Source organism: Paramormyrops kingsleyae, chromosome 18, assembly GCF_048594095.1.
Source record: "Paramormyrops kingsleyae isolate MSU_618 chromosome 18, PKINGS_0.4, whole genome shotgun sequence".
NCBI lineage: Eukaryota > Metazoa > Chordata > Actinopteri > Osteoglossiformes > Mormyridae > Paramormyrops > Paramormyrops kingsleyae.
In genome coordinates, this window is record NC_132814.1 from 15,592,146 (window position 1) to 15,839,863 (window position 247,718).

Consider the following 247,718-nt stretch of genomic DNA (forward strand, 5'->3'; position numbering starts at 1 on the left):
TGGGCTGGTTTCATTTGGTTGATATGTCGTGCAATTTCGTTTGTTGGCATTGTGTGGAACCTCGTTTTAAGCACCATAACAAAGCAAAACAAAAACAAACAAAAGCAAAAAACAAAAGCAGCCTGTTCAGCTACTACACAACTAGTCTACATAGCAATTAGCAAAACCAGCATGTATACGACACGTAGGAGGGAAACAGATTAGTTTGCTTGCTCATCTTCAGGTCTCTGGGGATGGAAATGTAAAGGCTACTACGTGGTTGCATGTCCACCAGCGTTTTTACCATATCTCAGTTTTCACCTTTGTTTTCTTTGTAAATAAAAATGAGACACTTTATCACAACCCTCAGATCCTTCACATGCAAAGCCCCCTGCACTCGTTCACCCATCCATCCCCCTTTCTGCTGCAGTGACACCTGGTAACCATATCACACAGTACTGGAAGACGATGAGCTACTGTGGAAAAGTATTTTTCCTAATATCAGTGCAACCGGGCCTGACCAAGTATTTCTGAGCTGGAACACAAGCCAGTCCTGGAGGATTGCAGAGTTGGTGGATTGGCTGAAAGTAGTTGTACCTATAGCGACCGTACTAACGTGATTCACAGTAGCGGTGATATGCTGGATGTTGTACGGAGCTCCGATGATGTACATCGTTGTGCTTTGTTATTCTGGTTGTACTTCAAGCTGCACAACCATCCGTGGTGAACATTACAATTCATGGGCAAATGCAACTTTCAGTGGAAGTACAGGAAATACGACAAGACAAGATAACATAAGATGATGAATCTTTGCTGGTGCCAGGGGGGAATTCTTGTGCATACCGCAGCAAGGTACATAAAGTGCACACAAACAAACAAATAACGCAAAACAAAACAAAGTGCAAAGAGTTCACACAGCGCAGACATTTACATTTTATATATTTAGCGCTGTGCAAATAGCACATTGCAAACATATGTGCTGTCAAGGAGTCATCTGAGCATAAGGGCAGCTAGGCTGAGCTTCCAGTAAATTCCCAGGTACAAGTGTAAGCAGTATTGGAGCAGATGATACACAGCAACTTCCAACAAAGCAATAATCTAGTAAATCTATTCAAGGATCAGAAGTGCAAATTTAGAACATCTGGGGAACATAGAGAGGCATCAGGCTAGTAGACAAACAAACAGAGCGTGATGTAGGTTTGAAAGGGATTTGGGAGATCGATGTGTGGGCAGTACCATACTGGGTAGGTGAGTTCGGCATAGTGCTGCCCTCCCTCCTACCACCTAATCTCTGCTTGTTTCACCGTGAGGAGAGTAGGAGCGCAGTGGTGGGGGGGGGTCCAGGTGACAGGGATCATCTGAGGTTAGTTACTGCACCTCCCCATCTTCTGCACAATGTCCATAACTTGTGCTTCATTTTATCTTCACTAATCTGCAGCCGCTGTCTCACCAGCCGTCACAAGACCCATGACTTTGGGTTCCCTTCTTTTTTTGCTCAAAAAACACGCTTCATAATTTTTTATCCTGTATTTTTAGTATTTTCTGACACGCCAGTCCCATCCCCACATGTCCTCCCTGACTGAAATAAAAATTTCATGTGGCTCTGCTTCCCCTCTCCCCGCAGACGCACTGTCACACTGACCTACTGTGTAGCCGTCCTTACTGGACTACATGAAGGCTGAAAATAGCACTGCTTACATTAAAGCTGCTCTGGATGGGAGATTTTTTTTTTTTGAGTTCTCTCATTCTTTCTAACCCTTCCTGGCTCTTTGCAATGATGGTTCTGAAGACCTACAGCAGACCATTCTGAGAGGGCACACATTTTGATTCTATGGATTGTTAGCCTATCAGTTGGTTGGTTCAGCTGTGACGTCAGATTGGTGATTCAGCCCCAGAGGCACAGGTGGAGGTAAAGGTTGCCATTCTGCTCAAAGTCTGCAAGTCGTGTGCAAGGTCATCATACTGTAGCAGAGGTGACCCTGGTTTGAGACAATCTGGCGTCAGCTTCTCACTGGATCTGTAAGGATGACATTATTCTACTCTGCATCTTCATCATAATGTCTCTGAGACCATGAGGCATGCATTACCTCAAGTACATTACCACAAGCTTCTCTGGCGCCCCACTGAATCTCCAGTAGTAAACAATGACGTCAGGAACAGAATTTGAAACAAGCAAGAACTTGCTGCGGAAAGCAGCGATCTATTGTGTTTCAGATTTTTGTCCCACCAAGAGATGTTCAAATGAATCCCACCCACCTCTCCTTAGTTTCACTGACAAGCATGAAAATCCCTGCAATTCTGCATCAAGATCATGAGACACAACAGCAACAAATGTGGCAAATGGTTTCAGATCGGCAGCCTCACCTGTGTTGAATTGTACTCCCCGGCATTCAGCTGTGAGGTAGAGGGGTTATGCAACACACTGCAATGTCCTACTGTCTCGTCAAACTGCAAAGAAATCAAAGCAAACTCTGCTGTTAACTCTCGCCTCTTTGTCATCCAAAGCTTGTTCCCAGTTATGCAAGAAATATATTAAAATGAAATATCGCATTCTACACCAAAATAATACCACGACTCATAATAAATTTCATGGAGCTGTCAGGGCATAATTTTAGGGGTGAAGGCAACGGATTAAAAAAAAATAATAATCTCAGGACTTCAGCCATGTGCAAAGTTCGAATGAGCTGCATTCTCCCAAAATAAACAGTCTCAGAAACATCAGAAAATGATGGCATCATTTTAAAACATGTCATTCCCATGTTTCCATTCTAAAATGAATGCTCATTGTTCACCATTCTAAAATGAATGTGTTACCGGTCATAACAGAGAGACTTCCAACACAAACAAAGACCAAGTGCAATATGGAACTTGTTACAAATGTATTTGTTTCTGAAATGCGTTATTATGAGAAGTGGAGTGGGAGGTGGTGAACGTGATGAATCAGTTCCTGGGCCTGCTTCAAGAATGTTTAGCTCCTCCAACAAGACTGGGACTGGTTTTCTGGCCACGTCCTTGACTGTACGCGTCTTACTCACTCTGTCATCCACTGTTGACTGCCGTCGCCGTGGAAACTCTCCACGTAGCTCTTGTAGGAATCAAACAGAGGGAAAGCCAAAAGTGTCACATCACTGGACAAAATCTTCAGAGGTGGAGGGATTTATCTTGCACAGGTGATGAAGAGTCCCTTTTGGAGTTTCACACTCCGAGACACAAAATTATGAGAGGTCCTTTTAATGATTGGCTTGTTAATCTAGGGGTATGAATTTTGCTTACAATGCAAGTGGTTGTAGGTTCACAGCTCGGTGGGTTAGGATGTTGTGCCTCTGATTGGAAGGTTGCCGTTTCAAATCCCAGGATCAGCAGAGAGGTAGCCCTTAACCCCCAGTTTCTCCAGGGATTGTTTAACTCTGCTCTCAGTTTCATGTAACTTTGGAGAAAAGTATCAGGTACACAGAGATAAGGAGCATGTGCTGATTATAGCACACTGCTGCACCCACCACACAATAACCCACCTCAGGGATGAGAACCCGAGTGCAGTGGGTGATACCTCAGCACCACACTAATCTGGACAGAACAGTGTGAGGTTTGTTTTTCCCCAGTGGCCAATCCTGCCACCAACCCCCAAATTTTCCCTGTAAGTTAGAGGACCAGCTTGCAGGGCTGGATGCAGATTAACATCATACCCAGGATGAAACAACTGCAGGTTAAGGGCCTTGCTCAAGGGCCCAATGCATTAGGATCACACCTGACATTCATAGGATTCGAATCAACAACCTTCCGATTGCTGGCACAGACCCCTAATCTCAGAGCCGCCACTCTACCCACAGCTGCATAAATAAAATGTAAATTCTCTATGACAAATTTTCTATTTTTAAGTGACTATCAACTCCCACTAGCCAAACCTATGAGAGCGATCAAGATTACATTTTACAATATCACCATAGTAAATTTTTCCACAGATGAGATTTATTTCCAAGTTACTTGTTCCATAATTTAATCTCAAAAATGAAGGAGATTCTACCTCCTCTCCCTCATAGACCCACCACCTCAATTGGAGGTAGATCTTGTATATATGTCAAATGCCTGCAGGTTTTGACAATGGCTGAAATATTTTAGGTGGTTTGTTTTTAGGCGACGGTGAACTGGAGCCATCACGCTCGACCCCTGTAGCTGACATCCCCAAATGCCTCAAATTTCCACCATTATTGTTCATCGGCCAGCAGGGGGTCGGTCTGAGTTTTCCAGCATTACCAGGTTGCCACGTGTTCTGTTGTTATATTTGTTTCTCATTTTTTGTTCCATTCTCTCATCGGGGTCAGTGAGAGAGATTCCTATTGGCCAGATAATTGACAGCCTGGTGAGATTTTATAGATTTTGTTTTGTTGAAACTTTTTTTGGGCTGGTTATGTTTACAGGTCTACAGTTTCAGTGTCCACATTTTCAAATAATGGACCTGGGGATTTGGGTAAAATGGATTCCAGTGAAAAACCGAGTACATGCCGGAATGTTCTGTGCAGGCTGCATTTTGGTTTTGCCTAACTCCTCTCAGAAGACCTTAATGCAATTACTACACTACTGCCCTCCCTATCAAACTTGAAAAACAATCCCCACAGTGACATGTCCATGGGGAAAAAGTGACAGCTTCAGAATCTAACAGTAGGCACAAATTTTCGAAGCAGATCTTTTTCCATTGTATGTGTGTGAACAGCAACGCAGAGAAGAAAAACAGGTCACCTGCAGTACTTTCCAGTTGCTAAGATGTCGTTTCTGGAACAGAAGAATTTTAATTTTTTAAAATTAATTCTGAGAGAGAACATTTGAAATGGACTATATTGTAACCTTAATTATAAATTCTCTAAATCTGCCAAGGTTATCACATGCAAATGACGGAAGTTACAGGCCAATGGATGATCAATTAACATCTCGTCCACCTCATCGGCATTTTGTGTGCAACCATTGTTGGATAATTTTTTAGGCAAAATGGATTGGAATACTGATTAAAAAAAAAAAAAACTCAATGAACATGGCAGGTAGTTGCAGCATGTTATGCTGTGCTGCCTTGTTTTCGTGAAAAAGTACAACCTTCTTTAAGTGATTCTGGTGTGTGAATGTTAATTGGGGTCTCGCTGAAGAGGCACAATTCTAATTAAAAGGAATGTTTGTTATGTCCTGCAGTGGGCTTTTGCTGGAAAAACCGTGACCTTTATTTTACACCTTGATACTCTCACAGATGACGGCACAATTTACAGCAACATAGTAACTACCTGTCCATGCTTAAGTCACTAATCTGTATTAGGCCACTGCAGAAACCTCTAAGCAATGCAAATAACAGGAACACTGCCATCTGTACCTTTAAAAAGTCAAGTTTGAATCAGAGTTACCAGTAAGCCATTCTATGGCCTTAAAAGGAAACATTAATCACAGAGGATCAAAATCTAAAGATGCAAATCAGGATAAATCAATACAACCAATTAAAAACTTTAAACCATTTTAACTGGCCAGACTGATGTTGCCGAGAAAGGCTGAATATCCATGACAGTTTGCTTTGAAATGTTAATGTAACAACCATTCAAAAATGACACCACTTGCATCAGAAAAGAATTTGCCTGGTTTTATCTCAGCCCTTATTTTTTACACACCTATTATATTGTTCAAAGGGTATAATTAGGAAGCTTCTATCTCGTGATGAGTTGGATGAGGATCAGAAGACGTATAATCAGGTTTAATCCCTGATTATTTCTGGATGGTGTGTGTGTGTGAAATCAACCCCTCCCAGTGCTGATTTTACATGGAAGAGGAACATTAAAAAGTACTTTCCAGCAAAATGAGAAAGAAACAGGGAAATATCCCAAAGGTACAGACAGCATTGATGTGCCATCAATGGTATAGAAATGTTTCTCAGAGTCCATTTCTGTACCTTAAAAAGTACAATTGCCTACAGCTAAGACTACAATTGCAGACCCTTGAGGGTACAGCCCCAGTGAGAAATGTACAAATATTTACCCTTTTTTCTGAGTCTATCTATCTATCTATCTATCTATCTATCCACAGACACTCACATACACACCTGAGTGCTGCGTTTTCAGCTAAATTCATCCCAAATATCCACTTGACATTAATTATTCTAGACCAGGGTTCTTTCTAATTACTGATTCTGATTGGCCACAGAGGCTTCACACCCGGCTCATGGGTAAAGGAAGGCAGGAAAATCAGCCCTTGAGGACCACGATTTGAATAACCCTGATCTAGACACTTAAACTGGAGTTGAATAGGCAGAGTTCTCTGAGTTGGTTGTGCCTTTAGGGATGCAAGAAATGAATGAGAAAGCAGGTTCAGTCCATTCTTGGAGCAACTTTTGGTTAAGGGCCTTGCTCTGAAGCCCAACAGTGCAATCACACCACCAACCCTGGGAATTGAAACAGCAACCTTCCAATCACATACACAGCGTCCGTAACCACTGAGCCACACGGAAACGCTTTGATGAATCTTCCAATGAGATTTCACACTGTCTGGAACACTAAGGGGTACATGTCTCCCGGCTCCCAGACTGTACACCCACGGCATCACGGGATCCACAATGACCGAGCGGGAAAAAGACGTTGGATTTCCATTTCAAAAGGCTAGTAGTGAGTCAGTCAGTATCCAAGGATTTACCCGTATGATATCGTGCTTCAAAAACAAATGAAATAACGGAAAAACTGAAGTATTCTCAACTATTTCTCTTCATCACCCAGACAGCCAGAGAGTGTCTAGCACAGCCAGACCTAGAACATATAATCTTTTTTGGTCCTTTTTAAGAATAGAATTCATATGGTTTATTTTAATCCTTAACTTATTTGAGGAAAAAAAAGTTGTTTGTTATTTCCTGACCAAGAGATTTGCTGCTTAATAGTTATTAATATTTATCCCCATTGTTAAGTGTTACATTAAATACACAAGAATACAGCAAAATCACTGTGCATTACTTACATACAGTAAACAACAGCTAGACACCAGCTGAGCCATTTACAAAAAACAGCACATACACTAAATTGACGCAGAAAATACCTGGCAATGGAAATGTATTTGCATAGAATAGTTCAAAATATGCAATTGTATTAGTTTTACTGAAAAAAACATGGCTTTGAGATATGAAACAATTTCTTCTGCCTTTGCTTAATCTCTGGCTTCCCATAAAGAGATAAAAATGAATTTAAACTATCTATAAATTGCATATTATATGGTATCGTATATACATTCAGTGGTGATTTAACAGGTACACCGGCTGGGATTCACTTTTGCCTTCAATGCCGCATCAAGGGTGGAGTCGTGTGTTCAGAGATGTCATTCTCCACCTGGCTGCTGTACTGAGCTGTGGTTTTTTCGTTTGTGGCCTTCCTGTTAGCTTTAACGAGTCTGGCTGCTTGCCTCTGACCTTTCTCATTGATGAGGTGTTTTCTTCAATAGAATTGCTGCTGAATGGACATCTTTTCACTCATCACACCACCCTCTGTAAACTCCAGAGAGTGTAGCGTGTGCAGATCCCAGAAAGGCAGCTGCTGCTGTGAAGCTGGACCCCTCACTTATGGCACTAAAAGTCACACCGTGCTCAAAACCGCTTAGATCAGGTGTCTTAGTCGTTCTAGTGCTGCATTCCATTTACCTCGGAGATTGGAAGTTGGAACTGAGAATGCCGTCACACCCAAGTTAGCCGCGTTCCAGTACAGCAAGTCGGAAAGCCATTTAGCAGTACAGTACCAGGGACCTATTTCAAAAAGCAAGATTTCATGCTTAGCCAGATAACTTGTTGGATTTAAGGTACCCCAATTTAAATGGCCTTTATCTTCATTCAATTAAATTTAGTCCAGACTACCTTAAATCCAACAAGTTACGCAGCTAAGCGAGAAATCCTGATTTCTGAAACAGGCTGCAGTTCTAACCTGGTTAACTGTTAGCCTTTGTTAGCAATATCAGTTGATAACAACACGTTACACAGTATTTTGAGTATAAAAATACCGTAGCAACACGTCCACAGACAGCGGTTGGACAGTACTGTGTGTACGACTGATTTAATGAGCCACAAATATGACGTAGGTACCAATAAACAGTATAAAACTATAGCTTTAACTTCTGTCGATAAAGGGTGCAGCCATCTTGAATTCTGAGGTCGGGGTTGTGTAGATTCCTCTGACTTTCCGAGTAGGAATTCTGACTCAGAGGGTGTTCCAGTTGAAATTCCCACCTTGGAACGTGGAGTTTCCGAGGTATGAGTTCAAATGGAACGCTGCATAATGCTTAGTCAAACAGTAAGTGTACCTCTTGACCCTGTGCTGTGTGTCTGCTGCATGTAATCAGCTGCAGCCACATGATTCACCGTACGAAGGACCAGAATGTGTGCATTAGCAAGCAGGTGGAACCACATGAACTGGCCCTGGAGTGTATTACATGCATCTCATATTCTAATAGTAATTCTGTTTTAAAACTTTTCATACGAAATGAGGCTGCAGGAAAGTAAATTTCTTGATCATCAGTATTATTCGGTTAATTCAATCTGATTCAATTCAGTTTTATTTATACTGTGCTTTTATATTGCCATAAAGTAGTTTACAGAATCCCCAGCTCAAAGTCCCCAGAGGAAGTCTGAGGTACAAAACTCCCTCACAGAGAGGAAGAAATCATTGGAGGACTCAGGCACATTCTCCCCTGGCTGGTACAGGGCAGCACAAGTACACATAACTAGAGTGAGGAAAATTCAGGCAGGCAGGGCAAGCAAGTACACACTCAGAAAAACGGTAAATATTTGTACATTTGCTTGTCACTGGGGCTCTACCCTTGTATTAGTACCTTTTAAGGTATAGAAATGGACTCCGAGGAACATCCCAAAGGTACAAGCAGCATTAATGTACCACCAATGGTACAGAAATGTTCTTCAGAGTCTATTTCTGTACCTTAAAAGGTAGAATTACCTACAGCTAAGGGTACAATTGCAGACCCTTGACATGAATGTTACTGATCTGCACTGGGCAGAGGTGGGTAATTCAGGTCCATAGAATAAAAATCCAGACCAAGATTTTGTTTCAACCAACCAGTTGAGTAATCTGTGACTGTGACTCTTTATACTCAATTGGATGGTTGAAACAAAATCTTGGTCTGGACTTTTACTCTCTGGACCTGAATTACACATTTCTGGCACTGGGGTGGAGTAGGTCTGGTCCTGTGATGTGGATCTGAGCATATAAAACACCCTAAATTGAGTCTGAGGCTCCATTACAGTCGATCCGGAGCTCGCCAGGATCCGGTCCGGCTGTGGTTCAGCGGCACTGGAGCAGCTGTTGCAATCTACATCTGTCTGATGTCCCGCTCTCCTCCGCGGGATCCCAGATGGGCTGGCATGGCACTGCCAAAAGCCCGTAAGCATAAGCAGACGGTGAATGTTGTCTGGCTAGGGGCCAATGGACAGATGGACGCATTCTTGTCAGTTGCGGTCCAGGGTTTTGAGGATGAAGGTCCTACGCACATACTGAGAAGAAATCCCAGCTATCCCGAGCATCCGGAATATAAGAATATGTGTCACTATCTGAACAGAACTGTAACTCTACTGCAGTGTGTATTGTGTATTTGTCAGAGGCATGGCTATGGATGGGTGGGGGGTGGGCAGTGCCCTTCCAAAAAGATAATTTGCCCACCCTAGTGAATCGTCTGCACACCCATAGTCACACAGAGACACACCACATTTGACCAATCATTAGTGATTTAACAGATTCCCCATGACAACTCAGCGAGCCCAGATTAGACAGAAAGTATGATTCACTGCCGCCCCCCTTCAAAAACATTTATCACCCCTGATCACATCCCAAGACCAAGGAAGACAAGACAGACCCTGTGTTCTGTCCCATCAGTTCTACCAGACAATTACCTAACACTATGTGCTGTGATAAAATCTAGCTTAGCGCTAATCAGCAGAGCATGCATGCCATGTGAGGAGCTCAGAAATGTAATCAACACCTCGCCTCATTCAAAACAGGGTGTGACACACCAGGTGTGACATTCTGGGTCATCCAGGGTTAAGGGGTCTACAAAGAAAATGAAATGATGATGCAATCATGATTATATAAAATAAAAGGCTAGAAAAGTCCCCAGAATTAATGTAAACTCTTTGAAATGTGGCTGTGACCATTGTGTTTTGACAAGCAAAGCCACTAAATCTAATTCAATAAAGGTTTTTCAATTTTTCTGTTTTTTTTCCCCATGCAAACCAGCTATTCAAAGAAAATCTGTGACAGCTGAGTGACAGCCAACCCCCCCCCCCCCCCCCTTTAATGGCCAAAGTGCTTTAAGTCCAAGGTGACACCCTTGGGAAATAGGAGACAGCCACTGTCTGATGAACTGGGTCATACCATTTCATAACATCCCAGGGAGGTTGTGGGGGGAACAACAACACAGCCAGTTTGTTGCTTTTCCAGTAGCAGAAAACAGGGAAACAGGGACCTCTCGTGGAATTCGAAAAATTCTTAGTGCACTTTCCAAATGGGAAACTTCAAAAGCATCGGCTGAGACAGCCAAAACTCCTCGTGAAATAATTAAAATGTGGGACATACAATCCCTCTTAACATAACTCATCTTTGTTCACTTGTTTAGCATTTTAGACAAAGTCATTTTGTGCTTTCATCTTTTTTTAAAAGCTATTTGAATTTGGTCAGCTTTGTTTGTCACAACATCGTGCTCTCTGGACATATTGTGAAAGGAAAACTGTTGGACTGTGATGATGGTGGTCAAACATGCTAACCGGTTTTATTCAGAAAACAACATTCTTGCCAATTCTGTGTTGTTTATAAACTAAACCCCCTCTGACTCAAAGGTTTACTGAATCATTCCACTGGTTCACATCCAGTTACCTGCTGCTGTAGTTAATGTTTATTACTGTAATAAGTGCTTATTCTCTGTCTACTATGGAGTATTATATGATTATTATTTTTTTAAATAAAACTCATACAGTTTCTATTTCAATATTTTATATCATAGGTGGAGGTCTGATAAGAATTGCAAAAATACATATTTATATCTTGTTTCAGCTACAATCCAAATATTCCAATCTTCCATAATTGCTAAGCAGACTCCCTGCTTGCAACACAAGGGACATGAATTAACAACTGATGCAAGTGTCTTCTCGCTCAAAGGATCTGCTCACTCAAAGTGAAAATACTCCCAGAAGTAAACATGTGAATCACACTTTCCAATGCAAATGATACATACTGTTTTTGTATTGTTTACAGACGGTTCGGTCTGCTGTTGCTCTACAGGAATTGCAAAGCAGATAAACAAAGCTCACAGCTTTAGCCCAGTCAGCACTTACAAACAAAGACAGTGTGGTGTGGGTCTCAGTGGGTTAGGACCCTCTGTCTGTCATCAGAAGGTCACCAGCTCAAATCCTATAAATGACAGAGTGATTTTGCCTTTGAGTCCTAAAGCGAGGTGCCTAATCTTCAGTTGCACCTGAGACTGGGTGATGCTACCTTTCCAAAAATGTATGTCGCTTTGAACAAAAGCTTTCGCTAAATGAATGCATTTAGTGGTCCTGTGATGAAGTGTACCTTCCCTCCACAGAAAGCTTATTTACAAGTGGCTGGACCTACGTAGCCCTTTTGGGCTATACCCAGCTGGGCCTCTTGGCCACCAGGCGCTCACCTACAGGCTGCCTTCCCAGGCCTGGCTCCAGGGTGGGGCTCCAGTCTCCCCATTAGCAGCAGGGTCACATATCCCTCTAATGTACTTGTCATGGGGGTCTATGTGAATCTCATTTAGTCTGGCTACTCTTCTAGGACTAATTTGCCTTGGGAGACCCTACCAGGGGCAACTAGCAACATAGCTCCTGGGATCACATATAAAAGGTGGCGATTCATGAGGGACCTGAGCTGGTGTGGGAGGTAGAGAGATACTGACTAGATATAGTCAGGCTCACGTCGACGCACGGCTCGGGCTCTGGAACCAAACACCTGGAGAGGAGCTGAACTCTATTCCACTCTGGAGTTGCCCATGGGGAGAGACACCGGGCAGGGGTGGATCTGTTTATAGCCCCCTGGTTCAGTGCCACTACATTGGAGTTCACCCTGGTAAAGGAGATGGTGGTTGTCCTTCAACTTTTTGTTGGGGGTCTGTGCTTATGTGTCGAACAACAGCTCAGAGTATCCAGCCTTCTTGGAGACCTTGCAGGGGGTGGTAGAAGGCACTACCTCTGGGGACTCCATTGTACTGCTGGGGGACTTTATTGCTCACGTGGGTAACGATGGTGAACCCGGAAAGGGTGTGATTGGGAGGAATAGCCTACCTGATGGAATTCCAAGTGGTGATCAATTATTGGACTTCTGTGCTAACCACAGTTTGTCCATAATGAACACCATGTTCAAACATAAGGGTTAGGCCACAGTGAAGGACTTTTGGTCGGCTTTGAAAAGATTCTGGCAAACCGTCAGGCGACTCAGGAGGGGGAAGCAGGGCTTTACCCATGCTGTTTACAGCAAGGATGGTGAACTGTTGACCTCAAATGGGGATATAGTCAGGCGGTGAAAGGAATATTTCGAGGACTTTCTAAATCCCTCTGATATGCCTTCCTTGGAGGAAGTAGAGCTGGAAGACTCGGAGGAGGAGGGTGAGGAGCTCAAAATAGAGCCACTGCTCCTCCGCATTTAAAGGAGCTAGTAGAGGTGGCTCAGGCATCCACCGACATGGACAAATTTGCTGGTACCCTGCCACAAGAAACAAAAACAAAACACAACTATCTCTGAAATAACTTGAAACTGTCAATAGTTTAATGGCACCCCTATGTTTATTCCATATTTAACACAAATCGGACTTTGCTTTTGATTATTGATTCAGCTGAATACTTAATATAATTAAACAAATGAAAATGGCACGGACAAAAAAGATGGTATCATTAATTTAATATTTTGTAGCACCACCTTTTGCAGCAATCAGTGCCAACAAGTGATCTCTGTGTTTCACAGTGAAACGTCTGCATTTGCCAACAGGTACTTTGGCCCTCTCTTCCTGAGCAAACTGCTCAAGCTGTCTCAGGTTTGAAGGATGGTATCTCCACACTACAATTTTCATATCTTTCCATAGATGTTCCATATGATTAAGATCTGGGCTCATAGAGGGTCATTTGAGAATAGTCCAATTCTTTTTCTCAGCCATTCCTGAGTGCTTTTAGCTGTATATTTTGAGTCATTATCCTGTTGGAGGAACCATGACCTGCGACTGAGGCTGACCTTTCTGATACTGGGCAGTATGTTTCGCTCCAGGATGCCTTGGTAATCTTGAGACTTCATTGTGTCCTGCACACAAAAGCAAAAGCAGCCCTAAGACAAAACCGAGCCCCCTCCATGTTTCACAGTAGGTATGATGTTCTTTTCTTTTAAAGCTTCACGTCTCCTACTAAAGGTATGCAGGTATACATTAGACAATTGCTTTTAATTGAATCACTTTTCAGGAGAACCGAAGTATTGTTTCAATGAGCTGTAAGGGTACCAACAAATTTGTCCAGGTCTATATGACGGATGCCTCCTGGACGCCTCCCTGGGGAGGTGTTTTGGGTATTTCCAAATGGGAGGAGGCCCCAGTGCAGACCCAGGACACACTGGAGAGATTATATCTCTCAGCTGGCTTCGGAATACCTTGGGATTCCCCCGGAGGAGCTGGAGAAGGTGGCTGGTGAGAGGGAGGTCTGGGCATCCCTGCTTAGACTGTTGCCCCTGTGACCCTGCCCCGGATGAGCAGCAGATAATGGATGGATGGATGGAAGTTTGTAGACTACCCTCACACACACACACAAAAAAATGCAGAACCCACAAGATCTGAACTATTGATGTCCTCATCCTTCACTGTTATGAGGAGTTGAACCAGGTGTCATCTGAACCGGGGTTTCCTTTGACCAAGATCTGAGGTCAAAGTCATTGGATAAGCAACACCGACCAATTATAACTGTTTACAACTCTCATTCAGTGGAATGACTGGTGTCCTTGAGTACTTCTCACTGAAACTTTGTATGCTCACTTTGCAGATAGCAGAACAAAACCGCAGCCGGCTTCTGAAAACGTGCCAAGTTGTTCTTGTTCCAGGCTAACCTACCCGGCTTTTCGGGTAGGCTGTGGAGTTTCCATGGAAACCCAAATACTGCACAAATCCAAGGCCGGGGGGGGGGGGTTGGGGGTTGGGGTTCAATGGTGCCCTTCGTAGGCTTTATCTAGAGATCCAAGAGTCACGCAGTGAAAGAGGACATCTTCCATTTTCTGATGAAAACCTGCTGTATTTTTTGGAAACAGCAGAAGAGCGCTATGACAAAAATAGCAGAATGTTTTCTTTTCTTTTAAACATGTTCTGCAATATGGGTATCTGTAGCATGTGTGATGATAATGAACTTCACCTGTACAATTAAATTCCATTAAAAAACAAAACACACCTTAAGAATAAACTTACAAACACAAGGCTAACATGTAGGAAGAATATAAAATCAAAATACCAAAAACAGTAACATAAAAAGTAAAAATAGCAAACCATAAAATGACTTTAAACAAAAGTCTAACTAAATGCCCATTTAAAAAAATAGATTTATTTCAGTAATTTAAAAGTGAAAACTGGTTTAGCCTCACGGATTCTGAACCATGGCAGTCAGGCCACAACCTTCTCTTACAGACTGAACCTTCCTGTTAAGGGACATTAGAGGAACATACCTGTATAGAGATGACAGCGCTGAAATATAATTTGGGGCTGATCCCTGCTTGGCTTTTAAACTAAGTAATACAACCTTAGATCCTAAAAGATCCTGCAAGTCAATACGAGGAAGCCAAGACTGAGGTAAAGTGATCTTGGTTTCTGCTTTGTTTAAGGAGCCGATGAGCTGAACTTTGTGCCAATTGGGGAGAGGACAAAGCAACTTGGTTTTTTAGAGTATTTAAAGAATTATAATCTAGCTTGTAGGTTAATAAATAGATTTTCATGACACCAAGTGCCTCCATACGTCAGTCCAGACACCTGAGCAAAGGACACCTGTTCAACCTTCTACTTATTTACGATCTTAAAGCACACCATGTAAATCAGGATGTCATGAACCTGATCCATACTTGACAAGAAGTGGGGGGGGGGGGGGAGGAAAAAGCAGGTGTAGGAAAAAAATATTTGATGACTGATAGAGTCGCACAATAGATTATATATTGATGATATTAACAGAGACAGGATGGCAGGGCAGAGTTAAAAGGTAGTGGGGGGGGGGGGGGGGTGACGGAAAACACAGGCGCTGCACTGCGGAGCCTCACGGCCAGGGCCGAGCAGCACTGGAAGTAACCTCAAAGCTGCCCCATCATGGCCGCCGCGTCTCCTCCTTCCTGCGAGCAGATAGAGATCAGAGGAGTCGCAGCCGCCAGTGCCGATTCATTCCGCGTAATTACCGGCGCTGACAGCTCGCGTCCGCTGGAGACACGGTCCACAAGCCAGACATCAAGGCCTGCTTTGTTCGGGGCTCGGCTCTTACAGACGACGCACCGCTGCCTACCAGCCCCCCCCTGTGTGCGTGCCGGCCGGGGGCCCCTGCCCGGGACCAGCACAGTCCTTCTCGGCGTTGCTCCTGGAGGACGGCGATGTGCGTGAATTGTCCAGCTCTCTTTAAACACGTAATAACAGTGATAATACAGAATCAGTTCAATTAGTATTATAATAATTTCAATCGATTGCTGAAGTACTTGAGAGGTCAGGAAAGCATTATATACCCTCTTATAACCACAGGCTCCTAAACTGACACCAAAAATGCTGTTTGTTGGACACATATAACCGGCCTCTATGCTAGATGACACCTAGACGGTTGTTAAATGACACATTCAAGATACTATAGGTGCACTTGTTAATTACTAATTTATGAAAAAAAAATCTGATACTGTTTGCCTGTATAATTGCCTATCATAGCACTTTTAATCACTTTAAACTGTATATAAATACTGTAAATGTTAAGAACATGAAATATAGTACATAGGGATTACTCATCCATCCATCCATCCATCCATCCATATTTTGTACTTGCTTATGTGGGAGCACACAGCATATTCCAGAAACAATGGGCAAAAGGCAGGATTATATAATAGGCTATATAAACAAAAACAATGTTGATGTATTGCGGAGATGTTAGGGGTCAAAGCATTTTTTAGTTTGTCTATTGTGATTTTCAAATACAGCAATGAAATATCCTATATTTAATGACACTTTATTGATCCCCGTGGGGAAATTCTCTTTTCGCCTAACCCATCCTGCTCTCCATGACACACAGACACACATGCGGTGGAGAGCAAGCTTGGCAGTGAAGGGCAGCCACCCGCAACAGCGCCTGTGGAGCCGGGGGTTAAGGGCCCAAACCGGCCACCTTCCGATAACAGGCACAGAGGCTCAGCCTGCTGACTATAAAACAGTGTATGACAGCAAATCAATCAGCAAAAGAGTAAACTATGACAAATCAAATAAATTCACAATATAACAGCAACAGAGCGGAATAGTCAGACAGTACACTCCCAGAAAAAAGGGTAAAAAATTGTACCTTTGCTTGTAACATGGGGGTTTACCCTCAAGGTTTACCTATAGCTATAGGTAATTGTACCTTTTAAGGTACAGAAATGGACTCACTAAATGGAACATTTCTATACCATTGATGGTACATTAATGCTGTTTGTACCTTTGGGATGTTCCTCAGAGTCCATTTCTGTACCTTAAAAGGTATAATTACAAAGGTACAGCACCAGTGACAAACAAAGGTACAAATTATTACCCCTTTTCTCAGAGTGTAGAATTATGTGGATTCCATTAAACTAACAGTCTTCCAGAAGAGGCCTATATCATTCAGTTTAGGTTAACCCTAAATAAAATTAGCTGTCAAGCTAGCAACGTAGCAAAGGTTATATAATCTTTCTAAACTGAAGAAAGAGAAGGTGAAAAAATCCCAAAAATAGGGAAACGACCCAGTAATGTTTGATATTGTTTTGATCATATATGTTCAATAGTTGGATGTGTGTGGATGTTGGATGTGTGTGTGTGTGTGTGTGTAAATTCCTTGTAAGAATATTGTTACTTTTCCTGTTTTGCTGACATCCAGAGTGTTTTACCTTCAAAATAACGTGACGCTGTAAAGAGTAACATGTACTAGTTGCTCACTGTGGTATTTTGTAATGCTTTCACTGTAAAGCAGAGAAGATGTTTTGTCCGTCGCCGAAAAGAATATTAATTGATTTCGCCTGTCTTTTACCGCTGCACTTCCGTGTTGAAAAACAAGCGCTAATTGGCGCGATCCACCCACTAGGGGTCAGTCTTGCGTAATATTAATGAGACACCGTGGCTTATTCTGCTAATCGGGCTATGCGTCCTTTGGAGACGTGCGGCAAGAAAGCCTCTTTTATCGAAGCATAATAGGTCCACATGGTCTAAGTTTTACAACAGGTACATTACACCTAGCGAGAGAACCATTTTATAAACTCTGGAGCATTATAGGAAACCTGTTCTTGAACACAGCACCTCATACACACACGTCACATTATCAAGTGACGGAATAACTAAACGCAAGAATGAGTAATATTATTAGCAATGTATGTTGCCATAGGGCACTGCTTGAGTGAAAAAATATAGTTAAGAAAGTGCCATTCCTACCTTTGTCGTACATCCTGTGTTCTCCATCCTACTAAAAGATAACAGTGGGAAATTAGACGAAACTTGTGATAAACAAGTGATAACAGGATCAGACTATGCACACAACATAAGAGCACAATACGAAGGGACGTAAATAAACAGTACCAGTCAAAAGTTTGGATTCGCCTACCCTAAGGAAGGCTTCTTTGTACTATTCTCTACATTTTGGAGTAATTATGAACACATTAAAACTATATCATATATGGAATTATACATTGACCAAAAAAGTATTTTAAAAAATAATAATTTGTTGGGGGGGCAGCTCTGTGGATTGGGACTCAGAAGGGAAGGTTGCTGGTTCAAATCCCTGGGTCGGAAGAGTGATGCTACCATTGGGTCAATGGTATAATACCAATAATACCAATTGTATTATAGTGCAGGGAGGCTGGGGCTCCCTTTACCATCCTGGTGCATGTGTGAGTGTCCGTGAGCTCACTGCTAATTGCTGTTGTAGAATCTAAATGCTGCAGGGACAGAAGATCTTCAGAAGCGCTCCGCAGAGCAGAGCGGGTGGAGCAGCCTGTTGCTGAAGGAGTTGACTGGGGCACAGAGGGACTCCTGCAGGGGGTGGGATCTGGGGGGCATCCCAGCACTGATCCAGCCCTGCCGATCACTTTGTTCAGCTTCAACTGCAGCAACACTACTGCCCCGACATACAACTGCAAAGAAGATGACTGATGCCACCACTGAGTCAAAGAACGACTTCAGAAGGGATCAGCATATATGCTGAAGGACCTTAGTCTCCACAATAGATAGAGTTGTCTCTGGCCCTTCTCGTACAAGGCAATGATGTTGTCCTTCCAGTCCAGCTTGTTGTGGAGGTGAGCACCCAGTTATCCACACTGTCAGAAAAAACAACCAATTTGTGCTTTTAAGGGTACAGTTACTTGTCACTGGGGCTGTACCCTAAAGGGTCTACCAATTGTACCATAGTGGTAGGTAAATGTACCATTTAAGGTATAGAAATGGACTCTGGGGAACAATTTTGTACCATCGAGGGGTATATTAATGTTGTTGGTACCTTGGGGAACAAAACCAGAGCTGTACCATCTTTTCTGACAGTGTATAGGATTGGACAGCCTCAATCTCCACCCCCTAGATGATTACTGGACTGACTGTTGGCAGCTTTGCCTTGTGAAAGTCCTCCACCACATGATTTTTACAATGATTCTCAGTTTTTCCAGGTTGGAAATGGATCTGTGCAGCATGCAGACTGTCATCCACCCCAACATGCAGTTGATAGGTGAACTGTAGAGGGTCCATAGATGAGATGGGTCCTCCACAACAGCAAAGCATCAATAGCAGCAGTACCAACGGCAGGTTGCAAAATTTCATATAACCACCAAAACAAGAGGCTAAAAGCGGATGGGTGAGTGCCTGTCTACAGAAGGGCCAAGGGCAAAGACTCATCATTTGCAAGGCAAATTCCAGTACGTATGTGTCCCCGAGGAACCTCCAGACAATGGTCTGGGACACAGTCTTAGATCAGGATCATCACAAAGCTATTGTGAGTTACCCATTTCCTGTTTTTCCCTGCTACCGTAATTATGTTACTATGCAAAGAGGTGCCTTTGGGGTCAATTTGACCCCAGGTAGGCATGAGAATTAAAAACTTCAAAAGCTGCACAATCAGCAAATCTTAATATCATGATCATCACCATCATATTGATACTGTTATATTTATTACAGGAATATTTGTTTGTTAAGCCAGTAGTCTTACATTGATCAATGACAAACAAAAAAATGAATGAAATTGGCATTCCTTATATCAGTATTTTTGGGGAAGTGGGGGGGAGAATTCCTTCATTTTTGAGCCACAATGAGCTCTGACAGGTCATGGGGTTTCAGAAGTTTCAGGGGAGAAGAGGCACAATGATATGTAAGGCAATTACATTTGCATTAAAGAAGGACAGCGCAGCAACTCTGCGCCAGGCGATGTTTCCGTGCTCTGAGGGTTGATGATAGCACAGTCAACTGCTGAAAGATAAGTAAAGATGGGTTGTTGTATCCCAAGTCAAAATTTGCATATTCTCCCTTACAGCAGGAAAAAGGAGACTCATACTGTACACAATGTATCAAAAGAAGAAAAGCACTGGCAGTCTTGGAATGTGCAGTGAAGACACAACATATATCGCTGCTCTAATGTGACAGTTTTCTTCCCAGTATAATCACATTGTGTAAACCCACCACATTATCTGAAAGGAGGCATTTTTTTAATTACTCAGATTCATATTTGCCATCCTGATATTGCATTTAAAAGAAGCAGAGGCATTTTGTAGGATATGTTGGAAAATTGCAGAGGTTTCAAAGTTTTTAAGAAGAGTTATTTCCAACCTTTGCCCATGACAAATGGAGTGTGTGGCTCAGCAAGTTGGGCCTCTGTCCCCTTGACTGGAAGGTCGTTGGTTTAAATCCCAATTGGCACTTTGAACCCCAAGCTGTGTCTCATGAACAGCGAGATGGGATCTGCAAACTGACAATTTCCTTACTAGGGTGAATGTTGTATTATGATAACAACAAACATCTTTTTTTATTCCCTGTCTTGCGCCCATAACTTCTGGGATTGGCACCGGACCCCCAGGACCCTGAATAGGACAACAAACATATTAGAATGATTTGTGCATAGACATAACTGGGGGGCTGATATCCTTCTCATTCAGTAAGTACTGAATCAGAGTGGCACCTTGGAACACGAACTTAATTCGTTCCAGAACGCTGGTCGAGCTGCAATTTGGTCGAGGTCAAAGTCGAATTTCCCCATGAGAAATAACGTAAATGACTTTAATCCATTCCACATCCCCAAATGATTGCCTATTTAAACATGTCTACCTAACTAATGATAAAAATCATTAACAATCAAGATAAAACTAATACACACAAGAAAAAGCACACATATAAAAGCAAGAAATTTGAAATGACAATCCCATACTGCGAAGCAAGAGCAGGCACACAAGAACCTGTCTCCAGTCTCGCTATAATTTCCTTTAGGCCTATAAGTTCTACAGCCAATCTCGGTTTGCTGTTATCACTGCTCATTTTCTTAGGGGGCATGATTACTGTATCACTAAATGTACTGCAGGTAAGGCACAAAAAAATCACAGGAACACAGTTTCTTCACGTCGAACTTGGTCGAGAGGTACCGCGACACTGAAAGCGATTCATAGGCATCAGCATCCCAGTCGGTCCGTTTGCGTTTGTTACAGCCCATCAGAGACGCGTATCTCTCCAGAAACAATGTCTGTTTTGTTTTGTCGTGTTCCAAGTTTTCGGTCGATTTTTCTCGACAGAACCGTACGAGGTCCGAATTGGTAGAGTTGAACGCGTCGCTACACCTACAAGTTTTAACATGAACGGTAGAGTTCCAAGATTTCGGTCGCGGTACAAGTCGAACAAAATTCGACAGACCCGCTCCAATTCCGAGCTGGTGGAGTTAAGAGGCGTTCGATTTCCAAATTTCTACTGTATTTTTTCTGTGTTTGTGTGTGTGTGTGTGGGGGGGGGGTGTTGTTCACACAACAAACGGGCATGCAGAAGAAAAAAAATTCTGAAAGGTTACAAATCCTCATATCATTACGCAAAGATCATATTGTGTATATTCTTAAACATATATTCAAATACTTATATTTGGTTGCAAATGTTGCCCACTGTTTCCATTACATATATATTGGCATAGTCTATAACATACACAACCACAAATATTTATCTAGTGAGATAAATAAATAAATTGTAGCTAGAAATGTCTTGCTCTGGACTGAGCTGACACATAACCAGATTCCCCCGTGAAACTATGTCTTTATTCAAAGCAGAACTCCTCGTGGCCTCTAGCGAAAATCTGGGGAACCATGACTGCGGAACAAACGTTTTCATTCTACTCAAATCACCATTTTGTGGGTTTTCAAATACTAAAAGAAATTAATAAAAAATGCAGATTTATTTAAACTAGTCTTTGGACTGGAATTGAATGTCACCAATAACCTATACATCAAAGCCTTTGCAGGTGGTTTATTACAGTTACTAAAGCTCAATTACTGCTACTAATAATAATAGATATTTCATTTTATTTTTTATTTTAAAAGTGAATTTAAGTAGCTTTCGCTGTGCATATTGCCTCTGTTTTCTAATCTAGAATGTCGATGCAAATGAAAGAAAAACGTCCTAGCGGTTATTTGAATTTAAGCAAATGGGGTAAGCTAACTTCAGAAGCAATAGTTTGACCGGTATATAATGGCCAAAGGTCCACCGGGCAGTTTTAGAGTTAAGAGTGTATACTGAATTTTGTATGATGAACACCACTTACCTTGTTTATCGCCTGAAATAACCAACTAATTTCAAAGAACTGACAAGAGAAAGGGACCTGGCAACAGGCAGCTCAACAATATGGAAACTGGTAAGAAGAATTTTCCTTTATATAAATTCTGTTGGTGCAGTGAGGCGCCAAGGCCCTTACATGGAGCACTTCAATAAAATGTAAACATTTTGGTATATGTGTTGTCGTGCTGGAAATGTACTGTATGGATTATCTAATACTGCTCAATCGCAGAGAGCTGAGGCTGACGAACAGCCGAATGTAATCTCCGAGAAACATTTCAAAGCAAAGTAACCATGACATGTAAATACGCTATGTATTAAAATGCATAATTATGTATAAGGCTAAAAGATTGTAATCCACCTGGGAAAGGAATGAGTGGAGTTAAATGTTAGAATGCGTTACCACCCAGGGTCCTAGTGAGAAACACATCGACTGTAAAGTTCACACGAAAGCGTTTATCTACTGTTCTTTTAAGTGAATGTGATTTTCAAAACTTCTGATAATTTGAGCATCTCTCTCAATATTCACTGAAGTGTAGCGTTCAGTGGCCTCTTATCTTAATCCACTTTCATAAAGCTGTCTTATTTTACATAGCACTGTGTTTTTTGCATGCAATTTCCTATCATATGCTAAATTGCAAATAGTGTCTAGTAACTCTAAAAGGATTTATGCTACCTAGGAAATTTTAAAAGAAAAACTCTTAATCCTCTGAATATCCCTTAGTGACATTCCAGCATCGCGTTTAACGCTGGTACCCTGTGTTAACTGGTGTAGCCGCCCCCGCCCCCGAAGACCCTCACCAGGATAAGCTGTTGAAAACGGGTGAACTTTGAATATAAATTTTAATGAATTACATCAGGTGTGCAAATATGTAGTTTCATTTAAAATGTTTTGTATAAAATAGATAACTTCTTAAATTTCAATAATAATTGCTCGATCATGATGATGACGCTGCTGCTGCTGCTGATGATGATGATGATGATGATGATGAGAGCGTTAACTCGTTTGTACTGTGCTTTGTCAGACGGGTAGCCCTTTTGTGAAGAGTAATGTTTTCTGGTATATGCTAATGGTAAAGATATATGTGAGTTTTAGCTCATATTAGGATTAGGAATCTTTTTTCCTGTGATGACAATAATCTTGAAATAACTGTTTCTGGAGATTTTGACTTGTAGATGCCAAGTATAATATAAGTCTAAATCACGAAACTCTGTAAACGTATTTCAAAAGTGTAATGAACTTTGATGAAATATTCTTACTTATCCGACATCAAAGAGATTCTCTGTCCTGATTCTAATAATTACTAGCTTAATTTGACTTTGGATATGGTGGATTTGCTCCGTTTTACTTTTTTTTGTTGTCCTAATAATTAACTAAACGTCATATGGGTATCATCGGTGATATTTTCAGCGTCCGAATGTGACGTTGGCTTTGCTTTGGTTTCTTATTTGGAAAAAAGGATAATGATGAAGGATTACCGTATTCTCCAAGGACCGAAGTTTAGCATTGACACTCAATGGCTCATGTACTCCTTTGTATATAGGAGCATTTCCCTCATTTCCTGCAGAAAACTGAGCAAGATATTTCAATCTATATTGAAATTATAATTGAAATAGACTTAAAATATATTCCTACTTTACGATGGCTTCGGTCCTGGTTTCTGTTCTAATTATTTTCAACCGATTAACAAACCTCAAATAACGTTTTTTACAGAGTGTATGTAGAAATTGATAAATTAAGGTTTAACTGTACTTTTCTATCACTTAAGACTTTTACATCAGGTTAATGAGTGTAATATAGTCTATAGGAACTACGATTTGTGTTATAGGTCTCCACGTTCATGTCTCATTCGGGTTTTCTGTGAAAATTTAAGCAGTAACAATGATGAAGCCCATGTAAATACTTATCTGAATATTCATTAAGATAAACGCCGAATTAGGGTAAATATAGGCCTAAAGTCATTCACCGGAAATGCAGCATACTGTACAACAGGTTGCTGCGCTTTTGTCAATCGTAGAAGCATGTAGGACTACATGGCATTTCCCGAGTTAAGAACGTCCGACTTAGGAACAACTCATACTTACGAAGGGAATGTCATACAGCCTTATATATTAAATATTCTGGTTAAATACTGTGGTTCCTAAGAGCGAAGGCGCACTACATTGTTACGCTCGTGAAAACATGGCACAGCTTCAGCCGTTCGAGGTACAGTACAGTACTAGTAGTTACTGTTATTAGTACCACATAATAATTATTATGCACTGTATTATTATTTTTCCGACTTACCTACAAATTCGACTAAGACACAGACATAGATAACGGATCTCGTTCGTAACTTGGAGACTCTCAGTGCTTAAACACTGCACTTATGAGTATCAGTTGAATGAGTATTATGTCAGTATTATCTCACAAAAAGCAGCGTATTAATAGTGATTCCCGTTTTAGCTATACTTAAAAAAAAACTAATTCTAGTTATTCACTAGTTCTTCGGAAAACTCGAAAAAGCAAATCTATTCAATTCATTTGAAAAGATCCGGTAAGCGATGTAACCTGCCAGGTTGTACGAATATGACTTTATTTCCTTTTATTTGCATTTTTGCACTGCGAGGAAAAGTTTTATATCAAATAAAATGTTGTGCTGTTAACCAGAATACATCCAGAAATCAAAAGAGGAAGTACGAGCGGTGTCCAAGCACGGGAGGGGGGCGGTGCCCCCGTGAAGACATGCGTGCAACTTGGGTGTGACATAAATGTATGATTATTATCACTATATATGTATAGTACACTCTGTGTGTGTGTGTGTGTGTGTGTGTGCTAAAATGCTGTGCGCTAGGAACAGGCGAAACACAAACGTAAACTTATTTTCTTGCCGGACACTTCATGGGTGGTTCAGTTGGTGAAAAGCTAAGTTAATGAAAGAAAACAAAATCAGGCTTGTGGAAGCAATAAATCAGAGTGAGTTACATATTTGTAAACACTGTCGAATGTAACTGCAAAGCATTGCATAAATAACATTGGTTTTCAAAATTGTCTTTTGCTTCTTAATGCTGGCAATCTATGTAATGCTTGAAGGACGTTAAGGTCAAATGCACCTGTCTCCCCTAACAGAGCAAATGTACCCAGTCTGCCCCCCCCCCCTCCTCCCTAGTTGAAATGGTCTAGAACCACCACTGTTCCCAATGCAATATCTGTTCAATGTAAAATCTGCATAACATGATCTACTGGTGAATTGTGCATAAGAATAGCTTCTGTAATAATAATGCTGATTAAGGAGCATAAACTTCAGAAATGGACATATAAATTGGGTATTTTCCTTACACACTGAGCTAAGTCAAATGCTAATAGCCCACAGTAAATCATATTAGGGCTAATGGAAGAAGAAGCAGGAAACAGAGAACCTTGCAGATGAGCTGTATCTGATACTGTGGTGCCCGTCTGTGGCACACTCCACATTCCAATCGCTAATCAAAAGAGTCGCGGAAAAAGAATCATTAACACTGCATTTAATGTAACCTTAAATGCACTGTGCAGAAAGCATGCTAATTGATTTTACCTGCGCTGTGTGCATTGTGAAACAATGAATTCCAAGTGAATTTAGTTGCTGTTCGAACAAAACATGGGAAAGCTACAGTGCATTTCAGTGTCTATAGCGGCGTGTTTCCTTGTTTCTTAATGCTTCCTTAATTGTTAACAGTTTCCTAAAACCCATAAAACCAACAAACAGCCAAAGGGCCTAAAATGCACTGATCTTGCAAAGTTATACAGATGAGCAGTTTATTTCAGTCACATGGGTTTTGACTAACATACAACGATAACCAAATGCAGGGGCCGATTTGTATATGAGGAGTCATTTGCAATATTTTTTGTTTAAATTGTCAGTATAAATTGGTTTGAGAAAGTAGTCTACTGAACATTCAACACAGTGCAGTACGCAAGTTAGAAACACATTTACTGGAACTTTTCTTCCAGAAGAACTTACTGACATTTGTTTTCTCCAACAAAGGTAAGAACGACTTTTACACATTTGTAGAAATCCAGAGAATGTACGATAATCACCAAATCCTAAACTGCATGCTAGCTGTATGTTGTGTGTGCTAATTTGCTTTGGCACTGACTTGTAAATCTGTTACTTTCAGCATCTATACCTGCTTTAATATAATCGACTTCACAGCCAATATGAAGCCATGCTACACGTGGATGTTGTTATTAATATTTAGGTACAGTCCAGACCATAAAAAATTTCAAGCCAGTTAAAGTAGAGAGTGCAATACGTTGGAAATACATCGTGAAAACTCCTTTGCGGTTTACGATACAGATCGATGTGTTTCCTCCTTTCAGAGTTCTCCAAGAGAGTGTATCAGGGAGTCAGAGTGAAGCACACAGTGAAAGACCTGCTGGCAGAGAAAAGGTCACGGCAAACCAACGTGCCCAGATACAATGTGAGTGTATAAGTTGGGTAATTTGCCCGAATCTATCTCCTTACCCACCATTTCATTCTTCACAGTATTCTTTCTCTCTTTCTCTCTCTCTCTCTCTCTCCCTCTCTGTTTATCATGACAAATAGTTGGCTAAATACTGAGTGAGCAACAACTATTTATGAGTCAAGTTCTGCCCAATGAAATCTGTTGGTCACCTCCATCGCGGTGGGAGAGAAGCACAGGAGAATGTCTGTTTGCGGCTGCGAGTGCAGTTTGCTGCTGCCTCCCGGTTGTGGCGGGCTGACTATGCAAAGCTAGCATCAAACACACCTGCCGAGAAGCATCATCTACCCGCCCCCCCCCCCCCCCCACCCCCGACCTCAGACAAGACAAGCCATTGTCGGCAACAGAGATACTGATTTTGGGCTTTAAACAAACAGGAAAAGCTTCTTCTCTTGTGGCCAGCCCCCTCTCACCCATCGATTCTGCCTGCCTGGTGCAATTTGTTTGGGGTTTTTCTGTTAGCTGTGGCACGGCTCAGCCTGCCGGTACTGTGTGCTCCATAGCTAGGCGGCCATTAGCGTCAGATGACTCAGAGCTATCCCATTTTGGATCTTCCTATTTGCTTGAAAAATTTGCCTCTGCCCACACATGTACAGTATGAGGTGGCTGATTTTTTAAGATTCCCCCCCAAGTACCTGCTACCTAACAATAGGAAGTGTAGACATGGAGTGAAGTTTGTATGTTGTGTCATCGTTATAAGAAAAACCTGACTGTTACAAAGATGTCTTCCTTTCCTGCTTCCATTCCAGACCCCAGTAACCCCCCCATTCCTGTTCTCTCCATTGTGGTTACATGTTGCTATGGTTACAGCTAAAGTAACCCAATAGTTAACGTGACTCAGGAATGAGTTACATTGTGATGCCTCAATACCACTTTATTACCAGGACACTTGGTATACAGTAGTAAACTTTTATGGGAGTATGTCCATGTTTGTCAAATATACCCTTGAAAGCTTAATTCAACAGAAAATGCTCTCCTTAAATAAAAGGAATGCATTAAGAAATCAGACCCCATAAAGTATTTGTTTAATAAGTTAAGTCAGATCCTGGTTAAACAAATAAATTAATTCAGTAGATGGTTTGTCCAAAGCTATGTATAAGTCACAAAAACTTGGGGTCAGAGAGAAGGGTCAACCAAAGGGTCAACCAGCATCCAGCTTCCCTGAGGTAGTTGGGGTTAAGAACCTTGCTTGGGTGCCTGTCGTTGATGTTTACTTTGCTGGCCATGGGATTTGAACTCACAACCTCACGGATACAGCCATAGATTCCTGGTGATCTCATAACAGCCAAAAAAACATGCGATCTGAACACTTCTGTCCCACCTGAAGACCAGAGAAGCTGTCTGAGGACAGTTCTTCAGTTTCTTGCGAACTTCTGCCGTGCCCTTGATACGAAAGACTACCAGGTGGCACCTATGAAGTGACCTAACATCCAGACATGGGTTTTGCTTGACAAATAACTAGTCCTCATGCCCTTCTTGGTCCATGTAGAAGAATGGCAAATTCAGAAGATGGAAGTCAAAACAAAGATGTTGGCTTATTGGGCTACGTCTCTATGTGATGGGAAGGTTGCTGGTTTGAGCCCTGGCCTTGACAGTCCTGTGTCTTTGAGCCCTTGAGCAAGGGCCTTAACCCCTAGCTCCAAGAGCAAGATGAGGTTGGTGAAGAGATGAATTCCAATGTACCTGTACTTCTGCAAATGGCCAATAAGGGATTATTTATTATTATTATTATTATTTGTAAGACACATGGATCACAGGACACAATTTACCTCTTTCTGGAACTTACTGGGATAGACCCCAGACTCACCAGTGCCCTATAATGGATGATTCTGTATTTGTAAGTCACTACATGTCAAATACTGTTTAAGCAGGCAAATTATATTCATTATGGAACAATAGAAACCACAGTGACTGTAGAAGGCTCACTGCTTTCTGTGGAATGGAGATATGCCAGATGCATGTTTGTGGAGGAGAACACAGGAACACCATTGTGGCAATACAGAATCACGAAAGGAAGGCTGGCCTCAGGTGACCAGAGATAGTCAGATAGATTATTTATGTCTGCCCTTAGTTCTTTCTAAATGGCATGGCTTTAAATTTATTTAGCAGAGGCTTGTACACAAAGCAATATACTCTTATGGTCAGACAGTCACTGGAAAAATTGAGGGTTAAGGGTCTTGCTGAGGGAGCTAAGGATGACATCACTCTGCTGATCCTGGGATTCAAACTGACAACCTTCCGATGTCAGGCGCAGTATCCCAACCCACTGAGCCACATACTGCCCCCAGTTAGTGGGCCTGGCCCCAATAACCAAAGCTACCCATTGACACTGGTTCCTGAAATTGTCTCATGTGGGCAGCCCTGATACATCCCTCATTTGTTTGTTTTTTTTCTGGAGCTCTTGTGTCATGTCAGGCCACGCCCCCACCCCCCCTAGCCTAATGTGAAAAAGGAGAATTTATAAATTAACTTGTTTGAGATGTCTTCCTTGTCACCTGGCCGGGAACATTCTTGCAGCTATTCGTGCAAAAATAAATGACTCAATGAATGCGGGCAATAAAACAGGAGCATTACAGGTTCATATTTCTTGCGACGCAAAAAGGTTCCGTGTCGAAAATCACATGAATCTGAAGCTTAATGTTGAGACAATGTTGTGGAACGGTGGAATGAGGCAGTCTGGCTGTCGGGGCACTGGTGTGGACTCCATGTCCTTGAATAAAGCTATGCAGAGAGTCACTCCCCCTTCCTTTTTCCTTCTGTGTCTGCGCCCCCCCCAGCCTGACTGCCATCGGGCCTGTAGATGAGGTCTGAGACGTACGGGTCCTCAGGAGGGAAGTCTTGGTGCTGGCATTCAAATGACATTCAAATGGAACCTTCAGAATTTGCATGCCTCCCAGCCAGACCTGCCCCAGAATCAGCTCTTTCATGTTTGCAGTATGCAAAGCGCCGGGGACCTTGTCATTCTCTCCGTCTGTCTCCACCTCCTCCCCCCCCCACAACAAGCCATGGCCGGTCCTTGGAGGCAGGTCACCGATGCACCCGGCGCCCTTTAGAAAGGCCATTTCACCGGGCCTGAAGCTCGCAAAGCACCTCTTACAGCACCCCCTCCCTTGGGGAGATGTAGGGGTGGGGGGGAGCCACTAATCCAGCGTGGCCGGCTGCCAGATCCCACACAGGGACAGGTGCCTCCGATCTGCTGGGTTATAAGGCAGGTTTTGCATATCTCCCTAGTAGAAATGCCTTCTTGTGCACTGATGCTTGGCTTCAGGAACAGAGCGGAATGAGGTCATTGTTTGGCTGGCGGCGCAGTGGGGGCTGGTGTTGGGGCACATCTAATGATGGCATCCGCTTTCTGCTTATTCACATTTTTTTTAAATGTACTTTGTAGACTTTCATGCCTTTGTCGCATCTGTCTGAATAGATGGATCCTTCAGGCCGAAAGTAGAAAATAGTAACAGAACACAAAGCCGGTCAGAGGGGCTTTTCAGGGTCGCGCCCTGGGCCTGTTAAGCACGGTAAAAAAGGAGTGGGGCTTTTGGCTGGCTGGGCTTTTGTTTCCTGTACGCCCAGCAGGGCCGCACTGTGTTTCATGCAACAGTCCGCATTTTAACAAAAGAACAGCCTGCATCTGTGGCTGACAGCATATAACTTATATACAGTAATATCAACTCTGACTGGACCAAGATTGACTGACATGCTGTTGCTTCATCATACAGTATATATATGTATATATATATATCTCAAGGGTGCAGATTTGGTTTCAACATTGGTAGGGACTAGGAAGCGAATCAGCCCCCATCCCCCACCCCCTAAAAAACACACAGTGGTCCTACCACATGTTCCTACCGTCCAATTCTATGCCCTTAATACAGATAATTCCATTCAGTTATACGCAAATTTTACATTATAATACTGTAGGACTTGCTGTCATAACAAATGTTTTACATGAAACATGGAAGGGAGATACCAAGTCTAAGGGTTGACTTTTGCTATGAAGTTGATATGACAGTAAATATGATATGATTTCCTGTTGTCCCAGGTGGGGGAGGCTTTGACCTGATACACACATCCACCCCCTCCACGTGTAATCAAACCAGGTCGTGACACTTAATGAAAACAAACGATAACGATGTCTCTCCTGTGGAGCCAGTGTCCAATCGCACGTCGGCTCGATCTGTGCATCCGTCTACAGGAAGCGCCAGTGTGGCGATGACATCGCTTCGGGACAGACTAGCAGAGCCACAGCTAGGTGGCAGTATGGAGCAGCAATCTAATGACACATTCTTCCCTCTGCAGGGTGGATCGAGTCCCTCCCAACCGGCCTTCGTCCCAGTTTCAGGTGAGGTCCTGACATACACACCAGTGAAATGACAACACGAACCTTACCAATTATCCCCAAACTACGCACGGTCATCATAAGCAAAAGGAGAAACTGTGAGAAATGCCAAACATTTAGCTTATCAAAAAATGCTAATATTTATCTTTAAGCAGTCCATCTCGTTTCAGTGGAATAAGACCAGATTTCTCTTGGCTGTCTGTTGGCGGAGTGCTTGATTTAGGCCTTCTCAGCGGGGCCACCCGACTGCCCGACTACCCGTTTGCTGCCGAGCCAGCAGTGCCCACTACGCCACAGGGAGATTAAGGAAAAGAAAATAACTGTCAGCCAACCTGAAAGCCTGGCTTTGTGTTTTTCATTTCCCGGTGCAGGCTCCCACGTGCTTCCTGGTTACTACGGCATGAGAAGACCCTTTATGGCCGACGCGGAGATCTGCCATCCAAGCAAACAGTTTCCAGCAGAGGCTTACTCCTCGCCCTTGGGGGGCAAGGCCCTGTCCTGCGACGCCTCCTCCATGACGGGCTACTCTTCCCTCATAGATGGCTACTACACTGAGCCCTTCGTGGAGTACCGGAACACGGCCTTCACCCCCGGGGGGGGCTCCCTCTTCCCCGGCTCAGCTTTGCCTTCCATACTTCCACCTTTTCCCGGCGACTCCTCCCACTTCCTCCTGGTAAGAGTTACGACATAGCGGCTAACATATCGGTATCAGCCAACGTTCGTTAAAAATCACGACAATGTCGTCGGTTCGAAGTGACTATCTTGGTCGATATTGCCGGTCGATATTTCGACTTTAGCCAATATTCAAAGTTAGCAGCACCAAAGCTAAAGACACAACTTCTGAAATAATGGAGACGATCAAGTTGAACAATCAGTCGTTTTCCATAACAGAGCAGAAGGGACTTCATTGGCTTGTTTACCACTTAGAGCCTTGCTATAGGCTCCCAAGTCCCCCCTGCTTCACTGAGGTCTCACCGCCTCCATTATATGATGATGTTGCTACCGACATTCACAAGAGCTTAGGATGCGACTATCATTATTTTCCCTACAGATTTCTGATGCTCAGAGCCAGTTATGGGTACTATTAGACAAAATTCCCACATCAGTGCACCATTAGCATGAGTCCCATCCACAAACTACCACTCTGTCTTCCACCCATTCAAAAATCTTCAGAAGGAATTCTGTTTTCTCCTGCACCCAATCACGCTGCAGCCCCAGGAAATGATAGTTTTTGAAAAACACAACGCGAGACTCTGTCCAATCAGGATAAACGAATTTGCGTTTTCATCCGCTTCTGAAGCAGCGATATGCTCCGGCCGCTGTCTGTATCCTTTACTACCGCCACGTTTTGCCTGCAGAGAGACGCTTGGGAGCAGACGGCAGCAGACACCGTGAGTCAGGCCGAGGGGCTGTGCTCCGACAGTCTGGCCCCTGTGGTGGCCCCGGCCTCGCTGTCCAGCCCGGATTCTGGGAGCCCGGTAAACTACCGCGCCTCTAGCCGGGGTCCTGCCACACCCGGGTCCCAGCCCTACCTGCACTCGCTAGAGGAGGTGCACTACCCAACTCTGTACCCACCTACTTCTGGCTACACGTGCTCCCCCTACATGAGCACCCCTGGTGACCTGGCGTCTAAAATAGCCCCTTTGTCCTCCGAGGAGTCAGACCATGGAGCAGTGCTCAGCGACGCCCCCTCCTGGTCGAAGGATGATGCTGGCTCATGGTCACCTTATGATATTCGGAGAGCCTACTGAAGGTCTGAAGATGGCTAATTGTTAAATGAGCCCCTTCACCAAGGACACTCATTCACAAGAGACATTTCTGACTTTCATTTGATCCCCCTCCTGAAGCCATGACTTTGTCCCCTTTTTCCAACTGAAGGAATTATGCTGTACATTATTTCTACAGCAAAACCATTACTTCTTGTATTGAAGTGATTGTGGATGTGTTGTCTATATGTTGTTTTTTTTTCCAAGATTAACTTGGTTAATTTTTGTAGCATATTTGTAGCCTACCTAATTTCCAGTACATTTGCAAAGACTAGTTATTGATGATTGTCGACCAAAGTGCTAATTGTCATGCTCTGCATACTTATGTATTGTATGTATTTTTAAAATATTTTCACATTAATTGATTGTGTAAAGTACTTGTAACTTTCTTACTTAAGTGCAGCTCAAATTTAGTCTATTGAGACGAATGTAATTCAAACAGATTTGCATCCCTTGATAGTGATTAGTTCCTTTGAACAGTAAAATATTACTACAGCTCCAGGTTCCATTGTTTCGTAATTGTGTTATTAATGTTTCTGTTCTTTCATTATCATGCACGTCTTTAAAGTTTAGGTAAAATGCACTGTAACAATTATCCATATTATATCTATTGTATGTTTTATAATTAATTTAGGGAAAGCAAATAAATGCTGTAGTTTTAATGGTATTTAATAAGCATGCTGTTTGTCTGATAGTTACTTTGTGTGCAATTACTCTAAGGGGAAATCTGAATAAACTCTTAATTAACAATATCAACCTAATTTCCATGTAACAAAATTAAGTCTATACATAGGGAATTTTTTTAAAATGTCAAAGAATTAAAGATATCACATTATTTTGAGACAAAACGTAAACAAAAGGACAGATTTAGACCTATTTCTATACAGCATGCAATATATGGTGTTAAATAGAGACGCAGCGATCCGATATCGATCCAGACCTACTTGTCGGATCAGGTATCGGCTACACGTTGCCAAAAAAAAAATTGTGGGGCATTTTAAGCATTCACCACTTACAGTACATGTATACTCTCCTGGAAGATATTCAGATTGAACTGCAAATGACTCTTAAAACGCTTAAAAAAAGATGCACAAGCCAGGTGGAACAGTACGTTATGTATGTTTATAGTAGCCTAATTCAAGATTTTCATCTGTATTAATTTCAAAAATATAAAATTATATATATGTATATATGTGTGTGTGTGTATATATATATATATATATATATATGTATATATATATATATATGTATTAAAATATTAAAGAAAAAAAAATTATTGTATCGGTATCGTCAGATATATATCGGAATCGGATCGGAACTGAAAAAATTTGGATCGGCCCATCCTTAGTTTTAAACTGCTGTTTTTTCTATGCAGCTTATCCAGGCCAGTGTGTGTGTTTGGCTTTGACAGGTACCAGCACCCTGTCCAGGGTATATATCTCTGCAATGTGCATAGTGCTTTCTGGGATAGGGTTCAAGCTCATGCCGTGACCCAGTAAAACAAAACACGTGGTATCTTTTAATAATTCAACAGCAAAATTTAGAAGGTATACATTGTATGGACAAAAGTATTGGGACACACCTCTTAATCACTGAATTCAGGTGTTTCATTCAGACCCATTGTCACAGGTATATAATATCAAGCACCTCGCCATACAGTCAGGTTTACAAATATTTGTGAAAGAATGGCTCATTCTGAAGAGCTCAGTTAATTCAAGCGTGGTACTGTCATAGGATGCCACCTTTGCAATAAGTCAGTTCATGAAACTTATTTCCTGCTAGATATTCCACAGTCAACTGTAAGTGGTATTATTGCAAAGTGGAGGCATTTGGGAACAACAGAAACTATGAAGTGGTAGGCTATGTAAAGTAACAGATCAGGGTCGCCGAGCGCACAGTGCATAAAAGTCACCAACGCTCTGTTGACTCAATCACTGCAGAGTTCTAAACGTCCTCTGGCATTAATCCCAGCACAAACACTGTGCACTGGGAGCTTCATGGAATGGGCTTCCATGGCCAAGCAGCTGCATGCAAGCCTCACATCACCAAGCGCAGTGCCAAGGGTCAGATGCAGTGGAGTAAAGTATGGCACCACTGGACTCTGGGGGAGTGGAAATGTGTTCTGTGTGTGGAGTGACGAATCATGCTTCTCTGTCTGGCAGTCTGATGGACGAGTCTGGGTTTGGCAGATGCCAGGAGAACGCTACCTGCCTGACTGCCAACTGTACAGTTTGGTGGAGGAGGGATAATGGTATGGGGTTGTTTTCCATGGGTTGGGCTAGGTTACTTAGCTCCAGTGGAGATCTCTTACGGACCAGGCCTTCACATCCAGCATCAGTACCTGACCTCACAAATGCTCTTCTGGATGAATGGACACACTTCAAAATCTTGCAGAAAACCTTCCCAGAAGAGTGGCAGTTGCTATTGCTGCAAATGAGGGACCAACTGCAGGTCGATGCCTATGGAGGTAGGATGGGATGTCATAATAGTTTCTGTGGGTGTAATGTCCAGGTGTCCCAGTTACAGAAAAAATGGTGACTACCTGAGCAGCAGTAAAGCCATACACACAGGACCCGGGGAAGATGGACATTGCCGTTTTGTGATGAATTGAACATTGGTTCCCTCTAGTGGCATACTGAAAATGAATACAAAAATTGCCTAAGTACTTGTGACGTTGGCCACTCCTGTGTCTCTGCACAGCTTGTACTTTCACTACTAATGTTATCAGGAAAAAGAGGTTTCTATGATATTGCTTATGCGACACTTTAAGTGAAATATATTTAAGTGCATACTTAATGTTTTATTTTAAAAATATAGGGTCGAAACCATTAAAAATACCATTTAAGAGGTACAGCGATCAATCATAACATTAAAACCACCTGCCTAATATTGTCTAGGTGCCCCTCATGCTGCCAAAACAGCTCTGACTCAACAAGGCATGGACTCCACAAGACCTCTGAAGGTGTCCTGTGGTATCTGGCACCAAGGTGTTAAGCAGCCAGTTCTTTACGTTCTATAAGTTGCAAGGTGAAGCCTCCTTGGATCCGAACCATTCTTGAACAATTTTTGCAGTGTGCCAGGAGAAACGTGCAAAAGATAAAGGTACGCAGTTATTTAATCTCTTTATGAATATAATATGCATATAATGAAACATGCTAGTATCACACTAGTAAGTTTGTTAGCAAATAGGGTGATAGTGTAATAATTAAATTCTCTTTATATTCTCCATTTATATGCTACATTTTTTTTCTGTCTGATCACCTTGAGAGGGACCATTGTAATCAGATAATCAATGTTATTTACTTAACTAGTCAGTGGTTTTAGCTGTTGTGGCTGATCTGTGTACATTGACATATAATACTATTCGTATAGGTGGTGTAAGCACTGAAATGACACCTTTGTAAGTGTGGGCTAATTAATTTCTCTGGGGGGGCAATACTAAGATGACTTGAGCTATTTTGGGGCTGAAAGATAATTTAAAACAATGCAACATCAATAATCCACTAATCGGCACACAGGGTGCCAGCAATGGAAATTAAGAGGGGGGGGGGCTGTTGATAAAGATTTGCAGATGGGTTGGGGAATTATCACACCGGCGGATCAATCAGCCAGGTGTAATACACTTCCCAAGACAAAGCGGGCCGCTGATGTCGCTCGGACCTCAGGCTACAGCCTAGGTCAGCCTGTGCCTTAATCCGCCCATCTATAAACGAACTAACTTGTCAATGCAGCACACGCCGTGATTTTGTGGGACTGGCTGAATGTTTGCGAGGATGGGAAGTGTGTTTGTGATTACAGATCACAGTTAGATAGTAGTGAATGATGTCCCACTGAGCTGACATTTCCATTCAAACACTTGTCAGCTAATTAATTATTGCCACCGAATGGAATAATTGGGATATCTTCCAAGGACTGTTGTTCTGTCATCCACTTTTATGTGTTATAAATTGTATAGTAATTATGCGGTATTGCAAAACATACCGAGGCAAGTTAAAAACTTGTACAAAAGGGGCGTGGTGTTTATTTTCTTTCCCTTCCAAGGATATTTGTCCACACCCTCCTAAAATAATAAGCCTCTTCTATTGCTGAGACTTGGCACCTCCAGGTTCTGACTGACAGTGGATAAATGTGTAAAAAGCTGACACCTCAGAAGCAGCACCGCCCTCGAGCTTCTAGCCACACATCTACGCACTGCTGCAGTGACACAGAGGGACGCTCCACCAGTACGAGGGAAACCAAGTTACTGGATTCCACTGGGAACAAGCCAGTGATCATGAAAGACACCCCGACCCAGCTGAGGCCAAAAACGGACAGAGGTATGAATCATAATGAATATTGTCATCACGTAAACTGAAGCCGAACAGAAAAAAATACTGGTTAAACCGTTTAGAATAAATACCAGCAGGGAAAATTTAAACTTTTCCTACTGGTGGCATGTTGGTTTTGTCTGTGGTAATCCTGCCGTAGAAAAAAAGAATACAATTTGTGTAAACTGAGGGCTCAGAACTGCCCTTTGCACATGTAGGTGAGGACATTGCAAGAGACTGGGGAAGTGAATCAGGCACTAATGTGCACTAGCATGATAAGTGGCTAATGGCAATTGATGGATACTTACCAGGGCAGACCTTCTAGTAGGTCATGCTGGCACCTGATTGCAGTTCCTGAAGGCTAAATAAAAAAGTTTGTCATGGAGAATTTGTTTGAAATACGTATAAGTACTAATAATGCTTTGTAGCACTGTATAACTATTATTTCAGTTTGGTGAAAGCCTCTAAAATAAGATGGATAATCCATGTCCTTGAACTCAGAAGAACAAGCTTCTTTTCATCCTGTTCTAGCTTTTGGATTGAAGTCATTATTTGGGCAGCAAATATGCATGTTGTGGTGGGTGTTAATGAATTGTTGTTCAAAGCCTCTAAGGCAGGCTGCACTCCGGTTGCCTGAAATGACTCTCTTTTTCTCCTTTTGGGAACAAAGGATCTAAGCGACTAGATGGGACTTCTGCTACTGGTTACCTTGGGGTGCAAGTCCGAATGCCAGTAAGGGACCTGCTTAGAAAACTGCGTCTGTCCAAAGGTTTTGACCCCAGTGAAATACAGGTACAAACCTCTTTATCAAGGTTCTTTTTCAGGTCCTATGTGCCACCCACCCCACCATTGTTCAGTTAAGATCGTAAGTTTGAGCTTTGTTTCCCTGCAGAGATATCCAGGTACGGAATAAAACACCTCAGGTAAAATGCACAACCTCACAGGAAGTCATATGGTACTTAATACTCCTTATTACTAATACTGCTTTTGTGACAGGAGAGAGGAAACGAGTGACTACCTCAGGTACCCGAAAAAAGAGGCAGGTAAGAACCACACACACATTTTCCAATTGTAAGGCTACACGGATTTGTGCAAAACCAATCCATGCATGTAACAGATTGTTTATTCTATGTTATCTGTATTAGCATAGTCTATTAACATAGTAATAAATTTGCCAGTGAAACATTTGACGATTACTTTGCAGAATCAACTTCCTTCAGAGGCTTTGGAGGACTTGGCCATCATTGTTGAGGTTCTAGAGGAGGACCTTAAAGCCAATAAACTATGCAGGTGTATCGGGGAGTTCTTTCCATCTCCATACTTTCCTCACAGCATTGGACAACAGCTGGGAGAGACACTTCCTTCTTGTTTGCTAAAGAGCATTGTTCCAGGATCAGGGCCTGTGCTTCAGAGAAAGGTTTTTTTGACTCTGTGTCTTTTTTCTGACAGAGAAATGCAAACCACATTCACCTCCAGCAGTCAGACCCCTCTTCCCTCCCCTGGTGGACATCCAGGAAGCTCCGGGGATGAGGCAGAAGACTTGTCTCCCCATCACATGGTCATTTTCACCCACAATGACACTGAATACAAAGGGCACTCATCTCAAGAGTTTGTAATCCAGAGCAACTCCAGCCCGTGCTATTGGGACAGCCTCCAAGACCAAGCAAGGGACCCCCATGGATATGCTGCCACCCAGTGGTCATGGGAAACTCAACCTTTTTTCCAGTTGCAGCCCCCAAGGGAAGAGAACCTACTGAGGAGTGTTTCTGATCTGGAGCTTCCAGAGTTTCAGAAGGGAGGTGGGATGTAAGTGACAGATACACATGACCCTCAAAAGACAAGTCAAGCCTGTTAAAGACCAGCTGTGTTGTAACTAGTAAATAATCCACCGTCTAGGAATAATAGCCATCAGTCAACTAACAGGTACAGCGTGTTAACCAGGCAGGTCAACAATGATGTGGTTCTTTCTTGTTTAGTTGGCCAGGCATTCGTACTACGTATCATGGGAAATCGGGCTGGTTGTTCTTGTTCCATGAAAGTTCAGTGTTTCAGTATCTATTATCCATTTGGATCCAAAATACACAGTAAGCCCAACAAGGAGTGAGCTTCAGTCACAGATCACTGACAGCAAGAGAATGTTTGCAGACAAAATAAATACGTAGCCTTTCACAAGAAAATATTTATAAATGGGAACTACCAGTTTTGAAATTATACAATTTACCCAGGTGTTCCTATATAACCACAAAAATTGCCATCTTAATTCATAATTGTGTAAAATAAAAAATAATTCCTAACAGGTGAACTGCACAGAGACGTCAAACACAATTCCAGGCAATGCAGCACTGCTGTGATGTCCCAAAAGGCAGCTCCAAACTGGTATCTGGTGGACATTAATGTAAGGCAGTGGGAGGGAGCAAAATCATGGACCGTCTGTGGGTTCCCAAGGACTGGGTTAGGAAACACTGATGTAAGGGGTGATAAACCCCCTTTGTAAGTGGCTCAGACCAAGCTGAATCGAGGCTGTAGAACCCCAAAATCTCAAAGCAAGGAGAACAACTTGAGACCTTTGGCAGCTATCTGAACCATATGACTTGACATGAGGTTACATCACCGACCAAATAAGCAGCCCAGGCTGTTCTACTGACAGAAGCCAAAATAAACACCAATGATTCTTGACTGTAAGACTTTGGCAAGATGAACATAAAAAATACACTCATGAGAGTTTTAATAGAGGAGGCGCGACCAAGACATCTGATTGGTTGGTACCGCCTTCTCTAGTTGCTTGGCTCCACTCCCGCTACAATATAATTGCTAAAAGTTTCTTTAAATCGAGTCATTTTATCAGATCAAATTAGTGTTTTTTGTTTTCTTCTCAGACTTCTTCACAATGTAGTAAGTCAAAGACGAAGATGTTTGGCTTCTTCAATTGGCCAACAAATAGCATCAGTGAACTGGCTGGATGTCAAAGATGCTAGAGGACAGGTACAAACCACACACTCCTTCCACATCGGCATAGTGCGCATACAGCATGTTCCGTTTGACACAACATCAAGCTGAATATCTACCAAAGCGTCACAGGGTACATTATAAATACAGACACAATACAAACTTAACCTATCCATCATCTAGCTTTTTATTTTTTAATTTACTGAAAATGTATACAGTCTGAAATATTTTTTTTATTGAAAACCACAAATAAAATTAGAGGCACTATGCACTTTTTGTTTTCTTAAACATTAAAATAATGACATAGCCAATAGCTTACGTAAACATATAAAAAACCATATCAAATTACATTAACATAAAACATCTCCGAAGCGCTGTAACTGCCTTCCATGTTTCACTGACACAAAACAAATCTCCACTGCATACTGTACCTCCACACCTGTGTCTGGGAGACTGTTGCTAACTTTGGTTGATGCTGGACAGTATTTAACCTTAGTTAAATACCTTAGTTTCAAAGCGAGGTAATCAGCTACAGTTTTAATGATAACTAAAATTTGAAACAGTAATAATAACCATCTGGAATTTTACCGTGAAACTGATAACCATTTCATCCCTAATTCACACTAATATAACACTATAAGATTATGTATGCATATAAGTTAGGTATGTTAGGATGCTATGGTATACTTACATGCTGAATGAATGTTCTATGAATGCATTATGAAGGTGCACTGAATGTTGTACAAAAGCGTTAGAAAGGCATTTTGAAGATGCAGTTAATGTAAACCGTTACCTTATTTTTAAAATTAATATAAGTAAATAGTAATGTCTTGTGTGTGGTTTGAATGAATGATTTATGGATTATGCCAGACACAGGAGGACCCTCATTCACCACCATGGAACCTGAATAACAGTACACCCTGCCCGCCACCGCAGACGGCCTTGCATTTGGCCGCGCAGAGGAACCAGCACTTGTTGCTCAGCGATCTGATTCTCCTTGGTGCTGACGTTAATGTGAGAGACGGACTCGGGAGGACATGTCTTCACCTAAGCGCCGAGAAGGGGAACTTCAGAACCTTGGAGGTAGCACCATACGATCTCCACTCAAAGAAGCAGACGGGTGGGAAGATTGCAGAATACGTTCTCATCTGCATATCCTGTGTGAATGAGCGATAGCCTTGGCACAATTTCATCTGATATATTATCACCATGGAGGACAAAGGGCTGCCTAATACCACAATTTTTCTAATTGTTTTCTTCTGGACATAGAGTAATTTTGGAAATGCCTCCAAGTATATAATCTTCATAATTACGAAAAAGGCAAAAGAAAAGAAGTCGTGTGCCGAAAATCACATTATGCATGAAAGATTAACGGGGCCTGCATGTGCGAATTTGGCTTTTAATACAGGATAATTCGCCTGTTATGTAAAAGTGTAAAATACAAAAGGTGATATTCATTTCAGGTTCTGAGAAATTTCATGAATAGTGGTGTTCACATCAACGTGAAAGCAAAGGACATGAACGGTATGGAAGGGTTTTAATCCCTCTCTTTCAGATGTTCTCATATAAAGTCTTTAATTCTTTAAATTGGCTTGGTGCTCAGTGGGAGAAAATTAATACACCTAAAGATTTTCATTTGTCTACCCGTGCTTCCTCCTGGTTCAGGGAACAGTGCCCTCCATTGTGCAGTGGAGGCCTTGCATGTGGTGGACTGGGAGCTGGAGTTCTGCACGGACATCAGGCGGGTAGAGGTTCTCACACTGCAGAAGGAGCACCTCAAGGAGACCATGAAGTGCCTGCTGCAGATGGAGGAGCTGCATCACACGCAGGTGAGCATAGCTAGCTCTCTCCTTAGCTTCCGTTTATCTCTGCCCCTACTCCCATATCATCCTGCGATGCAAATATGCAAATTCAGCACCAGCGGGTGGTTTTTCACCCAGACTCTCATGAACACTGCATGCAAATAGTCCTCAAATAACTTGGAGGTTTTTTTTTTCCTGCTTTAATTTATCAATATGTTGCCAGAATTACTGTCTGTGGTAATGTCATTATGAAATTTAGTTTTATAGAAATGTTTCTGGCAATGCCTCGGGCACCACTAAGCCTTTAAGCTCTCATTGAAAGACCTTCATGCACATTGGGGCCTAACAGGCTCAGAACCACCTACCAGGAGAGGCACCCAGATACAGAACTTGTGCATCTTTAGACGACACATTTCCATGCAGCATGTTACACTGAACCCAAATGGATTGTTGGCCTCATACAGCTCAAAGGCCTCTGCATTTCACACATCCAGTGTTTAGTGAAGGCAAAAGTCAAAGGTTCAAAGCAGGTCCTGATCCTGCATTCTGCTTTGCAGACCTGCAGAAACAAAGTCATCGACGGCGAGGGGAATCTGAACATCTATAATGATGTGGCCAGGAGTGCAGTTCAAAATGTAGGTCAAGGTCACAAGGTGCAAGTAGGGTGGGCCAGCCCTGTCTATGGAAACACCTTGTCTATGTGGTAAACTCAGAAACCAACAAGATTATGAAATATTACGGAAATGTTGCAGGGGTGAGCAATATGTCAAAAATATCAAATCATGATTTTTTTAATGCCAGGATCACGATCTCACCAGCAGTTCTTTTTCATGTTGGTCTGGTTATTTGATGTGGCACAACTAATATAGTATTATGCTATTAATTAACCACAAGCTAAGACTTGGTTACATACAGATCTCATTCATCATGAATTAATCATTAATTAATTCATCAGTTAATCATGACGCATGTTTTATCAAGCAGTTGCTATATTTGTTACTATATCTGTTAATTCTGTAAAACTGAACTACTGAAGGAACTACTAAGGAACTGTTGAGGGAACAAGTCATGAATAACACAAGTTAAATACTGATCTAGCTCATTTTTGTTCATCATTAAGGAATCGTGACGCATCTTTTATCTCAAGTAAACTGTACTTTTTCACGCTTTTGTTCATAACTTGCACTTCACCAGTAACTGAGTTATTACTAAGGATTTGTGCCCCATCTCACGCTCCCCAGATAGCACACATATGCTGAAATAACAATGATTCCAGATCAGACAAAAAGGTTGAAACAACGTTGATCTTCAATCTTTCATTTTATATCAACATTGAATCAAGCTTTTGCCACCATCAATTTTTCAATATTGAAAATCTGACCAAAATTAATTCAGTTTCAACGTTGATAATTTAACACTGACCATAATTCAACTCATTTAACTATAATTCAATGTTGAAACAATGGCATGGGGCTATCTGGGTCATTCAAGAAATCTTACGGCAAATTCATATTACTCCATTATAAACATAAAATAGGTAATACATCAAAAGGGTTGGGGTAAGGTAATTAAACTATCACATACATATAAATGCGTGTACAGAATAGTCTCGAACTGAAAATCTCACTCCAGCCAGCTGAGCAAAATTAGTAGCCCTGCTTCCGGGTGTTTTCTTTTGAGGTGGCTAAAAATGGTTCGTCGTATTGCTATTCGACGTGCAAATTTCATCTTTGCAAATTTTGCAAATACCCATTGGTTTTCGGAAATATACACGACTTACATATGACCGATATCAAAATCTTTTTCAGGAACCAGACCTTCTCGGCACCCACGCAGTTATGTTGCCAAACAGGGACTGTGTTGCGCATTGCATGTCGGGATTAGGGCGCGAATTTCTGTTATCGGTTTATTGGTGTGTTGAAAAGAATTTGGCTGACAGATCAGCTAAAGAGTTGCATGAACCATGCAGCTGCAACTGCTGGAATATGCATTGTAACATGATACTAACGATCCATCCATAAAGGCAGACCGTGAAGAGATTTTATAATCGTTCACAATGTAACATCGTCAAATCGCACACCCCTTCGATGTTGTGTCTTTTCTCTGTAAATAGACTACTAATTAGTCAATACTTGAAGAGCATCCACCAGCTTGAGACAAGCTGAGGTCAAGATGTAAAATGACAGTCATTTATCAGTATGGATACAGTTTCTGTTTGTTTTGTAATATATCCCACTTATGAGTGACTAAGCATTAATCTCGATAGCTGTCATTTAGATGCAGGTGCTGGGCCGATATAACTAACATGCAAATCTCCAGGAATGACAGCTCGATGATACCCCGTGATTTTCGTTTATCTGTTAGATCTCCCTGAAGGTTTGGTTCAGGTCTAGAGCACAGCCAGGGTTGCGTGTCGTAACACAACCTTGTGTTTCACCAGCTAAGTGGCTGCACATGTACTGGTTTCCGTGAAACTTAAGCTGATTGTTATTCTAAGGTAGCAAATTTAAATACTTCTTTGGTAAAGTCTGTAAACTGTACAATAAAAATGAATGTGAAAACTAATAAAATCTTAAAACTAGGGCAATGTGGCCATCGTAAGTACAACAAATATAGTTGGTTTCACTGAGTGCAGGAGGCTATTAACTGTTATTGTAGCTGAATGTGAAATAGATGCATGACCCTTAGAATATAAATAGTATCAGGCCAACAAATATACATATATAGAATCTCTACATATAAAGTATTAAAAGAATTGTTAGTCATTTCCTGTTATTTTATTCTTTGCCTAACAATGCTGTGTCCTTTTAAAAATGTTTAATTAGATTGTATATTTTGCTATTTGAAATAAATTCTGGTGTTTGAAGTCCTTAGAATAGCTATGTGTAGTAACTATGACAAATTAAATAATGATGGATTTATCAATTCCATTTGAGTGTCATTAATTTGTTTTTCATATTTTAATCATACTCCACATTTAGTCCCATTGACCTGGCAGTTGTCCAGCAGGGTTTGGCTATAATGGCAATTATCCATCCATCCATCCATCCATCCGTTTTCTGCCGCTTATCCAGGATCAGGTCGCAGGGGCAGCAGTCTAAGCAGGGATGCCCAGACCTCCCTCTCCCTAGCCACCTCCTCCAGCTCCACCAGGAAATACCAAGGCGTTCCCAGACCAGCTGAGATATATAATCTCTCCAGCGTGACCTGGGTCAGCCCTGGGGTCTCCTCCTAGCTGGACATGCCTGAAACACCTCCCCAGGGAGGTGTCCTGGAGGCAGCCTAGATAGATGCCCAAACCACCTCAGCTGGCTCCTTTCGATTTGGAGGAGCAGCGGCTCTACTTTGAGTCCCTCCTTAATGTCCGAGCTCCTCACCTTACCTCTAAGGCAGAGCCCAGACACCCTGCAGAGGAAATTCATTTCTGCCGCTTGTATCCACAATCTCATTCTTTTGGTCACTACCCAAAGCTCATGACCATAGGTCAGAGTAGGAACATAAATCAACCGGTAAATCGAGAGATTTACCTGTGAGCCAGATGTGAAGTCTCTGTGGCCAATCAGAATGAGTAATTATTAAAGTAACTACCCGGGAGAACTGAAAACAAGGCCTGGATTTGGAATCAAGGGCCAGATTTGAAGAGCCCTGCTGTAAAATATACAGTACTGTGTACAAATCGTAGTTAAAGAAAATCATATTAAATGAACTTCATTTAGTTGAAAAACTATGATATAATGTCAGCTGAAGTAACAGACACCTTAGCCATTCCAGTACCCCTCCTAAAATCTCCCCAGTATTTGAAGCAACCATCCAATACACCATTGTATTTTTGACTCTTCTACTTGATTACCATGGGGGACATTTCCCAGAAGTTCTCATTTACAACTTACATAGCTGGAACAGTTGAATTGGATGATTCCAACTATGTAATTGCTAACATTGTTAGCAACTGTGCTTTTGGGAAATGTACCCCTGTTTGGCTAATCAAAATCCCACTGAGTTATTTAACTAACCTAATTAATTAATAAATTTGGCTGGTGGTGAAAGATTTGCTGAGGGCCCTAGAAGAGAGAAGCTTGGGAACTGAAGCATTGTTCTTCTAGACATCCAACAAGATTTTGGAGAATAGAAGAAATTCCAGTTGGTTTTTATTATGCTACTGTTAATTTGTATGTTTTACTGTTAAATTGATATTTATCTTACTGCCCAGATAAATAGCTTTAAACATTTTCTTAACCCACCTAAGACTTATGCACAATAATGTGTAATAATATCTGGCAAACTGAGATAACCGAAGGGCGTTGGAAAGAAACGAAAAAGAAACTCAATACGATTAACATGATTTTTATTATAAACTTACACGGAATGACACAGGTACACCGCACCTACTGTACCAAGTACATGCAACGAGGGAACACAAAGAGGTGAGTAATTTATACAACGGCTAAAGAAACGCCTAACCGGACACGGTTCACATATGACACAGGCAACGGCACGCACGACAATAGGGAATACATCAGGCATTTACAATTACACAGACAGTGGGCTATTTACAATATTCCCAGTATGCATGCTCGGCGCATTTACTGGGCTCCGCTATACAGATCCATACCGCTGGCGATACAGTGTAAGTATATCTTAGGGGTTTGAAGTTGAGTTCTTCTCCTGCTTCCATTCGTAACTGAAGAGCAGATTTCCAAAGCATACTCAGTCCAGTTCAAAAGTAAGTAGCATTTCTGTGAGTTCTGGCAAACTGGATTACATGAGGACTGAGTAAGTTTTGTAACATACGACGAGGAAGCCTGGACTTTATGTCACTGGCTTTAGGTCAGTTCTAGGTACAGAAGGCACCTGTATGTATCTTTATTACTCCCATTGAGGCCCTGCTACTTCTTCATTACTATTTTTGTTTTAAGCATTAAACCGTTGTCTTTAATGCAACGTACTCTGCAACTATTTGGTCCTAACAACATATCATAACAATTATGTTTTAAGTTTTTGACATGAATAGACAGTTGATGAATAACTGGAATAGCACGCTTAGGAGGGAATCTGGAAGAGTGAGTGCTTTCAGAGAAACACCGATGACAAACTTCACAGCGTAATATTGAATTGATGTACGTAATACATGAAATAGTGCTTTTTTGCTGTAGTTATCCTGCATCTCACGGAGGTTGCTGTTGAACAGAAGAAATACTTGGAAGAACAGCTTCACTGCCTGCAAGATATGTGGATTTCTCACTATCCTACACCTTTCCCATTGATCGTTTTAGGGGACTGTAAATGCAGTTCAAAATAAACTGAAAAAAATCTCGTATTTCACAAATTAAATACTTTGATGACGTCCAAAAACAAATAAACGACGAATTACAGGAACACTCGTTGGACTATCAGAAATAACTATTCCTGGTATTTAATGCATTACAGCAATAAAAGGTATAAGGAATACTAGTGTTGCTAGGACGCCTAGTTAGTTGCTATGTTAGGGTCCTTCAAGGAAATGCGTTGACTGTAGCTGTCGTATATATTGCCTGAATAATTTTATTTAACAATAACTCATAATCTAATCATATTAAGTAAATGCATGCCATTTAGAACATTAAAAACTTGTATATGTTAAGTTTTATTTATACTTATTTAAGAAATTAGTAGCTTATGCTCTACTGTGTTTAAATTCTGAAAAGGCTTCTTCTCAGTAGTTCAGTTGCTAGGTTCCATTTGTTTACGGTTATTCAAAAACAGTTGCGAACTATTTAGCTATACTTACACGGACTGTATTAGTTAGAGCTAATTGTGCAACTAATTTAAAAAGTGGTATGATGGTTAATTAACGACTTTCGAACGCTTTGTTGTTTTAAATTTAAATCTAATTTTTCCTCTCAGTGTTGTATCTTTTCAGCAACACAATGTCCTGGAGCACTTGACAGATATCGCGTTTACAGTAAGCCTAACTAGGCAGTTACTTGCCATTTAGCATGTAAAAACAAGGAGTCATTGATAACGCTCCAGGAAAAATGTTTAATCTCATGTAGCTTTTTAGTATTTAACTTGTTGATGATGTTAGATGTCCGAGTGAATAAAGCGGAGCAGTAATAATAGTGGGTGATGATTTGAATTCGGTTTATAGAGAATTACCGTCAGTCTTGAGTTGAAGAACAGAAAAAAGAGGAAATCTAAAGATTCTTTATTAAAACTATGGAGTCGTACCATGTACTGGAAATGATAGGGGAGGGCTCTTTTGGGCGTGTCTACAAAGGACGAAAAAAGTTCAGCGGGCAAGTAAGTATTTTTATGCATTATTTGTTGTTATTTTATGTATTATCAGTGGATAGATATGCAGTAATTGGTATATCTTAATTTCCCGAATTTATTAATTGCGTATCTGTCTGGCGATGGACACCCCGTCCCGGATAAGTGGTTATAGATGGCTGTATTATTACTTGCTTAAATTAAGAAGTGTGTTACTTCAGAAGTGAGTGGCTCTGTGAGTTAGGACTGTATCCATGACCAGATAATAATCGGCAGGTCTATAGGAACCGGTACCCAGTAATATTTATTATTAATATTATTATTTTTGCTTAATTCATCCCTCCAATAAAAGGACCTTTGTATTTAAATAATTAAGGTGTTTCCCCCCCAATATCAAATTCTGTCCCACATTATTGGTCAGCGGCTCAAATCCTGTGGTCAGCAGCAATCCCAGTGTTGGGTCCCTGAGTTCAACCCTTTATCCCTGGTTACTTCAGGGACCGGTTGACCCTGCTTTCACAGTCGTGTGTAACTTTGGTGAGAGCTTTTGCCAAATAAACAAACAAATAAACAAACAAATGTAACTATATGGGTCATGTTCGAGGTGAAAATAAACTTTGTGTTTTATTAAATGGATGTTTCATTAATGATTCTACACTAAAACATTTAAAAATGCTTAATGTCTAATTATAAATATATCATTTTAAGAAACCTACTGTATAATTTTTATGTTAAGGTTGTAGCGCTGAAGTTCATTCCTAAGGTGGGCCGGTCTGAGAAGGAGCTGCGCAGTCTGAAAAGAGAGATTGACATCATGCGGGACCTGAGGCACCCGAATGTGATCCTGCTACTCGACAGCTTTGAGACAGAGCGGGAGGTAAGGGGGGAGTCGAGGCCGACATACTCCGAGTGCCAGAATTGGGATTGGTGTGTGGCTCAGTGGGTCAGGATCCTTTGCTTGTGTTTAAAATGTTGCCAGTTCAAATCCCAGGGCTGGTGAAGTGGTTTCACTGTTGGACCCTTGAGAAAGTTCCCTGCCTTCTCCTAAAAAATTAGAATCCAGAGATTATTGTTGACACCCCACGGCGCACAACAACGAAATGTGTTCTCTGCATTTAACCCATATGTGACAATATGACATGGCAGGGAGCAGCTAATTCAGCGCCCGGGGAGCAGTGCTTGGGGGCGGTACCTTGCTCAGGGTACCTCAGTGGTGCCTTGCTGGTCGGGGATTCGAATCTGCAACCTTTCAATTACAAGTGCGCGTCCCTAACCATTAAGCCACCACTGCCCCATATGTTACTTTGGACAAAAGCATCTGCCAAATAAATTAAATGTAAATATCCTCTGCATTTCTGCTAGATACCTTATTTTATCCAGCAAGGCCTGTGATTGATGTAGGTCATTTCGTGCTTTTCCTGGTTTAACGTTGTATTTTATTTGCAAAAAGATCCAAGCAGACGTAACATTTTTGACTATGATAACATGTATGCCACTCAAAGCCTTACTGAGTGCATCCATGACAGGTCGTCGTGGTCACAGAGCACGCAGAGGGGGAGATGTTCCAAATTTTGGAGGACGATGGAAGTTTGCCAGAGAGCCAGGTAGGCTGTGACGTCCCTGCACTCCCCGTTACTCAGCCTTAAAAGAGTGAACTTTAGAAATTACTAAGATATTAAATTTCCCCTGTTCTGTTTATCGGATGTAATCACTAACATTGGACTTAGGGTGGAGAACAGAAAAATGGAGGTCAGAAGTCATTGTAGTGATTTAAAGTAATCTTTTAAAGTGGAACTGATACAGTTTATTATCCTATTACTGGTGAAACCGAAAGATGTAAACATTTACCCTAATAAGGTCTTAAGGCAGTTGGTTAAACATTGTCTAATAATCAGTCTTGTTAATAAACTTGTTACTTTTGGCTTGTGAAAGTAAAGTGGATAAATGACAATTTGATTTATTTCTTTCAGGTTCGAGTCATTGCTTGCCAGCTGGTCTCGGCTTTGTACTATCTGCATTCTCATCGGATACTTCATCGAGACATGAAACCGCAGAATATCCTTCTGGGAAAAGGAGGCCGGGTCAAGCTCTGCGATTTTGGGTGTGTGTATGTTTGCGCTTGTGAGGATGATGAGGGAATGCTGGCATTCGGCACATGATGGCACCTGGTTTACATGGCATTGAACTGTGCTCATGGGAGTTTTACTTAAACAAAAACTGTTCTTAGGACAGAACAAAAAATAATTGGTTCAGAGAGAGAACCAATCACATTGGTGGGTCCAAGCAACTAAGGAAGGTGGGACCAACCAATCAGATGTCTTGGTCCCACCTCCTCTAGTGGGCTTTAACTGTGTTTTTCCTCTTCAAGAAGATCATTGTAACTGCCGTTTAGCTTTTGTCTGCATGTGAACATTAAGTGTTTCCATTTTTGATGTAGTTAGCGCACAAACTTTCCGGGGAGCCTTTTGAAATTCCAAATTGGGTGTGTATTATTATTTATGTAGCCCAAAGTTCATGAGAGACGTTGCCTGACTTACTGGGTGATCATCATGTTGTGTGGTGTTTTGTGTACCGTTCTAACATGTGCTCACCTTGCCTTCGTAGTTTTGCCCGTGCAATGAGCATGTCCACCCTGGTGCTGACCTCCATCAAAGGCACGCCCCTCTACATGTCTCCAGAGCTGGTGGAGGAGAAGCCCTACGACCACACGGCCGACCTGTGGTCGCTCGGCTGCATTCTGTACGAGCTCCACACGGGTGCGCCGCCTTTCTACACAAACTCCATCTTCCAGCTGGTGCAGCTAATCATCCGAGACCCAGTCAAGTGGCCCGAAAGCATGAGCCCAGACTGCATGGTACAGTGCATCTACACACGTCTGGAACATAAAGTGACAATCCTATTACCATCTCGCATGTGTGAACATATCCTAGTGGGTTAACTGTAATGTCACAAAGTCTTTGTAACCAAAACCTTAATCATGTTGCCATCCAATTTTAATCACACAATTTTCTCATTATACATTCATTATACAAAATGCAGTTGAACTGTGTAATGCCAATAAAGGAGGTGAGTCTGTCTCAGCATGCGGATGATAAATAATAGAGCCTGCAGATGATAAGTGATAAGCAGTAAATACTCATCAAGGCTCTCAAACATAAAGAAGGTCCTGATCAGAGGTGTGAAGTTCAGATTCCGGAAGTACAAATCCATACCAAGATTTAGTTTCAACCAACCAGTTGAGTATAAAGAGTCACATTCTCAAAGTACTCACATGGTTGGTTGAAACAAAACTTTGGGTTGGATTTGTACTGTCTGGACCTGAACTTTACAGCTCTGGATTTGATTGCAGTAGTTTATAGTAATTAAATATATGTGTGTGACTTAAAGGAGGTGTCACCTCTGGGACCAGGGTCTCCCCCATGGCTCCATGTGTGTGGAGTTTGCATGTTCTCCCCGTATCATCGTGGGGTTTCCTCCACATACTTCGCCCCATACCCCCCCCCCCCCAGTCGAAAACTATGCTGAGGCTAATTGGAGTTATGAAATTGCCCATAGGTGTGTGGGTGTGAGTGAATGGTGTGTGAGTATGAGTGTGCCCTGCGATGGGTTGGTGCCCCATCCTGGGTTGTTCCCTGCCTTGTGCCTGTAGCCTCTGGGATAGGATCCGGTCCCCCTGTGACCCTGAATAGGATAAGCGGTTATGGACGGACAGATGTCCATCCATCCATCCATTTTCTCCCGCTTATCCGAGGTCGGGTCGCGGGGGCAGCAGTCTCAGCAGGGAATCCCAGACTTCCCTCTCCCCGGCCACTTCATCCAGCTCCTCTGGGGGAATCCCGAGGCGTTCCCAGGCCAGCCGAGAGACATAGTCCCTCCAGCGTGTCCTGGGTCTTCCCCGGGGCCTCCTCCCAGTGGGACATGCCCGGAATACCTCACCAGGGAGGCGTCCAGGAGGCATCCTAATCAGATGCCCGAGCCACCTCATCTGACTCCTCTCAATGCGGAGGAGCAGCGGCTCTACTCTGAGTCCCTCCCGAATGACCGAGCTCCTCACCCTATCTCTAAGGGAGAGCCCAGCCACCCTGCGGAGGAAACTCATTTCGGCCGCTTGCACTCGCGATCTCGTTCTTTCGGTCACTACCCATAGCTCGTGACCATAGGTGAGGGTAGGAGCGTAGATCGACTGGTAAATCGAGAGCTTCGCTTTTTGGCTCAGCTCCTTCTTCACCATGACAGACTGATGCAGCGCCCGCATCACTGCGGACGCCGCACCGATCCGCCTGTCGACCTCTCGCTCCATCGTCCCCCCACTCGTGAACAAGACCCCGAGATACTTAAACTCCTCCACTTGCGGAAGGATCCCATCCCCGACCCGGAGAGAGCATTCTACCCTTTTCCGGCTGAGGACCATGGTCTCGGATTTGGAGGTGCTGATTCTCATCCCAGCCGCTTCACACTCGGCTGCGAACTGTCCCAGCGAGAGACGAAGAAAATATTGGAACCACGTTTTCCCTTGCCCGGACGCGGGTCACCGGGGCCCCCCCCTGGAGCCAGGCCTGGGGGTGGGGCTCGATGGCGAGCGCCTGGTGGCCAGGCCTATACCCATGGGGCCTGGTCGGGCACAGCCCGAACAAGGCACGTGGGTCCCCCTTCCAATGGGCTCACCACCCGTAGGAGGGGCCATAGGGGTCGGGTGCATTGTGAGCTGGGCAGTGGTCGAAGGCGGGGACCTTGGCGGTCCGATCCTCGGCTGCAGAAGCTAGCTCTTGGGACGGACAGATGTGTGACTTAATATTACAACAAAAAGAAATTATATTCTTATATATTCTATGTATTCTCAAGTTGGCACGGTGGCTCATTGGGTAGCACTGTTGGCCAGAAACTAGATTTTGAGTTCCACCCCCGCCCTGTCTGTGTGTGAAGTTTGCATGTTCTCCCACAATCCTAAAACATGCAATTAGGTGAATTGGTATGTCTAAATTGCCTGTAACACATGATTGACATCTCATGTAGAGTGTCTTGCGCCCTGTGTTTCCTGTAATTAAGGCTCGTAATCGCCCGTCTCTTTCTGCCATAACACGAACGGTTTGTCTCAAATGGCTTTTTGTCATTAAGGTTTGTTGGTTTGCCAGTGCATTGAGGGCATTTGCTCCAGTAACAGTTTTGTGTATTTTTAATAGTCTGCCCATTCATGAAGTACCAAAGCTGTCTACTTATTTCATTAACAGAGTTTCTTAAAAGGCTTGTTGACCAAGGACCCCCAGAAAAGGTTGTCTTGGCCAGACCTTCTAGAACACCCATTTGTTGCAGATGGAGTTTTGGGTGAGGCTTAAACTTTTTTTAGTTTACATTTTGTTTCTCATTATTCATGTGTATATGTAACTGCTAACAAGTATTTCTCAAAGTTGCAGTCACTTTTTCAATACTCTTCACACAGCACAACAGCAATCCATGTGGACTGAACTGTGGATAATTTGTCATTGTCTTTACACAAAATGCATTCAGTGATGACATCTTCCAACATTCATGATTTCTTTTCTCATTCAGACTCCACCACCAGCAAAACTTTTCACACGCTAACAGACTGTTTTCAAAACTGTTAAAAATATGTTCGGAACTTAATTACCGAATTATGTACTACATTTCTATAGTGACAATACTGCAATGTATTGAAAATCTAAACAAAATATATATAACAAAATTAAATTAGAATGTAATTTTTGAAACACAGTTAATTCCCATTTCTGCTGAACGCTTGCCCAGGTGTGAGTCTAATTTCATTACCATCTACAATAAAGGTGACATCCTTGGAATTATTTTCTTTGGCTGCCCAGCACCCGTACCTTCTGGGATAGGATAAGCAGGTACAGAAGATGGATGGATGGATGGGTTTCTTTTCGAAGTTTATAGAGGAAGCAGATTGAGAGGGAGAGGAGAATGAATGTGTAGAAGAAGGAAAGGAAGAAATGCGATAGGAGAAAGAGCAGCAGTTGATGTGCCAGGCCAGGAAGGGCTTAGCGTCACAATGTGTGGAGCGTCATCCAGTGCTGGTTTGACTTGACATTGCAAGAACCAGTCACTGGTCCACAGGGCACAGTCCCTAGTGAACTATATGGAAGACATGTGCCAGCAGAAGAGAAAGACCAAGTGAGAACAGATGCCAGTCTTTGTTGTTGTATGGCGTATCGTGGAATTGCACCACTATGCAGCAGTCACTGGATGGTTTCTAGCACATCCCAGATGACATTAGATATGATAGGGATGAGAACTTGTCGCTGAATCCAGGAAAGAGGGTGGATTAGCAGTGTTACATACACATACATGTATGTCTGTGTGTGTGTGCGTATGGTATATACAGCTGCAGAAAAAATTGAGACCACAGCAGATTTTTTTGTTTCACTCATTTGTCAATGTAAGGGTGTATGAAGTGTTTTGGTGGCTTTAGTGGATTATAGGGGGGGGGGGGTGCACAGTGGTGCAGTGCTTAGCACTGTAGTCTCATATCTCTGGGAACAGGCCTGGAGACCCCACCCTGGCCATGTGTGTGGACTTTGCATGCTCTCCCCATGTCAGCATGGATTCTCCGGCTTCCCCCCTCAGAGTCAAAAAACATGCCAAGGTGAATTGGAGTTGGCAAACTATCCAAAAGTGTGAATGTGTGTGCGTGTGTGTGTGTGTGAATACTGTGTGTGCGTGTTATATGTGTGTGTGTGTGTGTGTGTGTGTGTGTGTGGGAATACTGTGCGTGCGTGTTATATTTGTGTGCGTGTTGTATGTGTGTGTGTATGTGTGTGTGTTATATGTGTGTGTGTGTGTGTGTGTGTGGGAATTAGGTTTATGTCACATTGTGGGGACCATTTTTCAGGACCCCATAAGGTTCTGTGAATGCAATCAAAAAACTAAACATGCCAAAAGCCTCATATTTTGTTTGGTTACTTATGCTTAAGGTTAGGGCTGGGTGGGGTTAAGGTCGTCATGTTGGGATTAGAGTTTTCCCCATAAAAGTGAATGGAGAGTCCCCACAAAGATTTACAAACCTGTGTGTGTGTGTGTGTGTGTGTGTGTGTGTGTGTGTGTGTGTGTGTGTGTGTGCGCGTGTGCGCGTGCGCGCGCGCGTGTGCGTACGCTCTGTGATATGCTGGCACCCCATCCTGGGTTGTTCCCTGCCTTGCGCCTGTCACCTCCGGGATAGACTCCGGACCCCTGCCATCCCGCATGGGACAAGCAGTTACGGAAAATGGATGGATGGTGCATTTTAGAGGTGAGATTAACTATAGGACCAAGCTGCACGTCTGTAATGCAAACTGTATGAAGGGTTTTGAAAAAAGTGACTTTGGTTTTGAGAAATGCATGTCAGCAGTTGTAAAAAAAAGGTGTAACAAACAGTAACAGCATGAGGGAAAATGCTAAAGCTTATATGCCAGGTCAGCTCCTACACCTGCAGTGCCGTGTCACTTTAACACAACACAGCTGGATGTCTGTGGCGTCGTCAGTGTAATACAGTTGTCTGTCCTGCTGGCTGCCCTGAGCAGTACTCGCCGACTGCAGCCCTGACAACCCCTTGACGGTGACTCCAAGCCCTGACCTGCAGGCTCTCAAGATGAAACAGGTGAAGGAGAGGACAGCGCCACACAGTGGAGAGGGGCGGCTACTGCGCAAAGCCAGGGAGCAGAGAGCCAAAGACAAAAAAGGCAAAGAGGTACAATTCAAACATGGCTGATTGCTGTGACAGCTGTCACACTGGATGTTACGGGATTTTGTGTATAAAGAAAATGGATACATTACGGTAGGGGTGGGATTTATTTCGTTACGGTATGTTTAGATTAAGTCATATTGATGTATATTCTAAAAATAAAAAATACAAATTTCCTTTTGTAAATACAAACGCTCCTCTACTTACGAACGAGATACGTTTCGAACGGCCGTTCGTAACTTGAAATGTTCAAAAGTCGTTATTCAACATCATTTTAAGGGTACACGCAAGTACAAAGAACTAGGATGCTGGGAGTACACACGCTACACTGCTGCGAGGTGGGAGTAGCAGCCAGAAGTCATACTAAGCAGAACTGGCGCGCAGAAAAAAAAATTGATGTTGCGGACAGGAAACGGGAGCCCAGTGAACACAATTTGCACTTGCAGTCCTCTTCGTTCGTATGTCTGAAAGTTCGTAAGTAGAAAGTTCATAAGTAGAGAAGCGTCTGTACATGCTTCTGCTCAATAAACTTAGAAGATTGATGTTAGTTTCCTGAAACTTTCAAGAATTATGCACTGAGAAACTTACTCCTTAGGATTTTGCAGAGCATAATCAAAGAGGTGGAAGGGGAAATTGCTCGAATAAGGCACCTTTGAGGACAGCCCCAGATGGAAGGGTCCCCTCCAAGGATTGCTCTGTTGCTACTTTGCATTGTTTGGACCAGGAACTGGAAAGACCACCAACCCAACAAGACCCAGACTCTAGAGGACAGGTAGACAGGTACATTAGATTTCACTTTTCCCTTTTTTTATTGAATCAGTTGCCAAGACATTCCAGACAGTAGCAGGTCGGCATGGAACGTAAGCTTACAGTTTTCACACATGTCCATACAGTGTCACTGTTGTGCTGTGCAAGAGATCAGTGGAATTGCATAATTTGAATAACCAGTGATGGAGTATAAGAGGAGCAGACCTTTTCCAGGTCCACAGCTGGTCGCTCATGCTGTCGCTGTAGATGTTCTTCCTGCCAAATCCGGTTTAATTGAACTAATGCACCGAATCTCAGCTCCTGACTGTGAGGCTTCCAGGCCCCGCTCTTGTAATGCTCCCCGCCAATGCTGGTGCACTCTGATGTTCATGCAGGGGAGGTCAGATCAGCAGGGATTATGCCAAGGAGTTTCCGTCCATAGAAGTCGGGCCCAGGCGTGTCGTTACGGCCCACCGTGGGTGTCGCCCCAGCCTTGACTCTGTGCGCCCATTCAGTGAGGTCAGTGACTCCTATCACAGCTGCAAGTATTTGTTTATTTTTTTGCTGATTCCCTATTACTTGACTCATTTTCACTTTGTGGTTTTTCATTTTGGCTTCAAGAACTTCAAGGAGTTCAAGAGATCTTTATTGCCAACCCATGAAACACATACATCCGGGGTGAAATATCATTACTAGATAAAATTTAACACAGATAAATGTAAGGTAATCCATGCAGGGAGCAGAAATATACAGTACAGATATTTTATGGGTTCCACTGAAATAAAGGTAGCTGATTACGAGAAAGATCTCGGTATGTATGTTGATGCTTCCATGTCCCACTCTCGCCAATGTGGGGAAGCAATAAAAAAGGCGAACAGAATGTTGGGTTATATCTCTAGATGTGTGGAGTTTAAGTCAAGGGAGGTGATGTTACACTTATATAATTCCTTGGTAAGACCCCACCTAGAATACTGTGTGCAGGTTTGGTCACCATACCTCAAGAAGGACATTGCTGCCTTAGAAAAGGTGCAACGAAGAGCTACGAGAATGATTCCTGGTCTTAGAGGAATGTCTTACGAGGAGAGGTTAGCGGAACTGAATCTGTTCAGCCTTGAGCAAAGGAGACTAAGGGGGGATATGATTCAGGTCTATAAGATTCTAACGGGTCTGGATGCCGTTCAGCCAAATGACTATTTCAATATTAGTCTAAATACTAGAACTCGTGGCCATAAGTGGAAATTAGCGGGAGAACATTTTAAAACAAATTTGAGGAAGCACTTCTTTACACAGCGTGTAGTCAGAGTATGGAATAGTCTTCCTGCTATTGTAGTGGAAGCTAAAACCATGGGTTCCTTTAAATCAGAGCTAGATAAGATTTTAACAACTCTGAGCTATTAGCTAAGTTCTCCCCAAACGAGCTTGATGGGCCGAATGGCCTCCTCTCGTTTGTAAATTTCTTATGTTCTTATGTTCTTATGTTCTTATATACTATGACATACTAGCATTTACATATTTACTAGATAATTTACTCCACATGCTAAATTTACGCAGTGGCTAGACGATAAGCTACACACAGTCCGAGGGCGTATGTAGAAATTCTGGGTCCCTTGACAAAATCTTACCTTGGGCCCCTTCATCCAATTTTATATATAATTTAATGTATTCAAGGGGCCCTGTGAGTGCCAGGCCCCCGGAATCTGCCAGGGTATCGAAGCCCCTGCACACAGTATGGCATCCTGTTAGTTTAAAATTGCCAGGGTTTAGCATTTTCCCAACCTTAGGCCATGGATGTGAAACATTTGAAAAAATCACCTAGAGGCTTGCGTCTGATTTGCCTTATATTACAGTTTTACCCATGAGACCAGCATTTTCTTCATTTGCACTTGAAAACAGCTGAATACTTAACACGTACTTAGCAGTTGTAGGTAATTGTCCTGGCATTTTTATTTGCAGCCGAATACGGCTCTGAAAAATAAGTTAAACGTAAATGTAATTCCCTGCATGTTTGTGAAATCCATGCTACTAAACGATTCTCTGTCTTTAATCACCTTCAGTCCAGATCCACTGTATACTGTGGGTGTGCTGTGAGCCTACCAGTGTTCATTACTCTTTAATAAGCACTTATTTTTAGGCAAACTTTACTCAAAAAATACCCAAAGACTGCCTGCACAGGTCATATCAGTCTCAGACCGACAATACGGCCTTTAACCTGTAGGTTCCTGAAATGATTTAAATTCTCTGAGTGAATTTTTATCGTTACTGACTTTTTCCAGCTAACTTTATGTACACAAGAAGTAGGAAAATGCAACACAAGCTTAAACTGCTGTGGAATAAATATCCCCCTCCCCAGCTGAGATAAAGTGAAATTGGCTAGCTAAGTCGACAACCCCTGATAAGATGGCGTTGTATTCAGCTGCTTATGTCGCCTAATGTGTTGACCAGTACTTGTGAATGGTTTGTGTTCTCAGCAAATCCGAATAGCAAGCTTGTTGTATTTCACGCATTAGCAGCATCTGGAATGTATTTCAGTTGCTTTGTTGTTGTTACCATGTTCATCTCTACTTAAATCTGCTTCCCATTCATATGCAGAACAGCAGAACAGCGTTCTGCTTTAAAATAATTGTATCATGAAACCGATAATAGCCTTATATATGATATCAGTATGTAACAATTTTCAATAAAGTAAATGAGCCTTGTTATCATTCATTGTCCACCTGTTTGCTCCTTTTGGAAGCAGGACATTGACAGCGATGAAGAATGGCAGGACCTGGTTAAAACGACAGATCCAGGGAATATGACCTCTGCTACCTTTGACCAGTCCATCTTACCACGTTTGAGGAGCCGATTACTAACATCCAAATTCCAGGTAGAAAAGGGGGTCTTCAGCTATAAATTAATATTGTGGCAATTTACACTTGGCCATATTCCAGCATGCCTTGCACTGTGTGACTGGTATCCTTAATGCTACAGTATGAATGTACCTGTATATTAATCCTTTATTTAATTTTTACATATACATTTATTTGGCAGAGAAGTACATAAGTAGACCTGCTGTGCAATATGTCCACTGACATATTGATCTCACGTTAATTTTGCTCACAGCTAAAGCTAACGTTACCTCTGTCATGCCATTCTGGTTCCCACTTCCCACTCAGCTACTGGAAGGAAGGTCGGAAGGGGCATGCCGCATCCGTCCGCCTCTGAAGGTCCTGAGTAACCTGCTGGCCCTGGGTGCAGACTCAGCAGTCACCAGCTGCTTGACCCAGGAAGGGGATCTACCTCATTTCCTGTTTGATTTGGTCGAAGGAATTATGGGAAATCCAGTTAGTCAACAGGTGAAAATGAAGGATTGTCGGTGATGTGCACTCTGAAGGACGACTAATTAAAATTCCTTTTTTCAGTTCATGTAACTTATGACCTATGTGTGTCCCGAACACAATCTCTGTCACATAAACATAAGTTTTCATTCGTTTTTTTCTTGCTACCAGCAGCCATGGTGCATGCCAGTACTGGGAGACATCATATATGCATTGATAGTCTACGGGGAGCAGTACTTTGACTGGGAACCTGTTGAAAAGAGGTGTGGTGATGTTCTTTATTACCATTTTTATTATAATGGTCCATATATCTGTCCATCCAGTTGCCATAAACATGATCTGATACAAGGTGGCAGTGAGCCTGTCCTAGTAAGTGCAGGGCACAAGGCGGGGTACACCCTGGACCAGATGCCAGTCTATGGCAGGGCACAAGGCGGGGTACACCCTGGACCGGATGCCAGTCTATGGCAGGGCACAAGGCGGGGTACACCCTGGACCAGATGCCAGTCTATGGCAGGGCACAAGGCGGGGTACACCCTGGACCGGATGCCAGTCTATGGCAGGGCACAAGGCGGGGTACACCCTGGACCGGATGCCAGTCTATGGCAGGGCACAAGGCGGGGTACACCCTGGACCGGATGCCAGTCTATGGCAGGGCACAAGGCGGGGTACACCCTGGACCAGATGCCAGTCTATGGCAGGGCACAAGGCGGGGTACACCCTGGACCGGATGCCAGTCTATGGCAGGGCACAAGGCGGGGTACACCCTGGACCGGATGCCAGTCTATGGCAGGGCACAAGGCGGGGTACACCCTGGACCGGATGCCAGTCTATGGCAGGGCACAAGGCGGGGTACACCCTGGACCGGATGCCAGTCTATGGCAGGGCACAAGGCGGGGTACACCCTGGACCGGATGCCAGTCTATGGCAGGGCACAAGGCGGGGTACACCCTGGACCGGATGCCAGTCTATGGCAGGGCACAAGGCGGGGTACACCCTGGACCGGATGCCAGTCTATCGCAGGGCACAAGGCGGGGTACACCCTGGACCGGATGCCAGTCTATCGCAGGGCACAAGCATGTTGCCAGTGATAATATGGATTGTAAGTAAGAATCTGAGTCTTGTCTTTTTTTAACAGACTGGAAGAGCGAACCCCAGCCTTTGTCACAATTCTGAGGGACCCCCATATGGCTCCTCTGGCAGTGAGTTACTCATCCTGCTCACCTTACTGTCAGCTGACCCAAACCACGGTCGTCTGGGTAACTGTTTCCCCATGGTGACGCTGCCGTCCGGCCTTAACGAGTCCTGCCTGTCCGTCAGCCTTTGGTTGCCGCCCTGCTGGCCCTGTTCTCTCACCGCGGCATGCCCCTGGAGGTCTCCCCCGACGAGCTGATGGCTGCGGCCGAGCGTGTACTCTCAGGACCGGCGGAGGTACGTGGGGCTGAATCTGGCATGTTTTAGAGTGCAAATAGCTGGTTACGCCCTGCTCACTGCTTACAGTGTTTGTCAGTTGGATCACAGGCTTATTAAAACTCTACCTGGCTTTTCAGGATCCTTCCGTTCTTAAATTGTTATAGACCGTTAAAGCCGTGCTCTAGCACTGAGCCTTGCTGCCCATGTTTCCGTTCCCACTCACCTCTGTACCCAGGCGCTCTGTAACTTGCTTGGATTCATTCTCGTGTGTCTCTCTTTTTCCATTTTTATGAATAGGATCTGCCCACCTCGTCCGCCCCGGTAACCCTTACTCTGTCTCCTTCCTAGCTCTGCCTCCCTCTGCCCCGAGGCTGGGGTTTGTTTGATGGCATTTTGGTACTGCTCTTCCAGACCGTCTCTGAAGCAAGTACATTTTTTTTTTTTGTATTACTTATTTCCTTTACAGGTATCTTATAAACCTCTGACTCGTGTAACCTCGAAGTTCCACGCTACCCGTTCCGTATAGCGGGGGGGAAAATTGCTGACCTCATTCTGCAGCGCTAACGTGGGACTTTGCAGTTAAGATAATCACAAAGCAAGCTGCTGCCTCCCTGCATCTTTCAGCTTCTCTCTCTTCTATTTTAATACACGGAGGTATTTTTAAAAACTACCTACCTGTCTCGGCGTCCCTCTCCCTACAGCGGGGAAGCTGTCCTCCCTCCGCCTTTCCGAGCTCCTGCCTCTGGCGCCATCTGTGGCTGAAAATCGCCGTTGCGTCAGAGGAGGGTAATGGGGCGTGTGTGTCGCTGGCTGGTATGTATCTGAGATGCGCTCTTGTGAAGCCGCGCAGGTTAAAATGCGCTGCAGAGTGTAATATGCACGACAGAGAGTTCACACGCTTTTAAACCAGGCCAATTTTGAAAAGACTCTCGTGGGCAGGTTTGAATAAGTAATGTGGTATCAAAGTGAGTTCACATAACTGGTATGCGGTATAAAAATTACATTAGTACAATTTCAATGAACTTGTTGAAGTAGAAGTCTTTTTTTTCCTTTCTTTCTATTCCCTTCTAACATCCCTTCATTTCTCCTGTCGTAGGGCTGCACGCATTCCTCTCCTTGGTCCTCTTTGTCTTCACCAGGGAGCCCCGAGTTTGTGTACCTGCATTTTCTGATACTGATTCAGGCTGTGTGGAGACCTTGGCCCATCTGCTTTCAGCTGAGAGGTCAGCCCCCACCCCCCCACCCCTTTTAATGTGGCATTACCAAAGACATCTGTTTTGTTGGTGACGCCATTGTGTTTACCGAACGGCTAATTAAAGAGGATGGAAATGGGTCAAGTGCTCACACGGCCACCTGCTGGCCATTCTCTGCAGCGGCGGGCTGAGCCGTGTGGCGGGTGAGGGCCGGCCCGCTCGGCCCCAGATTAGCCCCAGCCCCGGTAGCCTGCCCTTGACGAGCTGCCACTTGTTGTGCTTCCCTTTGGCTATGGACGTTCCCGAGGAGACGATGGGGCAGATCCTGCAGTCGTACCATAGCTGCGACGTCGTCTCACGTCTCCTACAGGTGATCTGCCGCCTTTTCTCCAAGGTCTCAGAAGCATCAAATCACGGTCCTCACGGGCCAAGCGCTGCTTATTTACCAGCCTTCCTTTGCCTGTGAGCCATGTGTGAAGAATCAGTAATTATTTAACTAACTACCTGGGAGAACTGAAAACAAGGCCTGGATTTGGAATCGAGGGCCAGATTTGAATAGGGGGGCCCTAGAGAGAAATGTCTTAACAGAAAATCCGTCCCCAAATCTCCAGCAAATAGTACGTCCTGGATTCCAGGATTCTATTAAATTCATCAGATGCAAAGTAAAATATAGTGGCCCGGAACACCGGGTTTGTTTTCCCCCTCAGCTGTTAAAAATTTGGTATTTTTTTCCATTAATAATTTCAGTCAGTTTTACAGTCGAAGGTCAGCCAGTTTTCTGCAATTTTTATTTATGGTAATTTTTATTTATGGAGTAATTTAATAAATGAGTAGGTGGGATGGTTTATTTTTAATTTGTAAGTATTGTTAACCTCACATAAGACATGGTTTTTCTCTCTTTTTCCCCTGACTCGGTGTGTGTGTGTGTGTGTGTGTGTGTGTGTGTGTGTGTGTGCGCTCCTGCATTCCCGCGTCTCCCCAGCTCTGCTCGGCTCTCCCGCTCCCCCTTCTGGAAGTTCCTCTCTCCCTGCTGTGCCGCCTGCTGCTGTGTGATCCCCAGCGGTCCGTGCCGCGCTTCAAAGCCGCCGCAGAGGCCCTCGGCTTCTTCCACGCTCCGGGGCCGGATCGCCACGACGACCGCGACTCGGAAGGCGGCGGCAGGGCCCGTCCACAGGAGGGCAGGACGGCCGCTTCCCTCCTGGCCGATCTTCTCCAGTCAGACACGTTCTCTGGCTCGGCTGCCGAGCTCCTTTCCCTGGTCTCCCAGGTCGCCCGCTGTTCCCCGCGGCCCCCCCTCTCCTTCCTGAACCTGGACCCTTCCCTGCTGAGGTCGGCCCTGGCCCACCCAGACCAGGCGGTACGGCTTGCTGCCTGCAGCCTGCTAGGTAACCTCGACCCACTGTGGGTCCGGACCCCCGCAGGCGAGCAGCCCCACCTGCCGCTCTTCCGGGACCTGATTGACCAGCTGCACGACCCATCCGTGTCCGTCCGGAGGGTGGTGTGTCGGGCAGTGGGGACCTGGCTGGGTCTGATCGTCACGGGGGACAGGTGTGAGGACGGGTGGGGCAGCTTTGCGGAGGGAGGGAGTCCGTCTCGGGACTGCCAGGGGTGGGCAGAGATGGCCCTGGAGGTGCTTCCCACCATGATGGCCCTCCTGCAGGACTCGGACCCCCTGGTCCGACGGCACTCGTGCGCGGCTTTGGGGAACCTGGCCAGCGTGCCAGGTGGTGCCGCCTCCCTGCTGCGGCGTGACGGGCCCGGCCAGCTCCTGCACGTGGCCTGCTCCGACCCCCACGCCGACGTACAGGAGGCGGCCATCTTCAGCCTCTGCCTCTTCAGCCTGCAGGACTCGCTGAGGCAGGTGAGGCGCTGTCTCGCTCGGTCACATGACCTTCACACTTCCCTCTGACCATGGCCTGCCCTGAGACAGAGCAAAACAAAAAAACAAGTATCGCATTTTCAATTCCCAGAACAAAAAAGAAATCCCAAGAAACATCAACGTGATAGGGTTTAGCATCTAGTTTTTAAATTTACCTAAAAACATCAATTTGATCATACAAAAAAGAAAAAAAAAATACAGAAAGTATTAGTCTTTGCTAAATGCGATCAGTCTGTATTACTAACCAAATATAATTAGTGTTTATTATTATGCTGATGTGTGTGTATCAAACTCTCTCTCATCCCACTTCCTGTTTCAGTCTTTAGTGTCCTTGAACGCCTCTGACAGACTGAACCAGGTGACCCAGAACTCGCACACGCTGCGGCGGTACCGCCGGCTCATTAACGGGCTGCACCCCGCATAAAGGGCCCTCCAGCTGCAGGATTCACCCCCACGCCACCGGAGCGATCCGCCCCGCTCTCCCTTCCCGCAGAATCCCGCGGCTGTTCCGGCTCCTCTGAGGCGGAGTGGACAGGCGACCTGACCGCCCTTATTTCCGTCTGAGCCAGCACTGCATCCTCCCCTGTTGTACTATTATTTGCAGGTTTTTTTTTTTTTTTTACCCTGACAATAAACTGTTATTCTGATTTCTGTTTGCTAATTTCTTTTACACAGTGGATTATATTATTTTGCCTCCATTAAAGTACCTACTGCTTAGCTCTGTCTGATCTTACATATGTTTTTAACTATTTTGAAGTGACTTCCACAAATAACAAATACAAATTCTAAGTACATTAGAAATTGCTAATGGTTTTTTTTCATAGTATTTTATGATAAGTAAATTCCCATATGTGTGTGTAGACATAAAAAAAATCTAGATTCTTCAGCCACATTTAAATCATAAGTAATTTACATTCACAAATATAATTTAGAATTACTCATGAATTTAAATGCAGAAAAAAAGGGGGGGGGGGGTATTGTTAAATTTCACATCCAAGCAGTGGTTGTCACCATTTCAGTTACACTTGTTTAGTCATTGCGGATTAAGTTCTTAGCCTGTAGTTTTTCGGAGTCATGTCAGGTTCTCCCGACAATAACGATTAATTTTATTCGGTTCTAGCGCAAGTAAATTAATTGATAACAAAAACTTGTAAAAGTAATATAAATTTTGCCGTTTTATTATTTGAAAAAAATAGCACACATATATTGAACGATTTTCAGTAATACAAAGTGTTTTAAAACATTTTTTTGGTTTTGTTTTCATTTTAGGTAAATATTGGTTTGTCTGTGAAGTCCCTTTCCCTTGGCAGCCATGTTATTATTATTTTTTTTAATTATTTTCCCCTTGTTCTCGGGTGAACAAAATATCAGTGTCAATGAACACCTATAAATGTAACAACATGCACAAAATCAGTACCAGTTAAAAAAACTGATGATGCTGCGGATAACGCTTTAATATTTACTGTTTTAACAGTTACTTAGCCTAGCGTTTAGATTTTTTTCCAGAAAATGTCTTAAAACGTATTAACCCATAAAAAGGTATTTAAATTTCCCGCACCTTTGTTTTGCTGCTGGTGTTGCTTTCGGTGGCGTTATTCTTTTTGTTTGTTTTTTTTTAAATATATATATAAGCAATAAATCCAGTTTCTCTGATTTACTAGCTACAAAGCGTTATGTTAGTATATTTTTTTTTCTATTTTTCCGGAATAATTACTGACATTTAAAAGGTTGTATATAAAATGGGCAGAAGACATTAAAGGTTTCATGTTCAATTGCTGCGCAATGCACAGAAACTCATATAATATAGATGCGTTTATTTTAAATGTACTGCATTTGCAAAGCAGTATATTTTCTGTTCGGGCATTTCTTATAAATTGCAATAAGGGGAAAGGGAGGCTTGATTGGCCACGACGGAGCTTATCACAAAACGGACTGCAGAAAGTGAAAACGTTTTAAAACAGGCGGACAGCAGGCGTCGACTATACAGGCTGTGGGATATAAATCCTTATCTGGCTAAATTCGATTTTCTAAAATAGTACGATTTAAAAGTCATGCATTTTTATTCGTGCCATATAGTTTAGTAAAAATTTTGGTAAACGAGTTTAGTAAGGTCTAGTCTTTGGATGTCCTTAATATTCCTCCGACATCTTGACAATATCCAGCCCAATAACTTAAGTCGTTATCGCTGACACAAGCCACTTTATTTGAATTAAAGAAATGACATCTTACACGAAGTAGATACCTGGAGACGATACATTGAATTATTTTATATGAAAGTGGACAGCTCAATGTATTTTACACCTACGTCCTGCTATATAAAACAAAACACACAGCTCAAATATTAGAACACTCAGATTCAAGGATATCACAAAATGACATAAAATTGCGTTGCATATTAGCCATTTTAAAACAGATGATTGTGCATCGCCAAGATGTGTCAAAGCATTCACGAATGGATACAGTGTCCTACTCGGTTTTTTGAAGAAAAAAAGTGACTTATCTTACCATACTTTTCGGGTCACACTCAACCGTTTTTTTTTCTGCCATACAGATTTAACCCGCTACTTCATTGAATCACCTTTATTTCACATTTATTTTTAACTTACATTTCACACGTGTATAAACAGCGTTACAGGTGTCATTGAGAAAATCTCCCATCTTCAAAATTAATTCACCTTTGATAAAAGAAAATAAAACATAAGCGTATACACTGATGCGGATCTTCTCCCAGCTAAATTTACACTGGGACTTTATGTTCTGCTTTTATTACACAGTCCAGTTTCATCAGTGCGCTGTTTGAAATAAATATGTTCAGCATTATAGTTCTATATGCATTAGCACCGAATAAAAGTGCAAGTCAAAAAAAAAAGGCACGTAATATATTTTAGCGCCAATTTAAAAAGTCTGATCAAAACGTATGAGTGAGGACACTGCATCTTTAGAAGCAAAAAATCCAAATGCCAACATCACAAGCTATCATACATATTCTAGTGAAAAAATATAAAAACAGTGACTTGGTATAACACCTAAAAAATCTCCCCTCAAAATACAATTTTAAAAGTCATACTAATCAGAGCACAATATCTGTATAAAAGTATTAACTGTGATTGTTTTCGCAGATATAGCAATCAAACTGAGGGTTAAATAGTGGATGGAGGGGGAGGGTCACTGTGAAAGGAAGCTATCCTGGTAAATGACAGATATAAATTGTCTTAGAGAGGGAGCAATCTAAGGCTAATTGTCATGAGCTGTTCTACTTGTGCACAGTAGCAAGCGTCACTCATAGAAACATTCAGTTATAAAGTTGTGTATGGTAAGCCATGCAGAGATGCAGAGATGGACACTTATGTTCCCTAACATTCACTCTTGAGTAACGGACTAGCATGCGCTTTTATTCTTTCAGACATGCATTACGGACATGGGCCCTCCCCCCCCCCCTGGAAAATAGTTGGGGGGTGAGTGAGTAACTTTGAAACGTCCTTGCACCAGTGGTTAGGTGTAGAGGGGGTATCCCAGCACTACCCGAGAGAGGACACTGCTTCGACGTGGACGTAGCTGAGGCCTGTGGCGAAACATGCCCACCTGTTTCACGAGAGTTACTGGACCGGGGAGTGTGCGATGCGTCCGCGTGACAGTCACCGATGCCCACACAAACCCAACAGACGACACCCAAAGTTACTCAGCCCCCAACAAATATAGTTTCACAGAAGAAATAAAAATCAAAATAATAATAATAGTAAAAATATGAGACACAAAGCAGACACAATCCAGCCAATTCAAGGCATGCCGGGCTGAAAGCCAGCATGCAACGCTGCATGAGAAGGTTACGTGCAACGCCTTTCATACATGTGCTAGATGAGATCTTGTCTTGGTTGATTACCACCCCGATCGGAAGAGATGTGCTAACATTGTGGTATTCTAAAACATCACAGCTTCACAGTGCTGGTGGGCATTATCGGCTCCTGCTTTTACAATGTAAATCAGCACATTGTACACAGTGCAAAAGTAGGAAGTACATAGCTGGTTGCCTCTCGATTTCATAGCCATAAGCCAAAGAGGAAAAAAGGAAAAAAAAAAAACCACAAACACTACATTATATCACCGCCTTCCGACCTCATTTCCCACTACTTTTCCATCTGCTGTTGCCTTCAAAACCATTATGGAGGAGCCTTGGCCCAGGTTAGGCGCTGGTATCCTGCTTGAGCCGCTGGCTGCGGGCCTTGTAGACCTCGATAAGAAGGTCCTTGACATACTGGATCTCTCTCTCGACAGATTCCGCCTTGTCCCGGAGCTCACGGTTCCGCCCTTCCAGCCCATGCAGTTGCTCCTCCAGGGAGTCCAGCTCGGCCCTCTTCCGTTGGCGATACCTGAAGATATCAGCAGGCACCAAAATGGTCAGCAAGGCAACAGCAAGTACAGCAAGACAAAAGAAGCGTTCAAAATTCTGCAGATAGGCCCCCCATTCCTAAAATATGCATCCAACATGATTCACTGTTAAACTTAAAAAATAACTTCTACAAACTTTTCTTGCTGTCAAAAAATTCGACGTCCTGTATCTTCAACACCCCTCTGGAGGTTTTAAAGTCCATTTCTCACCTGTGAGCTGCAGTCTTATTCTGGTCTCTCTTCTTCTGCTTGCGCTCGCCATTTTGAACTTCCAGCGGGGCAGTGTCATGCTCTGGCGTGACGGTACCAGGATCTTCCTTGAGTCCTTGTGGTGGCAGGCCAGCAGAAGACCCCAGCTCAAGACCTTCAGCGTGGCACTTGGAGCTTTGGTCTTCCAGGAAACCAGCATGGAACCCACCATGCCGGTGCCCTACCTCCACAACCCCTGCCCTCATAGACTCATCTACCACACCCAGAAAATTGTGGTAGGCATCCGCCGTGGCATGAAGAAAGCAACCCTCACCTGTCTCGGTCTTCCAAGGGATAGCTTTCGCCACGTCGCAACTTTTGCTCTCATGAAACGTCTCCATTTCCATGCTGTCATCGCTACCGCTAACCTCCTTTGCACCATACATCAACTGGTCTTCTTTCTTGTGTGGAACATCCAGTGGCCCACTAAAACCATACCCTCCAAACATCTTCTCACCATTAGTAGTACTTTCCATGAAACAACTTTTTTCCTCTTTTGGCAATATGGTGCATTTTCTGATGTCAACCGCACCACCAACACAATATCCCTTCCCAAATTTTTCACCCTCAACACAGCAGTAGTTCCCATTAATGGTCACCTCTGGGCTACCTGAGTTATTTCCTTTGGAACTCCAGATACTATTCTCTATTCCCTCCCCTGCCCTCATACCATCAGAAACTCTCTTACGACCATTGCTAATAGGGCGACTGCAGTTGTAAGGGGCATGTCTAGGGGTTTTGGGTCGGCCAATGGGGCCGCCGCAAAAGCTCAGCAGGTCTAGCTCCCCAGTTGCCAGGGTAACAAGAAGTGGGCTGGATTCTGATTGGCTAGAATTGTACGAAGCATAGGGCAACTGGTAGTATGATTGGGGGCCCACTACTGAAGGAATTTTGTCACATTTTCCCAATTTTCCTACTTTTTCGGGGATTGAGTCCGACAGGAAGTAATCCTCCAACTGAGCTAGTTCCTCCTGCAGTAGAGAGGTCATGACCTCCAAATCAGACGGCACCTGGATGTCATGCTGAAGGGGCGAAGGGGGAAGGGAGGAATTGGGAGAGGGAGAGGAATGAGGGGTAGGGAGGTAAGAGGAAAAATCAACTTCTTCCGTCATCCAGTCTGTGAGACCATCGCCTATGGAAATAAGAAAAAATATTTTAAAATAAAATAAAATCGGAATCGCTATGCTGAAAATATTTAACGGCATTCGCATTTAATTTCACCAAAGCTGCATGATATTCGACTTGTCCATTCCAGAATTTGGCCCAAACCAAACACATAAAAATCGAAACCAGTGCCATAGCTATTGACGGGGAAGTTCAAGAAGTAGCCATCATGCATTACACTACTACAGCATACAAACAAACCTGCAGAGAGAAATATAAATACCAGCACAAAAGGCATCACCAAAAAAAGATTTAAAAAAAAAACCAAAAAAAAAATTAAACGACATTCGATTAGTCCTACTCACTGTACGAGGATATTGAATGTGCTGCAGTGCGGTTCTCACCTGGAACAGGGGAAAAATAAAAAGGCGTCTTCACCGCAACTTACCACTTAAGCGCTGGCTCTCCTCTGGCTCCTCCCCCCTCCTCCCCTGCAATTGGCTGTGGTTAGCCTGTGGGGGAGAGAGATCGAGGGGGTCCACCGGGCAGACGAGGAGAGTCTTCCAGAGAGGAACCGATGTCGCCATCATTCCGTCCGCTTCGATTCAAAAGGCCGAACGTGCACAACGCTTGAGAGTTCGTGAGATGAGACACGAGGGACAGAGCTGGGTGGGCATGGTGAGACCTGCCGGAAACGCACGATCAGTGACATCGATCACAACGTCAGCCCATTCAAATTTGTCGGAAAGACAAAAAGGCATTAATCCAGTAGACCATCTCTATGACACGTCAAGGAAGGTCAGACATAGATGCAACAGGTTGGGGTGCCTTCAAACTAAATTAGCTACTATTAAAAATAATTTTAAAAAACAAGTAGGGATTTTTTTTAGTAAACTGCACTGCTCTTTTTTAAAATTAGAGCAGTTATTTAATTACAGATTTTTTTTTTATATCCAACTATTGTCATGTAGGATTAATGTGTATCATTAGCTAAAATATTGCGCACCGGTCAAAAAAACCGTTCGAGTCCAGGTGTGGAGTATTATTTTTTTTTATTATTATTATTATTTTACTTTTCCCACTTTAGTATTTCGTATCTTTTTTTTAATTTTAAATCATAATCCATAATGCAGGTCATGAAATTAACACACATTCAGAAAACTGAGGAGAACAAGAGAACAAAACTAACAATCATCAATCAATTGATCCCAAAGTCACTGATAAATTCACAGTAAATATAATGGATGAGATTCACATCCCCCAGGTGTCAGACAATATGAGTTTGAGTGTGAAGAAATATCATGCAGCTTTTGAATAATAATGATAATAGTATATACAATCCTATGCAAAAAAAATCTAGCTTGTGTAAAGGAATCAACAGACAAACCTCTCGGATGATCAACATGCACATGCAATGAATGGCTTTTAAACATGAGTCACAAACCCCAATACGGCATGTGAGATCCGTTTACAGGAAGTAAAGGTATACTGGGCGTACACATAACAGAATATGCACCAATGAGATGCCTGACACTCAGACCAAGGGTTACACTGATAAGGGGAGGGGGAGGACAGAATTACGGGTGCACACAAAAAAAATGTCACAGAGCTAGGAGCCCAGAACAACACCTGGGCAGAACCTTTAGAGTATACACATATGCAGAAGAAGAGGAGTCAAAGTATAAAAGCAGCTTAACTGTCATGTCAGCCAAAAGATTAAAACTTCACACTGAAAAGTTTGAGCAAAAAAAAATAAAAAATAAAATAAATAAATAAATTCTACTACTACTACTACTACTACTAATAATAATAATAATAATAATTACAGTAATACAATTACAATTATTTATGGATGCAACATATGCGCATTATACAAAGATACACTGTGCAGCATGTTTTAATTTCATGAATTTCCGCAAGCAACCAAGCATGTTGCAACACTGAGGAAATCGGCTCCGTAAGAGCGCAGAAAATGAAAAAAAGTGTGGAACTACGAACGACATAAAAAGGAAATGGTTTCAAACATGAATTTTGAACCATAATAACTGGAGGATCTTAAAAGTAGCAAATTCACGTTATACAACTACGATAGCCACTAAGCAGAGAAAATATAAATTTTAAAGCATCACTACCAAAATACAGAAAACAATGGAATTACAAATTATTAATAAATAGGCCTACTGGTCCGAAAAAAAAAAAAAAAAAAAAAAACATTTTTCAATATACTCTCCAAAATACTATCATGCATGGCAAGGGGGAAATACTATAGCCAAACAAGGATCCCAATAATCTTTAATACAAAACTAAGAAATAAATACAATAACAAGCACAAAACATTATTATTAACTTGAATAAGATCAGAGAATAAATAAATCAGTGCAAAAGAAACCTATAAAATACAAGTTATAAATACATCATACAAGAAAAAGTGCAGGTTACAGCATCTCTCCATGTGGTCGAGATCGGTAAACACAGGCTGAACGCGGTCCTGAAACGTTCCCGACACGAGGACGACTGTACATGACGTAATGCAGAACTCACGCGCCGGAGAAGAAAAGCGCAGCAACTCGGATAGCTCTTTTCCCCGCTTCTGTTTCCATTAAAACCAAATCTAACCATTCTAATTCGATGTCACTTGCGTTAAAGGCGGAGAAAATGCGCCAAACTCAGTGACACCGATAAGAGTGCGTCGATAAAACTTTACACTTTGCCAGACGAGTTCGTCTGATTTACGTGCATAACGGTAACCACAAATCCAGACAGATAAACAACACCGCTACAAGTAACCTGACAACGACAGTACGCTAGTAACTAGAGTTAATATTACAAATACGACACTGCAAGATTAATGTATTATTGCTGAAAAACATGCTTATATTAAATAAGAAAGTTTTCAAAGTTGACACTTTGAATAAAAAAGAGAAACATACGTGTTAACGAAAAACTTTTACCACCTCAACTATCATGAGCAGCATTCTCGAGATAAACTATAACCACAACATGGCATAACTGCTTCAAAAAGTAAGAGCACTTAATATTATCTAAACAGTTAGGAGAAAACACATGACGGGTAATAAACTTTGTATGGCAACAGAAATTAATAAGAAATTAAACTTACTCCATTCTTGCTAAAAATGTTCTTGTTTTGGGGTGCGTTGCAAATGCAAAGCACGGTGTTTCGAGTTGAGGGTCCTCAAAATTTAAAAAGCCATGTTTTCCAAGGAAAATCCCGGACAGTAATGAAGAAGCGCAGATGCTTTGTTGCATTAATTTAAGGACCGAAAGTTCATTGAATCAAAGTATCTCTTCACCAACACCCAGCAACCAGCTACGTCACTCTGACAAGGTAGAGATCCCTCCGCTGCCCTGCGTCCGCTCAAAGCTTATTCGATTTGACAGGGGATCTCTTGGTGCGTTGAATATAAATGAGCTCTTTATAACAAATTCATTTAACGTATTATGTGCCGTTGTGATGCTAAAAGATATAAAATGATATCAGATGCGAACGGCAAAGTTGTTTCTGAGAAATCCGACTTGATACGGATGATTTGCGGGGTAAAATAAATAGGAAACCGGTAATGCGACTGCAATGTTAAAGTATTTTCTGGAATATTTCACCTTTAACTCAGATATTTTGTAGTTTAACGCGGACTATTTAATTACCCACGACGAGGAAGGATACAATAATACACACAGAAAGTGCGTGACAGCTATTGCAGCCCTGTTGCATCAGATGTTAAACCTGAAAGCAGATTCGCTGGTTGTAGTGAGCCTGTCGCCACTCTATTGGCTGGATAGTAATGTTTGATTGGCTGACTGGCAACGGCCGTCGAGTCCCAGTGGTTTTATTTTACCGCTTTCTAGCCACGTGTTTCATGTAAATATCCCGAGTGTAAAGCAGCATGGAAAAAGTTTGCGCTGGGAAGCGTTTGATCATCCTTATGGCGCTGACGTTTGAATTTGTTTTAGGGGGTTCGCAAGAATGGGATATACACTAGCAATAGTACGCATTGTCGATTGGTGATTTTTTTTTTTTGTTTGTTTTAAATGCTGATTTTTAAACCAACAACAGGAACTTTAACATTGTACTCGGCTGCTGTAAATTTGAGCTTTAGCAAGTTACGGTACATTTGTTTTTCATCTTGTTCTGTAATAGGAGAGCATACCGTGGAAAAGTAAAATTATCATACCCATCTAAATAAGACCGTATAATACCAGAAGGATAACACAGAGGAATCGATGACGACATGGCTGTCAAAAGCAATATTTTTTTCTACTTCTCACCCTCAGACATTGAAATTTTGATGGACACCCTCAGTATCTGATTAATGATATAACAGGAAATAGTAAGCAACATGGCTGGGAGAAGGTTAGAGCTTAGAAGCTGAATTTGAGGAATCACACTTCTTTCTTCAAGAGTGATACAGGTTTCTGTAAAATGGGTCACTGACAATAGGGTTACAGTACACAACTGACATGGTATGACGGGTTTGGAACGGTCACGGATAGGGGGGGTGCAACTTTTGTATTAATTTAGCTCATGGCAAAGCTAAGCTTTGCCTACTTCTTCTCAGTCTCGAGTTCCATTTGAAGAATTAACTGTCAATAACAGAAGCCGACTATGACAGTTAGCTGCACTATTTCCCTGTTGCTACCCAAAGTTGCTGCCCACATTTGACGCTCGCTTTCAGATTCTGTGCCGTTACAAATCGCAAATGGCCAAAGGAAAAATTAATCTCTTAATACCCATTACCTTTCTGACGCTTTTCCTTGAACCCACACAGTTTAAAATTAAGTGCAAGTGTGCGCTGATAATTAAGTGTTCCCGTAAAATTCAAAATGTAAGCTTTGATCCACAGCTATCAAATATCCATCAATGTGCAGTTTAAGTGTGATACAACGTAAACTTTAGTCTGTGGCAATACTGGGGATTCTGCCATGGCATTACAAATTGGTACATTTGTCCCAGTTGTGAAACACATTTTTATGAAAAAGCATGTTAGATTAACACCAATATAGTGACCAGTCACAAGCTAGGAAGACATCAGCTCACTCAATTTAAAGGTTAAGATCCTTCCAAATCAATGAATCAAAATCCAATACAGTCTAGTGACTACTTTCTTGATTACAGTTTATAATACATAGTTGAGATTTTCAATCAAACCTTGGACTAGGTTTTCCTAGTACTTAGAACAATAACATGCAGGAACATCTGTTGACCCACTCATGCAATCTTCAGGTTTATCCAATTAGGATTTCAGTGATTCCAAGCTAATCCTGGCAAACACATGGCATGAGCAGGGCCAACACAGTCTTAAGTGGTGCTGGTCCATCACTAGGTGTGAACAGTAATATGTCTGTGTATGTTTATTAGGAATTGCACTGGGAACATAGACCGCAGAACACATCTGAACAAAGGGGGCATGAAGTCATATTCAGTTGTCTGAACTCAGATATATTTAAGAAATACATGTGCATATATGTATGTGTGTGTGTGTGTGTGTGTGTATATATATATAAGTTTTCAAGTTTTAACTAAGAAAGTTGTATCGGTTTGCATTAAATTATGTAATCGCATTAATTAGGTAATTTTTATGACTGTTCAGGGCTGCGTTCTTGGTGGTGCTCCTGAAGTTCTGCCCTCCATGACGAGATCGTAAACAGCACAGCTTTGCAAACAACATGGAGTAAAACATCAGCCCAGCTTGGAGAGTGTCATCAGTGTCACGTATATTTTCCAATTAATGCAAAGTACTGAATGCTTGAAAACTTCTGAATGCAGAAGTGGGTCACAAGCACAGCTAACAGACACTTTGTTTCTTGGACTTTAAACACAAAGTCGATCCGGTAATTAATCAAAAGTTACCTTTTAACCAAGAACCTCATTAAGGCTGTGACCTCGTGCCTCTACCCATCAAACAGGGTTCGCTGTGGGCTCGCTGTGGCTTTTGGCTGCGTCATCCCACCAAAAACCAGTCAAACTGAGTAACTCCGCTCTCATCTCCCCTAGATGACTAGGTTTATTATGCCATCCATCCATCCATCCATCCATCCATCTTTTTTAACCTCGCACCGACTTGAACTGACAAGCCCTTACATGACTTCTTCTACATTTATCATCCACAATCTATATTAACAACTGAAGTGAATGTGAACGTTATCTATGTATCTACTGTATGCTTGACAGTCACAGACAGCCGGAGACAAATTCCCTGTGTGTGTGAACACACTCCTACAATAAACCTGGTCCTGATTCTGACTCAGGGCCACTGCAACCCTATACTGAGACACAGGTTGTAATGCAGTGTTCCCCGCTGATGGGATGCCCCTTTGTTGTCAAGGCCTCAGGCTGCCGGAACTTCACTAATAGCCCAGTTACTATTTTATAAACTTACATAAAATAACATTATACCAAGCAAAGTAAACAAAGAGTACACACAGGCAATTGTATAAGATCACACTTGTTGTGTGTACTTCATTCTTGTTGCTATTTTATTTCACGTGGCTGGACTGGGGGGTGGAGGGTGTGGGGAGGGTGGTGTGTGTGTATATGGGGGGGGGGGGTGGTGGTGTGGTTCAGTCAATAGGATTCCCCCCCCCCCCCCCCAGGGGAACAACATCTTTCTTTGCCACATTCTGAATCTTACCCGGGGTAAGATTACAATGTTTACTCAAGTTATTAGCAGGAGTCAAAGTACTTTGTGGATTATTACCAGCAATAAATAGACAAAACGCAAAAAGGTTAAAGCCATGTGCTTCTCATAATTACAACAGTGACACCCCTTAGTAACTGCCGTGCGGAGAATCAAACAATTTTTTTTCCCTCCTCGTAAAACCAAAAGCTGATTGAAGCAGCTACATCTTCCTGTTGCTATAGTAATAGCGAACACTGCCCCCTATTTTAGACATGTTTTTGGTTGCTGTTGCCATGGGATTTGCAATGCTTCTCTTCTCTCTCTCTGTCTGTCTGTTTACAGAGTTCACTATTTTACTACAGTATGCCCTCTGTTAAGTTCACACTCACAATAGAAAATATGTCGCAATTAACTATCGCATAGATTGAATAAATTAATCTTTACCTGATTATAATGCAATATAATATGTTGATTTTAAATTGCATTCTTAATTATTCTGAAATGCAAGTCTCCAGTAATTAATAATACAATTATACTAAAAATACTGAAATTACACTCTGAAACAGATAATTTTCTATAAATAGTAATACTTGTAAATATTACATTAAAACCACTATAGAAAAAGGGTAGAATTGTGTGTTTGTACAAATTGTTGTTTTTGTTTAATAGGTCTACACACTTAAAAGTTATTGCACCTATAAGAATAGTTCATGAAAATTGCGGAAACAGAAATAAAAAGATATGAGTGAATTGATTTGGGAAAGTACTTCTTAGTACTTGGCGGTTTCCTGACTGTTTTGTATTATTTAAAGTCGTTCCTGAAGAGCTGAATCTATAATGTGAGATGAGCTGCACTGGCAGGCATTTAAATCGCCCCCCCACCCCCACCCCCACCCCACCCTCGCCACCACCTGCACCAGTGCCGCCACTCTCTAGCATCTCTTTGTCAATCTGGTTTAAAAACGGGTTTTGTTTTGGCAGAGCCCCTTCCTCTGTAGCCCAAACTGCCGCCACACTGGCTGCTGTCATGGATGTTGTGCAGGCCTTGCAGGTAAAGAAAAAAAAAAAAGTCTGGGGGGGGGGGGGGGGGCACTTTTGGGGACGCAGCAGTATGCGCGAGTCGGTTCAGGGGAGTTGCGAAGATGCGTGACCTGATGCAATCCTCATGACCGCGGCGGTAATGGAGACGGAGAACCTGGTGAAGTTCAGCGTCTCCGAGGGAACAGCTGACTCCTCTCGCGCCTCCTTTTAATTGGTCCAAGGAGGCCTGTTTGCGCAGATTGAGAGAAGCCCAACAAGCGAGACACACGATGCCTCACCCACATCTCTATTGTTGTTACAGTGTCTCCAGTCGCGGCGTCCGCGTGCTTGTTTCTGAAAATAACTGCAGTGGTGGAAAAAAAAAAAAATAATAAAAAAAAAAGTCAGTTAAAAGAATTGTGAAATATGCTGAGGAGAAATAAAATGTGTGTAACAAATAGCAACGTCAATCAAACTAGACAGTTCTGTGAGGTCTGTGGAATGGGAAGTAAGTCATATTTTTTTAAAATTGTTTTAAAAAAAATAAATAAAATAAAATAATGTCAGTGATTTCTCATGACCTTCCAACACCGAGATTGCTGATTGGGGGATTCAAGGTCCCAAACAGTGTGCCAGGTGCAAATCGCTTACCAAAGGAAAGACCCCGTCAGACAGGCAGTGTGTTTCGCTTTACAAGTTCTGTCTGGGGACTTCAGCCTTTTTCTACCGGCAGAACCAAACTGGACCTTTCTGGTACCACTTTTCTTTTTAATTGAACTCTTGGCATCACCATTCCCTACAAGTCACCTAAAATTATAGCACTTTTTTTTTTCTCACAGGAATTGAATCACTGCATTTCACTTATTCATATTTTTTTCTCTCCATGTGCACTAATGTAATTCAAAGTTGACTGATATTTGGTTTATGGAATATTAAAGAACACGGTCGGCATGCTTACTGAGTATAAGATAACCTGATTACTGTGTTGAGTACAAGAGACTGCAAGCCTAGCCTTGTGTTCACCGAATATCACAGACCAAGAGTATCTGTTTACTGAGTACAAGAGATCAAACACGTTATGAGAAGTATGAGAAGGAAAGAACTGTGCTTACGGAGTATAAGATAACACAGGCAACTCAGTTAGCAGGTTTTTCTATGGAAATTATCACGTTTTATTAAGAGTATCATTGAGTATGACAGAACAGCAACAATGTGCTTACTGAGTTTAAGAGAACACATGCAGTGTGTTTACTGAGTAGAAGAACAGCAGCACTGCACTGACAGTTTAACGGAACATAAGCAGTGTGTTTACTGAACATAACGGAACACATGCAGCGTACTTACTGAGTGTAAGAGAACACATGCAGCGTGTTTACTGAGTTTAACAGAAGGCATGTAGTGTTTTTACTGAGTGTAAGAAGATACAAGTAGTGTGTTTACTGAGTATGAGAACAGCAGTACTCTGCTTACTGGGTGTGAGAGAACACATGCAGCGTGTTTACTGAGTATAACAGAAGGCATGCAATGTGTTTGCTGCATATCACAGATCGGAAAAACGATTGCGGAGTGTCAGAGAACATGATTTGTGGCTCAAGAAGCAGCACGCCAACGCAGAAAATTAACATTTTCAATGACATAACAATTTTCTAAATTCCATATATTGAAGCGTAACAAATTATTCATTTTAAATCACAGTTACGGAGAAAAAGGAAAAAAAAGCAAACTACACAGTGGAGATACTGCAACCTGTCTGTCAGCAACAGCAACATCACACTGTGTTTGGCAACTGTAGGCTTTGCCTTTTGTTAAGGTCTGAACATACAACATAAGCAGAAAATATTTCTAGAGAGAGAGAGAACAGGGGCACACATGCTGAATGTATGGTATATTAGTTACAGTTACATCACCATTTCATCATTACCTTCCTGGAACTTCCTTGTTGTTTTCAGTTTTTAAGAAATTTTTTAATGAAGTCTCGAAAATACTTCACATTTGATAAATTACGAATTTTAATTATTGTATTTGGTGATCCTCCGAAGATGCGGAGTACTCAGAGATTATCTTCTGCCACAAAAAAAAAAATAATAGATGGCACGCAAGTGAACTGAATGAAGCAATTAACGCCATCCCTCGATGTGACTGCGATAAAACAAATAGATAAATAAGCAAAGGTTTTCCAACGTCGTTGAGATGCTGTTGTTCATGGGGTGGATGGTCCTAACTGGGACTAAAATGTCAAAGTACATCATAAACAACAACAGGTGAGGGGGAAATTCCTCAAACCTCTGAAGCAGGAAAAGAATAGAAAAAGTGAGATACTACAGAGTCTGGTCATGCCTGACCATGTTAATTTAATTCATAGTCGAGTGTCTCTCGTTAGACTACTTCAGTGATTCTCCTTCAGATAACGTGATAGTGTCTACATATAGTAAGGGAAAGAACTGTGAGCTGATGACCCTTCGAACATTTAATTTCCAAGTACAAGCTTCACATAAACCTTAAATACCCATCAACATAAACGTGTCTATTTTGATACAGGTGTCGTTTTATGTGTCAGAGTTGAGTACAACAGATACAAAATAATAAAAAAAACAACAGGTTGCAAGAGCACAGAGAACAAAAAAGAAAAACAAGCTGTTCCAGATCATAACAAAACAGCAGAACGCCCAACATTTCATTGGTTATTGAAGCACATGAATAAAAATTATAGTAGTACTGTTTCACTATGGCAAAAAACAAAAACAGAAAAAATTGTACCAAGTAATCAGAGGACAATATATGGACAGATTGATTCAGTGGCACTGGAAGGTGTTCTTAGTTTGTGTTCTTTTTTTGTTGCCAAGCCAAACTAGCCATAGTATTCTAAAATGTATTAAATGAAACACTACCTATAGCAGTCCAAAATGTACTAAATAAATTCAGTGCTAGCTGTAGTAGTTCAAAATCTATTAAGCAAATTGCGTTAGCTATAGTTCTTCAATACGCATCAAATTCAAAGCTAACTATAACAATCCAAAATGTATAAAGTAAATTCAAAATCTCAAGGTTAAATTATTATTCTTTATTATTTTCGAGCTGCATGCTGATAGCACAGACATTTCCTCAGGCACGGTATTTCTGATGGCCTTCAAAAACATAACCTAATGATGCGGTTTGATACTATCTGTCTTATTTCTGCAGACAACCACAAATGTTTTCAGAGGTCAAACATTCCAAAATCCAATCAATGCATTTACACTAAAGGGCAAACAACACAATTAAAATAAGCTTTTTTTTTTTCCAGAACAAGAAGCTTAATTAGCTAATAAGTAAAGCAGGACCGGCAGCATGTCATTTTATAGAAATCCAGTTTAGAAAGCTTGTCATAATCCTGCTGTTTATGTGCATGTAAGTTGCCCATTTTAGGGACTACTGCTTTTTTTCCATGAGTAATTCTCCGCAGGACAGAACTGCAATTACCAAGATGATAAATATGTACAGAGTTAAAGTGTAAACAGAGCCCTGCTACGCACATGCTGCAGCAAACTAGTGACTTCAGGACAACACGTGTGTAAGAAAAAGAGGAATTCAGGAGGGCCATGAACGGAGTACAATTCCAGGTGGACCTCGGACGGTCCCAAGACTCGCACTGTCTAACTGTTCTTTAAAATCTGTTTGGCATCTGGTGCCATAAGCTCCCATGTCTGGCTCTGGCTGCTGGCTGTGACATCGTGGGCAACATGTGGAGTGAAAGGAAGTAGTTGTCATTTAATAATTGTCACCACCATACACATAATTATATTTATTATTCTATTTGTTTTGGCACCATTTGTTTTGTCACACATAATGATATTATTTGATCACAGGATTTATTAAATCTATTTCTTTTTTAAAACGAAAAACTAAAATTGTTATACTGTTTACAAGAAACTGTTTGGACTAACTGGGGTAAACAATTTATGTCATAAAAATCTTAACAGAACATTTAGTGCTGGGGTACCCACAGTATGTTTCAGTGGGTACAAAAGCTGCTTAAGTGCAGGATATACTTTTTGAAATGATCCATCTATCCATCTTCCATTTGCAGCACATGGCCTTGGTGACCGGGGAGCCTATCACAGAAAGAACAGGGTACAATGCAGTTCACGTTATCTTTATTAGATTTACTGTTATTGTTTAACTGGTAAAATAGTTACTTAGTCAACAAAATAAACACAAAACATTAAGAATTTTTTTTTTATGTTTTAAAATGTTTGTTATTTTCATGTGAATATGTTGCATTAAATACATATGAATATACTAAAAATAAATGTGCGAAAATAAATTAGCAAATAAATACACAGATAACACATGCGGGTAATATATCGTATTAACAACAAATCAAGTGGGTTTTTTTAAACACCTATAATCATATATTGATCTCCCATTCAGTCCATATAATGGCCTGTTGGTCGCTGTATTTATAAACTTCACTGGTAACTTGACAGAAAAAAACCGGCCTTTACTGACAAGTATGACCAAATACTCTTAAAACATTAAGCACACAATAAGGGTATTAACATTTTTAACAACGTACTGATCAACGGGACACTACGCATTTCATATTTACCGTCGCGTTTCTGATTAACTTCGTTTTGCCCTCTATTACACGGTGATTTAATAGGGAAACAGCGAAAAGGCGAGCAGTTCCCGTCTTGGGGTTATGGTTTAGCGAATGGCGCCCCCTTCTGAGCACCTCGGGAATAACCTCGTGTCACATGAAAGCTGTACGGCGTCCGAGGTGCGGCTGAGCTTCACCCCAACAAAACAGCTCATTTCATTAATTTTAGTGTAAATTACCAATTACTATGTCTTCAGAGAGAGACTGTTAAGAAGCCGGGCGGTACAACAGAGGGTAAGAACCTACGAAGCTGCTTTGTCCTGCATTGTTTTCAGTTTTCCCCTTGAATCTGTAAATATATATTAATGATAATATATATTACAAAGTATACTTTAGGTTCACTTTGTACAAGTGAAAGTTGTTGTTTTTACTCTTTTGAGACAGGAAAACATCGACATTTCTGAACACTAGCTTCAGCAGATGTTTAACACAGAAATATACATTTATTTGTAATGGTACAGTCGTTACTCGCTTGTATAAGACACCCAGGCTGGGGGGGGCAGTTCAGCAACATCACAGATATTTTTTGTCTTATTCTCGTAAGTGCCAGAATAGTTGGTTCCTGCTGTCTATGGTAAATAATAATTGGCGGATAAGTTTGCCTGTTTTTGTTAAAAAGTATTTTACTTGAGGGCTCTCCGGTTTCCCCCCACAATCCAAGAACAAGCTGAAGTGAACTGGAGCTGCCAGGTTGTCAGTGTGTGTGAATGGTATGTATGCTCTGCGATGGCGTTGGCGGCCCGTCCTACGGGGTTCCGAGATAGACTCCGCTCCCCCCGCGGCCCCGTGTAGGACAATAGAAAACAGATGGATGTATAGATAGTAATCCGTTCTATTTAACAAAACAGACCCATTTTTGTCATTCCGTGTGTCCATTTCCCAATTTTTTTCGCCTCACGTGTCAACCAAAGGTTATCTGATCTCCTGCCGTTTCACACTTAACAGATAGAGGGAGCCGCGCGTGTGACTTTTGCTGCTTATTTGCCCATATTGCGGTCAGCAAGTAACATGTTACCGTCAGATAGAAGCGGGATTAGCAGCAGACAACAATATAATAAAATATATTTGTCCAGACTGATGAAAAGGGGGCATTGGTAGGCTTTTACCGGGTCGTTTCCCTTGAGTCTCTATCAAGTCAGTATTTTTGGAGCTTGTGTGACCTTTGCGGTATCCGCTCTCATGGAGGACTGATAGATCACTGTCAGTGAGGCCTTATTTTCAGCTTGCTCAGATGTTCAAGGAAACTGGAATGGTCACGCTTATGCAAAACATTGCAGGTATGCATTGCGCTAAACTCTGAATCATTCATTTAAGGTCATGTAGCATTTATCTAGCAAGCAAATGTACTGTTTGTATCTTTCTCGATTCTCTTTTCTGAGGAAATCAATTTACACACAGTGAGAATTCTGTACTTGGCATCCTGTCTTATTGTTTCTGTTTCATACTTCCTATAATATAATATAATATAATAATATAGATTATATCTATATTATACATACCCCTTCAGATCAACACTTGGTTGACCAGCTTTGGTAGGAATTTAGAAATTAAATTTGTGAATCTCATACTTATGAGTCTCGGGTGATTTTTGTACTAGACGTGCACATGTGGATTGTTGAGCTGAATTTTTGTTATTTGGATGCCGATGATTGGCTGACGACGCCAAGATCATGTCAGGGTTTGTCTGCAGCGCCTCTGGGACGGTGGCCTGTTTGCTTCTGTGACATCGCTGCGTGCCTCCGAGCGCTGAGATGTCATTTACAAGTGCTCCATTACCGCCCCGGAGGGCAGAGTTCGGAAAGTTTTCCAGCTCATTATGTCATAAAGAGCCCAGAAAAGGAATTAAACAGATTCAGTCGAGACAATTAGTTCAGTGAGGTGGTTCAATACCAAGCCCGCTGGAACAAAGAGCTCCTGAAGTCGGCCATCTAGGATAGGGTATGAATAGCCCTGCTGTAGGTCTTGTGGAGATATCAAAAGGCCTTTTGGTGTTTCTCCTGACAAGTGCCGCCCTGACCCCAGCTGCTCGACGCGGGAGGGAGGCTCGATCTAAACAGGTCCGGGGCGGCACCACACGATCATTAACGGTCGGCTTGACTTCGCTCCATGGAGCGATTGATGCCATTGAGATCTTCCTCTGTCACAGGCTGAGCTGGGTCTTTAAGTAGCATGGAGAGGTCCTCCTTGCCTGAGTGTTTTCTTTGAGCTCGCCGCCAAGCCTGCGTTCCCCCCCGCCCCCCGTCGTCTGGCCATGTGAACCGTTCCATTTTCACACAAATGGACTTTACTCCACTCATTTAACTGTGTGGTTCCCCCCACCGCCTCATAGATGGTTTCCCTCATAATAATATTACACTTCGAAAACCTTTTATAATACATTAGATAATATGCATTGTTTTGTTTTTGCCGCTGTAGTTTCTTGCTTTTTGATCTAGCTTCTAGACTTTCCAAAATTGACGAGAGCATTTCCAAAACTCACTCGGTCCACGGGATACATTTGCAGGAATATTTGTGTGGACCTGGTGAGTCATGGAAAGTTTCCTCATCAGGCTATATGAGGACTGGGTGAGTTTTGCTTCCCAATATTGCAATATACGGTGAGGAAGCCTGACTTTAGCTCACTGGCGCTCTCCTCTCAAAAACAACAGAAAATGGAATGAGTGCATTTTCGAAATGTGCTCTTCAAGTCGTGTTTGTTTTGGAGGTGAAGTGTGACGTGCATAAGCCCATAGACAGACATGAATTTCAAGCGTGGTCTGGCAGATTTTGAGGGGGATTCAAATGTGGTATTTTACTACATGTCTGCAGGTACTGGGGTGAACTGGTTGTCTGTTTTCCAGGACTAAAAGGATAATTTAAGTTATATACTTCAAACCAAGGGCATAGAGTCAAGATATCAGAGACGCCATGTGTGTTTATGGGGATTAGGGGCTGATTTGGTCCCTAGCAAACATACACACTTGCTTCAAACTAAGTGTCAGAGAGGCTCATGGGAGTTTTATTTACACAAAAGTGTTCTGAGAGCAGAAAGAAAAACGACTTGTTCAGAGAGATAACCAATCAGATTGTAGAGGAGGCAGGACCAACCAATCAGATGTCTTGATCCTGCCTCCTCTAGTTGCTGGGATCCGCAGTCTCTTCAGACTGATTAGTGATCTCTCTGAACCAATCATTTTTCCTTCTGCCCTTAGAACATTTTTGTGTAAGTAAAACTTCCACCAGCATCAGAGGCACTTTTGAATACGCCAGCATGCATATTCAATCATTTCGTCTTATGTACCTGGATTTTGGTAACAGTTTAATCTCTCATGGTCATGTTTCAACTTCTAAATGAGACTGTTTTTGAACAAAATCAATCAAATACGATTCCATTGAATCGGCACCTTTATTCTAGGGCTTGGCAATTTGATTTAGTGGAGCCAATTTCAGTTGTAGATGTGTCTGCTACTATTAATACCCTTTTATGAGTGTTTTCTGGGATCGAGTCCAAACTCCCTGTGATCCTACAGCGGATAAGCAAATGTGGAAGAGGGATGAATGTATCAGCATCACCTACTAATAAATGTAAAATAAGCAGGTGCCAGAGCTGTAAAGAATATGGGCCCCCAAAAAGATTGCCGGGTGAAGCCCCACTGAGTGGCCCTGCTACAGCGCCCCCAAGGCCCCCTGTGGTACTGCGCCCAGAATACTGTGGTAAACATCCAGCTGTACGAACAGGTGAAGCTGTAAACTGGTGACACGTCAGTGACGGCTGCCATGCGGCCTCATGGTGCGAGTGAACCTCCCCCGTCGCTTGCCAGCACAGCTCAGAGTCTGTCTTGTCACTCTGAAAGTCCTGGAGGCCACTTGAACCAGCTGAGCTACGAGCCGCTTGATTGGCCGAAGCGCAGCTGATAAAAATAAGCGCATGTTCATTTATTTCTTATTACATGTCGTATCCATCCATCCATCTTCTACCCATTAATCCTGGCCAGTGTCACCAAATTACACTATGATATTTATTAGAATTAATTATTTAGTTCACATCCCTTCTATATATCCATTTCTGAATCAATATCATGAAAAAATAAGCATCAAATAATAAAATAAATAGATAATATGTGACTGTGCACTGATTCACTGCTGGATGTCTGTTTCCTCACTTGCTTATTCTTTTTATGTATGCGTATGTGTATCCAGAGAACCACTGACCAAGATCATTTTTACTTGTGTTTTATCGCTTAATATTTAGCTGTATAAGTGGGTCAATCAGTAATAAATAAATACTTAAATTAATAAATAAATCCCTTTGATACATTACTCTGTGAATAAATGTCATAATATGCTACTTTACACTTGTGTTCAGGATTAGTTTTCTGCTCGTGGTGTTTGCCGTTCTTCTCGTATGTCTGTGTGTTTGGGTTCAGATACACTACATGCATGATAAAATCTCTCAAAGGGGGTAGGCCATATACTGACACAACACAGCCATCAGAGTCCGTTTTACCCATCTGGATGACAGCATGACGGTGAGTATCCAGCAGGGGGCGTGGTGTTTAAGGAATATAGTGTGTGAGAGAGCTGTGGGTTAACCGAAAACGGCTGTTTGGCCCTTTGAGTGACATCTACTACTTCAAAGGCTTACTAATACTCAGCTGCAGACATATGTCTCAAACCGTAAAAATATTATTAGTGGACTATAGAATGAAAGAAAACCTACTGGAACTAAAGAGTTGAATTTCTATTCACTGGTTAGCAATACTGCTGAATGTGTGTTTAGAGACTGTCTATAAAAGCCTCATTGAGGGTATTTTAACATTTAATATGTACACAGATGATTTGGAAACCTGAGGGCAAAGAACAGACATAGACTGGCCAGTAAAATCACTGGTAAGGAGCAGAGGCAAGTGGGTGGTATCCATGACGACAGGACAGAATTCAAAGCCCGAATGAATAGGCCGTGATCCCAATCACTCACTTTTTAATAAAATCGAAAAACTGCCCTTAGGAATGCGCTATAGCGCCGTTAGTAGATTTTAGTAATTTTAATAGACTCTTAAGACTATGGTACCACCCAACTCTCATGCTTGCTTTCGGCGATGATATGCGTAAATGTACTGCCATGTCAGTTTCTAGCGTTATTTATTGTGATGTTTTTTTAACTAACGTGTTAAGCCAAAGGCTGATTTCCACATCTGTAGACATTAAAGATTGTTATTATTATCTTTAATCATGATCCCTTTTCGGTCCAGTATTAGGTAATGTTGTGGCGAACAGCGTGTTTGGGCTGCGTGCCAATAACTGCCCCCGTCATGGTGTGACAAAGAGGTCACGGTAAGGCCGAGCAGACTGGGACAGTGAGCCTGGTGTGAGACAAAGTGCCAGTGTGTGAAATGCCCCCCCCCCCCCCCCCCCATTTGCTGGAATGACGGAGAAGCTTCACAGTGAGGCATCCATCTTTTTAATGGGACCCATCTGCAGAGGTGGGTAATTCAGGTCCAAGGAATAATAATCCAGACCAGGATTTTGTTTCAACCATCCAGTTGTGTAATCTGTGACTGTCTCTCTTTATACTCAACTGGATGGTTGAAACAGAATCCTGGTCTGGACTTTTACTCTCTGGACCAGAATTCGTCAGGCCATGTGAAGATACCTCGCTGCTCTTTTGGGGCTCATGCCCCACCGCATGCCCCCCTCCCTTGTCACTGTGCAGTCACCTGAGGATCACACCTACAGTGTCACCGTGCTGGCAGATGTCAGCATCTTTGTCTCGATTGGTGTTTCTCAACCCAGACAGTCCACATTTTTGCTCCCAGGATCAGAACCAATCAAGAACACTGAACACTTGGTACAGGTGTTTTGGGAGCTGGGAGGGAGCAAAAGCTTGGAATCACCGCTGTAGACCATCAAGTTGACGCTCTCAGTTGACCCTAGGAGTGAGCAGGGTTCATGATACCTACCCCCTGCTAAGTGGGAGTCTAGGTCCTCCAGTCTCTAAGACCAGACAAAGCGGCTTGGTAACCATTGGCAACACTGTTGTGTGTGAGTAGCCGTGCTCGTGTGAAATGTGCAGACTGTGAGCCTCCGTCGCCTTTTCCTGCCTTCAGTCACACTTTCATCCCCAGGCTTTCGATACCCATTGGGTCCAAAGGCTGGTGCCATTGCTTTAAACGACTTTGACGCTGCTTCTGCAGTACTGGGAACAGGCATTCCCACCCATGACTTGGGCATCTAACCCATATAACTCATACAGAGAAGTTAATGAGGCTGATAGCAGGCAAAAAATGGCACCCATTACAGCCACCCCCCCCCCCCTTTCTAGGGCAACAAATGCTCTCGGTTTGACGCAAATTGAACGGGCAGAATCATTTTTGTGCCCTTGGGGTAACTTTCTGAGCCGTTAAGCATAAACACCAAATGCGCCGTTTCAGGCGCAGGTGCACTCGTTGATGGGGGGGGGGGGGGGGGGGGGGGGGCTATATGTGAAATGGCAGCCCGAGGAAGTGGGGGGTGCGGCGCTACCGAGACAGCCACAGCTCCAGACATAGTGGGGTAGTTTCGTAAACGTGCCCATTTTCCATCTGCTGCGTTCTCCTAACTAACCCTAAAAAAAGCTGCATGCCCCCTCTTCTCCGCCTGTCATGGGGGGGACTGGGGCTCCATTCCCTGATTGAGAGAGTAATTTTCCCCAGGATTAATAAAGTATCTGTTTATAGTCAAATTAATCAGTACAGGGTTGCTGTGAGCTTATAGTCTGTTCCTGGAAGCACTGGGAGCAATGTAGCCAAGAGGACATCTGTGAGGAAATTCCAGCCCAAAGCTTTATGTGGATTAAAATTTGCCATTTTATAGGAAAGCATGAGTGACCTTCCATCAGTTGCTTACAAGTCTATATATAACAATCTTTGACTTTTAAAAAAAATACCAACAGAATAAAAAGACACTTGGAAAAAAATACTCCATCGACAGTCAGTTTGTAATAACGTTTTATTTGCCTGAAATTATGCATACATGGGGTGGGCTCAAAAACCAAGGTGGTCAGAAGTCACGTGGGGGGGTGGGGGGCACAATTGGAAACCTGGGGGGCGGGGTTAGTTGTCACGTCATTTTCGTGCCTAATCTCATCTCACTACCACCTGGACTGCACCACGAACAAGTTTCCTGCAGCATTGTGACCACGGACGTCCAATAACATGCAACAAAACACTCGGAACTACCTCACGGTGAGCCTGAATCTCGGCTCGACTCGTTAGGCCTCGATCTAGCATCATACTACCGCACAGTGAGCCTGAGACTCATTAGGTCTTGCTCTAGCATCGTCTGCTCCTGGCAAACAAGCAAAAAGCAAACAAAAAAACAAACAAAGATGTCTTACATGGAAAAGAACGGTGATTACAAAAGGGGCGATGTCTCGCATGTCGCTGGCTGGATGATGCCAGCTGAGTTCTGGTGTAACAGTGCTAGACGGAGCAAATAAGACCTTAGGCACCACGCTTGGTGACTCTGCGGGGGAGGAGAGATTGGAGTGGGAGTCACAGTGTCCCTGGTTCTACTCACTAGATTCTTGCTACAGAATCTGTCACTGGTTCTCTCGTTAACCGTTTTTTTCCCCCCCTCAATAGCACTGATTTTGTCAACTGATCGGTACCAAATCAGTCCAGGATACCAATTTTTTTTTTTTTAATTTTATTTTTGAAAAACGTGCATTTAATCTATATATGAAGATTCGACGACCAGTCAGCTGTTAAAAACAGCAGCGGAGTATTTCCCAAGGCACTGGGGAGAAAGTGAGGGACCTCATGGTCACACTGTCACCAGAGTCACCTGCCGTCTCGGATGGGCGCCACCCACCTGCTTTTTCCCTTATTGCACCACGGTTTAAACATATTTAGAGAATAAAACATGTAATTCCAAGCCCTCCCTGACCAGCTTCAGATAAAAGTTATTAAAAATATTTTAAAAAAGCAAAATGATATTAACATACATGCCAGTAAATTGTCCACAAATTATGAAGCTCTAGTTCCCTGGAGTTATACAAAGGCACATATATATATATATATAATATATATAATCTATTGAAATAAATATATGTGATTTTCTAGGATGATCTAGCACTGTTCCCCTTCCTCTGTACCATGTAAGGTCACTGTAGCCCTGTGGATGCTGCAGGCTGGCTGTATTTGGGATTAAATGGCCCCTCCAATTGTTCAGGTCAAGTCAGAAGGTGTGGACTCCCCGAGGTGTGTGTGTGCGCGCGCGTGTGTGTGTGTGTGCGTGTGTGGGGGCGGCAGCATTCCCAGGTGGACACAGTGAACTCCAGCGTGTTGCACTAGTGTGTTTTTCCGCCACAGACCTGAGGCAGCGGTGTGTCAGCTTTGGTGGGTGTTAATGTAGCCATTTCAGGTACGTGGTTCATTAGTCTGTTATCCAGCAACAAAAAAAAACAGGTCTGTTTGTGAATTTATATAAAACAAAAAGGTGATACAAATCTCGATTAGAGTCACACCGACATAACATACTGTGCTCGTACATGTAACATACATATCTGTGTCCTGGAAAAAAAAAAAACACACACAAACACACTCAGATGATAATAAAAGAGTAGGGTCTTGGCACTGCGCTAGATCCGATTTGACCTCCGTCCAAAAATAAAAACAAAAGTTTAAATAGTTCATTAAACTTCGAAATGAAAGCCTTACTTAAGAGGTCCTTTGTTTTTATTGAGGTACTGTTAGCTAGACAGAATCTTTCTGTTGGCAATATGGACGAGGCTTTGCGCTTCTCTTGCAAAGCCGTCGAATTTAAAGGTTTGGCTTTTGTTCCGTCGAAGCTCCATTTTTTTTCCCAATGCAGGCAGAAGCAGACAGATTAAGAAATTGCGTAGACAGAGACTGAGTAATGTCACATAACCATTTCTTAAAAATTGTTTTTTTTTTTTTTTAAAAAAAAAAAAAAATAATAATAAAATAAAATAAAAATTGAAAAGTCTTTCCCAAAACCTCGGAGTAGAGTTCCGGGAGGCAGCCTTTGACCTTAACGCTGTCACCAGCCGCAAGCTCTTCTGGCTGGGGGAGCTGCCTGGTCTGAGCCCTCCTTCACCATCCCCTCGTTAGTTCATGAACTGGGTGTAGCCTTCAGCACCCGTCACTATGACGTCCATCCAGATGCGCATGGCTTCTGCGGAGGGGGCCACCATATAGTAGAGTCGGTCGTGGGTCTTCACACAGAAGGTCAGCGTGGGGTTGGGGCTCTGGGGGGGGGGATAGAGATATTCCATATTCACAGCAGAATCAATGTGGCCTTTGTTACCCTCAGGCTCCGCCCCCCCATCCCCTCCTACCACCACCCACACCACGGCCACCAGCACCGGCAGCGCGAGTCCAGCAAGACATCATGCAGGGTTACCATGGCGTTACTAAGGAGCGTTCACGCGGCAACGGGCAACAGCCATCTATGCAGGCCTGTAAACAGCACACCGCTTCCCTAGCAGGACGACGACGACAACACCGTCAGTCTGTCAGACTGTCACCCGTGCTGGGCACAACAACCCTAGTCAGCAGCCCAAAAAAAGAACATTGTGGTCATTATCGTGTAGTTATGTTAGGGTTTCCGAAGACGGATGTTAGGTCTCCAGGCAACATCGGAATGTTCACGTTCACAACAAGCAGAAACTCGAAACATGTGACAGGGCCTCCACACAGCCAATCCTTAAGAGGCCCCCGGGTGGCGACTCGGGACCCACCTCTCTGCGAAACTGGGGGGGCAGCAGCTCTGAAAGGTGCTGGAGGGGGGAGGGATCAGAGGGTCAGGTTCTGGGGAGGGGTGGTATACTGGGGGCACGCACACACGTGGTCACCATACGATATATATCAGGTCTCATTTTCACTCCCTATAAATCAGGAGGACGGCCTGCCGGTGTCACGCACACACGCGCATTCACACGCACGCCCACAAGGGGGAGTCATACATACACTGGGCAGACTCAGGTTGAAAAATCCCTTCTGCAAAGCCGGGCCAGTCAAAGGAGGGAGGGGTAGGAGAATGAGCAGGTGAAAGGAATGAGTGAAAGAAGGAAAGGGAGGGAGGGTGAGAAAAAGAAAACAACTCAATGGATGTACGGAGAGCCAGGAAGGTTTAAATTAACAGGGGGAAAAAAAAAGCGACGGTAACATTTTTACAGATGCAGGAAAAGAAAACAGGGCAGCGATTTCAGCGGCCGCAGTGAACAGTGCAGATCCTCCGACGCAGGATGACGGGAGACCTTTACCTTGGTGGCACTTCGTAGGTGGTCGTAGTAAACTTCCTCTATGGCTTGGAAGTAGATGACCCCCTTCAGCTTGGTTTCGTGTTTGTCTGAGGAGGAAGAGAGAGGGGCAGGGAGAGAGCTGAGCAGAGCCGTCGTCCCTGGGACAGGCGTGGGACGCCGGCTGAAACCCTGACAGCTGGCTGCTTTACGACTTATTTAAATCAGTAACTGACAAGCGCCCACCCGAGCAGGCACTCCGCTTTGGGAAAATCCCATTTCACTCCCACAACGGTGTCAAGGCGACGGCAGGGAAGCTCTCGCTGATCTGTGGTGCCTGACGACAAGAAGTGGCTCCACCCCCCCCCCTTCCTTGGAGGGGAAGGGGGGGGGGGTTGCTTTGTTACCGTATTTCATGTCCGCGCGGAGTAAACACACTGAAAAGCTGCCGTACGGTAGGACCCCGGTACTGCGTGATAGGGGTGTGCAGCACACGAGTTCCCCCTTCTGGGGACGCAGACTGGGAAGGAGTTACAACCGGTTTCATCATCATCATCATCCTCATCCTCATCATACGGAGACGGGCGGCTCCTTTATCCTGACGAGCCGAGTACGAACGGTAAAGTTACGCAGGGTCATGCTGCCTGTCGACTGGCCCGGCCCACTGCAGTTGCCCGCTTCCCATAATCCTCCCTGCCGGGGGCGTGGCTACGGGTGGCCAGGAGGTGAGGAGTGCCCACCTAAACTGATCATCTCTTCCCAACCATCAGCCACATCACTTGCAGTCAATACCTATCGCACAAATCTGATTGGATGTGCCAGTGACTTTTAAATTAAGCATCTGTGGTTTGGCCTCTTGGACCCAAGGTTCATTTATATAGCTTAATTCTAGGATTGGGGCTGGGAAATCTGATCATTGATCAGCATAGGGGCTTGCTGGTTTTAAAATGCTGAATTTTCCAACTCTGCCTCACAACCCTTTCAGAACTTATCTCGAACCTACATTTGGGTTGCGACTCACTGATCATGTAAGGGACTGAAGCCACACCCACCTACGTAATAGGAGAAGGTCCGCTTCAGGCGATCGAAGACGAACCAGCGCTTCTTCCACGACTTGATCTTGCCTCCCATCTTGACCAGGTAGCCCTTACACATTTTCTCCGTGACGATCACATGGTAGCAGGTGTCTATGTTGTGGCCGGATGATTCCACGTGGGCCCGCAGGTCAAACTCCTCCTTCCGGATCGGCAGGTAGCGCGTCATGGGCCGGGCCTGCGGGAGAGGTTCAAATGCGGCGCGAGATTGCAAGGCTGCCGTTGGCATGGAAACCAACTAACATGATTGAAGAGTTCCACAGTCGCCGTGGTCACCAGAATGGGCTTCTTCAGCAGGCCCTTTTAGTCAGGCCTGGTTCTACCTTTTCAGGGACCCTTTACTTGGGAGGCCTCCCAGCCATATCTAATCTATAGCTAGAGGCGGCCCTGTGTTTAGGTCAAAAATCTGATGTTTTTTTTCCCGCTCACGTTCTATCAGCCGTGTCGCCGTAAGTATTTCTGCTTCAGAATTCTAACTGATGCATTTATCTACACTATCGACTTGTCAGATGCTACTGTCCACGGCCATGTCCAGTCAGCGCAGATAAACAGACATAACAGGCACCAGACGCAACACCAACAAATGCAAATAACAGGGTCGCAGCTGATGTCTTTTGTCTGAGAAATAAAAAAATGTAATAGAATAGAATATCTGTTACATGCACAATGAAACTGTGCTTTCCACCAAAGCTATAGAAGTGAAATATTTACAATACTGTGCAGAAGTTTTAGGCAGTCAAAGAAAATGTTTAAGGTCATTTATCTGGTGGTCGTATCAAAGAAATGACACTGGCTTATGGGGTGGTTGCTGCGGACACTGGGATGACTTTAGGAGAGCTTCTGATGGTTAGACTAACACTTTTACATAATATAGTTTTTCACCAACGTGAAGACAGGTTAAGCTGGCAGGTCCTACCAGGACACAAAGGGGAACTGCAGCTGGGTCTCACCTGAGAGAACTGCTTCTCCCTCATCTTGACCTCCTTCTCCACCAGCTGCTGCCTCTGCTCCGCCTCTTCTTGCAGCCGATGCTCCGCCTCCTCCCGCCTCCTGCGCTCCTCCTCCAGCATCTGTCGACGGGCTTGGGATTCCCTTTCCTGGGGGGGTTACAGGTAGGAATTAGCACCAGCTAACACTCATGGAAAGACCCCCCCACAAAGGAAAACATTACATCAGACATTTAGATTGCGGTTAATTACAGCATTCCATTATAAGATCCTCAACTTCCTCACCAGCATATCACCACCAGTTCTACCATCATCAGCACTAACAAAGATTCCAGTTAGAGGCATTAAAGTGACTGGAGTTTATGTCATCAGAGCAGCCAGTGAAGGTGTCACTGACTCACCCGACTTTCCAACAGCCTGGCTTTCTCCAGCTGCGCCTCCTTCAGCATCTTCTCCATCTCCTCGATCTTCAGGGCGTCCATCCCACTGGTGCTGCGGCCGGCAGATGAAGGCAGAGGTCAAGTGAACTCCGAAAGCACAATGGGTCATGTGCTATTGTTTTTCTGGTGACATGCAGTGCAACGGCACACGAAGTGTGACGGCGTAGCAGGAGCAACAGCGGCCCCTAGTGTTCGCTCAGGAACCTGCGCTGACCGCCACATTTCTCTGTCCTGCTCAGCCTGTATATCCATTTAAATGTTTTCATTGGATTAATGCCAATATCATAATGGAACCATAAAACGACTCCCTAGATTAATACTAAGATGAAATACTGTGCACATTATAATTTGCATAGATGCACTGCTATATTAATCCAACATTGAAATCATTACATTTTATTTATTTAGCAGATGCTTTTAACCAAAGCGACGTGCATTTTATGTGGAAGCAGGGTCAGCCAATCCCTGGTACAATTGCGGGCGAAGGGCCTCACAGAGGGGCCCAATGGTGAATTTACTTTGCTGCCCCCGGGGATTTGAACCAGCAACCTTCCGATCACAGCCTCAGTGTCCTTACCCACAGAGCTACACACTGACCACTAATTCTGGGCAAGGTTGCTGGAGGGGACCTGAAGCCTATCCCAGACAGGGAAGGGCATAAGTCACATTGTACGGGGCACAAGTCCATCGTAGGACACATACCCACACCCATTAAGGGCGATTAACTGCATGTCTTTGTATGGGAGAAAACTGGAGTAACCGGCGGAAAGCTGAGCGACACCAGCAAAGCAAGCGAGCTCCAAAATCGCACAGTGTGGAGGCCGGATTTAACAGCCCTACCCACTGAGCCGACGTGCAGATCCTGCTACTCAGAACAGCTCTTTTTTTAAAAAAGCCTGGAGGGGTTGAAGCCAATTCAGTCTCTATCATTTTTACAACCAGATAGGAAAGAAAAATGAAAGGACTGCAGTCTATTATCACGAGTAAGGAAAAACACGCATATCACCCTCATGAACAGCTTAACAGATGCTCAGACAAAACGAAGTGCCTGGTGACTTTCCCCCATCTACCGCTAACTTTACATCATGGAATCAGACGGCAGCCGCTTTTGCCTCAAACCTGGACATGTTGTCAGGAGAGCAGGCAGAGTTGCCCGTGGAGACGCTGGTGTCCATGCTGTCGGAACTTTCCAGGCTGACGGTGTCGTAGGCGTGCTCTCCAGCTGCGGGCGGCTGGTGATGCAGGATGGAGTGGTGCACCATGGGAGGCAGGGGCGAGACCAGGGGCACGTTCAGCTGGGTCTGGGAGCCGTGCAGCACCTCCCACTGGTACTGCGCCTCCACCGCCGCCTTCTGCTTCAGCTCCGCCAGACGCCGGCGCTGCTCCTCGATCACCTGGTGGCCTGCGGCGTTCGTGGGAGTTAGACGAAGGGCTTCTTACCTCCACCGGGGGGGAGGGGGTGGGTGGGGGGGGAGAACAGCCGTGCATCATGCATGAGCACAAACGGGCCCATGATTGCCCCCTGGTGGACCGAGCGTGGAAACGACCTTGTCGGAAAAGTCAAAACGGTGCACCGAGCTTGGGCGCATTTGGACCGACACGCTGCGTGGGCTTGCACACATGCCGGGGGTGGACAGGGCTGCAGCTCGCAATAGACACACTAGACCAGCTGTGGGAGTGGGGGGGGGGGCAGTTGGGCATAGGAAAGCATAGCCATCCGAACAAAATCGGTATCAGGGTGGAGATACAACATCAAAGCTGTAGCATGCGTGTGGTCCACAGACGTCAACCAATGCCCCAAGGACCAACATGGGCCAGCCACGTTTCAGTGTAGCCGTGTCCCACGCATACATAAATCATGTATGTGCTGGGGACCCAGCTACAGAGAGCCACAGTCACACACATCGAGGATGTGCACCAAGAATCGGAGTCTGCTTTTGGTCGTCTTTGGTCTTCTCGTCTACGTGTGGCTACAAGCTCATCGCCTATCCTTCTGCAAGGATACACCTCTCGTCAGAGAGGACCCAAACAAGAGCATGCTGCATCTGCTTTCTGCTTAAGGAGAAGGCAGAGTCCCAACTGGGACACGGAGGCTAGGAGCTGAACGGCAAGGCAGGCCCGCTGCCCCCGGGCTTGGGGGTTCTACCTGTGAGGCTGACGCTGGGGGGCCGGGGCTCGACCAGGGGGGACAAGGACACTGATAGATGGGCAGGCAATGTGGTGGTAGGAGAGACATGGAGACAGAGAATACTTTAGTTACGATGGATGGATGGAGAGCTACTGGGCTGGGTGGGGGGCTGGACGGGTAAGATGGGGGGCCCTGATGAGATCAAAGAACCAACTTCTGAACCCTCGTCCCATCAGGATCCTCCCATTGCCTGCTTGGCAGCTGAAATGCATTCGGCTCATTGTGGAATATGCACGAGGTCACCACAAGGGGGCGTCTTACCTTTCTGCTGCAGGGCCAGTTGCCTCTTGGTCTCGATGTCCTGCAGAGTGGCAGCCAGGTTTCGGGGGAGGCTTCCCGTGTTGCTGGGGAGCGTCATGGGGCTCTGTGAGAGGGGTGGGCGAGAGCTATTTAGCCACGAGGATGGAAGAAGGCTGAAGCTGTTACAGTATGTCTTATGTGGTACGACTCGTTTCTGTCTGCTGCACCTTGCTGGCTCACTCCTGAAAATAAACCACTGGGCTAATTGTGGGCTGTGGGGTGTCCCGCCGCACGGAGCTCATGCAAGGTCATTCCCACCCTCGGCCATTAGATTCTACATAGAGTCAGCCTATGGCAAGGGGTGGGGGGGATGACCCACTGTCTGAATGGACCGGAACCACCTAGGCACCTTCACAGAACACTCATTTGTTCACTGCCATACAAACTGTGGAATATTGTGCTGTTGCTATAGTATGGAATCCCTGACATTCTTTGCATTGTTACTGTTTATTGGTATGTATTATGTAGCGTTAACATTGAAACATGTAATCTCCTTTGGGATCATCCATCCATCCATCCATCCATCCATCCATCCATCCATCCATCCATCCATCAAAATTTCATGGATTTCTACAGACACCCATTTTTATAATGATCTCAGCCATTCGCCATGGCAACAGTCATGTGACACACCTTGGCTACCGTGCTACGGCCAAGCGTCGCAGCGCCGTACAATGGCGGTGATCCGCTGCTAGCTTTGGCCCGCGGTCCGGCTGAGCTGCTGTCACTCTCCAGTTTGGAGCGGTACACCTGAAGATGGAGGGAAATCCGCATCAGTCATGGAATCTCCCTTAACGAGACCTCGTACATTAGGACAAACCCTTCAGTCATCCGTCAGAGGAAAACCAAGTGAGGGAACCTTCAGCTTCACCGTGCGCAGCTGTGGTCACACTTCGTACCGCAGCTCTGCTGCTTGAAGGACAACGACATCCCGACTGAAGCGGCAGAGACGGTACAGTTCAACCATTCATACCAATATGCCCAGTCAGCGTCACAAAACCAGTGGAGGTTAAGAAAGACGGGGAAGGAGGAACCAGGAGCAGCGTCCCGGAATTACCTGCGCTGGCCTGCGTGACGAGAGAGATTTAGCTGGGAGGGGGGGAGGGCACGGCTGGCCGCTCGCGAGAGGGACGGCCTCCCCGGCAGCCATGACCTCCTGGTACCACCACTCCAAATCCAGAGTGGCCGTTTGAGGCCTGCTCCAATCAGGCTGAGAGGAGCAATCCGGGAAGGAACGGAAGCAGATAGAGTAGAGAACCAGGAAGAACGGTGCGAGACGGCAGCGGAGGAGGAGGAAGAGAGAAAAACAAAGAGTCAACAAGAAAATATTTTAAATGCGAGTTTGAGAACCAACGGATCGCAGACCAGCCTGATAGCTCTGTCCGTTTGTACAGATTCTACCCCTTCAATGCATAGTGAGAAAACAAGGCAACATTCTTAACGCAGAGACCCCAGCAGTAATTTCTGCTTTGCGCTAATTCTGAACCATGCTAAATGAAAGGACTTCCTTCCCAATCCTGCAGGTCCACAGCACGTGAATCCTGAAACGCTGACAAGACTAACAATCTTTCTACTCCAGCCGAGTTTGCGACCACTCTTGACACCAGTTCTTCAGTGAATTCCAAAGAACCTTTGTGAGGACTTCAGCCCAGCAGGATAAAGATCAAGAAACAAGACATTTCTGCCCATTGAAGGGCGAAAAGCTCTGATCTTGACTAAATCTTGCTCTTGACTGATCTTTTCAATGCGAGGAAGTGAATGTACACAGATGTGGAAGAGTACACATGGTCATCGGTCAAGCACACTCCAAGTAAACCGAATGATGACTTTATTAATGGATTTATATTGCTAGTCAGTTAGTATCCAGCACATATCAGTAACAAGTTGAGTTTTCATGAGAATATGGTTTCCAGTACTCGGTACACAGGCTCAGATATAATGGCGGGTGGAATCTGAACGGTAACATCGGGAACATCCAGCGTCTTCCATCACAGCAGTAGACAGGGAGGAGTCAAAGGTCAATGTGCGGTGAATTTTATAGATACTAGAGCTGTCAGATTGAACTGCCATTTAAGGCCGATGGAGTTGAAGCCTCAGGCAGCTAAGCCACCAGCGTACGGGCCGGATGAGGGAAAAGGACGGAATGGGGGGTGGGGACACACACCTCGGTAGAGAGAGAGAGGGAGGAGCCACGGGGAGTTGTGTAGCAGGAGAAGGCGGGCTCTGCAACTACGGAGTGGAATGATTGGACGGGAGAGGTGGGGGAGGGGTCGACCTTCGGCATCCCGAAGATCTGGTTTACTTGGCTGAGAGTGATGTAATCCTTTCCACAAGCACAAGCAGAGCGAGGGGCATTGGGAGGCAAAAAAAGCGCAAGAACAGAAAGAAAGAAAAGAAACGGATAGACATACAGAGGAGAGAGAGAAATAGGATTAGCCTCTGCAGTTTAAGGCCTGATATATCATGTTAATAACATTTTATGATTAAAAGAAATGTTATGGTCAAGATGCCGATAGTTAAATTTCCAAAAACTAATATACTCTGCTGCAATTTGACAAACTGCCCTAATACTGTTCAGAGTGAACAAGAAGTCAAATATTACAGAGGGACAAAAGCAGCTAGTATTATATACAGAGACACTGGCTGTGGATATGAATGAAATTTAATTTTATTTTAAAATACAGTGCAAAATATACCAGACATATGGGAGACTATGATACTTAAAATGCAATCCATTGAATTTAAAATCCCCTCAAAGGTATAACTTGGAGAGACGCCTATGGAATAAACACACTGAGCTGATATAAAACAAAGACCAAATAAGGTTGGGACGTTCCTCTGTTGGCCTGAGGCTAGCAGTGCGGCCCAGAGCAAACCACCACCGTTAAATGACACGCAAATAATGTGCTTTACAGCCTACAAATGCAGTTCAGCAGCAAGAGGACCGGATGTAAGAGAATCAACGCAAGACAGTGACGTAGCTGCGACTGAGACATGCTGGCGAGGGGGGGACACGGGGAAAGAGAGGGAGGGAGAGAGAAAGCGGAGTGGTACCTCGCAGGAAGCGGCCGGACCTACGGCGAGCGAGAGGCAGTGCGGAGCAGGGGTAGCGGCAGCTGGGGGGTTGAGGTTTCCGCTCCCATACATCTTATAGACGTCAGAGAGCTTCAGGTACCCCCGAGAGCACTAGGCCCACAGCAGAGGCGTGTGGGACGAAACGGCGGTCAGTATAATCATGGATTCTCACACTCATACACACAAATGCACCCAAGATATGCTACCACTGCTTTTCCATTTGTTCACCAAGCTCTTGATGAGGACACATCTAGAAGGGGGGGGGGGGGGGCACTTGTAAAAGGGCCACCAGCTCTCGAAAGCAGCCTGAAAATGTTGGCAGGATGCCGGGGGCTGCAGCCCAGATGTACAACAGAGAAGCACAGTGAGCAAAGGGTGCAGGTGCGTATACAGGCTGCTACTAACCCAGGGTGAGGAAGGGGGGGCGGGGGGGGGGGCAAAAAAAAACCTAGTAAAGGCACACGCACAGGGACGCTCTCACAGCAAGGCTCTCCATGCAGTCCCTGAACACCAGGCAGAATGCTTTAGCAATTCACCACAGAGCTGGTGCTCCAGAGAAGCAGACTCACATTCTTTCAGAAAGCAAACAAGTGGGGAAAAAAACAAACAAACAAACAGCGGCCAAAGTCAAGCTGAATGCAAACGAGTGTGGGGGGGGAGCGTGCACAAGACACAACGGCCAGTGACGACGCTCGACAAAAGCGTGGCCTTCGTGTGATGATCGGTAGGACGGGGACAGAGACGCGGACGAGAACCCACACAGAGACTGTGCCAAACTCAAGAAGATGACGGGGAGGGCGGGGGGAGGGATTGTAAGGCTGCATGCAGGACCGGCCAGCCAGATTACCTCATGGGGTCGGATGGGATATATCTGAGAGGATGAAGCGTTTAAGTAGGAGCCGGCAGGTTCGCAGAGGGAATTCTGGGAATAAGCGTCCTCGATTGCATCCGATTCGCTGATATGGAGAACTTCCTGTTCAAAGTTTTTGAGCATCAACAGCTACCCAGGATGACACGTGTCCCATGTGACGTAAACTAGAACATTCCAGAACATTCCCATGACCAGTAAAGCCTAATGCCCAATGACAAAATACCTTTATGGCCACCCAAATGGCAAGCTTTCTCACTGCCAGACCACTAAAACATTCTAAACTGCTGAAGCAGATGAAAGTCGTTTATATAGCATAAGGATTAAAGCTTAAATAGGCACTTTTATTTACAATTTGTTACTGAGCTGTTAATACTTGTTACATTATATTAGGTGATTAGACTTTCTGTTGCTGTTTTTCTAGACCTTGATTTGCAGGCATGTCTGTGATCCTGGCAGAGAAAAACGTCACCGCAGTCACAAACACACAGAGATGCAGACATGAGGATACAGGCAGAGACAGTAAATGGATAGATGGTCCCACGTAACATCAAGTCACAAAAATAATAAAAAGTCAACATTAAATCTCTCACTGGCTGCATTCAGAATCGCTTCATAAAATAAACACAGTGCGCTACAGTTGTGAGAATTCTTAACAGCAGATTCAATGCACTATTTAGTGCAATAAAAAGTACCCACACTGCATTGCAAATCACAGTGTACAGATGACAGACTGCAATGCTCTGTGGATACCGTACTGCACTGCAAATCACAGTGTACAGATGACAGACTGCAGTGCTCTGTGGATACCACAATGCAGTGCGAAGCTGCTGTCTATTACTGGCCCACCACTTGTTATACAAATCAGATGACGCAAGACAGTAACATTTCACACAAAATATAAGCACTTTTTTTTTTATTAAAAAAATTTAAAAATTTACTGAAACTACAGATCTCTGCAAAGACTGAAAATTACTTCTCAGTTTATAATAATAAATATTGTGAGGCTTAGAGAATTAGACTGCTGTGCCTATAATCAGAAGGTCACCAGTTCAAATCCCAGGGCCATCTGAATGATGTCACTGTTGGGACCTGAGCAAGGCCCATAATGACCATGCTTTCAATTGTACATCATTTTGAATGAAAATATCCACTAAATTAAATCTAATTTTAACTTAAATAAAAGTATAGCCTTACACATCCATAGTCACTTCTTCCTTTTATTCTGTTTCCTATATATTTTGTGTATTTAGCTATTTGCAAATGTCAGTCTAAGGTCATAAGGACGCCAGCAGAGCGTTGGGTCTGAGACCATCGCCTTTTTTCAATGGCTAAGTCCCTACAGTCCGAACTGCATAGGCATTTATATATAAGGAATAGTAGTGAGAGAATCAGTGAACCATTTCAAACACAGCCACTCTTTCTGTCACACACACACACACACACACATACATACACAAAGCACCGTGGTGAAAGGAAATGGGGACAAGACATATTCAATTAATTGATCACAATTCATCATTTAAATAAAATGATTTTTTTATTACCCAGCTCTTGCTATCTCTTACTATCCTTCCGCACTGCTCCATTTTTGCGAGCAAATGCAGTACCGAGTATGGACAGCAGGGGGCAGAATGACAGGGCTGCCTCACCTCCTTCATTGTAGTGCTGTTCTTGGGGAGGCTCCTCCCTCCATTTAGGCTGAGGTATCTCTTCTCCAGGGCAGACAGCTTCTCCCTCTCCTGTAAACACAGCGCCACACGGACATCAAAAAGACGTCTCCTCTTCCCAGTGTCACGTGGAGCAATCTGGGGAAAGCTTTCTTCTGGAAACGTCAAGTCAGCTTTAGGCATGTTAAGGTGGGACCACAGAGTGATACACACAGAAGAAATGATGGACAGGACAGATTATGCTATGTGCTGTTTGGAGGTAGAGGAAACCTAGAGTTACGTTTTTTTAAGGCTAAATATGGGTTTCTCTGACTTTTCTGCTACAAACATGACAGTGTACTTAAAGCACAAAGGCTCTGCTTGGCTCTCCCTGCCCGAAGGCCTTGCCGGGGACACCTGCCTTGTGGAGCATCTGCACCGCCAGGTTCCTCTCCTTGGCCAGCCGCTCGCACTCCTGGGCTGCCTGCAGACCCAGCTGGTTGGCCTGGCTCTCCAGCGCCGCCACCTTCTCCTGGAATCCAGCAACACAAAGGGTCCTTTTACGGCAGTGGGAAGGATAAATAAAATTCTGGGCCCGCAGCCTGAGCATGAGCCTGGCAGAACTCGGAAATATGTTGTAGGACGTCTTGTAAATTCTGTCTGCTCACTTGCTGACCACCAGGGGGCAGAAGTCATTAATATCACAGTTTAACTGAAAAATATGAAACTGCAACGCGATAACTGTGACAGAGGGGGGCGCTGCTGCGCTCACCCTTGTGGGACCTTCTTGAGGCGTCTTCACACCTGCCTGACTGAATGCATGTGGTCCGCTCCATTACATTAAAGGTAAGCACGTCATATCATTGTAGTTGGGCATTTGTTGGAAACACAGCCTAGCCACATTCATACTTCGCTGACTGCCTGACAGCACGTTTCTAATGTGCTATTTGCCTCAGTTCACTTTGGACAAAAGAAGTTCAGTGTTTCCTAACCCAGTCCCCGGGGACTCCCAGAGAGTCCACAGCTTTGTTCCCTCCCTGCTGCCAACACACCCAATACCAAATATTCCATGTTCATTATTGGCTAGGAGCTGGAAGAACTCAAAAATGTGGACTGTCTGGGAGTCCCGAGGACTGGGTTGGGAAACACTGGGTTAGCTGGCACTCGTACCTACAGCAACTATTACCTGTATAGCGACATCATACATCTCCAAGGAGACATTCCGCTTGCTGCACTCAAAGGTACAAGAGCAGCACCCTTCTGAAGATCTGAACCGGTAGCCTTCAGGAAAAGGGAACCTGTCTCTGTCAGTTTAGCCTTGGTCTTTTAAACCCCGCTGCTCCCTTTCCAAATTTCCAGTGCCAGACCTCTGGAAATTCCCGCCCCCCAGTAGCTATGCCCATTTCTCATTTGGAACGGGAGCTCTGGCATTCCAGCAGCCCTGAGCGTGTTCAGAGGGTGGCGGTGTGGACATGCTAAGGAGCGTGCTTCCCCCCCCCCCCCACACCCCCACCACCCCACCTTCCGCTTGGCCAGGCTGCTGTGGTACTCTGCTCGCTCCTGCAGGAGCTGCTGGCTGACCGTCTCCCTCTCCTCCTCTAGGCTGCTCTCCCTCTCCAGCTGCTGGAACTCCAGGTCCTCGAAGCGCTTGGTCGCCGCCTCCAGGGTCTCTGCCTCCTGAGAGGGTTTGTGGGTAATGAGGAGGGCGAGGGGGAGGGGGCACAGAAGTCACCTAACAGACAGGCTCAGTGACCACAGCAGACAATTACATTTTACTACAGTCTTGCGCTAAAAACAAATTCAAATCATCCAATACCGTAAAACAAAAAACGTATCTAATATATCCCCCCCCCCCCAACAGCCTAAACAAGAGCCCTCCCTCACCCTTAAGGCCTAGACAACGTTCACATCCTTTTTCTTAGGTTACCCTAAACCTCTCGAGAAGTTTAGTGTCGGGCAAACAAGTCACATGACATCCCAGGAGGCAGGACTTTGAGACTGAGCAGACCTCCCACCGTAAATAAACGCATCCCCCGGAGGCCAAATAAGTCAATTAATGGCTCTTGAGCAGTTTCAGTAAATAGTCTTCAAACTAGCAATTAAATAAAAAATACCTAATAAATAAGAATCTGTATGAATCATACACACTACGTATCTGAAAATGGATGTAAGTTTCAAGGAAATACCTCTGGGAATGGAAAACAACTGGAGTGTTACTGACAGCAGACTGCCCGGCTAACTCACAGACCTATCCGTCTCGTTATCTTGCAAAGGCATGTTTATACAGCCCGTAGTCTTACTGGCACGTACCAGGGTTCCAAATAAATGAACGAAGCGAGAATAAACGCCACACCGATAGCGAACCGTGAAAGTTTCCCGGAGTCACCCGAACCAGCACCACCCTCCATCACGGATCCATTCCAGTCTACCGAAGGTCAAGGTGTCGGGGACAACAGAAGAGAGACTCCGCCATTCGGCGTGGTTAGTGATTAGGTCGAGTTAGTGACACACTGTTATGATTAAGAGCTGAAACACGCAGTGAGAAGCAGGACAGGAAACACGGAGACGGCAACGGTGCCCAGAGAGAAGACGCCCCCATCAGAGCGGGGCTGCCTCCGCGGACGAACGTCCCAGCTCATCCCGGGTACCCCGGGTACCCACCTGTTTGTCCAGAAAGCGAGCTGAGGTCTCAGTACGGGAGGGGCCACTGGGCAAGTAGGGCATCTACTCTTATTAAACAACTAAAGGGCTGTTATGTAAATTGCTGATTAAATGGCGGGTAGGCTCTGGGTACGGTGGTGGTGGCAATTTATAAGCACACCCTAGTGGGATGGGGTAGTGGTGGACAAGTGGATGAGGAAAGGGGCTTCAGGCTTTCTGTGACCCGCAGTGTCAGGAATGGATTGCTCCAGTCTGGGAATGTGCAGCGTTATTATTGTTCTATACCGCTGGTCCAAACCATAGGAGAATGGGCATGGGGGGGGGGGGTTTGCTGCTACGGACTGAGTGGTTCTGGTTTTGGTTGCCTTTGACATGAGGAAAGGGAGAGTGGGTTGGACTGGGATCGATGCTGGTGGGGGTGGGTGGGGGCAGACTGACCCTTCGGAACTGGTCCTGTAACTGTTCCCTCAGTGACTCGGGGCAGTTATGCAGCTGGCTCTTCAGCTCACTGTACCCGTCCTGGAGCCTCTCCAGTGCCTCCCTCTCCGCGTCAACTTTTGCCCTCGCCTAGAGAGAGCACAGGCCGCCCGGGCAGGGAGAGAAACGAGGGAGAGAAAGAGAGAGAGAGAGAGAGAGAGAGAGAGATAGAGAGAGCAGAAGAGAGGGAGAGGAGAAAAAACACACTGCTCAAATCCACGCCATGCAAAAGCTTTTGGAGGTTAAAGGTCACATCCGTGGGGAAGCCAGACAGGAGGTGCGGGGCAGGCCGACAAGGTCGGACGGTTTTTGGGATCAGCTACAGTGACGCACTTTCTTACATCACTGGATAATAACCTCTAACAAAAGACTCATTAAGATGTTTGTATTTCTTCCAATTTGCAGTGATTACTTTTTTTTTTGCCATTACACAGAAGTTTAAAATCCAGTACAGGCTTTGATGTTTGTTCTTATCTAATAGGCCTAACCAAAAATTGCTCCAGTTAAAAGTTATTCTGTATACAATGAAAATTATGTTTCTTTAAACAAAACACCCCAGAGCATTTCAGCCAATAGCTCGCAGCCTCATTATGACATCACCCTGTTCTGCAAGACAGGCTGTTCTGAAAGTCCGACGTGGGGGGCTTGTGTTGCCAACTTATTTTGTCCTGTTCTTTAGCAGAATTAAGGAGGGCACTGGGCCACACAGACATTAGTGTGTGTTTGCCCCTTCAACCCAGCTGCATCACAGTCCAGCCTTCAGTTCCCTCCCCATCGTCCTGTCCCCAAAAACAGAAAATTGGTGCTTTCGTTTCAAGGGTACTACTGCTAGAATTTTATAATCGTTCAAATTTCTGCTCGTTAAAAATATGTTCAGCGATAATATTCCAAAAGGGCTACAAGCTGAAGATGTCTTTTCATTGTTTTATTTTCCAGTCTTAAATAATATTCTGATCTAAACAAATTTTTGTAAGCCAGCAGCACACGGATGAGTGCAGCACTGCAACAGCTGGCTGGGAAGCTTTGGTTGAAAGCCATCACAGGACTTTTCATCATCAAAATCTTGGAAACCGGAGAATACTATTTATTTCCTACAGCTTATTTACAGTAGCGGGGGCGTGTTTTCACAGCCAATTTGACGACAGGGATTCCAGTCACACCATTTCATCGATAATCTGTTTTGCTTTCTGCAATCAGACCTTCCCCTGGGCTATGTTGGTTTTCGAAGCGGAGAGGTGGGACTTTGCATGATTGGGTGATGCTCCTGCCAGTCACCTCTCACTGGCTCCCCCTCAGTTTGTGGGGCAGTACTGCACTTTGCAGATTAGGCTTTCAGTTTAATTACAGAGTGTGAGTTAGGAGGTAAGAGTGTCAGCCAAGGTAGAAAACATGCACACACAAACACACACACACACACACACACACACACGCACATGTACACCAAGGGCCCGCTCTAATCTGGCAAATTTCACACAAATCATGTTTGGCTTTGTTTCTGCACTGTGGACACTGTTCTCTACAGCACTAGAAACACAAAAATATAAGACATAACAGAAATACGGCCTTAAGAGCCTCAACAAGGGCATTATTAGTGCGCAGTGCCTAAGGGGACATCATCCCCTGAATGATGACATCATCTCTTGAATAATGATATCATGCCCTGGAGTCAATGCAGGATATTCATTCTGCTAGAGCATCATCCCTTTGTGTCAGGTAGGGTAACCCTGTATCTACTGTTGGCATATTGCTGAGGTTGTGAGTCTCCCATCAGACCAAAACTAGTTACACACAGGCTGCAGGAGAAGACCCTAGGGGCCATCAGTGGAGGCGTTAAAGGGGTTAATGGAGGCAGGTTAGTGGAGCCAAGCTACGAGGAAGCCCTGGGTCAGACACAGGAGACCACATAGGAGACAGAAGCTGTGAAGAGGAATGGAGGCAGAGGGCATTGTGAGAAAACTGAAAGACCTATCCTCTGACCTTCCAGACAAACTACTGGGCTATTACCAGTTGTGGGCTTTCACATCCCCTCATCACCACTTACCTCATGTTGGGAGGACAAACCAGAACATGCAGTAGAAGCCGCCCTAGCTTATGGTGTCGAGATCCTACAGAGACCTGGCACAAGGAAGCAATGTTGCCAGGTTCTGAGAGGATGCTAAGATAAGGTCTTTATCTAAACTGGGCCTTGGGTAGGAAGGTGGGGGGCATCCAACAGGGGCCATACCTTCCAGGAATGTCAAAGACCAGAGACTCCTATTCCATCTCAAGAAGAACCCTCAAAGAAAAGGGTCAACTTAGCAAGGTCATGGGAGGCATATCGAGTGGACGAAAAGATCCCAAACACCGCTCCTCTTACACAGCAAGTCAAGCTTACAAGTGAAACGCACAACATTAATCTTACACCAACTGGTGGCAGATAATTGCAGAGAAATAAGACAGCAGTCTATTAATGAAAAAGCATATCAAAGACGATTTAAAACTCTGTGGTTTCTTTTTGTTGTTGTCTCTGGTGCTAAGAGGCAGGTATGTTTAGTGCTGCGGTGACACCACCATCTCCAGAAGATCTGGAGTGGGAGGTGTTAGCGTGTGATGCAGAGGCGTGCATCCGTGTGCGTGTGTGAGGCACATCGCCTGGAGTTCCAGGATCCCACCTTGTCCTTCTCCCTCTGGACGGCGCCCTCCATCTCGCTGAGCTTGCGCTGCAGCTGAGCGATGATCTCCGCCTCGGCCTGCATCTGCTCCAGCTCAGCCTGCCGCTCGCCCTGCAGCAGTGCCCGCTCCATCTCCGCCTGGGCACATCGCCAGTCAGGGCTGAGCGCCGCCCAATCTCAGGCCTTACACACACCAACTACTACTAACCCAGCAAAGCCAACAAAATACCAGGATATACAATTTACAACTGAAGAGCAAATGTCCAAAAACTTACTCAGTCCATGGGATACGTCTACAGAGAAAAATTCTGTGGACTTTGGCAAATTTAACGGAAGGTCTCCTTTGGATTACATGAGCACTGAATGAGTTTTGGTTCCCAGTACAGTAACATATTACGATGAAGAAGCCTGACTTTAGGTCATTGGTGGTCTACCTCAACAACAATAAAAATATGCAGATGGTTTTGAAAATTTGCTCTTCTATTACTTCACCTAAACATCCTAAAATACACTTCATAAAGCTGTAAGATGCAACGTAAGAAAGTTGACATGGCTGCTGGTGACAATCAGCTACACAGGAAGTGACATGGATCTACTTCCTGTCTGTTAGCACACTGAGAATTCCCAGTCCTGCATTCTCCCATTGGCTTCACCTCATGCCTGGACTCCTGCAGCTGTTGCTCCAGCTCGGTGACTCGTGTCTTCAGCTCGTCAACCCGTGCCAGGACTCGGACGCGCTCCTCTTCCATGCAGGCCAACTCCTGCCGGCCGGCACTGCCCAGTACTGGTGAGTCCTCATGCTACGTGAGGGACAAAGTTAAGTCATCAGCGGTAACCTGACCCAGGATCAGCGGGCATGCTACGTATCTCTCCCTGGGCCCCCACCTCATGATGAGTGCTCTCAGTGCTGCTGCACTCCTCCTTCAGGTTCTCCTCATCACTTTCCCTAGGCCTTGCTGGGGCCCGCAGAGGTGCCGCACCAGCCGTCTCCATGGTGGGTCTCCTGACCCCCCCCGACTCGCCGGGGAAGCCCAGTCGCCCCGCCCCCTCCATGCTGGGTCCATCACTCTTGTTGTACTCAGCACAGAGGTTCAGGATGGTCTCCAGCCGCTGCCGCTCCTGCAGATATGGAGGAGGGGGGAGAGGGGAAGACTTCAGAGTCAATGACAGCCAGGAGAGACGACCTCATCGTGACTGTAGGGTGCCCTGCAGAATGTGACCGGTAATTAGGGCCTCCCAAGGCTTTTGTTGACTTTATACCCTCATAAAGCTGCATCCTGTCTCACAGGATGGTCATGAGGTCTGACCTCAATGACTCCTACGCACAGCTGAGTTAGATTTGAGGTCTCACAGGCCTACTGGCAAGAAACCCTCCTTCTCACATGGTTACCTGTAGAACACCTCGCTGGGTCTGTGGTAGACAGAGTCCACCTGAATCGACCAGCTTATAGTCGGGGCTCTTTTGGCTAGTAAATGCCTTCAGCTTCAGCCACATCCTCCAGCACTACCCATTCCAACGTCAATTGCAAACCACACACAGTGAGGGGGACCAACAGCTGCTGCCCTGGGCCCACCCTAAATAAGCCAGAGACCCCCCCAACCCCCACTGACCTCCCCATGCCCCCTGCCCATCCCCTGGACCGCCAGACTGTGTGACTCCATCACGCCCCCTGCCCATCCCCTGGACCCCCAGACCGTGTGACTCCATCTGGGACCAGTTTCGGCCTGGCAAGCCTGCGATCACCCGACATTAACACAAGGTGGCGCCTGAAGACTTACAATTTCCACCCATTTATTTAGCTTTATATACTACTAGGGACTCGACTGTACCACCACCTATGAGACCTTCACCTATCGACATTCTAACTACGCATCTGCACCTTTATCCCCTACGCTATCTGTAGCTCACACACAAACACCTGCAACTTGGAGACACAAACACACGCTAATAATGCTCTTGCTAAAGATAATGATGAAGAACAGAATTCTGCCTCCTTAAATAAAGGTACATTAATTAGTTTAAATGGCATGTTTTCATTCATTTTCATGAATATCAGACCCTAGTAAAGGTTTAGCCCCCATATCATAACACTCTAGTGACCCTCCTGATGAAGAGGCTCCATCATGTAAGGAGCGACCATATCGCCATTCATGGAGAACATCGTAAAGAAGCTACCAAAGGCCACGTAATCGCTCCCAGATCCTGCGCGCTGAGCTGCCCACATGCTGCTCTTTGAGGTCGGTGCGATCCACAGAACTCCAATCGACTCGCATCCCTGCCTCCAACGGCCAATGCAGCATGTTCGTAAACATGGTCCCGGTCACACACCACACTCCTGCGTGCCCGATCTCAGCAGGTACCGGACGGTATGCATGACTGTAGGAAAGTGTAAAAACTGGCCCGAAACACGTCCAATTCAGCTGATCATTTCTCTGTTATTTAAATTTTTTTTTTCATGAAAAGAAAGGATATTACTCTTTGTGTCACCCAATATCTTGTCGTTATTTCTTTCAAAAACTTCACTTTAATTATCCATTGAAATGTACTGATTTTCTGGATTCTTCAACTAAAATATTGGTCAATTTCACCCTCAATTTTCTCATAGAATCCCCAGAGAAAGTCCATTAAACAAGGAATCAAAATAAAGCTTGAAAGCTTGATTTGATGCATAGTAAAATGCCATAATCAATGAGAAACCTGCAGTGGAAATGAAAGCGAGGTCTCCACTCATCATTACTGTCTTTGGCCACAAAATAAAACATTTTAACTTATTAAATCTAACCTGGGCCACTTTTTAATGTTTACATGCCGGTATCCAGTCGCAGTGCCTCAGAGACTCATGATTCGCTCACGAGCAAACAAGCCAAACGCCACCCAACCGAAACCAATAGCGGCAAGCAGCAGGGACGCACATTCCGACTGGACAGGACCGCAGGGACGCTCATTCCGATTGGACAGGACCGCAGGACGCTCATTCCGATTGGACAGGACCGCAGGGACGCTCATTCCGATTGGACAGGACCGCAGGGAGCAGAGAGTGGCGCAAATGCGACTGCCCTCTGGCAGACTCACCCGCATGGCTGTGCACAGCGACTAGGAAGAGCAGACATGCACACGGAGCTCCGGAGGTCGTCGCCTTGTTCTGTGACACGCTGACAGAGGCTCGAGACAGATGAACAAACAAGGCCCCTCCCACCTGGCAGCACCCTCCATCCCAAACACAGCCTTGACGCTCCTACGCAAACACTGCCCAAGATGTGGGTTATCTCAGAGGTAATAAACCTCTCCCACACCGTCTCATCACCCCCAAGCTGTACTATCAGCAGTATAGTGAGAACCTGGAACATTCTGAGCAGTACTTTAAAGCCAAAAAAACCCAGAGCAAGACCTGTCTCTCTTATACAGAGCTGTCAGCTCACGTCAGTCGCCTCTCCCGGTATCACAGCAAAGTGTTAAAAGCTAACGTGTAGGCTTGAACACCACAGAGAGTGAAAATTTTCAGACTGTCCTTTGAACTAAGTGCCCTGAGCACTTTGGAGGAAAAAAAATGCACAGCCCCGAAGCCAAATAAAGACAGGAATCGACCTCAAACGAATATAAATAAAGCCTAAGTGGGCACAATGGGATTTTTGACCTTGTGCTGTGCGGGTTTCAGTAGTGTCTATACGGCTGGTTCATCATTTTTTGGGGCCCTAAGCAACATTTTATTAACCTAGTTGTTATTTGCCATCTTCCTTCCCATTCTGACAGGCTGATCAGATAGGGCGCCCCCTGGTGGCCGCTGGGCCCTAAGCAGCTGCTCAGTTCGCTTATGCCTTGGCCGCTGACCCTGAACAGCTGCCACCTGCACAGAAACTGTTCAGACTACACAATTCCTCCCACGTAAAGCCCCTCCTGCTCTTTATCACCGCCGGCCCTGCAGACGTAACAAGGTCTCTGATCCTCTGAGAGGGGGCCGGATCTGCACCCTCGCCTGGGGTCAAAGGTCGACAGCGTCGGATGCTTAGCTTTATAGCCATATTGACCGGCTGTAGCCACAGTAATTGGCTGTTTCCCCGAAAGCCCCCACCCCAGAGAGCTGAGGCATTCAGCCCCCCCCCCCGGCAGGACAGGGTCCATGTGGGTGTAAAGTCCACAGGCGGCCCCCGCCCATGCAGTGCCCCACATTCCAGAGCAAACTCACTCTGTGCCGGGCCTTGTCGTCCCCCCTCCCTCTCCGTCTGACACACATACATAAAGTTTCATTTTCATTCTTTCCGCGTCTGTTTCGGCGCTGCGGCGCTGACAAACACAGACGGGCACGCCAGAGCGCACAAGCAGTCACGTACGCCAGCGGTCTCCCCCTCACATCCTGCTACTGACTGGGCCGAGACGCTCACACCACAAGCCGGTAGAGACTGCACTGGTGGGCCTCCTATTCCTGTCCGCCACTAATTTTAGGACGGGGTGGGTCTGAAGGTCCCATCTCCGATGCAGCAAACGGGTGGACAAACTGTCCGGCTCTTGGGAAAAGGCTTCCCCAATCTCACACTATTACGAAACGAGAGCCCTTAAAGCACATCACATAGTGTAGTATTAGTGGTGCACCGATATAGAACTTACTGAAAATATTTTTGTCTAATATTACCGATAACTGGCCGACCTCTGTGCTTCACAAATCAGTAGCGAAACTGATTCTGTTGATGTTACTTACTTAAGGTCCCATGAACAGAGTAGAAACCACATCATTCAAGCTTCAGGAATGTTTATTGTAATTCCGAGAACATGGGGGTAGCGTGTAGGGAATGAAATCAAGTGCTGAAAAAAAATAAACATTCACTTCTAGTGAAAAGAATCAATTACAAGCTGTTTTAAGTACAGATGAATATTAAATGCAATAGTATTAGTGGTATGGGTATAGATATAAATATTCATATTTATGGCACATGAAAGAGAGTGATGTGTGATCCGTTGGAGGCGGAGAGACATCAGTGAAGCAGGGGGGGACTTGGGAGCCTGTAGCGAGGTTCTGAGTGGTAAACAAGCCAATGAAGTCCCTTCTGCTCGGCTATGGAAAACGACTGATTGTTCAACTTGATTGTCGCATTTATTTCAGAAGTTGTGTCAATAGCTTTGGTGCTGTTTGAATACTGACTAAATACCAACCAAGACCGATACATCAGACCAGTGCTGATGTCTTAATTTCATTGAACGCTGGCTGATACCAATATGTTGTGCATCTCTATGTAATGTAAAACGAAAGTCTAAAAAAGTGGCAGGACCTGTATGGATGGCGGCCCTGATCAAATAAGCAGTTCAGGGCGACGATTCACCAGCTTCCTTTTGTGACGCTGCTCAGATTCTGTCGCCAAGGGCAGAGGAGTTCAGTCCGAGTTCATGCATTCGGCCTGTGCTTGTTCTTAATGTCCTGAGAGGGCAGTCACTGCTAACAGCTCTCCAAACTCCGGCAAACGGGCTTTTGGCACACACCCAAGTGTGCAGAAGGCCGCTTAGACGTCCTGGGGGGTTAATGACTCCCCAGCAGACGCGCCAGACAGTGGGAGGCATACGCTGCGGTTTCGAGAAACCAGACAAGGTGGCCCGGTATTTAAACTCTGCACGCGTGGAGGACGGAGGATGGTTGAGAGGCAGGCTTTGTTGTTTGAAGGTAACCCACACAGCTTCACTGTTTGCTGTGCAGGTATATCGCACAATGAAATGTAATCATTTGGCTGCGGCTGTTTACATCTGAGCAGTTCTGGGAGTGATCTGGGTCACGGGTCTCACATTGTGACGCAAATGCGGGCGTCCCTGGGAGACTGGACCATGCAGGCCCATGCTCAAAGGTCCGGGCCCATACCCAGGACGCTGTACACGAGACTACATCACACACTGGACTGCAATGGTACTCGGTAATGAAGGCGCTAATCTGCTTAGCAGCTAATGAGCCCAGAGTAATTTCAGCGCCTCTTAAAGGTCAGCTGATCGCGGGCCTCCTCGAGGTTCCGTTGACCGCGGTGCTTTTGGCCACCTTGCCATATAATCCAAGTTCTTGGCCTCCGAAGCGGACAGACATGTTGAGACCCCCTGCAGGTCAAAGGGCTTCTGAACAACCATGAGACGAGTCCTCAGCCCAGCTTCCCAGGACGAAGCTCGCCAGCTTCCCAGGATGAAGCTCGCCACTCCGCCCCCACCCCAGCCCGAGGCGACCCCCCCGGCCACAGGGGGGAAATTACCCTCTCTAGTCATGCATAAATCGAGAATAACCCTTAACCTCCCACCAACATCAAAATGCAAAGTTGAGCTTTCCGAAAATTTATGCCGTGGCCAAATAAAAAAATGCAAAAGTTTGTGTCGCTGAAAAATGGGAACGAGGAAATTCCAGTCCTTAAAAGCCCCCGGGATTGTGTGTGTGGGGGGGGGGGGTCCCCGTTCTCACAGTCAAGCACAAACATCACGATCTCAAAACAAGCCTACCAGAGATGACAAGCGCTTGATATCAGACTCAACACTCCCAACAGCAACCCGCAGCTGAGGGAACAAGTTCCAGACGTCATGGAGATGCTCATATCTCGCCAAAACTTAGAAGCAAACCATAACACCACACGGGTCAATCTGATCCTGGATCTAGGATCGCAGGAGTTGAGAATCTGATCTGAAAGCCTCGAGCACTGAAGGTTATGCAGAGGGAGAAAGGCCAGTGTCATCAGAGGCGTTTGCCGTTTCTATAGTTATCCTCCACGTTAGACGGAATAAACTGCTCCACGAGACCTCATGCCACCCGAGCGCCATTCTGGGGAACGGTTTATAAATAATGAGAGCGCATTTTAAAAAATATACAGCACGCAGGTACCTTCATCAGAGAGGAGATGTTGTTCAGGAAGGTTGGATTCTCCTGGACCAGAGCCAGGAGGTAAGCCACGGCTCGGTCCCTCGCCTCGTCCATTCTGTGTCCCGTGGCGCCAACGCAGCTTTGGGGTCACGGACGGGTCTTCCCCTCGGCCGCTCTCTGCCCCGGCAGCGTGTTTCGGGACCCTCCTCTGAGCCTATGCCCAGTTTCCAGCTGACGTGCTCCTCATAGCCGGGAGAGTGCCCTGCAACTGACAGTGGCACGCAGCTCGGAGACTGGGTAGGAGGGGCTTAGTCAATGAGGGGGCGGGGCCACAACCACTGTGAAGCTATAAGGAAGGCTTGCTGCTAGGGGAGGGACGGCATGTTGGGGGGCGGAGGGGGGGGGCGAGCTTGTCTCTAGGGGAGAGGGGCATTTGGGATGAGAATGTTACGAGTATGCAACAGCTTTGAACACTTCTGTTTAAGCTCCTGTCTTACGGTTGCAGACAAGACTGGAATTGCAAATCTGACCCTCATCGGCAAAGAAGAGATTTTTCGTTTATTACAGGAGTAGGGAACTTCTTCCATGGAGGGCCGGTGTGGGTTTTTGAGATGACCTCTCAATCAGCCAATAATAAAACAGTGGTTCTCAACTCCAGTCCTGGAGACCCACTGTTATTGGCTGACTGAGAGGCCATCCCAAAAACCTGCACCCCATGGATCAGGTTCCCTACCCCAGATTTATAACACATTTATAATTATTAATTAGTTACAGAATGTACCGTTACATGGACCAGAGAGGTGAGTTTAGTGGTTTGCCTCACCACCCCGGCACTGGGAATCCTGCCCTCGCTGTCTGCGTGCGTGTAGTTTACATGTTCTCGCCATTTTGTGCAAGTTTCCGCCACGTGCTCCAGATTCCCGCCGCGGTCCAAGGACATGCAGTTAGGCTGATTGCCAACCATAAATCACGCACCGAATATGACCATGCGTGCGATTCTACCACAATGAGATTTGAAAGAAACTCTCATTTTCAAAATTAAAAGCATAATTTACTCAAAATTACTGCATAGATTGCCAGTGAAAACATATCCTTGCGTGAAAGAGATTTTAATTTAATTTATTTGTAGGAATAAAAGCTGTCTCTGGTTTTACAAGCCAGATGTTGGTGCTGTAGAGACCTCTAGTGGACTGTTGCCTTCCTGCAGCTCCTGGGAGGATTATATATGAAGGCGGCTCACTGCTGAACGGGCACAGAGACGCTGGCAAGAAAAATCGGCAGCCATCTTTCAGAGGAAAAGCCGCACATGCAGTCGCTGTCCCTGCACGGACTCTGCCGGTTAAGGGTATGGGGACCAGAAGGTATACAGTTGTTGAGAACGTATTTACCGTGTAAAATATAGAACCGCGTAAACTGCTAATATGAATTAGATAAAATTACTCACAAAATGTGCTTTAAAAACAGTCCTTTTGCCAAGGATTTTAAAAAAAAACTATAGTGAGAAGACCTTTTATCATTCACCAAAAATAACTTAGCCCACCTGTAGTATCACAAAACAAACAAACGCCGCTACAAGCAGCTTCTCCCAATAGCAGATTGCAATAACAGACAGAATGGTCACTCTTTTCTATTCGCCTGTCCAGCCAGAACCACAGCGTTTGACCACAGCTGCACAGAAACAGAGCAAGATGGATGTTAGCATTAGCCTTTGACACCAACCACTTTTCATTAGGTGGTAAATGGTAGATGGATCCTTTCCCAACCGGTTCTCCTGCCACGTCTGTCAATCCCAGTAGGCCACGCTGCGGGGATCTGGGCAATATGGATGGGGATGTAAAGTTTGCTGCCATCATGGAACATTCTAGAGGTGCTACTGCCAGGATCGGAGCGCAGCGCACAGACCTACACACGCTGAGGTGTCATTGTGGACGTGTCCGTCACAGGAACGGTAAACTTAAAAACCTAAAGAGCGATGTAGTCTCTTTATGGAGAGGGTACTCATTGTTTGGAAGGAGGACACAGACTTATGCAAGCCCTCCAGAGCTAATCAAGTTTTTTCCACACCCCCCCCCCCTTGCTGTAAACTTACACAGGCACAAAGGCAGAGACGAGCAAGGACCATAAACATCTCACGCTAGACACCGCAACTTCAAAACCACTCGCTCAATGTCGTCGCAATTTAACCAAGAGCAAGGAAAAAACACAGAAAATATACGAGCTCAAGACCAGTGATTTATCCTGCACTTAACCCATGATTTAATGCACAGTCCATTAAAAAAAAAAACCCTCCCTGTCCGTGCTGGGGGGGATTGCTAAATTATACATTATAAAAGCCCCTCCCTCTTGAGTTGCCTCCCTTTCCCAACCGATGTACCCATCTTTGTTCTTCGTGTGACAGTAAATTTCACATTCATATTACAAGCAGCACTTTGCATTGCATGTTCTTTGTATGCGGTACAAAGAAACTGAAATACTTCTTCTGACATGCAGAGTACTGAGCCAATCGAGCCAATTCTCTTCCCTGTGGTCAACGTACGAGTGATGGTGTGAGGCACAGTGGGTAGAGACAGTGATCGCAGTTATCAGAAGGGCACAAGTTCGAATCCCTGATTTGGCAGCACGCTTACGCCGCCGGGCCCCTAGGTGAGGCCCTTAACCCTCGACTGCTGCAGGGACGGTCGGATCCTGCTTTCTCGATTATACGTCACATTTGGATAAAAGTGTCTGCTAAATAAATAGCATGAAATGTACCCGGGTTGCTGCCTCTATTCCAGAAGGCCCTGGAGACGACGATCTTCTCTCCTCGGCGATTTTGAAACTCTAAGCGTACATCTGAGTGCAGAGGCGCCCAGGACGACCCATGATGTCACTACTTAGAAACCTCAGCGGGGCGCTGAGGCTGTCAGCGACCCGGCGGCGGGCATAGCGGCTCCCCAACGGCGCTCCATGAGACGGGTTCTGCGTGCCAAGTATGCCGGCCAAGAAAGTCCAAAAACCCACCTCCAAATATAGCATGGACTAACCACATGGTGAGGTATGTCCCAAGTCCAGCCCTCTGCCAGCACCAGCTGGGGGCGGGGGGCATCTCGGAAATGAATCACGCTCACCCACTGGGTAAATATAGCCCCCCGGACGCCAGTGTCTTGCTGGGGGGGCTTTAAAAGCCTTCAGGAATGTGCGCTGTCTCATCGCTGAACCTCTGAGATCCTCAGTCCTACAACTGTGACTGCAAACAGATGGATCGGCATATGAACAGCTTGGGCACTGTCCCGCGGCACAGCACCACCTGCTGTTGGGAGGTTAAACCGACTGGTTCCATAAAACGGTGATACCAAGATAAGCAACTCATCAGATGAGTCATTGCAGAACAAAAAAAAAAGAAGAAGAAGCGGCACCTGAACTCCCCCCCCCAGCTGGAAAACATTTAATTAGGCCTAAAGTCACACGAATCCTAGTGCCTTCGTTTTGATTTCAAGTCAGTCAAGTCAAATATCAGAAATCAAAACCTCTCCTCCCTGAAAAGCCAAACCAGGGGGCAAGTCGAGTTAGCCAGCTTCACCTTCAGTCTCGCCAAGTCTTTCCAGCTCTGCCCGCTGATCACCGAAGTAATGTTCATGCTGTAAAAAGATACGTTTGCTTGGAAACGGCGGCTGGAAAATAATCCTTATTGTAGCATTTCTTCAAATTGTTCTCCGACTTGCCCCAGGCCCATTAAGGCCAATTTTAAGGCAGGGCAGTTGCCCATTATACCTTAATGTGCCCAATTATCCTTTATAAATAGGCTAACGTTGTGCAGAAGCAGACAATAAGCAGTGTAACCCTATAAAGATGCCCGGGGAGGCTCCGCCCCCTTCCTGTCACTCTTGATTACTTAGTTGATTATCTGATAGGTCCTGGGCAAACCCAGACGGTAGCCCCTCTCGGCCGTTCCTTCTGTTTGAAAATGTCAGCTGTCAGAATCTGTGCTGACCCCTGACCTTTCACCTTTCTCCACTGCAGACAGATAACATCTGTAGGCCGTAGCTGAATCTCAAGATGCATACTTGACCATACTAGTGTTCTCCTGTACCCGTTTTACATCATCTTCCATTGCCGAAGGCCAGTTCCAACACTAAGGACAGAAGTTCAGAGGACGGTAAAAAATCCCTGGATGTTGGTCTTGCTCCGCCCCAAATATCGACAGTACACTGGTTGCATCCTCGCCGAACTCGACCAATCCCACAATTCATTGCACCCCAAGTACATTCTTGGAAGGCAAGTTCACAAGACCAGTCTTGCCAAGACCACAAGTACGGTCTTTGTGTTCTTAGTATTGAGATTCTCCCTGTCACTCTCGGTCTTCGTGATGAAAAACAAAGTTTCATTCAGGTCGCATCAAAGCAGCGGCTGAAGGTCAAGCCCACCCCCAATTTAACTTAGCACAATGCCCAAGGTGATCGGAAGCATTTTCGCTAATTATTTTTAGCCATTTACTCGTTAATGTCATCCAGGGGTCTCCTGAAAAAAAATTCAGTCCAGACACCTCTCTCAAGGGCACAACAGCTATCTGGACATTTCGTTTTAAGACTCTGCATCTAACCCAGCTCACCTGAATTCATGCGACAAATTAGAGAAGAAAAGTATGGGACAGGGGGCAGGATCTACAGTGACTGACAGGGAGATTGACAGCCAATGAGGAAACGGATGGGCTTCACCATTTAGACCTAGTAACTGGAGAGAGACGGAGGGCCCTCCGGTCGAGAGACCAGCCTCCCCATGTGAAGTGGATGCAGACCTTCGCAAAGCTTGGACAAAACGAAGTTACCCAGGATGCCCTCGCTCTGCAGTGTGTCCACCCGCCCAATAAACCCCCTCATGCTCAACTAACAATAGGTTGCCATGGAAACTACCTCCAGGCAGAGGAAAATGATGCTCATTCTGCTCGCGATGGAGAAACACCATGGATCTTAAATGAGCTGAGAGACCTTCCTCTCTATCAGCCTCCCTGAATGGAAACGGGCTCTCCAACATGGTCCACTCTTCCATAGAAATGTCAAAAAAGGTAACAATAAAACCAATAAACTGTCCTATACTACTAACATGCATTTTTTTTTTAGTTAATTCTGTATGCATGGAAGGGCTGAAAGCAAGCCCACGCAACAACCCAGAAGTAGCTGGACCGTGTGACAGGCAGCGACAAACTCATTGGCCGGTGCTGGGAAGTGCCGCGTGCCGATTGGCCGGCCCACTTACCAGCCTCTCCATTTCCTGCTCCCGGAGCCTCTCCTCACGCTGCCGCCGGTGGTACTCGAGCAGCTCATCCTCGTTGTCGCTGATCTCCGTGATGCTGTTCTTGCGCTCCCTCATCCCTGGGTGTCCGACAGGCCTCCCCAGCTCAGCAGACATCTTGCGGGGGGGCCGGGGGCTGGGGAGTGGGGAGGTGCCAGGGAGGGTGGCCCCATAACCCACTGAACCTTTCCTCCCGCTGTCCTTCAGCAAGCTGGAGGTGGGCGATGGGCTCCGGGCTCGCACCCCCCGAGTCCCGAAAGCATCGTCCGGGGGGGAGCCCGCCTTGCGGCGGAGTCGCGGGCTCTCTGGCACCAGCTTGGCGGGGGCTCTGTCGGGTGGCCTGAGCACTGGGGTGGTCCCGGGGAGAGCACCGGGCAGCACGGGCACGCCTCGCCGACCCAAGGAGGGGCTCAGAGGGGGGAGCTCGCGCATGCTAATGCTGCCGCCTCCGCCGCTGACCTCCTGGTTGCGCCGAGCCAGACGAGGGCTCTCTGGAGGCTGCAGGAGGCGCTGTTGCTGCACCTGCGAGCCGCCGCCCGGGATGATGTGGATGATGGGGTCCAGCGGGGGCTGGAAGGAGCGCTGGGGTGGCGAGAGCTGCCAAGATGGGCTGGCAGTCAGCGAGCGGTCCGCAGGGCCCAGGTCGTGGAAGGGGCTATGCGGGCGGTCTTGAAGGGCACCCGCCCTGGAGACCTGGGGGACTGGGGAAGGCGACGGGCTGGGAAACTTGGAAGTCAGCCTGGGGCTGCCCTGCTTCACCGAGAGCCTGTCCAGGGAGCTGCTCTCCCCAAGAGCCAAGGACACGGAGACCGATGGCAAGCTATGGTTCGGCCGGGGGCTGTTCGGGGCCCTCTCCAGATTCAGACCCCGACGCGAGGGGGTGGGACTCGGGGGGGCCTCCAGCAATACTTTCCTCTGAAGCTTGGGGCTCTCCGGCACCCTGGGTCCGACACTGTAGCCGGACAGCGCGGTGCGGGGCTGGGGGGTGGGTGGCTGCACCACGTGGTTGTAGCTGGACGAGCGGACAGGCACCGGGGGCAGAGAGGGGGCCGGATCTTGGCAGGGGCCTGGGGAGGGGCTGGTGTAGCTCCCGCTACTGGCCCCCGACGGAGAGGAGAGTGGGGAGAAAGGGGGCGAGGCGTTCTCGTAGCTGGAGCCCACGGACATGGCTCCCGGGCTGGTGGGCGGGGACAGCAGGTAGCGGCCCCCGCCATTCACCACAGGGGAGAGGGGTGACTGGGCTGCCGGGGGTCCAGCAGCCTTTTTAGGCTGCAAGGACGCGGAGGCCTGTGGCTCCTCCATCACCAGCGAGTCCATGATGTCCTGCAGGTCCTTCTCGATGGACGTGACCAGCGCACTGTGCTCGGGGCGCGTGCGCTCCCGCGGGACCGGCCGGGACTCAGGCAGACCCGCCTGGTGGTTCCCATTGACCAAGCTGTCCGAATCTGCAAAGAAGGACATGAAGGTCAGCGAAGGGGTCCACTACAGATTTCGGGCCCCATGAGATTATATCATATCGGGCCCCTAACCCAGACCAATCCAATTGTGTTCCAAATTTTTCAGGGCTTGTGTCACTCTGAGGCCCTTACAATAATCCCTATACCCCCCCCCCCCCCCCCCTTTTACCCCACTGGGGAGTAGCCTGGGACCCCAGCAATGTGCCAACAAGCACAAGCACAGAGAGTAACCTTACAATAGCAAGGAATGAGGCACTGATTGTGCTCCAGGCAATCGATGGCGCGGAGCTAGAGGCAGGATTACGGGCGAATTTCAGCCCCGCGAAGCCAAAGGTGCGCGGCGGGCTGGAGCCTCGAAATATTTTCGCTTTTTTAGCCTCACTTTAATCCGGTTGCTGGAACTGTTATGTTTGTAAACTGCAGTCCAGAGCCATATTTACACCAGATGCTATCTTGCTTCCGGCGTGGGGTGGAGGGTTGGGGTTGATGAGACCCCAGTAAAAAAAAAAAAAAACTTAAAAAGTAGATTTTATTGGTGCCAAACCTGTAAGGACCCTGATCTTTCTGACATGACAGACACAGGATCCAGAATCTCTGGAGCCAAAGTGCTACCAGCTTCTGATCCCGGTCCGAGAGGACCACATGATAATGCCGAGCCTCGTTCAACCAATCGATCAGTCAGTCTTTTCTCCAGGAGTAGGAGTGGATGGAAGGAGATCAATAAATACTGCCAGAGTATTAAAACCCTTACGAAGCTGAAAGAGGAAACGCAAAGTTGTCCGACGGCACAGAGGGGGAACTCATTTACTCATTTGGCCAGTGGGGAAGAGACAGATTTATCTGGAGGAAGAGCCACGTTGACCTTGTAGCCAGTCAGCAGGTAAGGTGTGGGCTCACCTGAACTCATGCGTTCAGGCATGAAAAAAACGGAAGCAAGCGGAGCATCACTACCTTTTTCATGTATAAAAAATGGGTTTTAAAAAAGCAGTTAAAATATATACACCTGACTCGTGTCTATACAATTCCATCGAAGATTTAGTCACAAGAATAAGTGAAATGTCAATACACGGCGCAGAAACAAATGGTGGGTCTCGTAAATCTCTTAAAACGAGTGTCCAGTGGGACTGAACACAAATAACGCTTAGAGACGGTCACTTCGGTTAACCAACGCTTATGTACGCTGCCTCTGCTGTCATTGCCAAAATTTCCTTTGTTGCATTCGTTGCCTTTAGTACATTTGCTCAGAAAATAGACGCATATTTCTAATTTGACAACGAGCCTTTTAAAAATTAAATTGTGAAATGCTTATCAATGAAAAGACACGCTCTTTTCAATTATTATTCCCCCCAGTCGTATCTCGCAGATAAAATTGTCAGTTACCTGCGATGTTTACTCACGGAACAAAACAAAATCACAGCACGGATTTATGACAGAGAGAGAGAAGATGCGCCCGCACACGCACTCACCGGGACGGAAGGTCTGACAGCGATGCCGGCGCTCAGGTGCTTTAATGCGTCCCAGCTGCCAAACTGCCCTCAGCCTTCAGGGAAACGATCAGCGGCACCGTGACCCTCAAGCCTGGCGGCTGCCTGGATCGCGGTCCGTTCGCCGGCTGCCACTGGCCGCTCGCAGCCTCCCCTCCTTCCCCTCCTTTGATGAGCCTCCGCTTCCCTCCCCTTCCCTTCCCCTCCCCGCGGTAGCGATGTGACTGGCGGACAGCGCTCCGGAGGGGCGGTGCGATCTCCGGATTCCCCCTTTTAAAGCGCCCCGTCCGCCACTTACGGCAGCGCATCTCCGTGTGGAACCGGCGAACATGGCGAGTTACTTCCACAATCCACAGTTTATCTGCTCAGAAATAACTCTCTCAAACATAATTCATAGGCTATTTTAAAAGCCGAAAACAAAAACACATTCTGTCTTAACGTGCACCGTAAGCAGATATTATATATTATTATGACTATTATTTAATGTTGTGTCAACATATTATTATTATTATTATTATTAACAATAATAAATTATTTTTTATTATAAATAACAACAATATACGGCGGAAACCAGTGTTTAAAAATACACTGAAAAATAAACATTAAACCGGTTTTAAATCGAATACTCATTTGCTTCAAACAAATGTATCTATTGTTTTAGTGACTCGTATAAACGGCTACAGATCAAGGCAGGGACGAGAGGAGATATCGCGGGAAAGGAAATTAATGTCTACGAGATGTGATTAGATTAAAGTCACTGTGTGTTGCGAGGATGGCAATAAGCTACATCACAGGAGAAAATGTGAAATGGGGAAAAAAGAGGGTGGGGGTCGCTTAAAACTTAAATACAACACACAGTTGTCAAACAGAGCCCCAACGCCGTGTGAATGTCTGGAATACAGAAAAGCCCGCAGCTGCTTGAGGGACTGGAGCTTGTAAAACAGCCTCCCCAGTACTGAAACTACTACTCCCCAGCTCCGCCTTCCCATCAGCTGCCTAAGACCCGTTTTAGAAACGCCTTCTTGATTTCTCAGGGCTGCTGCTCTTTGCACGTTTGACCATTAGGATCTCAGGGAAGGAGGTGACGACGCCGAGGGGCACAAACCAACACGGGGCACCGCCGCGTGAACACGGACCAGTATGACAGTATGACAGGTGTTGTGTCAGCAAGAGGCTGCGAGGAAGTGAAGTAGATAATAGGCTCAGTGGACTCCTGGACGCGCGTTATTTCCTGACGGTTCGCCTGAAACGTGGATATAATCATGCAATCCTTTTATGTTTATGACCCACACGCCGAGTGACGGTTTTCTTCCAGACTGAATACTGCCTTGTACTGGCGCTGAATCTGCTCATTTCTGCCCTCTGCTGGCCTCTAGTGGAGTACAGCACGTACCCAGTCCAGTTAGGAAAAACAGCTGGGCCCTTTCTCTTCTCCTCCCCCCTCCCACTCCTTCTTTCAACTGCCACGTAGAAACAAGTCCATGTTTAATTAGACGCCAGCCGTACACTACGGGGCGCTCTGTAATTAAAAATGACGTCACATAGGTGTTCAGATCCCCCCACCCCCCGGGGCTGATTGCAGGGTTTACATGCATCTTCGGGGGGGGGGGGGGGGGGGGTACACGTTTCCCTGACAGCACAGTAGCCATTTTTCTAGGGCACTAAACAGTCTGTTGAAAGTCTGTGGGATTCTCCTTAGCAGGGACAGAGTAACAATGTTTTCACAACTAATATGGGCTTTTCTTGCTTTGAAAGAAAAAAAAAAAACCCGCTTTGCGTATTTAAATTAGTTTTTTGTTGTTATTTTTAATAAAAAGGCCTCTCCTTTGTTTTTGTTTTTTTAAGACCACATCTGTAAACGAAAAACAAACAAAAAAAACAAACAGAAAACGTATCTTCTAGATATTTCAGGAGTTCCAATTACAGGACCAGCATCACAGCAGGAAATTACATCCGTCTGAATCTCTCATGAGAAAACAGACACAGTCTTGTGTAGAAATGATTTATCATTAGGCAGCATAAAAAATAATTTTAAAAGAAACATAACAGTGTCCCTTGTCCCCAGCCCTGACCACAACCAATCCCCCAGTGCATTCTTCAGCATGCAGGCTCAGCCCCCCCCCCCCCCCCACCCCCCACCCATCGCACACACCTGTGGAAAGTTTATAGCCAGCAATGCATCAGTCTGACCAACTCACCTGTCTGGGCACGGCATTTACATCTATTTATTTACAAGTCGAGATGCAAGCAGGGCCAGTCAGTATCTGCGAGGCAACTGGTGTTATGGACCTTTCTCTAATGATTAGAACCCATAACCTTCTGGGGGCGGGCATGAATCCCTAACCCGCTGCGCTGCACAGAGCCTCTCTCACGCCAAGGGCAAGCTAGCCCTCCTCCCAAGGACTTCAAAGTGGGTATTAAAACTGTCAGCGATGAAGGGGCATTTCTGCTGGCAGTCACATGAGCGTCACTAAAGCTCAAGGCTGCTTCTCACCGGATTAAACATGAAATTAAAGCCGGACGCTCTCTGCCGGGGCACAAAATGCAGACACGTGCAGTTACGGCATCCGTGGCGAGCTGAAGTCGGGCTGCGTGGTGGGCGATACGGTTTTCTTCGACGTCTCCCTGTCAGACGGATCGTAACAGCTCTTCTGTGCCCGTAGATCCGTTTGACGGGGAGACGTTGAAGAAAACCGTATCCGCGACCGCGAAGCCTGACTTCAGCTCGTCACGGACCCCGTAACTGCACGTCTACCACTTCAAGTCAATGGATGCCAATTGCAGTCAGGGTGGGGGCACGTTTCTCCCCTAAGTGGCAGGATATAGGTGTCAAGGTGGCAGGAGGAGGGTAGAGCCAGTTTGAAGGTTGGTGCTGCGCCCCCCCCGTGGTGGTGGAGACTCACCTGTGTGGATCCTGTAGCCCCCGCCGGGGGTCTGGCCCACCCCTGGCAGCATGCTTTTCATCCTGAAGGCCTCTTCTGGGTGGTTGAAGCGGAAAAAGGCCGACTGGCCGAAACACAGCATACAGCCTGTCCAGGGAGCAAACTGAGCGTTAGTGATTCGCACTGGCGGGAGCGACCAGAATCAGCCGACAGCAGTTCAACCGCGAGATGATTTGCGGCTTCCTTGTAGTTGACATATGTTTTGCATAAGAATCTGCATAGGTGTTTCTGTCTTTTTGGAAGTAATTTGTGTTTTCTCCCAAAACAAATGCATAAATCAGTTCAGTGGGATAAGTCTGCTACACAAAGGAGGTGCTAAAATTCACAAATAATATCTTGAACTGTGAGGGTAAAAGACATAAGGCCTCAGTTTAAGGCAGCATATTTAACTCCATGACCATAGATAAACACCGGAACAAAATCCAGGCAACATAAGGATATGTCATATACAAATTAATGGGCTAATCAGAGTGAGTGTTTTTTCAAATAAGCAAAGTACCAGCCCCGCCTGAAAGCTGATTGGCCCCTCCCCTGTCACTCACCGATTCAAAGCATTTCATTGGCTAATGATAAGGTTGACTTCTCTGTATGAATTTTGGCCCCTCTTATGCTCCCACCATAAAAAAATGTGATTTTACGTTTTAAATTGTAAGTGCTATGTGATATAACTGACCCAATCCAGTATGACGGACCATCACAGAACCAGGCACTAAAATGTATTCTGGATATCAAGATTTCAACTCTTCTGAGTTGCATAAATATACATAGGATGGTGTTATCCTGATGTACTTTTAGGGCTGTTAGATGTGTTTAGGTACCACAAAATGGTTTGTGGGGTGGGGGGGGGGGCAGACTTTGCTGGTCCCTGAGGGCATGGGGAGTCGGAGAGGGGGGGTGGAAAACTTGGCATCTGTGCAGAAGCTCATTAGTGTGCCGACGGCCCAGCCCAGCCCGTGGGGCGGGGGAAATGAAAAAGGCCGACCGCAGTAGTGAAGCCCACACACCCCAGCGTCAGGCTCGGAGGCTGGAGACAGCCCCCCCAAAGAAACCGGGTCACAGAGTCTGCCTGGCACCGGCACAGAGTTTCGGGCAGCGCCATAGACCGCCGGGCCGAGGGAGGCAGATCTCATTTCCCAGGGCTGTGACTCAGCGGCCAGTCAGCCCCGTTACCGGGGGAACAAATCGGCCGGTGACACCTCGGTAAATACGGCGCTGAGGACGTAAGGGCGTCCGCGCCGGAAATCTCGGTGCCCCCCCCCCCACGCCCATGTGCGTAAGACCACCTGCCACTGGAGAGGTGGAAAAAGCCGGAAAGCATGTTTGTGGAAAGAAAAAAAAAACAAAGAAAACGAAGGGCAGGTGCCCTTTTATTTCGGGGGGGGGGGGGGGGCACAGCATCCCACAGGGAAAACTGTCACGCCGTGTGGCCGGCTCCCGAGAGCCCTGCCAGTTATCGCACGGCCCATAAAACCAAACGGGCAAATAAACACCTGCAGGCTACACGAGGGTGATCCGAAAAGATCCGTGGAAGCGCGTGGGATTATTCATCCAGCTCAGCGCCCCTCCCAGTCTGCCCACGTTTACCGTGGGACACAGAGGCGTATGAGAGACGGGACAGGTCCAGCCGTCCTGCTGACCACAGATCACGCCCCTTTAATTCGCTTTATGGCCATTTCTGTTGCGGCTGGTCCCCAAGCGGCTGATTACAAGGAAGCGTTTTGGGCTGTAACAGAACGAGCGTTAGGCCGCTACAGGGTGAGGCCTCCCCCGGCAGCAGGAGAGTCTGAGGTTCCAAAGAACATCACAACAGCTTTAAATTGCCCTTGACAGCACTTGGTGTGTGTGTGTTGGGGGGGGGGGGGGCGGCTTGCAAACGATGAGTATCCAGCCTGTTATATCCCACCTTAACTATTAAGTTACTGAAAAACAGTTACTGAAATTTGTAGGCCGAGAGGCAGTGACGGGCACGCTGGAGGGGTGGCATGAGCGGGGCAAAGCAGAACATCTGCCAATGGAAAGGAAAGCACCTACAGCGAGGAGAAGGAACAAGACACCCAGGAAACATAATGCCCATATAAGGGACCCACTCAGAACCCGGGCCTCGGGGGGCCCCCACACAGTCTGCATTTTAGCTCCCTCCCAGCTCCTAGAACACCGGAACCAAACAATCAATAACAAACCAACTAATCAAGAACACAGAATAGCTGGTACAGGTGCGCTGGGAGCTGCGGACTGGCTGCAGATTGACTGGATTGAGAAACATCAAGTTAAGGGGTTGTTCAGTTTAGGGATCGCCTTGACAGATCCCACATGTATGGATTTCTGGGGGCGGGGGTGTGCACCGTGTGGGTATAAATGATACATAAAGGTATCAAAAACGAACTGCACGGCCAAGAGCCTGCTGGAAAAGAGAGAATAAATCCCAGCATGCCCCGCTTCCACCTCAAAAGCGCATGGTAATGAGCAATAAACAGGAGGCCCTGCAGTTCCAAAGGGGCCCCCCATCAGGAACGGGTCGGGGTGTGGTGACTCGGCACTAAACAGGACCATTCGTGGGGGGTCGGCGTGTCCCTCATTGGAAAATTGTTGGTTCAAATCCCAGTATCAGCAGTATAATTTCATTGTTAGGCACCGGAGCAAGGGCCTTAACCCCCAGTTGCTTCAGGGACTGGCTGACCTTGCTTTCTCAAAATATGTATGTGAGAAGCATCTGCTAAAAGAAAACTGTGCCATCCACAAGCATGACGGCAAACTAATATAACTCCATTTCTCGTCCTCGTTTCGTAAATTGGGACACAATTCTCCCAGTCATGCGTCACCTCCACAGCATCCCATCCCATCATGCTTTGCTGCGAGGAATCCGTTTTATACTTCGCCAAAAAAACAGACCTCCGACACAATGCTGAATAGACGTGTTCTCAAGAATCACTGGGGGAGTGATCTGTGACAAAGAAACAAAATCTGGATTTGTAGCTTCTGGACCTAAAATGCCCAGCATTGCAAATGTTCAATTCCATGCATGAAACAAGTCCTTTGTCTTCACGGGAGGAAAAATGAGATACAGGATACAGATTTCCCATAATCCTCCAAGGAATAAGTGGTAACATGTAACATGTAGCTTCGTTTTAAAAAAAGCAGCTCGTTAATGGAAATGGCCGCCCTCTACTCCTCCTTGCCCACAGCAAGAAGAATTAGGTCCTAGTAGATCTAACCTAGATCTGAAGGCTGCTGTTTACAGTTAGCAGACAACGTGTGATGTTGTCTTTTCCTGGACTGATCCCCAGAGGAGGGGGGCTCGGCTCTGAAGCTGGGAGTCTATCCTGTTTAAAGTAATGCACAGAAAAAGCCCGGAAAGACCTTCATGCAAAGCGCACAGTGTTACACCCCCCCCCCCCCCCCCAGTCCCGGTCTGCTCTAAAAGCCCTGTTGTCTCCAGGGCTTCAGTATCTTATCTCTGAAGTAGGATGTGATAAGACAAACCGTCAGACTGGGGTGAACAGAAGACAGAAGAGGAGCGGTTAGTGGGTGGGGGGGTGGAGGCCACGGTGCCGAAATGCCCATCTCCTCCTGGAGCAATTTTGGGCAATTATGAGATGCAGCGGCGCAGGAGACCTGGATGAGATGCCGCTCCACACGGCCTTCGTCTGGTTTCCCGCCTTTGGTCATTTCTCCTATTTTGACAGAATCTGCATCACATTCAGGTGCCGTGACGACAGCCACCACTGACCCCTGGGGTCAAGGCACGGGGATGCCGCTACTGTTAGTCCTGGCGCCATGGCAACCGACCGCTAGTACTATAGGCAACAATGTTACTGGTATCAATACTATGGCGACCCATGAGACCGAACCAACCAGAAACAGCACCGTCCAGATAATGTAGCTCTGGCCAAATCCAGGGGTGGAAAATACTGCAGTGATTGATATATCTCAACTTATAGATGCTACTGCTGCTATTTGTACTACAGACACTACCCAAGTTACAATGGTCCGTGTTACAATATTTCATCTTTACGATGGCGATGATTATTCTGCACTAAACCGACTGGGCAGTTTGTCCCATTGCATCTTATCCAAATATCTGGTTTTGCTTACTTATATATACACACTCTACATTGTTTGTTGGTTATTGTTCTATTATAATACTCTGTTATTTTTGTCTTTTATTTTGTTTTTATCTAACGTGATGAATTACACCAAAACAAATGCCCCGTTCGAGGACTGCACGCGGCAAATAAAGTTGACTCCGATTTTGATCCTGTTGTTTTTTTCCAGTTGATAGCCTGAATCACTGAATTACCGTTCATGCTGTAAGAATGACTATTTATGCTGCTATTAGCGCTGTAGCCAGTTTTAGCCAGTGCTGATAGCTACCGGCACTGGCACTGGCACTGCGATGGCTGGTGCGGTGCTTTAGCGCGTAGCGCTAATGTCTTACGTGACGTCAGCATCGCTTCAGCCCCCCCGGGAGGTGGCCTACTCCCATTGTCCTAATGATCCCGACCGCGCATCATAAAATAAACCCGTTTAATCTCACGACGGGCGTCCACCCCCCCTCCCCGGCTGACGACTGAGACCTCAGTTTTACAGCCTCCGTTATCTGGTTGGCTCAGAACCTCACCGACATCCCTGCGTCTAATCTGTTCTGGCCCCTTTATTGAGGGCAGGCTGGGGAGGGGTTTGGGGGGGGGCCTGTGTAGTCGGCTGGCTGAGTGGAGTGGGGGCCCTCTCCAGAATTAAGATTCACAAGGTCGTTTGTGGGGAGACAGTCTTAAGCGGCAAGAGGCAAACGGGCCCAACCAGGACACATAAATCTGCATCGCTGGTACCAGGAAAGAGCCTCATCAGCGACTTAAACAGGACATTATCCAACTCATTCCCAGACTCTTGCAAACCCTCCCATAATGAAAAGGTATGATTCCTTTTTATACAGCCATAATTACTGATGACTGATTATTTTCTTATATGTTAAATTTCTTAGACGATTAAAATACATTTCATTGACTAGCTGATCCTTCTACTCAGAGTGAATTTTTATTCAATTATGCAGCTGGCCACTCAAGTAATTCAGTATAAGTCTGTTTCTCAAGGGTAAAACAGGAGAACCTGGAAATGACAAGCTTTGTACTACGAGTCCCTGTCCCTGGCTACCAGCCTCTTAATAAAAATATGAATATTTATATCAAGGCTGAGATAAAAGGAGGGTGTGAGTCAGATCAGAGGTTGCGGCTGCAGCCTGTTTATTACTGTAGGGTCCTAAGTCATGACTGCATTTGCATCTCCATGATGCAGCTGTAGTGTGATTCTATAAACGCGGCCTAAGAATACTCAGGAAAGACAGAGAATCAGGCAGGGCACCAAGTAACTGTCCAAACAGACCACTGCTCTTATTTTCTAGTACGTTTTTTAAATTCGAAATGGTTACATTTATATTTTGAAACAAATTTACACACAGTATTTTTAGTATTCTGGTCCAGAACTGGTTCGATCAAGTGTCACTGGGTGGATAAAACTGTAGTGTGCAAATCTCTCTCTCTCTCTCTCTCTCTCATACACACACACACTTTCTGATTCTTCACTCATAGCTTCAAGTTGGTGCACTGAGCCAGACCCCTGTACCAGGAGAAGGACCACTGAACTGCAGTCTGCTGAATTACGATTTCATCAGCTGACTTTGCCTGACTGTTTTCTTCAGGAGCTGAATATTCTGCCCAATTAACTATGTGTAATTTTTTTTTGAAAAGCAGCCACACTATGGAGAAATTAAGTAAGATCTATTGCAGCTAACACATTTATACTAGAATTCCCCAATGTATTCCTCATCTACAGCAGAAATATAGGGTCAACCTAGAATAGACTGCAAAATAAATATTATGTGAAAAAGCTGATGAAGTAGAAGCATGGAGTTACCATGGAGTTGGTAGAGTCTACAGTGGAGAATGACTTGCAGTAGGAGAGACCTCCACTACGAGCTACCACAGCACTCATCCAAGTCTACACCATCAAGGAGATATACCAAGCCTCACCCATACGATGGCATTTAGCCCCATGTCCTTTTGAGACCCCCCCCCCGGGGAAGCCTGGGTGTTTTGTCTGCCGGATGCCTACAGATTACAGATACCCCACCACAGCTACTGTGGGACACCTTCTGCCAGCAGTGTTTGGATTATTAGAGAATCTAGACCTTCCTCGTGCAATTAGAGCAGCCCATTATCTCCCCCCATAAACACCCCGACCACACTGTCAATTTCAAAGACGGTTCGGTAATCTACCGCGTTTATACTTACATGTGTATATAAATGGACTGAGGCGGGTTCAACATATTCCCTCTGAGGGTTTCATATTTTTGTTGTAATCTCCTCTCCGGAAAGGAAATTAAAAAGACCACCAGAGGAGGGGAGATAGCAACCACACTACAGATCTGGCTTCCACCATCAATGTTTCTAGAAACTTCCTGTTAACCTGTTATCTGAAGACCCTATTATTAAAGATGGAAGATACATCTACGGAGTAAACTATCATTTGTGAACAAGGGGAGATTTATAATTTGATTTATACCACCGAGAACCATATATACCACAGTTACATTTTCCCAAGTGCAAAATTTCCAGAAACAAAAAAACGCTAATTACAAACCAATACGGTTAATTTCGAAAGGACCATTTAAATTTAGAGAAAGCTGACTGGAAATCTCAAATTTATAACAAAATATATTTGACACGTGGACGAAAATGTCGACGAACAGAAGCCAGCAGACAAGCGACATAAGTCTGACAGATGTCCAGGTCCGTCATTTCCTCGCCGCGTTACGCAGGTCCCTCTAACAGATGGCTACCATTAAACACAAAGCACATATGATACGTATCTGCGCGATTTGGTGCCAGACGTGCGCATTTTCAATATAAACAAGGACAGGAAGAATCAGACGAAATATAGCAAGAACTAAAATTAAGAAGTAAAATCACAGAATCGTCCACATCTGCTGACACTGGGGAGGATTAAATATTTATTTCCTTCGACACTATTTAATCTATACTGACCTTAAACTATACTATACCACTAATGTGCCGAGGGTCATGACTCGTGAGAAAGGTGATAAGGATCTAAAAATAGAGCAGTAAACAAATGTTTAATTGTTTTCGTTTAACAAACAATTTAATTGGTGTCAACTGAAGGCAGACAAAGTTAGCGTGGAAATTCCCGGCTGGTCAAAGATCGGATTTATGAACCAACTAGGTGAAGACTGCATACAAACTATACGGGGGTAAATAAGTAACAAGAACCAAAATTTGCCGAAATGATCGCGGCAAATAAGCATCTTTTACACTGAGACGTGGCAGTTTGTCTGCATGGACTCGGGGATCGGGTGACGTTACGAAAGCGGGGCGTTATTAACGACCCTGTACTCCTTTTATTTATTTCCATGATTAAACTTTATTTGAGCGACTCACCGTCGGCAAAAAGGGTCCCGGCGACCGGCCAACGACAGGGTAAAAAATAAAGCTCTTACGAAGACAGTTGACAGCAGCCCTTGGTCGTGCTGGCCAGAAATAGAAGTGTAATAATATATTGCCTGCCAAAGACGACGCCAAACTGAACAAGAATATCGCCCTGGCACAGAAATGAGTGAGATCCCCTTGTAAAAACGAATTAGATCAAGATTTAAAAACAGCCGATGGCTGTCTGGTTGCAAACTGATCCTAACATAGTTTCCCGTGTTTCTTGCATTCTGTACATGATGTTTTTTTTTTTAGTCTGACCGCTTGAATGATTTAACAGTTTTGGAAACAACCTCTGCCTTGCTAATTCTTAAGCGGTCTGGTCCAAGTAAATTGCTGAGTCAATATTAGTCATCACTTAAATGAATAATCGGTCCATCATACCCGCGCTGAACACAGACTGGTCTGTGATATTCTGATTTCAGACTCCATGTGTCCCATTCATTTGTGTATATAAATCACAGCCTAAAACGTCTAGTCTCTCTGCAACTTTGAAGGTGCAATAAAAGAATGCGGTTTTATTCTGTGTTTGCCAGCTGTCCCCTGTCCCCTTAGTAAAAGCGGAACGAGGGCGCAAATCAGCACAAGTTATCGCCAATGTCTTTTAAAGTGTCAGCTATACGTGAATGATCAGTGAATCACTTTCATTTCAACTATGCAGTCGTTCCGCCTCCGCTGCAGTAATCGGACAGGGAATATAACGTGGCTGTGAACACACAAACACAATGAAAAGAGAAACCCCGGTCGTAGTGATTTCGCTTTCAGACGTGCGGGGAGGCGCGCGACCGTGTGCGTGATTCTATCTGGCAGCACCATCTCACCGAAAATCGGCTCCAAAAATCACACACTAGTCGCAAAGTTAAGCACTTACGCTCAGAGCCAATGAACCAAAGAAGCAGCGTCCCCCGAAGCCGACATTGCCTCTGTTCTTACATGGAAATCATTGTGCTCCTCCGGCAAAGCGCACCTCCAGCGCACTGCGTCCGCCGCCTTTGTGATGATAATGTCAGTCACTATTGTCCCAACAGTCGCTCACATCAGCGCAAACGTCCACCTGTTTCATTACGCTGTAAAGGGTCTATATTCCAGCTTTGCGCCGTAGCCAAACCAATGTCAAGTCATTCAAATGCAATATACTGCACTTCAAACAGCTTTACGGGCAGAGTAACTTATTAATCGTCTTCGTCCACAACGAGCGAACCGATCTCTTCACCTTCTGCGCAAATAAATGTTTTTAAATCGTTAAGTATTGTTTCTAGGAGCATAACTTGGCTCTTGGTCTTGTCCCCGAAGTGAAGGGCGAGCACGGAGCCCCCAGCCGCGGACACAGCGATGCACTTCAGGCGGATCGCAGTCTTTCGGGAGCAGAACAGCTGTCCGACTTAATCGCTTTTCACGAATCCAGTTTATTGTAAGCGAAGAGTGGGAATGTGGCCCGGAGCGGAGCGGACGGGAGCCGCCGCGTCAGTCACCTCGGCGCGGTTACCATGTGCGGGAGGGCGAAGGAGGAGGGGCGCACCTCCGACCCCCTTTGTCAAAACCTGCGTTTTGCTCCGTACGTTGTTCCGCGGTAGTAATAAAAATGTTCCCCTTCTTAGAATTTTCTTGAATCTTGTTTTTAGAGTATATAGACAATCGAATTTCCCTGCATTTCTCACGACAGTCCTACAAATAATGAATTTATATACTACTAGAACGAGGCAGTATATTTCTTGTTCTCTTTATTTGTATAATAATAAACTAAAACATACTAGGGACCTTCTGTGTTAATATTACTGATTTACATTTAGGCGTATTTTGATTTAACTCTTTGTGAATTGGTATGCTAGTTTGTTTCGTAAAAGTTAAATACTAAAGCCTGCGTTCCTGCTTCAGATTAAAATATTTAATCGCTTTGTTTTTTTTATAGCGCTTCGTGTTTTATATTATTTATAGACACTCGGTTGTGGTGTTTAAATATGCCGTAGGAAAGCAATAATGTAGCAAAACAGAAGGAATTCCGAAATGCCCCGAAATTCGCTTTGAAGCACTAAAACGTAGTTGTCATTGTCTTAAATGATTAAGCCAGTGGAAGGAACTGACAGGCTAAAGGAGAAAGATGGGAATGGGGGTGAAGGCGGGGAGTAAAACCCTCTTTTGTGGAGCGCAGGCGACGTGCCCCGTTACCATGGAAACACAAACCCCAACCACCCTATCACCGGTGTCTGCCAACGAAATCAGTTGCCGAGGCGAGAAACAAAATAGTTAATTACGGTTAATTGTTTTTCTGTGCTGCCCTCGAGGGCAAATTAGAAAACACCAGCGCTATATGTAACAGTGAAAATATCACAGTGTTAGTGTTCTAGATCATTTAACACCATTCCCAACTGCTTCTGGCTACCGTGATCAAAGGTGTGAGACTTGCATTTATTTTTTACATTTATTTAATTTAGCAGACCCCCTTTTTTTGCAAAGCGGGCTACAAGTGAGACAAATGGCAGGTTACAAACACACGTGCTTTCGTGGAGTCGACCATGCGTAAGTCCAGCTTGTGACGGATCAGGCAATTAAGAGATGGCAATTAACTTAAATACATTCCTTAGGGCTGCAGGGGGACACCAGAGTACCCTGGGGAGACCTACTTGACGCCGGAGAAAAATGTCCTTCTGTCAACAGATGAAAACGGCAACACTTGCACAGTTACTACAAGAAAACTGCAGGAAGTTTCCATCGCTCTTTAAGCTCCTCCCATAACATGGACTAACATGAGGTTGTAGTACGAGCGTATACAAGTAGCCTATGCTTCATGCCGAAGATTATCAATGAATGATTTATTGGGTGGAGCATATTTTTTGACAGCTCATAGTCAAATCAACAGTTTACTTCAATGACAGATATCCTGGTTGGATAATTCAGGGCTTCTTCTTCCTCTTTGGATTGACTGTCATTTTCCATACATTGATTGTTTATTATTAGAAATATTTAACCAAGCCAAGTTACCTAATTCCCAACAGATCCATAGAAACATCTTCAATGTGGCGTGATCATGCTCACCCACTGGCAGTGAGAAAGCCAACGCAGATCGGCTATCACAGCTGATCTCGACGGGGCCTCCAACCTCAGCAGCCATTAACCTCCCAGGTGGCCAGGAAGTGAAGGCGATATTTTAGAGCCAAACAAAAATAGTCTGATGCACTCAAATTTCCGAGAGAACCTAGGTCCTTTTGGTAGGGCCGGACCACATCCAACTGTGATAAACAACCGCGCTTATCGAGAGAAAATACGATGTGGTTAAAAGGAATCACGACGCAATATGATGGCGCAAAGACGGGCTGGCAGGATTCCAAATACCAGTTATGTTTTCATTTTACATCATATTTATTTAGCAGGTGCCAATGGCGTAACTTTGGTTTGAACTTTTGGTTTGGTCTGCACCCCTTTAAGGGGGGATGTGATTATTGGGGGGATTGTATTCGCCCATTTTGATTATTGGGAGGTTATAAGCCCCCCCCCCCCCCTCATAATTTACACCTATGACAGATGCTTTTCTCCAAAAACACGTACAAATGAGGAAGCAGGGTCAGGTAGTCCCTGGAGCATTCAGGATAAAGGGCTCTGGTCAAGGCCCCAGTGATTAAAATCACTCTGTCGGTCATGGGATTTGAACAAGCAACCTTCCGATCAAGGGCACAGAGTCCCTAAGCCATAGAGCCATCCCCCACACTGTCATTTTGGGACTTCCATCTCAATTCTAACCCAGAATTGGTATTCCTTAGCCATACCAAACTAACCAGAAATTTATTTTGCAATGTTTTTCAACAGCCCTAGAAGACAAACAGTGACTGTGCTGGACTTCTCCCTCTGGTTTCCCACCTTCATTCTATATAAATAAAATGTTCTGTAGGTCGGTAATCACCTACGAAGGTCCCCTCATTTGAGCAAAGCTATCTTCGCTGTGGTGAATCCTTCTCGGCATGGCTCTAGTTATAAATTCGGAAAGAGCCCCGGAGGAACCAATTCTTAATTTAAATTTGAGTGAAAATTTGCTGGACGGAATCCCCCTGATTCCCCAGTGCTCCTGTATTGACCCACGTCCTCACAGTCTCTATGTCAAATAAGCTCAGATTCCTTGCTTAATCCACAATGAATTGTTCTGAGCTGTAAATATAATGCAGCTTAAGAAAGATCTTCCAATCCAGATTTCAGTCAGGAAATACATTCAGTATTAGCCAGGCCAAATAGCAGTAAGTAGAAATTTCTGAGCTGAAGGAGACAAGAGATTGTTTGTTTAGGAAGATGTCTGGTGCCAACAGCAGTAGCTTCCTGCAAAGCTTGAGAGGCTTCTCCCTGTTAATGACGCACAGGACAAAGAGCAAGCGTGGCACTCCAAGAGTATCATCCATAGTATGAGAGTATCCAAGAGTATCATCCAGAGTATGAGAGTATCATCCAGGCTTTAGTGACAACAAATGAGCCCAATAAACAAGATATGCCTTTAAAATAAGCTGTAGAGATTTAATGGAAAATTTGATTTAGATTTAATGGTGACATAGACTGACCTTTGTGTGGCGGATGGGAAGCGTAAGCACAGCCATACCTTGGGACAGCAGAACCGGCTTCGTAATGGGGATCCCGTCCATAGTGCACTGGTTCCCACAGGGGTGCAGACTGATGACTCCAGCGCGGTTCTCGATGTAGCAGTGCTGGGCCCTGATTCCCGGGCCCTGGATGCTGATATCCGTGTTTCCACAGCCAAGAGTGGTACGTCCTGGAAAAACGATACGTCAGATTGGCAGCATGAGAACCACTGACCGTGAGTTACAATTACAACATACATCGTCTCCAGGAAGCTTGGCCATTTATTTTTATGCTTCACCTAAAGGTATAAAGTAACCCTTTAGCACTTCTGCTAAGCATAACTACACTAAATCTCTGACAGAGACAGCAAATCCTAAGGACCGCATTCCACACTCGTCAGCGTCCTCCCACATCTACTCTGCGACCACTGATAAGACAAATCCTCCTGGAATGTCTCAGCTGGACGCAAAAGGCCCCCCCAGGGTTCTACAGGATGTGAACTACAGCTCCTCCCCCCCCCCCCCGCTCTCTGTTCACTCAGGTGAGACTTTAACTGGACATTCCAGACCTTTGGACTCAACAGAGTTGACCAAAGTCAACAGCAGAACTTGAAAAACAAAGACGAGAACAGATATAAGTGATGAAGGCAGCTGTATTGGGGGGGGGGGGGGAGTATTGACTCTGTTTAATGGGTTGCACTAGAGAGAGTGAGCCCCACCCCCATTCCTGCAATAGTCAAACACAGAAGTAGGGGTGACATCAGGGTCAGAGTACAGCCTTTGGCCAGCAGCACAGAGGTCACAGTGTGGGGGTGTGTCTGCATGTGCTGGCCGCATTGTGCTGGGCACATTGTGCTGGGCAGTGGGCCGGCATTCTCCCAGAGCGCAGCCAAGTGTCCCGGGTGATAGATGGCACTGCAGAGAGGTAATGTAACGGCCCCCGTTTCAGTAAGTGCAGCTGAAAACCGTTGTACTTCCAGGAACAAAAAAACAAATTGCATGCATTGCGGCCTCCGCCAACTTTCAAAAAACCCACGTTGTCGTTCTTGGAATGATGTTATGGCAGGAAGTGAGACATGTTTATGTAATTTACCCCACCACTTTGAATCAGCATATTGTTCAATTCTTTGTTCATAAACACTGGATTTTTTTTTCTATGATTATTCAGAAGAGACATAAATTTATTGTAGCTTTATGATAATTGTTAAAGTGCTTAGAACCCAGCTGGAACAAAGAGGCACCTATTTCTAAATTTTAAAAGTAAATAGTACTAATAAGTGTGAAATAGGGAATTTACTTTATACATAATATGAGTTCCCATCTTCTTGTTTATTGGTATTGTGTAGGTGCTAGGTCGATGGATGGATGGATGGATGGATGGATGGATGGATGGATGGATGGATGGATGGATGGATGGATGGATGGATGGATGGATAGATAGATAGATAGATAGATAGATAGATAGATAGATAGATAGATAGATAGATAGATAGATAGATAGATAGATAGATGGATGGATGGATGGATGGATGGATGGATAGATAGATAGAAAGAAAGAACTTTATTGATCCCACAGTGGGGAAATTTGTGCGTTTGGGTTTATTGAAGGCATCGTCACTGAAATCTTCAGGCAGATATCATCACAGAATAATTCACGTGAGCTAGCTAGGCATAAAGGTGCACTTCAGGGGCACCAGGCTGCCCAACGTCTCATTCCAAAGCCTAGGATTTAGAGGGCACTGATGTCACTTCCTGGCTGGGACACACCGCCCCCCCCCCCTCGACTGACAGAGTAGCAAAACCTGCTGCAACATAGCTGATTTTAGTCGGGGAAACAGCGAAACCAACGATCTCCTTAAATCAACAGCGGCTGGACTCAACAGGGATGCGTACAACTTACTAAAGGACCAGTGGACCGTGGACAATGAAATGTGGCCAGGAATTGGGTTTACTGACATTTATATGTGTGCTATGTACAGCCCCCTCATTTAGCACGTCACTGCACTCAAACTGCATTGTCACTGTCAAGCCACTTTCTATTTGCATTTTAAATTTACTGTATTTTTAAATACGATTATTCCTTAATTATTTATAATGCACACAGGGATGGCTTAATGGTTAGGGAAGCGTGTTTGGGATTAAAAGGTTGCTGGTTAAAATTCCTGACCAGCAAGGTGCCATTGAGGTACCCTGAGCAAGTCCCTGCCCCCCCCAACACTGCCTCCCAGGGGCTAAATAATAGCTGCCCCCTGCTATGTCACATATGGGTTAAAAGCAGAGGATGCGTTTCATTGTTGTGTGGTGGGTCAACAATGACAATAAATCACTATTTAAAAAAATTATTTGTGTTTTTATGATTCTGTTAATTTTAATTCCGTTCCTATGACATACTTGTTATGTCTCCGTTTGAGTCATTGTACTGTCACAGTGTGCAGCAGGACACAAGGAAATATAATATTCCTTTACGTTGCACTGTGTGTTGATGTATAGGAATGACAATAAAACCTTTGAAATCGAAACAATTACATGCTCCTGATTTCGACGCCAGGAAATACACAAGCAGAGTCTCAGGTTCTACGAAAGCCTTGGCGCTCGGCTACAGGATCCGACGGCGTAATGAAAGCGACGAGGACACCAGTGAATATTCTGCTTGTATGTGGACAGGTTTGTACCAATATTTTTATTTTATTTGCTCAGAAATGACAACCGCAAATACACATTTCAGAGTGTATCATAAGATAGAGGTAATGACCGTCCAATAAGAGTTTAGGTAAGGAGTATTCCTATTGGACAGTCATGACTTGAGCTTAAGTTAACCCAGCTTATTGAGAAATCCTGCTTTGTGAAACGCCCCCCTGGTCCCTTTCTGTGAGCTTGTACGGCTAACCTCTCCTGTACGACCACCCATTCTGCTGCCAGTGTTAATTGCCAGAGATTATATGGCTGTATGCTCAATTATACACCCGTGTGGACAATGGGTGTGGCTTAATTAACCGATTCCTCTAAATAATGGGGTGTCCACATACCTTTGGTCATATAGTGTACAAAAGCACAGCAGTGTCTGGGAGCTGAGCAGGTCACCTCCAGATTACCACTTTTAATTACCGAATAACCTGCAGCCGACATTTTCAAAATGGCTTAGCGATCTCAAAGTTTTTGAGTAGGTGGCGGGCAGACACATGCAGACACAACCAGGGGCCCGAAGGTCTTCCTGGGCCTGTGGGAAAACCTGGTCATTGGTCAGATGTGTCACACAGCAGTTTTTTAAAAAAAGGGGGGGGGGTGGATTCCCAGCTGTAGCTTAACAGGAGCAACGTGGGAAGAGCGCTCACCTTCTGGCAGAGGCAGGAGTGTGATGGCGGTGCTGAGGCGGCCACTTCCCAGGCTGACCAGATGGGGGCGCTCTGCCTGGAACTTCAGCCCCTTCCCAGTTTCAATCAGATCCAGCGGGGTGCTCTATGTGGGTGGGTGGGGGCAAGGACGAAAATCTCACTATTCCATTTTGAGCTACTTCAGTTCTAAATGGAAAGGAGCCAAAATACAATGTACAGCAAGCCTGCTGTCTGCTGTTACTTTTAAAACCTTTTCTTTATGCGCCAGTGCACAGATTTAAGTAATAGTATCATATGTTCATGAGCAGAGAATGTATACAAAGTGCATGCCAAAATTTGTATTAACGTTTAGTAAATCAAATATTAAATATTTAAATTTCAAAATCAGATCCAAAGGAGTTCAAACTGGAGCATTCCGCTGTCTTAATGCGACTTGCATGATTTAAGTGCAGCCGTTCTCGCATTTTCCACCCATAGCGGTTTTCATGACATTTGACTTAGAATTTTACAGAAAAACACCAATTCCTTCTTCAGCATGACTGCAGTATTAGTCCTTCCATAGAACTTGCATTACTTGCGGCCTCAACTCTTTCGACGTATTACTCAAAATGATGCGTTGGCTCTTCCATTCTTCAAACAGCCAGAACCAGTTCAAAGTCCTTAAGAGTCAGTGTTCATACAGACCAAATGCTCTTGGCTAGCATTGATTTTTTTTCCCCCTACTGGAACTTTTGAGTTTCCCCTAATCCTGCTCCCAGACCAACATGCCTTCCATAACACATCATTAAACAACTGTCACAACAGCAGAACCCACTGGAATGCTTTGTGTGTTTGCATGTGAACTCATGCGCAAAATAATTTCAGGATATTTCAAGGTTTAAATTCCACTTGGAAATGCACTGCTGAGCAAAGGAAACTGAAGTTTCCAAATTGTCACCTTCTCTGTTGGACTTGGGGACCCCTGCATCTCCACCATCGCTGTCATTTGATGGAGAACGAATCACTGTCACCCAGAAACCTACAGACAGGGTCTCGGTGTCTCAGGGAACCTCCATCACAGGCCAGTCTGGACATGAACCTGCTAGAAGCTGGATGCTCTCCAGAATCTCCCTGAAGCTTCATATTTTCTATTTCTGTAGCAGCCAGATCATCAACAGCACCTCCCGCCAAAGGCTCCCAAAACAGGATTATACATATCAAATTAGGCCAATCAGTTAAAGCAGGGATGGGCTAAGAGGATTTAATACTAAGATAAAGTCCCCCGGGCTTAGGTGAAATTTGGTACTGAGACTAATACAGAGATGGAAAGTTCAGGTCCAGAATATGCAAATCCAGACCAAGATTTTGTTTCAGCCAACCAGTTGAGTACTCTGTGAATTTGACTCTTTATCCTCAACTGGTTGGTTGAAACAAAACGTTGGTCTGGATTTGTACTTTCTGAACCTGAACTTTTCACCTCTGGAGTTAAAAAAGTCTCCTGAGGCCTAGCATCTCATCGCTTCATCCTTTGCCACAGTAAAATCTGAGAAACATCTGTAGGTTAGTTGTTGATGCCCCTGTACCTCCTGATGTTCAGCTTTGGTCAATGCCGCTTGCACAACACGATTCATTACGTTATACTTAGGTGATCTCCAGGTGTTGATTCCCAGTTCCAATGTAATCCAGTGACCCAGGAAAGTCTTATCCCCACTCTTGTCACCTTCAATTTCTTCACGCTAATGTTGAAGTCCACGTGGTACCTCAGATCCAGCTCTCTGTCACGGCTGCTCAGAAATATCTCCCGAGGGAAAGGAAACTCTTCCTGATTAGTCCCAGAAATTCCAGGGAGCCCCCGAAAAGGGCAACAGCCTCTCCAGTTGGTGGTTATTTTAAGGAATTTAATTAACTCCAATGAAATTGAGGGGGCAATTCTGTCAAAGCAATCAAAGCAGTTTTAAAGTCGTACTGTTCCAGATTCCGGCAAAAGACGGAAGGGGTAAGTCTCCGAAAAGCTCTGAAAAACATGCCTGTCCTGCGGCGTTCATTCACAGCCGTGCCAGCATCGATTGCAATGAAGCTGTCCAACCTCATGCCCCCAGGCTATGCTTCATTACATCAGACCCCCCACCCCCCGCCATTTTCCTGTAACGCTCTGCCCAAAGCCAGGTGCTACCAGCTGCCGGATGGGATGATCTCCTTACTCATCATCTTGGCTGACACTCTCCATACTAAACTTAGACATTCAGGATTGAATAATTACTACAAGCATGGGTGTTACTCCTGGGGGGGGGGGGTTGTGAGAGGGACACATGCCACCCAGTATTCAATACAGTGGTGTTTGTCCAACCCGGTATTTCCCAAGATTTTGCTTATAAAAATATCAATAAATTTGTTGGGAGATTACAGTTCTCATCCAACCAGTTGCATGCACATACACGAATGTATACAGTCAATATTGAAACAGACAGGTCGCCTATACATAGATATACATACGAGATCATACAGGGTAATGTAAGAGGATGAATTTGACTCAGCCACTTAATGAATTTGTCTCTAACCCCCCCCCCCCCCCCCCCGCCCCACCAATATTAAAAACATAGTTACGTCCTTCACTGCAAGAATCAAACCATTTTGGTTTATTTCCTTGTGGGGAGGACCATCCATCTTGGAGGAATTGCTAACACCAAATTGCACCATGAAAACTCTGGCTCTACAGATGGGTATTTATTTTTAATAATGTGACCCCTGTAAGTGGCCTAATACAGATCTATCAGAAAACCAAAGTAGCAATCAGCTCTTCATCCACAGAGCATCGTACTTAACTGCTAAAGCAGCCTTTAGCTTACGGCCAGCCAGACTCTGCCTTTTTTCCACACACCCATTATCCTTTTCCTAGCTGAGGAACATCCTTGGGCCTCGTGGCATTTGTGACGTTCTTCCTCCCTGACATTTAGCCGGCCGTTGCTCATTGCCTGCCTCAGTTGCCTCTGTTCCTGTTTGCCAAACTGTTTCTTGTTTTTATACCCTGACCTTTCCAGGCTCCCAGCTCCTCGCCTTTCTCCCGTGAAACTCTGCGGCAGCCGCATGTAACGCGAGTTCGAGGTTCGGCTATGATGTATCGATGTCACCATAACGCCACTGGGGGCAGAAGTCTAAGAACCACCAAAAACTCTGGGGCGAGGGAAAAAATGGCATCGAATACCATTATGTATGTGGCTCAGTGGGTTAGTTTGCTGCACCAGTGATCAGAAGGTCACTGTTTCGCATCCCAAGGTTACAGGCTAATCACCACTGGTCCCCTCAGCAAGGTCTTTAACCCCCAACTGCTCCATGACCTATCTGACTCACGTTCCTCAACTTCACGTCCATTTGGATAAAAGCGTCTGCCAAATATGTGTCTACAGGACGATGTGGGCTGCAACCCCCAAACTCACAGACGCCGCATTCAGCCAAACGGCCCCCGCTTCAGACGACAATCGAAACCTAAACGTCACGTCCGAATGGCCCGATTGGGACGGAGTAGAAAAAAGCATAAGAACACAATTGGTGATTTTCACCGACATCATGTAACATTTTGCATGAATGGCTCTTTTGTTTGAAGCCCCTTTGACCTTCAGCGCTATTTGCCACTTCCCTGTTTTCTTTTGCATATTTTTGGGGCATTAATATTTTATTCTTCAGGACATTCTATTCGGACACTGTATATGTTTTGTTAACAGCACATTTCCTTGTTGGCATTTCGCCTGTTCTGCACTACTCGTATATTCTATGTGTCTGTGTCCTGCTTGCAGGCCGCTGGATGCACACAAGAATTTCCCCCCTGGGATCATTAAGTTAATCTTTATCTTAATTTCTCCCCAGCAGACCCAGCTCTTGATCCTGAATGTGACCCTGGGGGGCAGGGGGAGTGGGGGGGAGGGAGTGGAGCTCACCTGCAGCACCTGGTGGGTCTGACGCCCATTCTCAGGCATGTTTCTGTTCAGGCCGTCCATGTCCGCTCCGTCATCGATCGACCCGTCCGATGCATGTAGGTCCTGATGGAGATACAGAGACGCCGGTGAAACGTCACGCAGACTGGACCGGCGTGCCAGTCAGCACTCACCATTTACCATTTCTCCAGATAAACCCCCCGTTGGCAAAATTTCCTTATTTTTCTCAGCCTAAAGTTGGCAAGTATGTATTCAGCCCACAGGCAGAATTATTTGCAATTATCTGACTATCTAACCCGTGGGATTTTTATCTTCCTCTGGTTAGCCCTACGTCGTCAAACACTCAGGTGCAGAGATGCAGCGACAGGACATGCAGGGCAGGCAATAGCCAGGGGCCCCGAGCTGGGAGAGGGGCCCCCGAGGGCGGCCTATTACGTAGTACATTGCAACGACAAATCTGCTTTATTTGTGTATTCTGTTTTTCACAAAAGTAAAAACAAAAGTCTTATGTTTATTAAACTTTATTTGCTGGTATAATTAATTTACACTTCACAGTAAAATAAAGGTAATAAATTTTACCATATCGCGTGGGGGGGGGGGGGGGGGTTGTTTTTTGCCTCGGGCCCCCAGAGTCCCTAGAATCACCTCTACTCAGGTAGAGTCACTTTGCAAGGCCGTCTGGCAACAAAATCAAGCTGCAACTTCACCAAAAATATTTCTATGAATATCTCGTTTTTCTACCTCCGTGAACTTCCTCGTCGTTTGTGATCCAGAACACCGGCACTGCGACCTGCTCCACTTATATCCAGCCGCACTACATTTAATAATAAGTGTATCCCAAGGAAAACCCACCTGCCCCTTCCTGGGGGAAGGTCTGCCTCCAGGTGGCATCGGTCCACTTAAACCGATCGTGTCGAAGAAGTAGACGCCGAGCAGGCTGCTGGGCTTACACTCAAATATTTAGTTTACCAGAGATAAACAACCGCGATGCGCAGCGACCGATAAACAGTTTTCGGGTAACTGCGTACGTGGCTGCGAAGGATCCGCGGGTCCCGGGACGCGAACAAAACACGAGGCGCCAGAAGCGCTAGGAAAACGCTGATCCCTGCGCGGCCAGACCCCGCTCGGCATAACCGGAGCTCTGACTGCGGTGTAAGGGGGGAAAGAAGGGGGCTCAGTTCCGGTCGAGCCATTAACACGTGGAGATTAAATTTGCAAACAGATGCGGCCACAACAGTGTTTGGGTCCAAGCCAAGCCAGCATGCACTTTCTTGCCAGCCCTGGTACAAAAAAGAGCTCATCTCTATCGCCTAGTTTTTTTTTTAGTTCTGTCTCGTTGGCTTTTGCTGGCAGATAAGAAAATTATTTTTTGTTACTTTTTCCACGATGTAGGTACAGTGGATATTCCCAAACGCATAAGTAAAGTTAACTGCGGATGGCGTTTCATATCCGAGTACTATAAACATTTGATTACATATTCACATATCATATATTTTAACTTTACGTCAATTTGGACAAATGTATCTACTAAACACGCAAATTTAAGTATTGGCGTTGCTCAGCGTTCGCTTAGCATGTGATAAGTTGTGGGGTCGATGCCCACATTCTGCAAATACATTGCAATAATTTTTCCCCGGGTAAACTTTATCTAACATTTTATTTGTTTACAATACAGTTGCTTGGTAGGTGCTTTCATTGAAAACTGTTATTTTAGATATTAGTGTTTTGCGGGGTGAGTGCAGGTCCGCCCTCTCCCTCCCTCAGGAATTTAAACGAATATTTTGCTTATATGCATAGCTCTTTAACAAATGATACGTATCACTATTCATGTAAAAATCCCTCGTGCAAAAAATAAATGTAAGTTTAGTAGTATTGGCATAGGCAATCTTCACAATCATATCAATAGGGGAAAATGATTTTGCAACGTAATTAACACGCACAAGAGTGAACAAACACCTTGTGTTAAATTTCATTGCATGAATGCAATAAATGTATTTTCACGCGTATATCTTTAAACAAAAACATTACCACTAAATGCCTAATATCTCACACACGATCGTGCATGCTGTCGCTAATTAAACCCAATCCTGCAAGTTTAACGTGAGCGGTCACTCATGCATTGTCGCCCAGACAACCGTTAAAAAAAACAAATCTCTAGTAATCTCGGAACCGAACAACTTTGTGGCAACTTTCCCGACAGACAGCTACGAGTTGAAGGATTACCTTTCCGCAGTCGTCCAGCAAAGATGCCAACTCCATTGCACAGGATTCTACTGACTGAAGGATAGACATTATATGCAAATGCATCAAACCATTAGTCCCTCATTTTCCCTCCAAAACAGCCAGTTAGACCGCCTGCCCTGTCCTCATCCTTCACACCAGACCCTGCTCTGTGTAGCGCTGCAACTCAGAATAATAACTGTTCTCCGTCGCAGGGCATACCTGTCTCCGCTTGCTGCGGCTAGCCACGCTGCACATTCCTGCAACATCGCTGAAAACAGCGAAGGGGTGATCGTAGGAGAAGGGCAACATGAGGATAGAGTGGAGAATGAAAGCTGGGAAGAGATCAAACGGCAGAAGGATGGAGGCAGGGGAAGCTCTCAGACTAGGGTGGTAAAGAAAATGGAATGAGTATGTAGGTCAAGCCACATTTAGACTAAGCCAACGACACATAAGTTCCTGACACATTCAGGCTGCATGTTTGAATCCTTTGCATTACATTTGATTTTTTTAGCAGACACTTTTGTCCAAAGTGGCGTACAGTGAGGCAGATAGCACACTGCAAACATGTGCTATCAAGGATTTGACTGGGCGCAAGTGCAGTTAGGCCGAGCTTCCAGTGAATGTCCAGCTACAAGTGTAAGCAGCACTGGAGCAGGAGCCACGTCCAGCAATGCAAGAACCTAATAAGACTATTCAAGGACCAGAAGTCAATTAGTACAATCATATTTGCTGGCTAACTGTACAGTTCCTGAGTGGGGGTCACACTATTGGGGCTAGGGTGGGATCGCCAGTTTATTTTTCCCAACCTGGCCTTACTGTAAATAATCCACAAGGACACCATTTAATCTGGACTGCATCCAGGCTCAAATTTGAGGGGGGTGGATTTAAGTCATGGTTGGGCCCCTGCCGACAGCTTAAAATGATGCATTAAAAAATTGGGGCCCCTGGGCTACAGTCCAGGTCCCCAAATGCATCATTCTGCGTCGGTATAATATCAAACTCACAACAAATAGATAAAACCTTCAAAGTGCCTTTGATGCTATGAAAAGCCAAAAAAGTATAATAACATAAAATGCGATTCCTGAGGACGTCCTGAGCAGCAGCAGAGAGGCAGATCTTGCTAAGTCTGGGTCTCCATGACAATGAGCCGAGGCCCAGCCACAGACCTGGTCCAACACCCGAATTCCAAGGGTACCAGAGCTGCTTACGCGGAGCGGCTGTATAAAGAGGGGCATTGTGCTGCCGTTTGGCATGGAGGGACTGTGGCACCCCCTCCTGGGATGGGTGGGGGGGCTTTAGCTATGCTTCGAGGACGCACAGCAGATCGAGGGCTTTCAGAGCCGCTGAAAGGCGAATCCAAGGGCCCCAACTGAAAGATCGCATTAATGAGGTCCGTGTCCGATTAGCGACCGGTGACAGACGCGTGCCGAGACACAATGCCATATCCAAAGAAAGGAGCCGACGGGGACATGGCGGTATGACGAATCGGGGAGCTGCAGTCCCGCGCAGCCACGCCCCCCCAATTAGAGAGTAAAAAGTGGGCAGTCAGCAGGGGACGGAATGGTGTCACCTTGCACCACCCGCCTTCGAAGGCCGTGCCAAAAAAGCCAAGTTAGGTGCATGGTTCAGTGACATCATTTCAGACATTTGGCTGAAGTTCCTGTTCATCATTTATAAAACACACCTCGCGCCTTCGAATTACTGATGACGAAGTTTGACAGTGGTTGGCATGAATTCTGGTTCATGTTGGCACAAGGCAGAAAAAGACGGAAGGAAACTCACAAAAGGCACAGAGAGTGTGTCCCCTCTCTCTCTCTCCCTCGCTCGCATTTATGGGCGACATCACCCCCTCCCCCCAAAACCACGCTGTCATACAGGGCCTGCTTCCCTGCCAGTGAGCAGCGGCTGAAGCAGGAACAGACAAAAAGAGGAAGAGCACAGACAATGACACAGTTACACACTGCCTTTGTACCAGGAGGGGTGGTGATTTCATTCACCCCCCAAGCCCCCCCCCCACATTCCACTCACTGGCACATCCCACTACCGGAGAGCATGCTGGGCACGAGCTGGAAAAATAGGAGACAAAAATGGCACTGAGCATGCCCCCCCCCACATCCCCCCCATTGGTTATCTCCCAGGGCCAGATGTCTGCTCTGTGAATCTATTCCATCTCCCTAAGCACCATGCCTTAAGCACTAGAGGTGTCCTCTCTACTACAGGATCAGAAGTTATAATAATAATACTCCATACTCCACATCCCCCAGCCAGAATCAAGCAGCCGTCACTCCAGCTCCCTCCCTCCTCCCCTCTCAGACAAAGCTTTTCCCCTGACGTCACCTCTGTGACAGGCCATTGGCTGGACGAAGCTTGACACGAGTGGCAGAGGGACCAGTAAGATTTCTTTAAAATGAGGTAACTGTATCTCATTATCATTATTATCAAGAATATTAGCTGCTGCTCCAGCTGCAAGATTAGCTGTAGCAGTAGTAATTACATCACCCCCGAAAATGTACAAAGCGTTAGTACATACAGAGACCAGCCCATTAAGATATCTAACTTTCATTTGACGGCACTCAGAATAGGAATATTTTTAGCACAAAGAAAGGTCACTGCTTTTGTTATGGCAGAAACTAGCTTACATCAAGACAAGTGAATGTACAGTGGTTATTGTTGTAGTATTGCATTTTACTGTGGCATTGTTGACTTCTGATTGGTCAAAAGGATGTTGATGAATTTTCCATAACCTCACATGAATTGCCAGCCAGGCCTCAGTAATAAATCAATGCACTATTATAATAATTACTTAAAATTCCAGGTAAATAATGTTTTAAAATGAATGGAAATGCATTATTCGCATCATTATTGTTATCACAATAGTTACCTTAAATACTAAAATATAATATGTTTTATATTCATATTTATCATCACTGTATGAAAATTATACTAGGAAACAAATCACTTTTTTGTTGTACAATGAGCACCGTAGGTGTAACGCATCTGTCCAATCACAGCTGGTCCTCTTGGTGAAGGGGGGTTTGGGGTGGAGAGGGGCATGGCTGTCTGTGTTGTTTCCCCTCTGATCTCGAGGAATTCTGGGTAATTGTCAGACCGAGGCACCCTGGGCCATAGTTTTCTCTGCGCTTGGCACCGATGCAGCATCTAGGGAGGCGCAGTACAAACTGCATTCCTCTGCAACGTATTATCAAGGCTGCAATTACACGCCGCGAACAGCCCAGCTGCAGCGCAAATAGATGCGGCCGGCCACAAAGAAGCTTCCATTTGGGGATTAAATGACACAAACACACGCCTTCCCCCACCCCTTCATGGGAGAAGGCTTCAAGATCCCAGCGCAGGACATCAGCCAGACGTAGCAATGCACTCCAGTCAGCTCACAGCTCCACCGTCCACTTCCAGTAGCCGTTCTTGTTCCTTCCCTGATCCGACATCTACACTAGCGGCCAAAACTGTGGAAACACTTCCACTTTTTGAAGATTGCTGAACCAGTTACTCCAGTTACTTATTTAATCATCCAATGTATAATATTTGGAAGCATTCTTCGACTGTTTATAAAAATTACTGCCAATATTCGTGTAGTAATTTTTAAAGCATAATGCCAAAAATTTTGACCACTAGTGTAAAATGTAAAATGACTTCGCCCCTTACTGGAGATGGAGGTGTGGTTTGGCATGAGAAAGAGATACCTATCGGTGGCATGGTTACAGACTCAGACTCTTATGTCATTGGCTGGCAGGCAAAGGTGGAGAGTTCAGGTTCAGAAAGGACACATCCAGACCATGATTTTGTTTCAACCAACCAGTTGAGCACTGAGTCACATTCACAGAATACTCAACTGGTTGGTTGGAACAAAATCTTGGTCTGGATTTGTCCTTTCTGAACCTCCACCTCTGACGGCAGGCCACACCTCCTGCTGAGGTCAGGTTATGTCCTTCTATGCATTATACTTGGATACACGGGGTTTTTGAATGACAGCCCTGCCATGAATTCCAGCTGGAGCGCTGAGGCACTGATTCAGTACTGTGGTCATTTTTGAGGCTGTACTTTTGTAATCCTCCTAATTTCCCAGTCATTTGTCAGTGAGTTTCTACCTGTCACTAATGCTCCTAGCTGCCAGTGCGGTTTGCTGTTCCCCTTCAAAAAATGTAACAAATTAGCAGTTTTTGTGACTGTATATATTTATGGTTTGGCCTCTTGGGAACTGTTTCATCACGTTGCTGTGAAAACTCACAAGTCAAATTGTGTTGCTCAGTTGATTATGAGGTCGTGTCTGTGATCAGAAGGTGATCAGAAGGTTACCAGTTTAAATCCCAGTGTTAGCAGAGTGAATTCCTGTTGCAACCCTGATCAAGGTCCTTAAATCTTAATTGCTCCAGGGATTGTCTGACCCCGCTATGTCATAAATGTACATCACTTTGCATTTAAGGGCCTAGTAAATAAATGCATGTAAAAGTGCTAATTGTCAGATGTTTTTTATTTATGACACATAATGTTAATTGGATTGATAATAGACTTATATACTTAAGATTTAGCAATAAAAATTATTCAGTTACAATGCCCTAATTGCCCCAGCTTTAGAAGAACATTCTGTTTTATGGGTAATAATACACAATAATAATTATTCATAATAACAGGCTTGAGAATTAAGGCCTGCGGTTTGAGGGTTAGTCATTGGACACTGAAAGCGAGATCCAAACCAGCCCTCTGACTGACGCAAATCAGGCATCTGCACGGTGACATTTCAGGCAAGTCGAGGGACGTCAGCGGGCGTATTTTTACTGCCCACAGAGCAAACATCACACAGGAAACCGATAAAAGCTGAATTTCCGTAACATTGGGCAGTTCTTCGCCCCGTCTCACCGCGCTCGGCTCCAGGGTGCCCGTCTACGCTGTTGGCCGAGAAGACAATCCCACCTTAGAATGTCAAAGCTGGCTCCTTATTATTTTGGATTTCATTCATTTTAACGTGAAGCAACAGGAACTTGCTAAATGCCCCAAATGCTGGGTTTCGCAATGCGTCCGTGGCATGTGTGAAATGGCTACAGCCTGTTTAGCTACATGGAGCTCACCCTCTGTGCCCCCCACCCCGCCAAACCTAAGCCATTCCTGGGTTCTTAGACCGATAATCAAGCAGGGAAATGCCAACACCCTCCCCGGAAAATGTCATTTCAAAGGAATTTCAGAGGCTGTTGATGGGCACTGATGAGTTATTTGAGGGGAGAGCTGGAAAGCCCCTGGGAACCAGCAGCCCCTGCCCAGCTCCCCTGACCGTACAAAAGCCGTTTCCCCATATTGTATTTTTAGCCGCCCAGCTGCTATTTTTACCTGCGAGGAGCAGAGCAGCTTCATAACACATAGGCTATTTAAGGCATTATGACAGCACATTACACCCTAACTAGACGTGTAAACACAAGAAAGAGGATTCAATGCCTGTAATTATGTAAAAAAAAAATAAACGTCTATTGATTATTTTAAGAGAAGTAAATCTACTATTACATATCTGTGCTGTATTATTATTATTTTTGGGGGGTCTGCAATACTGATGTGCTGATAAGAGGCATCGTCTTTTAAATGGTCTGTTATTTAGCATCATCTGAATTGCATTCAGAAATAAGCCACTGAGATGTTGGCAGAGGTTGAAGGTGTTTTTGCGTTTCACTGATATCTTCTTTACTTTTGCTAAATTGGACGAATAGGAAAGCGGCTCCAGTGCAGCCAAGCTGAGCTGTTCTAAGAATATTCTGCAAGCGGAACAAAAACACAAGGAACGTTCTGGTACTGATTACCACACAAAGCAAAGGAGAAGCTGTCTGGGCCCGCGGGTGAGAGAGTAAATGGCCTTGGAGAACGGGGCCAGGACTCACGCAGATGGTAACTCCACCGAGGACAAACAGGAAGGAGAGTGGGTGGAAAGAGAAAAGACTACAAGAGAAAGGGACAGTCGCTTAGGGCCGGATCACGTGGAGGACTTCCTCCGCGGCCTGCGAAGCCTCAGCCTTTCCTTTGTGCCGAGGTCTGGGCCGGGGCAGGCCTCTGGAGGCTACGCCCATCGCAGCTGCCCCTCCATTCTGGAAGCGCTTTCGTGATGTGTGCCGGCTGCCCAGGAAATGAGTCAAAAGGATGCTGACAGACAAACTTCCAAGCGGCTAACCACAGATTAGCAAGCCAAGGCGAGGACAGCGACTCACGGGGCTTAACGAGCGGCTGGAGGCCTGCAAGTCCTGCGCTCCGGTTAGCTTATGGCGCCTAAACCGTTTTACCCCATGTGACAAGCATATGGCCAGTGACGCCACCAAACGGTGGCAAGCATAGGGACACTGGACAGCTGCTGAGAAGAGGTGCTACTGTGACCATTAACGTCTCCATGTGTCACATATCAACCACCTGAAAAGTAAGAGCCCCGATAGATAGATAGATAGATAGATAGATAGATAGATAGATAGATAGATAGATAGATAGATAGATAGATAGATAGATAGATAGATAGATTCACCTTGTTTTCTAACATGTTCTCATTTTAAAAGATACTCGGGCTGTAACATTTCAGAGGGCATAAAAAGTATTTTTACATGCAGTGCAGATCACAGTTTCCTAGCACGACAGAGTTACAGGTAAAGCTGTTTCACACGCTATGGTGTTAACCCACTTAATGTGCAGCACCTGCACCACAGGAGGGCCCAGTGCCCCCCCCCCCCCCGAATCTCTGTCTTTGTCTCCATCCGCCATCCCCTCAGTAGCATGGTTTGCCATGACGTCCCTGTGCCGCAGAAAACACCGGTTCAGCAGGCAGTTAGCGTTTCCCAGCACCGTGGCCTAACAGCTGGAAAGAGCCCCCCCCCCCCGGTGAGTCAGTCTTTCTCTTCATACGCTAGGCGGGTGTGGTGGGTGTATTGTAGCGAATGGTGCAGTGTATCAGTGGGGAGGTGATTTGGTGGTGGTGTGAATGAGGGGGGGGGGCGGGGTGGTCAGTCTGAGCACAATATTCCAGTGCACAATTTGCTGTGGCGCGTTGACTTTGGCGTCTCCCAGCGACACAGAACTCGACAGGAATTCCTGGCCGCCCCAGGGTAGCACAAAAAGCTCCTTTCAGTGTGGGTAATCCCAGCAGAGGGAGTGGGGGTGGGTCTGGCTCTCTCCCAGTACACCTCAGCGAACAGCAGAGGTAGCCAGGAGGGCGGGGCGCGGCGGGATGAGGTGGGGGGGGGGGCATTCTTCTAGTCACCTGCATGCAATGGCTGAGTACAAAAACAGTTTTGAATTCAGCACCCAGACTACTGCAGCCACCAGTACGGAAGTCAAAGGTTCTATCAGAGACGTATCCATGGTTACCAAAGCCAAACATCCGATCAGGAGGAAGTAGTCATGGATACTGAAAGCAAAGGTCCTATCAGGTTAAAGTAGCCATGTATACTATAAATCCAAAGGTCCTATCAGAAAGAAGAAACCATGGGTACCAAAGTCAAAGGTCCTATCAGATAAAAATTGCCCCATCTATTAAAGCCAAAAACCCCATCAGAATAGGAAGCGTTAACTGGCAGCAAACATTTTTCTTTCCTACGGGAACCAGTGAAAATGCAGCTAGTTAGCTTGACTTGTTGTTGCCCTCCTGCTGGAAATGGGGCCATTTAAAAAAAGCTGTGAGGTAAAACAAATCCTGCCTGCGGTGACACAATAGCTGCCGCCCAACATGATCTGCAGGACCCGGTGCGTATGTCTGAAAACAGGAAGAGCTAAACAAAGGAGACCAGCGCTAGACCACACCATCCCCTTCTCGTCTTTCACTTGCCTGTCTCTGTGGCATCAGGTTTCCTAATTCGTCACCCCCCCCCCCCCCTTCCATCTTTACCTCTTGGACAATGTGTATTTCGGTTTCCAGCGAGGAGGGGAGCAGTGACACTGGGGTCACCTGGGGTCGGGGGGGGGGGGGGGGTGTGTGGCGCGTTCCCGTGTTCACCCCGTTCCCGCCATCATCGTGGTAGTCATGGCGATGGGGTTCCTCGGTCACGGTTCTCCAGCCTTTCCACAGTCCTCGACGCAAGTCTCCAAAGAAAAGCTGCAGGGTTTCTTCCCCGAATCCAAAAAGGACCAAAAATAAGGAGACAGATAAGAGGCCTGGACCCTGAGTGATTCTGCTCCGGCGACCCCAAGGTCGAGGGATGATGCTGCACAATGCAGCGTGACCACGAACCCTGTGCTCCTTGGCGTCAGAATGGCAGAGGAAAGTTTTTAGGTTTCTCAGTCCAAGGTGATCATTTCGGAGCCCCAGGTAGGGAAGATGGCGGTGAAAAGGTTTCTTCTTCTCCACCCAGAAGCAGCCAGGGCCGGAGGGCCTCCTGTAGCACAACGGCAGGCTTCTCCCTTCTCTACAGAATCCTGCCGTGTTACACGGCTGTCTTTCCCCTGGGCCGGCGGCGCCGCGTGGCGGGCGGCTGCCCTCGATCTCGCCTCTCTGCCCTCCTCAGCGTTAGACGGCAGCGTTCAGGCAGTGCGTGAGAGAAGGATGCCGCCTTACCATCAGCCCACTTATGCGGCCGGACCTGCTGAGCACCAGAGCCGCATGGGGAGGGGGATTCCTCCCTGTCCAGCCAGCAGAGTCCCAGACAGCGTTTGGCTGTGTGTGTGTGTGTGTGTCATACTCCAATCACAGAGGGAGGAAGTAAGAGCTAAGGAAAGCCCTTAAGGAAATCCATCCAAGCACCTCCTTCCCTGTCTCTGGTCAACTCTCTGCCACGCAAATGGGACATAGTGCTCAGTGGTTCCACTTAATGACTAACGGAGGCGGGGGGGAGAGTGGGGGGGGGTTTTCTTACGATGATGCCGACTTGTGGCCTCGCCTGCGATGACAGCGGCTAGCGCGTTACCACGGCAGCGTGGCTGTAAACACCAGTTAAAAACGCAGAGCGGTCCAACGGGGGGGCGCCGGCCAGGATCCCCCAGGAGATCCGACACTGACAAATGCTTAAAATAACTTAGAGGCAGTTTTGGAAACACCCAAAGTATTTCTGAGAACAGAGCTGAGGACAAATGCATCTGCCAGCGGAGATTCGAAATAGGAAACATTCGGTGTTGGTTCGAGACCAAAAAAATGATTTTTTTTTTCTCTCTTTTTTGGGGGAAAAAAGACTGAAAGGCAAAATAAAGAGAGGAAAACGAAAGAGGAAACGAAGGGAATGAGGTTGATCCGGACCCTTGCTGACCCGCATATGCAGATGCTGGCAGCCCGACACGCTGGGTTTCTCAGCTGATACAAGCCCTGCCAACCTCCCCCTTGGGGCCCCCGTCTATACCAGCGACAGACGGCCTCGTCTGTCTCGTTCTGGGAACCGATTCATTTAAATGAAGATCTGGATGGCGGCAGGAAATGCTCGCGGATATTTGGCTTCTCTCGTGACGGGAAAGCTCGAGCCGGAGACATTGGGCCAGAATCTGTCCCCACACACGCTTCACATTCCTGCAACGTCCTGCAACTTTTTCCCCTACTTTTCAAATTTCTTCATCGCTGCGAATGTTCAGTCTTCAATGCCATTCTCTGTTATATTTTCCTCTGTAAGCCCATTGTCTGTCTGAACACGGTTTAAATTGTGGTCAGCTTTGACTGTGTGACGTGTCGATGCAATACATGTCAGCCCTGACATGTTAATGGCATAAACACAACTGACTGTTTAGCTCTTGTCAAGGTACAACGACGAGTGTCAGATGAACCTGCAGGACCTCAATGCTTCTCAGGAATGAGAACAAGGCAGTCGATGGTCTAAAAACACTGTGACTGTCTGTCTCATGGACCCACGCCCCCATTGCATGCTGGGAAAGGAGGCGGACCTCAGAAAACAAATGTCCGATTTATTAGGGCCAGAGGAGCGCCTTGGTCTCCCGTCCTCGGCTGTTCATCTGACCATGGGCACCATTTCTGTGCCCTCCAATGGCTTTTTGAGGTGATGATAGCCAGGAAGCATGTGATCTGTCAAGATCTATCCCAGAATTCTGTGAGAAATCGCTCAGTCAGTCACAGCTGGTGATATGGGGTCTGTGGAGCTCAGACAAACCGTGGCTGTCTGGTACAGACCAGCAAGAACATAAGTAAAGACAAGATTTAAATGTAAAAGAAACATTGGAGTGAAATCAAAAATACATCACACCTCGATTTATACCCTATGTGTTGTTTTGCCCATAGCAATAATTTGAAAGCAACCACAGAAACAACTTCATGGTCCAACTTCTCAGAAACAAACAAGGTTTCCAACTAAAATGAAATCCCAAACACATAGATACACAAAGCCACCATGCATAGACTTGCATGTTATGATAAATGCCATGATCTGCACTTATCACCAGTTTAAATCCGGGTTAGTATCCATTAAGACTCAGTTCCATTAAGACTGAATGGTGTACAATTCGCTGGCCCAAATGAACAAGCGATAGCGGAGTACGTTACCTGCAAGCAGCCGTCCAATCACAGGCAGAAATGAAGGGTTCAGTCCAGTCACAGTCTATGCCGATACAGAAAAGTAACGAATCACAGGCGACCCATGAGACAGTGGAAAAACAGCGTTGTGCGTTCAGCTTCCTTTCCTACAGCCGTGATTCTCTCCCCCGTCCGTCCTCGGGCAGGGGGAAATCAAACAAAAGGATGAGCCTCGGATAGAGATGGGGTAGGGACGGCCTCCCCTCTTTCTCTCTCTCTCCTTCCCTCCCTCCCTCCCTCTCCATCGTTCGGATCAGGCACAAGGCGGCCTTTATTCCCGGGCTGAAGAAATCCACGGTTTGCTCAGAAGCTGGACGAGGTTCCCAACCAGAACCTACGAAGACGTTATTCTCTCGGACGGAGGAGTGGAACAATAAACAAAAAGCTTAAATATAGGCAGGGTTTTCAACTTTTTTTTTCTCCGATGGAGACGTGTGCCGTGATTCAGGGGGGAATTCTCTGGCTCAGCAAACCCCCACCCACCCCCTCCGCAGCCGTGTTGGCTGCAGGTGCTTTAGTCTCACTAACCCTCTGTCTTCTCTGCTTGCAAATCACAGGTGTTTGTGCCCCCACCCTACACCCCCTCCCCCAGGCAAAAGGGCAGGCAGATATCCCACCAAATCCTTCCAGTCGTTTCTCAAATCCAGCCTTTGATGAAAGAGTGGGGGCAGTACAAGGAGTCTCTATCTCTCTCTCTCTCTCTCTCTCTCTGCCTCCTTCCTCTGTCTTTCTTTCTCTCCTCCTTCAGTCCACTGTGTCAAGCCAGGGGCCCAGGAAGGTGCCTTAGACCCGGACGCACTTTTACGACCTGGCGTGCGGAGCACCCTGGAAAAAGCCAGGCTGAGGTCGTGTAATAGACCAAAAAAGCGGCACCGCACGGAGCTGAAAAACACCATCCGCTGCGTCATTTGTGAATTTAGCATTCAGGAGTTAAAAACAGAAAAGGGGGAGGCCAACGCAAGAGATTCTTTTAACTTTTTTCTAGGCGAAATTGCATGCTGCTGTTGTTGTTGGACAGACAGCCCCAGCTGTCTTAATGAGTTCAAGCTGCAGTGAGTTCGGTCCAGTCCAACAGTCTGTCCCACCGGTTCTGCGGTAAATAAAGGCAATGCGAACACCCTCGTGTGTGTAAATATGTCTCGCTAAGTGAATTTTTGGTAAGATGGGTGGAAAGTTGCTGAGCAGCATCCAACCCATGGGAAAGCTTTCAGAAGAGAGGAACATGCTGACCCAAGAAGAACTGAGTCAAAAAAAGGCATAGTTAGTCAGAATAATGCAATCACTGAGAATAATGGACCTTAAGCGCCCCAAGGCCGACACGATTCTAGGGTTTTTTAAGGTGGGGGATATAAGAGAGAAGCAAGGAGGATGTGATGATTATAGCATGTTTCTGCACCCACCACATGACAAACCACCTCAGGCATGAGATCCTGAGTGCAGCCATGTGGTGGGAGATACCTGAGCACCACAGTAGGTCAAATGGACCAGTGTGAGTTTTTTTCCAGTGGCTGGAGTGCCAATCCTACCACCAACCCCCAAGTTTTTCCCTGTAAGTTGGAAAACCTCCTTATAGGGCTGGATGTAGATTAACGTCATACCCAGGATGAAGCAATTGCAGATTAAGGGCCTTGCTCAAGGGCCCAACAGAGTAGAATCACTCCAGGCATTCACGGGATTCAAACCAGCAACCTTCCGATTGCTGGGACAGACCCCTTAGCTTCAGAGCCACCACTCCGGCCTATGGGGACATAAGTGGGGTCATAGCTGATACAGAGGGGCCAACCTTATCATTAGCCAATGATATGTTTTGAATTGGTGAGTGACATGCTGAGGGCCAATCAGCTTACAGCTGGGAACAGCGCCCCTGAAGCCCCGCCCCGGTATACACCCCCTGTGTCAAGGTGTTTGCATTGCCCCTTCTTGCCAAGGAAATTTGTAGAAGCTTAGATGCGGAAGAGTAGCAATAAATGAGGAAGTATCTGCTTCCATGTCATTATAGCAACCCGGTCGTTTGTCCTGCCCAAGTGCATTGTGGGCCGCAGGAGGCCGAGACCTCCTCTGTGTATCCAAGTTCTGACGAAATGACTGGCTCCACTTTGGCACGCGTCACTCACTGTAAGTGAATAAATATCAGCATGTATTGCCTTGACGGGGAACTTGGAGGCTCTCCCAGGAGAAGCGGCTGGAAGATAGATGGACGGGCATATTGCAATGCTGGCGAAGGACTCACGTCGCATTCAGGCTGGACCCTGAATTATGCCTTGCCGTATGCTTGAAGCAGTACGCTCAGGACAAGTCGCCATAACGGTCTCATATAGTTCACAAAATAATGAGGTAAAAGAGGACTTGTGCTTTTGGCATATTACTTGACAGGTTATAAGAAATAAACAAAGTAATAAAAGAAAACACAAAGCTCCTACGCTGTACACAAGACTGATGAAGCTTTTAAGTTCCCGTGTTGAGGTCGTCTCAGGATAGAAATGAGTGGGATGTGATACGTCCTCTTGAAACATATCTTTGGTTACTGCGCTCTGGTTCAGCCATAATGAAAAACAATAACATGTAACTCGACGGCCGAGCTAGCACATGTGTGTCTCTGCTCTGAGATATGTGGTTAGGGGCTATGGATGCGATGGGATTCTACTCTTACGGTTTAGATTTTTTAATAAGCCCTTTCTGCCCGCTTTTCGCCCTAAAGCCCGGCTTGACTTTATCTGTGGATTGCTAGGAGTAAAACTAAGACCTTCACTGCACACGAACGACTCATACGAAAGAGCCTGAAATGAAAGTTACCGGATTGCAGTTTACTGAAATGGAAGCAAATGAGATGCGATTTACTGAAATGGAGTGCACTGAAATGCACATTTCTGAATTACAAATTACTGCTGGTCTCTCGGCTGTAATAGGAAGCCTGCCTTTAATCTTTCCCACCTCAACACACTGCTTATTGCGTTTTGCTACTACTGAATGTACTTTTTTTTTTCTAATTTAATGTTATATTCTCTTACAGATGACAGGTCTCTCAGCATGTGGAGACATCGCCAATCACCTCCAGCTTTGCATGTCTCAGGCTCTTCTCTCTGTGCCTCTCTGTTAATTGATACAGAGAGGCCAAGCTTATCTGTATCCAGTTATATGATTTGATTCGGCACGTAATAGGGGAGGGGGCACTCTGAGGGCCAATCAGCTTTCAGCTGGGGCCAGTGCCCCTGTCACCCTGCCCCTGTATACACCCTCCGTGGTCCCGCCTTTGGCCCAAAAATAATCCAGCTGATTTTGTTACTGTTGAGTGCTCTGTGATCGACTGGCACAACCTATGATGAGCTAGATTGCTTGGTAGTTGATTGGTGTGCCCTGTGCTTCCCTGGGATAGGCGTAAAGCACAAAAAAAACAGACAAAACACCACCATTCATTTGACATGAGTCATCAACAGGATGGAATGATTAATTCTGTTCTCATTTCAATGATCAGTGTCACAGCAATGAGGAGTAGATGTGTTACAGGTGAGTAAAGTTGTGAAACCTTTGGTCACTGTACAATCAGAACTGTAGAGCATGTTTCTATCCATGTCATACTGATGGTCAATAAGTATAACTCAGTACATATCCTATCCATGTCATACTGATGGGTAATAAGTATAACTCAGTACATATCCTATCCATGTCACATTGACAATCTGTAAGCAGTCATGAATACTATCCATGTTAAACTGACAGCTTATTCATATAATCTAGTGTGTGGATCCCATCTGTTTAACATTGACAGCCTCTGAATGTAACTCATTGTGTGTCCTGTCCGTGTCACTTTGACAGCCTGTGAGCGAGACTCTAAAAATAAACGTAAGGCTTTTAAAATTCAAATTCACATTTGTCACATACCAATCATGCACAGTACGACTTGCAGTGAAACGTTATTTTTCGACACTTCATGAAATGAAGCACAGCAGTGGCATACAAATCAAGCAGGGGTTATACCAGGCTACCTAATAAAAATCCATATAGAAATCTAACATTTGAGGGGTCCTTTCATCGGAAAGCAGGGGCAATGGAATACGGCTCTATCAGTAAAAGACCGTGGCATGGCATTTTTTCACCTGCAGTGCTTGTGAATAAGGACAAATAACTCATTTTATTTCCCTTCAACGCAAATTGTTTACAACTGACAACTCACAAGCCTGAACTGAGGCTTCTGCCTCCAGATCATATTGCAGTACAGCACACTACTGTCCTCTAGTGGCAAAAGTTGGAAGAGCATCATAGGGTTTTCACAACCCCTCGTTGTGATACTTGGACTGCAGAAAGCAGTCCAAGTATAATGTAAAAAAAATGGATTTGCAGTACTATGCAAAGGTCCTAGGCAGCCAAAGAAAATGATGTTGAAATGACCTTTATGTTGGTGTAAAACTACGCTATTATGCCTGTGTAAGTGTGCTGGCTCTCCCATTTCAAAACCTCTGCTAAAATCATCCCAGTATTTCCAGTAGCCATGCAGTATACCCATGTATTTTTAGCACACCTCGTATAGCTAATCAATATTTCACAGACTTAAAAAAAAAAAAAAAAGTCAATTAATTAAGTGAGCTGGTGGTGAAATTTGCTAAATACATGGAACTGCTGAGGTGCCCCTGAGGAGAAGGTTTAGGAACTGGAGCTGTGCTCATCTAGCCATCCAACTACACATCAGTGACTTTTAGAAGAATAGAAATATTTGCTAGATTTTATTGTTGCCCTTAATTTGCATATGTTCTAATGTTAAATTGTGCCTTTTCTTCTGAGCAAATGCCTACTTACTACCCAGATAAATAGCTTTAAACATTTCCTTAGACTGCCTAAGACATTTGCAAAGTACTGTATATCCCCCCAATCTACTAATGCACTGTGTGCCCCCACACTACATATTTGTAAAAACAAAATAAAATTCTGAAAACTTGTTACACCTGTGCCCTGAGACTTTTGCATAGTGCTATATATCTATTTTTTGTTGATATCCCCTCTGACTACACAAGTGAATATTGAAAATCCGTGTGCTTTCATTTCAGCTCCAGGCAGAATTCGGAGTGAAAGCCATAATTAGCATCACTATTTACTGAGGCTTTGCACCCACACAAACCAGCATGTCTAGGCCACAGTGCTGTGGTGTGACACTGAAGCAAATACAGCTTAAAACACCACTAACAGAGTCGTCAGGAAAAACGACTCCCTGTGAATTTGAACATATAATGCCCCTGTTAAAAAAAGCTTTTGACTTGCACAACGATGCCCAGATACTAGCCATCATGCTAATAAAGAGAGAAGAATCTCCTACGTTTTCACATGGACCCTAAGAATGTTTCCTCTTAGATAGTCTACAGATGCCCAGCCAGGGACCATCCACAAAGAGGCCTTTGATTTGAAGGGTTAGCATGAGGCAATGGGTCAAAAGGTGACAAGAATGGTAATTTTTTTTTACCATGACCCCTTAAGGTGTCCCAGCATGTGCAAAAAGCTCACAAGGGATCTTTGAGAGCAGTGCGTTTGTTTTTATGATTGGGTTTCTTTCTCACGCCTTGGTGAGTAGGCAGAATGGCAGCGTGACCCCCTTTGACTTCCCTGAAGAATTTACTGCCCTGAAAGCCCCAGAACACACTTCCAGTGACTAGCATTGTTGGCGTTGAGTGTTTTTCAGTTCCTTTGATTGTAAGGTTTGGGTTTTAACACAGACTGTCAGTCCCCATGCTGCCCCCTTCTGCTCATCTACTGAAATAACACTCTTCTGCTTACATCTGCTTACTGTTTACAGCTGTTTACACCTGCTGCACCGCCCCTTTAAGCATGGACAGCTGCACCACCCCTTTAAGCATGGACAGTTGCACCACCCCTTTAAGCATGGACTCCATGCACTAATTTCCCACTGTCATGTACGGTTGTAATTGTTTGTCTAATTAGGTGCATTTGTTACGTCATGGTAGGTAGTAAATAAAGCTAATAATCATCCCTCTGTCTCCCTCCCTTTAAATTATTGATAATTATACAAGAATCTTCCTTTGAACTACGGAAACTGTCCTTAGCTCTGTAAGGTCTGTCTTGTCTTAAATGTCGCACCATGGGTCCGGCAGGGACGTCATTTTGTTTCCCTGTTTACCGTACATGGCTGTGATGACAATAAACCTTTACCTGACTTGACTTACCCAGGAATAAGACAAATTATTCACATTCTTTCCCTAAAACTAGCCATTTACCTGGTATTCAGAATTTTAGAGTGACTTCGAACCTCTGACAGTATAGCACATATCACAAGGAATCTATAGTGATGTAATGGTCTGATAGTTGGATGACGACTGGGGACGTGTCATAAGTCACTTTGCTGGCTAACTGCTGCAATACATCTCTCTAGCTTCTCTGCTTACAAGGATTAGGGCTGAATAAGTTCACCCCCCCGCCCCCCCCCCCCAGCACTGCCACCTATTCACAGGACAAGAAAGAATCTCACACTTCCTAGCTGCTGATCACCAGGTTGCCGCCGACGAGCCTTAAGGCTGAAATTTCGCCCATGTCAGATTGTTGACCCCTGCTGTTTTTCACAATGGATAAACCAGGTCATTACAGGCACAAAGACTGGGCTCTGTTTTCATGTGCTGGTCGTGGGTAAGCAGAGGTTTGGTGGGATGCGGGATGGTCTGCTTCTAATCTCTTCAGTATCCCACCTCCTCAATAAAACCATGTAGCTGGGGCCTGTTCCTATAAATTGGTTCTTTATAAGAGACCTAACTGCATGTGAACTTTCTGGGAAAATAAAAATCCTCTGGAGTCTATTTCTTAGCAGGTAAGAGCACCATGAATACCGCACTTCATGACGCACCGCGAGAAAATAACCAGCTACAGCCCAAGACTGGTGGGCTGGAGGATTTGGAATATGCCTGAGCCCACAGAAACAAGCAGGGCATTGACGTTAAAACGAAACACAACAAACGCTTTTAAAAGTGAGTAACGTAATACAGGGTCTTGCTTTAAGCTACGCCTATTTAGCAATAGCTAAAAAAATAAAAGTAGCTACAGAATTAACAGGGTCAGAGACAGATGTAGAAAGCCAGCTGAGGAGTTAAAGGCTTTAACTTGTTGTTTTGAACTTCAAATTTAGAGAAAAGCAGGACTGAGTCTTATAAGATCATCATGCCAATCTGCAGATCATAGTCATTATGATAGATGTGCTGTTTGTTATGGCAAAGATGCATTTGGGAATGAATCTATCCCAAAAATGAGCGTGAGCATGGCGAGGCAGAACCTACCTGGAATCTGACCTTCTTCAGTGTCATCATGGTCCACGGGTCAACAATCCGTCTCAGGGTATCTACCAAGTTCCTGGTCCCAGACGCATGCCCACAAGTGAAGACAGCGTCTCTGTCCAGAAGATCACAAGCCACCAGCTCTCCACACCTGGACCGCCTAGTTGATCATGCCAGCTTCTACCCCAGCTAGCGCACTCTGGGAGCCGCGGTTCGCTTCGGGCCGGCGACACTCTGGAAACGGACCACGGGAGTGAGGAGGTCGCTGCTCCTGCCAGCCTGGCCTATTGTTCCTGTTCTGCTCCCGGTTCCCTCCTGCTTTCATAGACGATACCTCACAAAGCCCGGCTCAGGACTGAACAAGCTGCCCATTCATTAGGAAAACAGAAAACGACGCCCACCCCCCCTCTGCCCCTCCCTCACCCCAAATAAGGACTTTGCCCACAGGCTGATGGTAAATTCTTCTAAATCCTATACTTCTTTCTCTGGGGTTAAAGACTAATCCAAATTATTGTACTTTGCCATTTTTCAAATTCCTCCATTGTCATTCTCTCCCTCCATTACAATCAATAGGGCAGACGGCAGAATGTCTCTTAGTCATTTGCATATAGGTGTTCCCCACAAAGCCCTCCCTCGCGTAAAGATCAGGTCAGAGCAGATAAAATCCCCCCACCTCAATTTTCTAGTGGTCAACATGAAAATCTCCCAAACTCACTCAGTCTATTTTCTGTTGTTTGAGATGAACCCTGAAGTCAGGCCTCCTCATATGTTACAGAACTGGCAACCAAAACTTGCTCAGTCCTGCTGTAATCCAATGTAGAACTTTCATTACATTTCCAAAACTCCCATAAGTCCACAGAATATTTAAAAAAAAAAAAAACAGATCCCGTGGATGGAGTGAATTTTGTAAGTTTGTCAATTGTTTCTAATGAAAAAGTTTTAACGCCATTGTCTTGTCTTTACTATCTACTGTCTGTATGAGAGCCAGTGGCAACCAGAAAGAAACTCCCTGTGTGTGTGAACATTTTTGTAGAATACAGTAGATTCTCATTCATTTTACTAGTTGAATTGGAGGTTAGGGGCATCAACTGGTTGACTCTCTGTAGCCAAAAAAGCCCTCCCTTGTTTTGAGAGACTGGGAAGAGCCAGCACAACAAAAAATATATACGAGTGTAGCATGACCCCTAATCAGCTTCCACTTTTAATTTTTACTGGCTGCATCAGCAGTTTTAAATATCTTAGAACATAAGGACCAAGCATGAGGACGTGGTGACCAATTCTCACAGTGGCTTCACACCTTCAGGGCTGTAGGTTTGTTTGATGTGTGAATGAATGAATGAATGAATGAATGTAGCACTTTTCAAGACACCCAAAGTGCTTCACAGAAGCAGTGGATGGCTGCTGCAACCGCCAACAGTGTAGGCCTTGCTCCGACACTGTCTGTGGTTCGGGTCAGGCTACGGTTCAAAAAATGGCAGAAAATCCCCCCGATCGTCTATCCTATGGTGGAGTTCCATCTTGTCTAGGGTATGCCCTGTCCTGATAGGCTCCAGGTTCATAGCAACCCTGAGGAAGACGGAAAACAAATCTAAATACAGTCAGTTGTGGGGTTAAGAAAGACTTATGGACTTACGAACAGACCCCAATAAAGCCTATTATATAAAAAATTAGTTAAATACAATGTTTCATAATAACAAATAGACACAGTACTGTGTGGCGCTCATGGAAACATTATGCAGCCTCAGCGGTCCATCAGATCAAGGTACAGTACAGTACAGTATGTAGTTACTTTGTTATTACTGTATTATAATTGTTACGATTTATCTATGAATTTGACCTAAAGACAGATTTAGGGAACAGATCTTGTTCATAACCTGAGGACTCCCGCTATCTAGACAGCAGCATCCTTATGTATGTGTTATACAGAACTTGCGCTAGCTTGGCTGAGTCTAGCAATAGCTTATATCTGCAATTTTACTCACATCAACATTTTTTTTCGACATGAAGACGTGTTCCCTCACCAACTAAAGATATCGCTCTCAAGCTGGGTTATCTGCTTCATTTAGAGACCTTGCAGACAGACATGTAGGCAGTCATGTCACAGTAATCAAATTTAATGATGCTATTTTGTTACCAGTACAATTTAGAGAAAGCGCCAATCTTTTCCTGTGCTGGTGCAAAAATACCTTTGGGTTTAATAGAAGATCCATCTGGTTCAGAACACAAGTGTGTTCAATAGACAGTGTTTGGCATTTCAGGTCCACTAGCTACAAATCCAGGATTTTGTTTCTACCAACCAATTAGAGTCACAGTCACAGAACGCAAATGGTTGGTAGAAACAAAATCTTGGTCTGGATTTGTAGCTTCCGGATCTGAAATGCCCAACAGTGTTTATAGATCACTGTTTTTCAATCTTGAGGATCTCCAGTCAACATTTTAGCTCCCGACACATCTGTACCAGGTATTTGGTCAGCTTGATTGGCTGGGAGATGGGAGGGAACAAATATATGGACTGTCACAGGGTCCTCGGGGACTGGGTTTGGAGACACTAGTACAGGGCTTCCTAAGATTCAAAGGTATTAACTCAACAAAGGATCGACTCCGCTGAGAGGCTTGGGCGTTTGGGCCATTTCTAACAATAAAAATGTACATGAGCTTCGTCAGGAGCCTGCAGGAGATGTCCGGACTTCAGCCAAGGCCCACAGCCAGGGCGATACATGAGAAGCACCAAGGTGAGACAGGTTTCCACAAGACCAGAACAAACCACACAGATACAGCTTAACTATCAGGTTTTATTACAGCGGGCTATTATTATCATTTTTACTTTGGAATGTTATTTATAATTTCCCATTATCTCTCATACGGTTACAAAAATTTCAAAATAACCTTCGGCCTCCTCCGACGCTCCCTACCTACAGTCTTCACCCAGAAGAATTCTCAAAACAAACAAAACAACATTCATTTGGTTCCTCAAACTAGGCTGATAACCAGGACTAACAAAGACAGTTCTGAACACAGATCAAGTGAGGGCTGTTTGCTTACGTTAACTGGCATGTAATGGTGGTGGTGGTGGTGGTGGTGGGGGTGTGATGCTTTGCCACTCTAGGACTAGAAGTCAAATTTTACAATTACATCTTTTCACATTGATTGCTCTGTATGAATAATTCCTGTGTAGTTATGCATGTTGAAATGATTTCCGAGAACTTCAAGACCATACAATCATGTATAAAACGGGCTAGCCAAATAAACAGCAGTCATTTTCTCTGCGACTTCTTGGGAATTAAGAGCACATTCGTGACAAACGTTCAAGCCATTTCAAAAGCAAGTACGGTAACCAAGGAAACCGAAGTGTGTCAGCTAAGGCTGGGAGACGTCTTTAGATTTTAAAGTGTACATGGCAGGACGTTTCCGTCACACAAACTGTACTGTTGGTAGAAATTCCCACTGGTGGGGGGGGGGGGGGGGGGGGGGGGGGGGGGGCGGCGGTGGTGTATTCTTAGAGCGAATTTGCAACCAGACTTGCAACAGCACCACGCCCGTCAGGCAGAAGTCATGTGCGATTCAAGCAAATCAGTGATGAAATCTGACTGACAGGCACAACAGCCAATCAGAGGCCACGGGGGCCTGGGGTTCAACTCTATGACACTCATTTATGGGAGGGGAAAAAAAACCCACATATCTCAAATGCCTGACCAAGGCAATTGCTTTTCGGTCTTTTAACTTAAACATGGTATCACATAACATTAGTTTGGGGGGGGGGGGAGGGTTAGGACTGACAACATGGCGGAGACACCAACACGGGGAAACCTGATGGGTCATGGTGTAACCAACACCTCCAAGCGGAGAGAAAAACACACTGCTCCCCAACAATAAAAGTAACTAAGAAAAATGGCTTCTGCAATTATACACCAGCACAGAAATGTATCATGGACATGCCACATTTAACAATTTAATTCAAGAAGAGCAGTGTATAACTTTAATTTATATATAAAAGAGCATCTGTCAAACCCCCCTCTACTCTGGGGATGACAGATTTGGGCACAATGGGAGGGGTCTCCGTCTCTTTGAACATGTGAGTGTCTGACAGATAGAGGGATGTGCCGTATGCAGAGGTGGTATTTATAGTAGTGTTTGAGAAATCAGAGCCCATCACACAGCCCAAGCACACGGTCCGCTGCGTTTCCATAGCTCATGGCAGGAGGTGAGCCTATGCCATACCACATGACCCAGAAGCTCCCACATGATGCTGCCACATGACCCCGAAGCTCCCACATGACCCCGAAGCTCCCACATGACCCCGAAGCTCCCACATGACCCCGAAGCTCCTGTTACCACGCAGCATCCGGTGTTACTTTCACAGTTCGGGTAACATTTTGATCACTAATGCAGATGTGTTGCCCCCACATGCCACCGTCACCTTAATCTATCCTACTTGCCCACCCACCACCCCACCACAATCCCCTCTTTGCTGATACAGCACATTTTTCTTCTTCCTGAGGTTTTTTTTATTATTTTTTAATCCCCCCCCAACATTGTATAAAGGTACAAACACAGCCAACACGGCAAACCATGGAGAAGGCAGCTTGTGAAATGCTGCTCCCCATGGGCAGACTGCGTCAGAACAGGCCAATATCACTTTCTGCTTGCCGGTTCCGTTCCGCCCAGTTCCAGATCCACCCCCCTCCCCGACCCCCACGGTGTCTCTTTTACAGTATCTCATACTTGTCGACCACCAGCGACGTCTCTATGGAGAACCTCACAGGGCTGTCTCCGTCGACTTGAGACACTTTGGAAACCTGTCAGAGACAAACGTGTTGGAGATGAAGACTAAGCCAACGATTTCTGGTGATGGACAGAACCGACGGTCTACACTGCGGTTCACTGGGTCAGACGGACTCACCTGGATGTCGCAGTAATTGGCCTTGGAGACGAAGGAAACATTGATTGGGAAGAAGTCACCAGGTTGGCTGACCACACTGAACTCCAGGCTGCCCGTCTTGTTCTTGATGTCGATGACAGGTAGACACCACTCTAGAATGTTCCGGCGACTATCGTGGCGATACTCTCCATCCAGGTCCCCAATGACGGGAGCTCCTACACCCGCACTGCAGGGCGTGGGGGGGGGATGAACCTCATTTACACCTCAAACGACAAACCAACCACATCTGCAGTTTGATGAAGTCAACAATCTTAATACTCACGGCACGGGGATGGCAATGACGACGTCGTTGAGCTCCAGACCCTCCTCCTGCAGTTCGTATTCGATGTTCACGTCACAGCCAGTGCCACTCTCAGAGGGCCAACAGTTTACTAGAGGAGACAGAGATTATCTGTAACATCTACGCTTCAGGAGTGCTGGTAACAAACCACAGGTGTGTGCGGAGCCCCAGTGAATCGGAGCATTTTATATATTTAGCATATGGGTCATGCAGTCCCCTGGGGGTTAAGGGCCTTGATCAAGATCCCAACAGTGACATCACCCTAGCTACCCCGGGATTTGAACCGGCAACCTTTTGATTACAGGCACAGCATCCTAATCCACTGAGCCACACACTGCCCGTGAGGACTGTCCGCAGACACACCAACAGTGTCCACACGGAGAACCTACCAATGACATGTCTATCCTTTCTGTGCGGAGTTCACAAGCTCTCCCCGTGTTCACGTGGGTTTTCACCGGAGGCTCCAGCGACCACGATCCAAAAGCGTGCAGGATAGGTTGATTGGTGAGTCTAAATTGGCCCTGTAGTGGTATGTGAGTGTGTGCGCCCTGTGGTGTGCTGGCACCTGCCCAGAGTTGGTTCCCGCCTGCGCCCATTGTTCCCGGGATAGGCTCCAGTAACCCTAGTTGGGATTAAGTGGTTTCAGAAGATGGATGGATGGATGGATGGATGGGAGCTCAAAGCACTATGGTTGGGGTTTTGGTTCCAATAATTGGAAATCCAAGCACCTAGCAGAGATTTTGCAGGGGGTACAGTGTATAATCAGCTCATCTCCTTGGCCAAGTCGGCATAGGTGCAGGCACGCGTGAACACGTTTGGGTCAGGTGCCTTTGCCCAACACCCAGTTATTACAAGGCATTAGACCCCAAGAGCTTGCAGACTTTCCAGAGCTTGCAGATGAGCAGCAAGTCCACTGGACTGCGGTGAGGAATGTGATTGAACAAAACGCACCAACCCAAAAAAGGACAAACGCGGTGCAGAAATCCCTCTCGGATCACTGGCAAGGGGGGGTTGGGAGGGGGACTCACTCGTGAGAGGAATGAGGGATTCATCCGTGGTCTGCAACCTCCACTTCAGCACCCCAACATCACTGTGGAGGGGGAAGGACTTGTCTGGGTTCTTTAGCCCGATCACTGACTCCGCTGTGAAGAGCTTCTTGTCCACATTGGGGTGGGTCTGCATTGGGAGGACAGCTGGGATCAATCTACTCTGGGGGCAGAATCTTATAGCAGGAAGTCACATGACAAACGCCCCATGTACCTTCCCAGCATAGGCTGAAGCCATCGCCGGCCCTCGTTAAAACCCACCTGCAACTGCATGCCCTTCTTGTCGTTGTTGTTGACTTGGAGGCGGATGCGGCCGTTCTTCTCATCCGACACCCTCAGGGTGATCATGCCCAGGATCTCCATGTTCTGGACGCCCCCATCCCGCCCACAGGTCAGGGAGATCTTCTCCTCGACCCGCATGTGCACGCTGATGCCCCAAACCCAACACACGGCAGAATCAGTTTCACCCCATCGCCCCCAACACAGATCCCCACCTTGGCCTCACCCAAATTGGCAGAGCCAACTCTCCACAGATGAGAACACCTAACCATAGTTAGCTCGTGTATTTTTCCCCACCAACAGTCTATTACTATTAATTCCGTTACACGGATCACACACGGCTATACAGAAAACTGGCCTCAACCAGAATAGAGGCCTATAAACAGCCATAAGAAACTGAGGACATAAGGACAAGACTGATGCATCTGACCACTTTAAGCTTCAGTGAAAATTCAGATGGCTCCAGATCGAAAGCAAAAAATAAAAGTATTCTCCTATACTTGTCCGATGATGCCATCGGTGCAGTTTTGCAGTCGACAGGACAGGAAGCGTGAGGTGGCGCATCCCAAGAGACGCAGGGCCAAGAAGAGAGCAAACAAGAAGCAGCTCCTTGTCACACTTGACAAATCTTCACTTACCTCTCTGTGTTGACTGGGGCAGCCAAGACTTTGGAAGCTTCCGAGAGCTTCTTCCCTGTGCCGGGCATGATGATGTTTTCCCCTTCAGACTTAAGCTTGTCCACAAAGTCATCCACCTCCTTCCCCCTGGCACCCAACTTTAGGGCCTTACTGGGACCAGTTGATCTGTGTGAAACAGGGCTTCCATGAAACTACAGCCCATTTCAGACCCGCTCTTACAAAATCAAAAACTTTATTGAAAACTTTCAGACACAGGCCATCGACACTACACTTCTACCAAAACAAAGCCATCACGTACCTCATGGGTGCCGGTGTCACCTTCGGTTTCTCCGGCTCGATGAGGGTATCTGTGATGATAGAGCCGGCATTGGCACCTGTCATCCCCGAGCTACCGAATCCCCCAAAGCCTGGCGCCTTCTTTCCAGAACGTTCCGCATCGCGGCGGGCCTGCTGCAGCTCCTTCGCCTTCCGTCGCATCTCCGCCTTTGCCTCACGTTCCTGAGTCTGTCAGATAAAAGCAGGAGACTGCTGTTTCAAAACAAGGTCAAGGTCCTCCGATTTAAGCAACAGGTCATAGGTCTAGGGTTGAATATGCCAATAGGCTAGAAATGAAAGCTAAGTACTACACATTAGATGGGACATGAATGTCCAACCAATCGTCATGTTCAAGGGTACGGTGACCCACCTCCCGGACTGCACGGAACACCTTCTCCTCATGAGAGTCCATCTCAGTGAAGGTGCGGATCTGAGCCAGGTTGACGTTCTCCCGGTATCCTAGTGCCACAATCTCATCAAAGGCGAAGATGAGGTCGAAACAGTGCTCCGAGATCTCACTCTCCTCCAGCACCCTGCAGTACTCCGGTATCTGCAGAAGACAGGGCAGAGACCGGACAGGAGATGATTGTCAACTTCCGTTCAGAATGGATCAACATGCATGCACCCCTCTAAATCAACAAAGATGCAGTGGAGAGAGCCAGCTGCTTCAGGTTCCGAGTCGTCAACATTTCTGTGGACCAGTCCCGGTCAATACACCCCTCTGCAGTAACCAAAACAGCAAGTAACCAAGACATCGGTTCCTGTTGCGGAATTTCTATCATGGGAAGTATCCTGACTGGCGGCATCACTGCGTGCTATGGGAGTTGTACTACTCAAACCCTTGGCACGGAGTTGTGAGAGACAGTATAGACTATTGCTAGTAATGATCTACCTAATATCCAACATATATATAGTAGTTGCCTTACGAAAGTCAGGTCTTTCCACAAGGGCACTAATCCTCCCATTTCCAACCATGCCATCACTCCTGCCGTCAGGGAAGAGTTACTGGAACATCGGCTCAGAGATAAACAGACTCTGTAACAGTCTCTACACACAGCTAGTACAGCTACTCAACAGCTGATCAGGCTGCTAGTACGGACACTTAGTACATTTCTTTTTTCCCTTGTCATATTCCATCATATTATTTTTTATCCTTTACATTATTTTTCCTTAACCCTTACTCATAACCTTACTATAGGGAGCTCTCGGGAAAATGCGTCACCTACATCTACTGCTGTATACTGTACTGGCGTGCTTTTGATTAATGATCTTTGATTTGTTATGACTTTGCAGATTTCAGGGAGGAAGGCTGGAGATAAGGTTGCATCTCCTCCCCATGTTTTTGTCATAACCGAAAAGTTAGGATGCCAACAGGGCTTCCTATAGGGACTCTGCATTGTTTTAGATGGTGCAAGTAAACCAGTTGAGGTGGGGTCTTTAAATTACGCTTAGCTTTTTAATCATCTCTTGTGAGGGCCCATCCAGGCCCATCCAGCTCGCTCGACTACACAGTACGCCATACTTGCTGGGATAAGCATCATGCTCACCAAGGCCCTGAATTGGATAAGCAACGATGGAAGACAGATGGGAGAGAGCAGGGATGTTAAATTACCCGGTGGACCCAGCCCCCCAGGAGCCGTCAGGTTATATATGGACCAGCAGACAGGCCTGCAGTTAATGCCTGTAACCTAAAATCTCAAACCATCCATTGTAGTACTGACCAACATACTTAAGCAGACTTACTGCAAACTACTTACATCATTGCATAAATGGGTCAGTTTTAAACTCAGTTTGGACAAGAGTCTAATAAAATCCAGCATCTGCAAAACCAGGCAGAAGAGCCCTTTTTAAATCCTGGATCCATGAACATTCATATTCTCTGGTAGAAATCTGTAGGAACCACAGCTGTAGCAGAACCCCCAGATGACCCCGAAACGACACCCCTACCACACGGGAGAAGAGCCGGAGGGTCTCCAGATCCTCAAGGATGTTGCTGTTCTTGGTGGTGATGAGCACCATATAGAGCTTCTCCAGGGGCTGGTAGACGTATCGCACGCTCTCTGTCTCCACGAAGGTGTGCTGCTTGCCCGTGTTCATGAGCTTGGGGAAGGCGGCCAGGAGGCCCTCGATGCGTGTGCGCGTCATCTCCACGAACTGCCGCGACACGATGGCCTTGCCCGCCTTGGTGCACACTGCTGCTGCCAAAAGCACCTGGGCAACAGGTGGGAGGAGAGGGTGCGTTTGTGTAAGGGTGGTGGGGGGGGGGGGGGGGGCAACCCTGAAACATCGACACTACCTCACAGCAATGCATCAGTCTCATAAATTGCAGATCACCTTCCTGTACTCATTTCAATTCATCTTCCTTAAACAAAAAATGCCAGCACTTTTATCTTCACAACAGATTCATACGGACCATTTTGCAGTGTCAGTGAAAAGCAACTGTTACTCTTCCAGTCAAAATACAGGTTGAATGTGCGACAGACAACCTGTCCCCGTCAGCGTATTACCGGGCCGGATTTCCTTCACTTGCTGACTACACTCGAGACTCGGCTAGTCAGCAGAGATAACCAATCTGTCTAGTTGAAGGCTTACTTACATACTATGACACCATCAGCGACCGTACCGATAGAGCTTCAGGTTAACCCGATACAGACCGATCTGCACAGCAGCGTCATACCCATAAAACAGGTTGTCAGTCTTCCTAGTCACCGGATAGATTTTTAGTTGAACCCAATCTACGGCTGCTCCAGTCCGGGCATCGGCTGTCATCGGGCATCGCTTTCGGGGGGGGCGACAGGCCGAAATCCGGGCCGCCTTACGGGTCAATACGCTGAACGCTGGCCTCCTGTGCGAGCTACGGGGATGGGCTGTACCCAGGGCCGGTCAATCCTACAGGCAATATAGGCGGCCGCCTAGGGCGCCGACTTCTGAGGGGGCGCCGATTTGCCTGCCGAATTACCACGGACGGGTGGGGCGCCGGCGGTCATGCTCGCCTAGGGCGCCACATCAGCTAGGACGGGCACTGGCTTACCGAACCGAAAGACATCGGCGGCACGCAGACAGCAGGACGATCCACAAACGCAGCCCTTAGCATTAAAGGCGTCGGCGGGGTACCCATCTAAATAATCAATTCATACTATTTTATATCTTTCTTCCCGTCTCCAAATCATGATCATCATCACCATCATCATCGTTACTGTCGCTCCCGAATACAGCAGCAGAAACCGGAACAAGAACGACTCGACGGCTCGCTTTTTCCTATTATGCTCATAGGCCGGAACCCCAGGCGCAGACGCTCACCATTTTTAGTCCGACTGCTCCGGCTCCCGGCTGCGGTGGTCCAGCTCAGTATGTCGAGGCGAGCCCCCGCCGAAAAGAAGCTGTCTGCTATCCGTTATCCGCCGTGCCCCAAACCCTGCGTCTCACTAACTGCAGCTCCAATATGGCAGCGGCCACGTCTTCAACCGGAAGCGACTGCGCGAGTCAAGGGGCTGGACAGGGGCTGCACGTGCGGAAGAGGCTGGACGGGGACTGCACGTGCGGTGCCACGGTGTCCCCCAACTTTTCACTTTCTAATAAAGTACCCCGACAAGGGAAACACACCATGAACTTACTCTCATTTGCCTTAGTACCACTACTGTAATGTTATGCTATGAAATGTTTCCTGAATAGTGATTACTCTAGGGAAAACACCGAATAAGAGACATATAAAGGAAACAACCCGATGTCAAAATAAACCACGTCATCTCAGTCCAAAAATCCTATCAGCCTATGTTCTTCATGAATGTATAGCACTTCTGTCCTATGTCATCCATAATAACCAACGTGACACTTCGATATATTATGGGCAAAGTACATTCAGCTTTAAACAGACATTTTAATAATTATTCTATTCATTTTGTATTAAATGTTGCCCCTTTGTTTGGATGTAGTATTTTTATGTAGAGAAAACAAGTAGTTGTGCTATAATCTTTACTTTCACGCGTATTTCATATGTGTTACCATATTTTCATTAAACCACATATGATAAGTTCGTAGTAATTTATATTCTTTAGATGCTTTATCCGGTTGCTTGTTGTGTCTTGCTTGTGTTGTGGTTCGCTCTCAGAGTTGAAGGAAAACTGCGATTCTGTTTAGTCTACGGTCGTTTCTGCAAGGTCGCACTAACTTCCGCATTAGACTGACAATCATTGTATTTTTGTACTGCTCCTGAAACGGTATCATATATATATATTCTTGTTGTTGCGCGTGTAACTACGATTTATTGTTTTTTTACATGTTGCTAAGTTTGCTTTTACGGTCTTTTTATTTGCAAGTAAAAATTGTATACAGATTTATTCATTCATTTTCTGTACTAATACAAATAGCTTGGACACCCCCGGCACGACAGGTGGCGCTGTGCAACTATGATTAGTTTTTGCCTGATGTGACGGAAAAGTGTCTGTGATCTAGATCCATGTGCTGAGACGTACCAGGCAGTCTTTAAGTACCTAGAGGTCGTGCAAGTGGAGCTGTCTTTTATGTAGTTTTCGTCTTTTGTGCGTTTTACTTGATTTGTGTTTTTAAACTGTAGCACAGAGCAACGTGATTTCTGTGAGATAAGACTGAGAGCCTACAGTTCTCCCTGGATTTTACAGACAAACGGAGAGATGTCAACTAACCTAAGTGCACCGGTGGGTATTGTGCATTTTTTGTTGGCGAACTGCCATTAATTGGTGGTCGAGCTTTGTATAAACACTGCTCATATGCCTCAAGTTTATCATTTGTATAAGTACAAGTCGAAAGAAAATTGAGTCACAGTTGCATTCAGGTGCTGTGTTTTTGTTGGTCTATGAAACTTTTTTCAGTTCGTGTCCTGTGAATGTACAACCATGCGATATAAGAGTACAGTGAGAATATATAGTCACTTGTAAAATCCAATTGCATGAACTTTTACGGACAGTTTGACTAGTTGTATACCATCACATTTTGATGAATACCTGTAAGTTACACTAAGCATATAAGCATAGGCTAGGATTTGTGCACAGCGATCACAGACATCTTACTGGCAGGAGGCCCATTCATTCGCTGGTGAACCGTGGTGGGTGGGTCCTTAAAACACAAAGGAGTGATTGAGAAGCAGTAGGTCACACGCTGTGTTGCAATAAAGATGGTGAAAATGGAATGTAGGGTCCAATGTGAAGTCATGTCACTGTACTAATCATTTATTCATGTATTTATTTTTACAGGATGGAAATGAAAACACTAGCCGAATTATTAGGATCGGAACCAGAAAGAGCCAGGTATAGTGGCCAATGATCTGAGAAGAAATTTTTAGGAAGAAGCAAGTTAATTTTAATTCACTTCCTTTGCAAATATGCGGTTGAAATTGGCCTCTTTAAGACGTCTGATAATTTTATATTTTATTGTTCCGAATAATATTTGTAACTTCGAAAGAATATTACTTTGTATCCTTTTTTGTAAGTAATTGTCATATACAGATGTTTTGCTTACAGTGTAGCAAAAAAAATAATGCTTTGAATATTTCAGCTGGCCCGTATACAGACGGACAGCGTGGCCGAGAAACTTAAGCAGCTGTATCCAGAAGTCAACTTTGAAATAGGTGAGTGACACCCATCATTTGGAATAAACTGACGGAGGTCAAGAGCTGAGTGGTGGATGTCTAGACTGCATGTTATTACTGTTTATAAATGGTTACCACAGGGGTGTCCAACTCCGGTCCTGGAGAGCTACTAGCCAGTAGGTTTTCTATCTTACCTGGCTTCTGATGAGTCACATCTGCTCTCAGGAACAGGTGTGGGTCATCAGAAGCCAGGTAGAATAGAACACCTACTGGATAATAGCTCTCCAGTACAGGAGTTGGAGACCCCTGGGTTACCATATACTTAGTTGGGCATATTAGGAAAGTATGAACTAAATGATGTTGGGGATAATACTGGAATAAAATAATTTTTTCACGATTCATAGAATCATTTGATTCACGATTTCCTTTTCCCTTTTCATTCCAGTTGCTATGTCTACCGTAGGAGACAAGATACTGGACAAAGCCCTGTCTAAGGTATTTTTACGCTCAAAGAAAACCTGCCCTTGGCTTTTACTCCCTTGTTGCCTTGGCAGGATGTGTCTTTAAACGTGAGTAGTAAATACCATGTTCGCGTGGCCTTCATAGAGGGACAGGCCCTGGGTACTTAACATTTGTGAAATGTGTGACTTCAGTCTGTCTTTGTTGCTTTAGATTGGGGAGAAGAGCCTTTTCACAAAGGAGCTGGAGAACGCTCTGGAAAGGAAGGAGTAAGTCTAGAAATGGCACCAAATCTAGAAAACAAGGTGTCAGAGCACCCTTATCATCCCACCCACTTCGATGGGCGTTGCCTCCACAAAGCTGGCACCAATGGTCAGATTAGCATATAATTAACTGTTGGATATCTGTCATTGGAAAAGCAACGGTGACAACAGTGATATAAGACATTTCGCTCCGAAATTTATGTTGTTCAGCAGAATCTGGCTGGTTTGAATAGCTAGGAATGAATGATTCTAATGCAGAATCTTGGAAAAGCTTGGCACACACATTAAACACGTCTCTCCACGTTTAAATTCAGATTGTCGGTATTTGAATACCTTTCATACATACTCTTTATCGTTGTTTTTCTTGCACTATGACCAGCAAGATCATGATTTTATCTTTGGCTTTTCTGTTGAAACCCCAGTGTTTGGCTCCGTGTAGCAGGCAGCTTGTGCTTGGAGATGGAGTGTGAGCTGTCGGGTCATGTTACTCTTTGTGTTCTCCGCTCAGGGTGGACCTGGTGGTGCACTCTCTGAAAGATCTGCCCACCTCTTTACCACCAGGCTTCACCATCGCAGCTGTGCTCAAGTAAGTGCTTACAGTTCTGTGGTAGCAAGTTCCTTCTGTTCCACAAACTCACACCCTTCCCCTTGTCCTTTATGATTAACAGTTCACCCAAGACCTGTTTACTCAAAATTCCCTGACAGTGGAGTAACTTAGTTCACAGTCCCCCAAAAAGCCACATTCTATCATATCCAGATTTTTATGTTAATTCTTTTGTTTTGAGTCTTAAGATGTAAGTGAATTAGCGTGGAAAAGGGGTGGAAAATTTCCAGAAACTTTCCATGGGAAGTTAAGCTGGGGAATATTGAACTCTGAACGAGCAGTAAGATACAGCAAAGAAAGCAAACTGTATGAATAATACAATATAGAATATGACTTATAAGCAGTACATTTTGATACAGATGCTTATTCTGGGGTGTTTTCACACATACATAATTACTCACAAGCACTCTGTTACACAATGATATCACTATTGGTGTTGTCAAGGTGTTTTTGTTTTTTTTAAACTACATTTTGCAGATGTCATGTTTATTCCCTTTAATTTCCATATATTCCCGTTAATTCTCATGTATTCCCATTAATTCCCATGGAGATTTTCTAACTGTGAAAATTCCCAGAATTTTGCATCCATAATGTCAGTGTCCTGTTAATTTGCACAAAATACTGATCCAACTTCATTAGACTTGACAAAGGTTCTTTTGAAATGTTCTAGGTTTTAGATGATGGATATAGTACCTTTTTTTTTTTGAGAAAGAGTTTATGATTAATCATATGCTGTGCGGGCTAGACTGAAATTAAGACAGCAGTCTGGAAATAAGTTTAAAAGTACTGTAAATTGCTTTGTTTAGGCGCGAGACTCCTTATGATGCTGTGGTTCTCCATCCAAAGAACGCAGGCCTGACCCTGGATACCCTGCCGGTGGGAAGGTAAGAGAACCAGAAACCCAGACGTGTTTTGTAATTGGATTAAACAAAACAAGCTGCTTGTACAAAAGCATTGGCTCTGTAATATTACAAATGACAGAAGAAAATCTGCTTTTCTGACCGGATGGCTGGGGGGGCGGAATGGGCTGGAATAGGGTTCTTTTCTGCCCTGAATTCCTAATAGATCCTTTGTCTCACGTTGCAGTATGATCGGCACCAGCTCCCTACGCCGGGCAGCCCAGCTGAAAAGGAGGTTCTCTCACCTGGAGTTCAAGAACGTTGTATCCTTTAAACGTTCTCGGGACGTGGGCTGGGGAGAATGCGCGTGACCTCCAGCGCTGTCCTCTGTGTGAGGGACAGATGTGTCCCTGTCGTCACGGCCAACTTCATTTTTGCCTGCCTCTTTGAAGTTAAATAAAATAGGCTAGATGACGGGGGAGGGGGGAAATATCACGGAATGGTTCTTTGGGACCGGAGCCGGACCTACTGCCAGCAGCCCACAGGGGGTGCTGATGAGTCCCTCGCGAGCCAGGCTGTAGAGCTTGTCTCTGAAATGCAAAGCAGCTTGTCACAGTCAGTAGTACAATGAGTCCAGCTGACCATTCATGCCCTGCTGTAAGAAATGATTGGATAATGGCATTATTTAGCTACATAATGGCATTGTGCCCATTTAAGGCTGATTTCATTTGTATTTTATTTAATGTCCGGTTCATGAAGCTTTGTTTTAGGTAGATATATAGATATACATATGTACTTCTTACTTACCTGACTGGCTAATTAATCAGTCAATCCCCTGGAATGACAAAGGGGCAAAAAATAGTCAGTGATATACTTTTATGTCATTTTTAATTTGTGATTTTTAAGTCTTCCTGTGTGTAGACAAATACAATGTACAGAAATGCTTTATTGTACCAACATTACTGTACAGTAACGAGTGACCCCAAATGCAAAATATGTACAGACCATCCATCCATCCATCTTATGCAACCGCTTGTCCTATTCAGGGTTGCAGGGGGTCTGGAGCCTGTCCCTGAGGTTATGGGTGCAAGACGGGGAACAACCAAACTGCAGTTGTACAGACCATAATGATGCAAGATGTACAGTACAAATTGTGCAGTGAACAAAAAATAAATAGATGGATAAATGAACATTTTATGGCTGATAAGTATTTGAGGCAGCAGTTTTCTCTCGGGAACATACCAGGAACATACTGGGTTCAGGTTCTCTGTGCGCTTGCTTGCAGGATGATTTTCCTTCTTTTCTCTGGATAGCAGTTGAAAGTCAGAATTTCTTATAAACCCTTTTACTGGCTACTTCCACTGTTACAGGCACTTTCAAGCTGTGTTGGATACACCAGGAGGCCTCGAACAAACCATGAGAATTGCTGTGTGTTTGTGTGTGTGTTTCTGTCACCGTTGTCGCTTAACATCTGCCTCCCAGAGGGGGAACCTCAACACGCGTCTTAAAAAGCTGGACGAGAGTGACGAGTACTCCGCCATCATCCTGGCAGCGGCAGGCCTTCTCCGCATGGGCTGGGAGAATCGGATCAGCCAGGTATCTCGGACTTTGGAGGGGACTTCCGGCCCATTTCGCTGGTGAAATTCAAAGTGTGAAACAGCGAATGATATGGAGACTGACTCCTACTGTTTTGCAGATCCTGGATCCTGAAGATTGCATGTATGCTGTGGGCCAGGTGAGTAGTGGGGGCTGTTGATTGGCCAGCAGGGGGGGGGCGCCATGCTCTTCTTTGAAGCAATATGGCTGACTCTGAGGCTGTTGAAATGGAAACGGCGCCTGTCTGCGTTTCAGGGAGCTTTGGCGGTGGAAGCCAGGGCTGGGGACGATGACATCATGGAGATGCTGTCCGTGCTGAATGATGCGGAGACAGTGCTGTGCTGCATCGCCGAGAGGGCCTTCCTCAGGCACCTGGTATGATCTGACCTCTGAGATCGCCGCCTGTCCCTCCCACACGCACGTTCCTGTGTGTTAGAGTGCATGGTGTGTCCCACCTGCAGCCAGGGGGCGACAGCACATAAAAAGAAATAACAAACAGGCCAAGCAGTGAAACGTTCCCTCGTGCATAATATTTCATTGTTTTTACACAGTAGCATCGCTTGGGTGCTTAAAAACCCAACAGTAGGTGTTTTCACTGGCACGCAGCTGCGAGCTGTCACCTGTCACCGGGGGCCTGATGTTCTCTCCCTGCCCCCCCCACCCTTAGGAGGGCGGCTGCAGCGTGCCGGTGGCGGTGCACTCCGAAGCAAGGGGCCCTCAGGTAATGACGCGCCACATGCTAGCGTGCCCTGCCATCTGTTGCCCGACTTGCAGGAGTGAGACATTTCTGCGCAAAATGGCTTCCCTCCTAGGCGGAAGCTCGAAGGCTTTGCAATGCAAGGTTGTGCTGCTCCTCTGAATTATTCATGCACAAGCCATATCATTCAATTTTAATAACGGTGCTTTAAAATGGATAAGGCTGTAACTCTGTATGGCCTACACCTAATAAGTACTATATTTTATTTTGGGGAAATTATTAGGTATGAATAATGCATATGACTGTCAACAATCACGGAGTTGACGGAGAACCTTTAAAATCCTTTAACGGGGTTCGGTTTAGCTGCAGCCGGGCAGGATGTAAACGCCCTGTGCTGAATTGCAAATTGGTCAGATGGAGGGTCCCTTTGGGTCCTTCATCGAGGCCTTTAACCCCTAATGGCTCCCAGGACTAGCTGACCCTGCCTTCTCGACTGTATGACGTTTTCGATAAAAGTGCCTGCTAAATAAGTAAAATGTTAAAGAACAATGGAATTGTGTTGCATTGCTCGACATTAATTGAGTCTCGCCACATGTTGAGATGGCAGCCTTTGTGAGGTTTAGGAACAGTGGCAAACACTTTCTCTCCCCTTTGACTTGCTTCTCCCCTTTGCAGCTCTCCTTAAAAGGAGCCGTCTATAGCCTTGATGGGTCCGACTGCGTGAAGGAGACCATGCAGACCAGCATTGACACATCAAAGGTGTGATCCCTTCCCCCCCCACACTCACAAAGCCATTGCATGGGTGCCTGTAAGCTATACAGTGATGAATCATGTGACAGCTGTGCCCCTTTGGTTGGTCACGCCTTGTCACCTAACGCCGGTCTCTGTGTCAGGGGGAAGACGAGGAGGCGCACAGGAATGCATCACACGTCGGGGTCATGGCCCCCGGCCTGCCGATGGCATCTCGCGATGCGGCCGAGCGCCTTGGGGTGGACCTGGCCTCGCTTCTCCTCCAAAGGGGAGCCAAGGATGTTCTCACCCTGGCCAGGAGGCTCAATGACGCACGGTAACCCAAGCGGGATGCAAAGTGGGACCGTCTGGCCGAGAGAAATCCCCGCACCAACGTCCAGATGCTGACCAGTCTCTACGGCCTGCCCGTCTCCCACAGACCTCCCCACCGCCCCCCCCCCCCGCTGGGGTTGCCAAAGATTTAAAACCCAAGGAACTGGAAGGTTCTGAACCAGGGCAGCAGCCATTTGGCTCAGCCCCGCGAAAGCTGCATGCGGAAAGGTTTATTATCTGAAATCACCACTGCTCACAAGCTAAAGACCACAAAAATGTTAAGATGTAGCTATATATATATATACACGCACACATATACATAGATACTATATCTATATATAATATTACCCACACAGATACATTATCTTATGGATTTTGAGGCATGTAGAGAGGTTTTGCTGCCTTTGTCGGTATTCTGTTACATATTGTCAGTATTTAGTGTATGAAAGCACCAGCAGAGAGAGACTGTTTACAGCAGTGGAGCTGTTACCACTTTTTACATAAGTGCCTCTTTTGGATTGGCTTGGAGTGAGAGTGATAAACAAGCCTGTATTTGGGGCACGAGGATGAATCAACTTACAACTCAAGGACACTTTTTATGAAATAAACATTTACAAAGCAGATAAAGTCAGGGGTGTCACACTCCAGTCCTGGGGGGGGGAGGAGCCCTGTGTAGCTTAGTTCTTTCCCTCTTCCACCACAAATGATTCGGCTAAAGAGCCACATAGTATTTAGCACAAGGAGTTGAATCAGGTGCATTAAATGAGGGGAATCCCACAAACGTGCAGGACTCTGACCCCCCCCCCCCCCCCCCCCCAGGACTGGAATTGGAAGTGGTTCCCAACATAATGCCTATTGAGCTTAGTCAGTGCAGAGAAGGATGGCTGGATCGATCGTTCAATTCCTTTCAGGGGGATAGGAAATCAATTTCAGTTTTTTGCCTTGGTATTACTAGTTTTTTTTTTCCCCATCCCAATACCTTATGGGGAGAAAATGTCAAAGTGCCTTTCCACAACCAGCATGGAGAATGGATTTTAAACCAGCACCTACCACAGCCACCCACCTGCCTTAACCAAAAATGTAGTAAATTATGTTAAAGACAAAAACTGAGCCACTTTGTTGGTAAAGGCTGTTTGTTTCATGTATGTATATATAAGAGCCTTCCAACCATGCACTGTTTTTGTTTGGTTCCATTACTGGCTCAGTTGATTTAAGACACAAAAGGCTTTATGAACAATTGTTTGAAATAAGTGTGCAGGTGGTGGAACAGTGCAAAAGTGCTGAATGGCTGGAAGAGCGAACTGGTAACAGGTGTTAAGTGCATTTGTATACAGCCCAGAATCTTAACTGCAATAAATTTCTCACGTATGGGAGAAAGTGTCGCTATTTTCCTTTAGAATTGTGTTTGGAGACATGTGGCATTCTTATTCAGACTATTCCGTGCTTGACGGTTGACAGGTGTAAGCGCACGGCCTGTTTTTGTATGCTGAAGGCCATGTGCCGTTTTCTTGCGGCATTTAGTAGGAAACACCTGCACTGAGAGCTCCATGATGCGATGATTCTATTTCCGCATATGACCAAACTATAACCGCCCCCCCTGCCCAGAACACAAAGTGGCTCTCCTTTACAGGCTTACCCACCCAAAAGAGGGCTTAACCTGGAAGGCTCCAATGAAAAAAAAGCCAGGCATCCATTATATGGGTTACTATGAAACCCCACAGAGGGGAAAAAAAAACATCCAGTTAAGCAATATAACGGCTACGGCCAGAATTTAGCTCAAGTCCCTCAAGTGGCATCACTATGGTACCCACCGAGAAAGCCTAAAATACCCCGCTTTAAAAATAGGGAGCGCCTTCGGCTAAGCTCCACTAAGCAGCGTAACCTTCACGGCTCCCGCATACACGTGGATGGTCCCAGAGCGGAAATCGGGCAGCGAATGGCATGGACGACGGTCGCCCCCGGGACTTGGGCCAGTCCATGCACATGCGCAGCGAGCCAAGACGACCTCATTGAGGCCTTCGGCTTTTTAGAAAAGAAAAAAAAAAAAAAAAAAGGCTGAGGCAGGCTCACGGCACAATTAAACTTGGGTGCAACATAATGTTAGGAGATTCCTTTAAGAACATAAGCCTATACAAACTGCAGGATAAACCGAAACCCGATCATCAATAAACACACGTGCATCATGTTGCTTTGTTCACTACCATCCCAGGATCACACCAGATCAGCAAAGCCACACAATATGATGTTGAGATACTTTATTACAGACTGAAATACAAAGGCTTCGATCCACGAAACTCGCTCTTTAGAGGAAGATCTGGGTGGCCCTTAAAAGGGCCTTTGGGTTTAAGTTCAGGAGGGCGTCAGCTCAGTACTCCTGAGATTGCTGAGAAGCCTTCTTTCCCGCCTTGCCAGTAGCAGGGACGGCTTGTCCCGTCTTCTTTGGCAACAACACAGCCTGGATGTTCGGCAGGACACCACCCTGAGCGATTGTCACGCCACCGAGCAGCTTGTTAAGCTCCTCGTCGTTCCGGACCGCCAGCTGCAAGTGGCGGGGGATGATGCGGGTCTTCTTGTTGTCCCTGGCGGCGTTGCCGGCCAACTCTAGGATCTCAGCGGTGAGGTACTCGAGGACGGCAGCCAAGTAGACAGGGGCCCCAGCACCAACTCGCTCGGCGTAGTTACCTTTCCTCAGCAAACGATGAACACGGCCGACGGGAAACTGCAGTCCAGCTCTTGAGCTACGTGTCTTTGCCTTGGCGCGGGCCTTTCCTCCGGTTTTGCCTCTTCCAGACATGTTGGTCAAAAGAAAAATATGTGATTTCTAGCAAATCAACAGTGAATGTTCTTAGGAAGTAGAACTGATTCTGTTCTTCAGGTACTGCAGTTTATATGCTTACTCCAGCAATTAAACCCGCCCTCAAATTCTATTGGACAAAGGCTAAGGAGCAACATGTGATTTGTTCAAAATATTAAGGGCCCGTCTTCTTCCAACTACCATTGGCTAAAATGGGCTCATACGTAGTAACACTGAACTCGCCAGCCAATCAGAGTTATCCGCAATGGAATGCGGACATCTTGGGTGCGTCCGAAACGCTGTGCCGTAAATGGAGAATTTCGCTGTCTATCAAATTCGAACCGTAGGCTTTTCGCCAGTTAGAATTTCTCCCTCGAAAATTTAAAACCCAAAACTTTGGGCGCAAATTCAGTATCGCTGCTACAAAGCATCGATGTAAAAAAAAACGTGGTACTGACATGATTTATGTTTGGATAATCTGATTAGTTATCATGAGGATGTTGGCCGCTTTTAGTTTACTTTGTTCTTCGTACGGATATTTAAACTGTGTGGTTCTATATGCCGTATTGTAAGCATGCAGTTAAACCAACAGACTTATCCCTATTTTTTATTCTTAGCGTTATTTCAGAAATATTTTCCATTCGTTACGCCATTAATTCTACGATTTACTAATGTCCTTCACTCGAAAATGACCAAAGATGACTTCGCCAATGAAACCATATAATTATATAACGCCGTCTCGACATCCACTGCAACATAAACATATGAAATGCTTTGTCATGACGCCAAAGAGAAATTAGCGCCAAGAGGTGCAATTCGTGAAATGTTTTTAATGGTAGTGTTTCACAGTGGTCTGTTGTAGTGGTTCCCGAGATAGTGGTTGCGAGATGAATTCCAGAATATGTGAATAATTTAAAAAAACTTTTCAAATATCCTCGTAGGACCTACAACAAACAAGTGTTTTTAAAAGATTTTTTTCTTGGCCATTTTTCTTGGTATCTTACCGTGCATTTTGCCGATCAATAAGGAATACGTAACAAATCCTTCGTGATTTGTATAAAGACCAACTATATCCGAAATTTAAATAATTCATAACATTTTAATTTTAATATATGTTAAATCGACTAGATAAATATAAAGACTAGAGACAATACATGTTGACATTTATTTTGCCACTTATTTGTTCATTTTCCGGACTGAGATATAGCTTCCGAAAATATGAGCGCACGTGCTGTGTTGCGAGGTTCCTGAATCATTGATGATCAGGATATAATCTTGTTCATAAATAAAATGGTCTGGGATAATGAAAGTCTTGTTTTTACCTTAATGCAATTCCGAAAGTAGTTATTCTAATCACAGAAAATGAATTATTACGATTACAGGGTTTCCAACTTTGTTCAGCTGGCTGAAGTGAAATTTTCAATTCGAGACAAATCTGCACACACATTTACATGAATGTAGCAGTTTCATGACCTTGTAAATAGTCTGTAGCGTTTGCAAACTACCCCGACGCTTTTGATGTAGCTATAATTTTAGGTTTATAATGGAATACTATAGATTCCCCTTGAGATGTCTTGCGTGAGTCTGGAAGCTTAAATTTCACGCCAGATACGTCAGTTGGCAACCCTGCAATTAAATCTGAAATATCACAAACCACAAATATGTATTTATTACTACTGAAACGTTTTAATTAGTTACAATTGTTCTAGAACTGCAGTGAATTGAATCTTTTAAGTGAACTGAATTATCTCTATCTACTGATCCGTTCGTTTAATGATTGATCGTACATTTCGTTCAAAGACTGCAAAGAACATGATTTGGATCTACCCACTTATACTAATAGACTTTCTCGGCGGTCACGTACATTAAAATAAATACATATCGCGACTAAACGTACGTGGAGAATCATCTCTGAGTGGTCGTCTCCAAAACTAAACCCAGGCTAGACTTGTGCTCCAAGCACAGTGCCCCCCCCCCCTCTTTCCGGCATCGCATTTGGTAACTGTAAGTTATTTGATTGCTAGATCCATATATCATGGTTTATTTATGTTTGGTAATTTATTGTGTTCTTTTTGGGTTATCAAAACTACGTGGTCATGCATGACTAGGCCTATTAATGCGCATGCGCGCCAATCAGGTTGGGGGGGGGATGTCGCGAGTCTCTGCCAGTTATTTTGGGGGTCGTTAACTAAAAAGTTTGGGAACCCATAATCTAATTTAGTAGCCTACTTCCTTTTACCTCGGTATCTATTGTCTTCGCGTAATGGTTTTGCATTGGATTTGAAAGATAGCCATCCACTTATTTTCCATTATAGTTACCGTTTAGGTTTCACATAGTTTGTCGTATAAATCCCTACATTTCTAAAACATGCTCTTTGAAATGGTAATAGTAGTTTAATGACCACTCAACATAGCTTCCGATAGCTAAACACGAGAAAACGCCCAAGTTATCTCTTCTGTTACCTTTACTTTTCTATGCAGAAGATACTGAATATACTTTGAATATGTTTAGGGAAAGTCAACAGTTTTCTGAAATAATTTATTTCGAATAAATAAACAGGTGAAATCGTCACAATGATATAAAGCAGACTTCAAACATCTGAAAAGACCACAGTCGTATTTTTAAATAATTATAGCAATAATAGATTAACATTTGTATTTCGTAAAATCGATTCCCTAAAACATCCAGGCTACGTACTACACTATTGAGGAAAGTGTCTCACAGCAGCACAATGAATAAGGAAACCCATAATCTCCAGCCAATCACGTTCTCGCGTCGTTTCCCAGCAACAGTCAGGCAAGGCTCCATCATGCAAGTCCAGCTCATTCTGACCAGCAAATTATTTTTATCATCAATTTTAACCTGTCGGCCCTAAAAAGTTAGAAGATGGATGGGTCAATGGATTTTAATGTGTGGATACATGCCTGGCACTACTGCATCCATGTAATCACGCTCTCCTTTTGGTTATATGAATGTCACCAGAAGGTCAGAATTGAGTCATCTATGATGACAAAACAGTCCATCTGGTCAATATTAGGTCAAAAATGGTTTTGTAAAGTGAAATCCTTTGTCCCATTCACATGACCATTAGTCACTGCTGGGATTTGGGATAGGCAATTTGCAAAGTTTCCAAATTATTATTTTTTTTTAGCTACAAATTGTTGCCATCATAATTGTTTATACATATACACACACCTTGTGACAGGCCAGGAAAAAATGAAGCAAAACTGTACATTAGACAGAAAAATCTTTTTTTGAAAAGATTTAAACATCTCCCTCTTTTATGAATTGACCCCATAGTTTCCAATATAAATACAGTTGACCACTTCTATATACAAATAATAATTCAAGCTCTTTTTTTTTTTTTTTTTTTTTTTTTACTTTTTTGTAATAATTTGAGCATGAATGGAGCGAAGCCGAGTTTGTTTTAAAGAAACCTTATTAAACCCTACAAAACTACCCGCAAGGTCAAAGGGATTGTCCTGCATCTACTGTAGTAATTATAAACTTTAAAGGAAGCAATCTGACCAAGTAGTGGTGCCAATTCGCCTCTTCTGAGTGTGATTCTATTCAGAATAATTGCTGTAGTTGTTTAATTTAAGCTCCAGTTGGAGCTCACACCTTATACAATAATTGCAAATAATGACGCATTTTGTCTGCAATTTCAAAAAGCTTCTCGCCCGATTTCTTTAGCTAAAAAATTAGTTTCTGTACAATGAAATGTGTATACAGTGTTCATGATTGCGATAGGAAAATGTGACTGCGCTCTTAAACGTTATATGAATCTTAACAACCATTACTTTTAAGAAATAAGTAGCAAATGACCAGGAAATACCTGCAATGCCACTTTGTTGTCTGAAAAGTTCGTTATCTGTCATTGTTTTTATAGCTGCTTAAGGTTTGACAGACACAGGTCTATGCATAAAGAAAAGCAAATCCCATATTTTCAAACAGACTCGGTGTCTATTTGAAGACCAATTTAGTGTATATCACTAAACAAAAGATATACAATAAATAATTACATTAACAAAACAGGTTTTCCAGTGTTGTAAACAATCAGTAACATTTCAAAAGTGCAAACCTTAAAAAAAAAAAAAAAGACAAATGACAACCAGCCACTTTGCTGCCCCCTACTGTTAAATGGCTCAAATAGCTATGTATCTTTCCCTTTGTTCCTTATTCACACATGGCTAACTTTGCAAGCCTTTGGATCATATAAGCAGCAGGCTCTGTCATATATATATATATATATATATATATATATATATATATATATATATATATATATATATATATATATATATATATATATATATATATATATATATATATATATATATATATATATATATATATATAAAAAACACACACAATTTTTTTTTAACAAGCATATTTCCAAAATTTTTTGGAAAGTTCAACACAAGGTCCTGCACAGGAAAGAGGAGTGGCCTTCTGGTCTACTTTAAAGGCAAGACCCTGGGATGTGGGTAGAACTGTGTAGGAAGAACAGCCAGACACTGCACTGATCTGTGACAAAGCAGGGTCGCCTTTCGTCAAGGACAATCCAGTCAGAGCCAGAGAACGAGGAGTAATTGACTTCTGTCCTTCCGAAGCGATGCGGGACATCCTTTCTCTGTGCTGATGCCAGAGCTGCCGGCCGCAGCGCATGAGGGAGCTTCCCCCTGCCTCTTTGCCGTTCCACTTCTCCATCTCTCCTACCCACCGACTGTAGCGAAGCTGAAGGCACCTCATGTTTTGACACTTCTGAATGGCACATGATCTTGCTGAGAAAGAGCCCGTTTCCATCAGCAGCAGGACAGCCGGAGGTATCGCCGTGCCGCTGGGCCAGAGCCAATGGTTTCCCTTCTGATAGCCGGACTATAGGTGTTCGGAGCGGCACCTTTACAGCACTGCGGGGCAGCTCGTCGGATCACCTAGGTTATGAGACCTCCCCCTCCCCCAACACCCCCCCCCCCCCCCCAATCTTACGGTAAGGACTCTTCAGTTTTCTGAGGTACTCGCATCTCCGTTGGCGCTGGCTTTGCCCTTCGACTTGGACCGGAAGGAGAAGCGCTTGATGAGGCGCCGGGAGAAGCTGCCCGACTTCTTGCGCACCGTGCCGCCATTGCCCAGGTTGGAGATGTCCTCGTGCGATTGGCTGAGGCCGGGGTCCTTCTGCCGATGCCGCCGCCGGAACAGGAGCTTGGTGCCGCTGCGCAGGAAGCCCACTGCGAGGAAGAGAAAACGACCATCAGTGGGTCTGTAGCCGCCTCGGGGGCCGATGCTCGGCGCTAACCGGCCCGGCTCGGGCACCTTTGTGGTCTTTGAGGCTGCGGGTCTCCAGGGCCCCCGTGGAGCCAGTCTCGGACTCCACGTCATCCACGGAGGGCCGCTCGGATACGTCCGAGGGCGTGGTCTCGTCTGTGTCCTGCTGCGTGGGGCCGTGGCTGCCGGCATTCTGGTGATGGTTCACAGAGCCGGGAGAGTGCTCCCCCTGCAGGGCAGCATCCATGGCTGCTGCGTAGCCCACAGACAGGGCCGACTCATCCTCCCCGAGGGGGACCTGCAGAGCAGCAGACCATTGACCCAGGAAAGACAGAGACACTATTCACTATTGGCTGTCTAACGATCCAATCCCAGTGAGCCATCCTGCCTTGTTGAATAGTGCATTACAGGACTGCGTCACTATTACAGATGAAAATCAGAATTGATTATTAATGGAATTCATAATAAAAACAAATAAGATTCATTTGTTCATTTATTTATGCTTCTTTACACCAGTAGGGGGCGAAATCCATCCATTTTCCAAATCGCTTATCCTTCTGGGTCGGGTGGGGGGGGGTCTGGAGCCTATCCCGGAAGCTACGGGCACAAGGCGGGGAACGACCCAGGATGGGGGGCCAGCCCATCGCAGGGCATACTCACACATGCTCACCTATGGGCAATTTAGTAACTAATTAGCCACAGCACGTATTTGGACTGCGGGGGGAAACTGCACACACATTTTGCTGTTCACTGATCTCATTCGTAGCAGGTAACTCAAACTGAACAATGAATCACTCTAACAAACTGGATGAATTAGTGTAGCGACCAAGATAGTTTCACTTGCTTAGAAACACTTAAACGGTGAGAAACAATGGTCTAGTTACTATGCAGGTTCAACATTGACCTCCAGTGACAGGGAATTGGGGCGATTAGTAATATTACAGTACGAAGTGGTGCAGTGTGGACTTCAAGGCCTGTGTGCTGGTATATTCCTGGGGCCCCATTTTCTTTGGGATGTCATGCATGATGTCTGTGCTGTTAGTTATTAAGAATGAAAGTGTCATTAGCAGTAACTCTATCCCTGTAGAGAGTTTAATAATCACATTACTCTGTATTTACTGCTCAGGTTTCCCCACTGGGTATTGCAGAGGGAGAGGAGAGGCTTTCTAGAATCCGGCGGCAACTGAACTGGCTACGAGGGAGATGGCTATGACATCACGGCGACGGTGACCTTTGACACGCCAGATATGATGAGCGTGCTCCTCTTGGTGGGCGTCTTCTTCACCGGCTTGCCGGCGGACTCCGTCAGCTGCCGAATGGCCGCCTCGGCCACGGGGTCCAGGCCGTTGGAGAGGTGACTGTCGGCTGTCGATCAGAAACACACACACGTGCACGTCTTAGTCCACCCGCCAAAATCACTGCACCCTGTTCTGCTCGAGCTGGCGTGGACAGCGGGTGTTTTCAACCCCATTTTTGAGATGTGACCCCCCCCCCCCCAAGGGCTAACTATTCTGCAGGTTCAAATTCCATTAAAAGGTCCTGCTGTTGTACCTAAAGCTTATTCAGCTTATTTATTTACTTAGTAGATGCTTTTATCTAAAGCTACGTAAACATTTTTGAGAAAGCAATTGGGGGTAAAGATCTCTGCTCGGACACCCAACAGTGACATCACTCAGCTGACCCTGGGATTTGAACCAGCAACCATCTGGGAACAAGCACAGTAATCTGATCAACTAAGCCACACACAGCCTACAGCTTATCCATTTAAGTTGCTTTAATACCAACCATGTAAGTAACTAAAACTGCAAAATTGTCTTTAATCAATAAAATGGGTGAATTAAAAAATCTGTACTAAGCTACAAGGTAAATGAGTAACGAGTATGATTTATGGGGATCGTTTCTGGACTTACTACTGGTGGTGGGGCTAATGGTGTCCTGGTAACCCTCTGGAAGGGTGCTGGGCTTTTTCTCTGTCACTTCCACCTTGGAGGGGGAGCGAGACGGGGATTCCCCTGGGGAGGAAGGAGAGATGAATGAAAGTGGGGCGACAGCCCACTCGGCCTGGATCACACTTAGAGTAAGTGGTGTCGAATTACTCCCACCCGGATCTCCAGCCATTCCGCATGCCGATTCTCTTCAATAATACACTTTCATTAAATGACTGATTGCTCCACATTGTTGCTGATCACTTAAAATTAGTTATACCACAGCGCTGTTGAATTCTCGAATATGATTGGTCAGAAGGGCATTAATTTTCTATAAGCACACGTCATGAAATGTGGTCACAATACTGAATCAATGTGCCATTATAATCCTCAAGTCTAACTAACATTACTTAAAATTCCACACTTATAACATGATTCAAAATTAATGAAAATCGTGAAACGAATTAGCAGAAGTAGTTTTACTAATAAATGCATTTTTGGCTTGTAAACATGATAATAATGTATTTATTGTAATGTATTTGTAGATACAAATATATAGGCGGTGGCTCTTGGACTCTGTAGTGGTGTGTCTAAGCATGTATAATGCACAGCTTACATACAATTAGGGTCCAGAAGGGATTGAGAAGTACCACATGAAAACTCCGTGATGAGGTCTCACCTAGCTTGCGGTCCAGCTTGGGTCGAGACTGAATGGTGGTGACCGTGGTGACAATGGTGCCGTCTGGCATGACGGTGCGGTCCATCTCCACCTTTTTGGTGGGGGTCACTGAGGGCCGTGGCGGCATGGAGATGACCCCTCCCCGGGAGTCAGCCTGCTCCTGGAACAGCAGCTGTTGCCGGGGGGGGGGACAGCACAGTCACCCTGGGACGTTGGCTATTGCAGCCTATTACCAGCCACGATTCATGCAGAGGGATTCGACCATAACATTAGCCAATGATACGTTTTGAATCGGCGAGTGACAGGGGAGGGGATACTTCAGGGGCCAATCAGCTTTCAGCTGCGGCCAGTGCCCCTGTGCCGCCCCCATATACACCCCTGTCCGGCTATTTTCACGATTAATCAGGACTAATTGGACTTCTAAAGGATTTGCATTTCAGCTTGCTGCTCTGGTAATGAACAGAACAGATAGCTGGAGCTTAAAAGGCTATTTATGGTGGAAAGATGGAGTAAATCAGATATATATAGGCCAGAAGACATTTTTAGCCATTATACCCTGTCATCAATGACATGAGATTTTATATCACTTGCATAATTTCCAGAGTAATACTGTGGAAGTACTGCACATTTTTTTTTTATCACTTTATGACAGTGTCTTCGAATATAACAAAAATATATAACACATACATATTCAGAATATAACAAAATTTTGCGGCTGGTCATAGAGAGGATGCAGGGACAGGTCGTCTCACTTTTGTGAGCAGTGAGGCTTCCTGTGTTTGCATGATGCAGCACAAACGGCAAAAGTGTGGTCTTCAGAAGCCTGGTTTCCACCCACCTCGAAGGAGACCGTGCCAGTGGGTAACAGCCCGTGTTCTGAGCTGACTGACAGCATGTGTCGACCAATGAGATTCCTTTGGGACGGGTCCAGCGATAAGGAGGCGTGGCCAGGAAGAAACTCTACCATATTAAAAAGAATTAAGAAAATGATATTAATTTCAGAAATCTAACATAAAGGACTTAGCAAGTACCTGTTTTCTCCTCAGATCGGGGCTGGATGTTAAGCTGAGGCAAGTAAGTTAGACGAAGGGTGACTACAAAAACCTGAATATGAGCCTGCAGACTCTTTAAAAAAAAAAAAAAAAAAAAATTTGCATGTTGGACTACATTCTTTACTGGACTAGTCTGGTAGTAAAAATTCCTAAGTTCCACTCCTGCCCTAGATGCACAAAAACAGCAGATAATTCTCAAGATATGTGAATGCATGGCATGTATAGGTGTGTATACACGCACGCACACACACACACACACACACACAGCCATACTGACACACACGGATAAACAGTGTTTTTGGTGCACACTTCCTGTCTACTACATTTACATTTCATTTATTTAGCAGATATTTTAATCCAAAGCGACGTACATTGTTGTTTTCTCTTTTTTTTGAGAGAGAGTAGGGTAACTGGAGCAACTATGGTTTAAGAGCCCAACTGTTAAATCATTCATTTGGTATTTGAACCGGTAACCTTCTGATCACAATACAACGCCCCCCTACGACAAGCCTTATCTTACGTTCCCCTTTGCCGCTGCGCTCCACCAGTCGGACTCTCAGCTCCTTAGTTTCAGGGCCCGGGTCCCTGAAAAACCCAAAATAAACCAGCGGTCAGTGGATCTAGTTTCTGTGTACAGCCTTACAAAATGTTGGGAACTCGCGGTACCCTACAGTGTGACGTCCTCGGTCCAGTCCAGTCCTGCCAAGAGGCTGGAGGGGTATGGCAGGTAGCGGGTCCTCTTCTCCAGGGCCGGCGGGTGCAGGTCCAGGGCGCAGCAGAGTTCGGCACCGCTGACCTGGCTTACTGCGGGTACAGCAGCGATGGCCATTAACAATTAATCACTGCTCCTGGAGGGGGGGGGGGGGATGTGAGCGGCTCAGTCCTCACCTCTTCGCACACTGGTCACTCTGAGCTGCCGGACCACCAGCCGTCGCCCAGGGGACCCCCGAGGCGGCGAGGAAGGACCCCGGATCAGTTTCTCCCCTGAGACCTGAAGAGTTGGAATTCAATTCATCTAATCTTTAGAAGGAATTGCACCTTCCCAACACTGTAGGATGGGGTGCTTTCTGGAAAGATACATTTCCCCACAGTCCCTGAGGAGCCCAAGACGGTCTACATTTATGCTTCAACCAGCCCCCAGCACACCTGCACCAGGTATTCGGTGTTGCTAACTGGCAGCGAGCTGGGAGGGAGCAAAATTCTGCGGGCGTGGGGGGTCCCTGAGGACTAGGTTGAGAATCAGTGAATTAGCACAATCCAGATGGGGCATGTTACCCCCCCCCCACAACCATCACTCACAGGCGAGCTGGACACGCAGGTTTTCAGGTTGACGGTCATGGCAGGCTGGGTGCTGAACAGCGTGTCCTCCACCAGGTCCCTGATCATGCTCACGTCAGGCTCATTGTCATTCCCCTGTAGGGGCCAGAGGAGAGGAGAGCCTCAGCATAGCTTTGGTGAACCAGGCTGCCATCCCCCACACACTGGCTAGGGGGCAACAGAGAGCCAAAAACAGACTGACAGCAAGCCAACTGTAAAATCAGATGTGACAGAAGCCCTTGCAGCACTGGTTTCAGCCCTGACCTCTCTCTGGATCTTGCGAGGGGACACAGTTAAGGAGAGCAGGGGCCGCCGGGAGAAATGCCAGGACACCAGCAGTCCCTCCTCCTCCACCTCCTCCAGACAAACCTCCATCTGTGAAACAGCATGGCCGTACCTTCCATTACCGTGATGTTTTATTTCATAAAAACCAACACATTCTCTCCACGAGCCGCTTTCGGTTCTCGTTGTCTGGGTTGCGTTGCAATGAACGCCACCAGATGCAAACTCAACAATGCAAATTCCGTTCATTTGTATTACCTGGACCTGCATCGGCGCTATAGTGATCTGATACGTATCCATGGAAACGGCTGCAGGTGACTGCTGGGTGACGGTAACTGGGAACGTTACCGTGTCGACCGAACAATTACACTGCAAAACCTGGAGGTGGGTGGGAATCGGGGAAGCAGGGATTTCAGTACGATAGATATAGTGCATAAAGCCCCCTGTCTCATATCTGTCTTGTGGAGAATGGGCCCTTTCAAATCAGCCCCCTCTAACACGGCTGGGCATCTTACCGCCGGTACTCACCATGCTGCGAGCTGATTGGTCAGTGCAGGTCACGTGACTGATCGACGCAGAGGTAGCGAGTGGCAGGCTGTCATTGAAAGTGATCTGTATTGAGCTCTGCGAAGGCGACAGAACAGCGGTCAGAGGGGATCCTTCCAGCAGAGAACAGAGAACGCTTTTATGTCATTTTACCTAAGGTCATCATCAATGAATTTCTGCCTTGTGCTGATGAGAGTCTTCTTGCTTTTAAACGAAAGCAGGACGTTTTTTTTCCCAGCCCTGTTAATTGCTCATGTTCTGTTACGACCATGACGTGTTCAAACAAGGAATTCGTACAGATTCCTTGGAGCAGGAACTGAGAAACAGGGTTTACGGCTGTCGAATCCGTTCCGGTGGACAGACAGCTCTGTCTCCACAGGCCAGTCCAAACCGGTTCAGTCTCTCAGCTGCGAGGCGTGCATTTTATCCCCCCATCTCTGCTTTCATAGCAACTGGGCACCTTTACATCTGCTGAATACCGTGCCTTCATGCACTGAAGCCAAAGCTGTAACACATGAGGAAGTAAATCTCCCCATGTTACCCTAGTACACAACACGGCCGCACTCTGAGACCTTGGCACGTTTCAAACGCATCTATTCTGACCAGCCGCTGGAAGATGCTACAGGGGAGCCTCCTGAATGTTTGGAAGTGCCCGTGCCAGAACGACATCAGCAGCACTTCACGTGATTCGCTGAAGCGATCAATACCTTGCTCACAGCCAGTCCACTGAATCAAAATCTTATTTCCCTCAATTCTACTCATGTGTTTGACCGCTGGCTAAAATATTAATAATTATATCCATCTATTCATCTTCCAAGAATTGGTCAGGGTGGTGGGGAGCAGCGAGGAGCCTTTTTTGCTATGGGACCAGATACCAGACCATCCCAGGGCACCCAGTCACACACATAACTACACACTACAGGCAACACAGAGACGCCAGTTAACCTAAGTGCATGTCTTTCAACTGTGGAGGGAAACCAGAGTACCTGGACACCCACGTGACATGGGGAGAACATGCAGACTCCCCACGTACAGAGCTGGGGCAGGATGCAGAGCCCCCACCCTGGAGGCAGAGCCCCCACCCTGGAGGCAGAGCCCCCACCCTGGAGGCGTGAGGCAACATTGCAGCCCCCTGAGCACCATGCCAACCCTAATAATTATGTTTCATAATCAGCTACATACTATAATGATGAGATACTGTTGGGTGTGATGTGTAAGGAAGGGATGTGGGAGTTGTTTGTGCTTCCCTTGGACTATGTATCACTGCAGGTCAGTCCTGTGGGGGGGGGGGGGGACCTTCGCATGGGATCCAATTCAAAAGATGACACGTTTCATTTGTCAGAGGCCCAGAAACCCTCCCCCATTCTTCTTTCATCCTGCTGAGCAAACTCAAACAGGCAATTAGACAGCCCAGAAATATCTCCCTGCTTTCTCTAACCCCCCCCCAGCGAAACACTTCTTCAGCATCCCCAGAGTTAGTGCGGGTGCTCCGAAATGAATGCCCCTCACCCCCCACCCTTCAGAGGATGCATTAGATGGCACAGATGCATCCGTGGTGCTCGCAGAAGCCCACAGACCCAGAGCCACGTGCCTGGGCCGACCGCAGCCTGTCAGCAAACGTGCAGCGGTGCCCTCTTCCTGTCCCATGTGATTGCGAGCGGCAGGGCGTTAGAACCACAGTCAATGTGACCTGTCGCTTTTACGGCACCAGAGAGAAATCACAGTGCCTCTCTAACAACCGACTAGGCCCCATGCTGATCTTTATCTGGGATACCTCCTCCAGGTATCTGTAAGAGGTACTGTATAAGCTTGGGGGAATAAGAAGGGATATCCTTCATACTGAGGGGATCACCTTATTACCAGCCAATGATATGTTTTGAATCGATAAGAGACAGGGGAGGGAGCACTCCTGGGGCCAATCAGCTTTCAGCTGGGCCCAGTACCCCTGTGACCCCGCCTCTGTATACGCCCCATAATTAGAGACCAGCCAAGATGTTAACCACCAGTCAGTTCTCTCACACATTGTCACGTCAGGACTCCCGGTGGACAGTCCTACCATAGTATTTCTGGTTATATAGGTATAGAGAGGCTGAAGGCAAACAGAATGAGGCAAACAATGGCCAACAAAGCTAGCCAATAGGACGGGCCTACTCCCCTCCACCAATGTGTTTTGCACGGAAGCAGCACAAACCCACCACTTTGTTTACTCAGCAGGCAGAGCCAGTGACCTAAGCGGCCGAAGGTCTTTCTCCGTCTCCCTGTCAGCGTCAAGCTGCGATGCATCCATCACGAACCACGTCGATCACCGTGACGAGCATTTGAGGAAACCGCCGGCTACGCTTCAGTCATTTAACGTCGATATCTCCATGGAGATAGAGTGGGATGAGCAAGAGCATCCGGAACGTCTTTAGGAATCAGAGCGATTCGGGAGAGCTGGGGCTGGGGGGGGGGGGATGGGGGTGTAATTAAGAACTCCAATGATGTTGCATCAAGTAATTTACAGAGCTACTTACACTATGCATAATTTGTATGGATCACAAAAAAATGATTTCACACCACCCCAAAAATGTAACGATAGATTCGACCCAACTGACATGACTGCTCTTACCCAGCCATGGGCTTACCACTTCCCCCACCCCCGTTACTGCCTGCCAAGCATAAGTGGAATGCAAACGATACCCCAAACGGTTACCCCCCCTGCAGAGGCACCCCGGCGGCACCCAGCATTAGCGGCAGCTGGATAATTGTTTGTCAGGAGTCCTTACACTCTTAATGTTTATGTCACAATTTGGTGAGGGGTATTCTTCACAAACGAACATCTGTATAGAGGCACTGGATTTGGGAAGGGTGGCAAAAAATATAAATGTTTGCTGCTGAAGAAACACTTTCTGCCAGGACCCGCTGCTAAGGCAAACAAAACTGACCATATATGGTCTAGGTTGTTTTGTTTATATATTTGTTTGACCTGCTCACACCTCTTTTCAAGTGCTCTGCCAACCACTGACATAACACGCTTGGAGAACAGTACTACATGCTACACCAACACCAACCGCTTGCTTCCACCCCTGCATTCTCTAGCCACCACCTCCAGAAGGCTAACAAAAACCTGTTAGAGCTATTGACACTCCATTCTTGTGTTTACCGATCATATTGTTAACCATGACCTGTGACATACGCTATGTTGACGAAAGAAAAACTGACAATTTGCGTGTGAGACCAACTGGAACATATTGCAGTGGGAGGAGTGTACAAATGAATGCTTCTGGCATGGAGGTGGACTGGGGGATGGTGGGTGAACAGACAAAAAAGACGAGTGATGTTACCATGAACAACACGACCAAAACATTTACACCGGCTCACCTTGAGCCTGCACGCATGAGTCCTCCTCTCCATTCAAACCCAGCGTGCGTCATGGCCGAATGCTAACGCTCTCCTTGAGCAGACAGCCTGCGGGAGTCCCTAACAGTACCCGCAAGGCCTTTTTTGTTTGGAATCACAGTCTTGCAAACGAACGTGAAACCTGGCGAGCGCCCGAGGCAAGCCCGTAATTAGAGTGCAGAGATGGCCGCGGTCGGGTCCGGCGGTAACCGGAACAGGTCCGGTTCACTGAACAGTTCTGTCCCCACGGCTCAGCGAGGTGAGCCGGTGAGCTGTAAGCGGTGAGCATTTTCATGGACCTGCCTTCGTAATGCAACACAAGCTTTAATTATTTTATATAATCCTGGCTTGCGTGAGTAAGCAAGGGCATCAGATCACGCCGGAAATGTGTGCCGAGGACGTCCGCATTCCGCCATCGCCACACGCGTCCCAGCTGTGCGGCTACATCTCTGCCGAATCCTGAGATCACACGGCTGGAGAGTCTCTCAAGGGGTGCGAGCGGATCACAGCCCGGCCTGGGGAGGCGCACAGCTGTGGCAATGTTACACGCGCCCCACCCCCACCTCCGAACATCTCAGCAGCTTACCGACGGGGCGGCAAATGACACAGAAGATAATAACAGCAATTAAGGGCTTCAGCCAATCCCGTCACTGCGGAAACAGCGAGGGCGTCACACACGCTTCTGTGGGAACATAGTTGCGGAGGCAGTGAGGATCACATGACCCGGTTTTCTCATGACTTGAGGGCAGGCGTGATATTGCAGGGTGCTGGCATCTTCCGAAAAGTAAGGCCTATCGGACACCGCAACCGAAAATGCCTCTGAATGCATCGCATTTATTGCATCCAGAAAAGCGCATGGGTCGGTGCAGGATGCCGCTGGCACCTATGCAGACCATAAATCCACAGTGGCCTCATATATGCTTCCGTTTCCCTCTAAGCCCCAACAAGAGGACTCCGCTGAATCAATTAACACAAAACCCACTTTTTGGAGAATATTTTGAAGAGGGAGACTATTTCACACTGCGCAGTGGACATGGTAAGGGAAACCAGGGACAACTGTTGAAATCTGTTTCATTTTCATTTTACTAAAATGTTAAAATGGCATGTTTTCCATCTGCGTAAAGTTGCACCAGTTTGCTAAATATCAGTGGTGTCAGGGGGAATCTAAGTTAAGTAGGAAGATGACCGTAAGCCTTCCAACAACTGACCCCGTTTAATAATTGTCCCTGCTCTCCCCTACACCGTGTGACACATCCAGACAGTGATTTTGGGCTCCAAGTTGGTTAAAAACAAAAGCTGCTCACCTGCCTAGGGTGTACATCTGATGACACTGAAGCAGCGTCAGGTTGCCTGGAAACGCCACTGGTTCGTCCACTTAACCAACAGTGACAGCGCAAAGAGGAATTCCGAACATCTGACATTTATTTGTTATTCCAGCTTTATGGTTCAAGAAGGAAAAAGAACAGATCTTTGTTAAATTATTGTGAGGACTGTATTAACTGGACAAAGTATTTTCCAACTAATGTTTTGTTAAAAAAACGATCCTTGAGTTAATAAATAATTTTCATATCACACAAGACAATGTGGGTAGGCCAACTGGTATCTGTAATTGCCCAAGTGTATGACTGTGTGCATTGGTGCCTTGTGACAGACTACCATTACATCCAGAGTGGTCATGCCCTTTATGCCCTATTCCCAGGGTTGAAGTTGGGATCTAAAGTCATTGTTGGTGCCCAAACAACAGCATCAAATGCTGCTGCAATGACCAGAAAGAAACTGCCCATCCCCATAACTTGGGACCTTGGTCTAGAGTCCAAATTAGCCCATGCATAAGTCCAGCCTTGCCTACTCTGCCTCCCCCATGACCCTGTCCTGAATAGGTGGTTGTATGGATGGATGTATGGATGGATGTATGGATAGATGACTGCAGCACAAATACAGCATGGCTCAGGGGAATAAGGGGAACCCCACCCACCCGACAAGAAGCCACGACTGGAAACTAAAGTATAATTCAGGCCAAACGCCAAAGGCCGATTTAGAAAAAGCCCCAAAAAGCAGAGGGCAGTGGACGTGAGCATTTAATAATACCATCACATGGTGCAGTCAATCTGCTGTTTCATCCCTCCCCCCCCACCACCAAAGACAGCCTCACGTGACGCCTGAAATCAACAGACAAAACTATTTTTATTTTAAGTCATCAGCGCTTCCAAGAACCAGCTCTGTAACTTGGTTTAACAACCAGTTTTTTCTCTGTTTGTATAAGATGTAAAAATACAAGGAGGCCAGAATCCTCACAAGGGCAGGAATGTGATGAATTACTACACAAACTGACGAGGTGGATTTGCATCCCGTACAAACAGCTGAATAATTCTTCCACCGCGTCTCCTGTGTAACTTCACCTGGTGCAGGTGATCTGTTTGTTTCAGAACAGCAACCAGCTATGGCTTAATACGACACGCGTAACCGCGGATACGTCGGTGCGGGGGGAATTTGACGGAGGCAGACGGCTCCGTTGCCGGGGTGTTTGTTTTCACGGCGACGCAGGCGCACGCCGGGAGGGGAACGATTCAAAAGGGGGCAGATCGGCTTTTGTTTGTCAAGCAGCATTCCAAGACCGGATCTTCAAGTCGGACCGATTCCACGGAAAGGCGTCAGAGAACTCGGCGGAGGGCCTCCCAGGTCGCCACGCACCCTGCTGGTTCAAGCATCACCCGTTACCGAGGTTACGGCGGCATTCCATTGCGCGGCATCCCTCACATGATCATCCCGGAATGAAGCCAGAAATCCTGTAGCATCAAATGTGCTTTTGCGTTGCTGCCCTTCCTGATGCAAGCAGATTCGAGATGCAGGTTACATAAGACTTTTGTCAAGCCCTTGACTACCTGAACCAATCCCTCGAGAAGCTGGATTAACGTAAAATTGGAAGGAAAGACATAGATGGAAATACTGTGTTGGGCAAGTCCATTAGCACTTTCAGCATAAGGTCCTCCTATTATTTTTGTAATGTATACATATTAGTCATATAAAGAATGTGCATCTCGCCCAGCTATAAAACAACATCGTCACCAATACAGGCCGGCCCAGCAGTCCAATGGTCTTTTACCATGACTTCATTGGTATGCAGGGCCCTCTGGATCTGGGGGGGGGGTCACACACCCCCAGCCTTTGGCCCCCTTTCTGTGCAATGAGACAAGCTGTTGGTTTGCAAACAGCAGGGAAGCAGGCAGTGGAGGTGCTTCAGTTGTACCCTCGAGTGATGTAAAAATATCCACCAGTAAATGGGTCATTTGGGGGGGGGGGGCTATACTAGTCTCCTCAGTGCTAATGTCTGACAAGCATCTAAGAAAATATCAAAAACTGAAAACAAGCCTCAAGTAAAACTGAGGAATGGAGGATTAAGGACTATGCCAATCTAGAAGAGCTTCATTTATCTGGGGCCGGGGACGCGCGTGAAATGGAGAGCCAAGGTCTTTAAACTATCCATCGTTCATAACAGAAACGCAGAGGCATGCAGGACAGTGCGGGTCCAGGGTTCAGCGCTTTATTTTCTAACCACCGGGAATAATTAGGCTCCGCTTTTATACGCACAGATCAAATGCATAGTTACGATACGCTTAAAAAAAGCCACCGCCAGTGTAAAAATGAAAGGCCAAGAGGTTGGTACAGCAGTGCTATTATCTGCGGGTCCGATTAAGCGCACGATCCTGAGTTACAAAACAGGTCCTTACGGTAGGGGGGCCGAACGGCGCGCTTTAACGGCGTGGGAGAGAGGGGGATCATCCTGTCAACAAGCACTAAATCTGATCCACGGCATCTAGAATAAAGTGCTTTAGCCTTTTCTTATCTTTGCGACGTTATAAACTGACTTCCCTTAAAGTATTCGCCGGGTAGTGGTTCAGAAATTAGGAGCGTCTGTTATGAGCACGAGGCACGCCGGCGCCCCCACCACCAGCCGGACTAATGAGATATTTACGTGCGCTCCCACCGTCTTGCCCATCCTTTCGGCTCCGGCTCTCTGCAGTCGGGCATCTCGGCCCAAATTGCCGACCAAGCAGCGAACCAAACTTGCATCCCCATGCAAAGCATGTCAGCCTACGTAATGCAATATATCGTTACCATTAAACTCGTGACGGGTTATTTTCTCCGTTTTGCATGCAGGCATAACCAAATTACCAAAGATGCAAATCAAAATATCAAATAAACCAGCACCTAGGCATTGCTTGCACTGTGATTTCTGTCAAATAAGCCTAACTTTATGCGAATATTATAATGTGTAGGCCTAATTAATCACCATTCCATTAATGTCTATATAATGCTGACCGTTTTTGAAAGGAGAATTTTGATGTTTCCCTTATAACAGGGTTTAGGTCAGTGTATTAAAATCGAGCATACCGGGTTTATAAGATTCTTTATGCAATCGCCTACGTTACTGTATTCAGCAGATGCACACGGACACCCTTGTGAGACAAATGTTGAGATCAGCAGCGGTCAGCATTGGGGAATCAGACTCACCCCGTGTCTGCAGGCTTGCTCGTTAAGTGCCCGCACCCAAGCGCGCTGCCAGTTTTCCCGGAACGTCCTGAAAGAGAACAACGACGACAGCAAGCCCTTCTCGGCCGCTCCGGAGTCTCCTCCACCCACATCCTGTCCGAAGCGCAGCTTCTGCAGCGATCCCCAAATGCCCCCGACCTTGATCTGGTCCCACGACGGGCTCTCCCGAAGCTTCTGGCCGGCAGGTTTCGAACTCCGGGCGCGCAGTACGGTCCGTGAATACTGGATCAGCCAAGTAATCACGATCAGCAGGGAAGTGAGGAACAGAGTCACTAGAATCATCCAACTAATATCTTGTAGAAGCATTACTGCCGGAGGATTTCATATATTCCAACGAAGTACTCTGCTGTGGGGAAAAGGAGAAAGCTGATTATTTGAATGTCAGAAACTTTACCGTGGCGTTTGCATACTACCCTGTACGTATCATACCCTATATAACGTGTATGTAGCCTATAAATGGGCCAAACAAGCAGCCATTCAAGCATTTTCTATTTCCCGAGAAAAGAATGTAGGCCTACAATATTTTATTCAGCTATATAGTCCCACCATTAAAATTAGCAAGACACTTGACATTTTAAGTCAGCTCGGAATAGTTGCGGACTTTCCCGGTTTATCTCCAGTCATTCGAGGCAACACAGCGCTGTACTCACAAACTAACGCCGCGTGGTCACCTAAACACGATATCGGCTTCATAATTAAATTCCAATTAAACCAATTTTGATCTCATTTTCTCCGTATGTCCTTGGCCATTTAATTAGCGGAGCGAAAAACTCCCCCGATTATAGTGCAGGACCGACGTGCCGGAGATACGGAGGTTCCGGTCTCGCATTATTTGGTTTTGTATCGCTGTCGTTTAACGCGCTGCCACCGTGGCCGAATCAACATCTAATCGCGTTAAACAAATCCTCCATTTCTGCGTCTTGTTTTGGCGACTAAGTAAAGGTGGCGGGTCAATTACGCCGGAGTAACATCCACTTTCAAAGATCGCTTGCCCGCATTAAAATCCCTTCGATGCCAATCGCAAACGATATCATCGTCTGTGTTTAACAGCATTGCAGCCCATATAGAGAGGGCTAGAAAGGAATTATTACCGTTTTATTTCCTTCCGAAATAGCAGGTATCTTGCTACCATTAATCCAGTGGTAGCGCTGTGAAATCGTGGTAGTTAACACGACTGGCTAGCGTTCACGCAACATTGTTTTGTAATCACGCCAGCTGGCTACATTGTGTCAGTAATCATGTTAAACGTTATTTTCTAATTTCCGCTTCTATCCTGAGTCATCGCCGGCGTGTATCCATCCTGCCGCCGCTCATTTATTTAGCGGCGATTGCAATGATCACGGTTTGTGTTCGTTTCTCTTATCCTTCACCGAGCACTTCAATCGCCAATGCCCGTCCCTGTCAGCGGCGGTCCCGGAATAGCGACTGAACTCCTCCTTCCAGCAGCAGTAACAGCAGCAGCAGCGCCATAGTCCGTAATGCGCAACAACAGACGGGCTGTCAAATCGCAGCGAGAACAGCGTGCATGCAGCGCTCCCAGTTAAAGGGACAGGGCGCCTTATACCGTTGCATGTAAGAGCACACTTATGTCACAGCGTTTAAATTAAGATATCAACTGATCTGGAGTGAAATTAAATGACTTTAAATAACAGTGCATGTCGAATGCCTCTATACACACGTTGTAGTTCTGGGACATTATTCGCTTATTCTTTGTTAATAAAAGTAGTGGATATAATAGATTGCCTGTCACCTGTGTGGCTTGATCCGACTTGCGTTAGCTTTGATAGGCTACACCAACTTTACAACCACCGTCAAAGTGGAAAATCATTTTGAACGTTGACATTAGTGTTTTCACTTTCGATGTGTAGTTGTATAGAAAATACACAGTCTATGTATGCGTTGTATGTGCGTCAAGTTTTCATGCATTGTATTATGAAATCTATATTTCATATCAAATAGGTAACGGCTCATGAAAGTTGTTTATTATTATTAGGGCCTGTTGTTGTTAGTCTTTAGCATTACAAAATATATGTCTGTTAACTTTTAAAATGCATTTATTTCATGCCATTCAACCGCTACGAAAAAAGAAAAAAATGCTACAGTACAAAACTATGTACTCGATGTTGTTCTGAGTATCGTTAAGGATTAATTTATTTATACATTAGATATAGACACCTCATATAACCAACCAAAAACGAAAACTAAAGCGATTTATATTTATATAAAAATTTCTGCATTTGGTTAACATTATAATTTGGATGTCAACTGACCTACCGAAGTATGTTAATTAATTTAATGCACTAATGTCAATGGGACCTATTAGAAACCTGCTACGTAGTTAAGGGAACAAAATATCAGACGTACCGCGTGCCTCAAATGATTCTTCCAAATGCATGTTTTTTATTGGGCAATACTTATGTCAGTTATACTCATCAGGTCTTTCATTGGTTAGTCACTTGAGGATCGCGTTGTATTGGTTTATTTCTAAGAGTGCGGGAGACCAAGCAGGAAATGCTGTGGATAGTGTTGTTGATTTGGTTTGTTATTAGCTAGCTAAGTTAAGGTTTTCAGAACAGTTGTTTGACAGGTATTAGTTTTATATTTGATTATAACAAAGTCTGGGAATCAGTACATTTTATTATGGGTTGTTTTGGAATACCTACCACGCTGAAAGAGTGTTCAGTCACATGAGCATTCATCATCATGCGTTAGGTGCAGTTTGCTGGCCACTTTGCCAGAAAAATGTTTACTCGCAGAAACACATCTCAGTAGTAAATTGCTACGTGGCTTCTGTAAGCGCGGTATTTATAAGAGAGTAGCTTTTTAAATGTATAGTGTAATCGCTTTCATGTTAGTCGGAGACTCACCTTACGCTGTGGGGGCTGAATGCCACAGTAATATTTCGTTAACTTAGCCTAGTTTGTTTTCGGGCAGAACCGAGCGATGGCGCCGAGCAAACGGCAGCGGCGGGAGAATGTGTCGGTGGAGCTGGCGTGCGAATGGGGGTCCTGTCAGGAGTCCTTCAAAAGGATGCAGGACTTCTGCGAGCACGTGGAACAGCATCTCAAGGCGCTGCAGCTGGAAGACGAGGAACCCGACGCCCTAGGTTAGTGCCTGAATTACCGCTAAAAACATTTTTTTTCCTCGTTTAAGACAAACTCAGGGTTGCATTCATGCTTAAACACTCCGGCAAGAAATCTACGGCAAATTTATGTTATTCTATCATATACTTAAAATTGGGTACATCAAAAGCTTTGGGGTAGTTTGCAAACCCTACAGACTGTTTACAAGGTAATTTAACTGTTTGAACACATATAAACATATGAATACGTGTGCAGACTTGAATGGAAAAGCTCAGTTGTGTACTCAGAACTGGTTTTTTTTTTTAATAGCTGATGTGTGCAGAATGTCACTGAATAGTCGTAAAACGCACAAATCACGTTGTTTCTTTTCGGTTTTTGAGAGTGGAATTGTAGTATTCACATGCACAGGGTTTTTTTTTCTTTCATTTCATGGAAATCTGCCCTTTTCTGATAAATGGTGAAATTGCGCATCTTTGGAGTGGTGAGGTAGTTCTCTTGTTTGTTCTTGCAGCAGAAGAGCAGAGCTGCCTATGGCGTGAATGTGGCTTCTGTGCAGTAGAGTGCCCCGGGGAGCTTCTGCGCCATGTCTACTTCCACTGTTACCACACCAAGTTGAAGCAGTGGGGACAGGCGGTCTTGGAAAGCCATCCTGATCTAGGATCCTGCGCCCTGGGCCTGCAGAATCGCAATATTGTGCCCGACATCTCGGACAACTTCCTGTGCCAGTGGGAGCACTGCGAGGTGAGTGGGACGGCCTGGAATGCCAACGTACCTCAGTTTATCCAGTGTAATTCCTGAGTTTGGTTGTCTTAGTAAATATCGGTGCCCTGTGTGATGCCGGAGGTCTGATCTGGGTGCCCAGTTCTCACTGTGTACTTGTGGCTCAGACCTTGCTGGAGAACCCTGAGTGGTTTTACCGACACGTGGAAATGCATGGACTCTGCACGGAGATGACGTCCGACGGCAAGGAAGAGAGCGTGCTGCACTGCGGCTGGAAGGGTGAGGACGGCCGCCGAGAGCCGTGGGGATCGGTAGGATTGCGGAGGCTGTCCCAAAAGTTTAAGAAGGGATCTGTATGTTCACGCCTGTGCTGCAGACTGTGAGGCTACCTTCAGGGGCCGGTTCAAACTGCGGGAGCACCTGCGCAGTCACACGCAGGAGAAGGTGGTGGCATGCCCCACATGCGGGGGCATGTTCGCCAACAACACGAAGTTCTTCGACCATATTCGCCGGCAGACCGCCATTGAGGGTGAGGCGTGGCGTCCAGGCCGCCTTGTCATAAGCATTTTTTTGTTTAGGGTTGCCAAGGGGTGGAAAATTTCTAGAAACTTTCCATGGGAAGTAGGGTTGCAAAGGAGCAGAAAATTTCTGGAAACTTTCCATCCTAAGTTAAGTATGGGAATTTTGGAAATATTGAACTCTGTGGAACTCCACACAAGCTGTCAGATACGGCAAAGAAAGTAATCTGTATGAGTAATACAATATAGAATATGACTTACAAGCAGTGCATTTTGATGCAGATGCTTATTTTGGGGTGTTTTTATGCACACATAATTACAAGCACTTGGTTACACAGTAATATCACTATTATTGTTGTCAAGGTGTTTTTTTTCCGTTATAGGCTGCCCTGCAGTTTTGCAAATTTCCAGTTTATTCCCATTAATTCCTGCATATTCCTGTTAATTCCCATGGAAAGTTCCCAGTATTTTGCACCCCCTTTTTTTATGGGGGGAGGGGTCGGGGTCGGAGATACGAGCCCGGGAGTCATGTATCTGGGTGTTGGGTCTGCTTGCCTTCCAGGTCAGAGGTTCCAGTGTTCACATTGCTCCAAACGTTTCGCCACTGAGAGGCTGCTGAGGGACCACATGAGGAACCATGGTCAGTGCTGACCTCAGGCTCGGGGGGGTCCTGCTCTCTGTATCGTGGCCATGATGGCATCAGAAACAGAACTAGAGGGCAAGACATGTGAGGGTTTGCTGCTTTGTGTTTCCTATTGGCATTTGATTGGTGGTATGGAAACAATGGTCATATACATATGGGCCAAGGAGTCCCCTCTCTGTAGGCTGGTATACGTCATAGACCCAAATTTTTGTTATTAATTTGATTGCTAGGCAAATAGACGGGGAAATAATAATGCAGCCGCTATAGGTGTTTGTGGAAGTTTGTGGAAGGTGAGGAAAAAAAAGTGCCTTTACAGGCGCGTGTCCTGTAGGCTTGGGTGCCTGTCCGGACATTATAAGACGGTATACGGTATTTTGCCAGTATTCTCAGAAACAATGCTGTCCCGGTGTTTTGAAATCCTAGCAATTTGTCTGACTTGTTTGCTGAGATTTCAAATTATAACCAAAATGCCAAGACATTCACAAAATTACTAATAGCCCTAGTGTCCTGCTTAATTAGTACCTCTGTTTATTTTTAGCTTAGACTGGGGGGGGGGCTGTCTGACCGGTCTTGCTGGAGCACATCTAATCCGGATGTGCATCTACCAGGCCACGTGGTTTTTGTGCCCTCTTCCGATGCCACAAGTATGGAGGGTGGGGGGGGGGTAGTTTCTGTGCTTTCAAACTCAGCTGTGGTTGTACTAAATCATGCACTCTGCATAATCACACAGCACTCGTGCAGACTCCGGCCAGTCACCAGCGTGTGCGAAATGGCAGTGGGCGCTCTGATTGGCTGCCCCCCTCCCCCTTTCTTTCCCCCCTCTGCTATAGTGAACCACTACAAGTGCCCTCTGTGCGACATGACGTGCCCATCACCCTCCTCACTGCGAAATCATGTGAAGTTCCGCCACAGCAACGAGAAGCCTTACAGCTGCGAGTACTGCGAGTACAGGTAGGGGCTCCGGCCTCGTGACCCCTGACCTTGGACCCCAGATCGAGGCTTTGGCCCAGGTAGCCGCTAAGAACTCATGGTCCGTGACCCTGATCCCATATCTTTCCCGATGCTGCCCCCCAGTTGTAAGAACCTGATTGACCTGCGCAAACACCTGGACACGCACAGCAGTGAGCCCGCCTACCACTGTGACTTTGCTGACTGCAACTACGCCACCCGCTCCCTGCACTCAATCAAGTCCCACTACAAGAAAGTGCACGAGGTGAGGGTGTGAGGTGCAGTTACTGGTATGCACCCCCAGGGGGGGTCGACACGACTGTATGACATCCTGATTTCTCTTCAGGGTGACTTCGTCCCACGCTACAAGTGCCACGTGTGCGAGCAGTGCTTCACCCGGGGGAACAACCTCACCTCACACCTCCGCAAGAAGCACCAGTTCAAGTGGCCCTCGGGTCACCCCCGTTTCAGGTGAGTTTGTCAGGCCGGGACCAGCTAAAGGCATAAGAAACTTGGCGGCTACTTAGATCCCAGCGGCCACCAGGGGGCCCCATATCTGATCTTCCTCTCCATTCTGAGAGGCTGATGACAAATGACTACTAATTGAATCACATTTTTCTTAGGGCCCCGAAAACAGTTGGGGTTGGCCCTGTATCAGGCCTTGGCTCCACTCCCCCAAACCACGGTTTGGTTTTGAGCTGTGTGGATGTGCATAGCTTGACAGAGCTGTGGTAAAATTTGCAACTATGGAATTCCATACTTGGAATATAGCCAGAAATGGGAACTATTTTCTTATGCCAGGGACTTTTCTTGAAAGACAGGAAAATCCTGTAGCTCAAGTGGGGCACTGTATTAATAATGCAGTGGTTGTGGGTTCCAGTCCCAGGCACCACACGTAACTTGTAATTAGGGTGTCTGGAGGGAACTATGAGCTGCATCAGGTTTTACAAACTACTTTAAAGGCTCCCACGTTTGGCTAAATTGTTTGGTTCGTCTTGTGCTTTGACTGGTCTGTTTCCTTGATTATAAGACTCGTCCAGCTGTTTCACATTAACTGTAGTGGCACATGCATGATTATAGGAGACTGACCAATCGGCACACAGCAACAACTCGATGCTTAAGTGAAATCCAGGTCCTTTTATTTGAAATGGTTAAGATGATAGTTTACAAACCCTGTCGTAACTCGGTGTCCTTCCTGATGTGGATTAGGTCACTCTACTTGTAGTAGGGTAGTCTTTACATCCTTGCATCTCAGCCGCCGCATCCCCCCTGCCCCCCCCGCCCCCACGTTGCACCGCAGGTACAAGGAGCATGAAGATGGCTTCATGAGGCTGCAGCTGATCCGTTACGAGAGCGTGGAGCTGACCGAGCAGCTGATGAAGGAGCGGCAGGAGGCACGGGACGGGGACTCTGACGGCCTGGCGGGCGTTGGGGAGCTGAAGGGCATCGTGCTGGACGATGGGGAGGCTGGGGTGGCCGTGGGCGGGGAGTCGGGCCCAGGCCCGGGCACAGATGCGCATTCTGAAGGCTGTGTCGACGGGCAGGCTGACGCCGTGTACTACATCCTGAGTGGTGGAGGCAATGGTGCTCTCCAGCAAGACCCAGGCCTCCAGGGGGCGCCGGAGAGCAGCGAGGACAGCGTAATGCTGCAGCTCCAGAACACGGCTCAGCAGCTGGGCATGGAGGTGGTGTAGACGCCCACATGTGACTCTCCTGGACACACCTCCCGCGTGGCCGCTAAGTGGCACAGGGCTGCACCTGAAATACCTGAATTTAAACAACTTTTAGTTTAAAAATAGTCCCTGCTGATCACTACGACTCCAAATCGTGGTTTTAGGGAACGGTTGAGGCCCCACTGATTGGTTCATCGTTCCCATGGACTTCCATCTCTGTGAAATGTATTGGTCCGGTGCTGTTGCCGTGGTCGCCATGGTCACGCTCAAAAACAAATGAAACATCTGTTTTGACCTCTGACACAATCCCAGGGGTGCGACCGATTCAATTGTCAATAAAAAGAATTCTGTTTTCAACATGATAATATACTGACCTCTAGTGGTGATTCTTATTTTTAAATGGGGGTGTATTGGCCTCAGGCCAAACTCTCATTTCTGCAAATTATGACTAACAAGTAGACATGTCCGGTATATCAGAGTAACTTAAAAATAAGATTTTCATGCTTTACAAGTCTGTCGGAAATTACATTTTTTTGTTTCGTGCATGAGCAAAGTGCTGTCTGATGCAGCCTGCTTCTACCCCCCTCTATGGTCAGCTTGTCTTTTTTCTTCTGTATATGTGTCAGCTGTTGGGTTTCACCACTTTTAGGATGACAGGACAGGAAAAGCCTTTCATTGCATAATGAAGCCCTAAGATTGCACACACTCTGAGTGAGCAGGTTGCCATGTAATGGACTTATATGCACCAGACAGTGTCATGGTTTGAGTTTGCACTACATAGTAAAGAACAATCTACAGGTTCTTCTACCTTTATATGCAGTTCATTTGCTGTCCTCTAGGGGTCCCTCTTCCGCGTGTTCAGCTCCATAAGCATGTATTTTTAATCAGCCGTTAAAGATTGGCCATGGTTAGTGGTTGGCTTAGTGCAAGCAGTCCGACTGCCGTCTCACCTTTGTGCTGCATTGTCTGAGGCCTTCTGTCCAGCCCTGATACAGTTTGAGGCATCGGAAGGCCTTGGGATTTGATGCTGCTGCATCTTGGGTCCTCTTCTGGGGTGTCAATACAGATGCCTGATCAGGACACTGATGTGATAATGTGCAAACACAACATATAAAGTGTTGCTTGTCCCCTGAGACCCTTTGTCACAATCTTATTTTGTGTCATCTTGTGCTGGATTTATGGTGGAACCAGTTAGGGATTACACAAGAATGTATTGAAGCAGTTCTCATGGACCCTCAGAGAGTCCACATTTTCACTCGCTCCCAGCTGAACCAAACAATGAAGAACACCAAATTCCTGGTACAGATGTGCTGGGATCTGGGAGGGTGCAAAATGTGGACTGGGTTGAGAAACGCTACATTTGAGGACTGCTGGTGTAGCAATAAATCCCTCTGTAATGCAAAGACATTAATTCAAGTGATCATGTTTCATTCCCCCGCTTACTCTTCCTACTGTTTGTTACTCGCATGTTCTGTCGAGTAAAACCACTCCCAAGATCCTTCAGTGATGTTGCAGTTCAAGCCTTCAGTAGCAGTAATAACTTTTGGATCTTTAAATCTTCTCAGTGCAAGTCAGAAGGGCAGAAGTAGAGTCAGAAATGTTCAGTACCCAACCCCCCCATCAGCTGCTCCTGGGTGGGGTACCGGTCTTTCTGTAGGTGGGGTGGGGTAGGATGGACATTCATCCGTAAGTGCTTGTACAGTTAACTTTTTATTTTTATTTTACTTTTTCTTTTTTTCTTTTGCTTTTTAAAATATTTTGTCACATTTCCTATATGTGCCAGTCACCATAGAAACCGAGGACCAGTCATGGTTAAAAGTTCACCGCCCCGCCCTGGCTGTTTGGAGTGGCTGGGGGGAGGGGGGGGGTGTCCAGAGCTTCCCCAAGGGTGAGAATTAACGAGTTTGTTTGCTGCAGACAAACAATTAGCCAGCCAATTAGCTTGGTATTTATGGAAGCTGCAGAAAAAAAGACCACCCACCATAGTAAGATCAGTTATATCCAGATCTGTTCTATTTCAACATCTTCCCCATCCCCTGCTGCTGATCCAAAAGAGCTTTTGGTGTGGCGGATAACCTTGATGCTTCCGTGACTCTAGGTCCGGTGCTCCCAAGCTCCCCCTGCTGTCCACCCAGCAGAGAAATGACTGCTACTCTGACCACTCTGATTTATAGCAGTGTTTCTGAATCCGGTCCTCAGGGACTCATAGTTGCTCCATGTTTTTGCTCCATCCGAGCTCCCTGCCATATAGTCCACATTTTTGCTCCCTACTGGGAGGAAGCAAAAACATGAACTGTCTGCGGGTCCCAGAGGACCGGATTGGAAAATGCTGATTTATAGCTTTGTGATCTTGCATTCAAGTGATGTCCTGGCTGTCAAAAATATGACTGATGTAGTAATATGTGTTGGTGAAATTGTTCCTGACCATGGACTTCGAGGGCTAACTGTTCAAATTTTCAGACACACCTTTCTCTCCCTTATGAAGGATGATATGGTTGTCATGGGGGAATTTTACGTGTATTTTGTCACCCAGTGCCTCTCCTCAGTCACAGAAGTGGGGGGGCTCTGTGCTTTCGAGTCCTATTACTGTGTAGGGAAAGGTGAAATGAGGAGGTAGGGGGTGTGTAGGCCGTGTGTCTGTGAAAGTGGTAGGGAGTTAGGGTGCCCCCCCTTTTTCCTGTTTGAAGTTTGGGTTTTTCTCCTGCACCTGTTATTTACATCCCCGTAGATCATCCCGGTCAACTTTATGGTTGTAAGAACCTGATTGACCTGCGCAAACACCTGGACACGCACAGCAGTGAGCCCGCCTACCACTGTGCCACTCGAAGCGAGGGTCAAAGAGCCCTGTTTCCTACCATCCTTAGAGACATTATTCCTGTGCTGTTAAGGTCGGCACCGACCTGTTTTTAAGTTTAAAAATGCATAAGACAATCCTGGTCAAGACAATCTCCTGAACTCCAACCTGAATGTCAGAATGGGAAAGAAAGGTGATTTAAGCAATTTTGAGCGTGGCATGATTGTTTGTGCCAGACGGGCCGGTCTGAGTATTTCACAATCTGCTCAGTTACTGGGATTTTCACGCACAACCATTTCTAGGGTTTACAAAGAATGGTGTGCAAAGGGAAAAACATCCAGTATGCGGCAGTCCTGTGGGCGAAAATGCCTTGTTGATGCTAGAGGTCAGAGGAGAATGGGCCGACTGATTCAAGCTGATAGAAGAGCAACTTTGACTGAAATAACCACTCGTTACAACCGAGGTATGCAGCAAAGCATTTGTGATCCACAACACGCACAACCTTGAGGCGGATAGGCTACAACAGCAGAAGACCCCACCGGGTACCACTCATCTCCACTACAAATAGGAAAAAGAGGCTACAATTTGCACTAGCTCACCAAAAATTGGATAGTTGAAGATTGGAAAAATGTTGCCTGGTCTGATGAGTCTCGATTTCTGTTGAGACATTCAAATGGTAGAGTCAGAATTTGGCGTAAACAGAATGAGAACATGGATCCATCATGCCTTGTTACAGCTGTGCAGGCTGGTGGTGGTGGTGTAATGGTGTGGGGGATGTTTTCTTGGCGCACTTTAGGCCCCTTAGTGCCAATTGGGCATCGTTTAAATGCCACGGCCTACCTGAGCATTGTTTCTGACCATGTCCATCCCTTTATGACCACCATGTACCCATCCTCTGATGGCTACTTCCAGCAGGATAATGCACCATGTCACAAAGCTCAAATTGTTTCAAATTGGTTTCTTGAACATGACGATGAGTTCACTGTACTAAAATGGCCCCCACAGTCACCAGATCTCAACCCAATAGAGCATCTTTGGGATGTGGTGGAACGGGAGCTTCGTGCCCTGGATGTGCATCCCACAATATATAATTAAATTAAATAAATAATTAAAATAATAAATAGATAGATAATTTTAAAAATAATAATAAAAATGAATACATAATTAAAATAATAATAATAAATAAATAAATAAATAAATAAAATAATAATTAAAAAAAACACCCCGCAATAAACGCCCTCTTGCAACAACACCACGCCCCAACCCCGCCCCCCCAGTGAACTATTCACCCCGTAACCTTTTGACCTTTAGGTCATAAATCTTTTTGAAAGAAGCGGTATGCCTCCTCTCTCTAAACTGGCTTGCTGACAGGTGAGATGTAGGTCTCCATGGGCGACGTGATGGATATGGATGCTGCCCTGAATGCAGCACAAAGGACTTAGACTTGATGGATATGGATGCTGCCCTGAATGCAGCACAAAGGACTTAGACTTGATGTAGACGTCGCTGATGATCCTAGCTGCACAGTGACATCACAGAGAATGGAAGGCTTGGCAGGAATGACAAGAAGCCGGCTCCCTGGAAGGTTCAGAGGGAGGTGATGTCATCACTGTGTTAGTGGTAGAAGCCATGTGACCAGGTCATGTGACCTAGAGAGGTCATGTCCATTTTGTTTCCAGTGCCGTCAGTCTGGAGTTCAAGGCATGAAACATCGACTTCAGTCCGATAAATTACACTCACAGGGTTGTACATCTGCGTGTTGCATTCTCCATGAAATCTGTAATTAATAGAATCGGTGCATGCAGTCAGCGTGACTGATTGGAGAACAGCTGTTTTTGGGTCTCACTGATCACACTCTTGCTACTCTGGTTTGTGTGCTTGTGAAAAGACAGAAGCTGCACAATTATGTGGACATTAATTTTTGGGATGTAACACCTGACTTGTATAGGAGAGCTACTATCAGGTATGAGGGCAAACACCCTAATGTTGCTGCCATAGAGAAAGAGGAGAATATGAGAGAGTGGAAGGCTCTGGGGGCAGTTGTGAGACCCCCGTTCCTTTAAGGTCCAAAGCAGTGGATATTTACAGTTATTTAATGAATAGAATTAAGAATTACTGAAAAGTTCTTAAATGAGGCTGTCTTGAGAACGGCAGAGGATCACACTGTGATCTAGTCATGCTCCTTGCTCCTCACCCCTACTGAGCCTTGTTTACTTTCAGAAGAGTTAGAAGTTATAATCAACGGCTGCCAGCACCTTGGGTTGGGGTCGGGCACTTCCCAGATTACGGTGCCTGGCCCTGCATTTTCATAGCTAGGGGGAATCTGTAGGCAAACTGGCCTTTTGAAGACACTAAGATTACATTTAAATTAGGCTTAGAGATGGATGGATGGATAGTTTGAAATTGTTTGAAATGCAATTACGTTACATATCATGCTCTGATTATTTTTTGTTTTAATTGCAAACTTGAGAGGACAATTATCACATCCTATAGAGCTAAATATGCTAAATGTAAGGTAGATAGACCTTCTGCCTCCAAGTCTCCCTTCTGCTGATATCATGATGCTACATTTTTGACAGGCAAATGCTAGCTACAGAGCCCTTTCTTGTTTTAGCCAATGTAAATTCCACTCAAGGGGGTGACTTGAGGAGGCAGGACCAAGACATCTGATTGGTTGGTCCCCACTTCTCTGGTTGCTTGGACCCACCTCTACAGTCTGATTGGCTGTCTCTCTGAACCAATCATTTTTCCTTCTGCCCTCAGAACATTTTTGTGTAAGTGAAACTCCCATGAGCATAAATTCCTGGGATTCGAAAATGTTTTATACAGACCAATTTTGTTGTTTTCAAGTGTATTTGGTATGAACTTGTTGCAGGATGTCAGTAAAAATAACACAAATGGCAGCTGTGTTCAACACATTCTGAAGATCATTGTGATGAGCCCAACTGCTAGTAGAACAGGTCCCACAGATGGTGGTGGTATTTTTGATGGGACAGACATTTATATACGCTTCAGGATTATTAATATGGCATGCACTTTGTTGATGTTCCCTAAAATGGTGGGGCCCGTCTGAACTGAAGTACTCTTCTGAAATATCCTGAAGGATTTATCTTGAGCAGGATGGGATGACCCTGAAAGTGCACTGAAAGGCTTTGCAGAACAAACTCATGCATGTTTTGGAATGCCGTTATCACATGTCAGTCAAAACCTTCTAATCTTTATTGTTAAATGCCATTCATTTATGGAAGAGATATTCTGCTTTCAGATAGCAGGGGGGAAACATTCTATGTTTATACTCTCAAACATGTTTTGAGGCATTGTGGCTGCTGGTCACTGTGTCCGAAGCTTTCGATGACTGAGGGAAGGTGAATATTCATGACATTCATGTTTGTAGAAAGTTCAGCCCACAAAAAGTGCAGTAATATGTACAGACCATATCTTTTGCTTTCATACTGAAATTTTTTTTCACTGTTTTTGCTTTGAAAGACAGTTATCCTGGTAGTCAGTTGAAATTCTAGAAATTAATCCATTTTTTGTATTAAATGGTGTCTATCTGAGCTGAGATGTACTTTTTAAAAATGCTTACTGAATAAATATGAAGATGCATTTGTATCAATAATACCATGGTGTTTTTGCTTCTCATAGACACAACCACTAAGAAAAACAGGTAATATATTTTACAGTAAATGTACCTTCATGCATTCATAGAACATTCATAAGCAGCATGTATATATACCTTAGCATCCTAACATAACACAACAGCTGTAATATGCATTAATAACAAACATTATCCAATTATATGATTATAATGTTCCTTAGGATCAATTATGAGTTTCTTACACCTCTCTACTGGAATTTTGTGCCACTCTTCTTTTTCCAGTTCCTTGATCCTGGTCTCTCAGATTTGAAGGACACCTTCTCCCAACTGCTGTTTTAAGATGCTCTATGGGATTGAGAGCTGAATTAATTGCTGTCCACATCTCCAGTGCTTTGTCTTAAACCATTTCTGGGTGCTTTTTGAAGTTTGCTTTTGGTCGGTCTTCTGCCGGAAGACCCATGACCTCCAGAATACATCTTTCTGTTCTTCCAGAAGGATTTTGTCTTCCTCAGGTAAGCCTCCCTGTCAGCAGTACTGTCCTCCTTTTTCTCATTCAGATGGCAACGGATAGTGCAAGCTGACACTTCTGTACCCTGTGTCCAATGTGTTTGGAAGTTGATTGAGGTTCATTTTCCTCTATGCACACACTTCTTCAATGCAATCCTCCATCAATTTCTCTTTTCCGTCTGCATACACTTCTAGGAGGTTATAGAGTGGACACAGGAACATGAAGATATCTAGAGATGGATTTGTAGCCTTGAGATTGTCCATAATTATTCACAGTCATGGTTCTTAAATCCTCAGGCAAGTCTTTGCTCTACTTTTTTCTTTTTCTCCATGCGAGAGACAAAAATCGAGTTAACATTTCTCTATTTAAATTGGTTGCCAGTATGATTTTTCCCAGTACCTGTTACTTGCTCCAGGTGAGTTTAAATACAAATTATGAGTGCATCATATGACTGAAATCCTATTTTTCTTACAATTTTGCCAAAGGTCCTAATAACTATACCCAATTCATTCCTGGATGTCTGTGCGGAATAACAGATTTTACTGCTTTTCTTTGCTTTTTTGTGTAGTTCCAATGTAAACAAAAACAAAAAAAAAAAACCGCGCGAATAGCCGGCATTTGTGATCGCAGCATTTTTTGGGAGAAATGGGTGCATTTTCTGATAGGAATGCAGAGGTGGCAGTAATTTTGCCCATTACTGTAAATCCTACTCTTTACATTCTCCCTACTGGAGCCCTGATGTATTATAGGCTACAATAATTATATGTAATATACTGTTTTCTTTAAATTAATGGGTATCGGGGCGTCGTTAGATGTGTTGTAGCTTCAGTCCCCCTAAAATGTTTTTTACCCGCCCATAAGTGCGTATTTGTTACCTTACGTCATGAATAGTTTGTCATCAGCCCCCCCCCCCCCCCCCCCATAAAGATTCAACCCCCCATCCACTGAGCCCCGCCCCTCACTGATGATATTTCACTGAATTAGGCCTACTTTAATTTAAATAATAACACTCATCACTAGATGATCATTTCATATTCTGCCAAGTAATCTCCTGAAAAAAATGGTATAACGTATAGCGCAGTAAATGAAATAGCTTATGGTTGTAATTTTACTCTCGAATACAGATTAGCGGCACTAATTACTAAATAGATAACGTGGCGATACAGTTAGGAACGTTCGCCGAGTTTCTCCTGCAGGTGTGAAATGTAGTCGCACTGAAGTGTTTTACTAAGTGATTATTTGCCATCACTTAGCAATTATATTAGAAAAATAGTGTAATTATTTTATTAGACTATCCGAGTGTGTACACATCAAATTCCTTCCGAAAAATGATTAGAATGTTTCGTATTTAGCTAAACTTACAATTTATTATTGGTTATTAGTATTTAGCTATTGAACTATTTGTAAGGGAGACCACAAAGAGACTATAGTTTTAAAAAAGAATTTTAGGTTGTTTTTTTTCTTCCAAAAAAATCTGCACGTCAATAAGTTGTGGTGTTGTTCATGTAATATGTTTTTATTCTATTTGTCTTTGCTAGTATGTAATTTCCTTGCTGCTGCTAATACTCAGCGAATACAAATGTCAAAATGAAACTTTTTTTTTTTTTCAGTTTAATCTTTCCAGTCTTCTTCATTTTAAGCATCCCCAGCATTTCACAGATAGCCTACTTTACGGTGGCTGAAATTTGTTAATGGTACAGCCGCTCTGACCTCAAATTCATATGTTGATCCTGGATTAAACCTGGAATAGCAGATAATGGCTGTGTTGTAACACAATCCGTTGACTCCACTGCAGCGCAGAACCCAGGATCAGGATTTCATCTCGTCTCTTTGGAAAAACAGGGACAGCCTCTGGCCCGCATCCAGGCAGTAATTCCTCCGCTTCCAAACAGGCTTTGCCGGTGTAGCTAAGAGGGAAATGTTGTGTCGGTACTCCCTACTGTTATATAGCCTATGGTATGTGTAAATTACGTTATGTGTGATTTAAATATACAAACAAGGAAAGAATGAATCGTCATCTGAATATTAATTGTATCACGTTCAAATCGCATCGCGTATTAATAGGAACGTTTTCGCTTGCTCCCTGAGTGACTTTTTAACCAGATCTGTCTGTGCGTGACTGTGCCGGAGGACTTTCTGTCTCCGCTCGCAAATGATGCAGGAATGCGACTCTTGAACGCGAGTAACCTCGGATGTTTCACCGAAAATAACCCGAGCACTGCAGCATCAGCAACAGTGGCGTAGCGGCCCGACACAGGTGCAGAATTTAAAGGGACAGCGCCTGAAAACGCAGCTGCTTTCCCGACACAGGAACTGAAATGGGCGTGCAGTTTTCTTTAAAAGTGAAAGCGATTATCCCTGTTTTCTTCTTGATTTTTTCCCCGACTGCTTTTCATCCATTGATTCATAAATACGGACGATTAACGTTCTTGGCAGTGCCTCTGCCTGTCCATCTTTGAAATCCGCCGTAGATTGCTGTTTAGGAGAGCCTTGGATTAATTTATAATATACTAATAACAGTTACGTATACGACTGCGGACCTTCATCGGTAATTTCTGTCCACCTCAGCGTTTACAAGCTGGCCTGTAGATGTTAAAAGATTCCGTTGAATATTTGATATATGTAGGCTATATAAAATCTGCCTTGATGTGCGACATGTACTGGAATAATGATAATGCCTTAATCATAGGAATATCCCATCACTGGCCCCATTGTTTGTTTCAAAATAATAAATCAACAGGCATTACCTGTCTTCGGCTATGCGAGCGATATTGTTAATATTTATGCATGTACATCTTATTGAACGCACCCGAGTTGCTGCAGATAAACTTGTCTTGGTTCTAATATACTGTATCCTTCGCACACGCCCGCTCGCCTTGTCATTCCAGTACCGCAAAGCTAATCGTTATCGGTTTGACTCCGGCCTCTTCCAGGCTGCCTGTCCCCCGTCAGCAGAGGGGCGACAGCGCGCCGGTCCCCAGAGCCCTGGGCCGCGGGAGCGCACATGCTCAGAGCCGCCGCCGCGTGCCGTGCAGCGTCCCAGCCAGCAATGCAGTGCCGTCAGCCTGTCATGGCGCGCTGCCCTAACCCTCCTCACTTTTCTGTGGATTGCACGCACGCATGGCTGGCCCCTAGGTGTACGCTTTCCAGCTTCCTAGATAACAGCGACTGCTAAGGTGTTGTCCACAGTCGTTTGAAGCAGTGCTGCTTTTTACCAACAACATCCTCCAGCATCACGTATCTGTCTTTCCATGCACATGCAATTAACACCACTAACTATTAAGAATGCCTTATAACGGTCTTTTCTATATGATATGATATATGATATATATACACACACACGAACTTAAAATAAATGTTTGTCTATGTGTACACAACGCTATAATGAAAATAAGCATCATATGTGCATTGGATTTCAAGTGTATATTTTGTCTACATTTGCAACTTGGGTTTTTATCGCGTAAGTCTGAAATAGATGTCTCTGCGTGAAAAGCATCGGATTATAAGTAAAAATAGCCACGGGCTCTTTAACTTGCATATTCAGAACGTGCCTCCTGCAGATATATCTGCTCAGAAAAACTGCTAGTAACGCCCTACACTCGAGACAGGCTGGTGCGCTATAGAGATAGATAGAGAGACTCAGCGGCCAGATAACGCCACAGTGCGGGAGGCTCACAATCTATATAACCTGAGGATCAAAAACTCAATATCCACGCTGGGAAAATGGCACTGGCAGCATCGCTGATCACGTGAATGATGATTCTCCGTAATACATGTGTTTGGTCAAAACCAAATAGTCGGATTTTTAACCTCGGTTTGGTTAAAATAGATTGATTTTGGAGCTTTTTCCACCTTCACGATGCAGTATTGATTTGCTAAATTATTCATTACAGGTATTATTTTTACGGGTGGAATTTTAATTTCTGCGAGAGCTGCTGTCTTTCGCGAGGACCGGGACATGCAGGTCATGCACAGCGGTTTGCGGAAGGAGAAGAGGGCTGTTGGCATCCGTCAGGCTCCGAGCCGCGCCGGCATGGATGTGGACGCGCAGTGACTGCCCTCGCCGGCGGCTTCGGGGGACAGAGCGGAGAGGAGCAGAAATACACTTCATTTGCGCATCACGGGACAAGCCTAAGTATGCTCCGGTTTTATACCCACTTGCTGTTGTGAACATTGGAATTGTATATGCATGTAACACGATCTTGACAACAAATAAAAGCATTATTAGATATTAAGAAATTACTAGAATTCCTAGTTCGACAGAGCTCTACGCTGAGTAAAGGGTGGGGAACGCAATTTATTGTTGTTATTATTATTATTATTATTATTATTATGCCAATTTGTACAGCAAATGAAAATATTATTTGTATTCTTGCAGTATGGTGGATGGTTTGTCATATGCTGTATAGGACACAGGGAGAAATCTCAGTACAGCCAATCTATCTGTATATCTTCAGGTTTTCATTTTGCACGGTTTATGCTATGCAGCGGCCTCCACGGCTGATTCCCCCTCTCTCCTTGTCCGGAGTTTATTGTTCTTGGCAGATGAATTCTGCCTCATTGTGAGCAGTTACAGTCCGACCCCCCCCCCACCTACATTTGATTAGAAGCGAAAGGATAGCAGTCCGTCACATTAAACCGGCCTGTGCCGCTCTGTTAAAATATCAATTAACAGGTGTCCAGCTGTTAGGAAGAACGTATTGTTCGTCTTTGAACGGAGGTACGTGAAGTGATGCCTCTCTGAGTTTTATATGGCATACCTTCTACGTTGTATACCCTGCAGGAAAGGATGACTCACATCCCACGATAGAGTTTTACAAAGTGCGATCTTAACCAGGGCCTTAATCAGGTAGATGTCCATACATTTTCAGCCAGTCTGAGTTTTGAACCCCTTGAGATTATGTCACATCTATCTTAGGAGACTGACTGTGGAACACAGTGCATGATGGGATTGTGTGTGTGTCTCTCTCTCTCTCTCTCCCTCTTTCTCTCTCTTTCATACATACCGCTGAAGTAATGTATCTGCGATCACTGCTCTCATTAGTGTCCGTCCTTTCGCTGCAGCATTCAGCTGCTAAAATGAAATGCACATGAGCGCCGTTTCGCCTGCGTGTCTCACCATCTCTGACCCCCCCAATCCCGGTGGGCGGCTGACTGTCGGAGGGGCCGATATAAAATACGGAGGGACCGTACCTCTGGGTGTGGATCTTGCGGTCTGTTTAGTTCGGTGGGCTGAAGTGAGCTAACTGTATCTATGGTGGTTCTGATGGACGGAGGGGCACTGCAGGAGATGTTTGGTAGAGAGAAGCGACTGGTGGGGAAAATGGCTGCCACCCATCAGCCATAAACCCCTCAAAAGGCCACAGGACAGAAGTTACATTGTCCTGGATGAAAGTATCCCAAATTCAACTAGTGCCCATTGATTCCTCCTAAGCAGGAAACGTGAAGAATGTTTTTTTTTTTTTGATTCATTTGTAGTTTATGGTGTCTCTTGGTTCTTATTCATTTAGTTCAAATTAAATGCTTGGTGTCATTTCAAAAATGTAGTTGTTGTCGATGTTGTGCCAGGGTCTTTGGGGTGGATGTGTGCCACAAGGGTGCGGGAGAGACGCTGAACACCAGGGTCTTTGGGGTGGATGTGTGCCACAAGGGTGCGGGAGAGACGCTGAACACCAGGGTCTTTGGGGTGGATGTGTGCCAGAAGGGTGCGGGAGAGACGCTGAACACCAGGGTCTTTGGGGTGGATGTGTGCCACAAGGGTGCGGGAGAGACGCTGAACACCAGGGTCTTTGGGGTGGATGTGTGCCACAAGGGTGCGGGAGAGACGCTGAACACCAGGGTCTTTGGGGTGGATGTGTGCCACAAGGGTGCGGGAGAGACGCTGAACACCAGGGTCTTTGGGGTGGATGTGTGCCACAAGGGTGCGGGAGAGGTGCTGAACACCAGGGTCTTTGGGGTGGATGTGTGCCACAAGGGTGCGGGAGAGACGCTGAACACCAGGGTCTTTGGGGTGGATGTGTGCCACAAGGGTGCGGGAGAGACGCTGCACACCAGGGTCTTTGGGGTGGATGTGTGCCACAAGGGTGCGGGAGAGACGCTGAACACCAGGTTTCAGCTGAATTGCTTTCAAAAAGTATTTTATTGCAGGGGAAAAAAAATACACAGCAATCCTTTGATTTTCAGTAATTCGTTTGAGATATAAGAATTTAAATTTTATTACTTTGTTTCTTTGCACTACAATAAAGCTTTATTACACAATTTTATTGATTACATCAAATTGTTTCTTTTGCAACCTCTTTTGGGCAGGTAACTTAACAAAATCTCTTTAGAACATTAACGATGAAGCTCTTCTTAATAGTAATAATAATAACAATATTGTAGTAGTAGTACTAGTAGTAGTAGTAGTATTAGTAGTAGTTGTAGTAATAGTATTAATTTGCTGTTACAGTAGTAATAGTGGGAGTAGTATTGGTACTCTGTCATACTGTTGGTTTTAAGGTTACTGAGGTATGTTGTGTGTGTTGGTGCTGTGCATGCGGCATGTGGCTTGGTTGTGTTGTGTTGTGTTGTGTACTGTAGATGTGGGACTGGCCATACAGCAGAACCTGTATTATGAAGAGTAGCGGGTCCAGGAGTCCAGTATGTCAGACGTTCTGTTTAAGTGCCATGTTGGTGGTTATGCTTGATCGCCAAACCAGTATGTGCAACTGTTATATGTAACTGTGACACAAAAAAAATGTAAACTACACCCTTCTGTGGGATGAAAGAAATTCTCACTTAAAGTAATGCAACTAGGTTTTCGATTGATGCTTTTTCGATTTACAGTTTTTCAGGAAAGTTTAAATCGACACAAGGAACCAGATTTTGTATATGACCATAGTCTCGTCTTAACTGTGTATGTATCTGCTGTATGTATGGAAACCATTGACAAATGGAGAAAACTTCCTTGTGTGTGCATATGCTTGGCTGGTAAACCTGATTCTGATTCTGAATCACCACGGAGGAGTCTTTCTGCAGGCTTGCGCCAGATCTCCTCCTTCTTCCACCCGGCTAACCCTTTCTAACACATACCAAGTCAATTAGTCTTGTCAGAACCGGCTGGAGTCTTCAGGCACAGAGCTGGTGATCAATGCAAACGATCATCCGGACTTGTGCCATTTTTGTGCCTCCTGCTGACTAAAGACTCTGTGGATTAGACTTTACTTTCACCTCCTACAGTGTTTTGCGCTCCTTCGTAGCCAGTCAGTCTGTGATCATGCCGCTCTCGGTGGCCAGGCCGCATATGGTGGTGAATGTGCCCGCCCGCCACACACTCTCACTCGCGTCGCTCCGCATCGCTTCAGTCGCGCCAGTGGTAGGCGCTGACATTTGGCGTTCCTTTGAAAAGCCACGGGGCACCGGAACCGCAAAGAGGACGCCGGCTCGGCCCCCTCCGGGCAGTCGGATGTTGCTGTGACCTGGTGGGCGGTGGATTCTCCGCCATTGGCTCATCCAGAAGGTTCTTTCTGAATGCCGGTACTGAGGAGTGACCAGACTCGGTGCGGGATTCACAAGAGCCCGCCCCCATTTTTCCAAAGAACCCAATATGGCTTTAATTTTGATTCATCTATGTCTTTTCTTGGGAGAATCCTAGAGTTTAGGTTTAAACCGCAGATTCTAAGACTGCTTTCTGTGGTCATAACATCATAATCCAGATTCATTATATGAAAGTCTATATAATACTTATTTATTGTAACATATTTCAGTGGTGGCATCAAAGGCAGTGTAGATATCAGATTCTGGCCCTTAGCATTGCTGGTCTCAGTCGCATCTCAGTCGCGTCTCAGTCGCGTCTCAGTCGCCCAGAACCACTGGGAGAGTGATCGTCATCCTGTGACATGGCGGCACTGTGAGTTGTGACGTCTGTGCCCTGCCTGGCGAGCAGCGAGCTGACACAACAGACGCGTGCCGTGTGGGGGTTCAGGACCGAAGCGATGATGCTAGTTCCCCTACAAAACCATAACTTCATGTCAGAAGAGGATGCTACTGTAGATTTGGGGCTTTGGGCAAACCTGAGGACATTTCTCTAAGGATTTTGTCCCTCGTGATGGTTAACGGTGACCCTGCGGAGTGCCCGGGCTGGTTAGCATCCATAGCATGCCATGCATTTCATGTTCTTAAGTATCATGCATTAAGATGTTCTTCACACCAAGCTTCTGGGGATACACAGACGTTTTTTTGGTGATTCAGCATTGTGACGCGTCTTGGATGAAACAGTATCCGGGTGCATTGATTCCACTGCTGTGTGTGGACAGGATGGGCAGTATATGTGTGCCATGGGGGGGCAGGGAAGGGGGCGGCAGCAATATGGATCCATAAAATGTGTTGTTTTCCCTGTACAGTAGGGGATCAGGAGTTAACCCCAGACTGTGTTCCCTAGTGTGAGTGTGGCAGGATATTTGGCTTACGGGGATTTGTGGTGCGATGGGGAGTGGCATCGTGGCCCATAGGGGGCGTAATGTGCTTTGACCCCATTCTCTTGGTGCTGAGGGCTCGTCGGCAAGCCAGGAGCTGAGCAGAGCTCTCCCAGTGCTGGTCTGAAGTCGCTGGGTCACACGGTCATCTCTGTCCCTCGTCATGTGACCTGGGAGGGGGGGGCTTTCTCATGGTGATTCACTGTGAGGTGAAGCGTCAGGTGCTTGAAAGCATCTGGAAGGTGCAGAACTGATGACTCAGGTCGGCGGGGGGAGGGGGGGTCACTAGCTACTTGTAATTGCTGTATCTGCATTATTTATATTGCAAACAGATGCCGCCTCCAACAGAAAAATGGCATGGGGGGGTGGGGGGGGTGTACATTTAAAACAAGCTCTATGTTATTTCCAATCCAACCCCCCCATGTGGATAACTGATGGATTACTGCCTCGTAAGTGTGACAGTATTTGACACGGAATGTCCTGCTTTCTCTTTTCATGTTATTGAGGGCTGGGCCCAGAAGGGGGCACTCTGTCACTTTTGAGACACTCTGACCATGAGCCCCTTTTTGTTCGTGTTATTCTGCCTGCTTCTAAAAGGGGAACGACTAGAATCCCTTTGTTATCCTATAGGAAACAACTAGTTCCACTGGGCCTCGAACCCAGGACCTTCTGTGTGTGTAAAGCAGACATGATAACCACTACACTATGGAACCATGATGGCGAAAGACCTCCACAAAGCAAAGGGGAGCTAATTCCAGCCGCCTCCTGGGGAATCGCTGGACCGTTGTGAAGGTCTCCCCTCAGTGAGTGAGGAGCTGAAGGAAGCCAGAAATGGAGGGTGTCTTCCTGCTTGATCTCCCATTGGTGTGGTGCAGTGGGCACCGGCGAGGCCAACATCACTCCGGCATTCGTGCCCTCGGCGCCTCTTCTGACGGCACCCATTATAGATACAGGCCGCTATTTTCAGCCCAGATGCCCCCCTCTCCAGGTTTTCCAGCAATGGCCCTTGAGATGTTCCTCAAACACATACCTCCCACCGGTTTGATAGGCTCATGCATTTCCTGCACTACAGGAGAGGAGACTTTCAAATCACTGTCGGCACTTGCCGTTTCTGCTGTAGCGTGACTTAAACGACATCCAGCACGTTCACATTGCGCCATCGACCACCGTCACAAATGGCATGTAAGTCACATGCCTGTGAACCTAAAGGAGCTTTAGATTCTTCTGAGGTATTTGCTATTGTCTTTGTAGTGGAACCTTTGGGGTCAAAGGTCAGAATCTGTAAACACCATTTTTGCGTTTACATTGATTTCTGACTGCAGATGCGTCCAGAAACAATGAGTCCCCCAGTTCCAGTCAGGGGCCTCTAGGCTGGAAACTGATTGGCCCCCTCCGCTGTCAGTCACCGATTCAAAACATGTCATTGCCTAATGATGAGGTTAACTCCGCCTCTACCTTAAAACATCTCAAGCTCCAGTTCCTACCATTGGCTTCATCACAAATTTTCACCCCAAGTTTTAGCTGTTCTTGTACAAGATGGCAGAACTCGTCTCTTCTTCCCTGATCATGAATCAAATTGTTGTAGTAATACAATGCTGGGACTCCCAGCCATCTGCCATACCTCTGCATGGAGCCACACCCCCTCTCACCTTTTCTCCAATGAAACTGAAGCAAAGACAGCCAATGGTTTGCCCCCAGCGTAAAGTCACGTGGCTCTGCTTCCACACCCACTTCTTGGTCTTACTGCTGCTATTTTATTATTTCATCATTCCAAATTGTTCATTTCAAACTGGACAAAGTACCTCACAGTGTTAAGTTTATGTTGCCAGCTAGACAGTCAAGCCAGGACGCCAAGTATAAAGGGTGCGTTTAAAAATAAAACAATTCGCAGGTGACTCACTGGAGAATCTGGAGCAAGAATTGAGAGGTGTAGCTTAAAGAAAAACCTTTTTGGTGCAGAATGGAACCAGTAGTTGCTAATACACAAAGAAAGTGGATAAATATATATGCATATAGATGGGATGTGCCCCCCCCCCACAAAGAGTGTAGAGAAGAAATGGGAGAAACAGGAGGGATACCAGAATAATGGAAAACACAGAGACGCAGGACTGCAACATTATGGCCTAGATACACTGATCTGAAGATCAAATGGAGGCACATTCACATTCTCTGTTTCGCCTCCTGGCTTGTCCACATAATCCCAAAACAAACACAAAATCTATGGATGCTTGCGGCCCCAGCGTAGCTGAGATGTCCTACTGACAATGTTGGTCAGGGACGGGCAAGTGTATGGCTACACCCATGTGGTAGAGAGATGTTCTAGAACGAAACACTCGATGCACGCGTGAGAGGAAAGTGACTAACTCTTTGCTTTATGTTATTTTGGACCGTAAATTTATACTGCAAAAGTTCAAAGTGCTTTCAGGTTAGAATGTTTTCAACTTAAGTGCACCTTAAGTTGGCTGTTTGTTTAATAACCATGCATTAATGTTTTCCTGCACTTGGAATTTTAGACATAGAACATTCCAGCACTCTAGGAGTAAAATTTACTTAAAGAGCAAAGTACAGCAGATTTAAATTAACTGTGGGATATGCCCTCAGTATCTCCATGTTATTCAGTTCACAACAGTAAGCAAGGAATTTTCAAAGTCAATTGTTAAAAAGTTGAATGGGTGAAGTGATATAGAGTATATGTCATGTTTCATAGTTTTATTACAACTTCCCCCCTTTTTTGTAGAGTATTGGTATGGCTGAGAAGTCTCTGGAGCCTGGGTCAGTCGCCATCCCAATGGAAGAGTCCATACGTAATGGGGGAGGCCAGGAGCCATCCCTGCTGACGCACCTGAAGAAGGTCGAGAACCACATCACAGAGGCCCAACGCTTCTCTCACCTCCCCCGGCGCTCTGCCGTGGACCTGGAGTTCACCGAGCTGTCGTACACCATCCGCGAGGGGCCGTGCTGGAGGCGAAGAGGTAAGACGGTGCTCACGGTACTCATGTTTTACTCACACAAAAGAATTCTGAGGGCAGAAGGAAAATGATTGATTCAGGGAGAAAACCAATCAGACTGTAGAGGAGGTGGATCCAAGCAACTAGAGGAGGCCATCCAATCAGATGTCCTGGTCCTGCCTCCTGTAGTTGCTTAGACCCACCTCCTCTATAATATGATTGGTTACCTCTCTGAACCAGTCATTTTTGTGTAAGTAAAACTCCCATAAGCTAAGACCACTTAGTCCCTTTACCTCTGTTAAGGGCGTTTTTGATGGCAGACATCAGTGGGAGGAACGACTCCATGTTGGACTGCTAATCATCCTCCCTGAAACTGTTAGTATGCTGTTACTGCCGTTAAGAGACATTTTATTCGGCTCTGCTAATTAATGCACTGAAGCATCAAAAAATTATGGGTCAAACGTAAAGTTAGGGAAATAAATGTATTCTTAATTAAGGCAGCAAAGCATCCTCTCAAATCCGGTGCAAACAAGGGTTTCACAACAATAAATGTTATTCTAGTGTAAAATATTTTCAGACGGTCCCTGTCTTTTGGGCCATATTAGCTGGCCTTTGGCCGTCTCCCCTGCAGTTCTGGGCATGCCTGTTCATCTGTCAATCTGTGTTTGTCTGTCAGTGTGCTCCTTAGAAGATAATTGGCTGTTTTGACAGGCATAGGGAGTACTGCTCTTTTCCTGTCACCGCAGCGCGATCGCGCCTCTATCTGCTCAGAAACCCGTGATTTTCTTTTTCTTCTCCGTATGCTCATTGACTCGTTGCCCTCTCCTTTGCATTCTGATGATCATCCACACCCCCCCATCCCACCCCCACCCCTCTTCCCAGAATCAAAATGGCTTTCATCGGCTGGCTTCCGCCACAGTGAATTATTCGCCACTGGTGATGCGTACCGTTTCCTGGCTCCCCTGCGTCTCGCGGACAGGGCTGCCGTTTCCTGGCGGTCCTTCAAAGCCTGCTGTGTGTCTCTACCTAGATCCCCCTCCCTCGGTGATGCATGAGCACTGTGCCGACTGCTACCGTATTTGCTCTCCTTACTCGTTTAGGCCGGAGTCATACCGACAGTGCAGTATGATTTGTTTGCTATTCTTAGGAATGTTTTATTTTGGTATTGTTTGGGATCATACCTCGCGTCATTGCTCCCGGTACGTCTCATTGGCTATGCAGTCCTCTCCAACTTTGTTTATATTCTATTTCGGTTTATCAAAATAAATCTTAGATACATAGACAAGGGAACGGTGTGTATCGAATCGTAGTTTTCCCCATCACGCTACTAGACACGTCGGTCCTACTCCTAGATGCAGGGTGATTGGCTGAAGGTATCTGCTAGCCAAGCCTTCTCATTGGTTGTTCTCATCCCCCTCCCCCCCACCAACACCATATATACCCCCCACAGCTCAGCTCCCCCTGAACACAGGTCTTGCTTTGTTAAGAAACTATCCAGTAGGGGCTCAGCTGTACCAGTGCCATAGCTGGGGGGTGTTATGTGGCTCAGTGGGTTTGGCTGCTGTGCTGCAGATCAGAAGGTTGTTGGTTCAAATCCCATAGTTGGTAGAGTGACTTCACCCTTGGGTAAGACCCTTAACTCCCTCTTTTGCCTGACCCTGCCTTCAATCTTTTACCACCTTGGATGAAAGCATCGGCTCACTAAGTAAATTGTAATGAACTCTTTGGCAGGTGTCCCTGCCCCCCCCCTTTACTGCATCACGCATTCAAACATTTTTTTCCCTGCCAAAGTAAATCTGTCTGGCATCAGTCAGTCGATCTCTCAGTCGGTTAGTGCGTTTTCATGTGGTATCTTGCGAAATCAGAGAATTCTGCCTTTCATTACACCAGCCTGGCGAAAGCAGAAATAGAGCAATTTGTTCATTCTGGAAGTGCTGTGTAGAGTCAAGTTAAGGCATATTACGGCAATGAGTAAATCAGTCAATAAATCAGTTTTGCCCAACTGGGCTGCTTGCGTGTTTATATAGTGTCCTGCTGAGGTGTGTTGTTATTTTGAGCGTTGATCGTGGGTGTCCAGGGCTAAAGGAAACTTTGTGATGGAGCGTGCTCCAAAAGGGGGCGCTAGCGATGCTGTTTAGTCAGCAAGAACCATATAGCTCTGCTGACAGACAGCCTGCTGTAATATCATTCCGCAAATGCAAACATCCCACGAGGTCTCTAAGCCGCCTTTATGCACCCGTCGGTCACGTGAAGGCTGTGGAGACAGACGGCCCAGATCTGAGGTGACCTCGGTGACCTTGAGCAGCCGAGCGCGTGGTGCTGGCCGCCGGAACCCTGCGAGATGCAGCACTCCGCCAGCTTCCAGTAAACGTACAGGCGAGACAGCTGAGGTCATCAATAATGGAGCAGAGCAAATGAATTCTGCAGGAAGGAGGCCTTAATGGCTGGTGTGGAAGGGGTGGGGTAGGAACTCAGGAATGTGAGGGGGGATGGGTGGGGCTCTGCTTGCTTGGGAGTGGGTGATCCGGATCAAGGACGTGCTGGGAAATCCCCGAATTAAGCTAGGAAATCGTGTTCTTTGCATGTTTAGCGCTTGCCTGGCAAGCTCAAGGTCGAAGCCTATGAATGTTGTTTGAAACATGTGGACTATAATAACCACAGGAGGAGGACACACTGTGCTTGAAGTTTGTGGTCATCAGGCCATATGGGAATTCAAGGCTGGGTGGAATGACGCTCGTCCACAATGCAGGGTGAGGTCTTTTAGAGCCATGATTGTACACATCTCAATTTTGCTCAACGGGTTTCGCTCTGAATATGTTGCAATTGACCAGAGCTGGTGCACAGTTATGGTTTGGTGGCGTGGTCAATTGATGAAGCAGGACAGAAGAAATATCCTTTGCTCTGAGTTCGGAAATGGGATATAATCTAACCTGGATGAAGGCGTCTCCAAGGAGGTGCCACCAAAACAGGGAGGGCCTGAAATTCCTCAATCAATCCTTTTGTCTTCAGCTACACTTTACTTCTTCCATTTTTTTTTTTTTGGTTGAAGATCCTATAACTGGACCCACTGATCCACAATCCAGGTTCCATATTCTCCAGAAGATCATTTTGATCAGATATTTTCATCAGTTCTGTCACGGATTATTGATGCCATAAGGATTTACCTATATCAGTGGTTTCAATGGATCCAGTGCTACATGTAGAGGTGAGGGTTCCAGAATCTCTATGCAGTGCGGAATGTCCTTTTCTTTGTGAATTTACTACGCGTGTGCAGGCACACATTTACTGTGAGCCGTGCAGCATGAACACTGGGCTGCTGGAGAACTTTCTGGAAGATCCGATAAAGGAAACATAAGAGTGGAAGTAGGACACGTGAGAAGAGTATTGGGCATGAGGTGCTGTGCCAAAGGCAGGGATCCCAGGAGAACGAGCAGTAGAAACTCCTGATGTCTCCCAGGAAAGACTAATTTAGCGAGGCAAGGCCAGGGACTTTGACAGAAATCATCAAGCCTACTTCTGGTCCTCTTATTTCTTTCCTGCTTCCACAACAAAAAGATGGGTTCACAAAAGTTGTCATTCTGTTGAAGGGAACATCCATTTCTTTCAAGGGCATTCTGAACACTGCGGCTCCTGGCTCCCCGAGGACGTGCTCAGAGCAGTGGATTGATGTCAGGTTTGACAGCTGATGGTCACACCCATCCCTCCCGGAGTGTCTGCCCCCCCGACCACTCAGCTCTCAATCTCCTGAATGGCGCAGCTTTGTTTCAGCAAATGTCCTCGTTAGTGGCTAATTAACGAGTTTTGTTATAAAACTTCAATTTGCATAAAGACATTCATACAGTGGCAGATGAGGGTGCTGCTATATCTTCTACAGTCGTTTTACAGTTTTATTGAAGCACAGCATACAGTGTAGCCACTGAAATACCGGACACACTGAGGCCTGCAGAAATACAGGACACACTGCAGCCTACAGAAACACAGGGAACACTGTAACCTACAGAAACACAGGGAACATAGAGGTCTGCAGACACACAGGGCACACTGAGGACTACAGAAACACAAGACAGACTGAGAGCTATAGAAACACAGGACACACTGAGGACTACAGAAACTCAAGGCACACCGAGGGCTACAGACACACAGGGCACACTGAGGGCTACAGAAACACAAGGCACACTGAGGGCTACAGAAACACAAGGCACACTGAGGGCTACAGAAACTCAAGGCACACCGAGGGCTACAGAAACACAAGACAGACTGAGAGCTAAGGAAACACAGGGCACACAGAGGCCTACAGAAACACAGGGCACACAGAGGTCTGCAGAAACACAGGGCACACAGAGGTCTGCAGAAACACAGGGCAAAGGCCTGCTTAGGTGTGCAGTGGTTTTCTTAAGCCGATACTGTTTCAGAGGCACCCTGGCTGTTTATTGTCATCATTCTACGCAGCCCAAGCACCTCTAGGGCCTCATCATTCCAAGTTCTGTTCATGCCCTATGAAATAGCATCACGTTAGCCTCCTGTGTGGGCATCAGTAGCTGCTAACACCCGCCTGTTTCTGACCTGGGATTCTCCCCTGGAGCATGTGGACACCCAGGGGCTGAGCGGTTTCTATCTCAGTGCTCCCGTACTGAGCGGTTGGGGGTGGGGAGGGTAACGTTGCAGGCCTGCTGCTGAAAAAAGCACCCCAGTAATGGGCTTTTCAGCTGAGAGGGTCTGGCAAGCTGACAGAGGTGCTGGAGAGGCATGTAATTAGATCAGCAGAGTGGCCGGAGAGCGTGGCACCCGCCGCGGACGAGACCGGGCTCCTGACTGGCTCTCACGAGCCACAGACACCACTCTGCAGGACGCGGTGAGAGACCCATGAGGTGAGGGGGGGGGCTCTTAAGTCCCAGCCTCCCCTGGGGGGTGTACCTCCCTAACTGGGAGACCCGCGTAGGTCTGCAGATACTGAGATGTAACAGGCCTCAAGGTCTGACATAAAAGGGACTGAACGGGCACCTTGGTGCCTCTAGGAAGTAGTCGAGGGCACTGGGGGAGTTTTCGGTGTCAGCATGTCTATGTCCCTCTACCCCTCACAGGTTACAAGGCCCTGCTCAAGTGTCTTTCCGGAAGGTTCTGCAGCCGTGAACTGATCGGTATAATGGGCCCATCAGGGGCTGGAAAGTCCACCCTGATGAACATCCTGGCCGGCTACAGGTAAGGGGTCGGGGTTGGGTCCACAGAACCTTCCAGAACCTTCTGCGTAGGATATAAAGGTCGCTGGCAGTGGTGCTTGGGGCCGACCTGACATCTGCTGCCTATCCCACAGGGAGACAGGCATGAAGGGGCAGATTCTGGTGAATGGGAAGCCCCGGGACCTGCGTACCTTCCGGAAGATGTCGTGCTATATCATGCAGGATGACATGCTGCTGCCGCACCTGACCACGCGGGAAGCCATGATGGTAAGGTCAGGGTAGGCCTTCCACTCCTGTGGGGGAGACCAGTGTTTTCGATGCGCTCAATGCTGACAGCCATGCATGACAGAAGCAGTCTGACCTTCGCCAGTTGTTGGGGGAGCAGTGTGTGGCTCACCGGGCTTGGGTGCTGCATTTGTGATCCAAAGGTCATTGGTTCAAATCCCCAGGTTGATAGTGGTGCTCTCAACCTTGAGCACGGTTCTTAACCCCCCCTCCCCCCCCCAAAAAAAAGCTCTCAGGACTGTCTGGTTCTCCTTTCTCAAAAATACATGCTGTTTTGGATAAATGTGTTTGTTCAGCAAATCAAATGTCAAATGTTGCCAAATATAGATAAATACACTATAGAGCAGGGATATGCAAATCAAGGTTCAAGCCCTACTGATTTTGCAGCCTTCCTTCACGTGTGACCCAGGTATGAAACCTATGGCCAATGAGAATCAGTAATTATTAAACTATCTACCTGGGAGAACTGAAAACACGGCCTGGATTTGGAATCGAGGTCCGGAGTTGAATAGCCCTGCTACACAGCCAAAACTATTTAGACTTCTCCCTGTACTACAGTTTAAAAAGGGACTCTGGTACCTTGCTGTTCAATGTGAGCTCTCAGCAAAATATCTCCCTGTGTTCAGGTTTCCGCCAACCTGAAACTGGATGAGAACATGGACATGAAGAAAGAGCTGGTGAGTGATGACTGTGTCACGTGACCACACACCAGCCAATGGCGGAAGGGCTCGTGTGACACTCTGGTTGTATGCGGCAGGTGAATGAGATCTTGACAGCACTAGGACTCCTGGAGTGTCTCCACACACGCACCATCTCCCTGTCGGGGGGGCAGCGCAAGCGTCTAGCTATTGCCCAGGAGCTCGTCAACAACCCGCCAGTTATGTTCTTTGATGAGCCTACCAGGTGAGGAAATGAGGCTGTCCAAGGAAGGACTGTTCTGTTGTACCACTGAATAAGGTATTTCTCATTGTACCCAGCTGTATAAATGGGAGAAAACTAGCGATAAAGATATTTCTGGTTAATACCATTAGCTGATTATTTAAAAATCTAACCCCGATACCGATAGTTTGGGAAGTTCTGCTTAAACAAATTTAAAGAGAGAGTCAACCCAAATAAAAAAATAATGTTCCAAAAATATGAACAAGTATTTATTTTTTGGTAAGATAACAGTGACTCTAGCACGATGGGCAATGGTGGCCTAAAGGTTAATAGTGCATGTGTATGATCAAAAGATTGCTGGTTTGAATCCCTGACCAGCAAAGTAGCACTGAGTTGCCTTGAGCACGGTACCACCCCTTAGCACTGCTTCCTGGGGGCTGACTTAGCTGCCCCCTATGTCACAGTGTGACATACGGGTTAAATGCAGAGGATGCATTTCATTGTTGTGTACTATAAGGTGTCAACAATGATGACTAATTACTTTCACCTTTTACAACAACAATCCCTGAGTCCTGTATTTTATAACCAGGGATGCAAATACACCAGTAAAAAGTGTCAACTTTCCAATGCTTAACAAGAATAAAAAATCCGCAGTTTATGAAACAGAATGAATAGTGGTGAAAAATCTGTGGTGTGCAAAGACTTTTGACTGTTAGTGTAACTTCCACATAAGTGCGCATTCACCTAAAAGCGATACATGCGGCAATCGATTGTTTTAACAGCACAAGACGTACTTATATTATGTGCATTTGTGCTGCTATGACTAGAAATTAACGTGCATTTTAACCTGTATACCGCAAATGAAGTACGAATTAGCATATAAAGGTGAAAATGCACGGTAATTTCTTGGCATATCAGCACATTGCACATAAAATAAGTACATAAGTATGGTGAGTAAGGTGAATGTGTACTTACATACCAGTTATGTGCATCTTTGTTTATAACTGTATACAGTTTATATATTTATAACATTTATAACACAGAAGTGCTGATCATCAAGTGTGATTATTTTCCAAGTAATACCTTTCGCACTGTCTGAATTTTCTTTTGCTATGAAATGCTTTCCTTACTGACAGACTGGCGTTATTCGGCAGTACGGCAGCCTCCTTTATCCGAACTTTATTCTCGTCACATAGGAGACATTTTTCAAACTTTAGTACGCGAGGGTGCAACATAATATGGGTCACCATTTTAAAGGGCAGTAAATATCGTCTGATTTTTAGCCATCGACCGATGGGCGATTGTCGCTATACCAGCTGGTACCTCTCACACTCTCCGAGTCGTATGATTGGCTGAGCCTTCCGGGGCAGTATAACATTATGATTTGCTTGGGTTCAATCCAAAATACCCAAGGAATCTCTGGATTTATGCAAAGACCTATACCTCACATGTACATGCAGGACAGCCAATTTACAGGAAAATCACTTTGTATTACCTGAATCAGATATACAAGAAAGAGAAGGATTTTAACTGGATTTGGTTAACCTGGATCTCACAAAAAAATCTTAGAAAAAAAGTACAATGGGCTTGAATTTTCTTTTTTCAGTCGCTTTGAGTATAAGTCTAAAAGCAGTCTTTCAGATGACAATAATTGAGATAATGGTGACTGAATCTCAGGTGATGTAGTACCAATTTTGGCAGGAATCCTTCAAATGGCAAAAACAGCCTGAGCACATGTTGGTAGTAAATTTACTAAATGATATTTTCTGTAACCTCTAGCATTAAAGTTTTGCAAACTAGTCTGATGACTACAGGAAAAATACATAGAGTTTTATAGTTACAAGTTACACAGTGCTATACCAGTGATAACCGTCACGTAGGATACCTTGTTTTGCCAGCCCATTGAGCTAGACAGGTAGTCATTGGCCGGTTTCGCCTACGTAGCTAGATAGTACTAGTCAAGCCACACAGTGAACTACTACGGTTTCTATCACAAGATATGAAACCAAGACTTGCAATAAACAGCACATCCTGTTTGGATATTAGTGTGATTCTTGCTTCACCGAATCAATCAGAAATCTCTGAAAATTTCTTTCAACATTTGAGAAAAAGTTAACAAGTACAGTACTATGCCCCAAAAGTAGAGAGTGTCTGCCAAGTGCGGTCAAAAGGAAAATCATTTAGTGTGCTTCCTCAAATCATGCTGGTTGATTGATTTCGGCTTACAGTTGTACTTGAACATTGGGCACTTTGATCCAATAGTGACCCCTGACCCCCCCCCCCCCCTCCCTCCCCTGTCTTTGTGCCCTTTTGGCTGTACTAGTGGGCTGGACAGTGCCTCCTGCTTCCAGGTGGTGTCCCTTCTGAGGTCTTTGGCCCTGGGTGGGCGCACCATCATCTGCACCATCCACCAGCCCAGCGCCAAGCTCTTCGAGATGTTCGACAAGGTGAGGCCCCTCCCCGCCTCCCATAAATACACCTCGTATATGCAGTTGGGCTCCCCTGGGGGAGAAGCAGGATGTGTAGAGTTCTGTCTTCCCCTTACTCCTGTGCCTTTCATCCGGTCCAGCTCTACATCCTCAGCCAGGGCCAGTGCATCTACAAGGGCACCGTCACGTACCTCATCCCCTACCTGAAGGGCCTCGGTCTGCACTGCCCCACCTACCACAACCCCGCAGATTTCAGTAAGTTACCTGTATGGCAGTCCTGAGTCTGTCAGTCCCAGTGCCTTACATGTGTTTCCATGTGTGCTTACAGCTGCTGTCTTTGTGGGGACACAATTTAAGAAAATGTTCCCTTTAATATAAAATGCATTTTGTTGGTGGCTAAGTGGGGTAAGCCTCTGCCTTTATGATCGGGAGGTCACTGGTTTGAGTCCTGTCCTTGGCAGAATAGCTGCCTGTTTGTTGGCCCCCTCCAAAAATGCTCCAGGGGTGCTGGATAAATGGTTGGACCCCGTGCTCTGACCTCTAGCTCTGCTCTAAACTCTGTGTGTGTGTGTGTGTGTGTGTGTGTGTGTGTGTGTGTGGGTGTTTGTGTGGGTGTTTCTCAATACCAAGAACGCAAAGATCATACTTGTACTCTTGGAAAGACTGGTCTTGCTAATTTGCCTCCCGAGAATGAACTTGAGGCGCGGTGGGATTGGTCTTGTTTGGCGAAGATGCAACCAATGTAGCCTTGATATTTGGGGTGTGGCAAGAACAACATCCGGGGATTTTTACCAGCTTCTGTAATTCTGTTCTTGAGTGTTGGAACTGGTCTTCGGCAATGGACAATGACTTAAGACTGGTACTCAAGCGCACAAGTACGGTCAAGTACGCTTGTTGGGAAAAACCTTATGTTTCAAAGGAGAGCATGATGGGATATGCAAAAAAACAAGCATTCCAATGTACTTGAACAAATAAAGCATCATTTCATTTTCAAATTGTTAATTGCATTCAAGTAAAAGTCAATCAGAAGTCCCCACAATGACAGAAATGTAAGTGTGTGTGTGTGTGATAAAGAGAGGCCATATAAAGGCAGGCGGAATCTATTTAAGGTTTATGAGCCTGCGAGCCCTTGGCTCTACGTGACTCGTCCTCCTGCTTCTCAGTCATTGAGGTGGCCTCGGGGGAGTACGGCGACCTGAACCCTGTGCTGTTTGAGGCCGTGCAGGGGGGGCTCTGTACTCAGGAAAGCAAGAAGAACTCCAGTGATAAGAATGACCCGGCGTCCTCCAGTCTGTCACAGTGTCACAATGTAAGTGTAGCTCCCCAAACAATCGTCGCCTCCCACTCTTTCCGGTGCTACTGGGTGAATCGGCAAACACACCTACAGAATCATCTTAACCCTTTTGATCCGTCCCTACAGGATTCTGGACATATTGAGAAACACACCTTTGCTACGAATACCCTGACGCAGTTCTGCATCTTGTTTAAGAGGACCTTCATCACGATCTGCAGGGACATGGTAGGTGGGCAGAGCTGCACACATGCCCTACTCCACACGGTGGTGGTCATCTCAATGAAGTGACCTTTGACCTCTCGCCAGGTGTTGACCCACCTCAGGGTGATGTCTCACATCTCCATCGGGGTACTTATCGGCCTACTGTACCTCAACATCGGCAACGACGCCAGCAAAGTCTTCAACAACACTGGCTTTCTCTTCTTCTCCATGCTCTTCCTCATGTTCGCGGCGTTGATGCCTACTGTGCTGACATGTGAGTTGGGGGGGGGGGGGGGGGGGGGTAGTAGGGCCTGGGTATGGTTAGGTAGGATCTACTGAGGGTAGCAGCACCAGATAGGGCATGGGAGCTGTAAAGTCAATTCTGTCATCCATCCATTTCCGGTAATCAACTATCCATCCTGAAACCAATCCTGGGAAAGTCTTTGTATACTATACATCACCAAAGGAATTATATAATTCCACATGAGACGACTGCTAGAATCTGACTGATTGCTTCATCTGCTTTTACTTCTTTGGCAGTCCCTCTGGAGATGTCTGTGTTTATAAGGGAACACCTCAACTACTGGTACAGCCTGAAGGCCTACTACTTGGCTAAGACTATGGCAGACATCCCATTCCAGGTGAGCTGGGCCTGAGCAGAAATGTATTGTGGGTAAGCGGGCGGTTGAACCACGCAAACCCACCACGCTCTCTCTGGGTCTCCCTCAGGTCATCTGCCCCATCATGTACTGTAGCATCGTGTACTGGATGACTGAGCAGCCCCCGGAAGCAGGCCGCTACCTGCTCTTCATGGCTTTGTCTACCTCCACCGCCCTGGTTGCCCAGTCTCTAGGGCTTCTGATTGGAGCTGCATCCACCTCACTTCAGGTAAACCTGGTCATCTGAACAAAACATATCCATTTTACGCCTGGAAGTCCATTTCAGATAAGGGTTCTGGTTCCTTTGATTTCTTGGGTGTCAGATTCGTTAGAACTTTGTAAAGGTGACTCGTTTCCTTCCAGCAGCAGGTTTTGTTTTTTGTTTATGGAAACATGTTGTTCTGTATCTGCCTCACCATTTGCAGGTGGCCACGTTTGTAGGTCCTGTCACTGCCATTCCTGTGCTTCTCTTCTCTGGATTCTTTGTTAACTTTGATACCATCCCCAAGTACCTCCAGTGGAGCTCCTATGTGTCCTATGTCAGGTGTGTCCTCGTTCCAAAGATCAGGGTGGGGCAGGTATCACGGGGTGTAGGGATGAACGTGTACAGGTGTCCATAAGCTAACTGATTACCACCATGCTGATCACACAACAGCTCCAAGGCTTTACGTAGCTCTCTGTGACAGACACGGCCCTACCTTGCCGTTCCAGTAACACCTCCTGTCTCCTACCAGGTACGGCTTTGAAGGGGTGATCCTATCCATCTACGGGCTGAACCGCTCAGACCTGGAGTGCCCGATGAAGGTCTGCAAGTTCCAGAAACCAGAGGAGGTGCTCCAGCTGCTAGATGTAGAGGACGCCAAACTCTATGTGGACTTCATGGTTCTGGGGGTGTTCTTCTTAGTCCTACGGCTGGCCACCTACCTGGTCCTTCGCTACAAGGTCAAGTCAGAACGATAGGCATCCCAAGCCCCCCCCCCCCCCCCCCAGGACTACATCACTCATGTATAAAACAGTCACACATGGTATTTTAGATCATATTTTCTATCTTTGAAAACAGTCAGATGCATCAGATTTGGAAGTGGTCCTTTTATCCATGTTTGATTCATATTTTTGTGGACACTGGTGGGGCTGACTGTAGAAGCTGCAGAGATGGAACTAAACTGTCACAGACTGGTTCCTTCTGGCCCGGCTGACCAGCATTCCAGGGATGCTGCTCAGCATTATCCTCGGGGAACTGATCAGTGGAACTAAAGCAAAGGAATGAGACGTAGCACAGAGGAGCGACACTACGACTTTTTTTTACCTACTGCTAGCCTTGCAATTAACAAACAAAAGGCTGTCATCATCTCTGGGGTTGTTACATAATTCAGTTTAAACAACAAAGTGTCTGTAATGTATATCATCTGGATCCCACACCCTTGATGTAAGAAGCATCGATGAATATTCCAGAAGGGAATTCCAACGGAATTTTCTTAAATAAATGTCAGGTGTACTTTTCACCCCTTCCTATATATATTTTTAACAATTATTACGCAATCGGTCAGTTTGACAGTGATCTGTTTCATATTATTTGAAATGGACTGATCTTTCAGAGATGTAGGGTTTTTTGTTAACATCCTGTTTTTCAAAACTGGAATCCTCCCAAAACTACAGACTATTAGAAAGCGATGCTTCTCAGAGGAGGCAGCTTTCTCCAGCACACCAATCAAAAACCAAGGGACTCGCTTCCCAGTATCCAGTTACCAGTGAGGAAACATCTAACTGCGAGTTACCATGGCAACACTGGCGTTCTGTTTAAACGGGTTCTGTTCATCCCTCGTGGGTCTGGTGTCCTTGATGGGGGATTAGGAGAATGTCCCCGTGTCATGCTGTCTGTGAAAACCTCGATGGGGCCTTGCCACTCCTGCATTCCAGCCTCTGCATCATGCCTTCCTATGTGGCCTTCAGCCACTGAGAAGAAATGCTTCAGGAGCCGAGCTTCCAGGAAACCTCCCTGACGATGGAAGAAGGTCTCACCAGCACCACCTGACGGTTCTCCTTAGAACCCAACAGCTCCTGATGGCAGCTGAGCTCTCCCTGTGCAGATTTGGTGAAGGGCTTGTCTTCCACGTTCTCCGAAACCGTAAGCCAGCACACTCCCCGGAGTCTCCTGCCCTTCTCCTCCTTGTGGTGGTCGGTCATGGCGCATTCTCCAGCTTCTCTCGAATTTATACCTCCTCCGAAATCCCAGAGGAACAGAACTGGGGGAAATCGAGGCTGCTTTAAGAAGGCACTCTGATCACATTCACCTGCTCCACCATGGGACGAGATCCTATTTCTGCATCCTTTGGAATAGGCTGTAGTTTCCCTTAACAGTCACTTGGGGCAGCAGAATTTAGAGTGAGCTGAGTGCTTGGTCAGAAATGAATTTGATCAAATTTTAATTCCATTTTCAACCAATGGTAATTAAAGAGGGGACTGATTCTACTGTTTTGCATCACTTGTAGAAATAGACCTATAATCCAAATGGCCATGCATTGCCTGCCATCAGACTTCGTTAGAAGAACAGGACATAAAAGCATCTGTGTTTGAGCACTTATTTCTGTGGAAACAGAGCTACAGACTCCAGGGAACTACGCATAACATGACTAGTTAACTAATACCCGGAGACTTTCTAGGAGGTTATCGGTGTGTGAAGTTTTAGCTGACTGGGTCTTTTTCGCGTGTGTGTGTGTGTGTGTGTGTTTGATTTTGTACTGATGCACCGGCTGGCTGATGTCTGTAAAAGAAAGAAAATGTCACAAGACTTGTGCGTTGCCGTGCTGCTGCCCCTCAGTAAGAAAGAAACCTCTCGACACAGCTCCATATCCTGCTCCCCGCACACAAGCTCACAGACATACACGCACATACACACAAAAAAAAACTTTTACCCTAGAGATCCTCTTCGCTTCAGTGCAATGCAAACTTATTTAATAATATAAACTATACAAGTTCCTTTCCTCAATTATGATGCCAATAATAGTATGAATATGTAATGACTGTACAGTAAATGTGTTATGATGTAAACATGTATCCATCCATTTTTATTGTCACGTGTCTTGTATTTTTATTTTTTAATGTTTCTTTTTTTTAATTTAAATTGAAAAATTGAATATACAACCGACAGAGTCTGTTTCCCAGATGCATTATGGATAGCTCCGTTTATGACGACTCTTTGTTTTTTTATCTCTAAATTTTGGACCGTAATCTTTTTCTTGATATGTCAGCAAAAAAAAAACGAAAAACAATGGATCAATTAACAGATTTCCCCTAAGCTAACGGTGGCATATCCGACCTCGCCCCGTCTCTGAGACAGCTGAGATGGGCCCCGGAGCTGGAAGAAGGTGTGTTTAGATGTGAAAGGTCTCCGCCATGGCTGCTACCCATCTCGCATGGGTCCCAGCTTTGGTGTATAGCTCACAGTGACTATTCCCTGCTCGAGGATTCAGACGCATACATTTCCGTAGTTTTCTTTCTCTTGTATGTGAAATATGTACATATTTCAGGTCTTGCTTCAAACAGCACTATATCTATGTCAAATATGTCGCATATGTTGTATTATGTCCCTTTAGCATTTAACCAGACTTGTACAGTCATGGATCCCCACCTCCCTAATATTACTCCCCTATCAGGTGTCCCATGATCAAGGTTTTTTAGCATTTTTCGTTGGTCCCATTCACACGTGTCTAGTCACATTCTTAATGTCTGTCTGATTCATGTCGATCTGTGGGATCCGACTCCGACATGAAGGTCTTTCTCTGAGTGGACGGGGCCGGGCGCCTTAGGGTGTTTGAGGACTTTAACATCACGTGGCCCCGGAAACACTGCCGGTCCAGGTGTCTCATCGGGGGGGGGGGGGGGGGGCTGGGGAAAGGGTTCTATTTTCCCTACCGCAAACCGTAGTCAGTGTGCAGCGGGGGATGTCATGGAGGTATGAAGCTTTGTAACTGGAAGGTTCCGAGGTAGGTCATGTCACACTGTTGCTTTAGGGCCCTATGCCAAGGTTCTCCTCCCGGAACATCTTCAGTGATGAATGAAGCTGTGGAGCCAATTAAGATGTTAAACCGTGGATGTTGCCTTGGATGGCAGCATCTGTGACTCGCAGGACAATAATAAGCAGTCAACCTTTTTATTTGCAATATCCAGCGGCCTGTCTGTCGTGCGTATCGTGCCTTACGGAAACGCTCCTCGCGTCATCTTTGCTGACAAGGAACACAAGATTCCCTGGTTTAACCTACAGGGGGCAGTACACCGTCATCCACGCGTAAAGCAATGTGCTACGGACACGGTCGCAACTTGGTGGATTTCACACAATTGGACAGTGTGCTTAACGAGGACGTGTCCACCTCATAGATATGCATATTCTTTTCTTTGTTGCTAATTTTAAAAAATCGCACAGGTCAGGTTTAGGATGAAAACACGATTTGAATACAAGCTGAATTAGATATGTTTCAAGAATCTGTCAAACTATTAATCATTTAAAGCAGGAGTATGTAGAAAGGTTTGTCCCAATAAAGAGATTTTAAAAATATCTTAAATGTGAAAAATAGAGATGAGCTGATAATTCTAAGAACCCCCCCCCCCCCG

The 247,718-nt window shown here is 45.5% G+C and overlaps 11 protein-coding genes, 2 long non-coding RNA genes and 1 other non-coding gene across 30 annotated transcripts; 7 read left to right on the plus strand and 7 right to left on the minus strand.

Annotated features, from left to right (window-relative positions):
* Positions 1-21,652: 21,652 nt before the first annotated feature.
* Positions 21,653-33,237, plus strand: pou2af2 (POU class 2 homeobox associating factor 2). The gene is made up of 5 exons (XM_023816277.1): positions 21,653-22,057; positions 26,318-26,418; positions 30,757-30,799; positions 31,168-31,469; positions 32,155-33,237. Exons 1-5 carry the CDS (start codon positions 22,048-22,050, stop codon positions 32,545-32,547), a joined length of 849 nt encoding a protein of 282 aa, XP_023672045.1. The 5' UTR covers positions 21,653-22,047; the 3' UTR covers positions 32,548-33,237.
* Positions 33,238-36,556: 3,319 nt separating this feature from the next.
* On the plus strand, positions 36,557-44,547 carry LOC111846242 (uncharacterized). 2 transcript variants are annotated; one of them, XM_023816265.2, is made up of 11 exons: positions 36,558-36,878; positions 37,540-37,661; positions 37,762-37,771; positions 37,866-37,912; positions 38,074-38,159; positions 38,319-38,675; positions 39,746-39,851; positions 40,686-40,898; positions 41,279-41,339; positions 41,481-41,644; positions 42,175-44,547. In XM_023816265.2, the coding sequence occupies exons 1-11, from the start codon at positions 36,689-36,691 to the stop codon at positions 42,322-42,324; spliced, it is 1,506 nt and encodes a 501-aa protein (XP_023672033.1). In that variant the 5' UTR covers positions 36,558-36,688; the 3' UTR covers positions 42,325-44,547. The 2 variants fall into 2 exon arrangements, with proteins under 2 accessions (XP_023672032.1, XP_023672033.1); XM_023816264.2 differs by having other exon boundaries at positions 36,557-36,878; positions 38,074-38,675.
* Positions 44,548-46,816: 2,269 nt separating this feature from the next.
* stk36 (serine/threonine kinase 36 (fused homolog, Drosophila)) lies at positions 46,817-64,748 on the plus strand. 7 transcript variants are annotated; one of them, XM_023816248.2, is made up of 22 exons: positions 46,817-47,431; positions 47,745-47,896; positions 48,603-48,743; positions 49,393-49,470; positions 49,837-49,967; positions 50,471-50,720; positions 53,095-53,188; positions 55,059-55,127; positions 55,399-55,565; positions 56,155-56,339; positions 56,702-56,825; positions 59,041-59,172; positions 59,462-59,641; positions 59,795-59,886; positions 60,762-60,825; positions 60,944-61,054; positions 61,385-61,459; positions 61,738-61,849; positions 62,133-62,259; positions 62,410-62,599; positions 63,212-64,090; positions 64,428-64,748. In XM_023816248.2, the coding sequence occupies exons 2-22, from the start codon at positions 47,813-47,815 to the stop codon at positions 64,530-64,532; spliced, it is 3,390 nt and encodes a 1,129-aa protein (XP_023672016.1). In that variant the 5' UTR covers positions 46,817-47,431; positions 47,745-47,812; the 3' UTR covers positions 64,533-64,748. The 7 variants fall into 7 exon arrangements, with proteins under 7 accessions (XP_023672016.1, XP_023672015.1, XP_023672018.1 ...); XM_023816247.2 differs by having other exon boundaries at positions 46,817-47,558; positions 64,428-64,747; XM_023816250.2 differs by having other exon boundaries at positions 46,817-47,896; positions 59,798-59,886; positions 64,428-64,746.
* Positions 64,749-66,287: 1,539 nt separating this feature from the next.
* atf5a (activating transcription factor 5a) lies at positions 66,288-73,194 on the minus strand. The gene is made up of 4 exons (XM_023816300.2): positions 72,966-73,194; positions 70,296-70,532; positions 68,705-69,875; positions 66,288-68,475 (listed from the first exon to the last, which is right to left on the minus strand). The coding sequence occupies exons 2-4, from the start codon at positions 70,435-70,437 to the stop codon at positions 68,289-68,291; spliced, it is 1,500 nt and encodes a 499-aa protein (XP_023672068.1). The 5' UTR covers positions 70,438-70,532; positions 72,966-73,194; the 3' UTR covers positions 66,288-68,288.
* Positions 73,195-79,968: 6,774 nt separating this feature from the next.
* LOC111846236 (uncharacterized) lies at positions 79,969-82,186 on the minus strand. Its single transcript, XR_002838847.1, has 3 exons — positions 82,091-82,186; positions 81,531-81,593; positions 79,969-81,202 (listed from the first exon to the last, which is right to left on the minus strand). It is a non-coding gene; the product is annotated as an uncharacterized lncRNA (long non-coding RNA).
* Positions 82,187-89,089: 6,903 nt separating this feature from the next.
* On the minus strand, positions 89,090-166,297 carry LOC111846280 (pleckstrin homology-like domain family B member 1). Of its 7 annotated transcripts, none has more exons than XM_072702135.1 (27): positions 165,934-166,297; positions 145,972-146,073; positions 142,061-142,184; positions 138,749-138,919; positions 126,638-126,763; positions 120,758-122,238; positions 109,599-109,832; positions 109,367-109,513; positions 108,714-108,851; positions 106,024-106,152; positions 104,446-104,601; positions 103,346-103,456; positions 102,928-103,017; positions 101,255-101,380; positions 99,497-99,655; positions 98,390-98,542; positions 97,966-98,082; positions 97,294-97,396; positions 96,991-97,041; positions 95,964-96,246; positions 94,806-94,896; positions 94,408-94,554; positions 93,416-93,635; positions 92,388-92,473; positions 92,092-92,121; positions 91,863-91,901; positions 89,090-91,370 (listed from the first exon to the last, which is right to left on the minus strand). In XM_072702135.1, exons 1-27 carry the CDS (start codon positions 165,961-165,963, stop codon positions 91,230-91,232), a joined length of 4,785 nt encoding a protein of 1,594 aa, XP_072558236.1. In that variant the 5' UTR covers positions 165,964-166,297; the 3' UTR covers positions 89,090-91,229. The 7 variants fall into 7 exon arrangements, with proteins under 7 accessions (XP_072558236.1, XP_072558238.1, XP_072558237.1 ...); XM_072702137.1 differs by lacking the exon at positions 165,934-166,297 and adding an exon at positions 158,639-158,891; XM_072702136.1 differs by lacking the exon at positions 165,934-166,297 and adding an exon at positions 156,053-156,071.
* On the plus strand, positions 131,371-133,175 carry LOC111846282 (uncharacterized). The gene is made up of 2 exons (XR_002838851.2): positions 131,371-131,585; positions 132,259-133,175. It is a non-coding gene; the product is annotated as an uncharacterized lncRNA (long non-coding RNA).
* A 2,411-nt stretch (positions 166,298-168,708) lies between the features above and the next one.
* arcn1a (archain 1a) lies at positions 168,709-176,905 on the minus strand. Its single transcript, XM_023816284.2, has 10 exons — positions 176,728-176,905; positions 175,375-175,638; positions 173,798-173,977; positions 173,411-173,616; positions 173,113-173,277; positions 172,457-172,622; positions 172,178-172,325; positions 171,132-171,240; positions 170,831-171,035; positions 168,709-170,726 (listed from the first exon to the last, which is right to left on the minus strand). The coding sequence occupies exons 1-10, from the start codon at positions 176,728-176,730 to the stop codon at positions 170,637-170,639; spliced, it is 1,536 nt and encodes a 511-aa protein (XP_023672052.1). The 5' UTR covers positions 176,731-176,905; the 3' UTR covers positions 168,709-170,636.
* A 940-nt stretch (positions 176,906-177,845) lies between these two features.
* On the plus strand, positions 177,846-185,878 carry LOC111846256 (porphobilinogen deaminase-like). Its single transcript, XM_023816285.2, has 14 exons — positions 177,846-178,100; positions 178,656-178,709; positions 178,957-179,029; positions 179,436-179,485; positions 179,663-179,718; positions 180,221-180,298; positions 181,123-181,200; positions 181,403-181,478; positions 182,638-182,751; positions 182,852-182,890; positions 183,007-183,126; positions 183,419-183,472; positions 184,124-184,207; positions 184,342-185,878. The coding sequence occupies exons 1-14, from the start codon at positions 178,077-178,079 to the stop codon at positions 184,516-184,518; spliced, it is 1,077 nt and encodes a 358-aa protein (XP_023672053.1). The 5' UTR covers positions 177,846-178,076; the 3' UTR covers positions 184,519-185,878.
* Positions 185,879-186,750: 872 nt separating this feature from the next.
* h2ax (H2A.X variant histone) lies at positions 186,751-187,419 on the minus strand. Its single transcript, XM_023816286.1, has one exon. The coding sequence runs from the start codon at positions 187,302-187,304 to the stop codon at positions 186,876-186,878; it is 429 nt and encodes a 142-aa protein (XP_023672054.1). The 5' UTR covers positions 187,305-187,419; the 3' UTR covers positions 186,751-186,875.
* Positions 187,420-192,288: 4,869 nt separating this feature from the next.
* Positions 192,289-207,799, minus strand: c2cd2l (c2cd2 like). Of its 3 annotated transcripts, none has more exons than XM_023816296.2 (15): positions 207,392-207,799; positions 206,262-206,643; positions 198,354-198,449; positions 198,084-198,203; positions 197,808-197,918; positions 197,526-197,639; positions 197,115-197,217; positions 196,898-197,030; positions 196,747-196,811; positions 196,013-196,134; positions 195,175-195,346; positions 194,481-194,582; positions 193,802-193,935; positions 192,619-192,868; positions 192,289-192,533 (listed from the first exon to the last, which is right to left on the minus strand). In XM_023816296.2, exons 2-15 carry the CDS (start codon positions 206,604-206,606, stop codon positions 192,307-192,309), a joined length of 2,094 nt encoding a protein of 697 aa, XP_023672064.1. In that variant the 5' UTR covers positions 206,607-206,643; positions 207,392-207,799; the 3' UTR covers positions 192,289-192,306. The 3 variants fall into 3 exon arrangements, with proteins under 3 accessions (XP_023672064.1, XP_023672063.1, XP_023672065.1); XM_023816295.2 differs by having other exon boundaries at positions 206,262-206,646; XM_023816297.2 differs by lacking the exon at positions 207,392-207,799 and adding an exon at positions 206,730-207,356 and having other exon boundaries at positions 206,262-206,646.
* Positions 207,800-208,751: 952 nt separating this feature from the next.
* Positions 208,752-214,250, plus strand: hinfp (histone H4 transcription factor). Of its 2 annotated transcripts, none has more exons than XM_023816267.2 (10): positions 208,752-208,887; positions 209,220-209,406; positions 209,895-210,124; positions 210,271-210,382; positions 210,480-210,632; positions 211,184-211,261; positions 212,095-212,215; positions 212,339-212,477; positions 212,559-212,683; positions 213,513-214,250. In XM_023816267.2, the coding sequence occupies exons 2-10, from the start codon at positions 209,244-209,246 to the stop codon at positions 213,904-213,906; spliced, it is 1,515 nt and encodes a 504-aa protein (XP_023672035.1). In that variant the 5' UTR covers positions 208,752-208,887; positions 209,220-209,243; the 3' UTR covers positions 213,907-214,250. The 2 variants fall into 2 exon arrangements, with proteins under 2 accessions (XP_023672035.1, XP_023672034.1); XM_023816266.2 differs by having other exon boundaries at positions 208,753-208,887; positions 209,235-209,406.
* Positions 214,251-224,383: 10,133 nt separating this feature from the next.
* Positions 224,384-244,088, plus strand: LOC111846240 (ATP-binding cassette sub-family G member 4). Its single transcript, XM_023816260.2, has 16 exons — positions 224,384-224,534; positions 224,679-224,920; positions 231,976-232,210; positions 237,268-237,385; positions 237,498-237,630; positions 238,275-238,325; positions 238,406-238,551; positions 240,851-240,974; positions 241,097-241,211; positions 242,120-242,265; positions 242,377-242,475; positions 242,557-242,725; positions 242,992-243,092; positions 243,181-243,339; positions 243,536-243,654; positions 243,845-244,088. Exons 3-16 carry the CDS (start codon positions 231,985-231,987, stop codon positions 244,068-244,070), a joined length of 1,932 nt encoding a protein of 643 aa, XP_023672028.1. The 5' UTR covers positions 224,384-224,534; positions 224,679-224,920; positions 231,976-231,984; the 3' UTR covers positions 244,071-244,088.
* On the minus strand, positions 229,877-229,951 carry trnav-uac (transfer RNA valine (anticodon UAC)). The gene has a single exon. It is a non-coding gene; the product is annotated as a tRNA-Val (tRNA).
* Positions 244,089-247,718: the final 3,630 nt, after the last annotated feature.

Bases quoted from the DNA above. Each gene is read 5' to 3' on its own strand.
- pou2af2 (XM_023816277.1), top strand. The intron at 30,800-31,167 runs GTGAGGTCCTGA...TTCCCGGTGCAG, and splicing joins GGCCTTCGTCCCAGTTTCAG to GCTCCCACGTGCTTCCTGGT. The intron at 31,470-32,154 runs GTAAGAGTTACG...TTTTGCCTGCAG, and splicing joins ACTCCTCCCACTTCCTCCTG to AGAGACGCTTGGGAGCAGAC.
- LOC111846242 (XM_023816264.2), top strand. From the start codon at position 36,689: ATGTGTAAAAAGCTGACACCTCAGAAGCAGCACCGCCCTCGAGCTTCT. The intron at 36,879-37,539 runs GTATGAATCATA...TTGGGAACAAAG, and splicing joins GAGGCCAAAAACGGACAGAG to GATCTAAGCGACTAGATGGG. The intron at 41,340-41,480 runs GTATGGAAGGGT...CTCCTGGTTCAG, and splicing joins GAAAGCAAAGGACATGAACG to GGAACAGTGCCCTCCATTGT.
- stk36 (XM_023816248.2), top strand. From the start codon at position 47,813: ATGGAGTCGTACCATGTACTGGAAATGATAGGGGAGGGCTCTTTTGGG. The intron at 56,826-59,040 runs GTCAGTGACTCC...TCCTTTTGGAAG, and splicing joins CTGTGCGCCCATTCAGTGAG to CAGGACATTGACAGCGATGA. The intron at 62,260-62,409 runs GTCAGCCCCCAC...CATTCTCTGCAG, and splicing joins CATCTGCTTTCAGCTGAGAG to CGGCGGGCTGAGCCGTGTGG.
- atf5a (XM_023816300.2), bottom strand. From the start codon at position 70,437: ATGATGGCGACATCGGTTCCTCTCTGGAAGACTCTCCTCGTCTGCCCG. The intron at 69,876-70,295 runs GTAAGTTGCGGT...TTATTTCCATAG, and splicing joins GGAGAGCCAGCGCTTAAGTG to GCGATGGTCTCACAGACTGG. The intron at 68,476-68,704 runs GTGAGAAATGGA...TGATATCTTCAG, and splicing joins AATAAGACTGCAGCTCACAG to GTATCGCCAACGGAAGAGGG.
- LOC111846280 (XM_072702134.1), bottom strand. From the start codon at position 146,859: ATGCCACCTGGAGGCAGACCTTCCCCCAGGAAGGGGCAG. The intron at 98,543-99,496 runs GTGTGTGTCCCC...TGCTCCTCTCAG, and splicing joins CCCTCTCTCTCTCTACCGAG to CCTGATTGGAGCAGGCCTCA. The intron at 93,636-94,407 runs GTGAGACCCAGC...CCTCTCCCGCAG, and splicing joins GGGAGAAGCAGTTCTCTCAG to GCCCGGCCCATGACGCGCTA.
- arcn1a (XM_023816284.2), bottom strand. The intron at 173,617-173,797 runs GTGGGTCACCGT...TTTATCTGACAG, and splicing joins TGTTCCGTGCAGTCCGGGAG to ACTCAGGAACGTGAGGCAAA. The intron at 171,036-171,131 runs GTGAGTATTAAG...CACGCCCTGCAG, and splicing joins GTCATTGCCATCCCCGTGCC to TGCGGGTGTAGGAGCTCCCG.
- LOC111846256 (XM_023816285.2), top strand. From the start codon at position 178,077: ATGTCAACTAACCTAAGTGCACCG. The intron at 180,299-181,122 runs GTAAGTGCTTAC...TGCTTTGTTTAG, and splicing joins ACCATCGCAGCTGTGCTCAA to GCGCGAGACTCCTTATGATG. The intron at 182,752-182,851 runs GTATCTCGGACT...ACTGTTTTGCAG, and splicing joins GGGAGAATCGGATCAGCCAG to ATCCTGGATCCTGAAGATTG.
- h2ax (XM_023816286.1), bottom strand. From the start codon at position 187,304: ATGTCTGGAAGAGGCAAAACCGGAGGAAAGGCCCGCGCCAAGGCAAAG.
- c2cd2l (XM_023816296.2), bottom strand. From the start codon at position 206,606: ATGCTTCTACAAGATATTAGTTGGATGATTCTAGTGACTCTGTTCCTC. The intron at 197,640-197,807 runs GTCAGGGCTGAA...TGGCCCCTACAG, and splicing joins CTCGCAAGATCCAGAGAGAG to GGGAATGACAATGAGCCTGA. The intron at 194,583-195,174 runs GTGAGACCTCAT...CTTCCTCCCCAG, and splicing joins CAAGCTGGACCGCAAGCTAG to GGGAATCCCCGTCTCGCTCC.
- hinfp (XM_023816267.2), top strand. From the start codon at position 209,244: ATGGCGCCGAGCAAACGGCAGCGGCGGGAGAATGTGTCGGTGGAGCTG. The intron at 209,407-209,894 runs GTTAGTGCCTGA...TTGTTCTTGCAG, and splicing joins CGAGGAACCCGACGCCCTAG to CAGAAGAGCAGAGCTGCCTA. The intron at 212,684-213,512 runs GTGAGTTTGTCA...GTTGCACCGCAG, and splicing joins TCGGGTCACCCCCGTTTCAG to GTACAAGGAGCATGAAGATG.
- LOC111846240 (XM_023816260.2), top strand. From the start codon at position 231,985: ATGGCTGAGAAGTCTCTGGAGCCTGGGTCAGTCGCCATCCCAATGGAA. The intron at 240,975-241,096 runs GTGAGGCCCCTC...CATCCGGTCCAG, and splicing joins TCTTCGAGATGTTCGACAAG to CTCTACATCCTCAGCCAGGG. The intron at 243,340-243,535 runs GTAAACCTGGTC...CACCATTTGCAG, and splicing joins CTGCATCCACCTCACTTCAG to GTGGCCACGTTTGTAGGTCC.